The 264,432-nt window shown below is 43.2% G+C and overlaps 1 protein-coding gene across 6 annotated transcripts; it reads right to left on the bottom strand.

Annotated features, from left to right (window-relative positions):
• Nucleotides 1-62,765: 62,765 nt before the first annotated feature.
• On the bottom strand, nucleotides 62,766-203,163 carry ARHGEF28 (Rho guanine nucleotide exchange factor 28). 6 transcript variants are annotated; one of them, XM_072138585.1, is made up of 35 exons: nucleotides 202,945-203,163; nucleotides 169,000-169,040; nucleotides 162,934-163,081; nucleotides 161,931-162,224; nucleotides 152,854-153,037; nucleotides 150,092-150,272; nucleotides 143,467-143,533; nucleotides 109,984-110,117; nucleotides 107,520-107,776; nucleotides 103,525-103,723; nucleotides 103,274-103,385; nucleotides 100,973-101,053; nucleotides 99,971-100,010; nucleotides 96,979-97,102; nucleotides 94,140-94,266; nucleotides 93,862-93,917; nucleotides 91,944-91,992; nucleotides 91,726-91,861; nucleotides 91,509-91,630; nucleotides 90,686-90,826; nucleotides 86,369-86,616; nucleotides 86,159-86,281; nucleotides 85,265-85,382; nucleotides 84,291-84,545; nucleotides 82,537-82,613; nucleotides 81,279-81,457; nucleotides 81,069-81,160; nucleotides 79,400-79,582; nucleotides 78,186-78,323; nucleotides 77,582-77,679; nucleotides 76,613-76,651; nucleotides 75,563-75,610; nucleotides 74,412-74,897; nucleotides 72,508-72,766; nucleotides 62,766-64,116 (listed from the first exon to the last, which is right to left on the bottom strand). In XM_072138585.1, exons 2-35 carry the CDS (start codon nucleotides 169,030-169,032, stop codon nucleotides 63,938-63,940), a joined length of 5,007 nt encoding a protein of 1,668 aa, XP_071994686.1. In that variant the 5' UTR covers nucleotides 169,033-169,040; nucleotides 202,945-203,163; the 3' UTR covers nucleotides 62,766-63,937. The 6 variants fall into 6 exon arrangements, with proteins under 6 accessions (XP_071994686.1, XP_071994693.1, XP_071994677.1 ...); XM_072138592.1 differs by having other exon boundaries at nucleotides 74,427-74,897; nucleotides 91,944-91,995; nucleotides 202,945-203,162; XM_072138576.1 differs by having other exon boundaries at nucleotides 91,944-91,995; nucleotides 202,945-203,162.
• Between the last annotated feature and the right edge of the window lie 61,269 nt (nucleotides 203,164-264,432).

Here is a 264,432-nt window from a genome sequence, read left to right on the forward strand (position 1 = left end):
TGTACCCATCTTAACCAGTTTCTCTGTTTCCCTGACCCACATGCCACTTTGGGCGTGTTAAGGGGCAGAGAGTGGACAACCCAGTGCATTAACTATATTCCCCACCGGAAAAGCAGAGGAGACTAGAGCAGAAATCTCCAACAGTTCAGACCTGGTCTTAAATCTGGAGTAGACCGCACCCAATCTACTAAGAGGCTGGAGCCTTTTAGTAGAACCGGTTGCCTGAGCACCAGTGGAGGGAATTAAAACCCTAGTCTTAAGATATTTTACCCCACTGTACATCTATAAACCATGAGATGAACCGAGCCGATAATGATAAGGATTGCTCAAAAAAATGGTTGGATGGTGCAGACAATCCCAAACTTACAGACGACTCCTAATCACAGGCAGACCACTCTGCCCCATGACCTCTGGTGAAGCTTTCTAGATGCGGGTAATCTAATGAACTTTAGCCCCAGGCTGCAACGATCAGCTGTAAGGTGTCTGCAATGAAGATGTAACTCTTGTTCCAATGACAACTCAATTTTTTGTAAATATATTTACAAAATATATGTTGTACTGTCTTACATTAATATTCAACTTAGGAACTCGAGAAACTACAGAACCTATGGGGACTGGGGTAAGACTGTACTATCATTTTTAGAAGACATTACTGACTATTTTACCTGATAGGCCACATAAGCCAATAGTGTCCTTATGGGACAGGACCTTTTTCCGATATTTATAATTATTAATGGTTACATTAGACAGGACTACCATACATAACCATCAATACAAGGTACAAATAGTTATTAATAGCAAATGTTCCTAAGTAGATAATCTTTACCCTTTGATTTGATAGCATGAAGTGTTGTGAGCTCATTTCACAATACCGTGTTCCTTCTATTGATGGGATATTGTCAAAGTTTCTCGGTGATAAATTTCCTGTTGTGCTGCTCTAGAATATATTATATTTTATGTAATGATTTGCCCTTTAGCACAGCGCTCTCCAGAGAGGCCCGTTTCACTGGATATATATCTTTTTTACTACTCTGCTGCTTTCCCCCTTTTTATTTCCTGCTTGGGATATAACAGATCTTGTAAATTGTGTAAGGGCTGACATTAAAATGGAAAAATAAAAGCTATAAAAACGGCGGTAACAATAGTGTTTGTAATGGTTTAAAGAAAAAGGAACGGGGTCAGTTTACCCTTATCTGAAGGTTAACAAAACCATCTTTAACAAAGAACTTTCTACTATTTCAATGAATGTTTCAAGTTCCTGCCAGGATTAATACTTTATTAATATGGGTATTATTGGTAATTTTTTTCTTTTATTTATTATATTCTATAACTTGGCCATTGTTGCCAAATTAAGTTATCGCTTTAAAAAGTTTTTCTTTGTGTTTGATGGGGTCAACATCTTAGGGCCAAGCTTCCTCTATGGTAAAACGGCCTGGACTGGACTTTCCACGTGGCAGATAAAAACTCTCATCACTCTTAGCTGAGGTTGTCAGTGAAGAAAAAAAGTATTTTGGGCTGATGGTTTCTTTACTGTTTACCTCAGGGTTCTTTTATACAATTTTTTTACCAAATTGCTATATCTGATTACCCCAGAATGATGCACAGAATACCATTATTTCAGTTCTGAAGCTACTTGTCGAAAATCTTCCTCAGCTGCAGAGAGGTGTAACATCTTCCTATCTTTATCCGAGAATGGAATCTCTTACACCCTTCCACACTTCCCATAATGCTGTGTATTCTCTTATAAAGGAAATGATCACCAAATCCAATTATATTTTGACAATAAAGCCACTGAACTCTGTATAGTCTGTATATACAGGATCTATATAATGACTAGCCTGGCAGATTTAATAACATTGAGGATAATAGATTAAGAAATAAGTAGCAGTAGTAAAACAGCAGTAAAATAGTTATAGGAAGTGTAGTCTTAACACCAAGGGTTAACAGCTTCCCTGCTGTGTAGAAATAGTAGAAAGTGTTCAGAGATTAGGGCTTGTAGGAAAAGGGGGCTGCAAGGTAGTGAAGCGTCTATGATAGACTTTGAGCTGAATAGAGAAGCACACAGATTTGTGAAGGGATACAGACTGAGATGCAGGGACTAATAGATAACATGGGATACCCTTTTCCAACCCTGTTTTTGTCAGGAGACGTGTGAATCCACAGAGCTTCCCCTTCCCTCCAGAGATCAGGGAGCAGCAGCCCCTCCAAACTGTTGTACCAACCCTGCATCTTTTGTATGAATGTAATGGACTCACAAAGATAATGAGCACCACTTGTGGAGATAAGACCTCATAGTAATGTGCTGTGATATGGCAGAAATAAGGAGGATAACAAAAACTGCTGGACATAAGTAATGGCAAGAACTTTTTAGAGAATATTGCACCGATAGTACAATATTTATGCAATTATACTCAAACCGAGTAAAAGCCGAGGGTCCTCATTTTACCATAAATAACTGGAAAAATGTATTGATTTGAGTATAAAACGAGGGTGGGAAATGCATTGGTCACAACCTCCATGAGTAATATAAGACACAGCAGCCTCCCCCAGTAATGCAATGCCCAGCAGCCTCCCCAGTAATGTAAAGCCCAGCAGCCTCCCCCAGTAATGTAATGCCCAGCAGCCTCCCCCAGTAATTAAATGACCAGCAACCTTCGCTCACTAACAAACCTCCACCAGTAATCAACTACCCCATGCAGCCTCCCCCGGTAATGAGATGCCCCATGCAGCCTCCTCCAGTAATGAAATTCCCAATGCAGCCTCCCCCAGTAATGAAATGCCCCATTCAGGCTCCCCCAGTAATGAAATACCCCATGCAGCCTCCGCCAGTAATGAAATACCCCATGCAACCTCCCCCAGTAATGAAATGCCCGATGCAGCCTCCCCCAGTAATGAAATGCCTGATACAGCCCCCTAATAATGAAATGCCCAATGCAGCAGCACTCCCCCCTAATAAATAAACCTATAACCCCCCAGTGTTTAAAAAAATTTACTTACATACTCACTTTCCGATGCTCCGCGTGGCTCCTCTTCCTTCTCCTCTTCACTCATAACAGAACGGGTAGAAATGCTTCATGCACTCTGCCTGCTCTGTTACAAATAAAGAAGAGAAGGAAGAGGAGCCACGCGGAGCATTGGAAAGTGAGTATGTACGTTTTTTTTCTACTTTACACTCATGTATAAGCTGAGTTGGGTTTTTTCAACATATTTTTTGCTGAAAATCTTGCCTTATACCCAAGTATATAAGGTATATATATATATCTTCTGAGTTTAGGTCAGTAAAGCACACTTCGCATGGGTACTTCGCATATATTGGGGCACATTTGCTTACCTGTTCCGTCGCAATCCCCGCTGTGCATTGTCCGACGAGGATTCGGATCTGCTGCGATTCACGAAGGCCGTGCGTCCAATTTCCTGCATGTGTTGCTTCGCCGCTGAGGTCCGCAGGAGTTCACCTTCTTCTTCCTGGTGCATGTAAGTGTATGATCTTGCAACACAATTTCGTTTTTAAATTCTGCGGTTTGTCTTAATCAGTCAGGTTGTCTGACGGCAGGCCCCCCAATTTGTGTCCAATCTGATTGCGTGCGCCAAAAACTTGGGGCAATTCGGCGCAAAAAGGAAATACTCGGGAAACCCGACAGAATCGTGGTCCGCGGACCCCCTAATTGTGCCCCATTGTTTCTACTTACTCTTACTGCAGTCAACACTAATTGTTAACCATGAAAGTTGAAGAAGAAAACATTTTATTTTGCTATTTTGACTTTTTTATGGGATGTTGGGAGCCAGTCGCCATATTTGGTTTTATGCAGCAGAAAGTCATTGAAATGTGTAACGCTGACTGATTGAGACCATTTCAGCAGGAAGACCAAGGGAAGAACTGTGGTTACCTGACAAGAGAGAGGTGGGAAGAAACACGACAGTGGCAGGTTTGGGGTCTGTAATAGTATAATATCTGCCGTATTTCAGTGTACTATGGAAAAATTAGTAAAACATCTATTCTTTATGATTTATAACAATAGTGTAGAACAAACATGTGTGTTCCAGGCTGCATTCATTTAACTCTGCAGGGGATCATCATCTTTAAGACCAAAGCAAACAAATCCAAATTTACAATGCAGTGTGTTATCTTATTGGCAGAGTTCTCAGTCCATCAGGACCAACATGATTTGTTTTCTACACTTGGCTGATCATAAACTTCAGAAAATTGTCTCCTCTCATTGAAGTTCACAGCCATGGCTGACACAGCTCAGAGATGTTTCAAGAAATAAGACAAGGTCACCAGGGGGTTTGAATGAAAAATCGCTTCTTCTGTTAATAATTTAACCCGAATGAGTTTTTCTCCATTGAAGTTCATACTGTCGCTGGTAAGTTCTATACTAAATCTATCAAAATTATTAGTTTGAGTTTACAGTGCAAATATTTAGATTTAAAAACCATAAAGAGAATTTCTGTACGTACAATGGGCATAGAAAGTTTTCTGACTCCTTTACACTTTTCACCATTTGTTTCATTACTGCCAATTGGTAAGATCAAGAAAGTTCCTTTTTGTGCTCATTAATGTACACTCTGCCCCCATCTTGACAGAAAAAAAACTGAAATGTAGATATTTTTGCTGATTAATTAAACAAGAAAAACTGAAGTCTCAAAGGTTATAAGTATTCAGACCCTTTGCTGTGACACTCATATAAAACTCACATGCTGTCCATTTCCTTCTGATCCTCCATGAAATGGTTCTGCTCCTTCATTGGAGTCCAGCTGTGTTTAATTAAACTTGATTAGGAAAGGCACACACTTGTCTATATAAGACCTTACAGCTCACAGTGAGTCTCAGATCACACGAGAATCATGAGGTCTAAGGAACTGCCAGGGAGCTCAGAGACAGAATTGGGTCAAGGTACAGATCTAGCCAATGTTACAAAAGAATTTCTGCAGCACTCAAGGTTCCTAAGAGCACAAAGGCCTCCATAATCCTTAAAGGAAAACAACCACTAAAATGAATAATACATAAAAACAACAAAAAATAAGCTAAAATTGCTCACCTGTGCTTCTCTTCATCTAGATCCCAGTGCTGGTCTTCTTTAATTATTGACAAGCTGAGATCACCTAGAAAACAGACTTATAATTAGGAGGCGGGACCTCGGGGGCAAGATGTCTGGCCTGCTAATTATAAGTCTCTTCTGTAGTAGATACCATTGGGATCTGAATGAAGAGGAGTGGAGGAGAGTATTTTTAGTTTGATTTTTGTTTAACAAAGTGGTTGTTTCCTTTAAATGGAAGAAGTTGGAAGAATCCCAACAGTGACACATGTTGATGGTAGCATCATAATATGGGGTAGGGATTGGACCACTGGTTGTAATTGAAGGAAAGATGACTGCGGCCAAGTACAAAGATATCCTGGATGAAAACCACTTCCAGAGGGCTTTGGACCTCAGACTGGGCCAAAGATCTGCCTTCCAACAAGACAATGACCCTAAGCACACAGCTAAAATAACAAAGCAGAGACTTCAGAACATCTCTGTGACCATTCTTGAGCATCTCTGGAGAGACTTGAAAATGGTTTCCACCAACATTCACCATCCAACCTGAGGGAACTGGAGAGGATACTAAGCAAAGGGTCTGAATTTTTATGACCATGAAATATTTCAGTTTTCCTTGTTTAATTAATTAGCAAAAATATCTACATTTCTGCTTTTTTGTGTCAAGATGGGGTTGCAGAATGTACAAAAACTTTTTGGATCTTACCAATTGGCTGCAATGAAACAAAGAGTGAAAAATTTTAAGGAGTCTGCATACTTTCCATACCCACTGTAAATATAAAAGCCTCACAACAAATTAAGATCTGTAGTGCAAACAGAGGGAAGACTTTGACCCTAAGTGGGCAATGACAGAATATATTGCTGTGTGTAAATGTGGACTTGTCTGTTAAGATGAAAGGAAGTAAAATGGGCTATATCAATAGAGTTTGCCATACGTACAATACATGTATGGCCAATCCAATTGCTACAGCTCACTAACTTTGATGATACTACAGTTGTTAATTTTGAGTTGATGACATCATATTGAGCATTGTCACACTGTTTGGTCTCTTTTAAGACACTGGAATATGTGGTGATGTCACAGTTGATGACTTCACAGATGGGGTAGTGGTGATATAACAAGGTGTGCTAGCATGAATTGCCCAGTTGTAAATGATCCCCAGTTGTAAAATGTAGTGACAGCCCCCTTCCAGATCTTGGTGGAACATGGTGCATCTCAGGAGACGTCCTGGAGACAAAAGTGGGAGGTGCGAATTAAAGAAAATAATCTTCGATCATTGGAAGATCGAACAGCAAGGGTTGGATGATAGAGTTAGAGGAGGGGAGAATGTTGAATGAATTGCAACATTAATATTATGGACTCAAAACAATAATGGGGCAGATTTACTTGCCCGGTCCTGTCGCGATCCAGTGACGCGTTCTCCGACCTGATTCAGGTTCTGCCGGGATTCACTAAGGGTGTGCGCCCGATTTCCACTAGGTGGCGCTGCTGCGCTGAAGTCCGCCATAATTCACCTCCTCTGTCTCGGTGTATGTGAGTGCTCTTTTTGCAACACAATTTTTTTTTTTAATTCCGCGGCCTTTCTGGATCCGTCAGGTTCCACGCCACGCCACCCGATTTCTGTCGTGTGAAAGCCGGTGCCGATGCGCCACAATCCGATTGCGTGCACCAAAATCCCGGGGGAATTCAGCGCAAATCTGAAAAATTCGGGAAACACGGCGGAAAAACGTGGTTCGGACCCTTAGTAAATGAGCCCCAAAGAGTACAAAGAGTAGCAATAGTGTTGTTTATATGAATGCTTCCCAGATGTCTCAAATTTAGCAGAGCAGTCCTGCTGAATGTAGACTTGTTCTTGTCCGAAAGATAATGGGGCTAACAAATCCCCTCCCAATGTAGGAAGTCCAACACATGGTCTAGATTTCATGGTCAGCTTGGGTGCAGGACTGTGTATAGTTGGTTTATAAAACAAGACATATCCATGACCAGAATGGGGTGGGCACTAGGGCATATGCTGAGTTCCAGATTCTGCTGTGGCCAGTATATTGAGATACAGGATTAGGGTCGCAAACAGAAATTTTGCCCCAGGGAAAGAAAAACCAAGCAACACCTTTGCCTTTTGTTCCATGGAGCACCATTAACCCATACTGTTACTTTGTCACTGAACATTCAATGTACCTTTCAGAGATCAGTAACGTCCTATTTGGAAACAAATCTAAGACTATAATATTATATTACTCCAAGGGTCCAGGTTTTATAGAATTCTGTACTTTATATATCCCATGAGGAGGCGCACAGTACATCTGCACTTTACAAATGATCTAAAAAAATGAACAATACAGGATTAAACATTGCCCCAAAAAGCCATCGTGACTACGTCAATGGTGAAACAGAAAAGGAAGCAGGAGCTTTACTGGGAGATCCTTTTCCACTTTAATGATGTCTCAGGTCTCATATTAGAGAGTGGAAGAATCATCTTGTGTTACAAATTAAAATAATCTATCACCAGACTCTCTACGCATGCACCCTGGCATTCAGTAGGGATTAAGAGATGAGAATCCAACTTCACTGGTCTGTAGAAAAGCAAAATCTTCTGTACTTGTGGATATATCTTTACTAGTCCGCATGACTAATACAGGCGGTCCTCTACTTAAGAACACTCGACTTACAAACGGACCTCTGAATATTGGTAATTTATTGTACTTTAGTCCTAGGCTACAATAAACAGCTGTAACAGTTATCAATGGTGTCTGTAATGAAGCTTTAGTGTTAATATTGATTCTTATGACAACCCAACATTTTTTAAATCCAATTGTCACAGAGACCAAAAAAGTTCTGGCTGGGATTACAATGATAAAATAAACAGTTCCGACTTACATACAAACTCAACTTAAGAACAAACCTACAGACCCTATCTTGTATGTAACCTGCGGACTGCCTGTATTTATTTAGTTTTGCAATTGTACATGTATAAAAAGTTGAACTGAATTTAAAGAATAACTTTCTTTGCCCATTGCATACATTTAATGGATACAAAAGCCATCGACAATCTTATCCGGAGGACATTGCACATCATATGGATAGATAGAGCCTTAGGGGGATTTATCATACATACAGTCACCATTGTATGATGCAATCTCCACCCCCCCCCCACCCCGGCTCCAACCGTGGGACGTTCTATGCCATTTCTATGCCATAGGTTATTGCTAGTGTGCAGGCTTGGGACAGAAATGCCCCCCACCGGCAGCACCTACATCACACATCTCCATGCACACTTGGCCTGGAGGTGGTGTAAGGGGGGAAATATTTTGTAACAATGGGGTAAATTTATCAAAAATTATACAACGCACAATTAGACTGAACACTCTATATCGAAGATGATAAAACTGCCATATTATAGAACCGTCTAGTCTAATGTTGTACCTCCTATAAGTTGACCTAGTTTTTTCCAGAAAAATGTGGCAAAATTGTGGTGTATCAGGATTCCTTTGTTCTGAAAAACTACACCACCTTTCTCGTCCTAAACATAAAAGTTTCCAAAAACTGTTTAGAACTCTTAATAAATATGATAAGGCATCTTACATAGTTTTGATGCACATTATAATAGAACCTGCTCTATCTTTCTAATCTTCTCGTATAACCATATACGGATGCAGACAATGAACATGGTGCAGGATGCATTATATTCAGTGACCACATACATCCTTGGGGTAACAGCACAGTAGAAAGATGGGAACATTGGCCTCGCTTACTCAACACATGGTTAAGAAAGAATGCTATGTTAATTGCATAAAGTTCCTTAAAAAGTAATAGGCGGTTTAGGTGGCCTCTCAACCCCATACCGACTATCAAGAATGTACTCTGTGGCTTTCAACATCTGCTGAAAATACCAAAATGATACTGGTATACTTTTGCATGTATGGTAGAAATTCAGAGCTGTCGCAAAATTTTGGTACCTGCCTCTTTCAAATTTTTTAAATGAACATGCCATAGACTAGTTGTACCTGCCTACAGCTAAAAATGACCTCCCTGATGACAGGTTCCCTTTAAGTTCAAATGGAGGATGAAATTACACAAATCAGTAGTTAAAAATTGCAAGTACCCCAGGATTATCCAGTTTTGTATTGCAGGATTCCTGGGCAGTTAAACTGGATGGAAAATGTACAATGTTTTTAACGGTCTGGCCCTTTTTAATTTTTTGTGTTTTTATTTTTCTCTCCCCACCTTTAAAAATCCCTAACTTATTAAAATGTTTCCATGTAAAGAGCTGTATGAGAGCTTGATTTCTGCATAACAAAGTGTCGGTATTTAATATTCCAATCGTGTACTGGGTAGCAAAAAAAAAATTTAAAGTGCAGAGAAATTGGTGAAAAAAATGCATTTGCGCCATTATCTTGTGGGCTTGGATTTTACAGCTTTCACTGGACACCCAAAATGACATGTCTACTTTACTTTTTGAGTCTGTACGATCACAGGGATACCAAATTTATAAAGGTTTTTTAATGTTTTCATACATTTGCAAAAATTAAAACTTCCTGTACAAAATAATTTTGCCGTATTCTGGCGCTAATAACTTTTTCATACGCTAGTGTGTTCAGCTGTGGGTTGCATAATTTTTTGCAACTTTTGATGATGTTTTCAATGTTACTATTTTGAGGACTGCACATTCTTTTGATAATTTTTTATTGAAGGTTTTATATTTTGCAAAAAAGTGTTATTTGACTATTTGGATGCTCTCCAGACCGTCCTTAGACTTTGTTATGTTTGTCACATGTGCTCAGTGTGAACTTACGCTCATCCGTGAAGAGCAGAGGGCGCCAGTGGCAAATCTGCTAATTTTGGTGTTCTGTGGCAAATGCCAATCACCCTGCATGGTGACGCTGTAAGCACATCACTGACTTGTGGACATCGGGCCTTTATACCACCCTCGTGGAGTCTGTTTCTAACAGTTGGATGGATATTAGTGGCTGCTGGAGGCCATTTTGCAGGGCTCGGGCAGTGCTCCTTCTGGTCCTCCTCACACAAAGGAGGGGGTAGCGATCCTGCTACTGGGTTGTTGCCCTCCTACAGCTCCTCCATGTCTGCTGGTGTAAAGACCTTCCTCCCGGTATCTGCTCAATGTTCTGAACACTGTGTTGACAGTCACACCTAACTTTCTTGCCAAAGTTTGATGTTGTATCCTGGATAAGCACGAAATTCAAAAAATTGACCGTGCACAACCACCAGTTACATATAAATTCTGTCACAAGCGGTGTCTGTCAACACATCAAAACTAGAATCAATATATACAAAAAGAGCAAGAGATGTGTCATCTGACAATATACAAAATCACTTTATTGGAGTAACAAAAAAGGCAAACATGAAATTTATTTGTATCCCGAGACAGACAAGAAAGACAGATTAAAAACAATTAAAATTGTACCAAGTACATTAATAAATTCATTGGCCAGAATTCCCTGTGAGGATAACTGGCAAAACACCTCCTGCACTATAACAGTACTCCAAAGGCACCCATAATCCCTAGTAATCAGAGTCAGTGCTGAGTAGCAACCAGAACAATACACAGAACCTGATGTAGAGAAAATAAAAGGTCAACAAAGGTAAATCCTAAGTGGGGACTGGTCTCAATACTTTACATGTCCAAGTGTACGTCAGGGAAGTCTCAGTCGGCATCCCATGTCAGATAGCCTTAGGGTGCTATGATTGGTGTGAAGGAGGTGGAGGGCTACCCACGCGTTCCGTCCCCTAAATGGGGGACTTCCTCTACCCCTGTAAAGTATTGAGACCAGTCCCCACTTAGGATTTACCTTTGTTGACCTTTTATTTTCTCTACATCAGGTTCTGTGTATTGTTCTAGTTGCTACTCAGCACTGACTCTGGTTACTAGGGATTATGGGTGCCTTTGAAGTACTGTTATAGTGCAGGAGGTGTTTTGCCAGTTATCCTCACAGGGAATTCTGGCCAATGAATTTACTAATGTACTTGGTACAAATTTAATTGTTTTTAATCTGTCTTTCTTGTCTGTCTCGGGATACAAATAAATTTGCCGCGCCTAATGATATTCATCACTTGCAACGTTTTCATTTAGGTGCAAAAACGGGCGCAAGAACACTCCAGCCCGAAGGTGGCGTTATCTGAGAAGAAAGCACTGATCCCCTTTGCAGAACAGCTCATTTCTAGCAGCAAAGCTCAGCCACACACTAGAACAGATAATAGATACATTAGATACACTGCAGACAGGAGCTGCAGACTCTATTTACAGTTGATCACCTTCTATTTACAAAACATTCTGCAAACTCCTGAGCTTAGAGCAAGAGAGAAGAGAACTTTGCAGAAGTTTGCAGAATGTTGCAGATTCTACAAACAAGTGTCCCCCATGTAATTCTGCACAGAACCCCCTCAGACACCAGTGTTTCTGAGGGGGATACTGTGCAGAATTACAGGGACGCAGCAGGAGACCAGCACTGGGGGATCCCCTCCAGGAGAAGCCCCTGCTGAGGAGGTCACTGGGTGCAGGGTGTCACACACCTGGCTGCTGCTGTGAGTGTTATCTTCATTCTGGGCTGTGGGAGAAGCAGAGAGGAGCTTGTAGCAGGATGACATGTAAGTGCCTGAATCTAACATTGCGCCGAAAATGCGTCAAAATTGCGCCTAAACTGTGTTAAAGTAAAGTGATTAATAAGAGGCAGAAAATATACTTATCACAGATGGTTGTAGCTTGTGATAATTCTGGCAAAACAGTGCACCAGAATTTAGGTGCAACTACTACTACACTTAGGCGCACAAAAGTGATAAATGTGGCCCATTGTATCCTGGATAAGCTGCACCATCTGAGCAACTTCCATGGGTTCCAGACCCTGCCTTATGCTACCTCTAGGGGTGAGAGCAATGAAAAACTGTAAAAGTAACCAAAACAACGGCCAAATAGGATGAGAACAGAGAAATGGGCTCTAGTCACCACCTACATGTCTACCTGTTATCTGTTGCATTTGTGAAACAGCAGGAGAAATTGATTCACAACTGGCCAGAATGATTTCATAGATGTGCCATTGACTTGGAGTTGCTTTGTTTGTGTAAATGTTCCCTTTATTTTTTGAGCAGTGTATGATATTATACCATTGGACTTTTATTATAATATAGGGGACCATACGGTTCTTCCCTGTACATCATCATCTGTACCTGCCCCTGATATTACTTTATGGCTCAGGCAGATCCTATAGACACTTAGACATTACAGACAACATATAGGGTCAGTAATATATCACACAGAGATTGGCTTTGAAGTAATGTTTTCGACATTTCATTGGGTTATGGATGTTTGTGTTATTAAGTCCTCGTTCTCGATGCAAGAAAGCAATTTATCCAGCAATAAAAACAAATTCAATTCACAGATAATGGAAAAAAAAGAGAAGAAAATGAAAAAGGAAGCATAAACTATCTAATCTGATTATGAGTTTATAGAGAGATGTGAAATAGGAAAATAACTTCATTACCTATGAAAAACAAACAAGCCATAAAGAGGAGAAGAAAGCGGATATTTCATAGGATATACTGTAATTAAACTACCAAATATTTTGAGAAAAAACTTTGTGCCCCAATATCAGGTGGTCCTTGGGGCCACCAGATGCAATAAGTCGAGGGTTCAATCGCCATCAATCTCTAGAAGAAAAATTCCTAGTAACACTATATTGGGACCTTTTGAGTCACTATCATCTTAAGCACTGAGCCTACTGGAGGACGTATGGGCAATCTGGTGGCCAGTCTGATACTATTGTGGTGCAATTTGTGCACCAGAATTAGACATTTGCCCACATTTATTAATGCCCCTTCTCAGGTTTTTTGTCTGACTTTGCATATTCTTTTCAGTGCAATCTATTATATTTTATATAATACATTTATATGTATTTATATAGCACTACACCCGACGCAACGCAAAGTCCAGCTCTGAAATGGCCATTCCGGTGCACAGTCGGACCCCGCACCAAATTTATCGATTATGCATGCTCAATGTAAAAGTGCATGAAAAAACAGTCGGTGCACTCTGTCGGGGCAGTGCAGGGGGTGACAGATTCATGAAGAACGGGCACAACAAATCCTGAATCTGGCACCCCCTGCACACTTCACAGGCAAACTGCACCTAGTACAGACTGCACTGTTTTTGATAAATGTGGGCCAATGGGGTTTTCCTACAAAAGAAAATTCTTAAATTTCAATCCCCTAGTGATGTTAACACAATAAAGATCATGTTAACCCCTTTTTACTCAGTTATATTGCTGTTTATTTCTCCTATCACTCTCTAGGCTGCGCATTGTAAGATTCCAGGGTGTGGGCCGGGCCTTGCTATGACCCATCTAGTTCTGTGGGTGACAATGTGGTTACATTATCAGGATACAGGTGTATATACACTTTCATCTGGCTTCTGTACTAACACACTGACACATAGAAAGTTAGATGAGACAGATCAGAGATACATGAGATGCATGCTGCCTTTTACACAGAGGCTGACAGACTGTTTTACTGTGAGCTTTGCTACATCTCACAAACATGTGCCTGCCTCCTCCTTCCCCTGAATCACTTATCTCCTTGTAGTTCGCAGTTTCTCTCTCTGCTTATAATCTTCTGGCAGGAAGAGATAAGTGTCTCTGTGCTCCGTGCAGGGGGCGTGGCGACAGACATATAGCAGAGACAGACAACAATCTCATCTGCACGTTGTCACATACAAATCCAAGATGGCCGCCACTTGACCCTAAGTCAGAAGTTACGACTCGTAACTGAAATTGTGCACAGCCGGACTGATAAAGACAAGTTGGACTTATACAGTATCTGTGAAATGCTGTATGCAGGACCTGATAAAAGCCCCCCTCCCCCAACTGTATGTACGTTATACACTATAGAAAAAACTTCCCGTGTGGCCAGTATAAATCTGCCTTGACTTAGAGGGGTCCTTCATCTGTGAGGGCTAGAAATTGGGGAATAATTCCATGTTCTAGAAAGTAATTAGCCGTTAATATCTGATTTACATTCCCATCTGCATTAAAAAATAACTCATATTGCCAATTAAAAGATAATGATTTCAGCTTTATTGTTTTCTTCCTTGTGACTTTAGTTAATTGGTAGATAAATAAGTGCTCTTAATATCCGTACTGTCAGAGTTTCATTTGTTGCCCCTTAGGGAGCTGGAAGTAATATATTTAATGTGGAGACTAATAAGGAGAGAAGCTGTGAGCTGCAATGTGAGACTGTTCTTTAACATTGAAGCTATTCTGTTATTGAAGACCTTAAAGGAACCCATCCCTCCTTCCTCTTTCAGCTCATCAACGTATGACCATTAGAGATGAGCGAACATACTCGTCCGAGCTTGATGCTCGTTCGAGCATTAGCGTACTCGAAACTGCTCGATGCTCGGACGAATACTTCGCCCGCTCGAGAAAATGGCAGCTCCCGCCGTTTTGCTTTTTGGCGGCCAGAAACAGAGCCAATCACAAGCCAGGAGACTCTGCACTCCACCCAGCATGACGTGGTACCCTTACACGTCGATAGCAGTGGTTGGCTGGCCAGATCAGGTGACCCTGGGATAGACTAGCCGCTGCCCGCGCTGCTCGGATCATTCTGTGTCTGGATGCCGCTAGGGAGAGAGCTGCTGCTGGTCAGGGAAAGCGTTAGGGTGTTCTATTAGAATAGTGTTAGGCAGGAGTGATTCAACAAGAACCCAACAGCCCTTCTTAGGGCTACAATAACGTTATACTTTTTTTGTTTTGTTTGCTTGTGGCTGGGCTTGCTGGCACTAGTAGTGCAGCTAGTACCATATTGTGAGGAATTTGCAGGGGGACTTGCTACCGTTGTGTTTAGCTCTTAGTGACATACATATCCACCTCAAACACCAAAGTGGGAAAATTTATTAGGGGTTTGATTTCAATTAGGCACAGTCTGCCATTTACTTTTTATTTTACGTTTATTTTTTCATAACTCAGCGTCATCTCATCTGGCATAGCAGTGTGCTTTCATACTTGGCTAGAAAATAGCCAAAGGAGAATCCAAACGGCTTACTTACGCCTACAATAGCGTGATATATATTTTATTTCTGGTTGATCTGCTGGTGGCTGTCCTTGCTGCAGTGCATCTACTAGCCAATTGTGAGGAATTTGGAGTGAGACTTGCGACCGCTGTGTTTAGCGCTTAGTGACGCACATATCCATCGCAAAGACCGAAGTGGGAAAATTTATTAGGGGTTGGATTTCAATTAGGCACAGTCTGCCAGTTTCTTTTTATTTTACGTTTATTTTTTCATAACTCAGCGTCATCTCATCTGGCATAGCAGTGTGCTTTCATACTTGGCTAGAAAATAGCCAAAGGAGAATCCAAACGGCTTACTTACGCCTACAATAGCGTTATATATATTTTATTTCTGGTTGATCTGCTGGTGGCTGTCCTTGCTGCAGTGCATCTACTAGCCAATTTTGAGGAATTTGGAGTGAGACTTGCGACCGCTGTGTTTAGCGCTTAGTGACGCACATATCCATCGCAAAGACCGAAGTGGGAAAATTTATTAGGGGTTGGATTTCAATTAGGCACAGTCTGCCATTTCCTTTTTATTTTACGTTTATTTTTTCATAACTCAGCGTCATCTCATCAGTGTGCTTTCATACTTGGCTAGAAAATAGCCAAAGGAGAATCCAAACGGCTTACTTACGCCTACAATAGCGTGATATATATTTTATTTCTGGTTGATCTGCTGGTGGCTGTCCTTGCTGCAGTGCATCTACTAGCCAATTGTGAGGAATTTGGAGTGAGACTTGCGACCGCTGTGTTTAGCGCTTAGTGACGCACATATCCATCGCAAAGACCGAAGTGGGAAAATTTATTAGGGGTTGGATTTCAATTAGGCACAGTCTGCCAGTTTCTTTTTATTTTACGTTTATTTTTTCATAACTCAGCGTCATCTCATCTGGCATAGCAGTGTGCTTTCATACTTGGCTAGAAAATAGCCAAAGGAGAATCCAAACGGCTTACTTACGCCTACAATAGCGTTATATATATTTTATTTCTGGTTGATCTGCTGGTGGCTGTCCTTGCTGCAGTGCATCTACTAGCCAATTTTGAGGAATTTGGAGTGAGACTTGCGACCGCTGTGTTTAGCACTTAGTGACGCACATATCCATCGCAAAGACCGAAGTGGGAAAATTTATTAGGGGTTGGATTTCAATTAGGCACAGTCTGCCATTTCCTTTTTATTTTACGTTTATTTTTTCATAACTCAGCGTCATCTCATCTGGCATAGTAGTGTGCTTTCATACTTGGCTAGAAAATAGCCAAAGGAGAATCCAAACGGCTTACTTACGCCTACAATAGCGTGATATATATTTTATTTCTGGTTGATCTGCTGGTGGCTGTCCTTGCTGCAGTGCATCTACTAGCCAATTGTGAGGAATTTGGAGTGAGACTTGCGACCGCTGTGTTTAGCGCTTAGTGACGCACATATCCATCGCAAAGACCGAAGTGGGAAAATTTATTAGGGGTTTGATTTCAATTAGGCACAGTCTGGCAGTTTCTTTTTATTTTACGTTTATTTTTTCATAACTCAGCGTCATCTCATCAGTGTGCTTTCATACTTGGCTAGAAAATAGCCAAAGGAGAATCCAAACGGCTTACTTACGCCTACAATAGCGTTATATATATTTTATTTCTGGTTGATCTGCTGGTGGCTGTCCTTGCTGCAGTGCATCTACTAGCCAATTGTGAGGAATTTGGAGTGAGACTTGCGACCGCTGTGTTTAGCGCTTAGTGACGCATATATCCATCGCAAAGACCGAAGTGGGAAAATTTATTAGGGGTTGGATTTCAATTAGGCACAGTCTGCCATTTCCTTTTTATTTTACGTTTATTTTTTCATAACTCAGCGTCATCTCATCTGGCATAGCAGTGTGCTTTCATACTTGGCTAGAAAATAGCCATAGCAATAGGATAGCATCGTTTGGTTTTAAAAACTAAACAACACAAAAAAAAACTAAAAAACACAAAAAAACACAAAAAAAAGTAAAAAAAAAAAATTAAAGTTATAACTTTCATTTTCAAAATGTTTAACCCGAGAGCTAGGGGTAGAGGACGAGGGCGGGGACGTGGGCGTCCAACTACTGCAGGGGTCAGAGGCCGTGATCCTGGGCGGGGTGAGACACCACCTGCTTATGAGGGAGCAGGGGAACGCCGCAGAGCTACACTCCCTAGGTTCATGTCTGAAGTTACTGGGACTCGTGGTAGAGCACTGTTGAGGCCAGAACAGTGCGAACAGGTGATGTCGTGGATTGCCGACAATGCTTCGAGCAATTTGTCCACCAGTCAGTCTTCCACGCAGTCCACCCATGTCACCGAAATCGGCACTCCTCCAGCTCCTGCACCTCAGCCTCCTCCCCCCCAGTCTGCCCCCTCCCATGAAAATTTGGCATTTGAACCGGCATACTCTGAGGAACTTTTTTCTGGACCCTTCCCACAGTCACAAACCACTTGTCCGGTTGCTGCTGAGCAATTTTCCGATGCCCAGGTTTTCCACCAGTCGCAGTCTGTGGGTGATGATGACCTTCTTGACGTAGTGGAAGAAGTGTGTAAAGAGGTGTCCGACGATGAGGAGACACGGTTGTCAGACAGTGGTGAAGTTGTTGTAAGGGCAGGAAGTCCGAGGGGGGAGCAGACTGAGGGATCGGAGGATGATGAGGTGACAGACCCAAGCTGGGTTGAGAGGCCGGGTGAACACAGTGCTTCTGAGACGGAGGAGAGTCCTCGACCAGAACAGGTTGGAAGAGGCAGTGGTGGGGCCAGATGGAGAGGCAGGGCCAGAGCAGGTGCATCAGCGCCAAATGTGTCACGTAGTGAAGCTCCCGTGGCGAGGGCTCCTGCGGCGAGGGCTAGATTTTCAGAAGTCTGGAGGTTCTTTAAGGAAACACCGGATGACCGACGGACTGTGGTGTGCAACCTTTGCCAAACCAGGATCAGCAGGGGTTCCACCACTACTAGCTTAACTACCACCAGTATGCACAGGCATATGAATGCTAAACACCCCACTCAGTGGCACCAAGCCCGTTCACCTCCGGCCGTGCACACCACTGCTCCTTCCCCTGTGTCAGCTGATAGTCAGCCCCCTGCCCAGGACCCTGGCACAAAAACCCCATCGTCGCCTCCACGATCCTCCACAGCATCCACCAGCGTTCAGCTCTCCATACCCCAGACGCTGGAGCGGAAACGGAAATATAGTGCAACCCACCCGCACGCCCAAGCCCTTAATGTCCACATCTCCAGATTGCTTAGCCTGGAGATGCTGCCCTATAGTTTAGTAGAGACCGAGGCCTTTCGCAACCTCATGGCGGCGGCCGCCCCTCGGTATTCGGTCCCCAGCCGCCACTACTTTTCCCGATGTGCCGTCCCAGCCCTGCACCAGCACATGTCACACAACATCATCCGTGCCCTGACCAACGCCGTTTCTGACAAGGTCCACCTGACCACGGACACGTGGACGAGTGCTGCCGGGCAGGGCCACTATATATCGCTAACGGCACATTGGGTTAACTTGGTGGAGGCTGGGACCGAGTCTGACCCTGCGGCTGGTCATATACTGCCGACGCCGAGGATTGCGGGGCCTACCTCGGTCCAGGTCTTTCAGGCCTACTATGCCTCCTCCTCCTCCCACCCCTCCTCCACCTCCTCCTCCGAACTACCATCCGTGGGCATGGCGTCATCAGTCGCTAGCTCTAGGCACAGCAGCAGTGCCGTCGCTAAGCAAGAGCAGGCGGTGCTCAAACTGCTGAGCCTAGGCGATAAAAGGCACACCGCCCAAGAGCTATTACAGGGCATCACGGCGCAGACTGATCTGTGGCTGGCACCGCTGAACCTGAAGCCAGGCATGGTTGTGTGTGACAACGGCCGTAACCTGGTGGCGGCTCTGCAACTCGGCAGACTGACACATGTGCCATGCCTGGCCCATGTGTTAAATCTGATAGTTCAGCGTTTCCTCAAGACATACCCCAATCTGTTTGATTTGCTCACGAAGGTGCGCCGCATCTGTGCGCATTTCAGGAAGTCCAGCACAGATGCTGCCACTCTCAGGGCAGCGCAGCGCCGCCTCCAACTGCCCGCTCACCGACTGTTGTGCGACGTGCCCAGGAGGTGGAATTCAACATTAACCATGTTATCCAGAGTTTACCAGCAGCGCAGAGCGATTGTAGACTGCCAGATGTCAACTTCCACCAGAACTGGTAGTCAGGTCAGTCAGCTTCCTCAAGTCTACAATGAGGAGTGGACGTGGATGTCTGATATCTGTCAGGTGCTGAGTAACTTCGAGGAGTCAACACAGATGGTCAGTGGCGATGCCGCCATCATCAGCCTCACCATCCCGCTGCTTGGCCTGTTGAAAAACTCTCTGATCAGCATGAAGTCGGAAGCTTTGCGCTCGTCACAAGAGACGGGGGAAGAAGATTCCCTTGTTGATAGCCAAAGCACCCTTAGGTCTGTTTCTCAGCGCATATCGGAGGAGGTGGAGGAGGATGAGGAGGAAGAGGAGGAGAATGTTGGCGAGACACAAGAGGGGACCATTGTTGAGTCCTTCACTGTTCAGCGTGTATGGGCAGAAGAAGAGGAGTTGGAGGAGTTGGAGGAGGAGGAAATGGACAGTCAGGCCAGTGAGGGGAGTGAATTCTTACGCGTTGGTACTCTGGCGCATATGGCAGATTTCATGCTAGGCTGCCTATCCCGTGACCCTCGCGTTCAAAGAATTTATTCCAGCACCGATTACTGGGTATTCACTCTCCTGGACCCACGGTACAAGCAAAATCTTTCCACTCTCATCCCTGGAGAGGAAAGGAGTGTGAGAATGCATGAATACCAGCAGGCCCTGGTGCACAAGCTGAAACACTATTTCCCTTCTGACAGCGCTAGCGGCAGAGTGCGTAGTTCTGCGGGACAAGTAGCGAGGGAGAGTAGGCGAGCAGGCAGCTTGTCCAGCACTGGCAAGGGTACGCTTTACAAGGCTTTTGCCAGCTTTATGTCACCCCAGCAAGACACTGTCACCTGTCCCCAGTCTCGGCAGAGTAGGGCTGATCTTTACAGAAAGATGGTGAGGGAGTATGTAGCTGACCATACCATCGTCCTAAATGATCACACAGCTCCCTACAACTACTGGGTTTCAAAGCTGGACATGTGGCACGAACTGGCGCTGTACGCCTTGGAGGTTCTTGCCTGCCCTGCCGCTAGCGTCTTGTCCGAGCGGGTTTTCAGTGCAGCTGGTGGCATCATCACCGATAAGCGTACACGCCTGTCGACTGACAGCGCTGACAGGCTGACGCTTATTAAGATGAATAAAGCCTGGATTTCTCATAATTTCCAATCTCCACCAGGTGAAGGAAGCTCAACCTGAATAATTTATCCACTCCTCCTCCTCCTCATTTTCCTCCTTCTCCTCCTCTTTGTACACTAAAGCAGAGGAAACTGGCTATTTTTTTACAGGGCCCACTGGCTCTAGCTATAGTACTTTATGCATTTAATTTTTCTGGAGGGCCACCGACCCGGTCCTCTGTTTTAAACAATTTTTGGGAGTGCCACATACAGGCACTCAATCTATTCAATTTTTCTGGAGGGCCACCTACCTGCTCCTCTGGTTTGAAAACTTTTTTGGACTGCCACATACAGGCACTCAATCTATTTCATTTTTCTGGAGGGCCACCTACCTGCTCCTCTGGTTTGAAAACTTTTTTGGACTGCCACATACAGGCACTCAATCTATTTCATTTTTCTGGAGGGCCACCTACCTGCTCCTCTGGTTTGAAAGCTTTTTTGGACTGCCACATACAGGCACTATCCAAATTAAATTGTCTCCATAGCAGCCTCCACACGTTGTCTCCATTGCTACCTCCAAAAGTCGTCCATATAGCTGCCTCCATACATCGTCCCCTTATCAAACGAGGTGTGTCAGGCAGAAATTTGGGTTGTTTTCATGGATTCCACATCAAAGTTGTTAACTTTGTCGCCACCCTGCTGTGTTATCCACAAAATATACTGGCAAACTTTTACCATTTAGGGATATTATTTCAGCGCTTCTTGCGCATCTGTTTACATTCCCCTCACCCGCCATATCCCAAACTTACAAGAACGCTACTACACTTAACTTGGTGCATGCTGGGACCGAGTCTGACCCTGGGGCTGGTCATATACTGCCGACGCAGAGGATTGCTGGGCCTACCTCGGTCCAGGTCTCAAAGGCCTACTATACCTCCTCCTCCTCCCACCCCTCCTCCACCTCCTCCTCCTCCGAATTAACATCCGTGGCCATGGCGCCATCAGTCGGTAGCTCTAGGCACAGCAGCAGTGCCGTCGCTAAGCGACAGCACGCGGTGCTCAAACTGCTGAGCCTAGGCGATAAAAGGCACACCGCCCGAGAGCTTTTACAGGGCATTCCACATCAAACTTGTTAACTTTGTCGCCACCCTGCTGTGTAATCCACAAAATATACTGGCAAACTTTTATCATTTACCGATATTATTTCAGCGCTTCTTGCGCATCTGTTTACATTCCCCTCACCCGCCATATCCCAAACTTATAAGAACGCTACTACACTTGATCTTATACAAAAGGTTCTTAGAAGTGCTGTTTGGGGAGTAGCCTAGAGACAGGGGCTTGGATTGGCGAAAGCTCGCCTGGCAGCGGAGCGCCAGCTCCATGCCAAGATCCAACTAACATAGTTTTAACTGCAGCACCTTTAATCTACTACTAGTTCACTGCCTCCATACATGGTCCCCTTATCAAACGAGCTGTGTCAGGCAGAATTTTGGGTTGTTTTCATGGCTTCCATGTTAACTTTGTCGCCACCCTGCTGTGTAATCCACAAAATATACTGGCAAACTGTTATCATGTACCGATATTATTTGAGCGCTTCTTGCTCACCTCCTTTGGTTCCTCTCTGCCACCCATTGGTTTGAAGCCTGAGTCCATTTAGGGTATGTCGCCATGCCACTCTCTAGCCTGCCGCTGCTGCCGCTGCCTCTGCATGCCGTCCCCTATAGTGTCAGGGTCAATTATTGGATGTTTTAGATGCTATCTAGCTTCATTCTGTCACTCTGTCATGGCCATGCTGTTGCCCATAATTTTGGCATAATGGTGCGATTAAGCAGCCTCAGAGGCATCCATGCATGCTGCCCCTGCTGTTTTCTGTCCATTTCCGTGGTGTTTCCATCCTTTTCTGAGGTTCCCAGGTGTTTGGCCAAGCTTCCCTGTGCAGAGCCTTGGTCCCCTTGAAAAATGCTCGAGTCTCCCATTGACTTCAATGGGGCTCGTTATTCGAGACGAGCACTCGAGCATCGGGAAAAGTTCGTCTCGAATAACGAGTACCCGAGCATTTTAGTGCTCGCTCATCTCTAATGACCATCATCATGAGCTTCCAGGAGCTGGACCTGATGCTTATCATCTGATCACTGGGGCAAATATTTTTAGAGGTGGAGTCAGTATTAAGCAGGACATTTCCCAGTGCACCACACTGGTTACTCAGGAAAGTTTTCTTCCTATAGGGCAGCACAGTGACTCAGTGGCTAGCACTACAGACTTGCAGCGCTGGGTCCTGGGTTCATGTCCCAGCCACATCTGCAAAGAGTATGTATGTTCTCTCTGTGTTGGGTGGGTTTCCTCCCAAAACATACTAGTAGGTTGTTTAAATTGTGAGCCCCATGGGGACAGGGACTGGTTTGGCAAACTCTGGGGCGGATTTACTTACCCGGTCCTGTCGTGATCCCAAGGTGCGTTGTCCGACGAGGATTCGGATCTGCCACGATTCACTAAGCTTGTGCGCCCAAGTTCCTGCAGGTGTCACTGCTGCGCTGAGGTCCGCCGGAGTTCACCTTCTTCCCGGTGCATGTGAGTGCTTGATATTGCGACACAATCCGTTTTTTAAATTCTGCGGTTTTCCCAAATCCATCGGGTTGTCCGATGGCCACGCCCCACGATTTCTGTCGCGTGCATGCTGACGCTGATGCGCCACAATCCAATCGCATGCACCAAAACCCCAGGGCAATTCAGGGCAAAACGGAAATATTCGGGAAACCCGACAAAAGTGCGGCGTCCGGACCCTAAGTAAATGAGACCCCAATGTGTGCGCTACGTAAATAAAGGAATAATTATTATAGTCCATCCTTGTGCTGAATACTCTACATCTGTCTTTCCCAAGGTGCTATTTTAGGTGTCCTCTATCAGTAATTAATTTTCTTGATGATGTGGCTGGCAGTAAGAAGTAGATTTGTAGAAAATGAATGGTGATATCTGGTTACATGATTTAGGAAGGTTCTTTGAGGTATGCAGAAGACACTGCTCCTTCATAAGGACACGAGGAGATGTAATATACAGAATATTCCCACCAGCCTCCAGGCAGCAGATGGAGAAACCTCCAATCATTCCCTGAAGTACAACAAATGTAACATTGAGAGGAAGAAAATTAACAGCTCTTATATATATCAATTAACTAATTCCCAATTCATCCAAAATGTAAAGCTAAAATAATTGTCTATTTAATAGTCAGGAAGAGATTTCCTAATGAAGTTTGTCCATAGTAATCTGCAGCGCTCCGTAAATGTTAAACGTCCACAAATTTCATGTTTTCTCTTTATGTTTGCTCTTTATATTAGGGACCTTATAGGCTAAGAGTTTAGGAAGTTACGTTTATTCTATATTTATTGTAATAATTTATGAGCAAGCTGAGAACATATCTCCAATATATAAAAGGAAGCAGCTCCTGCTGATGTAAGAGGGCACACCCCCACTGATCTGAGAGGGTTCACCCCCACTGATGTAATAGGGCACATCCCCACTGATGTAATAGGGCACATCCCCACTGATGTAATAGGGCACATCCCCACTGATGTAATAGGGCACATCCCCACTGATGTAAGAGGGCACACCCCCACTGATGTAAGAGGGCACACCCCCACTGATGTAATAGGGCACATCCCCACTGATGTAAGAGGGCACACCCCCACTGATGTAAGAGGGCCCACCCCCACTGATGTAAGAGGGCACATCCCCACTGATGTAAGAGGGCACATCCCCACTGATGTAAGAGGGCACATCCCCACTGATGTAAGAGGGCACACCCCCACTGATGTAAGAGGGCACACCCCCACTGATGTAATAGGGCACATCCCCACTGATGTAAGAGGGCACACCCCCACTGATGTAAGAGGGCCCACCCCCACTGATGTAAGAGGGCACATCCCCACTGATGTAAGAGGGCACATCCCCACTGATGTAAGAGGGCACATCCCCACTGATGTAAGAGGGCACACCCCCACTGATGTAAGAGGGCACATCCCCACTGATGTAATAGTGCACATCCCCACTGATGTAAGAGGGCACACCCCCACTGATGTAAGAGGGGCCACCCCCACTGATGTAAGAGGGCACATCCCCACTGATGTAAGAGGGCACATCCCCACTGATGTAAGAGGGCACACACACCCACTGATATAAGAGGGCACGCCTCCATTGAATGTAAGAGGGCACACCCCCACTGATATAAGAGGGTACACCCCCAACGATGTGATAGGGCACACTCCCACTGATGTAAGAGGGCACACACCCCCACTGATGTAAGAGGGTACACCCCCACTGATGTGAGGGCACACCCAAACTTTAGTAAGAGGGCACACCACCGCTGATATAAGAGGGTACACCTCTGCTGATGTAAGTGGGCACACCCCCACAGATATAAGAGGGCACATCCCCCTGAAGTAAGAGGGCACACCGCTGCAAATGTAAGAGGGAAACCCCTCACTAATGTAATATGGCACACCCCCATTTACCAGGTTGCATTCAGTACTTCACAAATGGACCACAGCACTGAGGAAAGGGGGCCCAGCACCAGTACGGCAAGGACTGCCTTTATGGCAGCTTTGGTGTGACTTCTTGAAATAATAGCTGCGTTGCAGTTACTGGTACTGGCCACTGCACAGGGAATGGAGTTGTCTTTCTGTCTTTATTCTTTGCCAAAGGCTGAAGGAATCATCTGATGAGTTAGACTACTGAGTGTCATACCTCCACCAATCTGGTAATAATTGGCTTATCCTATGGAAAAAGGTCATTAATATAACAATACTGCAAAATATCTTTAATCTTTCACTGTTGCCTTATTTAGATCTTGTTTAAAAGTCCTACTTCTTATTTAATAGAGTATTCCATTCTTAACTATTTATAACACATCCACAGCATATATCATAAATAGATGATAGGTGCCACTCCCACTTCTTGGACCTGCACCTATGTCAGGAACAGGGGTCCACTGTCCTACTTTTTAGAGAAGTGAATAAATCAGCTGATACCATTCTGAGGATAACTGAGGATAATTGATGGTGAGCTTTCGAGAATATTAGTTCTCTTCGTCAGATATGGTGTTATGCATGAAGAAGAAAATTCACAGCATTAATATCCTTTGACAAGGATACACACAATGGTGTGTATAAAATCAAGCTGATGAGGAGAGCTAGTATTCTCAAAAGCTGACCATTAGGCCCCTTCTACACTGGCGTTTTTCACGCGCGAGTTCTGCGCGTGCATTTGACGCGCAGAACTTGCATTGCACTCTGTCCCATTGTATTCAATGGGTCTTTCTTCATTTGCGTTGTTTTGCACACGCGTGCTTGAGTTCGTTTGCACGCGCGTCAAAATCGCAGCATGCTCTATTTTTGCGATTCACGCGCATTTTTCACGCCCCATTCAAGTCTATGGGGACGTATCAAAAACGCATTGCACTCGCAAACATTGCAAGTGCAATGCGAGTGCAATGCGTTTTAAACGTAAGGGTTGCTAGGTGACCAGTATAACAGTATTTCCCCTGCTCGCGAACGATCATTTAATTAAAAAAACACAATGAAGAACAGTGAAGAATAGAATAAAAACAGTGAACACAGTGAACACAGGATCATTTAAGTGAAAAACACAGTGCAGAACACAGTGCAGAATAGATTACAGATGTTCGGCACATCTGCTTACTTGTCGGGAGATACGCGCGGAACGGTGCGAACAAAATAGCATGTGAAGAACAATATATATGTGTGTAAAGAACACATTGCAGATGTTTCCATACATCTGCAATGTCTTCTTCACACATATATATTGTTCTTCACATGCTATTTTGTTCGCACCGCTCCGCGCGTATCTCCCGACAAGTAAGCAGATGTGCCGAACATCTGTAATCTATTCTGCACTGTGTTCTGCACTGTGTTTTTCACTTAAATGATCCTGTGTTCACTGTGTTCACTGTGTTCACTGTTTTTATTCTATTCTTCAATGTTCCTCACATCTGCTAACTTGTCGGGAGATAATATACGCGCGGAACAGTGAAGAAAAGATTGTAGATGTTTGCATACATCTGCTATCTTATCAGAAGACATTCTTTTTCAATTAAATAAAACATTTTATTCCCGAACCTTGGTCCCTTTGAAAAAGTCCCATTGACTTAAAAAAACGCGCGTGAAAAACGCACCGAAAACGCAAAAAAACGCGAACAAAAATGAAACAAAAACGCAGCAAAAACGTCAGTTTTTCACGCATTGCACCCTGACGTGAAACGCAACGCTAGTGTGGAAGAGGCCTTAGTGTTCAAGCGAACCCCTTGACCTGACCACAAACTTCAACAACCCCAGTCCCCCCACTACCCTGTTAATGCCCGGGATTGGTCCTGAACACTGTTCCTGGGCATTAACTCACCAGCGGCTTATACATTTCTAGTTGCGGCACATGTCGTCCCAGGGCACCACCATTTTGGAGAGAATCGTTGCATTGGTTGGAAACAACCCATCCCAAAATGTTAGTGCCAGTGCACGCGGCGGTCACCGGCGACATTGCCAGTGAATTGAATCATTAAACACCCACAATCGGTGCCAGCTTTTTAAATTCGGGTTTGTCCAAGTTCAACGGGTGTCTCCTCACTACTCTCCATCAAATATACTCGCCTCAAGAAAGTATCGCCTGATTTCCTCACTCTTCTAATGTTGTTTTCTGCTGATTTATCCTCCTTTCACACAAGATTTGACCTCCATTCGGGAAACCAATCCATGGAAGTGGTGGGTGATGTTTCTCCCCACCATAATCTGTTCTTTGCATGTTTCTTCAGTTATTGGTGTTTTCAGCATTATGGAGATTTATGTTGTGGATAATACATTGCTCTAAGCTGCGGCCCTCATTATATTTCACCTATTCTTTTCTATCAGTGACCTAAGCAATTAGATTTCCCCCACAAGTCCCAGTTGACAGCGCAGTTGTATGAAAGTAGTAAATTAGCAGCTTATGTGATACAAATAAGATCAATTCAGCATGTTGGAGGTGTGAAATGTGGGCTCACGCGTCCACTGACAGGGCGAGTATGAAGTGTGGCCGGGCAGAATTCATTATTTACCAATATAACTTCTCCATAAATATTTGGAAGGATTCCGATGTCTGCCTCCTGCTTCAGCACTTTGGGAATGTTCTTTCAATTAGCCAGTGTAACTGTTTTAACACCTTCCTCCATGGAAACCTCAAACACTTCCAACACTTGAGCTGAGATCTGGTCTGTGGTCAATTTTCTCGCTCGAGCCAAATGAGGTGGAAATCAATTATATGTTAAATGTAATAACAAGACATTAATGTTTGTAATAGTAAAATGGAATATACATCCAATACACACTAATAAGAATGCAAATGATGCAGCTTTAAAGGAAATTTACCATAAAACTCTGTCATGATAAACCAAGGGGAATTACTCATGGATCCAGGCAGCGTGACTGGGGTAATTTAAAAAGGGCTGGTCCAATATACCTCTTGTGTCACCCTCTTCATCCTCATAGATTGTAAGCTCTTGTGAGCAGGATATACATGCTATAACACTGTGCAGGAGCACTCCCCCCCCTTCCCCACTTAGTGAGGCTGGAACAGTGTAACAGCCTTTGAAGCTGCATTACAGAGGTCCTCTGGTAACACCCTTAAGGCTCATTAGCATAATTTGATTACCAAAGTCACGATGCCTGGATCTATGAGTAAGTGTCACTAATTTATCCATGCTTAATTTTGATGGTAGATTTCCTTTTAAGTATTGTTTCATAAATATTGAAACATATTATGTATCCTATAAAAAAGACAAATGTGTGCTATGTCTCTTCTATACTTCTATGTGGAAGGCAGAGGATCTCCATTTACAAAACAAGTTCTGGGATATTTTCATTGTAAATAGTTTGCTATTCAATTTCCTAATATATATATATACACACAAACACATTATAATATCATATTAAAAATATATATCAGACGCAACACTGAAAACTTCTTGCGATTGGATGCAGCATTCCCTGTAAAATCATAGTTTCCTCTTTTCACCCATGTTATAAAAACACAACATTTCAGCCCCTACATGGAGCCATTATCACGGGTGTAGAAAGGAAGCTATGAGGATATAACGGGGAATGCTGCTTCCATCGAATTTGTTGTATCCCCCTCTAAGATAAATAAAGCAAGTCTAAAACTCTGAAAAACCAAAACAGGACACACACAGATGTCATGACTAAAGGTAAGTGACGCCTCTGTACTCCCCCCAGTAAAGGTGGAGTGGGTCATGTAACCCGCCAGCGGCAGGACCTTCTGTGACCAGGGGTGAACCTAGACTTTCTGCTGCCTGAGGCGAGCTATAGAATGACGCCCCCCCCCCCACTCCATATATGTAATATATCAAGGAGCATCAGGACCCAACCCGATCATATTGGTTTAATTCGAAAATTAAGCAATGCAAAATACATAGAGATTCCCACGTACTATATAATAATAAATAAATAATAAATACGGTAATAGTAAACAAAGCGAGCTACCACAAAGAACAAAATACACACAACAATCCGCCATATAATATAAAATCAATTCATCATGCCACCATATATTATAAAATACATCCAGCGTCCTCCATGTAATATATAATAGATCCAGTGTGCCGCCATATAGCATATAATACATACAGTGTGCCGCTATATACCATATAATACATACAGCGTGCCGCCATATACCATATAATACATACAGCGTGCCCCCATATACCATATAATACATACAGCGTGCTGCCATATACAAAATAATACATACAGTGTGCTGCCACATACCATATAATACATACAGCGTGCCGCCATATACCATATAATACATACAGCGTGCCCCCATATACCATATAATACATACAGCGTGCCACCATATACCATATAATACATACAGTGTGCTGCCACATACCATATAATACATACAGCGTGCCGCCATATACCATATAATACATACAGCGTGCCGCCATATACCATATAATACATACAGTGTGCCGCCATATACCATATAATACATACAGCGTGCCGCCACATACCATATAATACATACAGCGTGCCGCCATATACAGTATAATACATACAGCGTGCCACCATATACCATATAATACATACAGCGTGCCCCCATATACCATATAATACATACAGCGTGCCCCCATATACCATATAATACATACAGCGTGCCGCCATATATATGTATATATACATACACAGTATACACACACTCATACAGCATGTACACATATATACAGCATATATACTCATATAGCATTCATATACACACACTCATCACACACATACAGTATACACACACTTATATACAGTCATACAGTATACACACAAACACACACACAGTATATACATGTATACAGAGATGCATATAAATACACGTGTGTATATATATATATATATATATGTATACATATAGATACACACAAATGTATATTTATATGCATCTTAGATATAATAGGTACATACTTACCATGACGGGTGAGGCGGGCCGCGGACAGATGAGACGGGCGTGCCGTGGACAGATGAGACGGGCGTGCCACGGACGGGAGAGGCTGGCGGGCCGCGGACAGATGAGACGGCCGTGCCGCGTGCGGGAGAGTCGGGCGGGCCGCGGACAGATGAGACGGGCGGGCCGCGGACGGGAGAGGCGGGCGGGCCGCGGATGGGAGAGGTAGGATGGGCCGCGGACGGGAGAGGTAGGGGGGCGCGGACGGGGGAGGCGGGCCGCGGATTGAAGACGTGGACCGCGAACTGGAGAGGCGGGCCGGGTCAGGGAGAGGCTTGTCGGGAGGCGGCCGCTGACAGAAGGGGCGTCCCAGGTGGCCGGGGACGGAGCCATCTTGGCGGTCACAGTAGTGAGTGACTGGTGAGTGACCTGCCTGATGCCGCCCCACCGTCCACCAGGAGGCGCTGCCGCCTGAGGCGAGTTTCTCAACTCGCCTCATGGTAGGTGCGCCCCTGCCTGTGACATCTTTCCTGGGACAAAAACTCTTGTGTACATGAGGGCTAACACTGTGACTGATATTATGTTCTTAGCTCAGTAGGGGGCGCTACAGGAATGGGGGGTTTACCTTGTGGTCATAATTTAATTGAAATTGTAGATATAAGAAATTAAAACTACAATTGAATGGAGACAATGGGGACATTTCAGTCGTTGCTCGCTCTGTAGTCCTGATTCTTCATGGAAGAGCTTTTTCAGCTGTGGAGTTTTTCTCCGTTGCCTCCCCTCTTCCCTATACAGCTCTCATTAGGAGCAACAAGTGGAAAAGTTCAGATGTGGAAAGTTTTAATGTGGACACCTGTTATTTATCATCAAAGTCGTAACAAGCTGATGATGGAAAATTTGGGAATACTCGACTCCCTGGAGGAAAAGCAGGACAGTTATATATAGTAACTCTGAGTCTGTAATGTGTGATAAAATAATCGGACTTCTTTTTCCAGAAGAGACTGGACTTCTGTATTTTCATTCTATGTGATATTCCTTACACTGCTCAGACAATCCCATGTCTGCAGATGCTCAGCTCACCCTGCTCTATAACAAACCTCACAGTCCTGATGTTTTCATGTAAACATGTGCACTTAAACTTTTTATATACATTTTCTAAATCTTTTGAATGATTATTTTTAGCACAAGTATTCAAAACATTACATTTGGCACCTCTAGCACACAAATGGGTCCCAACTAAACCAAAACATCTCAATAAATTAGAATATCAGTGAAAAGTCATTTTTTTTCTGTAATTCAATTCGAAAAATATATATAGTCATTGCAAACTGTTTTTTTTTCCGGTTAATGCTGATGATCCCAAAAATGATGAGGAATCCCAAAAGTTATCTTAAGAACACTCGACTTACATACGACCCCCTAGTTACAAACGGACCTCTGGATATTGGTAATTTATTGTACTTTAGTCCTAGGCTACAATGATCAGCTGTAACAGTTATCACAGGTGTCTGTAATGAAGCTTTAGTGTTAATCCTGGTTTTGAAGACAACCCAACATTTTTAAAATGCAATTGTCACAGAGACCTGGCTGGGATTACAATGATAAAATATACAGTTCTAACTTACATACAAACTCAACTTAAGAACAAACCTACAGACCCTATCTTGTATGTAACCTGGGGACTGCCTGTATTACACCAACCATTTAAAAATAAATTAGAAAAATTAGAAAAACATAGAAATATTGGCCATATGAAAAGTCTTTACAGTAAATTCCCTTAATACTTGGCCAGGGCTCCTTTTGCATGAGTGACGACATTAATGCGGTGGGGTATGGAGGGATCAGCTGATGGCGCTGCTCGGGTGTTATGGAAGCCCAGGTTGTGTGATAGCAGCTCGTCTGCATTGTTGGGTCTGGTGTCTCTCTTCTTCCTCTTGACAATATCCCATAGGTTCTCTATGGGGTTAAGGTCAGGCGAGTTTGCTGGCCAATCAAGTGCAGTGGCCGACATTTATCAATAGTAGCACAGCGGACACAGTGCAGACACTTTATAAATACATGTACAAGCAGTTTGCATGTTATTTTCCGTGCAAAGTCAGACATAAAACTGACACAAACACTTTGATAAATGGGTTCCAGTAAGTCAAAAATGGTGGAGTGCAGGAGTCGGTGCTTAAAGAGCCACCACACACAGATGTATCCAGGACATGGGCTGCAAGGGTCACCTTCCATGTGTCACTGCTGACCAATAGACAATGCAAGAAGCGTCTAACTGGGGCCACGGAGAAAAAGAACTGGACTGTTCTCAGTGGTTCAAGGTGTTGTTTTCAGATGAAAGTAAACTTTGATTTTTCATTTGGAAATCAAGGCCCCAGTGACTGGAGGAAGAGCGGAGAGACACAGTCCAAGCTGCTTTAGTCCTAGTGTGAAGTTTCCACAATCAGTAATGGATTGGGGAAACATGCAGAAGGATTATAATATATGCAGTTTGGGCAGTAGACCGGGGCCCAAGCCTTTCAGAGGGTCCAAAACCATCACCAACTGTTTACTCAGAAGGACCTTTGTACATCTGTTCCTGCTCTCAATACACAATAGCTCAATGTACACAAGAGCCATTTCAGGAACTTTGAAGGTCCTCCCAAGGTCCTGAAAATGTAGATTTAAAGCAGGCAGGAGGGACGCATCCTCCAATCTTCAAGAAACTTGATTCTAGTATTATATGTAGGTAGTGAATTCTGGACTTCTAGGGGCTATAATATGCATACAGCCCAGGACCCATGAATGTCTTCATCCGCCCCTGGAGCCATGACTTCTGCGGGTGTAGGTCAATTGTGTTTTATCAAGAACAAAGCCATCTACCAAGAAAGTGTAGAGCACTTTTCCAGCAGGACATGGCATCGGTCCACATTGCCACACAAGTACCAATACCTGGTTTATTAACCATAGTATCACTGTGCTAGCAAAATTGCCTGACCATAGGAAGATGAGAGGCACAAGGCCCAACGAGCTGAAGGCTACTATCACACAACATGGGCTTCCATAACACCCCTGCAGCGCCATCAGCTGATCCCTCCATACCTCGCCGCATTAATGTTGTCATTCATGCAAAAAAGAGCCCCAACCACGTAATGATGGGCATTTACTGTACAGACTTTGTCAACGTTTGGTCAACGTTTCTGTGTTAAAAACATTTTTTTACAGTTGATCTTATTTATTATTCTAATTTTCGGAGTTAATGGGACACATTTACTAAGTGTGTGTGCCAGCTTTCTGTCGGACTTTGCACATTCCTTTAGGTGCAAACTGCTTGCACAGGTATTTAGGAAGTGTCTGCGCCACAATTGTGTCACACGTGACCCTTTTGAGGTGCGGCTATTCTCCGCAAATTCTACACAAATTTCTGCACTGAAATTGGCGTTCCGGTGTACAGTTGGACCGTGCGCCAGATTTATCATGCAATGTCTGACCTAAGTGGGTCACACGTCCCAATGTTAAAGGTGAACCAAAAAAAGTGGTGCACTTTGTCGCAGGAAGCGCCAGATTCATGAATAACGTGCGCCAGAAATCCTGAATCTGTCGCCCCCTGCACACTACACAGGCAAACTGCACATAGTATAAACTGCACTGTTCTTAGTAAATGTGCCCCAATAAGTTTTGGGTTTTCCTTGGCTGTAAGCAATAATCATCAACATTGACAGAAATAAACACTTGAAAAAGTTCCCTCTGTTTGTAATGACCCTATATAATATATGAGTTTTACTTTTTGAAATGAATAACTGAAAAAAAATACTTTTTGCTGATATTCTAATTTATTGAGATGCACCTGTATATAACATAACGTGAACTATTAAAAAATGTTTGGAATTTAAATAACATGATTTTTCATTGAAATATTTTTGTATGTTTGGGAGTCTTTGGCTGTTTTCATCCTCTACCCCATCACAGCTAATGACCACAAGAGAAAAATGATGGGAGATTTATCAAGGCTTGTACTTGCGTCTGTCCTCTCCATGTTTGTATGAGCTAACTCTGGATTTCTCTGGCCCTCCATAGACACACAGATAGGAAGACTGCAAGCTCTGCTGCATGCAATGAGTGATAACAATGGGGTAGAACTAGACAGTTTTCTGCTGTGCCAGATTTATCACTGTAGTTGAACAAGTCCCGAGGAGTGGAAGAAAGCTTGGACTGGCGCTACACTTGTGACATTAAACCCGACTCGATATGTTGTTTAAAAGGATAAACAGATAACAGTCCAGAGCAGAAACGCGTTGCGTAGTTTTAGGAATAAAAGTTATCTGTTTATCCTTTTAAACAACATATCGAGTCGGGTTTAATGTCACAAGTGTAGCGCCGGTCCAAGCTTTCTTCCACTCCTCGGGACTCGTTCAACTATCTTATCCACACGCCCCCGGGATCCTGGTCCTGTGTTTCGGAGCGTGGCTTACTGCGACCGGCTGCTCGGATCTGCCCCTTTGAACCATCTATCGGGTGAGAGTCCACTATTTTACTAGTGCACACCTTCCACTGTATTTACAGTATTACACGAGGTTGCGCTCCTCCGTTTCTTCCTTCATATCTCCTTCCAACGGGGTGACTCTTTAATAATTAATTTCCATTTTCCATGGTCAAACCCTTTTAATCACCATATAGTAGGCAATAAACAATAAGCGACCCCAAGACATCAAGTAAACACAAAATTTCAGGTCGCCAATGACGAGGATATAAATTGGTTGGACACCAGTTATTGAAAAAAGTAAATCACCAGGACACTAGACCAATTGATTGACACTAGCCACTAGCCACTAGCCTGGAGTCCCGTTATAATTATTAATCCACCTGAGCAAAGGAAAACAAGTCCAATATTTTTCATTTCATTATCCTAACCTAAATCATTATTGTTTGTATTCATCCTATCACCCTTAATAAAAACTAAATATAAAAATACTACCTAGTCCTTCTAAACAATGATGTCAGCCTCTCCCCAGGGGACGGTTACACATGGCCGCTAGTGCCGAGGTAAAAAAACAAAGCTAATCCCTCAACTTGAAATCTGAAGAAGAGCATGGAGCCGAGCCTTGTAATTGCCTATTTGCTGGATTTCAGGATTAGGGGGAATTTATTCTCTCATTTCAAAGTAGCCACACGTCTGAGAACGTGCTTACAAATCCAGCCCAGTGATCCATGCTTCTCCAGCCCCAGTAATAAGGACGGGCTTTGCTCAGCCATTCTCCTTGTGCCAATTAATCATGTTCCTTAAACAATGTTGACAGAAGCTTGTTTCTCATTAAGCCGTCTGAAAGCGGATCTAGAGATCTCTCCCATGGGAGACATAGGATGGAAAACCTTCCAGTCTTCACAAACAGTTCAAAGCCATCATACCGAGGAGTCACCACGACTGAAACAAATAATACAATCATTTCTCCCATGGGTGCTATCCATACGTCCACATGGGAAATATTAAAGTAACATAAAACACATTGGATATTTGTCTACTCACCAGTAGAGCATTTATCAGTATTCGGGTGCGGCAGGGGACATGTCTACCCTAGGAAGGTCTGTAATATCTACAGCAACATAACAAAACCATAAATACAGGCAGTACCCAGTCCAGACCAAATTTTTTTTTATTCCCAGTGACAATTGGATTTTCAAAATTTTGTACTTTCCAGGGTACAAGGATTATCAATAAATCTTCATTACAGACACCTTACAGCTGATCATTGCAGTCTGGGACTATAGTAACATCCAAAGAGCTTCACCAGAGGTGACAGGGGGCACAGGGGTCTGTCTGTAAGTCGTGGACCATTTGTATATTATACTGTAAAATAATTAACCATTTTCAATGTAAAAACTGGGCATCATAGTGGAAAGGCCATTATAATCTTTATGAATTCTGCAAGAAACGAACTACAGGCGGTCCCCTACTTAAGAACACTCGACTTACATACGACCCATAGTTACAAACGGACCTCTGGATATTGGTAATTTATTGTACTTTAGTCCTAGGCTACAATAATCAGCTGTAACAGTTATCACAGGCGTCTGTAATGAAGCTTTAGTGTTAATATTGATTCTTATGACAACCCAACATTTTTAAAATCCAATTGTCACAGAGACCAAAAAAGTTCTGACTGGGATTACAATGATAAAGTATACAGTTCCGACTTACATACAAACTCAACTTAAGAACAAACCTACAGACCCTATCTTGTATGTAACCCGGGGACTGCCTGTACATCTGTGTGACTTCTGGAAACAGACAAATGAATAAATGATGTCCACGACGGCTACTGGACTAGTCATCAACAAAGTCAGATCTTAGCTATACAACCCTCATGTGTTCATATGGAGGTAACATACGTATGTAAGATTAATTCAGAGGGGCCGTATATATTAATATTTATCATGGGTGCAGTGTATCTTATTATAATAGTATATTTTATTATGTAATTAAGGGTCACTGTGTCTTTAAAAAAAAAAAACATGGGAAACTGGGGGGCACAGATTGGCCAATAATGTGGGGTATATACATTATTTAGGAGCACAGTGTGGGGCATAATTGTTATTCTAGGGACACATAACTATAATAAGAGTCTGTGATATTTCAGTTACATGGTTTGGAGATGTGCTGAAAAAGCTGAACATATCCGGGTGGTAGAAGGCATCCAGCTGAGGTTTTAGATGCCACTTCAGCCTGTTTCATCTGTACTGGAGTCACTGACCTACTTTATAGTGACCTACCTTATATCAGTGTATTGCAGGATCATTCACTGAGGGGCTTTTTAAAGCAGGGTGGTAATATCAGGCTAGGGGGCAGTGCCGCCATATTCCATATCATGCATACAGCGTGCCGCCACATACCATGTAATACATACAGTGTGCGCCATATAGTATATTTTACATGGTGGCATGCTGAATGTACACACATACATACTGACTATACATACAGCAAATACACATATTTAAACAGTATATACAGAAAATATACACACACATACATTTACCATATACAGAATATACATATATATACAAACACACATCTTTACATACATTCATACAGACATATATATATATATATATATATATATATATATATAAATACTTACATATACAAACATACATAGAAGTTATCTTACCTTTTTCCTTCTTTCATCATCGGCCATGTCCTCCAGGGGGTAGGGGTGAATCGGAGCCTGGGGGGAACCAGCATGGACTTTGTGCTGGAGCAGGTACCTGTGCCGGCAGGTGGATGTGCGTGCGTTTGGAGGGCGGGGGACTTTGGGCTGGGGCAGGTACCTGTGCTGGCGGGCGGAGGAAAGTGCCGGCAGGCAGGTGTTTGTGATGGGCAGGCCGCGGGTTGAAGTGCGCGCGGGTGGATGTGTTGGGGGCGGGCCGCGGGGGGAAATGCCGGCATGCTGGTGGATGTGATGGGCGGGCCGCGGGGGGAAGTGCCGGCATGCTGATGGATGTGATGGGCGGGGCGATGTGCGGGCGAGTGTGCCGGGCAGCGGACGGGTTGATGCGACCGGAGGACATGCCGGCAGGCGGGAGCCCAACGCCGCCCCCTCATCTAGCAGGAGGCGGGCCGCGGGGGGAAGTGCCGGCATGCTGGTGGATGTGATGGGCGGGCCGCGGGGGGAAGTGCCGGCATGCTGATGGATGTGATGGGCGGGCCGCGGGGAGAAGTGCCAGCATGCTGGTGGATGTGATGGGCGGGGCGATGTGTGGGCGAGTGTGCCGGGCAGCGGACGGGTTGATGCGACCGGAGGACATGCCGGCAGGCGGGAGGACAAGCCGGCAGGCGGGAGCCCAACGCCGCCCCCTCATCCAGCAGGAGGTGTGCCGCCTGAGGCGAGAATCTCAACTCGCCTCATGGCAGGTGCGCCCCTGCTTATGGGGCCAATCATTTGTCACTATAAGAGAAGACTAGCACTTTAAACCATACATTGTGGTTAGGGACCTGCCACAGACTTTGCTCTGAGGCCCATCAGCTTCAAGTTACGCCACTGGTGTTAGCTATTATAAACTCATGAATTTTTGATTGGATTGTGGGGTTTTTTTGCAACCAGAGGATTTTTATTCTTATGCCATAATAGTCTTGACAAGGTTTTTCCTTTAACCTCTACGTTCTGGACCAGGTTGGTGGCAGCTACTGCTTTTATGTGTTAATACTGGGTTTGATTGTCCACATATCCCCCCATGCACCTTGGCCTATACAACAACAGGGAGGGGGGGCTATAGTTGTCGCTGGAACGCGGCCAGTTCAGATTCTAATACAGTGATGCTTTTTTGGATTAAAATGTGTTCCATTTCTTTTTCTAATGAATATCCCATTGTAAATGTATTTTTCAACTGTGGTTATTACTGTGGCTGCTATTACACAGTATAAGTGTAGTGTTTCATATAGATTTACTCATTATGGAGAAAATAACATGAACAGGAAATATAAGAATGTGACCAACCATATGAAGTGAAGCGACCATACTCTACCGATCTACCAGGAAACACTTTACATACAATACGTCCCTGCAACTGCTGCAATCCAAATCTTATTACATGTCAGCTGAGGGATACATGGGGTAAAGCCACAAATAACAGCGGATCGGCATAAAACTGCATGACACCATGTAAAGGTATCCTCAGGTTTCACCTCTAGCACCGAGTCCTCATTCATTCTGATATTACAGCTCTGGGTATCAGTCGGCAGCTTTATTGTGCCAAATGTACTGAAATGAATTATTCTAAGTATTCTATTACATTACAGCATGACACATTTTCTGCTCAATAGAGGTCCCACTAAAGTATTCATCTAAATTTTATAACTCAGGGGATTTGGGTTTGGTTCTGATCCCATCAATGTTTGGGATTTTGGTCTGAGGTTTTGGTTTTGGGTTCGGGATTTAGCCACACTGTTGTATTAATAGGAAAACATGTATAACATTTATAATTTAACTCTTGCACAATAAAAACAATCCCATTTTAGAGGGTTCTGTTCCTGTTTATAAAGAATTGTATATTTCTTTGTTACAGGATATTAGAGTAAGTAAAATATGTTTCTTGTAATGTAATTTGTACTATTAGATGGTGAAAGGCAGGATCTTACTGTATAGCAGTGATGGCGAACCTTTTGAAGAAAGAGTGCCCAAGCTACAATATAAATCCACTTCTATGTCGGAAAATGCCAACATGACAATTTAAGTAGTAACTTATTGATCCCTGCTTTATCACAGGTTTTAATCGTAATAGTGTCCTGAGTTCACCAATACAATAGAATAGAATACAAACATGTGGAGTATATTTATTGCTACTAAATATATATGTATTTATGTATGTGGTATACTTTTATGGGTAAGGTAAATTAATTACTGATATATTTGTAGGTGCAGTATTACATTGTATGTATTTTTTACATATGGCTTATGTGTGAATGATCCAAACCAAACCAAACTGACCCAAAGAATAAAGAGGATGTGTCATTTGAAGCACAGAATGAAAGCCATAAAAACAGAGCCCCCTGCAGGGTCAAAGTCTGGGTCTGCAGGGTCTGATATAATAGTAACAAAAATTAAAAAAAGGAAAGTTAAATCACCCCCTTTCCCTACAACAAAAAAATAAACCATAAAAATGCCCATTCTATCAAAACTTAAAAAGAATTATTCCCGGATGTGGGAGGGAGTTGGTGGATATGATAGCACACAGTAGGCGTGCATAATTAGGAGAAGAAGGAGCGCCGGGCAGCCTTTGTGACAACAAAACACGTGTACCTGGTGGTAATTAGCATATCTTTGAAAGTCATTTTTTTCCTCGATACAGACATTTAAAGCTTAATGAAGAAATGTTCTGTTATCAAGAAGAAAAGCCCGAGCTATAAGTATATTTAGTTAATAGGGAGCCTGTCACCAGCAATTGCCCTAATAAACCACTACCAGTATATTGTCAAGCTGCATAACACCTTCTAGTTTTTGTTCTCATGGTCCAGTGTGGTGGCATCATACAGAAAATCGACTTTGAAGTGAGATATATATTGGTTGTATAAAGTCATGGAGGCGGAGAGTTGCACACTGAAGTCAAGGTGGGGAGCTCTGAACACCAACTCCTCTGTGATTGACATCATGCAACAGACTTCAAGAGATCTTGTTAGTGATGTCTACGGATGCAGAAGCATCAATTACAGTGACTTTCTGAAGAAGAGCAAACTTGGCTTCAGTTTTGCACTCTCCGCCTCCTTGACTTTATCTAATTTACATCACACTTTAAAGTAGATTTTCTGGACGATGCCTCCACAATGGACCATGAAAGAAACATTATCTGGAAGTTGTTCAGCTGCTTGACTACATACTGCTAGTGGTTAATTAGGCCAATTTCTGATGACAGGTTACCTTTAAATCGTGGCTACCTGAGTGGTAGATTTCCTTTAAGTGGTTGTCTACTTAGCAGCACGATACAAAATTATCAAGGGTATATTTCATTTTTAGCCTCAGGTAGCAAAAAGGCATAACATATCTGGTGGCTTCAGGAAGTATGTAAGTATGAATAAGGACTACAATGTTTATTCTTTCTATAAATGTAATTCCGTCAACTTTAATATTTTTTCAAGAAGTTGTAATTTTGAATCACTTTTTTCACTCTTTGGAGTGCCTTATTTTTTTATAAAAATTATTTTTATTATTTTTTTAACATGCGGGAATACAAGGCATACAAACAGAGTAGCTTTATAAGTTGTCTTACAATAATTACATTTTCAAATGTGATAATACAAATTCCATAGCATTCCATGTGAATTGCCTTGGGGACAAGAGTGGGACTTTTCTCTGGGAGGGAAGTTAGGGATGGGGTTAGAGGAAGGAAGGGTATGAGGAAAGGTTAGGGAGCGGGGTAAAACCTAAAAACAAGGGAAAATACCAAAAGCATCTGAAACTAGAGATGGGCGAATCCATTCTAATGATTCTAACTTCGGTTAGAATTTCAGGAAAAATTCAATTAGTCACGAAGCTGAAGTTTATGCTGATTCGCGGGAACGAAGTTGGTTTTTTTCCCCACATTGTTCCACTCTCCGCTCCCTGGTCTCCGCTCCCTGGTCTCTACTCTCCGCTCCCATAACCACGCTCTCCGCTCCACGGTCTCCACTTTCCGGTCTCGACTACCCGTTCCTCTGTCTTTGCTCCCAGCTCCTCAGTCTCGGCTCCCAGCTCCCCGGTCTCCGCTCCTGGTCTCCGCTCCCCGCTCTCCGCTCCCAGCACTCCGGTCCCCGGTCTCCACTCCCAGCTCCCTGGTCTCCGATCCCCGATCTCCGCTCCCAGCTCCCAGGTCTCCGCTCCCAGCTACCTGGTCTCTGCTCCCAGCTCCCAGCATGTAGTATTGGGGATATTTATTAGAGCTTCTGCGCCATGTCAATTTTAGTTTTACACTACATGGCGGCACGCTGTATGCATTTTATACTACATGGCGGCACGCTGTATGCATTTTACACTACACGGCGGCACGCTGTATGCATTTTACATTACATGGCGGCACTCTGTATGCATTTTATACTACACGACGACACGCTGTAAGCATTTCAAGAATCAGAGAAAAAAGTAGTGTGTCACTGACATGATTTGATTAAAAAAACATAACAAATTTTATTAATATTCAACACTGAACACAAACATGCATATAAAGTCAATTAAAACTGTACCAAAGTACATACATTTGTCTACCATGTTATGAACTATGGTCGGTGCAAAAACAAGACACCTCCTGAATGGGTGGTGGAATGATCAGGAGGGGAGCCCTCCACCTCCTGATCATTCCACCACCCCGCCTGCATGCTGCTATTTCTCTGGTTTGTTTGCCAGGTCACTTGTTATATGTACTAGGGTTTGCCTCCATTACCTTTATCAACTTTTTACCATGTTTACATTGTAGGCATTAATTGACTTAACCCTTACTTCCATGGCAGCTTGATAGATGCACTTGCACTTTATATGTGTCTTTTCATTGTTTAGGGGTGGTTTTGGGTGGATACCACCCATTCAGGAGGTGTCTTGTTTTTGCACCGACCATAGTGCATAACATGGTAGACAATTGTATGTACTTTGGTACAGTTTTAATTGATTTTATATGCATGTTTGTGTTCAGTGTTGAATATTAATAAAATTTGTTATGTTTTTTGAATCAAATCATGTCAGTGACACACTACTTTTTTCTCTAATTCTTGATTTGCTCGTTTTGAGTGTGTCGACTATTACCTCTACTTGGTGCAGTATTCTGCTGTGCAAGGTTCCATTTTCTATTGACTACACTGTAAGCATTTAATACTACTTGGTGGCACGCTGTATGTATTTTACCCTACATGGCGGTACACTGTATGCATTTTTTACTACATGGCGGTACGCTGTATGCATTTTATACTACATGGCGGAACGCTGTATGCATTTAATACTACTTGGTGGCACGCTGTATGTATTTTACCCTACATGGCGATACACTGTATGCATTTTTTACTACATGGCGGTACGCTTTATGCATTTTATACTACATGGCGGAAAGCTGTATGCATTTTATACTACATGGTGGCACGCTGTATACATTTAACACTACATGGCAGCACATTGTATCTATTTTATATTACATGTCAGCATTCTGTATGCATTTTACACTACATGGTGGCACGCTGTATCTGATTTTTACGCTGTATCGGATATATTACATATATGGCGGGGGGCGTCGGTCTATGGCTCGCCTCAGGCAGCAGAAAGGCTTAGTTCACCCCTGCACACAGCCCTATAAAACCCAGCCATTTTCTATCTCAGCACTTAACACTTCATGTTGTAGCGTCCAGCTGCTGCTATTGTGCTGTGCGATTCTTGCTGCAATCCCTCGCTGTTCTCTAAGGGGGATCTGTATACCCCAAATAGCAGTTCTATTTAGTGACAAAATCGAATAGGAAGAAATCTGTTTGACATTCATGCATCTGCAGTAGTGAGCTGTCAGTTGTGGGGTATCTGTATAACGCACATTGCAATACCTTTTGGGGGCTCTAGTTTACAGCCAGAATCACGTGTCAAATCCACGCAGTTTATACAGTCGTTTATACAGTGAAAAGAAGGGCAAAATGATCAGTGACGTCAATGCAAAATTACTGCCGACATCCTCTGCACTCTTTTGGGGGGCTTTCCACATGTATCCGTGTTTAACAGAACAGGTTCTGTCGTAATCTATGGAATCTATGGATTCTAAGAGCCGCGGCTGTCATGTGCGTGTCATACTAAAACACAGCATTGTTTGAAGACCAAACCACGCTCCCTATGCATATTTAAGCATGGCACAATGTTCCACAACACCCTACAGGCTCTCTGCAGCCAGGAAATGCCTGTTTTTTATCGTGATTCATTTTGATATGATTCGTTCGAATCAAATTTTTTCGAAAAATTTGGTGAATCGGGACGAAACGAATTTTAACAAATTCTCCCATCTCTATCTGAAACCTTAGGGTCCAAGTTGGGGATAACTGGGTCCCATAATAAAGTTGTGAGAGTTATAGCTCACATGTGCAGATAAACTCTCACAGGTCAAATGTCCGTATTGACAAAATGATGTTAGAAGGTCGGCAAAGGTCTACCCGTGGTCATATTAGTACTGTACAAGGTGTTATAAGATCCTCCAAGGAAGTCACCGTGAAAAATAGGAAGAGAGTGTGCAAATCGGGGGAGGGGGAGCTTATAACTCCAAATGTGTATTGAGGCTAATGAAACCTTCCTTCCTTTTTATTTCAGCAAGTAAGTATGGACATGATGTACCTTAGTTAAAACTTGAAATTCTTCAAGAAGAGAACAGAAATTCAGATGCCAAGGGAGGACAGCAGAGAAGGCCGGGGAATGATAATGACCGTAATATGGTGGACACAGACAACTGATGCTACTTCTCAGTGGCATAAATTGAAGCTGATGGATCCCAGTGCAATGTCTGTGCCAGGCCCCTGGCTATAATGTATGGTATATAGTACTAGTCTTCTCTTATGGGAAATTGACTCCTTATGGACCCCCCTAAACCTCTTGGACCCGGTTGCGACCGCACCCTCTGCACCCCATCAAGTTACGCCCTTGCTACTTCTAGTAACAGCAAGTGAATGCAGCTTCAAACTGTAATTGAGGTAAATCAGGACCAGAATAAGATGAGTTACACAATGTAATAAGAAGGATATACAACCTTTTACGTACTTTTTATGTACATTGTGCAAGTCCTTCAAGTGAGTGCTCCACGCTTGGTTATATCATGTAACACTTGCCATGGGAGCCAGAACTCACAGGCACAGTAAATCTGACAGTGGCCTTTACAATGGAGACCCTCTAAGAGTCCCTGGTAGATTTCAAGCTACTCACGTATTTCAGCACTTTTTATATCATTTTGCAGACACGTTAGCATTGCATTAGTTTCTAGTGTACTTACTACTTCTATCCTTGTCACTGAGGTATCATGGCTGAATGCACGGCTTAGGAAATTGTGTTATTACAGCAGAAACGTGTGCATATGGGACGGATCATTAACTCGCTTGTCTCTACAAACATCCCCCAGAACACCCTTAAATATCAGGAGTCTTGGCAAACTCACAGAGTATCAGGCAACAAACAGTCCATAGACTAAACAGCCGCGGATTAGTCATGTACTGTCTGCATAATGATTGGATCTGCTCTTCTTCCATCTGATTTTTTTCTTTTCTTTCGCACATAATAGGGATTTTTGTCAGGCTTGTTAGCTTAGCAAAATTCAGGAGAAAAATATAGATTTTTGGCAAAAGGGGGATTGTGTCCAAGGTGGCTCAAAAAGACCAGTTTAGGAGATTAGTAGTAAACGTTACACATGGTGGTGTGGAAAGTTATATATTTGTCATGGGACTCAGAGCTTTGGTTATGTCACTGATGAACATCTTTTTCAAAAATATATCATGTTAAAAATGTGTCGGAAATATTTTGGAGACATCCTGGAGAGACTCCTGTATCTGTATTGTTTAAAGTCTTAATGAGGTTTCCCACATATGAGAATGTTTACCAGGGTAAGTACAATACATTCATGGGGTCACTTACCATCAGGGACGTAACCAGAGGTTGCGGTCGCACCCGGGCCCAAGAGGTTTAGGGGGCCCTTATGGTGTCACTTTCCCATATGAGAAGACTATTACTATAAACCATATATTATAGTCGGGGGCCTGGCACAGACTTTGCACTGGGGCCCATCAGCTTCTAGTTACGTCACTGCTCACCATGGTAAGCTTTCCCTTTCTGTCTGAAGTTGCCACAGGTATCATGACCCCGCGGCAACAGTTTTTGGGACCTCCTGTGTCCTGTGGAAGTGCGGCTGTTCAGGGGGGCATGTGCTCAATACTGAATGCACCCACCTCTGAGAACACCACCGTCACTGGTTGCCAAATACATCTGCACACACCCCTCCAATCAGTGACATGGGATAAAAATGTTGGGTTGTTATAAGAACCAGGATTATCAATGAAGCTTAATTACAGAGTCCTTCATTAACTGTTATAGCTGTTTAGCCTGGGGCTAAAGTACAGTAAATTACCAACATCCAGAGAGCAGTTTGAAACTAGGGGTCGTCTATAAGTCACGTGTTCTTAAGTAGGCGTACTTATTTTAATAGTATAATGAGAACATGCTGGGAGGAGCTCGGTTCATGGGGACAAATGATCTAAAATGTTAAAACCCAGTGAGGAGATGTGTCAATCTGTCTATACCAGAAAACTGGAACAATTTGATCCTGGAATGCTTGTGCACCACATTTTCTGAAGGTTTCAGGCCATTTTTAGGCTTTTTTCCAACTCCTCCGACTCTCCGAATCCCCCCACAAAACATTTGACACAGCAGCATGTCCTAGCAGTCACACCTGTCAATCAGGAAGAAGGAGGCGGGACAATGCAATTAAACTGTTATATGCAGGACTCCATTAATATTATTGGACTCACATCAGGTGAGTTACATATTAGTTTACAAACTGATCTTTTAACATTTTTTCCACAGAAAGGAACCATTTAGGGATAAGGGACATGCTTTTTAATCGTAGTTTTTAATGAAATATTTATTTTGGGTTGGTTAATTTAAATGGCAGGTTCCCTTTAATGCCCTTTAAGTGTATGGGGAAGAATGATTGATAATTTGTTCATAGTTTGAAACAGTTTTACACATGGATATTCATGCTATTTGTTATCCATTTAATCCCAACACGGCAAAAATACCAACAAACCAGAAACTAGAAAAAATGATGCGGCGAGGGATACACTATTTGATTTGCAAGTTAGTAATAAAACTTTCTGATCTAATTGAATGATATGAATAAATGAATTATGAGTTTCATCTGGATATTTGATTATATGATTCCAATTATACTTTAATTAAATGACTCATTAAATTGGGTTTTCAGAGCGAAGATTTACAAAGTTATTAAAAATGCACGGCGAAGGCTGTAATTACCCGAGCTGTGAGGACGGAGCTATACGCAGTATTTATTTCCCTGCACTCAATATTACACTCATCTTTCTGTCACTGATACATAAATTGAATAAGAACAGTGCCCCACAATTTATGGAGACGGTTTTCAAAAGTTAACTTAATTTTTTTAGAAAAGTCTGGCGCTAGACTCTATCCAACAAGTCATCCATATTCAAGGCTAGCAGCACATGTCTGTGGTTCATGAACCATGCCCTGGCAGGATTTTGTGGACCAACTATAGTGCTGATCCAACTTCAAGGATCACAGTGATGATAAGAAAGGTTCTGCAGGGAAGCAGGGACTCCTTGCATCATATATAACAGTGAGACATGGAGTCCCGTCCTCCGCATGGTGGTCACTCTGTGAAATCTGACAATGGCCCGGAGACTCACTGTTGGAGCACATGAATCACAGACCATTGTGTGCTTTTAGATTTATTTGGAGCTTGGGACCAAAAAATATTCCTTTATGTACTGAATATCTAACCTACGGTAAGAAACCAACTTACTCACATTCTACTCCTGCTTCATATGGTGGAAGAGGGACCAGTTAGGACCATGGGGGACTTCTGTGTAATGATGGAGCAGAATGGTGAGGTGGCTGTACATACATAATGCTCTCCATTCAAGTCTATGGGGAGCATCTAAAATAGATAAAGCTGATTGCTTGGCTACTTTTGGGGCTCCCAGATACTATGAACAGATATGTACAGCCATCTCTCCAATCTACTGCAATCCATAATTGTGAGGGAACCCCCATTCCAGTGTTTGATGTAGGTCCCTGGAATCAGCACCGAACAAGTATTTATGGGATATATGCCGATGGTAATAGGCCTTGAACATCTAAAACATTAAGGGATAATTCTTATGTTTTTGCACACAACACCATCCAACCAGGTGCTGTCACTGGTCACTTGGACAGTGCAACCAGGGGTGGGTTAAGGGTACCATGGGCTCTCACCTATACATAAAGATTTGGTGGCCACTTGGACAGATTTCACATGCGGTGCTTGAATTACATTTTGAAATGTAATTCAAAGGAAGAGGAGGAGCTTTGCTTGGTCACATATTCATTTACACTGAAACCCTTGTGATAGAGAACATGCACCAAGTGTTGTAAAAAATGCAAAACCTGTGGTGTTTGTTTCCGAACACAAGAGTTTTGGTGTAAACATACAGTACAGACCAAAAGTTTGGACGCACCTTTTTATTCAAAGTTTTCAGCGTTTTCTGTATTTCCATGGCTATAAAAAATTGTAGAAGGGATCAAAACTATGAATTAGCACATGTGGAATTATATACCTAACAAAAAAGTGTGAAACAACTGAAAATATGTCTTATATTCTTGGTTCCTTTTGCTTTGATAACTGCTTTGCACACTCATGGCTTCTCTTGATGAGCTTCAAGAGGTAGTCACCTGAAAAGGTTCTCAAATCACAGGCGCCCTCTCAGGTTTATGAAGTGGGATTTTTTGGCTTATAAATGGGGTTGGGACCATCAGTTGTGTTGTGTAGAAGTCAGGCTGGTACACAGCTGATAGTCCTACTGAATAGACTTATAATGTGTATTACAACTAGAAAAAAGCAGCTAAGTAAAACGGTTGCCCATCATGACTTTAAGAAATGAAGGTCAGTCAGTCTGAAAAATTGGGAAAGTGTCCCCAAGTGCAGTTGCAAAAACCATCAAGCGCTACAAAGAAACTGGCTGACATGAGGACCGCCCCAGGAAAGGAAGACCAAGTGACACCTCTGCTGCGGAGGATGAGTTCATCCGAGTCACCAGCCTCAGAAATCGCAGGTTAACAGCAGCTCAGATTAGAGACCAGGTCACTGCCGCACAGAGGTCTAGCAGCAGACACATCTCTACAACAACTGGTAAGAGGAGACTGTGTGCAGCAGCATTCATGGTAACACAGCTGCTCGGCTTCGGTCTGAGATCAAATTTGAGATCTTTGGTTCCAACCACCTTGTCTTCGTGTGATGCAGAAAAGGAGAACGAATGGACTCTACATGCCTGGTTCCCACTGTGAAGCATGGAGGAGGAGACGGCGTGGGGGGCTTTGCTGGTGACACTGTTGGGGATTTATACTGAACCTGCATGGTTACCACAGCATCTAGCAGAGGCATGCTATTCCATCCGGTTTGCGTTTATTCATCATTCATTTTTCTACAGGACAGTGACCTCAAATACACCTCCAGGCTGTGTAAGGGCTATTTGACCAAGAAGGAGAGTGATGGGGTGCTATGCCAGATGACCTGGCCACAGTCACCAGACCTGAACCCAATCAAGATGGTTTGGGGTGAGCTGGACCGCAGAGTGAAGGCAAAAGGGCCAACAAGTGCTAAGCATCGCTGGGAACTCCTTCAAGGCTTTCGGAAGACCATTTCAGGTGACTACCTCTTGAAGCTCATCAAGAGAAGCCGAGAGTGTGAAAAGCAGTAATCAAAGCAAAAGGTGGCTACTTTGAAGAATCTAGAATATAAGAAATATTTTCAGTTGTTTTACACTTTTTTGTAATTACAAAATGAATCTACAATTTTTATAGTCATAAAAATATAGAAAACACTTTGAATGAGAAGGTTTGTGCAATCCTTTGGTCTGTACTGTATATGTTTTCAGGAAGGAGTTATTCAGGATGTAATGGATGATACACCACCAAAAATACATCTGTGTCCATGTAGCCTTAGGCGGGAACTGGACTATGAGCATAATAGTGATGCAAGGAATCCCATCTTCCCCACAAAATAGCAGCACTAAACTGTTATCATGATTATACCCCACCTGTTGTTCTGTGGGGTAGCAGGGGCTCCTTGCATCATATATCCCTATGATTCTCTGAGTCCCATCGTCTGAGTTGTGGTTGATCCGTGAAATTTGTCCAGAGCACAGATTCATTCACAACCCGACCATAGTAATGGCTCTAGCCTCTAGCCTCAGAGGTAGACCTAACAGAATATTTAACCTCTTAAATATTTCCCAACTTCAAAAATCTCTTTTTTTAAATCTACAGAGCTGTAGGAGGACTTAATTTCTGCATAACAAATTGTACTTCATAGCGATGGTATTTATTATTCTATGCAATTTACTGAGAAGCTGGAAAAAATTCCACATGCGGTGAAATTGGTGAAAAAACACTTTGGCACCATTTTCATAAGAAGCTAATAGAAATGCAGATCTTGCCAGAGGGGGTGCACACCAGTATGTCAGTGTGCTTGGTTTACATTCCTTCATCCTGGTGGTAGACGTCCTTTAAGTACATAAAAACACTACCGAAAACCCAGCTAAGTACATAAAAATAGAACCAAGCTCAGTATAAAAAATATTGAGTGCAGAATTGTGATGTCAGAACTTACTGTAAATCAGATGACATCTGATCATAGGAGTCTTTTTTATCATCTTTTTCTTCTACCTGGTTGCCATTTCCGCTTCTTCAAGCCATGACTCCTCTCTGCTGATTTAGCAACACATAAATCTTAGGTTGCTCATCCATCGTCATCTTCTCTATCTTCATATCACAAATGTATTAATGTTATATTGTTGCCTTAGAGATCACTATTATGTCCCAACAGCAACCACTATAGTAACATTTCCATCACAATAGCCAATTTAGTTATGGTGCCCCCACACAGTAGCCTTTATAGTAAATGTGCCCGCCCCCCCCCCCCCACACACACACACACACACATTTTGCCAAAATAGTAATCGTTCCCCCACCACACAGTATCCAATAGTCAAAATAACCACACACAGTAGCTTATCTATTCACAGTACCTGCAAATGGTTCACAGTGCCCCCACACAGAAGCCAATAGTCACAGTGCCCCCACACAGAAGCCAATAGTCACATTGCCCACACACATTAGCCAATAGTCACAGCAGCCAGTAGTCACAGCACCAGCCCTACAGTAGACAATCTCTAGACTTCTGTTGAGCCTCTCTAGAGCTGTTACTGCAGTATTGTGCTTTGTGGAGTGCTATAAAGGTAAAAGGTGCTACATATACAGTATAATAATCATCATTTATATCAGCAATATAGGATATAATGCCTCATGGAATTTGCTTGGAAGGAAGAACAGTGCAAAAGAAAGTTACATTTATGTCAAGGGATAATTTTATATTCTTTTATTCGTTCTTTCATTCCCACAGTAGAAAGTCTATGACTCATTCTCCTAACAAGGCAAGAAATACAATGTGCACTGATGAAGCGGCTGAGCACCTGAAAGAACAGGGAACAATCATCATTCCTTTTCCTGCAGAATATTTTGTCACCATTCTCCATTATGCAATAAATCCATATAATATGTGTATGCGGAATAAATCCCTTTATCATAGAATTACTAATACTAAGTACCCCCTGGAGACATCTGATTACAAGACTCTTACATCCTATAATGACCAAGTAGTAGGATCACCCGCGGAGGGAGAACGGAGTCTTACTAAAGACCAGTCTAAGGAATCATGAACTTATGTTGAAATAAAGGGACGTGGACCACGTGTGAGCCTAGTGTTGGACTGGGATACCTTGCACCACCAGTATAATTTTATCTTGGGGCCCACCATAGCTATCATCTCTATTGATATAATAATATAAATACATAGAATAGTTGAGATGCTCTAAGCTAAATATATGTATAAATTACAGAGAGGGTACCTTGTCCAGCACTATTTATGCTGGGCCTGGGGGCCCACCGGTGGATCCACCTGTTCACCTGTGGGACAGTCCGAGCCTGTGTGAGCAACTGCCTGGGCCGCATATTATCCTAAAGGAGTGGGCACATACTCAGGGCTATAGAAACTAGGGCCATGTCTGTGTGAGCCCATAAAAATAATATGGGGATAGTTGTTCCTTGGCTCTGTGACCCCTATTCTCCTCATATGGGGAGGGTCCCAAATTGGATTTAACTCTTTATGATATTTATACATGAATTGAGAGAAATACACCTTTAAAGGAAAAGGCTTTTGATGACTTGATGAGCCAATAACTAAATTTAGGCAAGGTCTGAGTAGGATAAATATGAGCCATAATGCTGTAAGCTCTGCAATAAGACTTATCAGCTGTCATACAGCGCCATCTAGAGGAAAATGCTAGTCCTACCATTCTTACAGGCTTAGGAGAGTCCATCTCAAAAACCACATTACATTACACATAGATAAGGTGATCGGGGGTAGGAGGACGTGACATGAAGACGTGAAGATGTTCTTGTGTTGTCCCTCTCATCCGCTATAATCCTGGGAATATATGAACTAAGAACCGGCTGTTACTACACATTAACATCAACTTAACTTCTGGTGGAAAAAGGCGTTCCAGGATTGTGGGACATGCAATCTCTATATATAAAAGTCATATTAAAGAGGTTTCAGGTTAATTTCTGAAGAGGTTTACAGGAAAAAGTGGTGATGGGCGACAGCAAAAAATGGGTAATGACTGATTTCATTAAACTGCTTGAACAGAGTTTAAAAAACAGACTACTTTCTTACAAAAAACATTGCCACACGTGACCATAGTTGGTGCCAGTATTGCAGATGGAGCTTAGTTGTTATACAGTATTACAGTATGTACTAACATGGCTACTTTTTTCTGAAGAAAACCTCTTTAAACCTCATCTACCACCAGGATGAAAGATTGTAGACCAAGCACACTGACATACTGTTGTGCCCCCCTTCACCGACAGGATCTGCTCTCTTTTAGCTACTTATGCCCTGGTATTTCCAAAAAAAAAAAAAAAGCTTTTAAAATTATGCAATTGAGCCTGAGGGGCTCTGGTCTCCATAGGTGTGGATAATGGAGCCTTGAGTCCCTCAGGCTTATTTGCATGATTTTTATAGCCTTTTTTTTCTTAAAAACCAGGGCATAGGAATCCTTCATCCTGGTGGTAGATGTCTTTTAAATCTGGAGCAAAGACCAGAAGTTTACAGTTTGTTAATTTTGTGGAATTTTAGGTTCTTTTTTCAGGAAATGTTAAAATAATTTTAAGGTTTACGGTAAAATGAAAATATAAGAGGACCTGTCAGGGTATTTGGGACACCTATGGTTCTTATGGTCCCTTTGTGTCCGCTCGTAAAATAAAAAATCCTTTATACTTTCCGATGCTCCCGGCGTCTGCGCAGTCACACAGTGAAGCTGGCATACTACACTGTGCACACTGTTCCACTACGCTTGTGCAATGAGGCCACAGTGTACCGCTCCAGTTTCATTAAAGTACTGCACAGCTGTGGGTAGAACCACAGAGGGGTCCGATGCGCCACATCAAGTGGCCATTCAGGTAACATCAAGAAAGAAACATCATCATAAAAATGTATTATGCGTCATTGCATTGTGCGCTGGCGTACACATGCACTTATTGTGGAGGCAGTGTAAAGGGGAAAATTATCACAATTCCTGACAAGGATAGGAAAGGAGCTTCTAGCCCCACAGTAGCCACAGCATAAAAGCCATAGTCGTGTGACTGTAGCTTTACACTGTAAAATCTTACCGAGTACAAAATCCCCCTCCCCCTTATTGTGGTCCTATTCTCTGCTCCCTCTCTCCTTTCCTTGCACCCCCGTCATTGCGCCCCTTCCTTATTGTGCCCATTATCTGCTCCCCCTCTTAGTGTGCCCCCCTCATTGTTCCACTTCTTGTTATGGTCCCCACTTCTTCTCCCCCCTTTAATTGTGCCCCCTTCTCTGCTCCCCCTCTCACTATGGACCCTCTTTTGTTTCATTAAAGAGGACCTGTCACCTCGGAAAACCCACAGAGCTAATGTGCCCCCCATAATCCTCCCCCCAGCCCCTTTCTCCCTAGCCTTTTTTTTAAATATATGTGCAGTAAATGGATTTTAAACGATCCGACCTCTTACTAAGTAAGAGGTCGGATTGTGTATCCGGCGTGCTGGCAGTCCCCGCCAGCGGACACATTGTAGAAGAAGCTGACAGTGCGGCGCGGCCGGCCGGCAATGAGAATAAGCAATGTTGCGCGCTGATTGTCGGCGTTATTCATTAGGGGGTCACATTGTAGAAGAATGTCGACTGCCAGCGCGCCGGATACACGATCCGACCTCTTACTTGATAAGAGGTCGGATCATTTTAAATCCATTTACTGCACATATATTTTTAAAAAAAATGGCTAGTGAGGAAGGGGCTGGGGGGAGGATTATGGGGGGCACATTAGCTCTGTGGGTTTTTTCTGCGGTGACAGGTCCTCTTTAAGATAAATAATGTGTACTCCCCTTTCTTCCTTCCCCCGCTGCTGTCCTGCCTCCTCCTCCACCAGGTCTGTACTGCAGCAGTGCCCCGCAGGCGCTTTGTGATGACATCACTGCACCCGTAAGGCTCTGCTGACAGCTCTCTGTATCATTACAGGAATCCATTCAACTCTATCTGCGTCCTCCTTATTGTAGATACTTTTTTTTTTAATGTAGGGTGGACAAACATCCATGCAGATTTTTCTTTAACATGTAGATGTAGAATAAAATAGAATGATGTCTGCCGCCAGCTCCTCCAAGATATACAGTAAATCTGCAGCCTGTGAATTCACATACAGTACAATACAGATGAGAGATATGTACAGTATATAACAGATACTTTCCATTCTATGACAGGAAGCAGAGAATGTAGAAAAGGGTGAACAACCAATACAGTGAGAATATTACAAAATCACAGAATTCTTCGCTCTACTTCGCAAAACTAGGGTTTATTTATCGATGCCAGATTGCATCTGTATTATTGCCATGTTATATTTAGTGTCTACTCTAACTTTTACCATATACTTAAAGCCAAGCAGTTTGAATGGGAACGGTCAATGTGGAGCTTAATGTAAGTGACTAAGAGCTACACCATGGGATCCGCTGCAACCCACTAATTTAATTGTCCCCTGCACCCCATTATTATGCCCCATTCTGAGGTGGTAGCAGTCAGCAGAGTAGTTATTAGCAGGAGCGCGGAGATATAATCAGTCTCTGAGACTGTGAGTCACATGCACTGGAAATCACAATACATTTCCCCTAAAAACAATGAGGAAGGAGGAAAGGCAGTTCTTCTGTGTAATTGCATTTTTTCGACTCATGTGTCTAAAAGGTGTAATTTTTATCCCACCAGACGAACTACGTGATGGAACAATGTATGAGACAAGCACCGGAGGCAGTGGGGGTCATTTACTAAGGACCCGATTCGCGTTTTCCCGACGTGTTCCCCGAATATTTCCGATTTGCGCCGATTGTACCTGAATTGCCCCGGGGGGGGGGTGGCGTGGCCGAACGAAAACCCGACGGATTCGGAAAAACCGCCACATTAAAAAAAAAAATTGTGTCGCAAAAATTTCACTCACTTTCATCCAGGATAGGCCGGTGTATTTCGAAGCATTCCAGCGGACTTCAGCGCAGCAGCGCCACCTGGTGGACGGCGGAGGAACTACCTTAATAAATCCCGGCCGGACCCGAATCCAGCGCAGAGAACGCGCCGCTGGATCGCGAATGGACCGGGTAAGTAAATCTGCCCCAGTGTCTTACACACCACCCGCTTCAAGATCAATCAAGATTAATATGGATGGCAAAAAACTAGAATCAGTAAGTCTGAGCAATGTGATCCAGTTATTTTATCCCATGGAGGGTCTCCATGACAGTCTTTAAAGGAAATCTACCATTTGCTTTTATGCATTATGAAGCAAGCATACCTTGAGAATGCTGTAGCTACACTGGTGCAGAAACATATCCTGTTTAATCCCTGAACCAAGTGGTTTTGCTCAAAAACAATTACAAAATTCAGCACCTTGGGAAAGCTGGGTGCAGGCTGGTTGCCTTACGTAAACACATTACAATGAGCTTCCTGAACTGTCCAGACAGGACTCATGAACGTGAGCTGGATGACTCATACACAGCAGCTGGGGGATGGTGCAGCAATTGATTACTTCTGCCTGTCAGGGACAACACAGTGATGACATATTCTCAGCTTATGCTGAGCATGACAAGGTTGGAGCAGTGCATAATTACGGTCAGAGGAGAAGTGCAGAGGCAGCTGCTGGAGCGACACAGCCTCATTATCATAATTTTATAATTGTTTTTTCCGCAAAACCACTCAGTTCAGGGATTAAACAAGTTATATTTCTGCATCAGTGTAGCTACAGCATTATAAAAGCATGTTTGGTTCATAATGCATTAAATCAAATGGTAGGTTTCCTTTAATAAGGTGTAAAAGGTGGGGATTGGTATAAGTAATGTAAGGAATAGAGATGAAGGGGGATTTATCAGAAGTGTGTAAAAGCAACCAAATAGAGCAACCTCAACCTCAGCTTTGAGGCAAGGAGACAGGACCACCATGGCTCATGACACAAAAACCACACGGACACCATTTAGATATAAATACAATTGTACATTTACCAAAACACTACAAGGAACATATATTCGGCACATGGTTTATCTATACAAAGGAGGAGAAATCAGAATGTGATATTAGGCTGTAGTGCAATTCTTTATCTCCATCACAGACATTGGAATAATGTAGTGGAAATTCAGCATGATCCGGCACGTCATGGATACATTGTTCACCTACAGATTTTTAAAACATTAGATTTGGTCGACTATAGAAGATAATGTACAGGCAGTGATATCTGGGCGAGCTGCTGGGACAAGCCCGGCTACCCACAAGAACTATTATGAGTCAGAACATAACAACAACAGAACCAGTACTTTGCATCAGATCTACCATTGTTCAGGTGGACATCATGTAGCATCTGTGCCAGGGAGTAATGTGATAATGGAGAGCTCAGTCATGTGTCGAGGTTTTCACACTCATCAGCATATGAGCGGTCTTCACCACGGTGTTGGCACATTAGTAATAGTGTTATACAGGCAGGAGCCAATCCTGTCTGGTTTATCATATGCCAAGACCTACTTAGTGTGCAGGACACTTTATCACTTATAGGCCAAGTTCACATCATGCTTTTGGATATGCACAGCGTATCCACCAGGTAAGCTCCTGACATGTACACTATGTATGCATAGATATATACTGGCGTTTGTTTAGCCTCTATCTGTACAGCACATGTTATATACTCTTTTCAACCTGCCGAGAAATAAATTTGCTCAGCGGAGGCCAATAAAGCCAATGGGGGACGGATGCAATGTAGGGCATCCAACCACGGCCTCTGCCAAGCATATATGTCAATCCGCAGGATGAATGTCCCCAGTGATATCACTGGGATAAAAGAAAGTGTCCCATATCCCCTCAACTGGGGAATCGCCCACTGCGGGGAGGTGCAGGAAGACATATAGAATTATATGTTTTCACTCAAGATTGTAAGAAACATTGGGAATCCCCTTAACGTATACTTAAGACAAACAGAAAATACGAGATGTGAATGAAGACATAAAGCGGCAATTCACCTTTGAAAAATGAACTCAAATTTTTACTAAACTCTTTAGCAGACCCTTAAGTCTCCATGGTGACAGACTACAAACAAACCCGATGTAGTCTGGTCTTAAAGTTACATTATCTTTTGTCTATCGTGAACTTTATTTAGTAACATAAACTGATTCTATTGAATGCCTTTTCATGGAAACAGGTTACAAACTACAAGGATTTGACTGCAGAGGTGTTACTAAAGCAGATGTTGGAATTCGGTGGATTGCAGTGTGATACTTAATAAAGAAAATTCTACAAGTATTTAAAGAGCGTCGGTGGATATCAACTCACCATCTGCTTGGGTGACCGTCCTGGATCTTCATGATACTGTGGAGGTTACTAGTCCCTTCATATATTACACCTTCATATTTGCAGTAATATTGCTACCTGTAGCATCCTGTTTTTAATGTAGTTGCAAGATTTAGATACCAAAATTTTTAGAAAAATATTTGGAAAAAAAATGTAGGCAATAATGGATATTTTGAAGACTTTCAAAGTAACATTCCCTGACTCGTTCAATATTAAATAACGGAATCCATATTTGGGAAGTATATAAGGAACATTTTCTGTACATAGAGTTGTAGTCATTAGTGTTACTACCACATTTGATGTAGTTAGATTTTAATCTGTACATTATCTGATGATAACGGCCTTGTGCATTGTCCCAGACAGAAGTAAATAAGACTTTCCAAACCAATTTCACTGTTGGGAAACGGGAATTCTGCATAAAAGACTCCTGTACTAAGAGCTGACAAGTGATCACTGGACAGTGTTAGCCGAGCCTTCAATACACAGAATAACTGGAGAGAATCGCTTGTTGTAGAGCCAGGTGTTCACTGACATCTAATCTCCATCATGACATAGAACATATGTGCTCCCTCCATCCTTACACTACTCATGTGTGCACAGAGAGTACTGGAGTACTATGCTCTCCCTCCATCCTTACACTACTCATGTCTGCATGGAGAGTACTGGAGTACTATGCTCTCCCTCCATCCTTACACTACTCATGTCTACACAGAGAGTACTGGAGTACTATGCTCTCCCTCCATCCTTACACTACTCATGTCTGCACAGAGAGTACTGGAGTACTATGCTCTCCCTCCATCCTTACACTACTCATGTCTGCACAGAGAGTACTGGAGTACTATGCCCTCCCTCCATCCTTACACTACTCATGTCTACACAGAGAGTACTGGAGTACTATGTGCTCCCTCTATCCTTACACTACTCATGTCTACACAGAGAGTACTGGAGTACTATGCTCTCCCTCCATCCTTACACTACTCATGTCTGCACAGAGAGTACTATGCGCTCCCTCCATCCTTACACTACTCATGTCTGCACAGAGAGTACTGGAGTACTATGCTCTCCCTGCATCCTTACACTACTCATGTCTGCACAGAGAGTACTGGAGTACTATGCTCTCCCTGCATCCTTACACTACTCATGTCTGCACAGAGAGTACTGGAGTACTATGTCCTCCCTCCATTCTTACACTACTCATGTCTACACAGAGAGTACTGTAGTACTATGTCCTCCCTCCATCCTTACATTACTCATGTCTGCACAGAGAGTACTGGAGTACTATGCTCTCCCTCCATCCTTACACTACTCATGTCTGCACAGAGAGTACTGGAGTACTATGCGCTACCTCCATCCTTACATTACTCATGTCTGCACAGAGAGTACTGGAGTACTATGCTCTCCCTCCATCCTTACACTACTCATGTCTGCACAGAGAGTACTGGAGTACTATGCTCTCCCACCATCCTTACACTACTCATGTCTGCACAGAGAGTACTGGAGTACTATGCCCTCCCTCCATCCTTAAATTACTCATGTCTGCACAGAGAGTACTGGAATACTATGTCCTCCGTCCATCCTTACACTACTCATGTCTGCACAGAGAGTACTATGCTCTCCCTCCATCCTTACACTACTCATGTCTGCACAGAGAGTACTTGAGTACTATGTGCTCCCTCCATCCTTACACTACTCATGTCTGCACAGAGAGTACTGGAGTACTATGCCCTCCCTCCATCCTTACACTACTCATGTCTGCACAGAGAGTACTATGCGCTCCCTCCATCCTTACACTACTCATGTCTACACAGAGAGTACTGGAGTACTATGCTCTCCCTCCATCCTTACACTACTCATGTCTACACAGAGAGTACTGGAGTACTATGTCCTCCCTCCGTTCTTACACTACTCATGTCTGCACAGAGAGTACTGGAGTACTATGTCCTCCCTCCATCCTTACACTACTCATGTCTGCACAGAGAGTAATGGAGTACTATGCCCTCCCTCCATCCTTACATTACTCATGTCTACACAGAGAGTACTGGAGTACTATGCTCTCCCTCCATCCTTACACTACTCATGTCTGCACAGAGAGTACTGGAGTACTATGCGCTCCCTCCATCCTTACATTACTCATGTCTGCACAGAGAGTACTGGAGTACTATGCTCTCCCTCCATCCTTACACTACTCATGTCTGCACAGAGAGTACAGGAGTACTATGCTCTCCCACCATCCTTACACTACTCATGTCTGCACAGAGAGTACTGGAGTACTATGTCCTCCCTCCATCCTTACACTACTCATGTCTGCACAGAGAGTACTGGAGTACTATGTCCTCCCTCCATTCTTACACTACTCATGTCTGCACAGATAGTACTGGAGTACTATGCTCTCCCTCCATCCTTACACTACTCATGTCTGCACAGAGAGTACTGGAGTACTATGTCCTCCCTCCATCCTTACACTACTCATGTCTGCACAGATAGTACTGGAGTACTATGCTCTCCCTCCATCCTTACACTACTCATGTCTGCACAGAGAGTACTGGAGTACTATGTCCTCCCTCCATCCTTACACTACTCATGTCTGCACAGAGAGTACTGGAGTACTATGCTCTCCCACCATCCTTACACTACTCATGTCTGCACAGAGAGTACTGGAGTACTATGTGCTCCCTCCATCCTTACACTACTCATGTCTACACAGAGAGTACTGGAGTACTATGTGCTCCCTCCATCCTTACACTACTCATGTCTACACAGAGAGTACTGGAGTACTATGCCCTCCCTCCATCCTTACACTACTCATGTCTACACAGAGAGTACTATGCGCTCCCTCCATCCTTACACTACTCATGTCTACACAGAGAGTACTGGAGTACTATGCTCTCCCTCCATCCTTACACTACTCATGTCTACACAGAGAGTACTGGAGTACTATGTCCTCCCTCCATCCTTACACTACTCATGTCTGCACAGAGAGTACTGGAGTACTATGCTCTCCCTCCATCCTTACACTACTCATGTCTGCACAGAGAGTACTGGAATACTATGTCCTCCCTCCATCCTTACACTACTCATGTCTGCACAGAGAGTACTGGAGTACTATGTCCTCCCTCCATCCTTACACTACTCATGTCTGCACAAAGAGTACTGGAGTACTATGTCCTCCCTCCATCCTTATACTACTCATGTCTGCACAGAGAGTACTGGAGTACTATGCGCTCCCTCCATCCTTACACTACTCATGTCTGCACAGAGAGTACTGGAGTACTATGCGCTCCCTCCATCCTTACATTACTCATGTCTGCACAGAGAGTACTGGAGTACTATGCTCTCCCTCCATCCTTACACTACTCATGTCTGCACAGAGAGTACAGGAGTACTATGCTCTCCCACCATCCTTACACTACTCATGTCTGCACAGAGAGTACTGGAGTACTATGCTCTCCCACCATCCTTACACTACTCATGTCTGCACAAAGAGTACTGGAGTATTATGTCCTCCCTCCATCCTTACACTACTCATGTCTGCACAGAGAGTACTGGAATACTATGCTCTCCCCCCATCCTTACACTACTCATGTCTACACAGAGAGTACTGGAGTACTATGCCCTCCCTCCATCCTTACACTACTCATGTCTGCACAGAGAGTACTGGAGTACTATGTCCTCCCTCCATCCTTACACTACTCATGTCTGCACAGAGAGTACTGGAGTACTATGTCCTCCCTCCATCCTTACACTACTCATGTCTGCACAGAGAGTACTGGAGTACTATGTCCTCCCTCCATGCTTACACTACTCATGTCTGCACAGAGAGTACTGGAGTAATATGTCCTCCCTCCATCCTTACACTACTCATGTTTACACAGAGAGTACTGGAGTACTATGTCCTCCCTCCATCCTTACACTACTCATGTCTGCACAGAGAGTACTGGAGTACTATGTCCTCCCTCCATCCTTACACTACTCATGTCTACACAGAGAGTACTGGAGTACTATGTCCTCCCTCCATCCTTACACTACTCATGTCTGCACAGAGAGTACTGGAATACTATGTCCTCCCTCCATCCTTACACTACTCATGTCTGCACAGAGAGTACTGGAGTACTATGTCCTCCCTCCATCCTTACACTACTCATGTCTGCACAGAGAGTACTGGAGTACTATGTCCTCCCTCCATCCTTACACTACTCATGTCTGCACAGAGAGTACTGGAGTAATATGTCCTCCCTCCATCCTTACACTACTCATGTCTGCACAGAGAGTACTGGAATACTATGTCCTCCCTCCATCCTTACACTACTCGTGTCTGCACAGAGAGTACTGAAGTACTATGCCCTCCCTCCATCCTTACACTACTCATGTCTGCACAGAGAGTACTGGAGTACTATGCTCTCCCTCCATCCTTACACTACTCATGTCTACACAGAGAGTACTGGAGTACTATGCGCTCCCTCCATCCTTACACTACTCATGTCTGCACACAGAGTACTGGAGTACTATGTCCTCCCTCCATTCTTACACTACTCATGTTTACACAGAGAGTACTGGAGTACTATGTCCTCCCTCCATCCTTACACTACTCATGTCTGCACAGAGAGTACTGGAGTACTATGTCCTCCCTCCATCCTTACACTACTCATGTCTACACAGAGAGTACTGGAGTACTATGTCCTCCCTCCATTCTTACACTACTCATGTTTACACAGAGAGTACTGCAGTACTATGCTCTCCCTCCATCCTTACACTACTCATGTCTGCACAGAGAGTACTGGAGTACTATGTCCTCCCTCCATTCTTACACTACTCATGTTTACACAGAGAGTACTGTAGTACTATGTGCTCCCTCTATCCTTACACTTCTCATGTCTGCACAGAGAGTACCTGAGTATTGATAAAGGGGCTTTTGGCTGGATTTAAAAGGGATTTCCAAATGGCCTAAAAATGCAAAAATAATACATTTTGTGATGCAGCGATTCTGTTGGAATTGATCCTTGGGGTGAATGTTACAAGGCTAGTATTTGTACATGATAGGTCATTAGAAAATGACTTTAGTAATGGGGTACATAACAGATTCAAATCAGTAATTGGTAGAATACAATGCTGGATTGCTTAAAAAATAAGTAGAATATCCAACATTTCCCAAGATGCAGCCATGTCCAGCAATTATATATTAAACCAACAGACCTGGAGGAAGGATCACTCTCAGGAGGTAACAACCATTGTGCCTGTATGTGACCTATGCTGTGGATAAAAGTGGAGTGTGTTTTTACCTATTTTCTTGCCTATGGAAATCTGATTGTGCAGTATAGACACTGCCTTAATGCCTGTACTAGGTGATCCATGAGGTCCATCTGCATTGTGACATTTGACAGACTAAGGGAGACAGCTACTAGCCTTACACGGGCTGGCCACCTTGCCTCATGTATTCTGTAATGTGTGTGGGGCAGGATATTAGGTAATTTACCAACACACATCTATTGTTAGTTCTGCACCACTTTCTTGATATGTAAAGTAAAGCCTCCTGTCTTTTACCTCATCAGCCATAGAATGGCCGCAGATGTAGGGTCATGTGATCTCCCTGCCAGGACCTTAATCTTATATTCATGAATACTATCATAAGGTCCGGGCAGGGCAATTGCTCATGGACAGTTAAGAGATCACATGACCCTCCATCAGCAGCCATTTTATGGTCAGGAATCTCTGACTGATGAGGAAAAAAGACAGGAGGCTTCACTTTACATATCTAGGAAGCGAAACAGAACTATTACTAGATGTATATTGGTAAATTACCAAATATCCTGCCCTCATACTTACACACACATTACAAAACACATGAGGTAAAGTGGACAACCCCTTCAATGTAGCTGTCATAATTGACAGTAAGGCCAGACATGCATGTTGTTTCTGAGGAGCAGGGGTACGGAGATTCCTGACAGCTCTATTCATGTCTTAAGGGGGAGATAATAAGGACAGACATTAGACTTTCAACAGATAACAATGTAAAAGATTCTGGCTTTATGATGGACTGGCAGAATAATGTATAAGGGGCCGATCGTCAGAGATATACATCGGGGGAGAGTTCCTGCCATATCGGTGTGATGTAAGGCAAGGATATAAGACACTGTGCAGACATGCAGTGATATACACTGCCCATAGACTAACATGGGACAGCTTTTTCCTTTACAGCATCTCTCTGTATAGAATACCATACTCTAGGTCAGGATATGCAAAAATAGGGACACCGAGAGGTGGCCTATGGATATGTCTGGAGTAGGCAGCAGAAGCTTTACCTCTGCATATACCATAGTTCACTAAAGCGATGTGAACACAGCCTTACAGCAAGATCACAAAGTCTTATCCACTGACGTGATGCCGCGTTTACCAGCTTGTATATTTCGTGTGGTTTGGAAAGGTGCCATAAACAGGTAATTTTCTACATATATAGAATACAAAAAAAAACTATTTACAATAACTTAGCGGTTTTCCACAAGAAAAAAAAACAAGCTGACCCCTTAATGATTAAAGGGTCCTTCTACGTGAGACCTGACGTTAGAGGTTGTATTTGTTACACTATCTGGAAGCGATGAGTACTAGAAGGTAATTTGTATGCGAGTCCAAGAGTTTTCTAGAAATACTATATTCTGGATATACTCTAGTATCAAGCAGACCCGTGATATGAGAACATAAGCAATAGATCGGCCAGACATTAGTAGTAGACCACGGAGAGTTCATTGCACTGATCAACCATACTGACAGCAGATATCCCAAAAATGGATATTTGCCCCCTGTGCGCAATGCTCTATGCGATTGCCAATCAATGGCAAATGTTATACTTAAAGGGATTTACATTTACAAGGTTTGCAGTCTCGTTTTAGAGACAATGGATTGCCGGTTCTACCAGCAAATGGCATTGTGACCCGCTCCACAGTCAGAGGTAAACTATAGTTTCTTCCACCAGTCCATTTTCTACACAAGGTGGGGAGTCATCGTGGAGTGTTTTCGTGCTTTCTGAGATCTGTGAGGTTTGATGGGGGGTCCCAGTGTTAATATTATGTCCTGAGGAGGCCAGCAGTGTTCCACAGAAAATGACGTGCGCTGCGTTGATATCTGAAAAATACAGATAATATTATTAGAAAATAAGATCTTATGCCAAGTAAAACAAATAACTTCAAGAAATTATCCAAGATTTTAAAAAACGAATGTGTTTTTTGTTCAAAAACTGAGCCACCTATGTTGCAGGTTGTATCTGGACACAAACCTTAAAATGGCTCCAGTCACTTTGTAATATAGTGCTAATCATTCCTCCTTAACATCTCAACTCTACCTCATTTTATTACAGCAACTATGGAAAGTATTTCGACCCCTCCAAATTTTTCACTCTGTTTCATTGCAGTCAATTGGTCAGAAAAAAACACAGAAATGTAGATATTTTTGCTGATTTATTAAACAAGAAAAACTGAAATAACACATGGTCATAAGTATTCAAAACATTTGACGTGACACTCAAAATGAACTCCCATTTCCTTCTGATCCTCCTCAAGATGGTTCTACTCCTTCATTGGAGTCCAGCTGTGTTTAATTAAACATAATGTACTTGATTAGGAAAGGAAGAAACCTGTCTATATAAGACCTCACAGCTAACAGTGCATGTCAGAGAACATGAGATTCATGAGGTCTAAGGAACTGCCCAAGGAGCACAGAGACAGAATTGTGGCAAGGCACAGATCTGGCCAAGGTTACAAAAGAATTTCTGCAGCACTCAAGGATCTTAAGAGCACAGTGGCCTCCATAATCCTTAAATGGAAGAAATTTGGGCTGACCATAACTCTTACTCGACCTTGTCGTCCAGCCAAACCAAGCAATCTTGGGAGAAGAGCCTTGGTGAGAAAGGTAAAGAAGAACCCCAAGAATAATGTGGCTGAGCTCCAGAGATGAAGTAGTGAGATGGGAGAAAGTTCCACTTAGTCATCTATCACTGCAGACTCCACCAGTCAGGGCTTTCTGCAGACAGAAGCCTCTCATCAGTGCAAGACATATTAAAGCTGCTAAAAAATACTTGAAGGACACCCAGACTATATCACCTGCCAAATACAATCCCAGCAGTGACACTTGGTGGGGGCAGCATCATGCTATGGGGGCAGGGACAGGACCACTGGTTGCAACCGAAGGAAAGATGAATGTGGTCAAGATCCTGGATGAAAACATCTTCCAGAGGTCCTCAGACTGGGCCGAAGGTTCAGCTTCCAACAAGACAATGACCCTAAGCTCACAGCTAAAATAACAGAGCAGAGGCTTCAGGACATCTCTGTGACCATTCCTGACTGGCCCAGCCAGAGCCCGGACCTAAACCCAATTGAGCATCTCTGGAGAGACATGAAATGTCCTCCACCAACGTTTACCATCCAACCTGGTGGAACAGGAGAGGATCTGCAAGGAAGAGGCAGAGGATTCCCAAATTCAGGTGTGAGAAACTTGTAGCATCTTCCAAAGAAGACTCCTGTCTGCACCAGCTCCAAAGCTTCTACTCAATACTGATCAAAGGGGCTGAATAATTATCACCATGTGATATCTCAGTTTTTCTTGTTTAATAAAGAAGCAAAATATCGACAAATTTGTTTTCATTCTGTCATGATGGGGAGTAGAGTGTACATTACTGAGCGAAAAAAGAACTTTAGATCTTACCAATTGGCTTCACCGTGTGGGTGTTGGAAATAGCAAAGCACTCTGTTATTTCTGGTGCTTTTATAGACAGTAAAATGGAATGGCACAGATAGCCAAGCGCTGTGCTCTGCTATTTCCAATGCTCCCATAGTATTGAATTGATGGTCAGGACACATGCGTGACCTACCGATCAATCAATTACTGAAGTCCCAGCAGTCAGACCCCAACAATCAGATTGTTATCCCCCATCTTGTGGTAAAAGAGGAACAATCAACCTTGGTACAATCCCTTTAAATAGGGATGAAATGCAGAAAATTGGGGTTATTATAATTATTAATTATCCATGCACAATATTGTCATGAGAACTTGGACAAAAAAGCACAATAAATTAGTTATGTAGTGTAATCTTATACAGGAACGCATGAACTACTAAGACTTCTCCTTTTCATCTTAGTAAAACATTATACTAAGGCTATATAGTCACATATTGTGGCTGGGCCCGTTAGGATCAGATCCAGGCACACAGCGTGCTTATGTTTCATCACGGGCAGGATAACATTTGGCGCCATGTGTGGATGTGACACAGTACAGCTGTGCTCTGCAATGTAAACATAGTCACACAGGGAGGATATTCAGTCACTACATAAAGACAAGTCAGGGATGGAGATCGCAACAAGAGATTTCAACTGTACAGTAAAGCCGGTCACTGCACTTCCTGTGCTACGGACGGGTCACTATGCTATACAGGGTTCACATTTTATATTGGTATTTGGGTATATCGGATACAAACCAGTAACTACAATTCACACCATATCACTGTCTTCGAAGTAACATCTTATCATAATAGAGAGGGAAGGCTGCCCTGTCTATTAGGATAATAATTGATTACTACTGAACTGTAATATTGTCCAATTCTCCATTCTAAGTACAGCAGAATTTTTTTTTTACTTTCCGGATGGATGTAGTCACCAATCAGAGTTCTCCTGCTGTTGTGTCATCTCATACGTGGAGTTGGACCATCTGACATATTTGGCTGTGACTCGGTCCCCTGCAGTTTGTTGCTGGTGACGCTATAGGTGGTTACTCCAGTACTTCCCCTTATACTTCAGTCAGTTTTGTATACCTCCACATCTCTATGACTGTATTCCAGGTCTGTTCGTTTGGTTTTGTTGGTACATTTTTATGAAGTTGTAATATACAAAGAGTTATAATTGAAACAACTTCCCGTTATATACATATGTGTTGGGAAGGATTGGAGTTGATGTACACAATGTACTGCTGGGATATTCACAAGGCATTCTCTTAAAGGGTTTATCCCAACTTATGACGTTATCTCCTATGCTAGCAGATCGGCAAGGCTCTGTTTGGTGGGACCCCTACCCAACTCAAGAGCGGGACCCTCGACATTCCAAAGAAAGGGAGTCCCCTTTTCAACGGAGCAGCAGGACACATGCTGAGACCCAGCAGTCAGACCCTCGCTAATCAGTTTTTTCTGATCCAACAGTATAGGGCAGTGGTGGCTAACCTATGGCACTGGTGTCAGAAGTGGCACTCAGAGCCCTTTCTGTTGGCACCCGGGCAGTCACCAGAGATGACTCCGGGTATCTTCCTGCAGTCCCAGACAGCCCAGGACTTGCTGCGCACAGAGCTATTTTAAAATGACAGGGCTACCTGGGACTATTGGAGGAGAGGGAAGGTGTGGCCAGATCTGGATTATCATTGTAGCTCCTGCTCCGGCCCTGACAATTCTTCCTGTTTATGGGACCCTGGAGAGAAGCTACAATGATCGTCCAAATTTCTTCTATTTTCTGCTTTATTGGTGTCCTCAGGTGCTGGTATCAATGAAAGCTGTGACAGAGAAGGGAGTATGAATCTCAACTTAAACTTCTGTGTTGGCACTTTGTGATAAATAAGCGGATCTTGGTTGTAGTTTGGGCACTCGGTCACTAAAAGGTTTGCCATCACTGGTATAGGGGGATAACCCCTTTAAATGCCCATTCAAACATTCCCTGATCAAGTTTAACTAAGGAAACCCATCAGGCCACCATAGAGACAGGGGTCAGAATTTGTTGTGCTTCCCAGGATGCTAATAAGATTTTTAGGGTCTAATGTGTGTGTTGAAACACAAGTGGAACAGAATTATCACACTTAAAGGGAACTTCACCTAATAAACCACTCCTAGTATGTTGTCAATCAGTGGAACAACTTCTAGATCATGTTTCTTTCATGGCCCAGCATGGTGACATCTCACTTCAAAATCAACTTTGAATTGAGATGTATAAAGTCAGGGAGGCGGAGAGATAAACACAGAAGTCAAGCTCTCCCTGCCTCTGAACACCTCTTCCCATGTAATTGACATCATTGACGAGACTTAATTTTATCAATGATGTCCCTGGACACAGGACCATCAATTACAGTAAAGGGGACACTCTAAGTCAGGTAAATCTTGACTTCAGTGTTAAACTCTCCGCCTCCTTGACTTCATAAAACCAATTTACATCTCACTTCAAAGTTGATTTTCTGGTTCATGCCACCACCAGGCCATGAAAGAAACATCATCTAGAAGCTGCTCAGCTGCTTGACAACAGACTGCTAGTGGTTTATTAGGCCAATTTCTGATGACAGGTTCCCTTTAAAGGGCATCTACCATGAGATATACTCTTATAACTTACCTGTTTGTCTTTTTCTCTTGCACATTAAACAGTTTTTATTACATCCAAGAACAGCTACATTTTAAAAAAATTCGAGACCCGAAGAGAATGGCGCCGTCCTGAGATATAATAAGGAAAAAACGGTACATTGCACAATAGAAGAAGATTGATATTAAAGGGTATACTGATGGTAGACTCCTATAACTTACCTAAGCACCATATGACATGGGTAGTATGTAAATATCTATGATGACAGAGGAGATTTCTTTGTACGTGTAATTTTTACATACCCTTTATATTGTTACTATTCACAACACGCAGCTAGACGGGGAATAAAACACAACCGAGCGCTGAAACGACACATATGACTGACAAGTCCAGGAAACAGAACCATTTGAAGATGCACTGGGGACAGAGAGAGGATCCGGCTGCCTTGGAAGTGATCCATGTGCACAGGTCCTCCAAAGCTAATGCCGGTATCCACTGAGGATTCGGAGATGTTTCCGTGCATTAATTACAATAGCAGCAGCTGGAAAGAGACAATACTACATCCCGACTGACTGCATCAGCAAATGGAGAGCTGATGGAAAAGTCTGTTCATGTTTTTAATTTGGCTGTTTCTGTAAATCCAATGAATCTCAATGGTGAGTGCCGTACTTGTATATGCAGACACACATTTATGTGTAATATATATATATATATATATATATATATATATGAGATTTTTTTTCTTTTTAACTCTGGACCATAAGGCTGGGGCTATATGACATAAACTAAGAAAAATTCTGATGCATTGCACTTGCAACCAATAATCCAGCAGGACTGCATTGCCATGGCTGCTATAAGTTGCATTAATGCTACATTCACAATCGTGACTTGCAGTGACACCGTGTCACATGGCCATCTTCATATTGTGCAGCCAAAGTCACTATCCAAGTAAATGCCTTACCCGGCAATACAACTAAAAGTAAACATTTCACACTGCAGGTTTTTCAATGTAAGGAATGAATGGAGAATGGGGTGTACAACAAACACATGCAACTGTAATTTAAAGGGAACCTGTCACCACATTTTTCACAGATACAGCTAGTGGCAGGTTCCCATAGAGCCCTAGTAACTAGCTGACACCCTTCTTTTAGCTAAAAATTGTTCCTCTCAGATTCCCATATAATCAATAATTTTACCTGGTATCCAAGGATGTCTATAGCGAGTCAAGTTGGGCATGGCCTTCTCAGAATCCAACAGCTCCTCCCCATGCTTTCTCTGTATGCAGCAGTAACGTAATGTGACAAGGGTGACATCATTGAAGGTCCTTTAGCCTTCTAACAAACTGTACACCATGCATATAGCACATGAAATCACAGCATATCACATCCCACGAAATCACAGCAGACTGCATGGAGAGGCGTAGCAGTTCATGCGGGCTGCTGTGATTTTTTTATGTGGTCAGATATGTGCTTGGGGTACAGTTTGCTAATGTCAAGAGGCTAAAGGACCTGTCACCCTGGTCAAATGACATTAGGCCATGCCCCTCGACTCCCTTTATAGATCCCTAGATACCAAGCAAGTTTATAACTCTGATTTTATGGGGATGTGAGGGAAACTATTTATAGCTAAAAGAAGGAGGTCAGATAGTTACTAGGGCTCTATGGCAACCTGCCACTAGCTGCATTTGTAAAAAATGTGGCAACAGGTTCTCTTTAAGGAAGCTCCCTTTACATCAAGTATTACTTTGTCATATAGACTCACAACATAATGAGGGATAAAAGCCAAACCAGCATATCTATTCCATAAGGAACAGATTCTCATCTGGCACAATTTAAATGTTTTTGCATCTCATCAGCAAAGTGCAGGTCTAACTTGGTGTGAGGTAAGCGGAGAATCGCTTTGAACATTGTCATAAGGTTTAAAGAGAACCCGTCATGCAAAATAACCCCCTAAACTAAATATATTTTCATAAACTGCCATTACAAAGCATTGCCTCAATCCCTTCATTGTCCCTCTACATGCCTGTAAACCCAAGCAATGAGGTCCTAAAGCTGTATGCAAATGACCTGTGAAATGTCCAATGAGTCATTAGCATATTCAAGCTGTCCAGCTTATTCATGAGTGGGAGGCACAGCCACACCCCCAGTGCATGACTGACAGCCTGCATAATGATGTGAGGCTGTATAATGATGTGCTTCCTGGTGCTGGCGCCCCCTGCAGCCTGTGTGCGCATGTGTGTGTTTAGGAGAGATACAACTGCTCCAGGCTGCAGCCATGTTATAGCAGAACATGACAGGTACATGTGTAGCTGATGTCTGTGCCTCTGTGTATTAGGAGGATGCAGCATGTCAGCAGATACACTAACAATGCTTTACTATACATTACACACAGACATGAGCAGGGGGAGGAGAGGGGAGGGGTAACAGGGGTGACATCACTGCCTCTGACCATGTGACCAGCCTCATTTACATTATAAAGAAAAGATGATTTTACAATGAATAATGTATGAAATAACTAGATAAAGGCTGGGATGGGATCCTTGTGAGCTGCTCCAACAGGTAGAGGTGACAGGACTAGTGACACAGACCTGATGACAGGTGTCCTTTAAAATGGCTTGTCTTTCCGTTATACTATCTGTTTAAGGAGTGTGTGACAGACCCTGGGAACAGAAGGGGAATGGAAGTGTCTTACTTAGGCCCCTTCCACACTAGCGTTGCATCTCACGTCAGGGTGCAATGCGTGAAAAACTGACGTTTTTGTTCCATTTTTCCTTGGCGTCATTAGTGTTTTTGCGTTTTTCACGCGCGTGTTGTTTGCGTTTTTTGCGTTTTCGGTGCGTTTTTCACGCGCGTTTTTTAAGTCAATGGGACTTTTTCAAAGGGACCATGGTTCGGGAATAAAATGTTTTATTTAATTGAAAAATAATGTCTTCTGATAAGTTGCAAACATCTGCGATCTATTCTTCACTGTTCCGCGCGTATATTATCTCCCGACAAGTTAGCAGATGTGAAGAACAGTGAAGAATAGAATAAAAACAGTGAACACAGGATCATTTAAGTGAAAAACACAGTGCAGAACACAGTGAAGAATAGATTACAGATGTTCGGCACATCTGCTTACTTGTCGGGAGATACACGCGGAACGGTGCGAACAAAATAGTATGTGAAGAACAATATATATGTGTGAAGAAGACATTGCAGATGGTAATCTTCTTAAATATATTTGCTATCCATGGCCTCCAAACTTCTAAAATCAACTTTTATAACTATGCTAATGAGCTTGAAGGAGTCAGTGCTGCAGATTCACAGGTTTTTACAATGAACAGAACATGTCTCACCCAACCACCTTCTCCCTAACTTCAACCTCGGTCTGTGAGATTTAGCCGCAGCTGGAAGATCAGGGGGAGGGGAAACCTGCTCTGCTCATTGCAACAGCCTGTAAAGTTACAGCAAGGAGGGGCTCTGGAAATCGACCATCAAAACTGAGGTAATCTTCTTATATTTGTTATCCACGGCCTCCTTTCTTCTAAAGTCAACTGCTTTTTGTAATAGCCTGTAAACCTGCAACACTGAGGGGGTCTGGCAATGCTACCAGAGTCCTTCAGACTCATTAGCATAATTTTAAAAGTTGATTTTAGAAGGAAGGAGGCCATAGATAACAAATATAAGATTACCACAATCACGATGCCTGGATCTATGAGTAAGAGTCCCTAGTCAATTACGCTGGATTTTGATAGTAGATTTGCATTAAGCAAACATCCGCAACCCTCTATAGCATATGCTATTTTTTCTGCTATTAAAAACAGAACGTGTAAGTACCATCTCCATTAGGGTCTCAGTTATTTCCTTCAGTATTTTGGAGCCAAAACCAGTAGTCTTTGGTTGAACATGCGGAACAGGTGTGAATTTTTCCAGCACCTTATACAGATGTACGGTACATGGTCTGTGTGTTTAGCCTTGCCTGGTTTTGGCTCAGAATATTTAAGGTAAATAACTGAATAAATAACTGAGATGTGAACTTGGTCTTATGGAACCTGCCGAATACAGGTTTGAACTTATGTTACCTTCATTGACTCCGTGCTGCTTCATACAAGAAGGCAGCAGAAAATATACCATGTACATGAGGGTTATGGAAAGAAATAATAAGCAGGTTGACTATAGAAGCAGCACATTTGTGGAGTGATTGTGTTCTCCATTACCATTATTACAGGCGTCTTTATTGCTGTGTCGGGAGGAATTCTCAAGTCTCTGCTGTCGGGAAATTAAGGAGCTCCAAGGTTCACTAGAGATGTCCACAGGGCTGTTGTCAGAAGTCTCTGCTAAGTCCGTGGTATTATCCACATGTGGGTGTGAGTCTGGGAGTGCGGTAATGCTGCTGAGCGACATCTGAGCCAGAGCGTTGCTAATATAGATGGAGTCTTCGTTCTGTAGACTGTCATGCTGGGAGTTTCTTACACCCTGTAATATGAAGGAAAACACCAGAGTGAGTCCAGCCGTGTTGTGTACAGGAACCAGCGAGGACTTAGCGCGTCCAGTCATTTTTCCTAACACGTTTTCTTATAACCTCTGTCCTTACTTTATTAAACTTGTAATTTTGGCTTTGCCCGAGACGTGTTAATGTAAAGAAGTGGCTTTTCATTCGCTTCGGCGAAAAAACGCTTCACATCCCCTTTACTATTCTCGCTCTGCGCACCATAAAATTAAATAATGACACATAACCACGCTGGCCTTCTCAAGTCCGGGGGCATTTGTACTGTCAGACGTCTCACAAGACACCTCACAACAAATGTGTAGATGAGATTTTTAGTTTTAAAGAGAAAAAAAAAAGTACTGAAACACTTGAGTGCATTGAATGGACGTCGGGTTCACTATACGCAACCTTGTTCTCATCTGCAGCGGAGGAATTGCGCTATTACAGCATATTGTATAGTTTTGTCCCATAAAGTCTTACTTTTTAGTGTGAAATGGATCCATTGGTTTGTTTTACTCTTATAATGGACCACAATCTTCAGATATGTGGTAAGAGAAAAATCTTACCGGTACTCACCATCTAACTAAACTACCAGTCCCCTAAGGTATTAAATGTCAGCTATTAAATTTCAAAAATTTCCTCTTTCATGTGAAATAACACCTGTAAAAATTCACCTCAAAAATGATTCGCAAATTAGGTGAGTGGTTCTATAGCACCTAGAAACCTGCTTTTAATGTTATATTATAGATAAGAATCTCATCTTTTAGATCACATCTTTTGTGGTTCTGTGATTTACGGAACCAGAGATGCAGGGAGTTATAGACATAGTTGGAAACACGAGCAGAAGATAAAAATCTGTGCCTATTTATAAAACTCCAAACATCTCCTGCTCTGTAGCTCACAGAAACACATGCCTGATGCAATCTAAAAGACAAGATTCTTATCTTTACTATGACACCACTAAACAAGTTTTAGGTACTGTATAAAAGAAGATAGAGGCATCTGAATTAATGATCCCCCTCCAGTTTCTAAAAGTGACTCATCTCAGGAAATAAATGACTTTCCTCGGCTCATTTGCATTTGACTTTAGAGGAAATTTCTTTTATAGGTAAACAGGCAAGATTTTATAAGAAAGAGGGAATTCTAGAAAGGACATTTCACACTCTACCCGAGTAGTTTAATAGGGTAAAGTATAGTGTCCCTTTAAAGGACAACCATAGTTGTTGTTGTGCATGTTCATCACATACACCAGGAAAGCTCTAGGTATGCAACACAAACAGACCCATAGAATTAAAAGAATATACATTTACCAAAAGAGCGCACTAGTGGTACATTCCCTCCTGGAGGGACTTTCTGTTGACAGGTCAATATGACTTTTGGGTTATTCAGCAACATTCTCTATATAGATCTGGGAACAGTATGGAATCTGAGCTCTCATTGAAGTGAATACGAACACCGGCCACTATATAGAGAATGGAGCTAAACTTATAGCTCTGTGCTCAGTTTTTATTTTGCTTGTTAGGGTCCCAGGTGTCAAACCCTTACTGATCTGATACTCATGACTTGGTCTAAGCTTAGGGTCTCAATATTATACAAAATAAAAATACAAAATCATTTGCCCCATGGTGTCACCGTAAATGTAGCCACCTCAGTCTTGGCGTGTGGGATCAGTACTGGCATGCTGTTCTGCCGCGTGTGACTGAGGAGTCTGTGCTTCAGACAGAGCTGCTGTCTCTTTGTCTCCACGATCCTCTGGCCTTCGCTCAGCCTCTCCACATTGTGCCGATACTCCTGGAGCTTCTGCCGGAGCGTCTCCCTCTCCTCCTCCAGCACATGCTCCTGATTCTGGCACGCTCTCTGCCTCTCCTGGAGCAGGCGCTCTATCTCCTCGTACTCCCGATCCTTCTGGATGCACTCGCCCTCCCAGCGCTGCTTTTCATGCTGAAGCTGTTGCTGAAGTTTCTCCAGATTCACCAGCTCTCCGCGTTGTTTCTCTAGGCTCCGGTTATTTTCCTGCATGAGGGACCCCCGGAGAGGTAAACTCCTGCTCCCTGCATCATGGTCCTGGAGTAAGGCCTTATTGAGCTCTATTTGGGTATCCTGCAGCGTTACAACAGCCTGATAGGGATATAAAATATGCGCTTACAATGATTGAAATATCCTGAAGTACATCTCTTCAGAAACTAGAGAAGTGTCGTACAATAAGGATTGAACAGCTTTTAGTGCACATAACCACAATCTGGTCTAGAAACTGACCTTAGCCTAATGTACACCTGGCCTAATGTACACCTGGTGTCCTATCTTTTCCCGGGCTACGGAGCAGTACGGTGCTGCACCATACCGCTCCCGTACGGTGCCGTGAGCCCATAGAAGTATATGGGGGACGTATATCGGCCATATATACGTCGGCCGTATATATGTGTCCCTCGTACATGTGTGTGAATGTAGCCTAAGTATAACTGGCCAAGGCCATAAAATAAGACCTGACCCCCCTCTTCCTGTAATTCGTCTACTAGGGCTGGATGTCTATTGCTCGAGACTTTGTAACAATTGTTTGAGTAGAACACATCAGTTTATGGTTACTCCGATCTACAAGGCAGATACCCAACACTGTCTGCAACTTTATATGGTCAAAACCCCTATTAGACTCCCTTTAGGTAAGAGTCATCTTGTCCGTTTTCTACTAACTTAATTTTCTATAAAATACAAATGTGTAAGTTTTCACTCTGTTGCTACAATATATTTATTTCAATTCCAGAGTCATCACTATATAAAGTACAAACCTGTATACTGTACAAGAGCCGTGTCAGGTTCTGCACCGTCTGTAAGACCTAGGGGAGGGAAGATAAAAGAATTATTTTGGAGCACTTCTCTATAGATGTATGGAACATGGATCACCCCACTAGGCCTTCTTAGAAGCAGTACCTGTGATATCTCACACAAACCACCCACTAGTCATGTTTGTTTTGGCCTGTGACCTATAGGGGGCACTAGGGAGACCCTAGATTCCCTATGAAAGTGAGCCGTGTTGTCTGCTCAAGATAAAACGTTGTCCCTCTGGCGCAACCAATAGGTGGCAACTTAGGGAACCTTTCACCACATTTTCACAAATACAGCTAGTGACAGGATCCCATAGAGCCCTATCAACTAACACCCTTCTTTTAGCTAAAAATTAACTTTATCTTATATTACCTGGCATCAGAGGAGGCCTGCTCGGCCAGCACCTCCCATCTACTCTTCCCCATGTCATGTGACCAAGGTGATGTCATCTAAGGTCCTCTCCCACATGTATGTGTCTGATCACATGAAATCACAGAATGGAGACCAGTGCTAGGAAAGCCCTTGGACCAGAAGCCGAACTGAAAAAATGGTTGTAAACCAGCTATCATCGCATAAGAAGAAAAGCTCAGGCGCTAAACCATGGGTTTTGCCCAACTGCAGGAGGCAGTGTTTGACCAACTGCAGGAGGCACTGGCTTTCCCAACTGCAGGAGGCAGTGTTTGACCAACTGTAGGAGGCGGGGGTTTGCCCAACTGTAGGAGGCGGGGGTTTGCCCAACTGTTGGAGGCGGGGGTTTGCCCAACTGTTGGAGGCGGGGGTTTGCCCAACTGTTGGAGGCGGGGGTTTGCCCAACTGTATCCCACAAAAGAATAAAAGATGATTTTTCATCCATACTGCAACCTAGAAATATGCTAAAAACACCTCCAGGGGAAGTACAGATTACAGAAGGAGTTAATGTTAGTAGGTTTGGGGGGGTTAATGGGGTGACAGGTTCGCTTTAAATTTGTCATGAAACTATATACAAAGATCCTATTAAACTGATTATCTATTACCTCTGTCTGCTTGTATCCAGCCGAATTCTCTAATTCAACCTGAAACAAAGAAACATAGAATATTTAATAATTATGAATATGTATTCCTAACCGCTGCAGAGGAGGAGCGAAGTAGCTCTGGAGGACTAGGATTATGTATTAGGAGGTCGCTCATTAACTAGCAATGTATTATCACATTACTCCTGGAGGAAGAGGCTTGGACGCTTGACAACATTTCTGGCCATTACTTCTAAGGTGTAAGTTGCTCAGGTAATGGAACAGCCACTTTAACATTCAGAAACTTGTAACTTCACACAAATAATAAATAATAATAATAACAATAATTCTTTATTTATATAGCACCTACAGATTACGCAGCGCTGCACAGAGCTTTGCCAAATTGGTCCCTGTCCCCAATGGGGCTCACAATCTGAACAACCTACCAGTACGTTTTGGAGTGTGGGAGGAAACCCATGCAAACACGGAGAGAACATACAAACTCTATGCAGATGCTCACCTGTGTGGGAATTGAACTACCGTATTTTTTCGGACTATAAGGCGCACAAAAAATCCTTTGATTATCTCAGAAATCAAAGGTGTGCCTTATAGTCCCGTGCGCCTTATATATGAACCTAGATCTTTTAGCAGGCATTTATTGAGGGGGGGATTATAATCTGGTGCACCTTATAGTCCGAAAAATATGGTAGTTAGATTTTGAAAAGATGGTTAAAAGTTAGTAATAAATATCTGGAAACCTCTGGATCTTTCCCTATAAGCTACAACAATGGTGTTTGGTATATAAGTAATCAATACTTGTACTCCAGCCCCATCTTGTGGCTACATCTGGTAGCACAACAACTCCAGATTTTGACATCCTACGGCCTTTAGTTTTTTTCTAGTTTGAACTTTGTGCTGATTATGTTATTTTGCTTACTGTAAAAATGCTGTTGCACACATATAAACTTTAGAGGACAAGAATAATTCAATTACCTTCTCATTATTAAAAGCCATGTCTATATCACTTGTTCCTGGAGTAGAGCCAAGTTCTGTATTAAATGGATCCTCCTCTTTTACTTCAGGAGATAGAGCTGTAAAAATAATTGAAAAAAAAAATAAGACGTCAAAGAAAAACTAAATTTTTTTCCTTCCTCAGGAACAACACTGTATGAGTATAGGGTGGACTTTATTTAAAGGACATCTTCCCCAGGATGAAGGACTGTATGCAAATTAGCCTGTGGGGCTCCTGACTCCATAGGTGTTAATGGAGACTGGAGCCCCTCAGGCTCATTTGCCTACAGTACTTCATCCTGGTGGTAGATGCTCTTTCAGCTAATCTACTATGATACTGTAAATTTCATGTATATATGTGCCATTATATACACAGGAGAATGACGTTTTGTCAGTCTATATCAGCACGTGTATAATTCTACATTACTATTTCTATGTATGCCTATATGACTGTATATATATATATATATATATATACAGGTAAGTAGATGAGATAAATGAGTAGACATTTTAATCTATTCATCTCAGTGCTCAATGACAGCCGTCCCAGCTGTTTCATATAGGATTTCTTGGCCCATCCACTTACATGGATACTGAAACTCATGACCTTCCTCCAGTGGCTCACTACTGGACCAGTCCGTGTGCCGGCCCGATGTGTCGCCATCTTCTGGTGACCATGCTGAATTCTCCATTTCTGTTGTTAATGTAGTGTAGAGGTTTTCAGCTTAAAAAAAAATATTAGTTGGTAAATGATTCATGTTTTCCCTTTGGTTCATAGTGTAGGGTTTTCTAGCTTAGTGATACTGATGACCATGGCGTGATGATACGCATGGGGTCTGCGTCTCTCCCTCTGGTAAAATTACCATGTGTACCTATTCATATACACTGTTTATTGATCTGGATTGAGGTATTGTATGGCATTATGTATTGGGGCTGTATTATTCATGTATTTCATAGCGGTTTCTACTAATGTATTTCTGTTAGGTATTTATACTTATGATCGCCACTTGGCTCTGTTTATTGGCAGTTCATGTAAGCGGGATTTGAGGCATGTAATCTGTTTGCCCTGAAACAGTACACACAGCGTGTACGTGTGCGTTTTTAAGTGTTTTATATTTTATTGTTAATAAATTTTGTATGATGATTTGGTCTGCTATACACATCCACTGTGTGTTTTGCATTAAATTTGTTTAAGGGTGCATGGACCTTTTGGTACTCAGTAGTGCCCTTCTCTTCCTCTCTTTTGTGCACTATAGGATATAGGATAGTTCATCAATATCATATTGTGGAGCTCTGACACTTGGGACCCCACAGAGCAGCTGATTTTTGGCTACTTTCTGCACCAGAATCAACACAGAGAAAATAATCTACTGTGTTGGAAAAAGATCATCATTATCAATAAGCTAAAAAAAAAAACCCCTTTAAAGGACATGTAGTATCAGAATTTCTAATGGTAGATTCTTAAACGTACTTGGCCGATACGTTTTCTAGTATCAGAAACAGATTTTCTAATCTGCATATACAAATATGCTAAGGAGCATTTTGAGCATTTTCAGAGTGGGTTGGTGCATTTAATAAGTCTTCAGAGCCAGAAGGGGAACCAGTGACATAGGCCCGAGTGCCTCCGGCTCATCAGCATAATTTTATATGTTCTTTTTCACCCGCATTCTGCAGTTCCTGAAGACTAGAAAAGTCGGCAAAGTCAGTTTGGGCCTCTCCCATCAGAAATTCTGATGATAGACGTCCTCTAATAACAATGACAATATAAAATCTTGCTAGGGAATCTTCCTAGCGCAATACCTTCTTTCAGTGCAGCCGCCAACAACGATGCAGCCTGCGGGACTTCTCCAGAATCTGCCTTAACCAAAAGATGAGGCTCTAGGTGCAAATTGCTCTCCCCGCACATTGACGCCAGCTCTGCAAATATCTGAAGTTTATCCTCCAAACAACTGAATATCTGCTGGTCGTGGCAACCAAGAATTTCTACAAGACATCAGAAAAAATAAGCAATTTTTTTCAGATAGAGACATGTGAGGATAGCGCCACCTTCTGGTTTGACATTAGAAAATATAGACAGAGTGACTCCACATACAACATTCGTTTAAAGGGAAAATGCACCAGGAATATGATGTCCAATCTAAGATCTGTATAATGTAGGGCATGGTATATCAATTTATTTTCTGCAGTAGTTTTCTTATAATTACAGGCACCTAGACTCCTCTCAATGATCTGACAGTCCTGCTGCTACTAAATAGGCTTCTCCCCAAGTACTGTTTCGGGAGCAGACTGTCAGTCAGTGGTGAGAGAGCACGGAAGCATAGGCTTTCAGTAAGGCCTAGATCACATCTTTGTTAGGTCTTCAGTTATTTCCTTCAATTATTTTGAGCCAAAACCAGCAGTGGTGGGACATACAGAGCAGGTGAAAGTCCTTGCATTATACCAGTGATGGGGAACTTTTTAGAGACAGGGTGCCAAAACTACATCCAACACCCACATATTTTTCACAAAGTGCCAAAAAGGTAAAATAAACAGAAACTTATTGTACGCTGCTCTGTAACAGGTTTCAGTCGTATCAGCGTCCTGAGGACACCAATACAGTAAAAGAAGGAGGAGAAATTTGGATTATCATTGTAGCTTCCATATGGAGTCCCCTGAACAGCTACCCGGTGCAGAAGCTACAATAGTAATACAGCTCTGTGCACACCTCCTTGCTACTCCTGCAGTTCCAGTCACTTTAAAATATAGTGTGGAAAGACCTGGGCTGCCTGGATCTGCAGGAGAAGGCCTTGAGTCCTCTATGGCAAACTCTGTCCTGGGGTGGTGGCCTGGGTGTTTATAGAGAGGGCTCTAAGTACCACCTCTAGCACCTTTACCATAGGTTCACCACCCACTGTATTATACCATACCGCTGTATAATCGGTGGAAAGACTTCTACCTGTTCTGTGTTCAACTGATCCAGTTTTTGGCTCAAAATAACTATAGGAAATAACTGAAGATGTGAACTGGCCCCAAAAGATACAGCACTGGATTTAGAATTGTTGTTATGTAGGGCACAAAATTAGAATACAAAATCAGCCTGTAGTCCAATGTAAACATGAGGAGTTAAACTGTTTCTTTACATTAAGTGTATAGTTGTATTTATTGTTTTATGGTTCTGTCTGTAATTTGAGGTTCTCTCTGTGCTGGTAGCTGGAGACCTACCTTTTGTGACTCACTACTCCCCCTCCCCTCTGCATAGAAGCTCCTGACACCTCAGTGAGCCTCTTTCTGTCTTGTTAGCATAACAGAATTAAGCAAAGTTTTTTTTGTTATTGATGATAAAACTTACATGACATATGAGGAGCAGTTATACTTTTCTAACCCCTACACACTCTGACAATATTACATACACCTATGTAGGAGTGATCAGCACCCACTTGATAACACACAGTGTACTTGAAGTGTCAGGTTCACTGTAGTATTTACACACCTTGATATTTTTTGGCTTTTGCTGCTCGTGCCTCCGCAGCTCGCTTATCTTCGTCAGACTCACAGGGCTTTCCTTCCTCTTCTTCAGGACATCTAAAGAATAAGTAAAGAGTAAATGTTAAGCTTTTATAGTATCATTGCATTAATGCGCATAAAACACTACAATAGATACACAAGAAAACAGTAAAACTGTATTGACTGCCGCTGTTACCTCTGCACAGCGTCCTGTATCTGCCTCATCCAGGCGTTGCGCTCGTCTTTGGAGCTTGTATGAATTTCATACATCTCTGGCCCGGCAGAGGAGGCACTTATTAAGAACATTCCTCTCTCCTCATTAGCTACTTCTCTTACAATCAGCTTCTGGAGAGAGATAATGGGAGGCTTCTGATCCTGCAGATTAGAAAAAAGAAAGTCATTTAGCAAACAATGCCATAAATGCATATACAAACTCCAGCTGATCCCCCCAGCCTAGAGCAGGAAGAGGTTAGTACATACATGGGTCTACAGCAGAGGAACCCATTGTTTCTCCTACTTTACTGTCAACCACCCTTCTGGTCACAGAACACAGATGTCCCCATGTACCATGGTCATGGACAAGTTGTCTGGTGCACCCCTTTTTGCCCCATATTCCCAGCCAGTGGCTCACACTTAGTCTTCATTGAAACTGGGCACGAGAGGGTGCACTGGACCTGGTAGCCATGACTATGGTGCACTGGACCTGGTAGCCATGACTATGGTGCACTGGACCTGGTAGCCATGACTATGGTGCACTGGACCTGGTAGCCACGACTATGGTGCACTGGACCTGGTAGCCACGACTATGGTGCACTGGACCTGGCAGCCTCGCCTATGGTGCACTGGACCTGGTAGCCACGCCTATGGTGCACTGGACCTGGTAGCCACGCCTATGGTGCACTGGGCCTGGCAGCCACGCCTATAGTGCACTGGGCCTGGCAGCCACGCCTATGGTGCACTGGATCTGGCAGCCACGCCTATGGTGCACTGGACCTGCTTGCCATGCCTATAGTGCACTGGACCTGGTAGCCACACCTATGGTGCACTGGACCTGGCAGCCACGCCTATGGTGCACTGGACCTGCTTGCCATGCCTATAGTGCACCGGACCTGGTAGCCCCGCCTATGGTGCACTGAAATGTGCATCTGGATATTAATACAAATACAAATACAACCCACCTACAAGGCCTGATGTTTAGTTTATGTGTGACAGGTGAGTTGACACTCAGTTGCTCAGAGGACACAGGTGAATGGATGATACATAATAAAATCTCATCTATTCATCTGAACGCAGGGAGAATGCACACAATATCCTTTTGTAGTGCTGTAAGCTTCAACAAGTCCAGGGCTGATACAGTATTTCCAGCTGGCAGTACATTCTCTTTCCACTCATCGCTTCATTGCTTTACTTTATTACAAACCCAATAATGAAAAACACATTGGATACAAACTCACCACGGCAGCAAATACATATTTTTGATCCTTTTCTTGTAGAAATAGTAACACGTCGGATAAAAGCAAAGCTTGAATATCTGCAAAGAGAAAAACAAGTTAAATAAACCATAGCAGCCATTTCTAATCTGATCTAGAGGAGAAGTCACCACCTATATAAACAGTCCAGACATAGATCCTGCATGTATACAGCCCCAGGGCAATGTGGCCACTGTATCCCTGGCACAAGCTGCTCCATGTTCATTACATTCCTGTGCTGTCCGGGATGAGGATTTCAGCTCCAGTGCACACATGGAATAAAGCCCCTGTACATCCTGCAATGAGAGGGTCTCTCTGGATGTTTAGTATATAAGATTCTCCCTCCTGCCATGGACATCTTTCTTATTACAAATCAGATCTCCATAAACCTGGGTTCCTGTTATTGTAGTGTTACTGATAATGAAAAGCTATTTAGTACAATAGTCGCTCTATAGGCTGCTATGATATTTAGGGTTAAAACAGACAACAAAGGTCAGGCCTGTTCCACGCACCACATTACAGGATTCTGTGACTCATAGTGATATATGATGCAAGGAGTCCCTGCTGTTGGCCAAAGTTTCATGTACTTAGAAACACATTATGGCACGCATCGGGAATGGGTGTATGGAGAGGGCTCACGGGCTCAGCCTTCTCCATATAGGGTGTTTGCTGTATATTGCAGCAAACAACCACCACTGAATCCCGAGGCGGGTGCTGGCACTGCAAAGCTGCTGGAGACAATTAAAATACCGTGTTGCATTTGTGCCGCCATCTTGGTTTTCACCCCTGTCCATCTGACATCATTGGTGGGTGGGGATAATCTGTAAGCGGATGCCCGTGGCAGATCAGATCAGTGGCAAAACTGTCATATGCTGCAATACAGTAGTATTGCATTATACGGTAGGAGCAATCAGCCCCCCTATGTTTAAAATAACCTAGAGGGCCTGAAAAAATGGGAAAAAAAACCATACAAAAAACTAAAAGTTCAAAATCCCCTGCTTTTCCCTACAACCAATATAAAAATAAATAAAATCATAAACATGTATCTGCGTCCCAAAATGCACCATCAATCAAAATATTAAAAAATGGTCATTACCGGAGGTGAACCCCATAAAGAAAAATAGCACTTATTTTTTGCCATTTTGCAACACAAAAATTTTTATAAAAAGTGATAAAAAGGTTGCACAGTCTCCAAAACGATAGCAATGAAAACTCCATCCAGCAAAAAATGCCCCCTCACAGAGCACTGTACACCAAAGTATGGGAAAGTTAGTGGCCTTAGAATATGGCACAATGAAGAAAAAATACCTGTGTAGAATTTTAATCTATCAACACACAATAAAACCTATAAAAATTTGGTTTCCCTGTGATTGAAACCGACAGAACAAAGGGGAGATGTCGTTTGGAGTGCACAGTGAAAGCCGTAAAAAGAAACCCCAAAAGAAAATGGTGAAAATGGGCTTTTTCGTCAGTTTCATCACATTCTGTATTTTTTCCTCGCTTCCCAGTACATGCCATGCAATATTAAAAACAAGAGGTACAATTTCTTACGCTGAAAACAAGTCCTCATTCTGTTCCGTAAATGGAAAAATAAAAAAAAGTCAGATTTTTGAAGGTGTAGAGCAAAAAACAGACACACACAAAAAACAAAAAAGGCTCTGGTCGTTAAGTGGTTAAGTCAAAAATTGTTTTAAATTTAGCTCTCCAGAGTACAGTGACAAGCCTGGGCAGGACAGTACCTTTAAATCTCCCGGTGGCCGTCTTCCATAGGAGAACACCATCATGCAGCAGGACCCTCTCCTTGAGCCTTAGGTCCTGCTTTGTGAAGACGTGGCCATTCTTCATTTTGGTGAAGGTCTTATTTTCCATCTTATTAAGAAAATCTTCCAGCTTTTGTTTCCGTTCAAACTCGCTGACCCTTAAATCCACCGCCGCCAGCATGTCCTTAATGAGGCCGAGAGCTCGGCACAGGTCCTTGTGTTCCTCGGTGCCCTCTGGAGAAAACACAAGAGCGGCGCTGAGCGCGGAGGCACACTAGTAACACATGGAAATAGGTGTAATGGGATAACAAGATGTAAGGCATAACAATGCTATGGATATAGCGCCACCTACAGCATGACCAATGGTGAAAAAAGTATAAAAGGGGTTTTACAGAATTACATTAAAAAATTGCTGACAATCCATGACTGACAATGGATTACAGCTGGTCCTGCAGCTCAGTTCCACTTAAAGGGGTCTTACTTGAATTAAGGAAGTTCAGGGGGAGAGGTGCCTTTGCCCGGCTATTTCAATCACTCCCATAGAATTGAATGGAGCAGCCATACAAAAGCTCTACCTGCTACTTAACCCATTAGTAACAACTGGACCCTTATTCTCCGGATCATGGGGATTCTTTCTCATAACCTATTGGGTTCTCAGCAGTTGGACCCTCATTAATCCTGTGAATGTGAATAGGGGTTAAAATAAAAATCTGTGATTAAACCCTTTAAGAAAACCCTGGCTTGAATGGGTTTTCTATAAATCCTGGAAAGCCCCTTTTGGTGAATAAGGCTGAAGTGTAATGTAACATTTAACTAGTGAAATTTATGGTGCTAGCTATAGAATGAAGCAGCCATGTTTTTCCTATCTGGTTTGGTCCGAAAATTCTTTAACAGAACCTGTTGCATGTGAATGCCTCCTAAGGCCTGCCAGCTATAGCGCCCATGTTACTGACCAGGTGTATAGCGCAGTATTCTCTCCACCAGCACTGGATACTTGGTGATGCGCTGGGTTACGAGCAGGATGCACTCAGGGATCCCCCGCCGACGGGCCTGCAGATTGCTGTTTGTCACCTATAAACACATGAACATATTTTACAGTTTATTATCCGTAATCTGAGTTTTCTACTACATAAAAGGGACATGAGCAAAAGTGATTGGTGATATAAATGGCACAGCTTATCATGATCCAACTCTTTATACTTTGAAAAAAAAAAAATGATTGTGTCCACTGTGAGGCGCTGCAGCGCAGGAGATGATGAGCCGTAATCACATATTATATATATCTATACATCCCAGAAGAGAAACTCCTGGTGGCATTAAACCTGCATTATTGCACAGAAACTGCATAGCTAACTAATGGTTTTACTACTGAAAAAGAAACTTAGGCCTGTGGAAACAGACCCATATGCTGGCCCAATCCCACAAACAGTACTAGATGGTAATCCTTGCTACATTCACACGATGTATGTTCGGCAGGTATACATTCGTAATGTATGGCCACCGCGCTGTATTACAGGGAAAGATAGGACACATCCTATCTTTCTTCCGGCTACGGAACGGTGCGGTGCCGACGTAGAGCGTGTGTACCCATTGCCATGTATGGGGGACATATATATGCCGTATATATGTCGGCTGTATATACGAGTCCCATACGTTTGTGTGAATGCAGCCTAAGGCTATGTTTACACCTGCATTTGTCAGGTCATGGTCCATTTCTGTTATTAATTACACAATGCGTCCCCCTAATTATGTTCTTTCATGAGTCAATCCATAATGGTTAGATCGCAGAAGTGCCATGTAGCACCTGAATACTTGAGCTTTAGACATGAAAACACTTAATTACTTACTTTTAAGAAATTCTGAAACTTTTTGTTTTGCTGAAGTTCTTTGAATAAGTTCACAGCTTTAATGTGATGACTACAGAATTCTCCATAAATACTCTTCATTTTCTCCGCATTCTCTGCAGAAAACTGTAAGAAGAGACATATAAGCAGCAGGTGAGAGGCGCAACCCCTGTTACTACACCACAGACAAATCACAGAGTTCATGTTCTGTACCTGCTGTACCAGGATATCTCCAATTCTGTGGATTACAAAGTTCTGGTCGTTCCCCTCCCTGGACTCCTGTTTCCTCTCTCGCATGTTATAAAAAAAGGACTTATGGCTTTCCAGGAGCTCATCAAGGCAAGGGAAGATTTTATCCACAGTGCTGTGGTCCAGCTGCAGCTCCTCCTTCATCCCTTTCCTGAAGATTTCAGACATAATGAAAAGGGTCTGGATATGATGCAGTTCCGTCTGCATGAGTTCTGAAAGGTGTATAAAAAATAGGATAGTATGAGACCCCAAAAATAATCTGTTACTCCTAGGACAGAGGCTGAAAAGCTCCAAGTACTGTAGTTCTATAAGGGGTATAGAAATATAGCTAAAGCAACTCTCCACTGAGTTGCATTAGACATGATTGTCACTGCACCTGAAGCTCCTAGACTGTCCACTGACTTCTTCAGGAAAGTTGTCTTTAGTCACGACTAGTCCCCTTCGACTACTTTGGCTTGAGAAGGGTAGAGGGCATGCCAGTAGCCAATCAAAAGGAATCCGTCACCACGATTTACCTACCTTGAACTAACTATTTTTATTTTCCAGTTGCTCCTTATGTACCAAAAGTTAACTTTAGAAATTAGCAAATGAGGTTGAAGTGCTTTGGGGGTATTAGCAGAGCACCTCATGGCAATAACAACGCCCCCACTACACTTTCACAGCCCTGCACCTACTTTCATCCTTCCCCTTCTGGTATGTCACTCCTGGGTCCAGCGAGATGTGGAGCTGAAGTCTGAGGTTCTCTGCCAAAGCATATTTCTAAAGGTTTTGGTAAGGGGGGAGCAACTGGACAATAAAAACAAAGATTTGGGTGACGTGCGGACAAAATCCATATGTAAGAAAGCAGTCATTCCATGTAGGTAAATGGTGGCGATGGATTCCCTTTAAAGGGAACCTGTCACCAGGAGACCCATTTTTAGCACTCCCCCAGTCCCCACAGAGCATTGTACATACACTGCCAAAGTTTTACAGAAAAAAACATATGTTATATTGTACCTTTCATTAGCATCTGCTGTGTGACTAGGCAGTTACCCAATAGGAGGGGCTGGAAAGGAGCAGTTTCCCCAAATATATGAATAACTCCCCTCACTCGGGATTGGCTGTAGAGGAGCAGGGGGCGTCGCTAAGCCAAGTGATGGGTGTTTTCATATATTTGAAAAGGTCACATGGAGGAGCTGTTTCCCAAGGGTTGGGGGGGAACTGCTCCTTTCCAGCTCCTCCCATTTGGCAACTGCCTAGTCACAGCAGATGCTAATGAAAGGTACAATATAACATATTTTCTTTTCTGTAAAACCAATTTTTTTTATACAAAAACACTTTGGCAGTGTATGTACTATGCTCTGTGGGGACTGGGGGAGTGCTAAAAATGGGTCTCCTGGTGACAGGTTCCCTTTAAGGACAGACCTGATAGGAAGAAAAAAAAAGAGCAACTGCGGGCACCATGTATATTCCTCACATAGAGTCAAATTTTAATCTCTGGGATTCGGGTGACTTTTATCCAATATTACAGGTGGATAAGTATTTAATGATTCTGTGAATTAGGTTCCTTCCTTTCGATCCCTCACACAGTTATAATTATATTACCATTGGAATAGTAAGAAACAGGAAACATGAGTTAATTATAGGATTCAATTAAGGCTAATTTGTTTACACTAACATCTCATAATTTACTCTATTTTTATCCCCCTTTCCAATACACAAAATAATATCATGTCTTCCTAGTACATTTACTGATATAGTTATGTTTTCTAATAGACTTTGTTCTACTGTGTATGTGACAGGGATACTCAGGATAACAAAATAACACATTGGGGCACATTTACCCGTTCACATAGCTCGTGCGCCCGATTTCCTGCATCTGTCGCTTCCCCGCTGAGGTCCGCCGGAGTTCACCTTCTTCTTCCGGGTGCATGCGAGTGCTGATTTTGCGACACAATTTTGTTTTTAAATTCCGCTGGTTTGTCCGGATCAGTCGGGTTGTCTGACGTCCACACCCCCCCCCCGATTTGTGTGCGTCAAAAACCCGTGGCAATTCAGGGTAACCAGTAAAAAGAAGGGAAACCCGATGAAAATGTGCTGTTCGGACCCTTAGTAAATGTGCCCCATTCTCTAATTCGGATTTTTTCTCATGAATAGCTTCTCCTTTCTGCACACTGTAGTGCTCTCTGCCTCCTGTCCCTCCCCCTGCATTACGAGCCCAGCTCAGACACCAGCAAGCAGCAGCGTGCAGAGACTTACTCTACAAGCTACAGGCTAGGGAGGGAGGCATATAGCAGGCTGACTCTGTGGGGCACATTTACTTACCCGTCCATGTCGCGATCCCCGATCCGGAATGTCCGACGATCATGCACTGTGCTGCGATTCACTTAGATCTTGCGCACGATATCCTGCATGTGTCCTGCAGGTCTGCCAGAGTTCACCTTCTTCTTCCCGATGTATCTAATTGCATTGTCTTGCGACATGATTTAAAAGTTAAATCCCGTGCTTAGTCCGAATCTGTTGGATCGTCCGACGACCCATCCCCCGATTTGTGTCGCATGGAAGATGGTCGGCACAAGCTTTCATCTCTCTGGTAGATTTCTGTGTGTCAAATATACTGGGGCACATTTACTAAGGGTCAGTCGGATGCATTTCCGGCGGGTTTCGCAGCGTCGGACAACCCGACAGATTCGGACAAACCGCGGAATTCCGGATCGGCGGCGTCAACGGGACAGGTAAGTAAATGTGCCCCACTGTATGACTTTATGTCGGTCGTATTTCCCAGGCTGAACACTTTATGGGGACCAGGACTCCCGGCATCATGGCCACCTATTGTGCTATAGGTCTCCGTCTACCCATTGGACTACTGTCCTTTTCTGTATTCATTATAGTACAGTCCTCCAGCTATATAGATGACTATGATGCTGATAGTTTGGGACCCGACGCCAAGAAAACTGGTCAAGAAAACACAGGCAGTATACAATTCTGCTAAACTGGTCTTAATATGTATCTACAGCTTATTGGCAAAAGCCTAAAATCAGCAGCAGGGGAATATGTCCAGAGACCCCACCAGGTACTACCCTGACAATTAATGCATTAGTAACCAACATTGTCTACAGTATTTCGACAAGTCATAGATATAATCTAGCCACATAAATATCAGTGTGCTGTGCTCCCTCCATTGAGCTCCCTGGAGCGCAGCTTAAATTGTAATTCAGGATTCCTATATACATTAACACCCTGCAGTAAGACTGGTATTTAAGCCACCCAACAACTATAACACGGCCTCTAGATCTGCCAGGGACATAGCAGACATGCCGGGACATGGAACCGTGCCTGACCTGCTTAAAACCTCTTCTATCAGGACACAGGATTTCCCGTTTTGGTCTCCAGACGATTATTCAAAGGTAAAGCGCAGAAACTCGGTAATCCTCTGTTTATATCCAGCCAATGGAAAGAAACCATTTGACAAAGAACTATAAACATCTCTGTATGGAGTCTGAAAATGACTCTTTGAAGAACATAAACAGGAACAGACCCTAGACAGTGTGGAAAAATGGATTTCCTCAGCCGTTCTAGCGCTAGAACAGCTCAGAAGGGTCAAACACATAACAAAATGAAATTATTTTTTTAACATTTGCAGCTTGAGCCGCAGATATTGTTCTTCTTAGTTCTGTGTAGACAAGTTGGCTGAAGAAGTGAATAAAGTGAAGGTAAACCAAGAAGGAAAACTACTGAGATTTTATCTGTACAGATCTGTAAAATGACGGAGGAGGGCAGCAAGAGATGGGGAGAAATCCGTCCACTAATCTGTATATAAATATTACACAAAATAACTTTAGTATAGAAAAAAAAAAAGGTCAACATAAAGTAAAGGGACACTTAAAGGACATCTACCACCAGGATCAAAGATTATAAACCAAGCACACTGACATACTGGTGTGTGCCCCCTCTAGCAGATCTGCTAGATCTGCTCTTCTTTAAGCTTCCTGTGCCCTTTTTTTTTTAAAGAAAAAAAGGCTTTTATGCAAATATGCAAATAGTCCTCAGGGGCTCAGACCCCATTAACACCTATGGAGCCTAATTTGCATAATTTTAAAAGCCCTTTTATTGTTAAAAAAAAAAAAAAAACAGGGCACAAAAAGCTAAAAGAAGAGCGGATCCTGCCAGAGGGGGCACACACCAGTATGTCAGTTTACAATCCATCATCCTGGTGGTAGATGTCCTTTAATCTATTTATACACTATAGTTTTTTGCATATTCCAACTTACTTCTTTCTTGCAATATTGAACACTGACTCACCAAATATTACGTCTTGTCGTTTGATGACGTTTTTTTCTTGCCTATGACAGAAAGACGATTCCACGACGCAGCTCCAAGACTCGGCTTCAAATTCCAGAGCATCGCTACTGAAATCGCTCCACAGGGCCGAGTCCACCACATCTAGGCACAACAAGAAAGAAGAGTTATAAGGTCTTTGTATCAGAAATAACAAATTGTTATGTCAATGTGTGGCACACTTGCTCTAAAGGCACACCATAGTAGTTGCTATGATTCTCTTATACTACACTGTGGTTTAATGTGGTTTTCCATATATTCAACTTTAGAACTTGAAACGAAATCTAACTTACAAGGCTTAAAGGGACACCAACTCTTGCCCAATTAAATACTATCCGTCTCAGGTTGAGTATGAAATAAAATTTCTAGAATTCCCTTTTAAATGTGAATTCTAAGATGTTTACCTATAGAAATGTCCTCCCAAGACATGTGGAAAGTAGCAGGTTAGTAGGAGTCATATTTTCCTGAGATGAGTCAAGTTTAGAGACTTCTAGTTATCTCTGAGTTTATAACATGCTTTTGGTGTCATATAAAGACAAGAATCTCATCTTTCAGATAGCATCAGGACTGTGGTACGCATGGTCTCCGCTTATGGAATCTACATTCATTTTTACATGCCTTTCCAGATTTCTTATTGGTAAACAGGAGATATTTTACTTAAAAGGGAATTCTAGAAAGGGCACTTCATACCCTACCTGAGGAGGTAGTAGTATAAAGTGCCTAAAGTTTTAACAGGCAAGAATAAGACTATTATCATTATTGTCCCATAGAAAATGTATAAATTAACCTTCAATTGGGAAAGTATCCATAGATGGAGGTGTTCCCATTGACTGCAGCAGCTCTTCAGACTGTGACCTGGATCGGGAGCCACTTGTGTCCCCATCAGATTCCAATGACTGGTCTGATCTCCTACATGGTAAAAAAAATTAATTCTTTAATAAAAAAAAAAATAAGCTAGAAACAGACTATTCAATTTAGAACGTCCTTAAATTTTGCTCTCATACCTGTCTATTCCGGATACAGACATGGCTCGGCAGGGGACACTGGACGCTAGGCCCGAGTCTCTCTTCCCTAAATGCACTGATGTTGATGGAGGTGATGTGGAGAGAACAGGCTGAGGGATGTCCTTGAACGATGAATCTGTAATGAGAATATTTCATTAATAATTACCGTTTACACCCTAAGAATCTTACGTAGATGTAGATTGTAGATTCCCACTTACTTGAAATGACGGCCGTCTGTTTATACTTGGGATTATATCTGTCCTGGAACTTCTAAGAAAAACGAAACAGATGCAATTTACTTATTATATAGGAATAATGAAAAGTAATTGTCGGACACGGGTAGACAAGATTCCCCCCAACCTCCACAATGAGGAGCGTGTGCAGGAAAGAACATGATAGAGCACATCCATCTTCTGGTCAGTAACACGAAAGGGTCCAGCGACGAAAAGCCATTTGTCGTTCAGTTCTCTCTTGCCAGAACCCCTTGACCCAAGACAAATCTATAGATCATGTGCTCAAGATAAAAAAGTGCTCCAGACCAGAACCACATTATTCAACCAACCAGGTTCATTAAAGGTCTTAGACCTGTATCCGGCGTATAATATTAACCTGTAATTCCTGCCAGGACTATGAGGGACACGACATTAAGCTTCACCAGTCTACTGCACACAATAGAAGCAGACAGCAGCTAAACTGGGATGTTACATATCATTGTGGTACGAAACAATCCCGGCTGGTTCCGACAGTGATGTCATGGGTTCATGGTAAATACACAGACCACATTCCCATGGCTATTTCCTTGGCTAACACAATAACTCCATTCACAGTGTACAGGTGACACACCGCACAGGAATGACACTATTTCAAGGATGAGGTTTCACTTTCACAGATAAGCAATGCAAGGAAAAGTTGGAATTGTACAAATGCTTTCACCTATATTATTTTGCCACTTTTGGCCTAGATGTTTGTAGGGTTATAACCTTCTTTATGTACGATATTTAAAATCTGTCAGGCCCATGTACAAATACACTGATCTAGACTCTAATCAGACAGCCTTGTATACACCGCAGGCCAAAGCACAGCTAACGACCCAGACATATTACCGGATTGGCGGTCAACCTGTCCTGGGGTCCCTGGCAAATCACAGCCATGGCTTGTAGCTAGCGGCATTAATTTTCCAGATAGGCTGTTATTCCACCAATCCAGCAATATGCCTGGGTCACAAAGGATGCAGCTAAACCCGGAGAAAACTTGGAGTCTGATCTCTACTAACAATTCTAACTCAATTACATATACGCCTAGACTTGACCTCCTTAAGGTGCAGGACGAGTTGGCTTCTGTTATGCCCTGTCACTGTTTAGGTGCTGCAAGTGCATAGTACAACAGATACCTGCCCTGTATTTTGAGAGCCCTCAATACAACCTTAATGGCACCATGACATACTCTTACATCATGATAAAGGGTTAAAGTGCACATATAATTAATAGAGGCACATCTGGTCCTGGAATAAAAAGATTGGGAAATCCTGATCCAGGGAGTTATTCTGACTCCCATATTGAGGTTGTTAAGGAATTTTCCCTTACATTGGGCCAGTTGGCATCAACCGACCATCAAAATCCAGTATGATAAACCCGGGACACTTACTCACAGATCCAGGCACCGTGACTGTTGTTATCTGTTTGTTATCCATGGCCTCCTTCCTTATACAATGTACTTTTAAAATTATGGTAATAAGCCTGAGGAGCTACTTTAACCTTTTGTTGTTCAGGTTTTACAGACTTTTACACTGTCTCACTCTCCCTCCGAGGGTGGAGGATGAGACAATGTTACAGCCCGTAAAGCCAGATCACAGAGGGGCAAGGGTAGCCCCTCAGGCTCATTAGCATCATTGTAAAAGTTGATTTTTGAAGGAAGGAGGCCACTGATAACAAATATAAGAAGATTACTACAGTCACGGTGCCTGGATCTATGAGTAAGTGTCCCTGGTTTATCAGGATGGATTTTCAAGGTAGATTTCCTTTAAAGTTCCTTTTTCCTTCCTTTGGATCAACACGCTATAGGTTGGACTTGATGGACTGACATCTTGTTCCCTGCTTATCTACTATGACTCTATAGTATATGAATTAATGCATTCACCTTTGAACACGCAGGAGCAGCATCTTTGCAGGCTTTATGTACATTCACATTACAATCTGAAAAACAGCAAAATTGCATTAAATCATATAGTATCCACTGAATGAATACCACCATAGACTCCAGGGAGGGTACAGGAGGATCAGCACTGGATGCAGGCAGCAGAATATCGGTTTTATAAATAAGCTATGAGTAATGCAGAAAAATCTATGCCAACCTTAAAGAATGGTGTGTAATATTTTACAAAGAGGCTGAGGACAAGCACATTCACGTGTACTTACTGGAACACTGGAACGACTCTTTTCCCAGGAGAGCCTTCTCACACACCAAACATGGGACCACACCAGAGAAAGTGCCTGGGACAAACTGGTGTCTGTTCACCTTCTCTTTTGTCTCCTTGTTTTTGGTCTTTACCAGGGAAAGAAATTAAACATGAAAAAGAAATGTCAAAAATCTTAAGGCATTGAAGGCTAACAATACAACATATTATATATATATATATATATATATATATATATATATATATATATATATATATATATATATATATATATCACACACACACGCTGTATATTGGGACTGCAAGATATAGGTAGCATGGATAGCTATTCACATATCACATACTGTATGCACTCCTGGTCTCATGATTTCTGGATAAGCGGAAAACCTTCTTTAGTTCCCAGAGCCAAGATTTTGGATTTAAAGAGGCACTATCACTCGCTTTTGCGAGGGTATAAAATCTCCGTTGTTGCATTACCTCTTTTGTCACATGTCACAGATTTACTCCTCTAGAGATAAGTGGATTTAATGTCCACTTCCGGGTTAGGCCGTCCGACCGACCAGGACGTATTTCTTTTGAACTCAAATATCAAGTCCGCTCATCTCTTATCTTCTCCAAAGTCATACACAACTGTGCTAAGAGTCACTTTTAAAAGCTGGAGGGGAGGGTCCCTTTAGATGCCTAAAACCTCATCTAGCATCACATCAGGATTGTGGTTGTTTGCGCTGCACAACTGGAGATGCAGGCAGTAAACTGAAGATAAACATCCAAATCCAGTCTATAGGGCAGATTTACTTACCCGGTCCATTCGCAATCCAGCGGCGTGTTCTCTGCGGTGGATTCGGTTCCGGATTCATTAAGGCAGTTCCTCCGACGTCCACCAGGTGGCGCTGCTGCGCTGAAGAGCATCGGAACGCACTCAAGTTCACCGGCCTATTCCTAGTGAAGGTAAGTGCAAGCTCCGCAACACTTTTCTTTTTTTAAATGCTGCGGTTTTTCCGAATCCGTCAGGTTTTCGTTCGGCCTCGCCAAAATCCCGGGGCAATTCAGGGGAAATCGGCGCAAATCAGAAATATTCCGGTAACAAGTCGGGAAACCGCGAATCGGGCCCTTAGTAAATGACCCCCTATATCTCTACCTGCCTGTAACTTTACACTGAAATCAGAACCATGATCCTAGATTCTATAGAAACCAAGATTGGGGTGTATAAAGAGAGAGACTCCTCTTTCAGCCACTAAAAGTGACTCTTCTCAGGTCATTTGGCAACAATTTCTTTTTATGTAAACATTTGCTAGCCGAGGGGGCTGTTAGTTGAGTGGGGTAAAAACTGGTGACAGGTTCTCTTTAAACTTCTACCCTATGATAAATCTATTGGCTAAGGTTCATACATATGAAATAATAGTTACATTTTATCCATCAAGCTAAATCAAACAAATAAGCTTAGGCTTTAACAAACCAGTCGCGGAGGACAGAAGAGTCATATCATGTAATAGACATAATGGAGAAAGCGAGTTCATTTTTAAAGGAACAAACGGTAATTAAATTTAGTCTTCGTTAGAATAGAAATGTTGTTACATTCACGGTAATTATATTTCCCTGGAATCATAAATGATCCAGTGTGAGGATTTATCATTTAATACCTGGCAAATAAAGATGTGGAAGACTAATAGGATAAAAGATTGTAAAATGTAATGGGGTGATGGCAAAATACGTAAAAGTCAAAAACATGTTTTTAAAGGGAACCTGTAAAGTGTTAGACTCACAAGCCATCAGCTACCTGTTATCCAGGATGGAGACTGGTTCAGGTCACAATTATGTCCTTCTTCTGATAGATTTCATATTACAGAAAAGAACTTTGAATATTGTATTTAAATGACCTGTAAAGAGTAACAGGGGCGGAGAATAGAGTCCTGACAGATTCTGGCTTTAATAATGTCCGACAAGACAAGTATACCATTAGCTACACCATACATCAGCCAGCTTCAGCAGCTGCCACTCAGACTTGTGATGATATAGCTGGACTATGAGACATTGGCCAAGAGAACATCCTAGTGCAGCTCTTCTTCACCTCCTTAACTCCTTAGATAATTTTGAATACAGTATTCTGAGATGTATTTCTGCATGATGCCAAATCTCCATGGATGGAGTACATTCAGACTGTGGTGGTTTGTGGGTCTAAAACCTCATGACTGGTTCCCTTGCAGAAATAAGTCATTAAAAGCAACTTGGAAAGCTGGATATTTCCCCTCTACCCTTGATTATTTTTTAAACCCGCTTAAAAGGGGTTGTCCACTTTAAGCACATTACAGAAATTAACATTGTTTGTGTAATGAAAAGTTATACAATTTTCCAATAAACTTTCTGCATCAATTCTTCACAGTTTTGTAGATCTCCATTTGCTGTCATGCAACAGGAAGTTTCATTGTTTACTTCCTGTAGGTAAACACCGGTCCACAGTCATGTGATGTCACACAGGTGCACATCTCTCTAGTATCATATAGCTTTGATTACACTGTGTGATATAACGAGCCGTACACTTGTGTGAGATCACATGACTATGCACCGATGTTTATCTACAGGAAGTTAACAATGAAGCTTCCTGACAACAGGAAGAGATCTTGGAAACTTTAAAGAATTTATACAGAAAGTATATTATATATATATTGTATATTATAAATTTTCATTGCACAAACAATATCAATTATTAGCTGGAATGTGCTTATAATGGACAACTCCTTTAAGAGATTTCTGCTTCCGGATATGATGGGGGAACAATTATGATGTATTGAGTACAGATCAGTCGAGCTGCTCCGAGTCCGAGTGAACAAATGAGGTTATACCTTGTTTTTGTTGCGGGTACTAGACATCCGGCTCCTCAAGAAGCTAAAAGTGCGGCTCACTTTATTCTTCTCAGACTCTGGCTTTGCAGGGGTCATATACCGATCCCATTCTTCCTCTTCAATTCTGAAAAAAATCAGAGAAATCATTGCCAAAATGATACAGAAATAAAATCTCTAAAACGTGAAGTCGACAGCTTGAGGATCTGTTACTATGGAATCTTTTCCATCTCAAGTGTTATTGAAGAATATCTACACATACACCATAGGATTAGATTACTCAGATTTCTACAACAGTCTCAGTTTCTTCCAGGCTCCAGACACTGCAGCAGCAGGGGATGTTTTCTTACTGTAGAGGGATACATAAACAGATCCAGCATGGCACAATGCCACATGCATGGATGAAATGTGTGTAAGCCGATGTTACCTAGGTCTGGTTCATGTCACTTACACGTATGTGCTCACAGACAACCCATTTAATAAAATGGAGACATAACAATCATAAGAGTGACACGAAGCAGAGGTAGGTATTGGTAGAGGTGTAAACGCTCTGTATTTGAGTAATGTGTATGGCAGGACTATTAACAAGCTGATGCTAAACATGTGTCTATAAGGCTCCTACACTTATAATATATGTGGGTTCATATGACTTAAGAGCTTAGGGGGTCTCTATCCTGCCTGATGAGACACTCAAGTTCCTGATCGGTCGGCAGCCTCCTAAAGCCCACACCGTGTGTGTATGTACATGCATATACACACATATCTACATACATACATACATATATACCCATCTACATTCATTCAAATATACATTACATACATACATATATACACATCTACATAAATACATAGACTACATTTACACAGAGGTGTGCCCGCTGTGCCGTACCGTAGCACAGTGGGCACACGTCGGCGCTGGGGAGAGGAGGAGGGGGTGAGCAATGCTCATCCCTACCCCTCTCCATTGTAATATATGTTGCACAGCGCCATATTCCGGTGAAAGATAGGACCTGTCCCATCTTTCTCCCAGCTACGGGGCGGTACGGTGCCGCACGTGCGCAGCTCCGTACCACTCCCGTATGGCACCACGCACCCATTGCCGGCTATGGGGGACGTATATACGCCGTATATATATGTCCCCTATACGTGTGTGTGAATATAGCCATACACATATACACATATTTCCTAATGAAGAAGGTTAGGAATCTGCAGAACGTCTGACTGCGATGACTACAAGATATCTGCCTACTACGACAAATGACAGCTAAGCGCGTTCCTCACATTCAGCTGGAGCGGACTTTAGCGATGCTGTGTGGGGCAGACATAGATATGAAGGTAACATGTACTGTACATGACATATTATATCATTAGGCTTCTATAATAATCATCTGTATTGTTATCTAGCACGACTGCTATTTCTGGAATTTCCATTATGTAACAAATACCTTCTTATTGCAGTCACTGCTATTCATGGATAACACAATGGAAAATACCAAGTAAGATTTGTGGTCAGTCGGATTTTTTGGTATGTTATTCCTTTTCTCATTACTTTATTTCTCCCGGTCTATCAGACATTTATCCGCTCCCTCAGTAGATGGAAGAGATGCATTTGTCATGGTGAGAAGTCTAATGATTAGATGCCACACTTCATGCCAAAAATATTGCATCTAGACGGACATCATCTGAGCACAAGGAACAGAGGTGCTGTCAAGTAACAAAATTCCTTTCCAGTCTGTCATGGATTTGGTATTAATGGAAAATTTTCCTTTGTATGCAAATGAGAAAATGTGCACTGGAGGCGGAGCTGTGCTCATATTGCCCATTTACACAATGATTGACCTCACCATAAGAAATAAGGTGTAGATAGAATGGATGCACCAGCAGGCACAGCCCCGCCCCCAGTGCACAGAGACATTTATTTGCTTAAAGGGGCTGGTCACTCTACCTCATGTTTTTTTTCGTGCTGTGTATATGTGTGGAAGGGCTAGGTTAGGTAATTTAACAATATACATCTATTAATAGTTCTGCTCCGCTTTCTTGATATGTAAAGTGACATCTCCTGTCTTTTACCTCATCAGCCAGAGATTCCTGACCATAAAATGGCCCCAGATGGAGGGTTATGTGAGCAATCGCCCTGCTACAACATTATGACAGTATTCATGAATATGAGATCAAGGTTCTGGCAGGGCAATTGTTCAGGGACAGATAAGATCACATGACCCTCCATCTGCAGCCATTTTATGGTCAGGGATATCTGGTTGATGAGGTAAATGACCGAAGGCTTCACTTTACATATCAAGAAAGCAGCAGAACTATTAATAGATGTATTGTGATAAATTACCTATCATCCTGCCCCCCCCCCCCACACACACACACACACACACACACATTACGAGGTAAAGGGAAGAGCTCTTTAAAGATAAACAGGTATTTGTCAAAAAATGGTAGAACACTAGGAAACAGGGAAGTTACATCTGTAACGCTTATAATGTGCACTACACAGAGCCAATTTTAGGGTGATTTGAGAGACGTTAGACTCCTTTTCAAGGGTTTGGGCACGAATAAGAGTGCCCTTAATAATGAATGTACGCCCCTCCATAAAAACCACTTCCGTACCACTTCTTGGACATATGCACGCCCCTCTGTGCAGTGACATAGGAGCGGTGTACATTTATTAATGAATGCACTGACTGGTCAGAAGTCTACAAGACACAGGAGACACGAGACTCCTACAGACAGGAGGGGAAAGTTTACCTAAGGAAGTAGAATATGGGTGACCCTATTGTGATATTGTACTTAATGTTCCTATAATGTGAATAAAGTTTCTAAAACTCCAAAAAGAACCATATGAAAGACCCCATGAACATAGTAGGTCTGGATGCAGATATTCCAGAATTAGCAGATATTTTTGAAAAGGAGTTTGACATGTAAACCTCAGAACCCTTTATAGCATTTCCCACCATTTCTACGGTCTATGGCCAGTAATGTAGCATACCTTTTTTCTCTGGATTGGTCAGGAAGGCTGTATGCCCGTTCTAATAAGATAAAAAAGGAAGCACAATTAGGCATTTGTCTCTTGTGAGATAAGTCATCCTCCACCAGGAGATCTCCACCAGCCATCAAACCCATCACAATAGATTTAGACAAACTGATAAATATTAATTTACAATCAGGAGAAGAAGAATACGGTAAATAAGTGGACACATGACAAAGCACCAAAGAGATCAGAGATGATGTCAAAGTAACAGGATCCCATGATGCAGAGCGCTGGCATAACACTGGGATATGCTTTAGGAATGTTAGGAAGAAACCGCAGCAATCCCTACTGATCCCACCGATGAACATTTTTAGTTTTTCCTGCAAAGCTGTATTTGTGCAAGGAATTGGCAGCATCTCCATTCAGGTAATTGGGCCTTGTAATGGATCCATAATGGGTGCCCGGAAATCCGAAGTGCAGGGAAAACTAAGAAGGGATTGGTGGCCTACAACAGCGCTGTGACTACTTTATCCTAAGGAATGACCCTCGGGGGTCACACTCCTATCAGTCATAAAGTAATGACACCAAGATGGGAATAAACCTTGGTTACCCATGTCCTCCAGCTAAGATTTTAAGAACATTAGGGGTAAGATATGTAGGCACCATGTAACTGCAAATGCTGATCACATATCATTTTATCCCAGACACCTAAAATATTGTTGTTGCACATTTAGATTATAGTCCTAAAACAACTAAGGGGAGAAGACCACCACCAGTTAGTGAAACAGATCCTACGAGCAGGGGCTACACATCTACTAATGCTACACATCTTGGCTCTGGTTTCATGTGCCCATGGTGGTAATGTACAATACTTGGCCAGCTATACACGGCCAACATGGGCGTAATAAATTATGATTGTGTAGCCCCCCCCCCCCCCCAAAGAGCACACGAAAGCTACGACCACCACCGGTTAGACCACCACTGATAAAGCTGGCACCGTCACACCACTGCAGTACTTACTACCCGGGTGAAGAAGTGAGACTGATTTAGACAATGAAAGTGACTGAAGAAGTGAACGACCACTGCCGCTGAACACAGCATCTACACGCAGGGATAGAGTGAAAGCAGACATATTTGCTTCTTAGTACCCAATTACTATAAGCGTCCACAGCAAGTTGTACTCTCAGCAAGAGGAGTAGTAGCTACTACTAGGTTAGAGAAACTAAATTACTCTACATAGGAAAGACCGTAGACTGTGAGTAACAAGGAGAAGGGTTACTGAAATATTCAGCTAGTTGTAGTCAGGGATGCAGAGTCGGAGTCATAGACCATTCTGTTGGAGAATAAAATGAACCAATGGACTCCAAAAATATATAATAAATTGTTACAATTAGTTCTCTGCAGTATGTGCTGAATATTTTAATAAGAATTTGGGGAAATTATGGTCTTATAAATGTCTGTTCTATTCCTAATCGAAGGATGTAGGCTTTTGGTTTGGATAAATGTGTAGGCACTCCATGCTCATGCTCAGTAGTGAAACTTCTCCCCTGCAGATCACAGTAAACAGGGACTGGGATTAAGGTTAATACTTAGTATATCAAAAGGTTCAAAAAGCTGTGCATGCATCAATTGTCCAGTGTATATACTCTCTGTATGCTACTTTTTTACTACATTTTAGTTTGCTTATTTTCTCTCAGCTCAAGTTTTTAGGCTTTTGGTTGAGATGAATGTGACTGCACATTATGTACATGCTCAGTAGTGAAGCTCTTCCCCCATAGATCAGAGGCAAAGTACTATAGTGATCAGGATAACTGGATTAAGGCTGAAATAAGGAATGTCCTGTGTATGTGTCTATGTATACAGTTATATGTTTTAGTTGGCTTTTCGGGTCAGCTGCTCTTATGGATTCTATACACTATACATAGAATACGAGGGGAAAACTGTTTTCTATTATAATGCTAAGACTACATTCACACGACCGTAATAGACGGCTATAGGCGCACAGAGCGATATGGTGTCCCACACACATGTGGCATTGTACCGCTCAGTACACAAGGAAAAGATAAAACATATCCTATCTTTCCCAGAGTGCGTGGCCATGCAGTGTACATCCCCATGGAGAGGGAAGGGGTCACCCCTCCTCCTCTCCAGCGCGTAAGACATATGCCCGTCCAGCAAATGTCCATGTGAATGTAGCCTAAGGTTGTATTCCAAAAAATATATTTTGTATTTATGTTCTAAATAACTTAACCTTAATATTACTGTAAAATTATCACTTTAACATGCCCCTTGTATATGAGAGTCTGAGTCTGAGTTAGGGAAATTGACTCCAATTACAGACCCCACCGAACTGGTTGTAGTAATGTAGACACAGAATAAATCTGCTTATATTTTATGTGTGCATTTTACATTATTATTAGTTGTGAGGAGCAAATCAATAAATAAATATACACGCACATATAAAGCTGCTATTATTTTGCCACTCAAAATAAGTGTATGAGACTTCTCAGATGATATATTTACCTGCCAAAGCTTGGAGTCCAAGGCAGCACAAAGGGCAATAAAAACATTGCTTTTACGGATTACTTATTAAAATATTTCTGATACAACAATGTGTTCTTGTACCTTACATGATTGGAGTCCTGTGGGTTGTCTCTGTATACAGTTCTATAGGGGCTGTCTTCCAATTCCCGGACAGAACTGCGACTACTTCATGGCTTGTACACCGGAGACTAGTGTACAAGCCCTGATAAAACTGCGCCTATGAACAATCTGTTCAGATCTTCCTGCTCTATAACATGCTGCCTGCAGATAGGACACCATGTAAAATCTGCTCAGTTCATCCTGCTCTACAACATGCTGTCTGCAGATAGGACACCACATACAATCTGCTTAACTCCTCCAGCTCTAAAACATTACCCTGGTTGATAAAGTTCTGCAAATGGCCACAAAATCCAATATTTTTGCACCAGCACCTCTAAAGAACAGAGGCCCCTGACCCCAATCTCGCTGCCTGACAGAAAGTAGAGGTGGTCAACACAAACAGAGTGTACATGGAGTTCCTTATTCAAATTAAATGGAAAAAAAAAAGCAAAGACTTCTTTCTGGGCTTTGTGTTCTGCTATCTGACTTGCAAACACCTTCAGTCCCAACTACTTCTATATTCCATTGAAAGCATGAAAGGGGTAGAGTCCTCCATACTTCCTTACTCCTTTGGCACAAGTATTTAGGACAAATCCTGTGGAAATGTCATAAAAACCTAAGATGAATATACCCCTTACAGATTCTCCAAATGCCCTAATTGACAAAACCAACACTCACCATCCCCAGATTCCCCGATGGAGAGGTCACGTGTCAATCGTGGCTTTCCAAGAAAATTTTTCGGAGAGGAATAAGAGTAAGACCGGAATCTAAGACCAGAGGACAAAGGATCCTGGAAAATAAATATTTACATGTAAATATTATACTCAATGTTATGGTTCAGTGTTTTAATGTTGCGGATGCCATAAAAATACAATAAAATGTGTGTAATTTTTTTTCTGATAGATGTCATAAATTGTGAACAGATTTACCTTACTTTGTAGAAGGGGTAAAGTCCCTGCTTGTCTGTTCTGAAAATCACGTTCAGCGCTTGTCTCTGATGAGTCCAGCTCATCCGCACTGTTCCCAAGAAATCCAGAGGAATCCTCTAGCGCTGGAGAATCAGGACTTTGATATCTGCTGTAGGTCCCCTCACCTTCACTGTCAGCATCGAGGCCATCTAAGCTGGAACTAAAAGAGGAAGCTTTGTGTCAATAGAACAGAGCAAACAAAAACAATTAAAGGGGGCCTTAACATTTTTTTTGGAACGCCCTGCATATAGTCCAAAAAAATAAGAAAAAAAAATTACCGTATATAAGCCGACCCGAGTATAAGCCGAGACCCCTCATTTTACCACCAAAAACTGGGAAAACCTATTGACTCGAGTATAAGCCAAGGGTGTAGTATACAGCCAGTCTCCGTGTAGTATACAGCCAGTCCCAATGTAGTATACAGCCAGTCCCAATGTAGTATACAGCCTGCCCCCTTAGAGTATACAGCCTGCCCCCTTAGAGTATACAGCCTGCCCCCATAGAGTATACAGCCTGCCCCCATAGAGTATACAGCCTGCCCCCATAGAGTATACAGCCTGCCCCCATAGAGTATACAGCCTGCCCCCATAGAGTATACAGCCTGCCCCCATAGAGTATACAGCCTGCCCCCATAGAGTATACAGCCTGCCCCCATAGAGTATACAGCCTGCCCCCATAGAGTATACAGCCTGCCCCCTGCCAAGCGAATAAAAAAATAAAAAACGTAATACTCACCCTCCGGTGTCCCGATCTTCAGCGGGAGGCTCCCGATCCTCGGCGCGGTACCAGGCGGCAGCGGGTCCTCTTCTCTCTTCTGTTGCCGGCAGATCACGTCCATGTGATCTCCCGGCGGGCGCGCACTAGGATTCCGCAGTGTCGCGGCTGATGACGTCATCAGCCGCGACACCGCTGCATCTTATTGTGCGCCCGCCGGCAGATCACATGGACGCGATCTGCCGGCTACAGAAGAGAGAAGAGGACCCGCTGCCGCCTGGTACCGCGCCGAGGATCGGGAGCCTCGCGCTGAAGATCGGGACACCGGAGGGTGAGTATTACGGTTTTTATTTTTTTCTTGACTCGTGTATAAGCCGAAGTGATGTTTTTCAGCACATTTTTTTGTGCTGAAAAACTCGGCTTATACACGAGTATATACGGACGCATATAGTCTAAAATAAATAAGAAAATATTTACGGACCCACATGCTAGTTAGATCCAATGGACCGAACACAGAAGCATGGATGGGAGTCCTTGCATCATACAGAAATATGATGCAAGGACTCCTTGTCTGCCGGCAAACTGCAGCACCTGCACTATAACATCATTACGGTTATGGCACTGCAGTCTTGCAAGAAGACAGGAAATCATATTTCTGTATGAAGCAAGAACTTCTGTCCCATACAATTTGGGTCCATTTCCATGTGCTGTACACATTTGTGTGCATCTGGTGAGGCGCCATTACCCCCCAAAATAATTGCCATGCGTAAAGATACGCTTGGCAATTATTCTGTGTAGCGCGCAGGCTGAGCGGCCCAGCGCACGCTGCAAAGGAGGGGAATGTCAGTAGCGCGATCGCAGCTGGGCCGTTCAGCAGGATACGGAGATGTGTGGGATTTGTTAGCGCCGACCCGGGGGAGACGGGAGACATGTGGGCCGCGATGCTGCTGCTCCAGCTCTCAATGCCCGCAGCAGCGGCCAGCAGTAATGTGATCGCGGCGGGATCTGAGAGAAGTGCCGGGTGAGTGTGAGCCGCGGCCGGGGGGCACTCTGTGTATGCGCTGGGTGAGTGTGTGCTGCGTGTGTGTGTGCTGTGTGCTGTGCACTGTGAGTGTGTGCTGTGCACTGTGAGTGTGTGCTGTGCACTGTGTGTGCTGTGCGAGGGAGTGCCATACGCTGTGTGAGTGTGTGTGGTGAGTGTGTGCTGTGCACTGTGAGTGTGTGCTGTGTGAGCGAGTGAGTGTGTGCTGTGCGAGTGTGTGCCGTGCACTCTGTGAGTGTGTACCATGCGCTGTGTGAGTGTGTGCTGTGTGTGCTGTGTGTGTGCTATGCACTGTGTGTGAGGCTGTGTGTGTGCGCTGTGCGAGGGAGGGAGTGAGTGTGCGCTGTGCGAGGGAGGGAGTGAGTGAGTGTGCGCTGTGCGAGGGAGGGAGTGAGTGAGTGTGCGCTGTGCGAGGGAGGGAGTGAGTGTGCGCTGTGCGAGGGACGGAGTGATTGCGAGTGTGTGAGTGCTGTGCGCGGTGAGCAGACAGATGATTTTTTTTATAAATAGCGTCTATTAACATTATATATGGCTATTATATATTAGTTATATGTATTACCGAAATTTTCACACTCCTCCTCGACTAAAAATACTCCTCAAAAATAGTAAGAGGAGTATTTTTACCCTTTGGGAAAAATGTTAGTGCGACCTCTGCATATCGCGGTGGTGGCAATCTGACAGCTAGTAAACCCCTTTAATTAGTGCCACAGCCTCGTGAAAGTAGGACATTGAGTAGAAGAATTGATTTGTAAAGCACCATGGAATATGGTGGCGCTATATAAAGACAATTAATATTGTTGTTATTATTATTATAATAACATAATGAGAGTCACTTCCATATCGTAAAGTGATGACACAACACCAGGATCCGTTCGGCAGAGATGACCGCCCCCCACTGTTTCTGATTTGGCACTTTACCCACATCACCACTTTTACCTGTACGGCAGTACCCCCAATAAGCTGTGCCTGGTGGTAGCCCCAGAGGTTGGACCCCTACCCAGATAAAACATGATAAGTCCCCACTTTAAACGTTTGTAATTACATTTTACTGTGAAGGTAGTTTACACTAACGAAGAAGAGAAGCAATTCCCATTGTCATACTCCGATGTCATTGCCGTCACCACGGTTCTTGACCTGTCTGTGTCACGTGAATGAATAACAAGCTACTAATAACCCACACCCTTTCCTAATGTGTGTAGTCAAAACCACAAGTGACAGGAGCAGGTAAATCCAGCTCCATGGTCCCTCCTGCACCTGCAGGGAGGATTCTCCGCACATAAAGGTAACGCTGAGCAGCCGCCTCGCAAGGAACAGTCTACAATACTTTAACCAGTACAACCAGAATTTCCTTGCTCAGACACCAAAAGATCACTTCTATTGTAAAGAGGCATTAAGTTAAACACAAAACTTATAACAAATAGAGACATTTAAAAAAACCCATTAGATACTGCAACAAAACCACAGCACAGCTTTATGTCACCAACGCAGCCCCTATGGAAGGTAAAGCAACTCCATAATAAGTATATATAATATATATCATAAATTAACTCTACAGTATTGTGCAAAAGATTTAGGCAGGTGTGGGGTAAAATATACCCTGTAAAGTTTGAATGCAATCAGAAACAAGAATGAAAATAGTGTTACAATGTATTCTGCAGTAGGGGCAACAACCTTGAACATACAGCCAAGACAGTGACTATCTTCAAGAAAAAGGAATCCTAAGATTTATGATATGGCCTCCGCAGAGACCCGATCTAAACATCTTCCAGCCTGTCTGGGGTGACATGAGGATTAATGAAAAAAAGACACGAACATTGCTGCTTATTTCACCAAGATGTTTGGAACAACCTCCATGCTGAGTTCCTTCAAGTGTATCCAATACTAGAATTGTAACAACTTAGCGCAGGGGCATGTGAACATGTACAGCCAGTGGATATGGACCATATATTGGTCCGATCCCACGGAGGGCTCTGCAGTTTTTCCAGCAGACAGGGACTTCTTGCATTATATTTCTGTATGATACAGGCACTCCTGTCCAGTGCAATGTGTTCAGTCGTGAGATCGGACCAACATACAGCTTTGTGTATAGCCAGCCTTTAAGCTAAAGGTTATAGTTTTAGACTTGATTAATAAAAAATAATCATAAACCCTGGGAGATTATAATCTGTAATTCAGGATGAATGAGATTCAGGATTCTTACCTTCTTTTCTTGACATTTGCATAAGCCGCATCCCTGTCAGTGCTGTAGCCCAGTGTCCTGCATAGCCGATTTGGTTCTCCAGGTAGAAAGTGTCTGTAGGCAGGTGAGTCTCCGCTCACCATCTCAGGGGAGGCACATGCTGAGAGACTGCCTTCTCTTAGGGAGCTCTCCGATGTTGGGGTAGAGTCAGACTGGTCATTGTATGGAAGATCCGTGCCGGAGTGTAAGTGAATGAAACTGGCATCTGAATCATTAACCTGAAGAACCAGAAAATATTGTATTAAACAAAGATATAACATAAACAGAGGTGGATTATGATAACTATAGGCCAGGGGTTGTAGAAAGGCTTTGGCCCCAACCAGTGTAAACCGTTGTTAAACACAAGTCAACCAAACATGTGAAGGCAGCCTTAAAATAAAATAGGTACAGCACCAGAACCAAGCTCTGAACCAAAGTTATTACATAAATACTGTACTATAACAAAGTTTACTAGACAGATAAAGTACCAGAAACAAGACAACTACATATACATAGTAACAGCACCAAGAATTCTACATAGATATGGTGCCAGAATCAAGAATAATACATAGATATAGTACCAAACCCACTCTGGCCAATTTAAAATATATGCTACTCACCGATCACAAGCATTTTAATAAAAAATCATATGCATTCGGGGAGGAAGTTTCAATTGATGAGTTTGCAATGCATTTAGAAATGTAATCTAAAGTGAATCGTGTGACATATACAACATCCCCCACCGGGGCCTAGCCTTTTCTTGGGGCTTGGAGGCAGTCGGGGCCCAGAATACCGGTGCGGCTGGTGGTTGTGGCCTAGGCACGCTGATGTCATGGTGCTTGGTATGGAGACTGGAGCGCTGTCCTACAGCCTGGCAGGTCTCCAGCAGGTGGTGTGTGCAAGAAATATGGAGGGAGAGGCGGATGCAATGGTTACTCCCTGGGGCAACCCCTTAGTGTCTGTAGGTTGAGTCCCTGGGTAATGGATGGGGAAGCCCCTGGTGGTAACAGCCATATCCAGGGATCAGACGGAGGTAACGTTGTGCAAATCAACTCACGGTTCTTTATTGAACAACAGGTAGCAGGTAACGGGCCAGAAGGGTCAAACAGCAGTTTCAGATTCTGGTACTGAAGTGATCATGGAGAGTGGTCTGCAGGAATAGTGCACCAGTCTTGTAGTAGATGCAGCTTGGAAGGATTCAGATGGATCTGGGTCCAAACTGTGGAAGCTGCAGCTCTGGGTTAGAGTCTCATGACTCAGTTCCTGGGATTGGCTTCTGTGGCAGCACTGAAGGTGTACTGAACACTGTCACTCTCTTCACTTGCTCTAGAGTCTGTCTACAGAATCCTGTCAGTCAGTCCAGACTCTGAAGGACCATGTGCTCCCTCTGCACAGGGGTTTTATACTCCGCCTGGTCATGTGGTAGCGCCTCTCCAATCATATTCCAGCTTACAATACAGCCACATAATTGGATAGTTACTTACACCCATTTAACTGTTGCCTTTCTATGCAGAATCTACAGCTGCTATTAAATAATGCCCAGATTCTAAACCTTCATAGAGGGTCTCCCCCTAACAGCTCCTGACCTGGAGAGGGCGCTATTCGCAACTAATAGCCTGCCTATGTATTGGCAGGGGTGTTGCACATAATAAGGGTATGCTCTGCATCAAGTTTAGAGGTGGCGATGCAGGCAAGTCTAGTATGGGTCTTAACCACATGTGGCCAACTGCAGCGGCTTTAGTGGTCATATAGGTCAAAAAAGCGATGTCTCGGCCTCAATAGGAGGCAGATTCTATGTGGATTTTGACAATGATTTTCCACTAGAAACACTAGAAAATCTATGTGAAAATCCTCTGTGTGATCCCCAGACACAGTAACCATGTGTATAACTACACCCCCTTACCCTGCAGGACACACCACAATTTTCACACAATAGTAACTAGCTGAGGTATATAGGGTTATGGGGTTATATTCCACCCCTGCAGCAGGAGGCTCCAGGACCCACAGGGGTGGCTCTCAGCAGCAGCTTTTTCCAGTGGGGGCAGGGAAGGATGGCTGCATGGATGGATGGCTCCGTACACTTACTCTTTTCTCTTTGACCTGAAGCCATTTCCAGACTTCGACTCCAGGACAGGACAGTAGATGGAGCACCGCAGTGCTATGCTGCCACCAACTGGCCTCTACATATAAGAGGGAGAATAATAATTAGATACTACCTGATGCCACTGGACATCCTCTCCAGGGAGCACACAGTGTGGTGGTGGGTTGGTGTTGGTGGTTTGGGTGGCCGTGGGCCCCTTGGGAGCCAGGGTCCCCGGGCGGCCACTCATTCCGCACTAATGGAGATCGCCCATTGGACATATGGGTGCCAGAACATACCCATGAGAAAATATAACGCCACACAAAATGGAAACAAATAAGAACCATACATAAAAACTGGACTTACTTCATCTACCACCATGGAGTTGACATAGACCTCATCATCATTTCCATTGAGCATGGCAGACAGTCTGGTTGCAGCAAGCATAGTGGGGGGGTATCTAATCCTCTTCAGGACATCTACTGATGAATGTCTTTTCTCTGCAAAAAAAAAGTCATAGTTATAAAATGTTACAATGAGGAGGAAATCATTGAACCAAAACTATTGAGTTTAAACGATAAAAAAAATAAGCATTGCATAGATTTATTTTTTAATTTTTCTTTTTTTTTTTACAGGGCAATAAAACTGCTCTAAGGCTGGTGAAAATGCAGTTCTGTGAGCACACAGATATCCTTTACCTTCACCTCCAGGTAAAAATTTGCAATGCTGCCCTGAGTAACTGCTGATGCAATAAGTAACTGCAATACTGTATGGGGAGCGGCCTGCTCCTCAAGTAGTCAAAAGGGTGCAAATTTATGGGGGCTAATTTATCAACGTAGATCTTTTTAAAATTACTTGTGCCGGATTTTAAGACTGTTTTAAAAAGTGTTTAAAGGGAACCTACCAGCACATATCTACCTATAAAAGTAGATTGGGTGGTAGGTACATTTATAGGATGTGAGGATTAAGGGTTAATCCTCACGTCCCCACAATCTTTTGCTAAATTTTCCAAAGCGGCTACTGGGGCTTGGAGTAGCCGGAGCTGAGGCTACACGGCACGGTGCAGTAGCCTCTTTGTTCCTCCTACCAAAAATCTTCGGCGCGCAGCTCCTCGTAGCTGCGCGTCCTCATCCGAGAATTCTGCCGGTAGCATTCTCGGACGAGGATGCGCAGCTACGAGGAGCTGCGCGCTGAAGATTTTTGGTAGGAGGAAGAGGCTACTGGGGCGTGGAGTAGCTGCGCCGTATAGCCTCAGCTCCGGCTACTCCCCGCCTCAGTAGCTGCTTTAGAAAATTTACATATTTGGCCAATAAAAGGCAGCAAAAGATTATGGGGACGTGAGGATTAGCCCTTAAAAGGGCTATCCTCACGTCCTATAGATGTACCTAGCACCCGATCTACCTTTATAGGTAGATATATGGTGGTAGGTTCCCTTTAAACTCTGGCATATATGTTAAACAGGGTGTGGCCTCTGGGTAGGCAGGGCTTTGCAGGAAAAGGTGTGCCAAAATTTAGTTGCATTTTTCTGGCATATATAATGCTGACTTTTGGGTCTTAGAGTATGTTAGATTTATCATCCTGCATCGGATATATAGGGAGGGGATGCATCATTCGCCGGTTCTGGCCTCCTGATGTATTTGGCATTCTAAGAACTGCACTATTTCCAGCGATTGTTCAGGCTTGCCACGGGTTACACAAATTGTTGCTTATTCTGATACATATGAGATTCTTACACAAAGGGTAGCGTGGTTTTAATTGCTTTTAAAGCAAACCCAATAAAAATAAGTTCTTTTTTTATATAACGCTTTAGCCTATTCTTTTTTTACACCAGCTCATGTGATTGTTATATGGCTTGGCAGTTAGCTAGTAATTACAATTATTTCATTAATTTTACACAAAAAAAATTATAAAATGTTCCCCATAGCCCAAATAAATTGGGTGCCGCACAACACTGGACAGTTAGGCTGCACTCACACGACTGTTGGGAGACGTATATACGGCCACAAGCTTGCGCACACGGAGTAGCACAAGTGCTGCACAACTTACTTCTATATATCTGAGATAGATCTGCCCCATAGCGCCTAATAAAAGCAATCAAACAATACACTAGACTTCTAGCTTATGAGTCCGGTAAATTCATAAGCAGAACGTTCAGCTTCTCACAGAAACTGAAGGGCTGCTTTTATAGGCATCTAGCCATCACCCACTACAGAGGAGCAGATCCCTTTAATAGGTGGCAGCTATACTTTAAAATCATTCTAAAAACTCACAAAAATCTCTTAAAAGACGACAACAATATACGGCCATGTTTGTACAATATAATACATCATTTTAACTCGTTCCACAATGGGGAAGCAAAGCCAATATTCATGTCTTTTATTTTCACAGGATCCATTATATGGCAATGACAAGCTGATGGAGCAGATAAGACCATTGGCAGAGATTTATCAGAAGTGTCTGAGAGCAGCACTTGGCAACCAATCACAAATCGGCATTCATTCTCCCACAAGGGTTTATAAAAATGAAAACTGAGCTCTGATTGGTTTCCATTGACAACTAGAACAGTTTTATCTCAGACACTTCTAGATAGATCTCCTTCATTGTCTTTGAATGGGGCTAATGGGGCGTTAAAATAATACAACATTTGACACAGAATCTGAACAAAAATCTCTGTCAAATCAGACCCTAAGGGAGATGCCACACATGGCGTTTTGAACCCGTTTCTGGTCCATTTTTAAGTAGTCCTTTAAAAAACGCATGCGGTTATCTTAATTAAAACTGGTCAAAAACGGATGCGTTTTTGGACAGACTGCTTAAAAACAGACCAAAAAACGGTTTCAAAACGCCATGCTCAGCTCCTAACGTCTAGTGGTGTGCGATCCCCTGGTGAAAGCAGAGCGCCCCCATGGCCACACACTGGGTAACCAGAGGCGGGTGAATTACTCAGGACTGAGAACAAAGTTCTGGCACAGGTCAGGGATGAGCGGCTCAGGAATAGAAGCATTAGACTAACTAGATATTTTCAGCCAGCAACAAGATACGACAAGCTGTGCATTTTTACAGAGATTACTGCATTTCTCCCCTGACAGGAGGCAGAGGTCCAAGCCACAATTCATCCGTAGCCATATCCCTAATCCCACACATGCACTCGCTTTGTCGTCTCCGAAGGATTGAATTTACCTCTCAAACAAAAGAATACACAGAAGAGTGGTAAATAGTGAAATGTGATAATTATATGTTACAAACTGCAAGAATTAGCTGAATCCAACCCCACAGGAGTACAGGTCATATGCTTAGTGTTACATGTTACTGCAGCGTGGCTACTTCACAGAGGATCTCTCCCCCCTCACCTCGCCTGACAGGTGCATTGTAGTATGTGCTTCAAATTATTCTGGAGTTTCTTTTTAGGGATTGTCAACTTTTAGCAAATAATTGATATTGTTTGTGTAATGAAAAGTTATACAATTGTCCAATATACTTCCTGTATGAAATCCTCTGGGTGCAGTCACACGTGGGATCTGCAATGTGTCTTTACGTATTAGCATACCACGGCAGCCGTGTTCACAGTTTCTTACACTTCTAGCAATGAAGAAAATGATTCCAAAGCAGCCAAACACATGGTAACATGTAAAACACATGCGTTAGTGCAGTGCGTTAAAACCTGCATCACAAATGCCATGTGTGCCCGCACCCGAATGGTTTTCCAGGTCTCTGCTTGCTGTCATGGTGTAGAAACCTTTAGGCTGTGTTCACACAAGAGGGGACATTTACTTAAAGTGTCGGTGTCTGCATTGGCTTTGTTACCGACCTGCTCTCGGAAAGAAGACACACATTTAATATTGTGTAGCTGTGCAGAGACATTTCTGGCGCCGAGACCATTTTCTGTCCCTGGGACCAAAATCTGTCCCGAGCACCAGAAATGTGTCCAACAGTCCCTGCTAGAGCAGTTTTCTTTTGGTCTACTTTCCGCCAGTTTACAGGGCCCAAAAAGGGCTGCAACACATATTAATTGTGTCTGAGTTTCCATTCCGCCAAAGCCACGCCCCTTTTCGGAGAAGAGTCGGAGCAGGCGGAAAAAGTCATTTTTTCTGGCGCCGCCAGCTAACAAATAGGTCTGAGAGCAGAACATGTGGTGAGAGCGCCACAAAACTGGCGGAAACACCATAGTTAATGTCCCCCAAGGTGATTACATTGCAGAGAAGAGGAGATTTGCCTAATTACATTGCTGTCTTTTGTAATGAGAACACTACACCGACATTAAAGTAATGTAAACACAATGTTAACATCTCATTATGGGCGCATTTACACAAACGTACACTCACCAGCCACTTTATTAGGTACACCTGTCCAACTGCTCGTTAACACTTAATTTCTAATCAGCAACTCAGTGCATTTAGGCATGTAGACATGGTCAAGACAATCTCCTGCAGTTCAAACCGAGCATCAGTATGGGGAAGAAAGGTGATTTGAGTGCCTTTGAACGTGGCATGGTTGTTGGTGCCAGAAGGGCTGGTCTGAGTATTTCAGAAACTGCTGATCTACTGGGATTTTCACGCACAACCATCTCTAGGGTTTACAGAGAATGGTCCGAAAAAGAAAAAACATCCAGTGAGCGGCAGTTCTGTGGGCGGAAATGCCTTGTTGATGCCAGAGGAGAATGGGCAGACTGGTTTGAGCTGATAGAAAGGCAACAGTGACTCAAATCGCCACCCGTTACAACCAAGGTAGACAGAAGAGCATCTCTGAACGCACAGTACGTCGAACTTTGAGGCAGATGGGCTACAGCAGCAGAAGACCACACCGGGTGCCACTCCTTTCAGCTAAGAACAGGAAACTGAGGCTACAATTTGCACAAGCTCATCGAAATTGGACAGTAGAAGATTGGAAAAACGTTGCCTGGTCTGATGAGTCTCGATTTCTGCTGCGACATTCGGATGGTAGGGTCAGAATTTGGCGTCAACAACATGAAAGCATGGATCCATCCTGCCTTGTATCAACGGTTCAGGCTGGTGGTGTCATGGTGTGGGGAATATTTTCTTGGCACTCTTTGGGCCCCTTGGTACAACGCCACAGCCTACCTGAGTATTGTTGCTGACCATGTCCATCCCTTTATGACCACAATGTACCCAACATCTGATGGCTACTTTCAGCAGGATAATGCGCCATGTCATAAAGCTGGAATCATCTCAGACTGGTTTCTTGAACATGACAATGAGTTCACTGGACTCAAATGGCCTCCACAGTCACCAGATCTCAATCCAATAGAGCATCTTTGGGATGTGGTGGAACGGGAGATTCGCATCATGGATGTGCAGCCGACAAATCTGCGGCAACTGTGTGATGCCATCATGTCAATATGGACCAAAATCTCTGAGGAATGCTTCCAGCACCTTGTTGAATTTATGCCATGAAGAATTGAGGCAGTTCTGAAGGCAAAAGGGGGTCCAACCCGTTACAAGCATGGTGTACCTAATAAAGTGGCCAGTGAGTGTATGTCCTCTGGGCCGTAGCCAGGCGGACATACGTCCAGAGCCATACCAATCCACGGCGCACAGCACCGGAACACGGGAAAGATAGGAGCCACACGTCCGGAGCCATGGAGAAGAGAAGGATGGACATGTCTTGTCTTTTCCCTGTGTACGGAGCGGCATCACTCTGTGCGGCTATTGCCGTCAATGGGGGCGTATATATCGCCACAAGCATACGGTCATGTGAATGAAGCCTAAGGCTGGTGCCACACGTAGTGCTTTGTCTGCGCTTGCAAATGCCGACAAAGTCGCGCCCACCGGGGTGGGCCTCGGCCCGATCGCATCGCCGTTTCTATGGAAACGCTTGCGAGCGGGAACGAGCCGCCGGTGTTTTGAATTTTCAGTCCTGAAAAACCGCATGCTTTTTGAACACGCAACCCTTTTTAATAAAGATAATTGGGAAAACCGGTCAAAACAAGACAAAAACGCATATGTTTTTTTAATGGACTGAAAACGCATTACTAAAAACGGGCTAGAAACGGGTTCAAAACGCCACATGTGACACTTCCCTAAGGGTGATGCCACACATCAGTCCGTTTAAAAAGGAATGCATTTTTGATAGTTTTTGTCAGTTTTTCCCAATTATCTTAATAGATAAACAGGTTGTAAGCAGCCAAACGCATAGTAAATGGTCAAAAACGGTAAAAAAAAAGGTCAAAAATTTGTTTTTAAGACTGCTTAAAAACAGACCAAAAACCCCATGTGTGGCATCACCTTCAGGCCCTTTGCACACGAACATGTGGGGGACCAATATCTGGCAGCACAAGTTTGTGGCCCGTTATTAGTCCCCATAGACGTCTATGGCCGGCGGCACACGTGGCATTTTTAAACCTGTTTATGGGCCATTTTTAAGCAGTTCATTAAAAACGGCATGCGTTAAAAAAGCGTGCGTTTTTGACCTGTTTAATTTAAGATAATTGGTAAAAACCGGTCAAAAACGCATGTGTTTAACAGACTGCTTAAAAACGGCCCAAAAACGGGTTCAAAACGCCACGTGTGCCATTGACCATTGTCGCCTGGTTATGGTTCAGTAAGCACAAGTTGTCTCTGCACTGTGACTGGGCACGGAAAAATATCGGACATGTCCTATGTTTTCCCATATTGCGGCGCTAACCACTCACTTCTCTATGCAAAGGGGAGGGGTTAGCAGTGCTTCTTCCATTTAATGTTATAAAAGAGGTTCTGAAGCAGTTGAATTGTACATTATGTAAAATCACAGGAACTTTTTTTTACATTGAGCACATGAGAAGTACCGTATATTATATCACACACATTTGTTTATTCCCACGGCACAATATTAGGAAACCACAGCCCCCAATCAATCTCTCCCTAGTTTTCTACAACAAGGAGGAACAGATCTGTATGGAATAACATGTCACATTGCTGAGGAACCTCCACAATAATTATTAACTTCTAACCAGCACTAACCCATGTAAACATAGCAACGGCAGAGAAAGAAATAAAAGGCAATCAAGTCTCTATCAGCGGAGAATGCAGCTCATATAGAAAATCTGCTGCATATAGACCGGAGTTTTAGGAAAGAATCTGCATTTTTATAGTTTAGATTTTTCTTGTTTTTGCATCAATAAAAACAACAAAACTACAGGTGTGCTTCTGGGAAGGGCCAGGCCTACATCGGCATCGTCACAGCGGCTGAGCTACAATGGCGCACCAGGGCATCTTTCTGGCAGTAGTAATCTGGAAAGAAAAAGCAGCAGTGGCGCGGCCTACAAAGTGAGAGACAAATTATACGTTTCTAACCAGATGGTACAGAGTTCACGTGCTCCATAAAATGAAACTCACGCGATTGTACATAATCGGGCAAAGCCGCTCCGCGTTCCATCTGGATTGCGTTTTCATGGAGCCTTAGGGCGCGTTCACATGTTGAGTTTTGGTTGCGTTATCATTGCGTTTGAAACGCATTACAACAGCTGATGAGAGGTAATTTGCCTAATTACATTACCGTTTACATTTGTTAACGCAATGTTACTCCATGTGTTAACAAAATGTGTGTGTTAATGCATGAACAAATGTGTTAACACTGCGTTTACGATTCGTTTTGTAAACGGAAGTGTTAACAGTGATGTAAATAGGCAAATCACCTCTCCAGTGTTGTAATGCATTTCAAATGCAATGAAAACGCAGGTCAAAACGCAACGTGTGAACGCGCCCTTAGGCTTGTAGCCCACGTAGCGCTTTGTGGGCGCGGCTTTGTCTGCGTTTGCAAGTGCAGACAAAGCGCTACGTGTGTCATCACCCTTAGGCTGGCGCCACACGTAGCGCTTTGTCTGCGCTTGAAACGTGATCGGGTAAATAGTGCAACGTATTTACAAAGTTACTAAATCGTCTCAGTAGATACAAACTATAAGGTGAGGTGACAAAACACAAGTATAACAGGCGGGAGGCTCGTCTTTGTGGGAAGCCATGGCCGCCTCTCAGATTTATCCAATGCCTCGGGAATAGTCCCGCACCTTTTCTGCCTGAATGAGTTACTAGGAGACCAGACTTGTCTCAGCCGCTGGAAATAGAATATCTATGGGGGATTAGCTGTTCCATTTAGGTGCTGCAGCCTGTGACAGGGGACATGATAGGGGCACATGGAGATAACATATGTAAATGAAGACGCTCAGCTTACAAGAAGAAATCTCCCTGTAGTCCCAGGGCCTGAATACAGCACTGCAGGATCCTCACAGACACAAACTACACCATGCTGGACATAATAGGGGTTTTATAGGGTGAATGGTGTGATGACTAGAAGATATTACTGGCTGGACCCCACACCGGTCACCACAGCAGAAGGGAAGACCCTCTGCAACACGTACATTATACACAGGCAGCTCATAACACATAGGATCGCTAAGCATTATACTCCATAGTAAAACTATAAAAAGAAAGAAACCCGGATGGAACCAATATACGTCAATAGGATCTGTCATGGGGTCATAAGTGTTTAAGCCTTTTTGGATCCTGCAGAGGTCACATATAACCTAAACACAAACCCATGTGGATGACGTGTCCTGCACAATAAGTATGAGAAATCCATGGTCCAAATGCAGAGAAATCTTCATTTTAACTTATAATCAAAGTGGCAATCTGGTGCACTGTGGGTGTGGCCCTGAGGTCCTGTGCACTGTGGGTGTGGCCCTGAGGTCCTGTGCACTGTGGGTGTGGCCCTGAGGTCCTGTGCACTGTGGGTGTGGCCCTGAAGTCCTGTGCACTGTGGGTGTGGCCCTGAGGTCCTGTGCACTGTGGGTGTGGCCCTGAGGTCCTGTGCACTGTGGGTGTGGCCCTGAGGTCCTGTGCACTGTGGGTGTGGCCCTGAGGTCCTGTGCACTGTGGGTGTGGCCCTGAGGTCCTGTGCACTGTGGGTGTGGCCCTGAGGTCCTGTGCACTGTGGGTGTGGCCCTGAGGTCTTGTCCACTGTGGGTGTGGCTCTGAGGTCCTGTGCACTGTGGGTGTGGCCCTGAGGTCCTGTACACTGTGGGTGTGGCCCTGAGGTCCTGTGCACTGTGGGTGTGGCCCTGAGGTCCTGTGCACTGTGGGTGTGGCCCTGAGGTCCTGTGCACTGTGGGTGTGGCCCTGAGGTCCTGTGCCCAGGAAGAGCAGTAGACTTTCAATAAAATTGGAAGTGCTGGACACTAAAATCGGACAAGAGAGGGTGGACCAGACCTTCTTAAGGGTGCATTCACAAGTGGTTTTTTATGTATGTGTTTCAAAACACAATGCATCAGCTGAAAGATTTGTCTAATTAATTTGATGTTAACATTTGTGTTTGCAAAATGCAACAGTTAACACGTGTATGTTAGCAAATACACCTGTTAACACAATGTTGACATCAGCAAATCTCTCTCCAGATGTAGAAACGCATGCATTAAACTCCACATGTGAACGCACCCTAAAGAGGACCTGTCAGGTTGACTAAACCAGCTACAGGTCCATATGGACATGTGGTTTAGTGTCCCAAATTGGCCTATATGACCTCTGTCTGTGAGCACACATTAACCTCAATTCTGAAAATCTCGGCGCCTCCTCTCCGATGCTCCAATGAAGCCGACATAACACCCTGGCTTTACCATGCATCTTCCACACCTGCGACACTTGCGCAGTGAAATCATGGTGTACCAAGAGTATAATTGTTTGGTTTTTTTTAATCCACAGGCAGAGCTCATAGAGCATTTTAAACACTAAAACCACCATTTCATAAGGTCCTGTGGTTGTTTTACAGTCCCAAATCGACACGAGAGGTTCTCCTTAAGTAAGACATGCTTGGGGGCGTGGCCTGATGCCGGACTGAGAAGGACGTGCGCCGCGGAGCTCCCGGGACCCGACACCCCATCTCCCTCCTAAGGCAGCCATCCCTCACTTGTGCCCGTTCCCCTCCGCCCCGGGGTGCCCCACACACCTGCCACTGTCCTCCGGTGCCGTTTTGGAGGCGGCTACGGACACCGCGCCGCTCCTCCGTGCTTCCCCGCGGCCGACCACGTGACCCGCGCGGCGGCCCGCTCCTAGCCGCCCGGTGCAGCGGTAAACCGATCGCCGGGGACATTTTCCTGCACCTTGCCGCCTGGACATCGCTCCCACCGCCGAGGGCACTGTGACAGCGCTCCAGCCAGCCCTTTATCCTGCTGGAGGCGCCATCCTGTGGACTCCCCTGCGCTGCCTGAGGCCTAGGCGCGCAGGGTTAACCCTGTCACTGCTGGACTGATCCAGGACCAGGTAGGGAAGTAATTCCCCTGCTGCTGCCCACCTCTGCCCTGGGGACCCCAAGCTATACAGCCCAGCACTGAGTCCTCCATATTCCCAGAGATCCCCTGTTCCTGGGTTCTGTTTTATATTAACCCTTGCAGTCCTGCTGCAATACTCCACGTGGGTTTGGACTGTATCTCTGCTAACTACTGGACGCTAGGCTTCCTGATTGTTTATCACTGGCCCCCCCCTGCCCAGACGCCATGGGTAATCGGAGGAAGACGGCTAAAATGCTCAAAGCAGCGTCCGGGGTGTCTGCACCTCCTTCGGATGATGAATCCGTCCATGGGGATCCTCCATTCCAGTCCCTGGAACCCCTGGATGCGCAGGAATGCTCCACATCACAAGCCGTTATGGAGCAGATACAGTCAAACGCTGCCAAAAAGTTAGGGAGATTCTCCCGCACACAGCCTTGCTCTCCTCAGGGGTCCCCAAACTCCTCTCCCTCCCTCTTTGAAGGCTCCCAGAGCCCGCCACAGCTTGTAAGCTATGAAGAGGGTGCTGATCCGTCTGACGCGGCCACGGAGTTGGATCGGAAATTTGCAGAGGTGCTGGCGGCCATTAACGGATGCCAATCCAAACTGGTCACCAAGGTGGATGAGCTGCGACAGGACTTTGTTCTATTACGACATGATGTCCACAAAGCCAAAGAGCGAATCACCGAAACTGAACGCAGAATATCTGAGGTGGAGGATGTCCAGAGGCCTATGCCGACACAGATCAGAGAGCTTCAGCGCCAAATGTCTGCATCCATCGACAGAGCTGATGACCTCGAAAACCGCCTGCGACGGAACAACGTCAGAGTGGTTGGTCTCCCCGAAAAAGTGGAAGGGTCTGACCCTGTATCCTTTTTTGAAAATTGGCTCAAAAATATGCTTCCTGCAGATACCTTCTCCCCGTTCTTCACAGTGGAAAGGGCCCATCGCGTGCCATCCCGCCCTGGCCCCCCAGGGGGCAATCCGAGACCCTTCCTGGCCCGGCTGCTGCACTTTAGGGACAGGGACTCTATCCTCAGGGCTGTCCGTACCAAGGGAGAAATTCTCTATGCCAACAGCAGAGTGTCCTTCTACCCTGATTTCTCTGCATCCGTCAGGAAACAGCGAGCACAATTCACCGAGGTCCGTGCCCGTCTCCGTGACAAGGGGTATAAATACTCCATGATGTACCCTTCCAAGCTCCGAATTGTGGACGGCCAGAAGACTCGTTTCTTCACCTGCCCAACCGAAGCACTTCACTGGGCTGACGCAGCCCCTCGGGCTCCTGCTGGAAGGCCCGCACCTCCTGAGTGACTGGACTCACATATCCTTTTATCTGATGTGCTATGACAATGCTGGACTTAGTCCTGAATAGTTATCTAGGGGTCCCAAATCACTGTTACAGTTTTCTAATATTTGTTTACACATTACGTGCCTCACAAATGTACCCTGTGATTGATTTGTGTTCTCTGTTTGGTCATATCGACCAGTGCGCCACATATGGCACTTCATTCTTTCCCTATTCCCCCCCCTCCTCCTCTCCCCTCCCCCTTCCCCCTCCCCTCCCCCTTCCCCCATCCCCTATCTCCTCTTTGGTTTTCTCTAAATATGGCTGCCTAATAACCTCCTGATCATATATACATTAAGGGTTGAAGGTCCCGGGACAAATGGTGTAGGTTTGTCTTGAGTTAGGGACCACTGTTCTACTCTTTGATTGTTATTGGGTATAGGTCTACACTACTGCTGTTAGGGTGTTAGACAGGGGGTTTGTATTCTTGGGATTGTTAGTTCAGTTCTGTTATATTTGTTATGCTCACTGTTGTCTGTCTGTCTATGTCTTTGTGGTATGAAAGGATGAATGCTTGGTTGCTCACGTCTCCTTCCCCACACCCCTTTCCCTTCCGCTAAGATGTCTTCACTTAAGGTAATGAGCTGGAATGTGAGGGGACTTAATTCTAAATTCAAGAGGGCTCTGATGTTAGATGTCATTAAGCGTCAAGCCCCTCACATTGTATGTATCCAAGAGACACACCTTACGGGTCAGAAGGTCCTCTCCCTGAAGCGGGCCTGGGTGGCTAGAGGGTATCATTCCTCCTACTCTGTCTACGCTAGGGGAGTATCCATACTCATATCCAAAGCGCTTCCCATAGAGGTCATACAGGTAGCGCCGGATCACTTTGGCCGTTATGTGATCGTACATTGTGCCTTGTGGGGCTTTACCTTTACTATAGCGTCTATTTATGTCCCCCCTCCCTTTGATCCAGCTGTATTGCACCTAATATCCAGTAAGCTGGCTGCTATGCCTCCCAGTCCGATACTCTGCATTGGTGACTTCAATGCAGTCCCTAATCCCTCCTTAGATCGTACAAGTGGTCTGGACACAGGCTCGGTCCGTCTGAACGAGTGGCTCACTTCTCTAGACCTCGCCGATGTTTGGCGTAGTAAACACCCTCAAGAGAGAGAATATTCATTCTATTCCTCTGTGCACAGGAGCTTCTCTCGGATTGATCTGGCCTTTGTCTCCCCTGATATGTTGCCGCACGTTGACCAGGTATCCTATTGCCCACGCAGTGCATCAGACCACTCCGCCTTGCTCATTAGTCTCCTTATAGGCCCCCCCAGCGACTCCCGCGTATGGCGCCTGCACCCGGCCTGGCTCCAATCCCCAGCGGTCCTGAGTACTGTCAGGGCTGCGCACAGCGAGTTCTGGGATGTACACTCAACCCATCCTGATCCTCTCCTAGTCTGGGACTCGTACAAGTCCTCGGTGCGGGGAGCATTCATGTCGGGTGTAGCTGGCCATAGAAAGTCTCTAAACGCGCAGGAGGAGAGGCTGACCGCTGCACTGGTAAATGCAGAAAAGGAGTATCTAGAGAAACCTACTCCGGGGAATAAAAAGACTTGGGCTCAGGCGCAGAGGAACCATCTAGCTGTAGTGAAGGAGCGCACCAGTAAGCGCCTGCTAGCCAGGGAAGCGTCCATCTTTGAATTCGGAGATAAAAATGGGAAGCTGCTTGCGTATTTATCGCGGGCTGAACGTCCTTGTGCTTCCGTTCCCTCTATCCTTAACAGTAGTGGAACCCTGATCACAGAACCCCGGGCCATAAACATGGTATTTCATGAATTCTATTCCTCTCTTTACAGCTCCAGATTGTCCGCCTCTTCCGTCGAGATTTCCAGATTCCTTGACAGTCTTCCACTTTGGAGACTCACATCGGCACAGTCATCGGAGCTTGATGCTCCGCTCTCGGCGGAGGAGGTGGAACTGGCCATCCAATCGTTGCCCCTCGGTAAGACACCTGGACTTGATGGGCTGGGAGGTGAGTGGTATAGGGATAACTGTGAGACCCTGGTCCCTCATCTACTTAGCCTGTACTCCGATGCGCTCGACAGTGGTTCCCTCCCTGACTCCATGCGAGAGGCCCTTATTGTAGTTCTTCCTAAGCCTGGCAAGGATCCCCTGCTTCCCGACTCGTACCGCCCAATTTCCCTCCTAAACTCAGATGTTAAAATCCTAGCAAAAATTCTGGCAACAAGGCTTAATAAAGTGATATTATCCTTGGTTCACCCGGACCAGACAGGCTTTATGCCTGGGAGGGGAACTGACATAAATATACAAAGACTACACCTGAATATAGCAGAGGCAGAGCGGTCTCCAGACCCTGGGTTTATCTTATCCTTAGACAATTGTAAGGCGTTTGACTCTGTGGAATGGGCATATCTGTGGACCCTTTTGCCTAGAATGGGTCTTGGCCCTCGATTTACAGCATTAGTTAAACTACTGTATAATGATCCCAAGGCTAGGGTACGGACCAACCTTAACATCTCACCTACTCTCCCTATGGCCAGGGGCACTAGGCAGGGCTGCCCGCTATCTCCCCTCCTCTTCGCACTTGCCATTGAGCCCCTTGCTGTGGCGATCCGTCACTCTGATAGCATTAAGGGTATTACTAGAGGTCCTATCATTGAAAAGGTATCTCTCTACGCTGATGATACACTTGTATACCTTGGAGACGTGGGCCCCTCTCTGGAATCCCTTCTGTCCCTGATAGAACGCTACGGGGGGTTCTCAGGTCTCCGGGTTAACTGGGACAAATCGGTCCTTTTCCCCTTATCTGATGTAGGGGTACACTCCCTCCCCGTCCCAGTCCAGGTGGTGTCCACCTTTAAATATCTGGGAGTTCAGGTGTCACGCAGGGTCCAGGCATATACGGAGTTAAACATTACACCCTTGATAACTACAACGGAATCACGCCTAAAAGCCTGGTCCACTCTCCCCCTGTCTTTGTACGGGCGTATTAACATATTTAAAATGATTTTTCTCCCAAAATTTCTATACCTTTTCCATGCCTGTCCTATACTCCTTCCTAAGAGTTTGTTTAAACGCTTAGACGGCATTCTCAGGTCCTTTTACTGGCAGAGTAGTGCCCCGCGGTTCAGTTTAGCGCTGCTTCAGGCTCCCAAGTCTAGGGGTGGACTGGCTGCCCCGGATCTGTATCTTTATTACCTGGCTTCCCAGCTTGTATATGCCCAGTGGTGGATAGATATAGACATGGGTAATGCAGCTACTGCACTGGCTGGTGCCCTGGTAGGTTCCTACGAGGCCCTTACAAACCTGCTGTACAGGTATAAGTCCCCATCTGATACCCCACTTCCCCTACGTACGGTAGCGGTGTGCTGGCGTAGGGCACAATCCCTGGTAGAACCGAGCAGCTCTCCCCCTCTCTCGCCTAGGACTCCATTGTGGCTCAATCCATGGCTCTCTCACTTCCTCTCCCTCCCGGGCTGGACAATGTGGGGGGCAGCGGGGGTGAAATTTGTAGGCCAGCTCTTATCCCCGGTAGCAGAGTTACTCAGCTTTAACGAGATAAGGGAGAGACATACTGTACCCAATACGGCTAGCTTCCATTACACGCAACTGCGGCACGCATTCAAAGCCCAATTCGGCTCCTTCAGCCTGACAGTGAAATTCTCCAAACTAGAGACTCTGATGAGTACCCCGGACCTCCCTAAGCCACTCACTCAGTGCTATGCTCTCCTACAAGAGCAAAAGTCCAGACCGTTTGATAGAGCCTGTGAACGCTGGAGACAGGATATCCCTGACCTGTCAGATGATGACTGGAGGGAGGTCGAACTGTCCTACTTCACATTTGTAGTGAGTGCGAGGGACTTCCTGATCCAATCTAAATTCCTCCATCGAGTATACTTCACCCCTGCTAGACTATTCCGCATGGGAGCAATGCCCAATGATCTTTGCTTTCGCTGTCAGGCTGAAGTCGGATCCTTCCTGCATTGTGTCTGGTCCTGCCCTAGGGTCCATGTCTTCTGGTCCGAAGTGCTGGAATTCCTAAATATACACTTTGATTTCCCACGCTTGATGTCTCCCTCTGTGTGTCTCCTCGGCATCATAAATGAAGTTGTCAATGGCCACTATGACAAAATTTTCTTTAGGTTTGTCTTATACTACGCCCGAAAAGTGGTGGTGATGACCTGGAAGGACCAGGAGCCCCCTCCATTAAAAAGATGGATACTACTTATTAACAGCGTCATTCCCCACTACCGGTCCCTGTATACCAACAGGAAGTGTCCCCAGAAGTTTGATCGCATCTGGTCCAGATGGTGCGCGACTCCCCATACAGCCTTATAATCACATGTGACATATACTCCTCTCCATGATGAAGGAGACTGAGCGTGCTGGTGTGTGTGTGTGTGTGTGTGACTGATTGTCTATGTGTCAATAGTTGTTTGTGTTGTATCAAGATGTCTGGCTGCAGTATCCTGCTGTTATCTATTGTGTAATATCCCTCAGGTAGTTTTGTAACACAGCAAGAACCTGATTGTTACCATGGCTGTTGTATAATAATCCTGTAATGGGGGGAAGGAAATATGTGGCAGACAATCTTGTTTTCTGGTTTTGTTTATTGTAATTGTATAAAATTTCAAAAATTGCAAAAATAAATACTTTTAAAAAAAAAAAAGTAAGACATGCTTATAATGTCTAGAAGATCATATTGTTAAGTTTTCATGTTAGTTCTGAAACTAAAAATACTCCCACTGAGAAGAAAGCATTGGAGGTCATTTATTTAGGCTGGTGTTTTAAATGCCCCCCAGCATCCCGGATTTACCAAAAGGCTCTGGCCTCTTACTAGGACTTGTATAGACCAGGTCTGACCTGCTAGAGATTTTACCTGTAGTCTATGCAGTAGTTCCGACTATAGTAGAAGCAGTGGGCCGACCATTCACTCCTGATATATTTGAAGAATGCGTTTAGGCTTAAAAGGAACTGTCCAATCTGCAAGGAAGTATGTTATAGAACGAGAGGAGTTGAGCAGATTATACATAGTGTTCTGTCTGCAGGCAGTATATTATAGAGCAGGAGAAGCTGAGCAGATTGTACATAGTGTCCTATCTGCAGGCAGCATGTTATAGAGCAGAAGGAGCTAAGCAGACTGTACACAGTGTCCTATCTTCAGGAATATTGTTATAGCGCAGGAGGGGCTGAGCAGATTGTACATTGTGTCCAATCGGCAGGCAACATTTACAGAGGAAGAGGAGCTGAACGCAATACTGTATATTTTTATGAAAAAGATAAGTTGTATCAGTATAAGTTTTATTTCCTCAATGGGAAAACTGCTAAAGTAAATGCAAAAAAACACAGTTTTCTACTTGGAAATCACATTGCAGCCTATCCTGTAAAATTCTCTGAAAGTGCAACTACACTTTAAGCTGTGAACATACCCCAAGATAAATGTGACATGTCAGTCTGTATGAAGACCACATTTTTAATAATTCTCTATTGGTCTGTAATTTGCCTTTGTTTTCCTGGTATGGATGTGAAACAGAACATCCCATTACAGCAATACCCCCAGCTGTGTGGCCATGGGTTAATATTTAACCACCCCACACACTGGCACCGTACACATCCAGCGTCCCCTGGATACTCCTGTATAAACATTCCTCTTCTCTCATTGTAAATTGTAAGATCTGGACTGCATGTCATTACTTGTGAGGATGGAGCCTGCACCATGAGCATAAGAACGAGTCCATTTCATAGACGTCTGTAGAAAAGAATGGATTTTCCATAGGCAATTCCGTGCATAATGCACATGGTTTAAATGGGTTTTCCCAATACTGACTCATGCCCTATTCTAAGGGTGATGATACAGATGTCTCAAAATGGTCTGAAAAGTAAAAGTGTGAAAAGTCCCTTGTATCACATACAACCAATCAGAGCGTGGCTTTTATCCTTTAAACTGCTCTGATAAAATGACAGCTATTCCAGGATTTGATAAAGTTTTGAAGTGTTTACATCCACAGGCACTCACTGTTACAGCACCATCACCATCAAGCTATGATCTATATTACCATTATGATAAGAGTGATGAACCCTCTAACCCCCTCTGATCAAAGCCATGAACCAAGCTGTCTTTAAGCCGTCTTCAATAAAGATTTCAAAATCAAAGACGAATGATGTCAGAAGAATATTCAGCAGCGAAACCCGAGGAGCTCTCCAAAATCATCTGTTCTGCTGAACAACCTGCGCATGAAAGATACACAACTAAATAGGACGTATAACACGATAGGTTGAGTGGAACAGACATCTCACACGTTCCCATTGACCTTCTGTTTACCTTCCGTTATTTAGAGATCACAGAAAAGCAGTGGCAGCACTAATAATGGTGGTGTGAACTAAGCCTAAGAAACCGCAGGAAAATACAGCTCACCACAACCACATGCAGGGAAAACAGACCAAAACCTAAAAAGCACACAACAGTGACAACCCATGCCAATAATAATAATAATAATTCCTTTATATAGCGCACACAGATTACGCAGCGTTGCACAGAACTTGCCAAATCAGTCCCTTGTCCACAATGGGGCTCACAATCTAATCAACCTACTAGTATGTTTTGGAGTGTGGGAGGAAACTGGAGGAACCGGAGGAAACCCACACAAACATGGAAAGAACATACAAACTCTTTGCAGATGTTGACCTTGGGACTTCAACCCAGGTCCCCAGCACTGCAAGGCTGTGATGCTGACCACTAAGCCACCGTGCTGCCCTATGATACAGATTCTGCAAGTGTATATGTATTGTTGCATCGCCGGGGACTACCTGATCTATGGTTTCCTCCTCAATAGTAATTGGTCACAGGACAATTACAACCATGTAAAAAAAAATAAAAATCAAAAGCTGTCAGGATTAAAGATGATAAAATAATTTCATAAAAAGAAAATAATATAAAAGTTTTTTCAGCTTTTATCCCGTTTCCTGCGTCTCATTCTCTTCTCCTTACTGGTCCAGTTTGTTTCACATGTTCCACAGGAGCCAATCACACAAGTCAGGGGTGACCTCGGTACAAAGGTCACATCCCCATTGTCAGGTGGTCATATGTATTTTTGTACTATGGTTAGCACTAAGGCCTGTGATTGGCTGCAGTGGTCACCTGACACTAACCAGAAGCCACTGCTGGGGTCAATGACCAAGACCAGGAAGAGGCGGCTGCAGGAAACATAGGACAGGGAAAATCTAGTAAACTTAGAATATTCTGCCAAATAAACATGTACGGTTGTTTACATCATCAGTTACAAAGAGGCGAAGGTCCTGGGTCTGCAGTGACCTCTGTGTGCCGGGGCTCAGCAGTTCTAACTTCAGAGAGGTGAATATTTGGCGCTGCCTCCTGGGTCTGCTACCCGGGGAAGTCAGCGATACATCTGCCACAGGAACTGTAATCACACCAATGACGCAAACTCATAAAACGAGACAAATGTCTACAACATCTGGCAGAGTTTTAGCACAACACGACCTAATTGGTAAGAGGTGCCCCCTCCCCGCAGCGCACACCGTACCCGGACGCAGGGCGGATTACTGCTCTTGTTTCCATTACATTACACGATTAATCAGAGCGGGTCCAGTAATGAAGACAGAGTATAGATTTTATGCTTGGAAAGATTTCCTGCATACTGTTACATTGTACATGATTAGATCTGCTGCACAAAGAGGAAGTCAATCATTAACCCTTCCCTAAACCACCCGGATCAGCTGCATGCAGATAACACAGTGCGTTAATACTGAACTATCAAATCTACACGAAAAAGGAAAGGAAATGGGGGAAGTTTGTCAGTATGATCACACATGGCGGTAGCGGGTCATGCAGCAGTATGTTTACATGTATGTTAGGCCCTGTTCACACCCGCACTTTGAGCTCAGTCACTTAAACAATAACAATTATTAAATAATAAGTCAAATGGATCCGTCTATTGATTTCACTATTTAATTAATAACTTCTGATAGTTGCCCCACTTCCATTACGGTGCCGACACACGGTGCGTTCTTGGACAGTTCTTAAACGCACTGAAAACGCATACGTTTTTGTATGTTTGCTATGTGTTTGGCTGGTTTTAATCTGTTTCACGGCTGCTTTCGCTTTCAGAAATGCAGAAAAACATATTCAAACCAGCCAAACACATGGCAAACATACAAAAACGCACCGTGTGACAGTACCCTTAGTAATCCGTAATTTGAGCCAGAAAAAAATAGAGCTGCACCATCCAACCAATTTTCCACTCAAATAATGGAAGCAATAACAGAAGTGGCGCTTCCGAATTAATGGACATGTTAACGGATTCGTTAGATTTATGTTACAATTGTTTTAATGTTGAAATTTATAACAGATTCCGAACACAGGAGTGAACTGACCCTTAGGGTGCTGCCAAATGGGGCGTTCTTGGACCATTTTTGGACGGTTTTTAAACGGACCGAAAATGCATATGTTTTTGTATATTTACCAGGCGTTTGGCTGCTTTTAATCCGTTTCAAGGCTGCCTACACTTCTAGAAATGAAGATAAACAGACTCAAACCAGCCAAACACATGGTTTAAAACCGCTCCAAGAATGCACTGTGCGGCATCTCCGGAGCATGGATCCCACCTCTGCTATACAGCATAGGTAATAGCAGGTTACAGATCCAACCTAGACTTCAGAATTTCTTTATATAGTTATTCCTATATGCACAGAGCAATCCAGATTTAATGGGCCACATTTACTTCCATTGTCCTGTCGCGATCCTCGAGGTGCGTTGTCCGACGTGGATGAAGTCTGGCGCAATTCACTAAGATCATGCGCCAGATATTCTGCATGTGTCGCTTCCCCGCTGAGGTCCGCCGGAGTTCACCTTCTTCTTCCCGGTGCATGTGAATGCATGTCTTGCGACACAATGTGAATTTTAAATCCGGCGCTTAGTCCAAATCAGTCGGGTTGTCCAAGGGCCACGCCCCCGATTTGTGTCACATAAAAGTCGTCGAAAATACAATCGCGTGCACCAAAAACCCCTGTTAAATGCGGCGCAAATCGGAAATAGTCGGGAAACCTGATGGAAATACAGTGTGCGGACCCTTAGTACATGTGCCCCTGTGTGTTGCGAACACTGCAAGTCACCATCTCTCATACAGTCACGTTTTTCTGCTTGTAGGGTATTTTTACCCCTTTCCTCTCTATTAATGTTGGGAAATCCCTAGCGCTTTTCCTGATTTATAGGGATTGTCGATGATACAGACATATAACACCTGGGATAATTGTGTGGCCAGACGCCATAACAATAGGACAACCTTCCATTAAAATGCAGAATTATTAAGTAATATAATGACAGCGCCTGTTACAACTCTATGCAACGTGGCTGGAAATCCATAAACATGAGGTGAACACATGCTGGCTGACGCTTCTCTGAGCCCAAATATTCCATTTTATGGAATTTTTTTTTTTTTGTGAAGTTCACCCTCATTGCTGACAAGCAGGAGCGACGGCTGTGTACACAGGACGCGCTTGGATTGCGTTGCAAGCGCAGCGGGAGAAACTCGTCACCAAACTTATCTGCATTTTCATTGAAACACGCGTCTTGTAAGAAGCAACGTGTGCTTTGCCTTTTAAGGTTGTATTCACATGTTCCGATTGAAGGCGCCTTCAAATTCATTCGGAATGGGGAGGGCCTTGGCCTGATGACCTATGCGTTTCAATTGTAACACGTCCAAATGGGAGTGAGCTCCACATGTTCTGCATTGTTTACATGTAAACCATGTGATGCTCCGTCCTGATCACATGCGTTTTAGTTAAAACACGTATGCGATCGGGAGAAACTCCGCTCCGTTCCAGTTGGATTACCTTTCACATGAAAATCAACAGTTCCGTGTGAAAGCAGCCTTAGAAGGCAAAACACATATTGAAACTTAACAGACGCATGCATTTAATCAAAAATGCGTAAGCATTAAGTGATGTGCTTCTCCCTATAAGTAGAAATTGACCAGTGGTGTAGAATTTAATCCATTTCAATGTTTCCAATTTTGCATTTCCATTTTTTACTGCCATCACTTTAAAAGGACATCTACAACCAGGATGAAGGATAGTAAACCAAGCACACTGACATACTGGAGTGCACCTCCTCTGGAAGAATCTGCTCTTCTTTTAGCTTCGTATGGTCTGGTTCCGGTCCTGTCTTATGTTTTTCCAAACATTGGTTTTAAAATCATGCAAATAAGCCTATGGGGCTCAAAGATCCATCATGACAGAGGGGGCACACACTAGTATGTCAGCGTGCTTGGTTTACAATCTTTCATCCTGGTGGTAGATGTCCTTCAATAATTTTCCATCTTGAGAACCGTATAAGGGACGATTTTCAAAATATACGGAAATTCCAAAAAAAATGTAAAACTATCAAATCTCTGTAGCATTTTCACCCCCCTTACATTAATGTAACTGTGTAAAACATCACTTTTTTGCAGGACAGCTTGCTTTTAATCATACCCTTTTTAATTAAAAATGTTATGGGTGGCATCAAAATTATTAAAAAGCATACATTCAGAAATTTGGACCTCTTTATATAACATTATTTACTATATGAGATGATCATTTTTAAAGATTAAGAATATTAAATCCGGGACATTTTATATGATTAGGATTTTGTTTGTTTTGCTCTGTTTGTGTCCATATAAAAATACATATATTTCATTTTAGATCTTTTAGATCCCCTGGGGTGTTTGAACCCTAGGGGGTCTAATCACTAATACAAAATACTACAATACTACTTTTAATGACAGGAAGTTACAACCGGTAACCCTATGTACCACCGCTGGTGTCTCCGCAGCATTTTGGGCAAACCTCCATTCCTTGTCTCCGTTTTTAAAAAAGGAAAGAACAGAGGTTTAAAGTATCAATTAACCTGTTGCCGCATCATCACCTTCCCCAATGTCATGGTGCGGCAGCAGGTGTATGAAGAGGAGCCATCTTCATACACCCTGGGTTTTTGCTGTAAGCACCCATCGCCAACACCGATCATGGGTGTTAACCATTTAAATCATCGTCTCGGTCTGGAGCCGCTTGTATTTTCATTTATTCACTCCCCCTGTTGCGCTGGGACTATATAAATTCACTGCATATAGAGTTATAATAAAATAAGTCCTGAGGAGCATAGTTCCTCAGGAACTACTTAGTGGGACAAGTCTAACATCAGTAAACTGATGGTAATGTAGTGACGAAGTAGCACTCCAAGATGAAGAAAAAGTAGACTTTTATTCCACCATCAAACAGCAACGTTTCACCTTTTCTATAAAGGCAGTAAACTGATGGTAGGTGTCCTTCTGTTCTGAAAAGTATCAAAAACATAAAGAAACAATATAGTCATGAAAACAAAGGTTCAGACCAGCAAACTTCCACAAGTAATAAACACATTTTTTTCTATAATTGCCCCTGTAGAAGTATTCCAGTCTTAACCTATGTTTTCTGTACTATGTATACCTGTGCTGTGTACACAGCCGCCTGGATCAGGAGCTGGATAGGGAGCGACATTTTCTGTTGTGTATAAACAATATGGAAGAAAAGTTCTCACGTACTAAACAAAACTCCATCAAACTCCATTTTTCAATGACATATCTCAATTTACACACAGCGGAGGGACAGCTAGAGGTCATTTACTATGGGCTCAGAGATAATAACCTGCTCCGGGTACTAGAAGGATAAAACAGAGCTAGGAGAGAGATGATAGAGAGAGTGATAGATAATAGAGGAGATAGAAAAAAATGATAATAATAATAATAATTCTTTATTTATATAGTGCACACAGATTACGCAGCGCTGCACAGAACTTGCCCAATCGGTCCCTGTACCCATGGGGCTCACAATTTAAACAACCTAACAGTATGTTTTGGAGTATGGGAGGAAACCGGAGGACAGACGCACGCACACAAACCCACGAACACACAGAGAGAACATACAAACTCTTTGCAGTTGTTGACCTGGGTAGGACTAGAACCTAGGACTCCAGCGCTGCAAGGCAGTAGTGCTAACCACTCAGCCACCAGCCACTCACCCATAAAGAATGAGATGATAGGGTGTGTGATATAGTGGAGAGATGATAGAGTGAAAAAGATGATAGATAGATAGATAGATACTTAGAAAACAGGAAAACGCAACCTATTTAGCTGGGTGCAAGATCTGTAGACTCTGTAATATTCCAAGAAAGGCAGCAGCACTCCAGAGCAATGTGAAAAAGCAGGGTGTTCTTTATTTCAAGGATACAACGTTTCAGTGGATAATTTGGTGCTTAAAAAAGGAGGTTATCCACCAAAACGTCACATCCTTGAATAAAGAACACCCGATATGAGATAGATAGATAGATAGATAGATAGATCGCTGGCTTCTACCTTGCTTGGTTGGCCTCCTGTGTATTCTCATTTTGGGGAAAGATGGCCAGGAATAATTAAAAGGAGAGTCTGAATCCGAATCCATTTCCTAGTATGGAAGGAACGGAGCAGGTTCCGACAGGAGAGAAGCGATGCGGACCCCAGAGCGTATCCGAAACACACAAGATGATGTCAAATAGAGGAATGAAGAAAGCTGGATCAAATTGCCCTCTGTGCCCAGGGGAGGGGCAGCCTGTAAACGTTTGCTCTCTTCAGGCGCTCAGGCATGTAGACAGATCAGGCTGTAAATATTAAATCAGAAGAGGGAATGCAGGGGGAAAACATGAAGCAAACCTGGAGCTGCATCATGGTCCAGAGCTATGCCGGAGGTCAGCCGGTGCCACTGAATCATTAACTCACCTCTTCATCTCTATGCTAATAGGCGCTGCCTAAACTACAGCTCAGGTTAGTGAAGTGCACTTGTAAGTACATAAAGGGGACGCAGTGAGGACAAAGACACACAGGAGGCCAGTGTTCCCTCCTCTCTGCAGATGCCTGCCATCCGCGCTCCTGTCACACTGTCCCATTTATTACAAAACAAAGTCTAGTAGTGAAGAAAATATCGGAGTTACGGAAACATGACGGAAAGTGTCTTCAGTAAATGTAATAGTTCAGAAGATTTATGGCCTTCTGTTTCTAGTTTCCATTATGCTCTACTATAACAGAAGGGCATAACAGGCAGAAGCACTTCCCCCAGACAGTGTAACAGTCTGTGAAGCTGCAGCATGGAGCGGCTCTGGTAACACACTATTGAGCCAGTATGGCTCTGCGAGAAAGGGGGGAGTCAAGTTTAAAAGATTTTAGAAGGAAGGAGGACATGGATTACTACAGTCACGGTGCCTGGTTATATGAGTAACGTCCCTGGTTTATCATGATGGATTTCCTTTAGGCTTCGTTCACACAAGGAGTGTAAATTGTGTTTTAAATTGCAATACAACAGCTTAGGCAAGGACATTTCCCTAATTACATGCCTATTAACATTTGCATTTATACAACATGATGGTAACAAGCATGTAAACATTGTGTTTACATGACACAATGTTTACACAATGCATTAACAGCAATGTGATAAGGAACATCTCCTCCTCTTAGCTGTTGTATTGCATTTCAAAGCACAATGTAAATGTCATGTGTGAACACAGCCTTAAGGGACATCTACATCTATGGAGCCTGGAGCCCCTCAGGCTCAATTGCATACAGTCCTTCATCCTGGTGGTAGATGCCCTTTAAGCCTCTGCTGGAAGGACTTGTGAACGAAGAGGTCGTTGTATGAACCCCGTGTTCTTTTTTTGGATTTGTGCAAAATAGTATAAAAGGGCAAATAAAAAAAAAAAAGAGTCAACTCCTAGTTTTAACCTGTATAAAAAAATGTCCAAACAACTAAAATATAATCAAAATGCAAAACATAACTTTAAACATTAGATCTATACTCAGGGGGAAACATTGTCCCGGCTTTAGATGGGGATTGTCAGAGATTTAACAAGTCGCTCTGGAGTCTGGTATAATGGGGGCAGTGAGTGATTTACAGCGAGCGCCATTCTTCTGCTGTATCCCAGAACAACTCTGTGCACACAAGTCTTCCCGCAGGAGCCTTGCCCTGCACCACAGCGGCCGAGCCTCACATCTCTACAAGTGGTCTAGGAGCCCGGCAGAAGATAATAATGAATTATAATCCGAGATGCGACTAAATCTATTCTAATGATGGCTGAGGCTTCTGTATTCACACACACGAGATGTGCCTATGGAGAAACACAAATGTCACATCTGATATCCGAGCCTGTGAACATTCCTGCCTACATTTCGGATCCCCCCTGAATCTAAGCGAGGTCAGGGGGGACAGTAGCACTTCTGTCCTAGCGTCTCCGCTTCTGCACAGAGCCAGGAGGGTTTCTAGACGTGACATAATGATATGAAAATATTCTACGCATCCTACAGTCCTACAGCCCCTTTGGCAAGACTATACACTACAGCGGTCTGTGGTCGCTTGGAATAATTGCATCTTTATTTATTACTCAGGGAGCTGAAAACTAAGGTCACATTGTGCTAATCGCAAAGTGTAAAGTGCAAAAGCACAAAAAAAAAAAAAAGATTTAAAAGGAAATTTACCATCAAAATCCCTAATTATAAACCAGGGACACTTACTCATAGATCCAGGCACTGTGATTGTGGTAATCTTCTTATATTTGTTATCCATGGCCTCCTCCACCATAAAATCAACTTTTAAAATTATGCTTATGAGCCAGAAGGGCTTATGGGGTTATTACCAGAGCCCCTCCATGCTGCAGCTTTGCAGGCTGTTATACTGTGCATGAACTTCCCTCTGCCTGGTGTAATCTCACACAGTGGAAAGGGGATTGTAACTGCCTGTGAAGCAACAGCACTGAGGGGCTCTGGAAAAACCTCCAGGAGTCTTTTAGGCTTATTGGCATAATTTTAAAAGTTGATTTCAGAAGTAAGGAGGCCATGGATTTCAAATAAAAGAAGATACCACAGTCACAGTGCCTCGATTTATGAGCAAGTGCCCCTGGTTTATCAGGATGGATTTTGATGGTAGATTTCCTACAATGTCTTTATAGTCTAGTGCATATGGCCATGTACATTAGATTGCAAAAACATCATTCACGCTATATTCATGCAGAGAAAAAAATATTTTTATCTAATTTTCGTTTTGATTCGATTCGGTGGACCATGGGCCTTTGTTTGCAGGCTATAGTACCATCTGTCCCTTTGCTCCTGGTTCCCAGTGGCTTGAATTACAAATTCTGCGCATCCACAGTTTGGCCACAGCTCGGTGTATGCGCAGTGCTCTCTAGGAGAAGGAGCTGAGCAGGGATGTATTGAATAAGCTCCTGTTCATGGTCATACAACATGTTCTATATGGTCCTATGGAGGTTGTAGGTTATGGATTTCCATAAAGGCAACCTGTCACCAGGGACCTCATTTTCACTAAAGACAATGGGGGTCATTTACTAAGGCCCCAAATCACGTTTTTCCAACGGGTTATCCGAATATTTCCGCTTTGCGTCGATTTTCCCGGAATTGCCCTGGGATTTTGGCGCCGACGCGATCAGATTGTGGAGCATCGGTGCCGGTATGCAGGCGACGGAAATGGCGACACCTGGTGGACGTCGGAGGAACTACCTCAGTGAATCACCGGAAGACCCGAATCCTCCGCAGAGAACACACCGCTGGATCACGAATGGAGCAGGTAAGTAAATCTGCCCCATTGATTTGTAAAGCGTTATGGAATTTGATGGCACTACATAAATAAAGATTATTATCATAAAGACAGGTTGCAGAAGCCCATTACAGCTGCAGTGCACATCTGCCTTTCTGCCTTTTCTAAGCATGCGCATTATAATATAATTGTGTGTTATAACTAAGCTTGCATTCTGACAGAATGTTCTGTGTAGTCCCAGGGGTTGGGCTTTGGTTTGGATGCATTTCAAAAAACAACATGTGAATTGCCTGTGCTGCAGACTCCTCAGCTCTCAGCCCCCACCTTTGTGCTCCTGTACAGCTCCTCCCTTGGCTCGGTCACAGCCTGATGAGCTGACATCAGTGGGGAAGGGAACAGCTGAACAGGATAGTGATGGGAATTACGGCTCTTCTTAGCGAGTTGGCTCATTAGGCTCCGGTCAATGAGAAGAGCCAGCTTTTCTGGCTCCTGAACGGCTCCCTATTACATGTATAATTTATAAGCCGCAGTCCAGCCTGTCACCCCATCTCACTCAAATGAATCTGGTTAAAGGGGGCATGGTGAGCTGGTTAGGGGTGGGGTTAAGTGAGCCATCGCTCACTGCAGGGAGCGAACTCCCGTTGTTAACGTAAAAGCCTGTGGAGCCATGGCAGTCGCAGAACGTTTGGCATTTTGCTGGTGCCAGGCAGTATGCTAGCACCTGGCGAGGTAGGTACTTCTGTCCAGTCAGTGCCAGAGAGGCTTACAGTTCATTTTTGGCTTGTTTTGTTTATTTTTATTCCTGCTAAATAATAATAATAAATACAGATGTCAAAAATTTTGTACAGTGTAGCCAGCGTAAATTGCTTGTGTACCTAGGAAAGCGTAACTCCCTACCCCAGTAGACGACTCACAGCCCTAATCCTTTACACTGCAGATGACCATGACAGGGGAAATAGTTTGGCACACGGCTGCAATAAATGCTTTTTTTTGCTCCTACGAAAATCATCACAAAGCATCAAGAAATGATTATTTCTGTTAAAGATCCGCTTCCCCTGTACAAGTCTTCTAGTACATATTGGTCTGGTTTCCATAAGTGACAAGAATGCCTTTTATACATTACATCAGAATTTGGATAATCGTCAGTAGAATTTTAATGTTTTTCCCCAAATACTTTAAGAATGACCTCAGCAATTCTACCAGATCAACTTCAGTCGGAGAAAACATATGAGTAATGTCCTGAAGGAATGTCTCCCCCAAAGTAAAAACAGGTAAATATATAACTCCAGATTAATCAATAATCCCTCTGCGAGTATCTGAGAAGATTGGGAACGAACAGAAACCGGACACATTCTTCACGAAAATGTAGCTACGTGCTGAGTCACAAATGTGACAGCATTATAATCCACTACTGGACACAAACCGTTCCCAACGTGGGATTTCTCCCGTCTCTGGTTTCACAGAACAAATGATGTCACTACGACCATTATATTCAGAAATCCTGGGTTTTGGCTTCCTTAAAACTTTTCATTTCCTACAACCAGTGGCACAGGACTCTGTCGACAGGGAGGAGACACCTTCAGAAGGCAATCCAGCGGCTTCCTTCCAGTGTTGTAGCAGGACAATGAGCAAAAATTAGATTTGTCATCTTCTGAGAACATAGACTGACCTCAACAGTCATCAGTCTACACCGGCCAAAGAGGATAAAATACAAGACCACGGCGAAAGCAAATGCAGAGAATGGTTAGATGTCAAAATCCAACATTTGGAATTCAATTTCTCCAAGAGAGAGAGAAAATGGTGATACTCAACCCAACAAAAAAATAATAACTCGCACTGCAGTAAATGGCTATTTTGTTCTGCATTTTTATTGCAGCTTTGATCTGCATAAATGACCGGTCCTGGATTCTTACACAGGTAGTCCCCGAGTTACATACAAGGTTCTGTAGGTTTGTTCCCAACTGACATACAAAAATTGTATGTAAGTCGGAACTGTATATTTTATAATTGTCAGTAAGTCTGGTATTCTTAAGTAGGGCGCCGCCCTACTGCATACAGAAGCATTTAACAGGTTAACACCCGCAAACAGTGGCAGGTGTGTTAGGAATGAGTGTTTGCTGCAATTTGCAGCCAACCCCTGTGCTGTATGGAGAGATAATCGTATACTTTTTCTCTAATACTATGATCACATACATCATCATTACAGTCACACATGGAAAGTTTCTCCATCTTGGTGCGGTATGTTTTGGTCAATGAGTGTACAGGCTATGCTGCTTCACATGAAGAATAACAGGAAGGAGCAGGGGATTGTATAAACTGATAGACTTCCTTGCTAGACTGGATCTCCAATGATATAAAAGTATTTCTGAAGGAAGTTCGATATCAGATAAAAGAAAACGGCTATAACGTTAAGATAAGGAAATCCTGTACATGCTGGAGAAATGTAACCTTACATGGTGACGGTGGGACCAGTACACCAAGCGAGGAAGACTCCAATAAAAATTGTGCTAAGCATAAAAGTGATCGTTATGACACAGAATAGAGGATATGACCTACTGACACCAACTAAAACAACGAGTGGGGTGCAGCTCCCCTGTTTGGAGTCAGACATGTACACTGCTGTTTCATTCACTCTCTATGGAGCACAGCACTCGGTCATCTCCAACTACCACTCCCATTAATTAAAAATGTTTACACTACTGAAACCCCTTTGAACCCACTATGGGGCTCATTTACTCCCACGACTGCTGGAGTTCACCGTAAGTGCATTGTCAGTGTATAATGCACTCTGCTGCGTTTCACCAAGATCGTGCACCAGATTTCCTGCATGTGTCGCTTCCCCGCTCAGGTCCGACAGAGTTCACCTTCTTCTTCCTGGTGCATGTAAGTGCATCGTCTTGTGACACAATTTGAAACTTAAATCCCGCGCTCACTCCGAATCAGTCGGATCGTTCGACAGCTCACCCCCCCCCCCCCGATTTATGTGGCATGGAAGCCAACGCAGTTGCGACACGATCCGACCGCATGCGACACAATCCCAGCGCAGACACCTGTTAAATACCTATCCCATCTGTGCAAATCCCGAAAACGGCGAACAGTCTGACGTAAGTGTGATCCACGACCCTTATTAAATGTACCCCTATGTGTTCAATATGGTAAAGCATTCTAAAGAAGAAGTGCCCTCTGATTCTGATATCATACATTGTGATAATGGAGGAGGAAAGACACTGGAGCAGATTTACTTACCCGGTCCATTCGCGATCCAGTGGCGCGTTCTCTGCGGTGGATTCGGGTCCGGCCGGGATTCACAAAGGTAGTTCCTCCTACGTCCACCAGGTGGCGCTGCTGCGTTGAAGTTCCCCCGAGGCGCGCTGGAATGCCCTGAAATTCACCGGCCTATACCTGGTGAAGGTAAGTGTAATTTTCGCGCCCCTTTTTTTTTTCTTAAATGCGGCGGTTTTTCCGAATCCATCGGGTTTTCGTTCGGCCACGCCCCCCGATTTCCGTCGCGTGCATGCCAGCGCCGATGCGCCACAATCCGATCGCGTGCGCCAAAATCCCGGGGCAATTCAGGTACAATCGGCGCAAATCGGAAATATTCGGGTAACACGTCGGGAAAACGTGAATCGGGCCCTTAGTAAATGACCCCCATTATGTGAGTAAACAATGGCTTCTTCCCTCTGTGTTCTCCATTCCTGGTTGAGTCTCACACAATGTTATGGGTAATGCAGTCATGTTCCCTGAGAATGATGATAGTTTAGCAGGCGGCCTTTGTAATCCTGAGACTTACGTAGTGGTGCGCTGTCTTTCTCACAGAATAACTTTCTTGCAATGTTAAAACATTTCCCTGAATTTATTTGACAGAGGTCACAATGACATTCAAATAGTTCAATCTATCCGAGTAGTCAAGGCCGATTGGGAAATCCTTCCAGAACACTTTGTCCTCGCTCTGTGGTATACTTTCCTGAAGAAATTCACCGCTGTTCATGCTGCCATTCTGGGTCCTCCTCAGAGAAGGAGAGCCGGGTCCTTCTCTTTACCTGAAGCTTTCATGGACCTTAGAGTCCTTCAAGAAGCCTTTGACTCTGCCATACGACATATGTAGATGTGATCATAGCTTTACACCGCCATCCATCACAGTGGCGGACCCTCAAAGCCTTGGTATATTAAAGGAGTTTTTTATAGTTTTTAAAAGATTTGAATAGTTTTTCAAAAATGAAAACCTTTGTACAGAAATTATCTTTCTTTGTTTTGCTACATTCTGTTTTTATTCTTATCTGTGTAAGATATAATTTTTTGACGATGTTTTTCATTGCTACCATTTTGGGGACTGTACGGTTCTTTTCATTTTTTTTTATGCACTGCAAAATGGAAAAAAAATTAGCTATTCGGACATTTCAGCGCAATTTGCGCATCTGTTACAGTGTTACCTACCGGGAATAACAGTTTTTATATTTTTTTATATATATAAATCTGAAACATGCCGATACCGAACAGGTTTATTAATTTATTTTTATATTGGTTCTAGGAAAAGGTGGTGATTTGAATTTTTAGGGTTTTTTTTTTTTTTTTACTTTTTTGCTTTTTCATGTATTTTGACAAGTCATGAAGTCTCACATGGAGACTCTGGGGTGTCATGGGTGCAAACCCCCGGCCCCCAATTACTTCACAGAGGGTGGTGATGATCACAAATAGCAAGTGATAACAAGTTTGCGGGTGCCAGCACTGACTGCGCAGGGTGATTGCTGCAATATGACCGTGAGTCCTCTCTTTGCGATGTGCAATTACGCACCATGGCGTACTATTACATACGATGTATACACATACAGTGTTTCTCGAAGACAAGTCCCTACTTAAACAAACAACACATCTGGTTACAATGGAAAGCACAAACATCTTCTGCCTTCTACTACGACACATTGCTCAATCCAGAAAAGTCACCCACCCCCACACTCCCCACTATCATTAAATGATACACTATCTGGCCATGTTCACATTGTTCCCATATATCCATAACGCTCCATATGACCAATATAAGCCCAAAGGGTGTTGGTCTCCATCAACATACAAGTTAGCACCATCCATTCATCTCTATGGAGCTGACGGAGATTGCCGAGACAGTTCTATTTAAAATGTAAAAAAATTTACAAAAAGTCTTGTTGGTCTTTGGGCATTAGGAATATCACTGCAATAATGCAAATCATTGCATAAATAATCCTCTTGCTTAATGCTGAGTGAACATCAGGTTCCTGATCTACAACGTGTCTACACCCTGGAGGTTCTCCTGGAGATGTAAACATACGCGGTGCGGTAAGAAAGATGTCCGTGCAAGTCCAGGACAGAGTGTGCAGGTTGCTTCATCTCAATCTCCATTTCTTATTGCTCCCTCTCCTCTTTTGGGTACATCCCGTGCTGATATAGTGGTAGATCATTGCACTTTAGCTTCCTCAACCTCTATACAATGGGGAAGATTTATAAAGTGTCTAAACATTAGGGTCTGATGCTGCTAAAGAGTCTAAAAGGCTCTGGGGGTGTTACCAGAGTCCCTCCATAATGTAGCTTCACAGGAGCACTTCCCCCCCACATAGTGTGAAATCTCAGCAAGTAAAGTTAGGGAGAAAATCCAAGAGAGCAGAGGGAGGGGGAGACGTGCTTCTGCACACTGTAACAACCTATGAAGCTACATCATGCAGGGGCTCTGGAAATTCCACCCAGAGCCTTTCTCTCTCATTAGCATAATTTGAAAAGTTGATTTTAGAAGGAAGGAGGCCAAGGATAACAAAATATAAGAAGTCACAGTGCATGGATCTACGAGTAAGTGCCCCTGGTTTATCATGATGGATTTTGACGTTCCTTCCCCATTGCTGAGGAGGCTGGTGGGTACAATATTGTAATGAGCTCTCTCACATGAATGCCAGCGCTGGAGAGTCTATTAGCCACTATTAGTTACACTTCCCACGGCAGAATGAAACCCTCTTCAAGGACATTTACTACATTCATGGTTTTCTACACAAAACAACATAATAGCCGCATAATAAGCTCTCGTTCTGTGGCTTATCCCAAAGCTACGAGACAACCACAAGATAATTCAATCACGGCCCCTGATTATACAAAATATTACATTAACAGAGCAACACAGAGACGGGAGATAAGACGTCCATTGTAAGACAGCAACAACATACAAAGATCATTCCAGATACTCTCATAATATGTCGAGAAAATAAGACCATTCTATAGCGAGTGAGTGCTCAGCACTAGTTATAATTATAATATAGGCAGTTGGGGCGGTAGCCTGGGGCCCAAGTCTTTTCGGGGGCCCATAGGCACCGAGACCACCCACCAAATTTTAGATTAAGAAATACTTGTACATCTGTTCCTGCTCTCAATACAAAATGTACACAAGAGTCATTTCAGGACCTTTGAAGGTCCTTTAGAGGTCCTGAACCCCTAGATTAAAACCACTTATTAGAGACGCATCCTCCATTCTCCACAAAGCTTGATTCTAGTAGCATATATAGGAAGTGATTACAGATTAGTAGGGGCTATAATATTCATACAGCCCAGGGCACGTGGCAGTCTTAATCCAACTAGATTTTTCTAGAAAGATTTTGGGTGTCACGATGTAAACAAAGAAAATAAGAATTCAACAACACAATTCTGCAAGAAGGAATAGTAAGGATATGGACTGTACCTCCTGATGTGGATCCATCAAGTGATCTTTGTTTTTTGTAATTCCAGGGGTGCATGGGGCTCACAATCTAGGACATAACAAAATGTGAGGATAAATATGAAATAATCAGATAATAAGACAACAACTATTTTTGCTCCAATGAAGGTGAGATTTTTATTTTGTAAAACAGGATACATGACATGTTACAGCTCAATATTCACTTCTATGTAGCTGAATCTTATTACAGATAAAAGGTTTTTATTAGTTTAATTATGTTTACACTATTATGCTACAAGGATATGTAGTACAGGCAGTCCCCAGGTTACATACAAGATGGGGTCTGTAGGTTTGTTCTTAAGTTGAATTTGTATGTAAGTCGGAACTGTATATTTTATCATTGTAATCCCAGACAGAACTTTTTTGGTCTCTATGACAATTGGATGTTAAAAATGTTGGGTTGTCATAAGAATCAGGATTAACAATAAAACTTCATTACAGACACCTGTGATAACTGTTACAGCTGATTATTGTAGCCTAGGACTAAAGTACAAGAAATTACCAATATCCAGAGGTCCGTTTGTAACTAGGGGTCGTATGTAAGTCGAGTGTTCTTAAGTAGGGGACCGCCTGTACTTGGCTACTATACACTGGACACATAGTAAATGAGTCCATTGTATTCCTGAGGAAAGTGATCTCCAGTGAGCTCATAAATACACTGGACTCATAAATTATGTGGAAAAATGCACACTTTTTGTTGTGCCCTTTTCCTACTAGAAGTACTGAGCTGTTATACTATGATACCTTCACACAGAGCAACATATTAAAAAGAAAATGTTGATAATTTAAAGTAAAAAAAAATCAAAATCCAGTAGGATAAACTAGGGACACTTACTCATAGATGCACTGTGACAGTGGATACCTTCTTATATTTGTTATCCATGGCCTCCTTCGAGAGCTCTGGAGTCATTACCGGAGCCCCTCGGTGCTCTTCCTTCACAAACTGTTACAATGTTCAGGAGCACTTCCCCCTCCCCCTGCCAGATGAAATCTCATTGCAGCAGAGGAAGTTTCAGCACACAGTGTAAGAGGGACGTGCACCTGCACAGCCTGTGAAGCTACAGCATGGAGGGGCTCTGGTAATGCCCCCCCAGAGCCTGTCTGGCTATTTAGCATAATTTTAGAAGTTGATTTTTGAAAGGAGGAGGCCATAGGTAACAAATATAAGAATATTACCAGAGTGCCACATGATGCCTGGACCTAGTAGTCAGTGTCCCTGGTTTATCATGATGGATTGTGATGGTAGATTTCCTAGTGTTATGTCTTTTGTCATAAGAAGCTCATTGGAATATGCAGTGTGGATTGTATACCTATACCGTGCTGCTGTACAACATCATAAGACATGTATGTCAGGTGCTTTCAGAACCTCCACTCAACCCCAACTCTATACATCTTCCTATAGCTTTTCTTCTGCCAATTCTGGCATAGTTGGTATGTACTCTCTGGCCACCGGTTCTCCAGTGATTTGTTTTCTTCAGCCCAGGACCACCCACCTGGCAATAGTGAGCCAATTAACAAGCCTAATTAACTAGCCCTGCACTATGCTTATTAGGCTCTCTAATGTCAGATAGGTGGTCCTATAGACCTGCCCAATACTACAATCCAGAGCAAGATATGAGATGGAAAATGCCAGGAAAGCAGCCTGATATAGAGCAGGACATAAAGGCTCGGCAGTAACAAATAATGCAAAAAAAGAACACTGCACATCATATGGTAGATTCATCCTTCTCAAAAGTTCCCTGGTGATTTCTAATACACTAAACCATTATAACACAATTATTACATCCAAGACATAAATAAAATCAAATCCTACTGTTGACACATAACAAACTACAATATATGACCATTATTATCAGTAAATGCTATAATCACATCAATTCATCATAAAGTTTAAAACAAAACACACAGGGTTGAGGGTGGGGGGGCGGGTCAGATTAAATTTTTTTACCTATTTTTACACTATTCTGTAGTAACATAGCTTTAAGTTTGAACAAAGCAACCCATTTGAAGGTACAAATTTAGGCCCCATAGCAAAGAAAAAAAATTGCTTCATGAAGGGGTTACCCTAAGGCCAAAAAGACATTGCTTTATTTAAAAAAACAGCTCCACTCCGACCATGGTCAGTGGCGGTATTGCAGCTCAGCTCTTTAAAAATGAATATAGTTGCAAAACGACACACTACCCATGGTCAGGTATGGAACTTTTTAAAACCTCTGACAACACCCCTTAAGGACGCAGGCTTTATTCGCTCATATTGCCCATGTGCCGCCATGTTTTAAGTGCCGCTGGCGTCTTTGCTGCAATATGCAGCAAAGCCCATCTCTGTATGAAGAGGGCTAAGCCTGTGAGTCCTCTTTAAATACCCTTCATAGCTCTGCGGCGGATCGTGGAGGGGTTAAATTACGGGGAAGCAATAAAGAGATCAATCACTATTAAAAAGGGGAAAAGTTTTGAGGTCTACTAAGCAAAAGTTTGGGACAGATCCCTGGTCAAGAAAGGAAGACTAGAATAAACATAAGATGTCTCCACCTTCTCATACATAAAAACTATTAATTATTTTAGTTTACAAGCGGAAACCACTGATGAAGAAAATTCCTTGGGGAAGGAAATTATTATATTTTGGAAAACTCTATTTATAACATGAAAGAATTAAGTAAGGGTGCATGACACCCATCCAGAACTTGAATGAAATGTTCTGAACTATTGATTCCAGTCATTAATTAGCAATTGGTTCAGCAACAATAGAGCAACTAAACCTCTAAAAGAAACTAAAAGAAAATGTATTTGTACAGCAGAAATGAACAGAGTAGCTGATGATAATAAAGTATATTTCAAGGTTTACCAAGTAAAGCACCTTGCCTGTGCCTTTCTTCTGCTGTTTCTCCTGCAGTGAGCATTGTACCTGAAATCCTTCTGATACCTGCCCACTTCTGACAGATAAGGAGGCCAATGATTAAAAGGGTTGGACACGTTTCAATAAATCTCTTCCATTAGACATGCCTCTCAGTGTAAATGTACCTGTGTCTTTGCCTCCTTTGATTGCTTCAGCCTTTCCAAGTTCTCACCATGCTGCCCTATGCATATATACACAGCTTCTTCCCTCACTGCTCTAGGGGGGTGTTACCCACTGTGTCTTTGTTCTCACAGTCTGACAGACAGAAAAATGGCAAAAGGAGGGAGCAGGATGAGTATAAATCTCCTGCTGCAGTTCCACCAATTCAGCAGAGCTCAGAAATGTAAACAAAAAAGCATGGAGAGTCTGCACACAAAGTAGCAGGACTGCTGAATCACTTGATGAACATTTAGGAATCATCCACAAGGCAGTAAAGGCCAACCCCTTTAACGCTTTCCATGTCTAAAAAATATTTCTTTGGATGATTCACCTGTGTAAGATAAGACTATCCAGAGACTCAAGTCTTGCAAAGGGGAAGAAGCAGGGAAATAAGAAGATCACCTAAACATATTTCTTATTAAGTATATTACAAAGCTTCACTACTTTTTCATAAAATTGTGTAAAAAGTTTAGTTACCCAATGGGTCAAATGTTAAGCCAAAAGAATTCAGAAAAAAAGATATGAATGTCTTTGTATTGATAAAAAAAATCTAAAATATGTTGCGACAAAAAGTTTATGGAATGAAACTAACTGCTGGTCTTCATTTTCAGGAGCAATATGTGTTTATGTGACCACTAGAGCCATTCACTGGCCTCAGCGGTAATGCTACCATGCATGCCACATGACCATTATATGGGTTTTCAGGCCTAAAAACATTGAAATGTAATATTTCCTCAATATCTCAGCGTTATCCCCCCTGAAATGTGCTTAAGGTAGGTCCTCAACAGGGGCGTAACTTGAAGGGATGCAGAAGGTGCGGTCGCAACTGGGCCCAAGTGGCTTAGGGGGCCCATAAAGTGTCACTTTCCTATATGAGAAGACTATTACTATATACCATACATTATAGTCGGGGGTCTGGCACAGACTTTGCACTGGGGCCTATCAGCTTCAAGTTACGCCACTGCTGGTCCTCAACATTTTTAGTCCTCCATGGCCAGTGATTGGCTACTACCAGACATGAGTAAATGATTGTCAGGAAGCAGACAGCGCCATCCATAGGGTATCACAAGAGGAGCAGGACTGTGCCTGCAGTGAAGCCGCTCAAAAGATATTTTACAGACAAAGTCATTGGCTTCCAGTTATGATAATTAAGAGTATTGGTAATTGGAAGGTGATGTCACGAATAATACCCCAATCAATCCACTACTAATTACCTATCCTATGGCTAAGTCATTAGTAGTAAAAGTCCTGTAAACCTCATTTAAAGGAAACCTGTTTACCCCACCAAACTACTGTCCTTTCTAGAATTCCCTCTTTGACATATCACCTGTTTAACTATACAAAAACCTCCCCAAATCCAGGCAAATATGACTCTTCTCACCTCATTTTCACAAGAGAGGAGTCTAATTTAGTGGTTGCAGGGGGAGTGTCACTTCAAAAGTTCTATAGCACCTAGAAACATGCCACTCATGTCATATTAAAGATAATAATCTCACCTTTCAGATCACATCAGAGCTGGACATACAGGCAGTTAAGAAATCTGGATCTGAATCTTTATCTGTAGCTTATATTTCCTGCTATGTTTTATTCTAGCTGCCTAGATCTCCATTTTTGTAGATCAAAGCCCATAAGCCTGATGCAGTGTGAAAGAAGAGATTCTTATCTTTAATATGAAATAAAAAGCATGTTTCTAGCTACTATAAAATAGAATATAGGGGCTTCTTAAATGACACTACCCTTGTAACCTCTAGCAGTGTAAAGAAATATAAAAATGGGGTGAGAAGAGTCATATTTTCCTGACTTCGGAGAACTTTGACTTTTATATTGGTAAATGGGTAAGATTTCACAAAAGGGAATTCTAGAAAGGACATTTCATGCCCTACTCTAGAAGGTTAATGGGATGACAGGTTCTCTTTAAGCTTTGTATGAGGAGATCAGGGCAGAACAACCCCCAAGCCATAAATCATAAATTGCCGAAAGCTGCACAAGCCGTGGACTGACCTTTCCTCTAAATATCTGCCGACAGCTATGATGCCTAATATCAGTAGTTACGATAAAACACATGTGTTTCAACTATGGTAAAAGCCAAATTAATTGTGTACAGGCGGTCCCCTACTTAAGAACACCCGATTTACAGACGACCCCTACTTACAAACGGACCTCTGGATTTTTGTAATTTACTGTAATTAAGTCTTAGGCTACAATAATCAGCTGTAACAGCTTACAAATGTGTGTATAATGAAGCTGTATTGCTAATCCTGGTTCTTATGACAATCCAACATTTTTAAAATCCAATTGTTACAATTGAGACCAAAAAATATTTGGCTGGGGTTACAATGACAAAGTATACAGTTCTGACTTACACACAAATTCAACCTAAGAACAAACATATAGAACAGATCTTGTGCGTAACCCGGGGACTGCCTGTACTTTGAGGATGAAGGACCGGGACTTATATGAGAAAAATTACTTTATACAGTGAACCCTCTTTGAAATGTAAGTGAAAAAAGTTGTTGGTCTTATCAGAGACATCAATATACACATAAGATGAGAAGTCTGAGAATCCCTCCCCAAAACAATTGGCTTAGATAAATGGCGTTCTTCTTGCACCTAGTAGGGTTAAAGGTCATACATTATGTTTAATACATCCGCAACTAACTAGCATAAAAACATACATGTTTACATGCACTTTTTAATATGCAATTAAAAGGAATGTTTCATCGATGCAGAAAAGCGCCATTTATACGGCACATGCAAGTCTATGAATACTAAACCCACAAATATACAATACTATTCAGTATTAAATACAGGCGGTCCCTACTTAAGAACACCTGACTTACAGACGACCCCTAGTTACAAACGGACCTCTGGATGTTGGTCATTTACTGTACTTTAGCCTTAGGCTACAATAAACATCTATAACAGTTATTAATAGTGCCTGTAATTAAGATTTATTGTTAATCCTGGTTCCAATGATAATCCAACATTTTTAAAATCCAATTGTCACAGAGACCAAAAAAAAATTTGGCTGGGGGTTACAATGATAAAGTATACAGTTCCCACTTACATACAAATTCAACTTAAGAACAAACCTACAGACCCTATCTTGTATGTAACCCGGGGACTGCCTGTACTACAGTACAGCCATAAAATAAATTCAACACATCGAGCGACAGACGCTTTTACTCATAAGATATACAGGCGGATATTCCCAAAACAAAGCAATAAGCAGATTTCCCAGATTCCAATGCATTTATAAAGACTTGTGTTTCAATACATTTTTTTTCCCAAACTAACATTCATCCGCATGATCCGTCTGGCTTTCGCTAATGCCAAGCTTAAAATAAGACAGATGTGTTACTGCCAATGCTGGGGGAAAAAAACTAAATAAAAGGGAGCAAAATAAAATACATTAAAGTAGATCAAATAAATAACCAGAAAGTGAGTTCCTAATAAACGGCGATGATTCCACACACCGAAAAATGCAGAAATAAAGAGTTATTTTATTATGTATAAAAACATCAAATCGAGTCTCACCTTATCAAAAAAATTGATGTCGCACAAACATCTTCTGAAGAGGTCAATGTCCGAATCCAGCGAGTGTCCGGAGGTCTGACGCCGGGTCAGTGTTAATACTCCGGAGGACCAGCAGACCCGTAGATAAGAATCTGGATTGATGGCTGCGGTGCAGAAGTCAGGTGGAGGCAGCTCCTGGAAGCTGGAGGTGATGGAGGGATGTTAGTACATGTAGTAGCTACACCAGGGAATGGCATGTGTGCCCTCTCCCAGGATCTGCTATAATGAGATAAACACTGTGATGCAGTAGGGATTACACAGCACCCGCTCTCCTACTGACCGCCGGCAGCTCTGCATGACTGTGACTGGTGACAACACACACTGCCCCAAGGGAGCTCCGCATTGTTCCAGATCCTATAAACAAGCAAGACTTTCATAACAAAATGTACCCGGAGTCTCGGACACGCTCCTGTCATGCAAATAGCAGCATCCAAGACAGGAATGACACAGGAATTTGACTAAACTGGAGACTTTCTGGCCCGGATGGAACGTGAAGAGTTCGGGTGCGGAGCTGCTCTACAAACACATAATAAATACAGACATGTTTGGAGGAAAAACACGTCCCGGCAGAGGGGTCACAAACAGAAATCTGCTGAGTGTGTAAACCATCCACGACTGCTACAAGACAACCGAATACATTTTAAATATATATTATTATTACTATTATTATTATTACAGTATTTTTTGGACTATAAGGCGCACCGGAGTATAAGGCGCACCATCAATAAATGCCTGCTAAAATGTCTACATTCATATATAAGGTGCACTGGACTATAAGGTGCACCTGATTATAAGGATGAATGACCAGTGGGGGGCAGACCTGTGCACAGTTCAAGGTAGCTGTTGTCTGTAAGTATGGTTCATATATAAGGCGCACTGGACTATAAGGCGCACCTGTGATTTCTGAGAAAATCAAAGGATTTTTTGTGCGCCTTATAGTCCGAAAAATACGGTAGGTATTTTAGAAATGTATTTATTTCTAAGTTTAATAGGATCTGGAAAGGCCTGCTACCAATCATAATATCATCCATCAGCACAATCAAACATGCCAAACCAGGGGCACTTCAACTTTTAAAATTATGCTAATGAAGTGCTTATCAGAGCCCCTCTACACTAAAGCCTTATAGGCTGTACACTGTACAGGAGCACTTCCCCCTTGCTGAGGGAACATAAGGGTAGCTGAGACAGCGTATGGACATATCATGGAATAGAGCCTAATTTAGATCAGGGCAGTGTCATCACCCAGTATGCTAATTAGACTCTCTGCTGTCAGATGGGTGGTCCTGGGCTGGAGTAAACAGTCTGACTCCGCCCATCTGACAGTAGAGATTCAATAATAACAATATAAGCAGGTCTGGTGGATAGCACTGATAAACAGAAGGGCACTGCTACGTGTTTACATTTAATAGTAATATCTGGTAGAATAAAACAAGACTCTCCATACAACACAACCTGTTTCTGAGCCTCATTATGTGTAATAAAGAACAGCGCCGGTCCCTATTATTCAGCCTGTCCATAATGCAGGAGACATGATGTCATTTACTGTAAATGGAGATAAATGACATAATTATGGCGGCTTAGGGAGGTTTGCAGGACACAGAGAGCAAATGAAGGCGAGTACATCCTACACACATGGCCAATAGACCTTACTACACTGAGCCGACAATTGTGGATGGGGCCCCACAACCAGTAGTAAATTTGTGACATTTCTTGTGTTCAATGTTTTTGTGTATAAAGTGTGCAAGGCGGCTAACTACTTTCTGTGCTATGGGGGATAGTAGTTTTTGAAATAATTCCTGCATCTCATCATAAATTAGGCACATGGCACCAGAGGATCCTCCAGGAGGTGATCGAGAGTGTGGAAGATGTTGCACCCCACCTGTCTGATACTGATCCCAGTAAATGCTGCATCCATGAGATGCAACTATAGGAGGTTAAAACATTGAACTACGAATATTTTGTGGACTTGCACCCAAATCCATAATACACAGTGACACATGGATTGTCGCAGTGAATCAGGATCGAAATCCACCAATATTGTGGTCACTGCAGGCAGGGACGGCCCCAGCACTGGGCATACCCAGGCACGTGCCGAGGCCAAGAGCAGCACATAAGGCTGTACATAAGGATTTCAGGGGGGTGAAGGGGCTGAATCTAATTAATCCATAGCGTGTGAGGTGGGCTTATATAAAATAACCTTGAGGGGGTTCTTTGGTATGATAACCTAGGGAAAAGGAGACTGCATTACTTTCTAAATTTTTAATGCCGCCACATTAGTTCACAGCAAAGGGGCCCACTGAGGCTCTGTCGCCCAGGGGGCTACTGAAACCTGGAGCTGACCCTGACTGCAGGCTACATGTGGTACTACATGGTATCCATCCAAATGAAAATGTGACCCAGGAAATATCTGCCAGGCAGGGCTAAAGCTGCATGATGGGGCATCGCTCTTTACAATCAGCTTTCTGATATGATCTGAATATAAATGAGATTCTATAATATCTATATGTACCATGGGTATATGATCTATTAATATCATTGGGAAGTAAGAGTCTGCCAATTACTACGGAATTCTGGGAAAATATGCAAATAAGTTTTACAGTATGGGATATGGTAAAAAGCACGCCTCTCTTAGCTACCTTGTAAGGCGGCTCCCCGGACATCAAGCACGACACCAATCTCTAGATTAAAAACGTTAGAACAGCAGACTTTGCCGATTTACTCACTTCTTTAAAAGTTGGACCATTTTCGTGTGACCTTGACGTATAGCGACCTCTACAGGGGTCTCGCCTTCTTTGTTGACTCTACACAATGCGGACGTTCCACCGGGAAGATGCATGAGGTAACGTGACAGATCGGTTAATCCCCATCTCATTGTTAGATGCAGCAGAGTTTCATGGCAAAGGTTTTCTGTAAAACAAATACACAGGTTACTGTATTGTTCCTTATTATTACATGCATTAAACAGGGGGAGTTACTATACATCTCTAGACACATTAGTGGAAATGCCCTGGGAGTATATGTGACCGTGGCCTCTAAGGGGTTCCAGTTTTTATTGCCAACAGTGTAACATATATGCACTGAGCAAGAACAGGAAGACTTTAAGGGTGGGGTCACACGCATTTACAAGTGCAGCGCCAGCGCAATGGGGGCGTGCCAGGGGCCGAACGCATTCGCCGTTGCATTGAGACGCATGCGATCGCTAAACAATCGCAGGTGTTTCACTGGAACTGCTAACGGATCGGGCAGAGGCACGGCCCCCTGCGCTTGGAAAAGCAGCACAACATGTAACGTTACCCTAAAGGACATCTACCACCAAGATGAAGGACTAAAAATGCTAGTATGTGTTGTCTCTGGCAGGATCCACTCTTCTTTTAGCTTCTTAAGCCCTTGTTTTTACAAAAGAAAAGGGCTATAAAAATATGCAAATGAACCTGAGGGGCTCCGTGCTCAATAGCGGTTCATTGACATGGAACCCCTGAGGCTCACTTGCAGAATTTTCAAGCCTGGTCCATCTAGTCTAGGACTATACACCCTATAGATAGAACACAATTTTGAGTCAACAATTTTGGTCCATATCATCACATGTAACAATTGGTCATTCTTGATTCCTTGTGTCCTAGACAAATAAAAATAATTCGGAAATTAAGACTGATATCTGTTGCACTTTGTGAATATGCCCCAATGTTCACATGTTTCTTACTTTGCGGCAAACTTTTTATAGCTCCCATATGGAAAATCTGGATAATTCCACTTAATTAATCGGCTGTTTACCCCTCCGAACAAAACAAACAAATCCACAAGGATGTTTATCCAGAATCTGAGAATTGTTTGAGGGCTCATCCTCAATCCCAGGAGGAAATGCAAGGAGCAAGAAGCAGCTGGTCCAATGTATTTTAGGAATCATTTCTTGAGAACAGTTCCTGTCCTGCAGTGTGACAGAGCCTGACCTCGGCTCGCTTCATTAGCCTGAGATTACATATTACATGGCTGCATATGACGAGCAATTACTGTGGAAAATTCTGTTTTATGAGATGTTCACTGTAATCACACATCTCATTTTCACACTACAGGTCCGGGAAAGGGAACTATGAGTAAGACCAGAAAGTAAAATCCAACAGAATTGCAAATATTTTACAAAAATTTGCTACAAACTCGCATGCCCTCTTTAAAGGGAACCTGTCACTAGGGACCTCATTTTCACTAAAGACAGCTTGTAGAAGCCCAGTACAGCTGCATTGCACATACCATATGTCTTCTCTAAGCATTTGCATTACAGGATTATTGTGTTATAATTTACCTTACACCCTGACAGAATCCTTTGTGTAGTCACAGGGGTTGGGCTTTGGTTAGGATGCATTTCAAAAAACAACATATGACTTGTCTGTGCTGCAGACTGCTCAGCTCTGCAGCACATGTGGTTTTTTGAAATGCATCCAAACCCCTAGGACTACACAGAGGATTCTGTCAGGGTGCAAGGCAAGTTATAACACACAATTATATTGTAATGCAAATGCTTAGAAAAAGCATAAAGGCAGATTTGCAATGCTGGTGTGATGGGCTTCTGTAACCCGTCTTTAGTGAAAATTAGGTCCCTGGTGACAGGTTCCCTTTAAAAAGAGCCTCACACCTGAATATTGGAAACTTGTGTCCTAAATGGGTACATACACCCAACAGGCACTGCATGTAGCTATACAGTAGTCTACACCTACAGAGAAACAATCCTTGTGAGATAACACCTGTGTAACATGGCAGGTAAGGATAATGTATGCCAACACTCCTGTTGCACAATTCCAGAATTGTTTCAGAATAAAAAAAATATTATGATATTAGCGGTGACCACAGAGACCCAATTGGACATGTCCAGAAAGCATAACGCAAGGGCTGGATTTGGAGCTGTGCGAGATTTAGCTATTATAGAGATTGTGTCAAAATGTTATCCCAGTGATGAGTGGACTGGGCAGTGCCACCACATATGTGTAGATCCGTGACTTTCATTCCACAGTTCCTCCAACAAGTGTCTGGGTACGTATCAATGTTTGGTACCATCGCAAGTCATTTTTGTGAACTTTTCCAGTGTTTGATGCCATTTGAAACATTCATTGTTCACCCCAGGACCCCGAACCCACTCTATGTTAGTCACTGGGAAGAATTTATTAACAGTTGGCACAACCACCACCGACTCTGTAGATCCAATGCAGTTTTACCTAATCGGAGAAAACGTAGCAGCATTTAGATAGATGATGGTTGTGATAACATCATCAGATATCCACACCATAACCCCACACAACAACATATGGAAATTTCGGCAAATCCACATCCATCGTTATCGTTCACATGATAATGAAAAGAAGGGAGTGAGAACCTTGAAGTCCTCCGGCTGCTCGGCTGTGCTGTGAGGTCTCTCTCCTTCCATGCACATAAAGCTGAATCTGGTGTCAGCAGCCTGAGTATGAGGAGCGGCTGTGTACATAATGTCAAGTGCTGTTTATCCTGCAGTAAAAACCACGCTCATTAATCTGTCCCTTCCCATCTCTAACGATCGGGATACAAACAAAAACGTGCAGTGAACGGAGCTCCCCCTATTGGTTAGTAACATTATTTACACACTTGGGACTAAAAACCCACAAAAAATTAGTTACAATTTAATATCTGTTATACAGATGGTCCCCGGCCTAAGGACACCTGATTTACAGACGACCCCTAGTTACAAACAGATCTCTCAGCCCCCATGATCGCTGGTTATGCTCTCTGGATGCTGATGATTTACTGATCTTTAGTCCCTGGCTGCAATGAAGCTTTATTGTAAATCCTCGCTATCTTTTCAAGCCCAAAATTTTTAAATCCAATTGTCACAAGGAAAAAAAAATATTATGCCTGTAGTTACAATTACTAAATATTACTAAATATACACCAGTTCTGACTTACATACAAATTCATTTTAAGAACAAACCTAAAGAGCCGATCTTGTAGTAACCTGGGAAATGTCTGTAAATAGTTTTTCTCCATAAATGAGGACGATTCAGATGGTAAAAGCCATAAAGTAGTTACAGGTGCAATGAGCATCTGCTGTCCGGCCGAGCTGCGTCTGGAGATATGGTGTAGCAGGCGAGTCACATCATCCTTATCTAATGTACAACGACCACACACACCTGTTACTACAACATCTGCCCCGGCTACAAGAACACTACAGTACAATATAAACCACAGCCCGACAGAGCAAATAGCTGGAAGACAGGGCAGCACTTCCTATAGTCATGTCATTTATAGAGGCTGAACGCATGTCGCCAAACTGATCTTCATTAGGGGCTCATTATAATAATTACCTCAGATGGGGATCACTATACATAGTCATACTACAGACATCCATAGTCCTACTAAAGACACCTATATATATATATAATCCTACTACAGACATCCATATACATAGTCATACTACAGACATCTATATTAATAGTCATACTACAGCCATATCCATAGTCATACTACAGACATATCCATAGTCATACTACAGACATATAATTAGTCACACTACATCCATATCCATAGTCATACTACAGACATATCCATAGTCATACTACAGACATATAATTAGTCATACTACAGACTACAGACATATCCATAGTCATACTACATCCATATACATAGTCATACTACATCCATATACATAGTCATACTACAGACAGATACATACATAGTCATACTACAGACAAACATATATATATATATATATATATATATATATATATATATATACAGGCAGTCCCCGGGTTACATACAAGATAGGGTCTGTAGGTTTGTTCTTAAGTTGAATTTGTATGTAAGTCGGAACTGTATATTTTATCATTGTAATCCCAGACAGAACTTTTTTGGTCTCTGTGACAATTGGATTTAAAAAATGTTGGGTTGTCATAAGAATCAATATTAACACTAAAGCTTCATTACAGACACCGGTGATAACTATTACAGCTGATCATTGTAGACTAGGACTAAAGTACAATAAATTACCAATATCCAGAGGTCCGTTAGTAACTAGGGGTCGTATGTAAGTCGAGTGTTCTTAAGTAGGGGACCGCCTGTATATATATATATATATCTATCGTCATACTACAGACATACATATACAATCATACTACATAGATTCATATACATAGTCATGGAACAGACATATATATATACATATATACTCATAAAACAGACATACATATACAATCATACTACATAGATTCATATACATAGTCATACAACAGACAGATATATACATATACCGCCATACAACACAGATGGTGCTGGACACATTTTCTGTAGCGCGTCATTTAGATGAATTACTATTTGCCTTGTTTACCCATGTAGGGAAAAATATAAAAAGTAGTAGAAAAAACTACAATAGAAAAAGTTCTGCTGGGCCAGTGAATCCTACAAATTGCTATTCCCATGGCCTTTCCGGCCACCCACCTTTCCTGTGGGATCGTACCCTGCAGTGGTACAGCTGGAGAAGTTGGAGACGCTCTATGACCAGGAAGAGGCATGAAGTGGGAAGCCTATACTACGCGGACCCCCACACAACAGGCCCTCTACACATCCAGCCGAGCCGGGGTCAGAGGCCAGCACCACCACAAAGCAAAAACTACAGAAGAGGAGGAAATCACTGTATAAGGAGGCACGAGAGGCATGTGAAACACCGACCTGTACAAAGAATTTCCTTACTTCTCGCTCATGACAAAAGATAAATGTGTCTGCAAATAGTCGTAATGACCATGGGAAATGGAGAGAACGATCTACACAGCGGAGAACAAATGGACACATGACAACTACAACCGAGCCGTGATAAATGTCTACAATACTGGAAATATGGCTAACAATTCACACATGAACGGGAACATTTTACAATTTATATTCAGAGGCCAAAAACTGCCACAGATCCAACAATTACCAGGTAATGCCCCCCCCCCCCAGAGACATTCTGGCTTATTAACAATTTGAAAAGTTGATTTTAGAACGAAGGAGGAGACGGACAACAAATATAAGAAGAGAGAGAGATTCACAGTGTAACAGCCTGTGAACCTACAGCATGGAGTGGCTTTGGTAATGCCACCAAGAGCCCTTCTGGCTCATAAGGCTCAATTTAAAAGTAGATTTTAGAAGGAAGGAGGCCATGAATAACAAATATAAGAAAATTACCACAGTCACAGTGCCTGGATCTATGAATAAGTGCCCCGGGTTTTGATTTTGGATTTCCTTTAAAATTTACAACTAATGTATTCAGTGTATACAATCTTCTGAAAGAGATGGATAAACATGGAATAATCAGGGGCACTTACTCATAGATCCAGGCACAGTGACTGTGGTAATTATAATTTGTTATCCATGTCCTCCTTCCTTCTAAAATCAACTTTTAAAAGTGATGCCTGTGAAGCTACAGCAAGGAGGTGCTCTGGTAACATCCCCCAGGAGCCCTTCAGTCTGATAAGCATAATTTTAAAAGTTGATATTAGAAGAAGGAGGCCATGGATAACAAATATACGCAGATTACCACAGTCAGGTGCCTGGATCTATGAGTAAGTGCCCCTGGTTTATTATGCTTGGTTTTGATAGTAGATTTCTTTAATGACGCACGCTCTTCAGCGTTTACAACGTGCTTTACTGCTCTGTGCATTTACGATGCCATCCGCTGTAACATGACAGCAGAGCACAGGTTATAATACACATCATTGTTCTGTATAGGTTTTACCTGCTGTGTTTCATGTGATTATGATGATTAGTAGGATTGACATCACAGTAAAGTGTGTCCTATAAATACACAGAATGGTTTTATGCATTCATGATGACGCCTCATGACATCACAGCAGAGCGCAGCCCATATGACTCCCATAAAGCGCCCCCAGCAGGCGTCTGGTAGGAGCACATGGACACAGTCCTGGGTATTTCAGCTTGTCATAAAAAAACTGTGCAGAACAAAATTTCTACATTCAGAGACATTGTTGAGCTTTCAAATGTATCCAAATCCATTAAAATAAATTGCGCTCACCTTGCACAATACGGAGGTGCAGTTCTAGCCTGGGCTGTACTTTTTTATACACTGCATGGCCGCTATAGTCCGTCTGAGGCTGCACAGTGATGTTCTGTACTAATGTGCTAATAACTCAGCAATAGGAACCATTATGGCCGCCAGTATGACCACTCACTGTCACATCCAGTGCATAGCAGAGATAGCAGCCACGGGATCATAAGGTAAGTACTGTGTATTTTGTTATTGTAATTCCTTGGGGGACATTAAATAGAAAAGTATAACCTGGGTAACCCTTTAATGACTAACCTTATGTTGCAAATACAACCTACATCATTCTGGTGAAAACCGAAAAATGGTCTCCCTCTAAATGAAGATAAAAAAGAACCTGCTAAAGGCTGTGTGTGTCATCACAAAGTGGCTGCAGCAAACACCGGTAAGGTTGTTACTGTAGGCAGTGATTGGCTGCAGCAGACTCCACTGGGGTCATTACTATAAGCAGTGATTGGCTGCAGCAGACTCCGCTGGGGTCATTACTATAAGCAGTGATTGGCTGCAGCAGACTCCACTGGGGTCATTACTATAAGCAGTGATTGGCTGCAGCAGACACCGCTGAGGTCATTACTATAAGCAGTGATTGGCTGCAGCAGACTCCACTGGGGTCATTACTATAAGCAGTGATTGGCTGCAGCAGACTCCACTGGGGTCATTACTATAAGCAGTGATTGGCTGCAGCAGACACCGCTGGGGTCATTACTATAAGCAGTGATTGGCTGCAGCAGACTCCACTGGGGTCATTACTATAAGCAGTGATTGGCTGCAGCAGACACTGCTGAGGTCAATACTGTAGGCAGTGATTGGCTGCAGCAGACTCCGATGGGGTCATTACTGTAGGCAGTGATTGGCTGCAGCAGACATCACCGATATCATTACTGTAGGCAGTGATTGGCTGCAGCAGACATCACCAAGATCATAACTGCAGGCAGCGATTGGCTGCAACCGATATCAATAAGGTCAATACTATAAGTAGTGACTGGCAGAAGTAGTAATGTTACAACACCATCACTGTAGCACAAAAGATACTGGTGGGATGCTAGACACAACTTTAAAAAAACTTGGCAAATTATTCACAAATTTTTCACCAAAAAGTACAATATTTGTGCAATCCTCAGAAGCCAATGACATGTTGAGAATCAAAAGGTTTTGTTTGACCATTAAAGGTTTGGAAGAGCCCCCGCACAATGTTATGTCGCTACAGGCTGTAAAGGAAGTATGACAGAACATGGAACAATGGGCACCATTAGCAAAGCAGGAAGCTGGAGGGGACAGGAAAGCACAAGGTGAAGGGTTAAGTCACTGCTGCCCCATTATGCTTTCATCTTGCTGGGCGACTATCGCCGTTTTATTATTGGAGCATTCGGCAGAGAACAATAAAATGGATGGTTACTATTAGCGTATGCGCTGTCCATGTATCATATACTGCGGGCGTCCTACAGGCCATTAGCAGAGTTACTATGCGCTGGTTGCTAGCAGGTAGACATAGGGTATGGCTATGTACCATATGTATGTACCATATAATCCACTAGCCATCGTGCACTAGAAATCCCTATTGTACACCTATCAGTGGAGGAATGATCTACTAGGCTGGAATGTAAGGCATGTTATGTGATGGGATATTGCAGCAGGCATATTACAAGGTTAAAGCAACATCAAATTGCAATCTGTCTAATGGAATAAGATATGTCTGACACAGTAGTAAAGCCGCACTACAAGTGGTCAATAAAGTATCTGCACGTGTTATAATAGCCAATATTCCTTCACTGTATACTACATCCTATATCCAAAGGTACAGCTTCCTCACCATCTATACCAATCTCTGAATGTAAGCAAAATCTTAGAGAAATATCACCCTTAAGTAAAATTATACTCTGCAAATAAGTTTCCATCAATTAAAGGAAATCTACTATCAAAATCCAACGTGGTTTATCTACTTACTCATAGATCCAGACACTGTGGCTGTGGTATTCTTTTTGTATTTGGTATCCATGGCCTTCTTCCTTCTAAAATCAACTTTTACAATTATGCTAATGAGCCCATAAGGCTAGTGAGAATATCCCCCCCTCCCACTGTGTGCTGAAACTTCATGTGCTGCAGTCATATTACATCAGGCAGAGGGAGGGGAAAGTGCTGAGGGAGCACTACCGTGTGAAAACGGCCATATTCAACCAGCATACCGTACCATTGCGATACAGGTGGCATACATTTCCATATGTCCATCCATTTTGATACCATACCAGGATGGGAGAGATGCAGCAGGCTCCATCTTCCCTCTGTAAGTTCGTGCGTGCCGCACTTCTTCCTATGGAGAGGGGAGGGGTGAGCCGCGCTCACTCCAGAGTGCAGTCATTTCCTCGGCCAGGCGAGGATACTGCTCTAGCTATGATAGAACAGGGAGCTCTGGGTTAAGTAGGTATTTTATTTTGTTCTTCCAGTCTACTAGGGGTTTTCCGTATTAATTGTAAAACCCTTAATATCCAATAGCTTCCAGCAGGATGTCAATCAAACCAGGAGGTATTTTGGCCAGATGTCCCATAAAGAGTGAGCCCAAAGCCGCCTCTAAGCATGTGGTCATATTTACACGTGGATATTTAGCCCATCAGGCCATAAATGTGAGAAAGCGGAATTGTTCTTGCACTGGCAATGCCACAGACACTTGGCTTCAAAGACCATGCCAAAAAGAATGAATATGCTCAAAAACATGGGCGCACAAACAGAAGTATCTCTACACAACCTTACCAGATTGAGAGTGCGCTCCCAAAATATTCCAAGAAGGGGTTAAGTCTTCATGAGCTAAACACAGCATCATATTCCGGTCTAGTAGTCTGAGGTTAGGGACAGTCACATCAAACTGGTCCAGTATGGTCTGGTGGCTGGAGGAAGATAGACCATCACAATGGCTCTTGAGAAAGTGCGATATGCTGCAGGCTTTATCCCTCACATAAGAGATAGATGTGCAGGCCACAACCACCGGAGAGTAGCCATGAGTGTGCATACAGACCGTGAGGCTTAGGGGCTCTGGGCAATTGTGACCTGCAAAACAAATGAAAGACGGAAAACTTACTATGACAATCTTAGTACTTATTCGGGTATCCTAAGGTGAAATGTTACTTAAGAAGAGCTATAGACAACAATAGGCAGTGTTATTTTTTATTAAATACATAACATTTGGCACAAAAGTAAATTTTGGAAGAGGATATTTGAAACAAAGCCTGTAACTTGTGTGTATTCTAATAAATAGAAAGCGGCAGAATGCCCTATTTTCAGATGACAAACACACTCAGCTAACATAACATGGACACAGGCCAGGGGGGTAACTACAGGGGTAGCAGTCATAGTAGTCGCTATGGGGCCCACAATGTCAGGGGGCCCCGGTATCTGGGGTATATGCTGTATATGTATGTATATGTGCTGTATGTCTGTATATGGTATTGTATGTATGTGTGTGTTTTCTATATGTGTGTGTATATGCTGCATGGGTGTATATGGTACTGTGTGTATGTGTGTATATGATATATGTAGGCATATGTGGTGTTTGTATATTGTATGCATGTTTAAGTGTGTATATGGTGTGTAAATGCCATATGTATATAAATGTGTGTATAAATGTGTGTGACTATAACGCAAATGGGTGGTACAGGGGCCCCATTTAGAAGTCTGCTATGGGGCCCAGCCTTTCCTCGTTACATCCATGACACAGAAATACAATCTGTTCTTTTCATCCAGAAAAAAATCTTCTGACCTGGGAAAATGGATTGCAGAGAGTTAGCACTGAGGCGTTCAGCAAACGAAATGTGTCTGTGACTGGACCCACTGTAAACAAAGTAAAACTCTGCATCTTCCGGGAGATGGAAATCTTCACCAAACTGTGCAAATACGGTCATCTGACCCTGGAAGATAAAAAGACCAATCAACAACCACAGATTTTCTACCCAAAACAATTATACTAGGGGAAACAAACAGATTTTATACATCAGCAATGTTATTTTTGGGCCAAAGTGGTTGCTGAAAAGTGTCCTTCTAAAACAGGAACTGGAGTTATATCTTAAGTTGCATTTAAGTTACATGTCTAACTGTGATTCAAATATGAGATTCTTATCTTTATACCAAAGTGTGGGGCCAAGTACTATAGAACCAAAGATAGGGGTGTCTGAAATGATGCTCACTTCTGCTTCTAAAAGTGACTCATTTCTGGGGGAAAAGGAAACTTTGGAGGAGATTTTGTATATGGAAATGGCTGAGAAAAAAGGTGAATTCTGGAACTATTTAATATAATTCTACATGTCATGTATACATTGATGCTTTTTCAGACTTGCTAACCATGTAAATTTGAATAAAAAGTCATCTAACGATCCTACAGTTGTCAAAATGGTAGCATTGAAAAAGTCATCTTATCCCAGCTCCATACAGCAAAGTAAGAAAAGAGAATATTTTCAACTACCATATATACCCGAGTATAAGTAGAGTTTTGTGCCGAAAAGGGCCAGCCAGCTTATACTCGAGTATAGTAAAAGAAACAAAACTTAGTACTTACCTTTGACACTCCCCACAGCTCCTCTCCCCTCCAGGCTTCCTGTATAACAGCACAGGTAGAGATGGGTGCAAATACTCATCCTACACACACACTATGGCGCGGCGTTGATGACATCATGGCGTGTGTACAAAGCACGTGTCCATCTATATCCGCGTGGTTATACAGAATGCCAGGAGGTAACAGAATCCTTTGTAGTAAAATGAGATGCCTCGGCTTATATTCGGGTCGGTCTATACCAGTGGTTCTCAACCTGTGGGTCGGGAACCCAGCGGGGGTCGAACGACCAAAACCGGGGGTCGCCTAAAGCCATCAGAGCCGCAATTTTACTGTGTTTTTACTGCGAGTTGCATCGTTTGGGGTCACCACAGCATGAGGAACTGTATTGCGGGGTCACAGCATTAGAAAGGTTGAGAACCACTGGTCTATACTGTATATAAATTTGATATCTCTGATTGTACCACCCAAAGAGTAAAGGAGATGTGTCATCTGAAAATTGTTCAACTGTGTTTTAATTTTGCCAATTCCAATTCTTATTCAGAATATTTTTTCCAGCTTCCCAGTACATTGCAATGAATATCAAATGGTGACACCAGGAAGAACAAGTTTCCCAGCAGATAATTAAATATAACACATCATTAAAGATAACACTTTTATCCAAAAATGTTACTCTCTATGACCCTGACAGGCCATGTGTACACATGTGCAATAGGCCAATGACCCCGCCCATATCTCCTCCTACTGTGTAAGTTGAAGTCTATTCTGGAGAATAGCTCCCATCCCTTGCATGACACTGTGGTGGCATCGGGGAGCACCTTCAGTGACCGACTGCTTCACCCCAAGTGTGAGAGGGAGCGTTATTGTAAGTCCTTCCTCCCCGCTGCCATCAGGCTGTTCAACAAACAAGGCCCAAACAGAAGTAACCTGCGCCCCCCCCCCTCCCCCACCTAACCAGTCCCTGCAGGTCCCATCCACAGACTAAACATCAAACTGCCGATCATTGCTTGTCTCTTTTTTGTCTTTTTATCCCCCTTTTCTTTTTGTTCATTTATCCCTAATATTATTGTTGTCATAGTTTGTACTTCACTCTCTGTACCCTCTCTGCTGCTGTAACGCTGTGAATTTCCCCACTGTGGGACTAATAAAGGATTATCTTATCTTATCTTATCTTATCTTACTTTCCTGGGTAAAACATTTTTAAAAAATGGAATGTGGTAAAATAAAAAATGTTTGTGCAAATAAAAACAAAAACGTTTTTGAACCTAAACTACTGACTATTTACTCCACTTTGAAGTGCAGAACTGAAGAAGTCCTCATCTATTGGAACCAAGCAGAGCTAATACAATGGGAGAAGGAATCACGACTCTAAGGGAGAGATTGATCATGCTTCTGAGATAGAAGCTCAGGCCTTCTGATGTATCCGGCCGGTGGCTGCGCTGGTAGCCAAAACTAGTGAATGTTCACATGGTCTCGGTAGCATGTGTAGGGCAGGAAGACCCGGCCCCACCCCACTCCACTGCTGGAAATGCCCCCCACTCCATGCCCCCCTAGTTTTCTGGTGTAAAAGCCTTTATTAAATGTCCCCCTATTCAAGAAATATCTTCTATTAGACATGTCCTGCATGTGTGTGTAACCGTGTCTTTGGCTCCTTTGACATTTGCAGTGTTTCCTTTTCGTCAGCATGCTGCCCTCTGTTCCAGGTCATCCATGTGACGTCCCTCTCTGGAGGGAGTAGGAATTGTTACAACTGTGCTGCTACAGCTTCCCCTATTCAGCAGGGCTCAGAGATGTAAAGAAATAAGTATAGGGGGTCTGCACACAGTAGAAAAATAAGCAGGGCTGCTGAATCACTTGATGAGCATTCAAGGCAGTAAAGGCATATGGGAAACTTCTGTAAAAGAGTGGCCAAACCCTTTAACCTGATGGTTGACCTGAGGAATGTTCTTTTGCATAACATGGGCAGTTCTGAATGGCGGATGCCTCTGAATACATCAAACGTTCCTTTTAATTTGTTTTCTATGAGAAGCCATTTAGTGGCCGTCACTGCCATCACTCCTCCAACCAATTACATGAAACGATAGAAACCCAGGAACCTGAAGGATGTTTGATTCTGGCGTAAAAACAATAATGACAGCAACATTTCCTGGCAGCGCTGTGCGATTTCATGTCGTCTCAGGTTTCTCCTGAACTTTCTATTCTTTCTTCTTTATAACACTATGGGGCTTTGTCAAGTTGATCTAAGAAGGTTTATCATTTTATAAAGGAATTTCAGTGCAAAAGACCAACCCTTAACCCCTCAATTACAAAGCCAGGTGTGACCTAAAAGGGGTTATCAGAGAGTTATCATGGGTTATCCTTAGCGCAGATCATTAACTGAAGATCAGGCATTAAAGGGGTATTCCAGGAATCAGCATAATTCATACACAAGTGGGCACTCAAAATATAAGCTAATGTGTAATTAGTTGTTATTTAAAATTTTGCTCCCCTTAGCAAAAAATGCTCATGACATAGACTGTAATGAAGAATTAAAATGTTACTGGCCCTTTAATCAGTCCATTAATTTCCTCCGCGCGGTCCGTTGCAGAGCATACACAGGACAGAAGATGGCTGCTGGTCACATGTCCACATCACATGTCCTTTACCTGTCTGGGCAGGTCATGTGATCACCACTACGTTAGGCTGTAGTCGGTTGGTTGCAGTGCATCCAGTATGGCCAGTGTTTTGGTGATGGCAGTTACACATCATTACTATGGTAACAGAGCAGCACAGTCTGTTACATCATCACTGGGAGCAGAGCATAAGAGGTAGGAGGAGTTACTGAGAACTAAAGGATCATGGAACTTGTAGTTTATAGTGGCGGCCATCTTAGTGATAACTCCACCTACTTTAGAGAGGCCATAAATTTTGTAAATCATAAAACCAAACTATTTAAGCTCCGTTTTGTGACTAATGACATTGAGTATTGTTGTATTCATTTAGTTATATCATCACAGGTTTTTGTGTCAGGCGTTCATATTCCAGAAATACCCCTTTAAGGGCACATCCACACACCCGTTTTTTTCTCACTAGTTATCCATGATTTTCAGCATTATTTTCAATGTGTTTTTTCACTCTTCCATTTTCTTTTCAACCCTTGAAAATATTTTAGGGCCCGTCATAGTTTCTTCTTTCATTTGTTCATTTGCCAAAAATAGTCTCCTTTCAGATTTCTCCATTGTCTGTTTTCTGCAGTTTTCTCTGAATCCAGATGTAAAACATGTTTTTTTTTAAAAATTCGCTAAAAAGTTGCAAATTTTGGCACAAATCTAAGACTGTCCGTGACCAGACATAGAAATTAGCTTAGAACTAATTGCAACTTTTGAAGACTTTTTTGCTACTTTTGTTTTAAAAATATTGCAAATTCACAAAAGACCAGACACCACATGTATCAATAATGAAAAGACGCTAAGATACATCTTTACTGATGATACTAGAATGATGGATATCATACAGACATAAAAAATCTGCATGCAATTACAAGCAGAATTAGCCCTAACTGCAATTCTCCTTAAACCCCTTTAACGATAAAGAATTACAACTGTCAATTTAGATTTTGCAGTCAATGTAGATGTTTAAGGGCTTTTTTTTGCGAAACAAGGAGTAATTTTGGGTCGGCTTTAATGGCATCATTGTGGCTCAGTGGTTAGCACTACAGCCTTGCAGCACTGGGGTCCAGGGTTCAAATCCCATCCAGGTCAACATCTGCAAAGAGTTTCTACGTTCTCTTCATGTTTGCGTGCCTTTCCTCCGGGTCCTCCGGTTTCCTCCCAAACATACTGGTAGGTTGATTAGATTGTGAGCCCCATTGGGGACGGGGAGTGATTTGGCAAGCTCTGTGCAGCGCTGCGTAATCTGTGTGCGCTATATAACGAATTATTATTATTATAAGAGCTTAACCACTGCACAGTAATGAATCGTTTAGAGTTGGTTCTTAATGATTTAGTTGCTTTCAAACTACAAAAAGTAACAGAAAGTACTTGGTCATGGGTATGTTTTTTACTACTTACTCTGAGGTGGTAACAAGTACTCTGAGGCAGGATTATTGTGTAACATGCCCAAACTGCTCTTCTCTAAATGGTCAACACTGGTCAGAGGCAGAACCGATTTCAACTGTTCAAAAGCAAACCAAGCTACCCCAGTACAAGTGGGGATAGAGGCATTATTACGACATTTTACCAAAACATTTTCAGCAGTTTTTTAAGGGTCAGTATTAATATGAGGATGATAAACTTGCATAGCTTTGTGTCATCACGTTATCCGACCCATAACTTATTTAGGGTTTCTGTGATGGAGTTTTGCAGGATGAGCTGTAGTTTGTATCGATTTGGTGGACGGATCTGCGGTTTCTATGCATGAACTAGCTCAGTCCCATTAAAGGATTTTGCAACAAAACAAAAATCAAGTCATTCGTGTGATAGATTCTCCATTAACCGGGTGCCATATTATTCTTATTTGTGGAATAAGAAATGAATTTATAGTGTTTACTGATATGGTTTTGAAAAGCACTCTCCACCCTCTTCTTCTACCTGACCTCTAGGAAGGGTTTCCATACAAGGTGAAAGGGCTTACAGACTGCAATTATGACCAATATACAAGTCAATATTGTAGCTGTATCTGGTGATGCAGGGATTGATGGTGATACAGGGCGTCTAACCAAAATGTTTCCCTGCCACTGGTGCCACATCCTACAATGCCCATGAGTAGTGTTCCAGGTTCTTGGCACCAAACACTCTAGACAACCTCCCCTTTGCTTTAAGTGATATTTCTAGGGGTCTCCTGAACGGGAAGGGAGCTTTGTTCTAAAAGGGGATGTGTAAGTATTTTTACCCCTTCAGAACTGCCACCGGGGCTACATAGGTGAGGAGTAGCGCAGCTTAAATACACCATGGTTGTAGGTCCACATGTATGCTACTCCAGCACATATTGCAAGGGGAGGTCAGAATAGTCTACAACCCCCTCCTCCTATTTGAGTGACCGTTCAGCAGTTTTTATTTTATTATTCTATTTTTAGGGAAGAGGGCATAAAATTGCTGAAATACACTCCTACAAAGGAGGAAACTTTAACTTTCAACACGTGGTAAAAATTTTATGAAAGTTTTTTTTTACATCGCTAAAACCTTAGTCCACATATTTTATTATCCTCCTCTCTCATCCCTGCAGTCAGCTGTCCCCAAAAAAAAAAAACATTCATTGCTACAGATAAGTATTTGCCAGAAGTGAACACTTGGGTCTACTCACATAGAGAGGCACTTCTGTTTGGCTCAGCTCCATCTCTGCAACTGTAAAGATAAAAAAAAAATGGGAAGAGTCATAAACTATTATCTTACTATAAAAAAAGACTGAATTGACATGTTCAAATAAACGTGCGCTATGAAAACAATAGTCAGGCAGATCGGTTACTATTTTCTTCTTCCTCAAACACTGCACCTAGACAAGCCTATTCAACTGTAAGGCGTGTATCTCTCCAGGCCACTGCTAATCTCATCTGCGCCTCGGTGTCACGCATGTAGCTACTACACAGATACACGCCAACGGGCAACAGTATAACCACAGCTCCATCCATGCATGATAAAAAAAATCAGGACTGTGCCCTTTAATGTTCCTAATGATGAGGAGGAATGGTGATTTCTAGTGGAAATGCAATAACATTTTGACATCTTGGGCTTTATAGCAGCTAGAACAGTGGTGGCGAACCTATGGCACGGGTGCCAGAGGCGGCACTCAGAGCTCTTTCTGTGGGCACCCGGGCCATCGCCCAGCACACCAGATAAGACTCTGAGAATCTTCCTGCAGTTCCAAGCAACTTAAAAGATGCTGCTTTCGGTCATATTTTCATACTTACTTCGCTACTTGGGACTGTAGAAAGAGGGAGAATGAATAGACAGGGCTAAATTATCTTTGCAGGACCTCCTGCTGGCCCCACAATTCTCTGTGTACAGAGGGAAACTGGAAAGCAGCTAAAATGATGCAAATTTTCCATCTTTCTACTGTGCTGGTGTCCTCAGGAGGCCAATATGATTGAAAGTTGTTGAAGAACAGGGAGCAATAAGTTACTGATTTAATTTTTGGTTGGTCGCGATAAATAAGGGGGGTTTTGGGTTGCTTTTTGGGCACTCGGCTGCAAAAAGGTTCGCATCACTGAGCTAGAACCATCATTTTGCAGATGAAAATTTTAAAAAGGGATCCAAATTTTTGTTCTGTGTATGATTGAACAGGCAGCCAGTGTCAGGAATCGGGTCTTTTTATGTGGCTTACATTCCCAACTAGGTAACTGCCCAAAACTCTAATACAGGCGGTCGCCTACTTAAAAACACCCAATTTATAGATGACCCCTAGTTACAAACGGATCTCTGGTAATTGGTAATTTAATGTACTTTAGCTTTAGGCTACAATAAACAGCTATAACAGTTATACAAGTTTTATTGTTATTCCTGGTTCTTATAACAATCCAACATTTTTAAAATCCAGTTGTCACAGAGACCAAAAAAAATGGAGTCAAAATGATAAAATATACAGTTCCGATAAATTCAACTTAAGAACAAACCTACAGAACCCATCTTGTACATAACACGGGGACTGCCTGTAAATATCTTTTAAATAACACCAGAAACAAAATTCTAGGTGTTATCTGGCCCAGGATAGTAGAGTCTATAGTGATGGTTGCTCTCTGCCCTAAAAGTGACTCATCTCAGGCAAAACTTGACTCTCTTTCGGATACGTCTTAACCTACACGAGGGTGCCTTTGGTTTAGCGGTCAAAACACTGGTGACGGGCTCCAGCTAAAACATTAGATAAACCCAGTAAAGTAGCAGTTTACATTGGACAGAAAAACATAACAATCTCCCCGCAAAGTTCACTTTAATGTATGACCTTGTGGGAATGCCCGGCCGTGGAAGCGGCGCTACACTTGTTTTTGCATGTACTTTTATTTTTCTATAAACAAAGCAGAATGAGAGGAGCCAAGTCACGATAATGCTTCCTGGAACACAAGGTGCACTTTATTTCATCCCCTTTCTTTCAGCTCACAACCTGCTAAGCTTAGAACTAATAACTGAATGTGAGGTCCTAGGTTACAGGTAACACATAGAGCATGACACAAACACAAGCAATGGACGTGTGTAAAGGTACAATCCCCAGGGCAAGGAATGAACAGCCTAAAATATAAGGTGAACCCCATCTTCTAGTGTTATTATGGAAGACCACATCCATTTAGGAAAGGCCTACAAGGTTGTAAAGAAAAAATATCAATATGAGGGTCCAAATGTATAGGATAATGGTGCCCGGAAGGGATCCCAATAACATTGTTATATAATATAGATGATAACCTAATGAAATGTAATAACTGCCATGGATTATATCAGAAATATGTTCTACAATGACTCTTCTGTGGGATAGCCTCGACTTCCTTCATCGATGACCTGTCCACCACCAATTGCCCTTCCTAAGATCACATTTGGAAGCTTTTAACACTGCAAACTGTGTAGGGAATGGTTTCACCCAGTTGTCTAGCCATTACTCCTGGGCAAAGTTCCTCATGTTTGCCCCTTTGTCTTGTTTCCAACACTTACTCCTCCACCTCGAGTTGTCCTCCCCTGCTGGTTATAGAAGGCACCTTCCCCGCTGGAAAGGTCCCTGAGCGACTCTTCAATTCTGGATGCGACATCAGCCACACCAGAGCATTTGAGGAGTAAATGGCCGGATGACCTTCCTGTGGTATAGACTAGATTCCTGTATAAAGGCTAAACCCAGGGAGGTTACCAACATAACACACATAGGAGTAGCCCAAAAGTAAAATGAGTTGGGTAACTACAGTGGACCCACAACCCACTGCGTGTTACAGCATTACCCTAAAGATAAGACTGGTCACTTGCTGCCTGATATTTCCGACCTCCTGTCAGTGGTTGCAGTGCAATAAAACTCAAAAAAATGACTATAAAAATGCAGCACCTTATCTGTAAAATAGAGCTACATCAACGGTCCCGGATGGATCCAAGTATCACCCGAAGGGTTAAAAGTATACTGTATTGTGTGACCGGAGCTCTATAACTTCTTAGCCTTTCATCCTTATTTCAGATTCATGTGAGTTTCTTATTCCTATACACATAGGATTCCTTGATATATTTACAGACCAATCCGACCAGATGAAAATAAGGCAACATTCAGACACGGAACTGCTCTAGTATTCTGCTAGTCCTTAAAATTTCTCCTGGTAGTAAATTCCGCTATGCAGAGAAAATACACAAGGACATAGTGTAGACAGCTCCAAAAGGTCAAGTATTTTAATATCAGTTCTACTCACATAAAAACAAGTTAAAATGTGCATATAATTTCCACGAGAGCGCCAAGTCACTGCCCGACCCTGGGCTTCACCTTGCAGCTTCTTCCGGGGCATCAATGCAATGCAATGGCTGATCGGTGTGTATACAGCAGTAACGTGTTATTACATACATCTATAAGAGCACTTGGTGACACATGGATGATACATCAGGCATTCCCTATCAATGACACACTGAGGCGGAGTAACACTTGCTTTGGTTTACTCAAGTTGTCCTTGGGTTCATGGACTTGTATACATGTAAATGGCTCCTGTTGTAGTATTAGCATTGTCTTAGGAAAACCATAGGGAAAGGTCGTCTGGCCGGGGCCTCTGTTATGTCGGGGGGGAAGGGGGAGGGTGGTTGTCGTCTCCCAAATAAAAGAGTTTGCGGAGAGAATGTGAATCACATCCAGCAAGAAATTACCAATATATCACATTATAGTACAAAATTATTGTACCGCAACAGGCGGACGGGCCATCATGAAAAAGTCATCAACAAGCAAATACAAAAATGGAAACATTGGCCGTAAAAAGTCTTCTGTCTATTCAATATCCACTGTTATAGTCCTCCGATAGATCAGTACAGACTTTACAACTACTTCAGTGGTCTACACAGCAAACAAAAGAGCGGATCATAACTAAAACAACCCCTTTACATGGTTTTCCCATTACTAGAAGTCTAAAGGATTGTTCCCATTTATCATTAGTGGGATTAACCTGCATCCCTTTAACTGGGCAATAATCTGTGGCACTAGTGGAACAAAGACAGGACACGTATGTTATGTACAACCTATCAATTGTGTAGTGATACTTGGCAGTAATGGTCACATGTAATACACCGTCAGCTGTTCATGTATGTAGCCCTGGGGGTAATGGCTTCACATTTCTCTGACTAGGGCGTACCTGCCTCCGAAATGCTAAACCTTACTTTTCATTAGTCCCAAAGTTAAAACTCTGCATCTATTATTACAATACATGACAGAAGTCTGACACCTGCTCCATACATTAACACATAAGTGACAGACTCCTCTAATCGGTCTGAGGAGGACATAAAGGGCGTCTTAGGTTTCCTAGAAGGGAGTTTTCCTGCATATTATAAATAGATAAAAAAGGTTACTACTCGCCCCTCCCTTAACCCTGACCGCTGTAGTCTGACACAGAGGTTGTAACAACACCTATACAAGCGGCATAGACGCCTGCCCAGGCAATTTCACTCTTTAACAAAAAAAAAGTTTTAACATGCCCCAGAGTTGAGGAATTCTGCTGACTCGGAGTCAAAGATAGGTGACAAGTAAGGAGCTTTGTTAATAGTAAGGAGGCTGAAGTGGGCAACCCGGGCTTTCTCGTTTCACCCTCTGTTTCTGCGGCCACCTCTGCACCCCTATCCTTGAATCTCCACCCTGTAGAAGTATGGCACCAAAAGTGAAGAAGTAGTGAGGTTTGCATGTGACGATAAAAGAAGTTATCGGGGATGCGGTGCTTGATGGTTGAATTAAGAGCGCCCCTCCATACTGTAACTTCACAGGCTGTTACACTGTGCAGAATTGCCTGGATCCTTGAGTATTTGCCCTTTGATTTGATCCTTGATTTTGATGGTAAAATTCATTTAAAAGTAATCAATGAAACCTTTTATGCTGCCCTTGGGGCGCGTTCAAACTATGCGTTTTGATTGCATTTTGAACCGCATTAGAACAGCGGAGGAGAGGTGATTTGTCTAATTACATTATTGTTAACACTTGCGTTTGCAAAATGCATTGTAAACATGACGTTAACTATCAGCTAACAATGTGTTAACACCTGCATTTTGTCATCATAAAGTTAACAAATGAGTTAACGCATTGTTACGCATACGTGTTAAAAGTAGTGTAATTAGGCAAATCACCTCGCCTCAGCTGTTTTAATGTGTTTCAAAGAGCAATGAAAATGCAACCAAAAAGCACCGTGTGAACGCGCCCTTAGACTTACACGCAAATCTCAGCGTTTATGTGTGGGACAAGGTAAAAATTGTTTGGAAGAACTTACATCACTGCCGCTATGGAGTCTGGTGGCTGTTTGACAATTTATTGTGTGTAGGGAGAAATCTGTCAATTAGCAGCTAAACGGTAAAAGAAGCCTATATATCATGCCAGTATATCATGCCAGTATATCATGCCAGTATATCATGCCTACATATCATGCCTACATATCATGCCTACATATCATGCCTACATATCATGCCTACATATCATGCCTATATATCATGCCTATATATCATGCCTATATATCATGCCTATATATCATGCCTATATATCATGCCTATATATCATGCCTGTATATCATGCCAGTATATCATGCCAGTATATCATGCCAGTATATCATGCCAGTATATCATGCCTACGTATCATGCCTACGTATCATGCCTACGTATCATGCCTATATATCATGCCTATATATCATGCCAGTATATCATGCCAGTATATCATGCCAGTATATCATGCCAGTATATCATGCCAGTATATCATGCCTATATATCATGCCAGTATATCATGCCTGTATATCATGCCTGTATATCATGCCTGTATATCATGCCTATATATCATGCCAGTATATCATGCCAGTATATCATGCCAGTATATCATGCCAGTATATCATGCCAGTATATCATGCCTACATATCATGCCTATATATCATGCCAGTATATCATGCCTGTATATCATGCCAGTATATCATGCCTATATATCATGCCAGTATATCATGCCTACATATCATGCCTATATATCATGCCTATATATCATGCCTATATATCATGCCTATATATCATGCCTATATATCATGCCAGTATATCATGCCAGTATATCATGCCTACATATCATGCCTATATATCATGCCTATATATCATGCCTATATATCATGCCAGTATATCATGCCTACATCGTCATCCCTGCTCGGGGAGGTACAGTCCCCTTATAAAATACTAGTACATAGTAATCTTACAGCAGGGTTACTGAACAATAGCTTCCAGTGGGTCTGCCAGCAATTTACAAGGATAACAAGAGTTAGTGGAGCTACAAATGACTTGGCTTCAGATCATACGTAACATCATTCATTAAGTGTGAGTGCGGAGCTGGGGTTTTATCCACTCGAGTGCCTTTATTTACCCATAACATCCATTATATCTGTAATAATAACAAACGATAGCTGAAAAACAGTCCTGCAGAAACACCCAGATCCATCTACAACCAGTTCTGGCTTATATGAGGCTTATCTATAACACTTCAATCACTGGACTGGAGCAGGTAGGAGAGAAGAGAGTTACCAGTTTATCTAGGACCCGCCATATTGAGGTCACACACTTTCTACTAGTAATGTCTGTATCCACAACGCAGCAGGGTGTGCGCTTTATGGCAGCTGCAATGAATCAAAGATAAAGTGTGAGTTGCAGGTGACTGCCATCTGTTTATGTACATAAGGATTAACCCTATGGGTGAAGCCACCCATGGCGTTTTCAGTCCGATTAAAAACGCATCCATTTTTGATCGTTTAGCATGCGTTCTGCTGCTTACAACCAGTTTATCTATTAAGATAAATGGGAAAAAAACGGACAAAAACTCTTTTTTTTTTTCGTTTTTGAACAGACTGGTGTGGCATCACCCTATGTCACCTCTAAGTCTATTATATAATTGTCCCCTCTTATCGACCACTTTTTAGGACTCATTTTTAGGCCATGATGTCTCCCATTCACAAAGAAGAGATTGTTTGCTCCAACAGCAGCATGAAGGACATTACACAGCAGTACTGAGCAGTGTTGCTGTGAATATAGCATTAGGGTAAGACAGGTATAAGAGTCTTCCTCCTCCCCTTTCCATAGACTTCAGTACCTTCACTGGTACTACTGCTTTAGCTTTGTTTTAATAAGTTTGTTGTAAAAGATAAATCTCAAACGGTTAGGGTGCTGTCACACGTGGCGTTGAACGCGTGCATTTCAAACCGCAATGGATGAGCTGAAGAGAGAATTTCCTAAATAAATGGCTGTTAAAAGAAATCAGCTGTTTGGGGGGGGGGACCCTAGAAATACTCTCCTCTGCTCCTCTTGATGTTGATCCTGACGCTGTCCCATGCTAGCCTTGACATGCCAGGATCACCTAGAAATACTCACTTCCACTCCTTTTCATCCCGGCGCTAGTCTTGACATGCCAGGATTACCTAAAAAAGAAAAGTTATAATTAGCAGCATAGAGTGCGGGGACAAGATGTCCGGTGCTCCGGACTGCTAATTATGCACACCCCTGCACCTACGCAAGATTCGTGAATTCATTTCCGTCGCCTGACATCACCTGCCTCTTGCAGCTTGGGAAAGGGATGTGCAGGGGGCCGCATAATTATCAGCCTGGACTGCTGGACATCTTGTCCCCGCGCTCCGTGCTCCCAATTATACGTTTCTTTTCTAGGTGATCCTGGTGTGTCAAGACTAGCAAAGGATTGTAGTGGAGTATTTCTATTTTTTTTTATTTTTCAAATGGTTTATTTACTTTAACAAATGCATGCGTTCAACGCCAAGTGTGAATGCACCCAAGTCTCCAGGAGGTAATGGTGTAGAGAGGCCAGGGAGTGCTATACCTCATGTACCCTCCAGTAGTACAGCTACCATCTACTGTTCAGTTCCCTTTCCTATGATGGCTCTGTTGACTCGGGAGCAGGGCATATAGCAAAGGGTTGTCATTGGGAAAGAGTAGAAAAATTGTCCATTTTAGCAGACATTAAATATAACATTTATGGCCAGCATCAATCCTGTAGTGACAATATTCCTCAGATTATAACAGAACCCTTATATATATATATATATAATTTTGAGCCCATTTTCATTTCCCCCAATTAAATACGACATACAAGACTTCAATATCAATTCAGAATTTTCTTTTTTTCGCTAAAAATCATCATAAAACCATCTCTGTAAAGCTTGCAGGGCTCAATTCTACCATTAGCAGCGGCGTAATCCCACATTAATACGGATTACGTGATATTCGATAATTTATGTGATTTTCAGGAGAATTCTAGTACAAAGTGTAACAGCCAGGAGCGCCCCGGAGACAGGCTTCAGGAGTGTGACGCACAAGTGACAAACGCCAAAAGGAACTTTGCTCACAACAGACTCAGATAAAGCAGACGCGCGGGGTTAATCCTGAGAGGCAGCGACAGATTGTCAAGGGCATGTCGCCTTAAGTAAACTTGTCGAACAACAAATCGGAGCAGCCACGTTCTGAGACAACTAATTATCTATACTGTTCAGGAGATCTTTCCATGTATAGTGGTGGGCTGCACACCTCAGTCTGGGAGTAACCCAAAGCAGTAGTGATATACAATAACCACCAATAACAGCTGCGTACTCCCTAGCACCTTCTCTACATTGAATATTTTGCCAAATCTCACCCTACAAATCTGCAGCACAATTCAATATGCGGTGCTATATGTGGTGGCAGTGGCTGCAGTGGTGTATTCCTATGTAAACGTACAACCTAAACATCCTCCAAGAAATGCATATAAGCAATGACGTGGTAACAACACCTCCAAGAACAGAACATAAAACACAAGAGCTTATTTTATTTACGATCCTTTATTTTACTTTCCGATCAATGTAGTTTGCTTTTTTTCTGTTAAGTAAACTTCCATTTCCTATTTAATCGCAAGGTCAGTAGAAGCGCCGGGAGATAAGGATTACATTACATGTAGATGTTAGGACTGAGATCCTTCACTGCTGCAGCACAAAGTCACAAGTCCCCTCTTACATAATCTATGTGACGGGTAGAGATCTGCACACCTGCTTCTCCGAGACCACATACTAAGAAGTGTCACTGCTGCCAGACACCTAATAAAGGGGACTGTACTGCCCAGGATCAGGGGTAACCAATGGGACAGGACCAGGGGGAGCCACTCATATCTAGAGTTACAGGGATCCTGTCATGTCCTTTATTAGTGTTTAAAGGGAACGTGTCAGGGTGATTTGGAACATGAACCACCCACATGTCCCCACCCGTCCCTTATCCCCAGTATCACCTCTAACTGTAAAAAACAAAAAAAATCAAAACAAAGTCACACATGGCGTTTTTAGGCCGTTTTTGGTTAGTGCGTTTTCAGATCGTAAAAAATGCATGCGTTCTTTAGCCCAAAGCTGCAATCATCAACTGTAAGAAATATCAGATGTCTGCAATGGAGCTTTATTGTCAATCCTCCTTCCCAACCTGAAATTATGAAAAATCCAATTGTCATGGATAAAAAAAAAATTGTCTGGAGTTACACTTAGAAAACATAACTGTTCCAAATTCCAAACAAATTTGAACCTGACACAAGCAATGCAATTTCCTTGCTTTATAAAAATTTATTTCTCATTACCTTGCTCCCTGCCAGTAGCGTGTGGTGAGTCCCGGGGTAGCAGCTGCAGCCTATGTGTGCCTGTGTCTCAGCTTCCTGCCCTACAAAATCATCCTGCTCTCTCCCCACTTTCTGTCATGTGTGCAGATAGAGGAGGGAGGGGGATGGTGTGGATTAGAGGAAGAATACATAAGGAGACCTGCGGGTAATGTGCCTGCACTGCAGCATAGTAAACGCCATAAGGTAACGTATGTTTCAACTTGTGTTTAAAAGAAACCTACCATCAGGAATTCACTAACTGATACCCATTTACCAAGTCCTAAACTTTTAACCATAATTAACAAAAAACTTTGATTATGCTAATGAATTTCAGAGGCTACTTGGGTGTGAAGTAACCTGGCCGAGCGTTGGGGGCAAAAGCTACACAACGCCCCTGCAGCCTCCGAAGCGCACGGAGGTGAGACTTCAAAGGCTACAGAGGCTCGGTGTAGTCTTTGTTTGACCTGGCTACTCCACACTCCAGTAACCTCTAAACTTCATTATCATAAACAAAGTATTTAGTTAGCTATGGTTACAAGTTTAGGTAAAGGCATTCTAGGGCTAAGTAGGTTGAAAGGAGTACACTAACTGGGGTATTCCTGATGATAGGTTTCCTTTAAGTCCAGGACCTGCCCTGCAGCTAAAGCTATGAAAGAAAGGACAGAAAAAAAGGCACGTAGGGGACGGCGCCTCGGGTGATAACGTATGGACCAGTCGGGAGAAGTATTTAACAGTTGATGTGCTCACCTTATTGCCACTTGGTTATGATGCATAAAAGAACCCAAATAGGGGTCCAATATAGATACAGCAGACGGTATAGATCCAAGGTTCAGGAGTTGGTTCTGCGATGGTGGTCCAATGCAGAGAAGCAACAAGACACTAGTCTCTCGGGTGTTTGTTTATGCAGCTCCCAAAGCTCGAGATAACCGGTCACCGTGGTGATGCCGGTAAAGTAAAATGCAGATACAGGAAAAAAATGAGCTTGAATCGGGGCGCTCAGGTAACAACCCGGAGAGGCAGATAAATGTGTCAAAATACAGCGATTTTATTGATAAAAATCAAATGATACTAAAATCAATAAATATATAAATACATAGATAAAAGGTCCTATTAACGCGTTTCGGGTTATACAAAACCCTTTTTCAAAATCAGGACAAAGCATACAGATAGCTGAAAACAAAGTGCTTTAAATGCATTTCCTAAAGTGACATACCTGGATGACCATGAGATGATACCGGAAGTGTCAATTGGCGCGGCTGGAAGTGTCAGTGCCGGTATTTCCGGTGTGCGCATGCGCACTTGGTATCAACCAAGTGTGCGCGGGCGCATTAGGTCTCGGCCCACACAATGTGAACGGCGCATGCGCCAATTAGGTGAGTAGTGTGGGTATTCGTATTGCCTGATGCACGATCGCGCGCGTGAAGAAAAACATGCCGTGCGACCGCGCGTGCGCAATGAAAGTACAGAGTGTACCTGTTGCTATGGTGATCGCAACGGGAGAAGAAACAGATATATGTATTCGGGGACCTATATTGCGATATATATCAATAAAATAAAACATGTGTTTGACAAACATAATCAAATGGATTAAATCATTATTCGATAAAAGGAAGGAAACACTGGAAGATAAAATGGGCATACAATACTATAAGTCAAATATAGAGTAGGATGCTATACACTCATAATAATAAATAAAAACAGTAAAAATGGGATGATAAAAATAGAATAAATACTGCACACAGGATATGGTGTAAAAGACATCTGTAGAGTGGGATATTACACTAGTGGAAGAGCAATTAGTAAACATTCTCTAAACTCTCGTTGAGACCTGTAGGGTTGAGGCTATGTAATTTGTAAATCCAGAACATTTCTTTGCGCTTGAGATAATTGAATCTCTGGGGAACGGATGGTTCTATAAATTCTATTGGTATAATGTTAAAATCTCTGTAATTATTATTGTGGTGTGTGGCTGCATGACGAGACACACTATGTAACACATATCCGTTCTCAATGTTGGATCTATGCTTATTTAAACGTTCCCTTAGGGGCTGTATTGTACGCCCCACATATTGTAATTTGCACGTGCACTCTATAAGGTATACAACATATTTTGAGCTGCAATTCATAAAGTTTTTTATCTGGAATGTCTCCCCCGTAATATTGGACATGAATGTAGATTGTCTGTGTAGAATCGTTTCGCAACACTTGCAGCGATTATGTCCGCAACGGAAACTACCTATCACTTTTGGAAAGAAAGTCGGCATTGCGCTCGTCTTAGATATTGGGCGAAGGCGGCTGGGAGCCAAAATATTTTTAAGTGAACGCGACCTGCGGAAGGTTAGTTGTGGTTTGGAAGGGAGGGTCTCTCTTAAAAAGGGATCAAGTAAAAGAATATTCCAATGTTTATTCATAATACCTCGTATTACGGAACTATCAGTCGAGTAGGTGGTAATAAAGTTAACCATATTGCTGTTCGATTTAGTTTTATCTTTTTTGTTTGTGGGTATCAAACAGGTTTCCTGGCTCAAGGCACCCGCTCTCCCCTTTGCTGTTGAAATGAGAGTAGGGGGGTACCCTTTAGCCCTGAAACGATTGGTGAGGATGTCACTTTGACTATTATAATCCGAGTCTTCCGTGCAGTTTCGCCTGATCCTTTTAAATTGTCCATAAGGGATATTCGTGAGCCATTTTTTGAAATGGCTGCTAGAAAACTCTAAATAGCTGTTACTGTCCACCTTTTTGAAGAATGTTTTTGTCTTAATGAGACCCTCAGGTGTATGGGATACTACTATATCTAGAAATTCAGCATTGTTGGGTGTAATCTCACTTGTAAATTCGAGTCCCCAACTGTTCTCATTTATGTCTTTGACGAAGTTCAATGCTTCCTCTTTACTTCCATTCCAGATAATAAAAATATCATCTATAAATCTTTTATAGAGTACACATTTTCCATACGCACTATGTTGGTAGATGATCTGTTCCTCAAACAGGCCAACATAGAGGTTCGCAAAACTGGGAGCAAATTTGCTCCCCATTGCTGTTCCTCTCTTCTGGAGATATGTTTTATTCAGGAACGTAAAGAAATTATGTTTTAAGATAAAAGCAATGGACCTTAATAGGAAATTGGTCTGTTCTATAGATATAGCTGAATCATTATGTAGAAAATGGGAGACAGCATGTATTCCCAAATCATGAGGGATTCTGGTGTAAAGTGATGTTATGTCCATAGTGATAAAGACATAGGAGTCATTCCAAGGTTCTTTAATTACATGTCGGATAAGGTCAGATGTGTCAAGTAGAAAGGATTTGAGTTGTTTGACATACTTTTGTAAAAAGATGTCAGTATAGTGTGACAGATTTGATGTTAATGAGTTTATACCCGATATGATGGGTCTGCCTGGAGGGTTGGAGGTGTTCTTATGCACTTTAGGTAGATAATAAAATAATGCAACTGCTGGTTCTTCTATCTTTAGGTATTGATGCTCCTTCTTATTCAAAATCCCATTTTGGAGTCCTTCGTCTAACAGTGTATATAATGCTTTGGTGTAACTGGCAGTGGGATTATGGTCCAACTTACAATAGAATTCGGAGTCTGATAATAATCTCAGGGCTTCCGTAATATAGTCAATTCTGTTTAGGATAACTATACCCCCGCCTTTGTCGGCTGATTTTATGACTAAATCTTCCCTAGCCGCTAGGTTTTTTAGGCTCAGTCTTTCTTTATAGGTTAGATTGTTAGGTTTACCTTTTTCCTTATCCCTGCTGGACTGGTCATGGAGTTTTTGGAGGTCAGTGGATACTAGTGTGTAGAACGTGTCCACGAAATTGCCTCTATGATGTGTGGGGTAGAAGAGGGATTTGGGTTTCAGATCGGTGTGAACGGATGGTATGTAGATCGGAGTATTTGGTGTTTCGTTATTGACTTCAGGTGTTTTTATGGGTTTACCTGTATCTAGTATATTAAAATGTCTTTTAAGTGTTAGCTTACGAATGAATCTGTTTAAGTCCAAAAATAGTTCAAATTCATTTGCTCGTGAAGATGGACAGTAGGATAATCCTTTTTCCAATAGTTTAGTCTCCATTTCTGACAGTTTATAGGTGGACAAATTGAAAATCTTAACGAGATTAGCATTATTTATTCCTGTCTCAGTGTTATTATTCTCCCTCCCCATAGATCCTTCGAGGGGTGGTGTTACTATCTGGTTTTCTTGTGTTTGGGGGTTTCCACTAGTGAGTCTTCTTCCGTATGGGAAGAGTCTATGTCTATTCCTCCTTCCGCCCCTCTTACCTCTCTTATGGGATTTTTCCTTTTTATTCCGAGTGGTTGGGCTGGGAGACTTATTTCTTTTACAAAAGGGTCTAATACATACTGTTGGACTGCCCTCTTTGCTAGTAGTTTCCCCGGTAAGCCTAAAAAAGACATTGATTCCTCAGGTGAGAGAAGATCATGGGCTAACTCCAATGGGGTAGTTTTATTTTGCGCGTTGGCTAGAGGGGTAAAGAACTGTTGTTGTGTAACTTCGTAAATGCTTTCTTCTAGGTCAGTTGTATTATGGGTGGTGAGTAGAGACTCATTGAGGGCGGGGAGACTGGGTGTATATTTACCTGACGGCAGATTAGGTTTAGTCAAACTATTAGGATCTATTAGACTGAATTCTTGTATTGATTCATGTCCGGTTAGTACTTGAGTGTGTATTGTATTAGAGATAGTTGTAATTGGTTTAGCAATGTATTGATTCATGGGGTCCTTAGGCTGTAGTTGGTGTCTACACGGGTTCAAATCTACAGTATCGGATGTTGGTTTGTCTTGTGTACTCTTCTTATATCTAGTGGTGTTCCTCCAGGACTTCGAATTAGTCACTTCGTTCAGCCTATTACTGTTAGCAGTATTCTTATTTCGTCTATTGTTGTTTTTATTAGTACTGGTATAGTTATTATAGGGTATCTTAGGCTTCACTACATTTAAAGGTCCATTCGTTAAGGTTTCAGTTGTACTCCTATCAGTGTTTAGAGTGTTGTTAGTCTTTTTCTTTAGCCAGTACTTGATGTTCCCTAGTCTATAATCGGTGCGATCTCTTTCTAATTTCTTAAGTTTCTTCTCTAGAATATCTTTCTCAAATGAATCTATTGTTGTAGTCAATCTATTGTTCATTCTACCATAACTTGTATGTTGTTCAAAAGGAGTTAATCTACATATTAGATCGTCTATTCTATCGGTACAATTTCTAGATAGAGAGAGTCTTTTTACACATAAACACTGTAGTAATGATATAGAACAATTATGCAACAAAGAATCCCAGTTTTCAACAAATGTAGGATCATTTTTAAAAGCCGGTTCTGGGTGCAAACGTAACCCTCTCGGGATAATATTTTCTTTTACGTAAATATCTAAAAAAAGTTTGTCGAGATGGTGTTGTGACTCCACTTTCAAAGTCTTTTCCAAATCGAAAAATAAATCAGACATCACCTTTTCGTCGGTCTGACAATTGTGCCTGTCCACGGGTACATCGTGGGGAATCTCATCTTGCAGAGTTCTAGTATAGATGGCAAATACCTGTTCTCTGGTACGAAATCTTTTCTCGCCGTTCAGCATTCTGGTGCCAAAGTTGTTAGGAGTTATCACGCACCAAGTCGACCCAAGAAATGGTCCCTCTGCGAGCCAAAAACCGGTATTCTTAGAAAACCGGTAATGCTATGAAATACTGTGTGCAGTATTTATTCTATTTTTATCATCCCATTTTTACTGTTTTTATTTATTATTATGAGTGTATAGCATCCTACTCTATATTTGACTTATAGTATTGTATGCCCATTTTATCTTCCAGTGTTTCCTTCCTTTTATCGAATAATGATTTAATCCATTTGATTATGTTTGTCAAACACATGTTTTATTTTATTGATATATATCGCAATATAGGTCCCCGAATACATATATCTGTTTCTTCTCCCGTTGCGATCACCATAGCAACAGGTACACTCTGTACTTTCATTGCGCACGCGCGGTCGCACGGCATGTTTTTCTTCACGCGCGCGATCGTGCATCAGGCGTGCATCAGGCGTTCACATTGTGTGGGCCGAGACCTAATGCGCCCGCGCACACTTGGTTGATACCAAGTGCGCATGCGCACACCGGAAATACCGGCACTGACACTTCCAGCCGCGCCAATTGACACTTCCGGTATCATCTCATGGTCATCCAGGTATGTCACTTTAGGAAATGCATTTAAAGCACTTTGTTTTCAGCTATCTGTATGCTTTGTCCTGATTTTGAAAAAGGGTTTTGTATAACCCGAAACGCGTTAATAGGACCTTTTATCTATGTATTTATATATTTATTGATTTTAGTATCATTTGATTTTTATCAATAAAATCGCTGTATTTTGACACATTTATCTGCCTCTCCGGGTTGTTACCTGAGCGCCCCGATTCAAGCTCATTTTTTTCCTGTATCTGCATTTTACTTTACCGGCATCACCACGGTGACCGGTTATCTCGAGCTTTGGGAGCTGCATAAACAAACACCCGAGAGACTAGTGTCTTGTTGCTTCTCTGCATTGGACCACCATCGCAGAACCAACTCCTGAACCTTGGATCTATACCGTCTGCTGTATCTATATTGGACCCCTATTTGGGTTCTTTTATGCATCATAACCAAGTGGCAATAAGGTGAGCACATCAACTGTTAAATACTTCTCCCGACTGGTCCATACGTTATCACCCGAGGCGCCGTCCCCTACGTGCCTTTTTTTCTGTCCTTTCTTTCATAGCATTACCGGTTTTCTAAGAATACCGGTTTTTGGCTCGCAGAGGGACCATTTCTTGGGTCGACTTGGTGCGTGATAACTCCTAAAAACTTTGGCACCAGAATGCTGAACGGCGAGAAAAGATTTCGTACCAGAGAACAGGTATTTGCCATCTATACTAGAACTCTGCAAGATGAGATTCCCCACGATGTACCCGTGGACAGGCACAATTGTCAGACCGACGAAAAGGTGATGTCTGATTTATTTTTCGATTTGGAAAAGACTTTGAAAGTGGAGTCACAACACCATCTCGACAAACTTTTTTTAGATATTTACGTAAAAGAAAATATTATCCCGAGAGGGTTACGTTTGCACCCAGAACCGGCTTTTAAAAATGATCCTACATTTGTTGAAAACTGGGATTCTTTGTTGCATAATTGTTCTATATCATTACTACAGTGTTTATGTGTAAAAAGACTCTCTCTATCTAGAAATTGTACCGATAGAATAGACGATCTAATATGTAGATTAACTCCTTTTGAACAACATACAAGTTATGGTAGAATGAACAATAGATTGACTACAACAATAGATTCATTTGAGAAAGATATTCTAGAGAAGAAACTTAAGAAATTAGAAAGAGATCGCACCGATTATAGACTAGGGAACATCAAGTACTGGCTAAAGAAAAAGACTAACAACACTCTAAACACTGATAGGAGTACAACTGAAACCTTAACGAATGGACCTTTAAATGTAGTGAAGCCTAAGATACCCTATAATAACTATACCAGTACTAATAAAAACAACAATAGACGAAATAAGAATACTGCTAACAGTAATAGGCTGAACGAAGTGACTAATTCGAAGTCCTGGAGGAACACCACTAGATATAAGAAGAGTACACAAGACAAACCAACATCCGATACTGTAGATTTGAACCCGTGTAGACACCAACTACAGCCTAAGGACCCCATGAATCAATACATTGCTAAACCAATTACAACTATCTCTAATACAATACACACTCAAGTACTAACCGGACATGAATCAATACAAGAATTCAGTCTAATAGATCCTAATAGTTTGACTAAACCTAATCTGCCGTCAGGTAAATATACACCCAGTCTCCCCGCCCTCAATGAGTCTCTACTCACCACCCATAATACAACTGACCTAGAAGAAAGCATTTACGAAGTTACACAACAACAGTTCTTTACCCCTCTAGCCAACGCGCAAAATAAAACTACCCCATTGGAGTTAGCCCATGATCTTCTCTCACCTGAGGAATCAATGTCTTTTTTAGGCTTACCGGGGAAACTACTAGCAAAGAGGGCAGTCCAACAGTATGTATTAGACCCTTTTGTAAAAGAAATAAGTCTCCCAGCCCAACCACTCGGAATAAAAAGGAAAAATCCCATAAGAGAGGTAAGAGGGGCGGAAGGAGGAATAGACATAGACTCTTCCCATACGGAAGAAGACTCACTAGTGGAAACCCCCAAACACAAGAAAACCAGATAGTAACACCACCCCTCGAAGGATCTATGGGGAGGGAGAATAATAACACTGAGACAGGAATAAATAATGCTAATCTCGTTAAGATTTTCAATTTGTCCACCTATAAACTGTCAGAAATGGAGACTAAACTATTGGAAAAAGGATTATCCTACTGTCCATCTTCACGAGCAAATGAATTTGAACTATTTTTGGACTTAAACAGATTCATTCGTAAGCTAACACTTAAAAGACATTTTAATATACTAGATACAGGTAAACCCATAAAAACACCTGAAGTCAATAACGAAACACCAAATACTCCGATCTACATACCATCCGTTCACACCGATCTGAAACCCAAATCCCTCTTCTACCCCACACATCATAGAGGCAATTTCGTGGACACGTTCTACACACTAGTATCCACTGACCTCCAAAAACTCCATGACCAGTCCAGCAGGGATAAGGAAAAAGGTAAACCTAACAATCTAACCTATAAAGAAAGACTGAGCCTAAAAAACCTAGCGGCTAGGGAAGATTTAGTCATAAAATCAGCCGACAAAGGCGGGGGTATAGTTATCCTAAACAGAATTGACTATATTACGGAAGCCCTGAGATTATTATCAGACTCCGAATTCTATTGTAAGTTGGACCATAATCCCACTGCCAGTTACACCAAAGCATTATATACACTGTTAGACGAAGGACTCCAAAATGGGATTTTGAATAAGAAGGAGCATCAATACCTAAAGATAGAAGAACCAGCAGTTGCATTATTTTATTATCTACCTAAAGTGCATAAGAACACCTCCAACCCTCCAGGCAGACCCATCATATCGGGTATAAACTCATTAACATCAAATCTGTCACACTATACTGACATCTTTTTACAAAAGTATGTCAAACAACTCAAATCCTTTCTACTTGACACATCTGACCTTATCCGACATGTAATTAAAGAACCTTGGAATGACTCCTATGTCTTTATCACTATGGACATAACATCACTTTACACCAGAATCCCTCATGATTTGGGAATACATGCTGTCTCCCATTTTCTACATAATGATTCAGCTATATCTATAGAACAGACCAATTTCCTATTAAGGTCCATTGCTTTTATCTTAAAACATAATTTCTTTACGTTCCTGAATAAAACATATCTCCAGAAGAGAGGAACAGCAATGGGGAGCAAATTTGCTCCCAGTTTTGCGAACCTCTATGTTGGCCTGTTTGAGGAACAGATCATCTACCAACATAGTGCGTATGGAAAATGTGTACTCTATAAAAGATTTATAGATGATATTTTTATTATCTGGAATGGAAGTAAAGAGGAAGCATTGAACTTCGTCAAAGACATAAATGAGAACAGTTGGGGACTCGAATTTACAAGTGAGATTACACCCAACAATGCTGAATTTCTAGATATAGTAGTATCCCATACACCTGAGGGTCTCATTAAGACAAAAACATTCTTCAAAAAGGTGGACAGTAACAGCTATTTAGAGTTTTCTAGCAGCCATTTCAAAAAATGGCTCACGAATATCCCTTATGGACAATTTAAAAGGATCAGGCGAAACTGCACGGAAGACTCGGATTATAATAGTCAAAGTGACATCCTCACCAATCGTTTCAGGGCTAAAGGGTACCCCCCTACTCTCATTTCAACAGCAAAGGGGAGAGCGGGTGCCTTGAGCCAGGAAACCTGTTTGATACCCACAAACAAAAAAGATAAAACTAAATCGAACAGCAATATGGTTAACTTTATTACCACCTACTCGACTGATAGTTCCGTAATACGAGGTATTATGAATAAACATTGGAATATTATTTTACTTGATCCCTTTTTAAGAGAGACCCTCCCTTCCAAACCACAACTAACCTTCCGCAGGTCGCGTTCACTTAAAAATATTTTGGCTCCCAGCCGCCTTCGCCCAATATCTAAGACGAGCGCAATGCCGACTTTCTTTCCAAAAGTGATAGGTAGTTTCCGTTGCGGACATAATCGCTGCAAGTGTTGCGAAACGATTCTACACAGACAATCTACATTCATGTCCAATATTACGGGGGAGACATTCCAGATAAAAAACTTTATGAATTGCAGCTCAAAATATGTTGTATACCTTATAGAGTGCACGTGCAAATTACAATATGTGGGGCGTACAATACAGCCCCTAAGGGAACGTTTAAATAAGCATAGATCCAACATTGAGAACGGATATGTGTTACATAGTGTGTCTCGTCATGCAGCCACACACCACAATAATAATTACAGAGATTTTAACATTATACCAATAGAATTTATAGAACCATCCGTTCCCCAGAGATTCAATTATCTCAAGCGCAAAGAAATGTTCTGGATTTACAAATTACATAGCCTCAACCCTACAGGTCTCAACGAGAGTTTAGAGAATGTTTACTAATTGCTCTTCCACTAGTGTAATATCCCACTCTACAGATGTCTTTTACACCATATCCTGTGTGCAGTATTTATTCTATTTTTATCATCCCATTTTTACTGTTTTTATTTATTATTATGAGTGTATAGCATCCTACTCTATATTTGACTTATAGTATTGTATGCCCATTTTATCTTCCAGTGTTTCCTTCCTTTTATCGAATAATGATTTAATCCATTTGATTATGTTTGTCAAACACATGTTTTATTTTATTGATATATATCGCAATATAGGTCCCCGAATACATATATCTGTTTCTTCTCCCGTTGCGATCACCATAGCAACAGGTACACTCTGTACTTTCATTGCGCACGCGCGGTCGCACGGCATGTTTTTCTTCACGCGCGCGATCGTGCATCAGGCAATACGAATACCCACACTACTCACCTAATTGGCGCATGCGCCGTTCACATTGTGTGGGCCGAGACCTAATGCGCCCGCGCACACTTGGTTGATACCAAGTGCGCATGCGCACACCGGAAATACCGGCACTGACACTTCCAGCCGCGCCAATTGACACTTCCGGTATCATCTCATGGTCATCCAGGTATGTCACTTTAGGAAATGCATTTAAAGCACTTTGTTTTCAGCTATCTGTATGCTTTGTCCTGATTTTGAAAAAGGGTTTTGTATAACCCGAAACGCGTTAATAGGACCTTTTATCTATGTATTTATATATTTATTGATTTTAGTATCATTTGATTTTTATCAATAAAATCGCTGTATTTTGACACATTTATCTGCCTCTCCGGGTTGTTACCTGAGCGCCCCGATTCAAGCTCATTTTTTTCCTGTATCTGCATTCTGCAGCTAAAGCTGACGCTGCACATTAGTTCATGGTCACTGGGTTGAGAGGAATCAGGGGAAATAGTTGTTGGGCGGCTTTGTGTATAAGCCTGGTTATACATCTCCCCAGTCACCTAATAGCACCCGTGGTCCTGCGCAGCTGCTATGCACTGATAATGTATGGTCTCCAGACTCCACAAGAATACATGCATTGTTCCCCAGTTCCTTTTGATGCTATCAGTAAGAGGACATTTAAAAAGGTCACTGAGAATTGTTAAGCAAACGAAAAAGCCTTTGTCGTAACGCCAGCGTAAACTTCACTGTCACCGCGGTTTACTGCAGTATTAACAAGACCTAATCCTCCGCAGCCGCCACAAGCCCCTGGACTCAAATAATCGCATACTCCAAGAAACTGTGGCGAAAAGTTATGAGAATTAGGATGTGTGCACATCCAAAATCTCTGCAGGACTGAGCAGTCACGAGCCATATGCTGTTAGGACCGACCCCTACAGTTCGATAGGTTTTCTGGCAGACCTTAGACTGGCAGTGACGTCAGCCGCCAGTCCGCAAATCTCGCAGAGACTTTCCTTGTTTGCAGATGGCTCTATAGGACTGCGACTGCGCAAGAAAAGTCTCAGCGACTGTCTGAGCAATACTTGGGAACTTGGTTAAAATTAAAATACAAAGGAGGCGCTCACTATTTGCACATTTTATCAGTTTATTTTTCCACAATCCAGCTGTTCTAGAGTGTAATAAAAACAGTTCTGGAAGCACGAGAACAGAACAAATAGGTAAGGTATAGGAGCCATCAGTATATCTTTAAAGAAAAAAGCAGGAACTGGAACTTTATCATCAGCTCATATTTCCAGATATATCTATAACAGTCAGTACCTAAGAACATCACATGACCAGGGATATAACGAGCCGTGCACCTGTGTGACATCACATGACCAGGGATATAACGAGCCGTGCACCTGTGTGACATCACATGACCAGGGATATAACGAGCCGTGCACCTGTGTGACATCACATGACCGGGGATATAACGAGCCGTGCACCTGTGTGACATCACATGGACAGATATATAACGAGCCGTGCACCTGTGTGACATCACATGACCAGGGATATAACGAGCCATGCACCTGTGTGACATCACATGACCAGGGATATAACGAGCCGTGCACCTGTGTGACATCACATGGACAGATATATAACGAGCCGTGCACCTGTGTGATATCACATGACCAGGGATATAACGAGCCGTGCACCTGTGTGACATCACATGACCAGGGATATAACTAGCCGTGCTCCTATGTGACATCACATGACCGGGGATATATAACGAGTCGTGCACCTGTGTGACATCACATGACCAGGGATATAATGAGCTCAGCACCTGTGTGACATCACATGACCAGGGATATAACGAGCCGTGCACCCGTGTGACATCACATGACCGGGGATATAACGAGCCGTGCACCTGTGTGACATCACATAACCCGGGATATAACGAGTCGTGCACCTGTGTGACATCACATGACCAGGGATATAACGAGCCGTGCACCTGTGTGACATCACATGACCAGGGATATAACTAGCCGTGCTCCTATGTGACATCACATGACCGGGGATATAACGAGTCGTGCACCTGTGTGATATCACATGACCAGGGATATAACGAGCCGTGCACCTGTGTGACATCACATGACCAGGGATATAACTAGCCGTGCTCCTATGTGACATCACATGACCGGGGATATAACGAGCCGTGCACCTGTGTGACATCACATAACCCGGGATATAACGAGTTGTGCGCCTGTGTGACATCACATGATCAGGGATATAACGAGCCGTGCACCTGTGTGACATCACATGACCATAGACAGATTTCTATCCACTGGAAAAAAACATACACATATATTTCCCTATAGAATGACAGCAAGCAGAGATCTAGAACCTACAGAAAGTATATTGGAAAACTGAATAACTTTTCTTACACAGACCATATCAATTATTCCCTGAAAATAGCAAATCCCTTTAAACGTGGCCTGAAAATGGGAAAGTCACTAAATTCTGCAAACATTAGCCCAAAGGTCACAAAAACCTGCCAATACCCACATTAGACTACTTGTCCCTCACAGATCAGAACAATCTGTGACAGAAGAGGGTGCCCCCTGCCAACCAGGCCCCGTCACGTCCGGCATTTTAAACATCCATTGCTTTCATTATTGTCATTGCTCTGATTACGCAGCAGAACCACAGAAGCTGCAAATATGAACAACACCCAAAATTCAACAGCTGTTCCCGAAACAAATGGCAGCCCCTGCTAATGCTCTCGGCACAGCCCACACTAATGTATTGGTAGGTGCAGCACATTACGCAGCTCCTCTTACAGACAGTCTTGTTTAACATCTTATATAGCACTTTTGTATATAGAATCACATTCCAGATTTCGCCTTTGTTTGGAATATATACATGAAGTAACATGAAAACATTACACTGAGAAAGTACAGCACCGCTCCGGGCTAAGCAGCTGGAGGCCATGGCTGGACTGCACTGACACTCTCCTCAATTTAGGATAAAATTCGGCCAAATTTATCTTGCTTAAAGGGCATCTACCACCAGGATGTAGGATTGTAAACCAAGCACACTGACATACTGGTGTGCGCCCCATCTAGCAGGATCTGCTCTTCTTTTCGCTTCTCATACCCTCTTTTTTAAGTTAAAAAAAGGCTTTTAAAATTATGCAAATGAGCCTGAGGGGCTCCAGGCTCCATACGAGTTAATGGAGACCCTCAGGCTCATTTGCATAATGTTTAAAGCCCATTTCTCTTAAAAACCAGAGCATATGAAGCTAAAAGAAGAGCAGATCCTGCCAGAGGGGGTGCACACCAGTATGTCAGTGTGCTTGGTTTACAGCCTCCATCTCACCAGGAGCACCTGAAATTCTATTTTACACTTCAATTTTGAGACATCAATGAGAAATTCATTTAGATTTTCATTGATTATTTTTATGTTTTATTGTTCGCAGTGCATTCCATTATGTAATAAATCAAGAATTGCAAATGGAATATTCCATTCATTCATTAAGATATAGGATGTGGTATTTTAGTGTACTTTTGTGGGTACATTTATTTATTGTACATTTTTTAAGCAGTAGCATGCCAGTAACTAAGATGCATCGATATATTTATTGGGAAGTGCAAATTTCCAGGGAGATCTCTTTGGAAAACCCATTTAAAGGGTGTCAATAGTTTTGATTATATAAAACTGTAGACAGCGTTAGGTATTGTCCCTGAAGAGCTATGTAACCACACCTTTATGTATAAGTTGTTAGTAGCAGCAGATCTGTGAAAAATACACTTATACTCCAGGATTGTTGCTGGACAAAGTGCACATCCGCTGCACTCTTCTAAGAATCACTGCAGTGGAAAGATTCTGGATACTACAACAGTTACTCGGGGGATGGGCAGTGCAGTTTTTAGTGAAGAGATCTCATACACTAGTGAATCCAGGGTTCCCAGTCCAGCTACAATTCTGGAATATAACTTTTTCATATACGCTGGATTTGTCATGTGCAACTTGTTTCCACTAATCTATTTTCACACACACTGGGTCACACAGGATATGCCCCTCATTCCGTGAATGATTGCGGCAGGTAGTGGAGTAACTTGAAGCTGGTGTACCCCAATGCAAAGTCTTTGTAAAGCCCCCCAACTATAATGTGTGATTTATAGTCCTAGTCTACTCATATGGGAAAGTGACACCTTATTGGCTCCCTAAGCATCTTACAAGTTACGCCCCCTGGAGGCAGGGTCACTTCTACATCCAGGAATTAGCTAAGCGGCAGGGATCAGGGCACAGCCATGAGTGAGGTGGTGATAACTTTATGTTGTCTATAGCCGCCCTCATACACATAGTAAATTTAGCACATCTAGTGGTATATGATACGTGACATGACTGATCCCCACCTCTGCATTCAGCTGCAACATATTCTAAATGTTAAAAATAGCCAAACTCCCATTCACTCATTTCATGTATTAACACTGCCCCGGGTGCACTGGGTGTTCACCTCCCAATTGTTAAAGTAAACCAGTTCAGCCACTGAGCAGCAGCAAAGGCATTTTAGTTCTTATTGCACATTTTACTGGCTTTGTATCCGAAGTTGTAAGACATTTGCGCGGTGTAAGGTTCGCTATGAGTCTGGACGCCATGCGGAGAACAGGCCAGGAGCCAGGGAAGCCGCCCCTCCCGTCCACACCCTGATCCTCTGCTCATAGCACCCAGGGATGTGCCCCAGCCACGCCAACAGCCACAATGCTAGACTGCTGGTCCCTGCATAGGAAAACATGGCTGCCCTTACCAAACCTGGATACCAGCGAATATGCAAAGGCGCAATACCAGGCAATACCAGCGCACAGCCGCGTCGCTGCCATGTAATTGTTATCCTGGGACAACCCCTGTATAAAGAAATAAGATTCCCAACTCCTGCCCACAAGTACAACCCTGAGGGCGCGTTCACACGTTCCGCTAGCGTCGCGTTATGAACGTACAGGGGGCGGAGTTTGGGGCGATCGCATATGCGTTTCCAGAGAAACGCATGCGATCGGCCCGAGTCCCTCCCACTGTGCGCTAGCGTCGCGTTATGAACGCGACGATAGCGGAACGTGTGAACGCGCCCTGAGGGCATGTTCACACGTTACGTCTGGTTTGCGTTTACATTGCATTTTGAAACACATTACAAGACATGAGGAGGTGTGATTTGCCCAATTACACTACTTTGTAGACGCAATGTTGATGGCAATGTTATTAGGTAAATCTCCTTTTCTCAGCTGCTGTGATGCACAAGAGTAAGGCTGGATTCACACGACCGGTGCCCGCCGTACCGTAGCACGGCGGGCACACGGCAGCGCGCGGGGAGAGGAGGAGGGGGAGAGCGCTGCTCACCCCCGCCCCTCTCCATAGGGATATATGGCGCACGGCGCCGTATGCCCTGAAAAAATAGGACATGTCGGCCGTATATACGTCCCCCTTGCGGTAGTGTGAATGCAGCCTGTGAATACCACACATGGCATTTTGGGTGAAGACACACATGGCGTTTTTGGGCCGTTTTTACTAAGTGCGTTTTCAGATCGTTAAAAACGCATGCGTTAAAAAACGCATCCATTTTTTGAAAACGCATGCGTTTTTGTCCGTTTTTCATTGCGCAATTTCGGAAAAACTGACAAAAACGGATGCGTTTTTTAACGCATGCGTTTTTAACGATCTGAAAACGCACTTAGTAAAAACGGCCCAAAAACGCCATGTGTGTCTTCACCCTTTGAGTCTGTTTTTGAAAATGTGTTTTCAGTCTGTTTAAAAACGCATGTGTTTTGACAGTTTTTGTCCATTTTTCCCAATTATCTTGATAGATAAACAGGTTGTAAGCAGCCAAACACATGGTAAACGGTCAAAAACGGATGTGTTTTTAAACAGACTGAAAACGTGTGCGTTAAAGCGGACTTAAAACGGGACGTGTGGCATCACCCCTAGAAAATGTAACATGGCTGGATGGCTAGACATGTCATTGTGCACCCATAGGGAGTTTTGAACCCGTTTTGAATCTGTTTTGAAATTGTTTTGAATCCGTTTTTTGGCCGTTTTTAAGCAAAAAGCATGCATTTTGCTTAAAAACGGGCCAAAAACGGATTCAAAACGCCATGTGTGGCATCACCCATAGGCTGATGGTCTCTATTACTGTGTGGCAGCAAATTAATTAATACATCAGGAACACTCCAGCCAGAACACACACCATAAATACAAAAATTCTATATATATATATATGTCTGTGTAGCTTCCTATTATACAAATAGCACAAAAATAGAGAGAACTCAGGAACCAAAAGCAGTAATCAGAAAGATGTCTGGTAATGCCTCTATATGAATGGCATTATTTGGGTATACCCTGCCAGTGTGTAATGATATCATCTATAGACAGCCGCTCATCCCCAGCGCTCTTTATACTTACCTGCATGACACACCCCATATACTATGTAATCATTAACATCTCCGGGATCAGGGTAATCCGAGCCATTTCACAGGAATGTGATCTTTACAGAGCAGCAAATTTCCCCAGAACCAGAATGACATCATAAACTACAGCAAATGTAATAACATGATGAAGAACTATATATAATAATGATAAAGAAATACAACGTACAAATCTACACAGACTACAACTGCAAAGGCACCAAAAACACTTTTACAAAGTCGCAACAATTGTTTCGGTGATACAATTGTTATTATATATGTTCAGCAATGGATTGCTCCGAATGTGTTACAAAACGCAATGCAAACTTGTTATGTTAACACAGGCTTAGGGTGATGCCAGATGTGGCGTTTTTGGTCCGTTTTTAAGCATGCGTTTTTAATGCGTTTGGCTACTTTGAACCCGTTTATCTTAATAGATAGACAGGTTCAAAGCAGCCAAACGCATGGTGAATGGTAAAAAAGGATGCCTTTTAAAAACGCATGCATGTTAAAACCATGTGTTTTTTAACGAATGGAAACATGCACCTGTGTGACATCACACGACCAGGGACATAACAAGCCATGCACCTGTGTGACATCACATGACCAGGGATATAACAAGCCATGCACCTGTGTGACATCACATGACCAGGGATTTAATGAGCCGTGCACCAGTGTGACATCATATGACCAGGGATATAACGAGCCATGCACCTGTGTGACATCACATGACCAGGGATTTAATGAGCCGTGCACCAGTGTGACATCATATGACCAGGGATATAACGAGCCATGCACCTGCGTGACATCAAAACATACAAAGAAATAGATTTATTATGCAAAAAATGTTAGGTTTTATTTATTACAAATGATTATTTAAAATAGATAGGGACAAGGCTTATATGGGAATGTCAGCCATGCTGGAAAAAACAACATAAAACTTCTGGGGGATGTGTCATAGAAAGTAGTGACAATGGAAACACCAATAATATGTACAGTTATCCTGCCAGATATGAATCATTAATAAAAAACTGATTGCACAGGATGGTAAACATGATGGTACAAAGTAGCCTCTGATATAATAAGTACCTGGCACAGAGTTCACACGTCCCTCCATTAGACTGACACCTGTGTGACATCTCATGACCAGGGATATAACGAGCCGTGCACCTGTGTAGCATCACATGACCAGGGATATAACGAGCCGTGCACCTGTGTGACATCACATGACCAGGGACTGGCTTACATCCAACGGTTTCTGATCCCACGAGTGTCCATAAAAACACATGGGCAATGGGCCCGTGGCACAAGCCTGTGCGCTTTCATTCCGTTTCTGAAAAGAGCTACATCTGACAGCACCCTGAGCGTGCGTTCACACGTTGCATTTTTCAGATGCAGTTTTTGGAGTCAAAAGCAGATGTGGATGATAATAGGTTAAGACAACTAATTGAAAGGCACTGCTCCCCCACCTACTTTTACTCCATTCCTGGTTTGGGCATCAAAAACTGCATCTAAAAAACTGAACGCGTGGTCGCACCCTCAGGACGCGTTCACATGCTTTGGTTGCTTTTTCATCGCATTTTAAAACACATTACAACAGCTGAGGAGAGGTGATTTGCGTAATTACATTACTGTTAACATTTGCGTTTACAAAATGCATTGAAAATGTGATGTTAACGCATGTGTTAACAATTCGTTAATGTATTTGCTTTGTTAACACATGCATTAACATTGTGTTAACAAATGTAAATAGTAAGTAATTAGGCAAATCACCTCTCTTCAGCTGTTATAATGCATTTTAAAAGCAATAAAAACCTGATTGCATGCGTTTCTATGGAAACGCGTATGCGGTCGGCCGAGGCCCACCCCCTGTGCGCTAACGTCGCGTTATGAATGCAACACTAGCGGAATGTGTGACTGCGCCCTCAGGCTGTGTTCACACATTGCGTTTACATATCAATTTTAAACTCAACGTTACGCCTATGGGTGATGTCACACGTTCAGTTTTTCAGATGCAGTTTTTGATGCCCAAACCTGGAATGGAGTAAAAGTAGGAGGAGGAGGGGCACCTTCCAATTATTTGTCTCACCCATTATGATCCACACCTGCTTTTGGCTTCAAAAACTGCATCTGAAAAACTGACCGTGTGACTGCACCCTATGTGTTTCCTACTGAAGCGCATGTGATTGGTAACAAGCACAAGGTGTTTTGCATTGTTTCCGCATTTCAAAGAAAATTCCATATGGGAACGGACCAAGCCCCTCTCCGTTGTCTGAAATGCAACTGAAACGCAGTACGAGAAAAAAAAAAACTTAATGCATTTTTTTTTACAATGCCTGACAAATCTAGTTGGCCCTCATTCATAAGAACGCATGGGGGGCGCATATCTGGCTGTAAATTTGCAGCCATATTTACGTGACCCCTAGTCATCTCCGGCGCCCGGCTCGGTACGGTGAGCACAAAATGTGCTGAATGTACTGTGCCGCGGCCCAAAAATAAGATAGGACATGTTCTATCTTTGGCTGGAAGATTGACCGTGCGGCTCTATTTCCTATGGAGAGGGGAGGGGTGAACAGTGCTCATCCCCCCTCCTCTCCAGCGCACCCGACGTGAGCTCATCCGGCCATAGCCATGTGGGCACACGTTCCTGTGAATGGGGCCATACACTGAGACATTCTCTGGGCCCAAAATGTGCAGTTACAAAAGATTATTTGCTGTAGCACGTTCTACATCACAGTGACCCGAAACAAAAAGGTTCTTGACCTTGTCGGACAATCAAATATCACTAGTTCCCTTCGAAACTAACACAAGGTAAATCACACATGGCACAGAGCGTGTGCCGCCTCCCTGGCACACACATGCCAGCAAACACAGATAAAGAGGTCAAATAAGATAGAAATCTAACAGAAGTAACATGGACTGTGACTGACATAACCTTATCCAGCAGGAAAATATAACATACACTGATACTTGTGGAATACAGTCCTAGAGGAACAGTCCTGAGGCACCGGTCACAATTTCCGCTAGCGTTGCATTCAAAACGCGATGCCAGCGTACAGGGGGCGGCCCTCGGCCCGATCGCATATGCGTTTCCAGAGACAAAATTTTTTTTTGATTATTCTTCACTTCCGATCCCCCTTTGTTAGGCTCAGATTTCCATTTACCCCATATGCGTTCCCATTTTTCCTTGCCTTGCCTTTGGATTAGGCAGCGGTCACGCGCACATGCATCATATGTCACACGCACAGGGGGCGGGCTTCGGCCCAATCGCATATGCGTTTCTGGGGAAACAATATTGCATTTAAACAATACAAGACACCGGGGTCTGGTTACCATGTGACCTCGGCCTTACATCTCAAAATGCAATGTGTGAACACGACCTTACGGTGCATTCACAAGTAGCGTTAACGCGTGTGTTTTGTAAACACAAATGTTAACAGCTTTTCAATAAGGCAAAACTCCCTCTAGCTGGTGGAATGTGTTTTGAAACACATGCATTAGATAGTTATAAAGTGTGACTCTTCAAAACGTCGCAAGTTTAGGCATAAATACTCATAAATTGGTACAAAAATATCCTGCTTTACAGCAAAAAAAACTCAGATCCATTGCACACTCCAACATCTCACATGCACATGTATCAAGCAGTTTGAGGCCGGCGGCACACGTGGTGTTTTCAACCTGTTTTTGGGCCGTTTTTAATCAGTCCGTAAAAAAACGCACGCAAGAAAAGAAACGCATACGCACCCCCTGTACCCTAGCACTGCGTTTGTAAAGAGGTGCTAGAGGACCGCCTAGTAAAACATCCCCTATTCTGTTACAACAGATCAGCACCTCATTGAAAATTATTTGGAGTATGTCCTATTTTTTTTTTTTTTTTTTTAAGGTTTGGCGACTTCCATAAAATAAATGATTCTTCAAAAAAAGGAAGGGAATTTCTGCACAGTCTATTTTTCTCTCAAATGTTGTTGGAGGAAAAGTCAATTTTACCATCTCATTTTTGCAAACCATCAGTTTTTTATGCGGAGGTGAAATAAAACTGAGGCCACGTGGACACGAAAAAAAAAACAGATGCGGATACAACACTGACACGAATCATAATAAAAAATTGTGTTTTTGATGGACGTGGAAAGCTCTTAGCCAGGATATTCAGCTGATGGATGTGTTAGTTCATGTAGATGATAAAGTCATCCACGTAAAAGACACGTGGGGCAATGTAAGACTCTGTTCACACCTTGCATGAAGTATTTGTAGGCAGAATACCACTTTATAGCCCTTACAAGAAATACCCCGACCTATGACTCTGTGGAAGAATCCTATAAGACAATTGGAATGCTTCTATAGTATATACCATAGGACAGTGATGGCGAACCTTTTGGAGACAGAGTGCCCATACTACAACCAAAACCCACTTATATGTCGCAAAGTGCCATCATGACAATTTAAGCAGTAACTTATTGATCCCAGCTGTATTACAGGTCCCGAGTTCACCAATACAATAGAAAAATGATGGAGAAATTTGGATTGTAACTTCCCTCCAGGGTCCCCTGAAAAGGAAGAATCTGGGGACCCAGAGCAGAAGCTCAAATGACAATCCATCTCTATCCACACCTTCTCGCTCCTCCTGTAGTCCTGGCAGCCAAGGATGTTGCTTTAAAATAGCGCTTAGCATGGCACGGTCTGGGCTATATTGGACCACAGGAAAAATCCTTGAGTCCTATCTGGCAAACTATGTGTTGGTGTGAAGTCCTGGGTGCCCACAGAAAGGGCTCTGAGTGCAACCTCTGGCACCCGTGCCATAGGTTCGCCACCACTGCCATAGGATAACATATACCAGTGATGGCGAACCTTTTAGATAAAGAGTTCCCAAACTACAACCAAAATCCACTTTTATGTCGCAAAGTGCCAATATGACAATTTAAGCAGTAACCTATTGATCTCTGCAGTATCACAAGTTTCAATCATATTGGCGTCCTGAGGACAACAATACAATAGAAAGCCTCCCTGAAGAGGAAGAAACAGGGGACCCAAAGCAGGAGCTCCAATGACAATCCATCTCTGTCCACATATTCTCGCTCCTCCTGTAGTCCTGGCAGCCACTTTAAAATAGCACTGAGCGTGGCGCGCCATGGGCTGTCTTGGACTGCAGGAGTAAGCCTTGAGTCCTATCTGGTAAATTCTGTGCTGGGTGCCCACAGAAAGGGCTCCGAGTGCCACCTCTGGCACCCGTGCCATGGGTTCGCCATCACTGACATATACCATAGGACCAGAAGTAATAAGACTGCAGTATTCTGCACAGTGTGACCAAGGCCGAGACAAGCAGCGATCATAGTGCACAATGCCAGGTGTCTGCTGCTGCCGAGTAAAGCACATGGTTAGGTGACACCTGTCTGGAGTAATAAATGACACTTCACCATTTGCCAGATGAACAGAAGGGGAAAAAAACAGGAATTTACTAAATTTGGTAGAGAACGTTATCCTCATGGAATGGGTCCATTAGAGGGATACAATGGCATTCCGGGGAATTCTGCGCTTCCAGACTTATGATAAAGGAAGTTCCATTTTTGTTTCTGCAGGACAATGGCCACAGCGGGACCACAAACTGATGTCCACATTTACTAAGTTTTTGCAGTCTCGCAATTAATACCCAGCAGATCAGTTATTCCAGGGGAAAATGAAGCTGGCTGTATACTGCCATACTATTTACAGTGGTGGTTGCAGGTACTACAGCTCGAATGGAGATAACTATCTAAAACCACTTAGTACACACTTTACACATAGTAAAATGAGGGAACCACAGGACTCCCAACAGATAGACAATGATGAGAGTTTGCTCTCCAGCTGATCTGGTAAACCTCTAACCCTTCACCACCACACCAGACATTTTGCAGTGGCAGTGTGGGGTACTGCAGCTATGTCCTATTGTGTTCCTCTGTGTAGTTATATAAAAAGCATTTGAGAAAAAGAATAAGCAAAAAACATTAACACTAGACATGCTGTGCCCTCCAATCCCTGGCTCCGCTGCAGAGCACCCATCAGGAGGGCTCACCCAAACCTATAGGCTGACAGGTACTCATGCCAGGACTACACACTCCTACTTCAGGGCGCAGTATGAACCCCTAACTTAGAGGGGGCTTCCACAGCCTCATGGGTAACATCTGCAAGTCTATAGCATTTAACCCTTACATTTCATTAGAGACATCAGACATACACTGGCCCCTCCAGCAACAACAGGGCTAACAACAAATCCGCAAGACCACCATTATCCACAATCTTATATTACACTGCCCAGTCATCCCGGACCCCCCCTCACTTACAGCTATACCCATCCCGGACCCTTACTGCCCCCTGTGGAGATACTTACAGCTATACCCTTACTGCCCCCTGAGGAGGTACTTACAGCTATACCCTAACTGCCCCCTGTGGAGGTACTTACAGCTATACCCTTACTGCCCCCTGTGGAGGTACTTACAGCTATACCCTTACTGCCCCCTGTGAAGGTACTTACAGATATACCCTTACTGCCCCCTGTGGAGGTACTTACAGATATACCCTTACTGCCCATTGTGAAGGTACTTACAGCTATACCCTTACTGCCCCCTGTGGAGGTACTTACAGCTATACCCTTACTGCCCCCTGTGAAGGTACTTACAGATATACCCTTACTGCCCCCTGTGGAGGTAATTACTGCTATACCCTTACTGCCCCCTGTGGAGGTAATTACTGCTATACCCTTACTTTCCCCTTAAATCAATACACTTAGGGTCCCCTATGGATGAAGCAAGTTTTTGAGTAACTTTGTAACTTTATAGACAGCTCCTAGTATACACCATAGGGAGACATGAACTGTCACCTCAACTCCAGCTGTTATCAGTGGAGTTCCCCTTTAAGCCGTGGGGTGCAGGCTGCTCCTCACTTCCAGCACATGACACAACAGATAGTTACACTGTATCCCTGTGGTAGCAGCTGTGTGCACCCTGCAGCACAACCTACCTGGGCAGCTCCAGGGTCCACGTAGTAATAATCCCGGGCACAGTTCAGACCTGTAGCAGGTGCCGCGCTCCCGTACACAAGCCGCAGCATCCAGCCCCTGTCCTCAGCTCCGCTCCACAGCCCGGCTCCTGCTGTGACTGAGGATCCGGGGGAGGCGGAGGACAGGCGGCCGCTCCATGTCCCGTCCCCTCCCAGTCTGACCGCCTGTCCCTCCCCGGCTGTCTGGCCTCATAGTGCCCCACCTAGAGGGCAGGGAGGGGGCAGCAGCCCCGGTACGTGGACTGTACACAGGGGGAAAGCGGGGCACAGCACATACAGGGGGAAGGGGGCACATACAGGGGGGGGAGGGGGCACATACAGGGGGGGGGGGGGCGCAGGGGCCACATACAGGGGTGACACAATACACTGATGGGACATGACATCTCTGAAGGGGCACATACAGGGGTGACACAATACACAGATGGGACATGACATCTATGAGGGGGCACATACAGGGGTGACACAATACATAGGGGGACATGACATCTCTGAGGGGGCACATACAGGGGGGACACAATACATAGGGGGACATGACATCTCTGAGGGGGCACATACAGGGGTGACACAATACACAGAGGGGACATGATGACATCTCTGATGCAGCACATACAGGGGGGACACAATACACAGAGAGGACATGATAACATCTCTGAGGGGGCACATACAGGGGTGACACAATACACAGAGGGGACATAACATCTCTGATGCGGCACATACAGGGGGACACAATACATAGGGGGACATGACATCTCTGAGTGGGCACATACAGGGGTGACACTATACACAGAGAGGACATGATGGCATCTCTGAGGGGGCACATACAGGGGTGACACAATACACAGAGGGGACATGATGACATCTCTGAGGAGGCACATACAGGGGTGACACAATACACAGAGGGGACATGATGACATCTCTGAGGGGGCACATACAGGGGTGACACTATACACAGAGAGGACATGATGACATCTCTGAGGGGGCACATACAGGGGTGACACAATACATAGGGGGACATGACATCTCTGAGGGGGCACATACAGGGGGGACACAATACATAGGGGGACATGACATCTCTGAGGGGGCACATACAGGGGTGACACAATACACAGAGGGGACATGACATCTCTGAGGGGGCACATACAGGGGTGACACAATACACAGAGGGGACATGATGACATCTCTGAGGGGGCACATACAGGGGGGGGACAATACACAGAGGGGACATGATAACATCTCTGAAGGGGCACATACAGGGGTGACACAATACACAGAGGGGACATAACATCTCTGATGCGGCACATACAGGGGTGACACAATACACAGAGGGGACATGATAACATCTCTGATGCGGCACATACAGGGGTGACACAATACACAAAGGGGACATAACATCTCTGATGCGGCACATACAGGGGGGACACAATACATAGGGGGACATGACATCTCTGAGGGGGCACATACAGGGGTGACACTATACACAGAGAGGACATGATGGCATCTCTGAGGAGGCACATACAGGGGGGACACAATACATAGGGGGACATGACATCTCTGAGTGGGCACATACAGGGGTGACACTATACACAGTGAGGACATGATGGCATCTCTGAGGAGGCACATACAGGGGTGACACAATACACAGAGAGGACATGATGACATCTCTGAGGAGGCACATACAGGGGTGACACAATACACAGAGGGGACATGATGACATCTCTGAGGGGGCACATACAGGGGTGACACAATACACAGAGAGGACATGATGACATCTCTGAGGGGGCACATACAGGGGTGACACTATACACAGAGGGGACATGACATCTCTGATGCGGCACATACAGGGGGGACACAATACACAGAGAGGACATGATGACATCTCTGATGCGGCACATACAGGGGTGACACAATACACAGAGAGGACATGATGACATCTCTGAGGAGGCACATACAGGGGTGACACAATACACAGAGAGGACATGATGACATCTCTGATGCGGCACATACAGGGGTGACACAATACACAGAGAGGACATGTTGACATCTCTGAGGGGGCACATACAGGGGTGACACAATACACAGAGAGGACATGTTGACATCTCTGATGCGGCACATACAGGGGTGACACAATACACAGAGAGGACATGATGACATCTCTGATGCGGCACATACAGGGGTGACACAATACACAGAGAGGACATGTTGACATCTCTGATGCGGCACATACAGGGGTGACACAATACACAGAGAGGACATGATGACATCTCTGATGCGGCACATACAGGGGTGACACAATACACAGAGAGGACATGGCATCTCTGAGGGGGCACATACAGGGGTGACACAATACACAGAGGGGACATGATGACATCTCTGATGCGGCACATACAGGGGTGACACAATACACAGAGGGGACATGATGACATCTCTGAGGGGGCACATACAGGGGGGACACAATACACAGAGGGGACATGATGACATCTCTGATGCGGCACATACAGGGGGGACACAATACACAGAGAGGACATGATGACATCTCTGAGGAGGCACATACAGGGGGGACACAATACACAGAGAGGACATGTTGACATCTCTGAGGGGGCACATACAGGGGTGACACAATACACAGAGAGGACATGTTGACATCTCTGATGCGGCACATACAGGGGTGACACAATACACAGAGAGGACATGATGACATCTCTGATGCGGCACATACAGGGGTGACACAATACACAGAGAGGACATGTTGACATCTCTGAGGGGGCACATACAGGGGGGACACAATACACAGAGGGGACATGATGACATCTCTGATGCGGCACATACAGGGGTGACACAATACACAGAGGGGACATGATGACATCTCTGAGGGGGCACATACAGGGGGGACACAATACACAGAGGGGACATGATGACATCTCTGAGGGGGCACATACAGGGGTGACACAATACACAGAGGGGACATGATGACATCTCTGAGGGGGCACATACAGGGGTGACACAATACACAGAGGGGACATGATGACATCTCTGAGGGGGCACATACAGGGGTGACTACAGAGACAAGAGATGCCACAATACAACAATAATTTGGTACAGTAATAATACCACCAATGCCCACTGACAGTGATAATGGTCCTCTAGTGCCTCTCAAAGTAGGATTTCTAGGGCCCCTTGCTGTAATAATGTTCCCAAGTACTCCCTCACAGTAATAATGATACTTTGTGCACTTCACATTAATAATACCCCTCTAGTGCCCCCTTAAAGTAATAATGCTACCCCTCGCATTTATGACCCTCAGAGTAATAATGCCACCCAGAGTACCACAAAGTAATAATAATACCAACATGTGCCCATTTACAGTAATAATGGTCCTCTAGTACTTTAGCCTCCCTGGTACCCTTCTCAGTAATAATGGTCCTCTAGATACCCCCTTAATATTGTATTGGCCCCTTCCCCCTTTTGTTTCCACACTTTGTTTCCACAAATCTGCCTTAAATTTTTAATAGTATTCAGTAACTTAATGTTTTTATTTGTGCTTGAAAAAAACTGAAAAAGCAGTGTATTCTCTTGACAATCTGGTATCACTGCTTACATTACTCCCTATAAAGATAAGCCATTATTTACCCCGCTCAGTGAGTGCCATAAAGTATTGAATGGAGGAGGGTGGCCTATGCTCCGCCTGACACTCCACCCATTATCCCTCTTCTAATTGCTGGAGGTCCCATTTTTATGATTGGAAAGGTCCCAGCTATCGAATCCTCATCAATTAGAAACTTATCCCCTAACCTGTGGTTTGCAGATAACTTCTAAAGGTGGGACAGTCACTTTAATAAAATTCCGTCAATAAATAATATGCACCCCAAAAGGATGTAACTAAAAAGTACAACTCGTTTTGCCAAAAAACTAGCTGTCAACTAGGGACATACATGTAAAATTAAAAAAGTTATGACTTTTAGGACTGGACGGGTTGATACTGTAATGGGTTAATACACATTGATATTTTGTTTTTTCTGAACTCAGATGGGTACAGACCTAAATGTTTCTATTCGGTAAGTGGCAAGTGTTTTAAAAAAGCCCACTTCTTGCTACTTATGTGATGCAAGTGCAACATCCCCCACCGGGGCCTAGCCTTTTCTTGGTGGCCTGGAGGCAGCCGGGGCCCAGAATACCGGAGTGGCTAGTGATTGCGGCATAGGGCACGCTGTGATCACGGTGCTTAGTATGGGGACCAGAGGGCTGACCTGTAGCCTGACAGGTCTCCAGCAGGTGGTGTGTGCAAGAAATATGGAGGGAGAAGCTGATGCAATGGTTTCTCTCTGGGGCAACCCCTAAGTGTCTGTAGGATGAGTCCCTGGGTGATGGATGGGGAAGCCCATGGTAGTAAGCAGCCGTATGCAGGGATCAGACGGAGGCAACATTGTGCAAATCAACTTACAGTTCTTTATTCAAAAGCAGGCAACGGCCAAACGATTAACTGCAGGTTTCAGCAGCAAATTTGGCAAGCAGGAGGAGTCATGGAGAGCTGGTCCACAGGAAGGTTACACACAGCCTGGTAGTAGTTTCAGGCTGTCAGGCTGGCTGATAGAAATTCAGCTGAATCCTGGCGGTGGATCTCGACTCAGGGCTAAAGTCTCCTGACTTGCCCTGGGTGCCAGGCAATGGTCTGAGGCATCTGTGGCTCCTGGTATTAGGACATTAGCTGTGGTACCACTGTCCGGTGCTGCTCACTCCAACTAGACTCTGCAGACTAAGACAGACTGGCTGACCAAGGACCTAAGACCATGTGCTCCCGCCCACCAGGGTTTTATATATCCCCTGGGTCAGGTGGTATCACTCCTCCATTCGGCTTCCAGTTTGCTTTCCAAGAACATCATTGGACAATAGCATCAGATATTGTTAACTCTTGCCTTACCATTTAGTGGCTACAGCTGCAATCAGCAAGTTCTCCTAGCAGTATCTTCTGAATGACTTGCGCAGGCTCACCAGCTAGAACCTGACAAGGAGGGGGCGCTATGTGCAACAACCACCTTGCCTATGCATTGTCAGGGGTGTTGCATAAGCATTTACAGTGGATACTGAAAGTATTCAGACCCTTTGAATTTTTCACTCTTTGTTTCATTGCAGCCAATTGGTAAGATCAAAAAAGTTCTTTTTTATTATTACTGTCCACTCAAATGTACACAGAAAATATGTTCGCTAATTTAATAAATAAGAAAAACTGAAATAACACAGTATCACGCTATGGGGGTGTTTTTCAGCTGCAGGGACAGGAGACCTGTTGCAATTGAAGGAAATATAAATGACCCTAAGCACACAACAAAAATAAAATAACAGAGCAGAGGCTTCAGAACATCTACATTTCTGTGAAGATGGGGGCAGAGTGCACATTACTGAGCAGAAAAGAAACTTTTTAGAGCTTACCAATTGGTTGAAAAAAAGAGTGAAAAATGTAAAGTGGTCTGAATACTTTCTGTACTACTGTAGGTCTAAACATGTCTGTATTCAGACATCAGGGAGGAGTTTGCATTCAAGGAAAAGATTCTCCAGATGCCGCTAAAATGTATTTCAAAATGTAATTTAATCTTGTTAACATGGGTGCAAGGTCCAGCAGTAGGTAGGACCTATTAGTAAAAGCCATCAGTGTCTCTGCCAGCTCCTATTGTGACCCCTCTCATTTTCTCATAATGTAGCCTCTTTTATCTCCCCCTCATGTTGTGACTCCTTTCATTTCCTCATATTGTGGCCTCTCTAATCTTCCCCTTATATTGTGGCCACTCACCTCCCCCTCATATTGTGGCCCCTCACCTCCCCCTCATATTGTGGCCCTTCATCTCCTCCTCATATTGTGGCATCTCATACCCTCCTTATAATTGTGGATCCATTCACCTTTACCTCATATTGTGACCCCTCTAATTTCCTCATATCGTGACCCCTCTAATTTCCTCATATCTCTAAACTTCTCTTTACATTGTCGCCCCTCAACCCCCTCTCATATTGTGTCCCCTTATCTCCCCCTCATATTGTATACTCTCCTCATAATTGTGGACCCTCCCATAATATAGCACCCTCTCATAAATCCCATTTTGTGGGTCCCCTCTCATACACCCCATATTGTGGCCCCCTCTCATACACACCCATACTCACCTGTCCACATTCCCCAGCAGCTCTCCTCTTCTCATCTTCCTCTCCTGCTGCTATGTGCTGTGATGCCGGCAGAAGTGATGATACCATCATATGGCGCTTGCCGGAGCAGGGGAGCAGTGATGATGCAGAGCGCTAATAGCTCTCTGCACCATGTGTCCTCTCTGGATACAGATAGAATTGAAATCTCAACGCAGACATCAGGGGGCGGTGTCAGCGCACTGCAGTGGGCAGGGCTAAAAGGCGCCGCGGCCCTCCAGTGCTTTCAGTGGCATATCAGTGGGCAAGTACGACCCTGCCCAGATACCTGGGGCGTTTCCACCAGTTTGCCTTCTACCATATTCAGTAAGACAAGGGAGTTCCTGGTGGTAAACTGACAACTGTCAAGTTGCAAGGAACTAGAAAGTTGCTTGTGCCCAGAGAAATAGTTGCTTGGTGATAGAGGAGAGAGGGGCCATAGAGAGAGACAGATTCTGGACTTGCCAGTAACACTGTCCTGCCATTGAGTCTGTCCGAGAGTTTGAAAAAATTAGGAGCCGGTCTAGGGGGTGCTTTTTTATAAAAATAAAGGTAAGTACACAGTTTTTTTTTTTAAAGCATGCCCCAGCCCGGCTCTTTATTTTTCTGAACTCTCAGACAACCCCTTTAAGTATAACATTTTTCCTCCAAGAGCTTTTGGCTCTGATTCTGCACCATCCATGGTCAACCACCTTACATGGTGACAAGTTCACTTTAAAGGTGCTGAATAGTGAAGCTGTCACATTACCGCAGTATATATACAGTGTCCTCCGCTGTTGCAGAAGTCACCGAGCAGATGGATCCAAACATTTACACATTCCTGTTTAGCATCTTTATAAAGAGAGAAAGAAAAATGAAGCTTTACTTCTTTACCCTGAACCCTATGCGCCACATGTGCTGTGTACAGAGCAGAGTCTTATGTCAACATTTCACTTTGATGAGTTTTTAAATCATTTTCAAAAATTAAAAGTAGGCACCGTGCCACGTTGCATTAAGATCATGCGCCTGATTTCCTGCATGTGTCACTTCCACTCTCATGTCCGCCGGAGTTCACCATCTTTTTAGTGGTGCATCTAAGCGCATGGGCTTGTGGCACAATTTTAAAGTTAAATCCTGCGCTCAGTCCGAATCAGTCGGATTGTCTGATGGCACGCCCTACAATCTATGTCACATGAAAGCCAGCGCAGCTGCACCACAAAAGGATCGCGTGCGCCAAAATCCCAGCGCACACACTTCCTACATACCTGTGCAAGCGAAGCAATGCCAGAAAAAGGTGAACAGTCTGACAAAAGTGAGCAGTGCAACCCTTGGTAAATGAGCCCCAATGGATCATAATTTGGGCTCAAAAAAACTAGTGTTAACTACATTTATTGGTTGTTTTACCAAAATACAAAGTAAACCAGTTAATGAAAAGAATTAAGGACAGCCTAAGATGTCTATAATAAAGTTGGTTCAATTCACTTTGGTTTGAGGCTGGTATACAATAAACCAATCCTGACAATCCCCTTCTCAGATTTTGTTAGTAATATGGTGTAACAGTACAAACAATACCAGGCCCCCAACTATCAATCCAAAAAGAGTGTGTAGAGCAGCACAGTGTATAGAAAAAACCTTGGGTGCAGGTCTTCTCAGGGATCCAACATTGACCCCACAATCCAGTAGTCTATAATGATGAAGCAGCACTCCGAAAATTCAAATACAGGCAGTCCCCTACTTAAGGACACCCGACTTACAGACAACCCATAGTTACAGACGGACCCCTCTGCCCACTGTGACCTCTGGTGAAGCTCTCTGGATGCTTTACTATAGTCCCAGACTGCAATGATCAGCTGTAAGATGTCTGTAATGAAGCTTTATTGATAATTCTTGGTCCAATTACACCAAAAATTTTGAAACTCCAATTGTCACTGGGGCAAAAGAAAAAAAATTGTCTAGAACTTCCATTATAAAATATACAGTTTCGACTTACATACAAATTCAACTTAAGAACAAACCTCCAGACCCTATCTTGTATGTAACCCGGGGACTGCCTGTAAAGAGAATTTTATTCCACCATAGTAGTGCAACGTTTTGCCAATTCAATCAAGGCATTATCAAGCATATGATGTCTTCCTTATAGTACTAGTCTTCTCATATGCGAAAGAGACTCCTTATGAGCCCCCTAAAACTTCTAGGCCTGAATGGAACCGCACCCTCTGAACCCCGTCAAGTTACACCCCTGCTTTTAACCTGTGTATACATTAGCAGTAACAATATTTTTGGCTGTTAAATGACTTTTTATTTGCAATTTTACACCCTTTGGACCTTTGTAGGCTATACATCTAGACTAGCTATTATGATATTTTCCATGGACAAAACAGAGATTTTACCCTATTCCTGTCTATAAATCTCTTAGAAGCAGCATGGAGAACATTATAGAGAAGTACTGAACAGTATTGCATAAAATCAATGTCTGGGAGTAGATGGACAATCAGCTGCGGCCATGTCTTTGTGTATCTGCTTCTCTCTTACTCCTTCTCTCCTACCTCCAATCTTACACTTCTATAGTCACCTGTAATCTGATTTCTCTTTGAGCTGACAGTCCATTTTGCGATACTGAGACAGATTTGGTAAACATTTTAAAGCATGTGAAATTGTAGAAGGGAGAGGAAGAAGTCTCTTACATTTTCAATTTAGGCAACATTTACTGAGCAGTCACTTGAAGCAATACTGTTTTGGGTAAAATGACACACCCTTTACCACCAAAAATCCTTCAAAGTATAAAATAGACTCAAACTGAGATTCTCTCTGTGAGATCGAGCACAAAAGTATTATAATACAGTATTTATAAGAACAGAGCCGACACATCCGTCATTCCATGAATACCTGGATTATACCGGATTCAAATCTAAATGCTCAAAAAATGACCAAGAAACTGAAGATACATTTTTTCCCCCCAAGGAATGTGCGACCTGCGTCATTTTTCGCTTCAGTTTCCTGCCCCAACACAGCAAAGTTATCAATTATTTCCGCCTTTCAAAACTCCTATAAAACTTTTCTTTGTAGACCTCGGGGCCAACAATGAAATGTATAAATGTTTCTATTGTTTTTAGAATCATAAATGTTTTTTGTTGATATTTATTGCAGGGTTCAACTCACATTTTTTGCATGTGTGACGTGTGTTATGGGAAAGCTCCTTACATGAATAGTAACACACTGACAAAATGTTTTATACTGTATAGAAAGTCTATTAAACGTCTATTAAACCTATGAATAGAGATGAAGATGTTACCATCAACATCAAGTATGATAAACCCGGGACACTTACACATAGATCCAGGCACCATGACTGTTGTAATCTTCTTATATTTGTTATCCATGGCCTCCATCCTTCTAAAATCAATGTATAACAATGGGTCTCATTTACTAATGGTCGTGCACGCACTTTTGTCGGATGACACAATTTAGGGGGCGAGCCGTTGGACGGTCTGACTGATTCGGACTGAGCGCGGGATTTAACTTTCAAATTGTGTCGCTAGCCCTAGCACTTACATGCACCAGGAAGAAGATGGTGAACTTCATCGGACCTGAGCGGGGAAGCGACACATGCAGGATATCGGGCGCATGATCTTAGTGAATTGCGGCACAGTGCAATATCGTTGGACAATGCACTTTCAGTGAACTCCAGCGGCCGGGTCAGTAAATGTGCCCCAATGTATAAAGATGCAGCACGAAGGCGCTCTTGAAAAAAACCCCAGAGTCCTACTGACTCATTAGCATAATTTAAAAAGTAGATTTTAGAAGGAAGGAGGCCATGGATAACAAATATAAGCAGATTACCACAGTCACAGTGCCTGGTCCTGGTGCACTGCTTTATCATTCTTGTTTTTGATGGTAGTTTTCCTTTAAAACTTTGAAATTGAGTTTGGAATCATGCAAAGTAATTCAAGGATATGTAACCTTTTTTCATGTACTTTAATGGTAATTAAAAGGTCACATTTGTACAAAACTACCAAGTTGAACAGGAAGTAGCACATCATTCCATGCTGATGAGTCAAACAACATAAACCTACAATATCGAGTATTGACATGAAAACAATGTACATAACTAAAATGCACCTGCAAACTAACAAGGAGCAAACACCCAGAAACATATTTCCTTACCAGTAGAATTAGATATATATTTTGTCACTTACCCGCAAACTGACCACAGAAACAACATGGAGAACAGTGGCGTAACTAGGAGAGGCAGGGCCCCATAGCAGGTTTCTGAGTAGGGCCCCCCTCCCCACTCTAAAAATATACATATTTGTAAACTTTGTAAAAAAAATAATTTTATATATATATATATATATATATATATATATATATATATATATATACACATACACATTTATATACTTATATAAATACACATACAGTTCTTCATTCATAAGTACACATTTATACATTTATACACTCATGTGTCACCATACACCATATACCTTATATACTCGAGTATAAGCCTAGTTTTTCAGCACAAAAAATGTGCTGAAAAACCCAAACTCGGCTTATACTCGAGTCAATAAAATAAATATATCTAAACTCACCTTTCCGGCGACCCCTGTATATCTTCTGTGCGATCTGTCCGGCAGTGGCGGCAGGCTATATACACTGGGGTAGGGTCTGGCAGGCTATATACACTGGGGTAGGGTCTGGCAGGCTATATACACTGGGGTAGGGTCTGGCAGGCTATATACACTGGGGTAGGGTCTGGCAGGCTATATACACTGGGGCAGGGTCTGGCAGGCTATATACACTGGGGCAGGGTCTGGCAGGCTATATACACTGGGGCAGGGGCTGGCAGGCTATATACACTGGGGCAGGGTCTGGCAGGCTATATACACTGGGGCAGGGGCTGGCAGGCTATATACACTGGGGCAGGGGCTGGCAGGCTATATACACTGGGGCAGGGGCTGGCTGGCTATATACACCGGGGCAGGGGCTGGCCGGCTATATACTGGGGAGGCTGTGACCAATGCATTTCCCACCCTCGGCTTATACATCATAGATACACACACATACATGATTTATACACATTATGATGTACAATGTGCAGCATAATAGAGCTCATTTACTAAGGGTCTGCGGCCGCCTTTTCGTCGGATTTTCCGAAATTTCCGGGGATTGCGTGGCTGTGACAGGTATTTAGCGGGGGATTATGTCGCACACGATCTTTTTTGGCGCAGTGGTGCCGGCTTTCATGCTACAGAAATCAGGGGGCGAACCGTCGGACGCTTCAACTGATTCGGACTGAGCGCGGGATTTAACTTTCAAATTGTGTCGCAACACATGCACTTACATAGACCAGGAAGAAGAAGGAAGTGACACATGCAGGATATCGGGCGCACGATCTTAGTGAATCGTGGAACAGTGCATGATCGTCGGAACATGCACTTTCTGTAAACATCCGAGGACCGGGTAAGTAAATGTGCCCCAATATGTATACGAGGGCGGTTCAATAAATACCCGTGTTTGACGACAGAGGGCGTTCCTGAGGGAAGTTGGTGTTATCATCTTGTGCTGCCATGTATCAAACGACGGCAAAACAAATTGCAGACTGATTTATTGGTTAGTTTGGATTTGGCAGCCATTTGAGTAAGACGTGTTTCGATGGAAGATGGAAGATGGAAAAAGAGCAGTATCGTTCTGTAATTCGCTTTTTGTTTTTGGATGGGAAAAAATGCAAGGAGATAAAAGCAAAGTTGGATGCTGTTTATGTGGACACTTCGCTATCTACGACCACAGATATTGGTTCAACGAATTTAAACGTGGGGGAACATCCATTTTTGATGAGGAGCGACCAGGACGTCCGGCAGACGTGGTTACTGAGGAAATTATTCAAAAAGTCTTCGACATGATACTAGCTGATCAACGGACGAAAATGCGCAAAGTAGCAGAGGCCGTAGGTGTGTCGACCAGAACGGAAATTAATTTTTTACCTGATGGTGATGAAAGAATTGTCGGCCCGATGGGTGCCGCAATTGCTCACGGTGGACAACAAGCTGATGCGGCTGTTAACTTTAAAGCAGTGTTTGGAGCAATTTAAGCGAAATCCGAAGGAGTTTTTGCGTCGAGTTGTCACCGTTGATGAAACCTGGTTTCATCATCACACACCAGAAACTAAGCAAAAATTTAAAGCAATGGGTTTCTCCCAGTGAATCTGCTCCAAAGAAGGCGAAGACGGTCCCATCGGCCGGAAAGGTCATGGCGACGATATTTTGGGATGCGAACGGCGTCATCCTCTTGGATTTTTTAGAAAAAGGAAGAACAATCACTGGACTATACTACAGTGAGGTTTTGGACCGCTTCGCCAAAAAATTGAAGGAGACACGGCGAAAAAGAGAGTTCAACAAATCCTATTTTTGGAGGGGTTAAAAAATGTCAGGAACGTTGGGAAAAGTGTATCTTTCTAAAAGGGGACTATGTTAAAAAATTTTAAAAACGCCCCCGTAGGTACTCCATTCTTTAGTGTGTCAGGTCAGATGACGGGGCCCCCTGACACTATTGGCCCCATAGCATCTGCTTTTGCTGCTACCCCTGTAGTTATGCCCCTGATGGAGAAACAACATCACTCAGCCCAATCATTATGTTTTAGGCTACATTCACACTAACGTATGGGGGACGTATATACGGCCGACGTATATACGGCCGATATACGTCCCCCATACACTTCTATGGGCGCACGGCACCCTACGGGAGCGGTACGGTGCCGCACACGTTAGGACCTGTCCTATCTTTTCCCGTAATACGGCGCCGTGCGCTATAGGTTGCTATGGAGAGGGGCGGGGGTGAGCTGCGCTCACCTCCTCCTCCTCTCCCCGTACACTGCCGTTGCCCGCTACGGTACGGTACGGGCGGGCAACGGCAGTGTGAATATAGCCTTACAATAAGTTTTACATGTACATAATTAAGAGGACGCTTCACAACTTCCACCAAGTGCAACATTACATCCGGTAATGGTTTTGCTCTTCTGATTCTGGTACGATTGGATTTTTCTCTCTAACCCCCATGGTTCCAGAGCAATGTCCTTAGTTTCAGCATCTAAAATGCTAATTCAGCACCATATAAACCAAATGCAAATCAACTGTTCCCACCAAAATGGTGAAGCTCAGAGGACACAAACATTGAAGGGAACCTGTCACCACCCTTTGCAGAAATTTTGTCTTTGACAGGTTCCTATAGAGCCCTTATCCCAAATGGATAAAATGTACTTTGATTCCCTACCTAGAATCCAAGAAGAGAAGCTAGTAAGTCAAAATGGTCATGGCCTGTATGGGGGCGTTTCACACGGCTCGTGCACACCTCCCCTTCTACGTTATCCAGCCAGCCGAATTATCATGCCTACGCATTAGCCTCTATCTCCGGAGCACGATGCGCATAACAGCCGGCAAAGCCTAATGTGCTGATGCTAGAATTCAGCTGGCTGGATGACATAGGATGGGAGGTGTGGGTTTCATGCGGAAGTGAGCAGAATCCGCACGACTCGCCTGTGCAGGCCACGCCCAGTTCTAGATTCTTTGCCTGAATACCGGGTAGGTAATCAAAGTACATTTGGGAATCAGATTCATATGAAAGAAGGGATTCTCCTCCTTCGGATTAAAAAATAAGTGAGATTCTAGGTGCCACAGATCCGAAGTTACAGCCAACTGAAGTGGGCCCTTCCCCTTCAAATTATTAGCCATCAGGCTGCAGGGAGAATTTGGACAATGCTGCACACAGGAGCTGCTAACACCTCACAGATAATGTAAATATTGACTTTATATGTTGCAAAATTTTGATAAGGGATAATGTTAACTAATGTTCATGTTATTAACCCTTTCCTACCCAGAACAATTAGGAACACACTTTTTCTCTGATTCTCATATATTGAGCAGAGTTTTTTTTTTTACTTACCGTAAATTTAATGAAATGATGAACATTAGATCCTCGCCTAATGTGGCTACATATTAACACCAGAAAGTTAAATGTTAGAAAAAGTTATATGTAACATGAAAAACACACACATTCCTGAATAAAGTTTTTATTTCATAGGATTCTCCATTATTTACACCTATGTTATGGTGTTGTTACTCAAATTCTTATGAACTGCGGGGGGTTCTGTTATTCCACGGCTAGTACAATGGCGCACATCTAAAAGTGACTTTTGTTTTCTTATTAGCTTGGTTTATGGATATTTAGGTTATTATTTTTGTACAGTTGTGTAAGGGAACATACAATAATATATCTGATATCTGTATCTGTGTGAAGCTCAGTGCAATTTTCTGCAAAAATTGTGTGGTGTCCCCTGTGGAGTTAATGTTCCTTTTGCTGCAGATTTTGGAGAAAATACACACGTGGGGTCTGTATAATCTCCTCACATCTTACTGTTTTAAGGGAAAAAAAAATTTCTTTATATGAGTAGTCTGGGTTTTTACATAGTTTAGTGGAAATGTTTAATTTTCATGTAATTTTTGCATTTTATCACTGTTTGCTGCAAAGCTGCATGAAGGTGGGAGTGTGTGTATGAATGCAAAAATTATTTTTGTATACATGGTGGGCAGTGATTTCTGTAAAAAAATATGATTTTGACAAAATGAGAGCTTTTTACTCTGTGCATTATATATTTTAAACACATTTGTGGATTGCAACCAAATATTGCTGGGTCTATATGTTAGCATTCTTAGTAATGTAAATTTTTGCTGCTGTTGTGTATTGTGGTATATAGAAATCTGCATACTTATTTTTAAATCCCTTATTGTGTGTAAGCCTTAGCTTTGATGTGAGTTTTATGTAAAAATATATGTTTTCATTGCATTTTCAATGCATTTTCTTTTTAATAATTTGTGTATGGGACAAAGTTGCATGATGGTGGTATGGGCTGTCAACTGTGTATGAAAACAAATGTAATCAGACAGGTTGTCTGGTTTTAAAAAATATGCGGGTTTTAGGGGTTCCTTCACTTTTTAATCTGTTTTGTTTCTCTATTTTGCAGGTTGTGACCGTCTTAAAATTTCTAGCTCAAAAGCAGATTTCTGGTTATTTTAGTTTCAGTGATATTGGTGATATATAGTGATATATGAGACATCTGTAAGATCTACACATGTTTATCTATTACATTTAGAAGATGTGAAGCCAAATATTCTCTATTTGGGACCCATTTTTTTTCTATCCAAGTCCATTTTTATGCATTTTATATAACATTTTACACATAATACACTTTGAATTAAAATTGCATGAAGGCGCCTATGTCTACAAACTCTTTTAATGCAATTTTGAAAATGGGGCAAGTGTCTGCTTTCAGAAAATATTTGGTTTGGTTTAAGTATAATTCTTTATGCTGTAATTTTGGGTTTTTTTTGTACTCGTCAAAACAGTCAAAATTGCTCTGGCCAATAACGCGACAGTGGCAGTGAAAGGGTTAATGAGACTCTCTGCTGTCTGGTGGGAAGTCCTGGGCTATAACTCTCAGCTTGGCATTGTCCCCCTAATTTGTCAATGATTTTTCAGGAACATTGAGGGTCAGATCGTAAATTACAATTGCCTCGGAAACAGTGGAGAGAAACCACATGATCGGTAACCAGCACCCAGGGTCATTTAAACAATACAGGACTCCGGGTGCTGTTACCGATCAAATGGGTGTCCATAGAAACACATATATGATCGGGCCGGGGCACAACCAGTGCGATTTGATTCTCTTCTAAACAGAGTCAAAGTGGTAGGTGTGACCGCACCCTTATTGTAGCCACCATGAGTTATGATCCCAGCAGCACCCCATCTATAGGTCCTGCACCCTGGGGACCGGTGCTCCAATAGATATACAACAAATGATATACACGGAACATGTTAAAATATAAGTGTTACTGGAATGGAACTTCTTAGAGTGGTGATGATTATTATTAGTATACATATATTGTTTACTTCCACATCCTCGGCATATGTGCATGTAAGATCCCCAGGATCATGATATCACGACTGCACTTGCCTTTTGGCCTCTTGCTTTGTTAACATGAAAAAGGCCAAGGTGCAGCCATGATATCACATATACTGCAGGTAGGTGTGGAAGTAACGTATTAGACAAGTTACATAAGAAATTCACCGGGGTAATGTAAATATATCCTGCATATACTATACATTTGTATAAATCCTCCAAGAAACCCCGTAATGTGCTATTGCAGGGGTTCATTACCTGTATTGGTCCGAATGCCGCATTGTTATGCCGCTCAACTTCAAGGGGCTGCACTAGTAACCAAATCCCTAGATGTGCCGAAATCCACTGTACAGCACAAATGACATCCCAGAAACCAAATACTACATTTGTACAATTACTAATCCAGAGCAGACAACACATACAGTGAAACCAGATGATAATTCCAGAGGCATCCCCCAAGAGCAGGTGAATAATATTCATATAGCCTCATCCAGGGGCGGACTGGGAATTTAAAATGGCCCTGGAAAAAACTGTAAAAGTGGCCCCATTTTATGGGCGGAGTCAAAACAAGTGGGTGTGGTCAGATAATGTGGGTGGGGTTATAACAGACAAATTGTTGGTAGATGGCCTTAACGCAAAACAAGAACATCTTTTACTAGTAAGTGAATCTGATGTGCAAAGAATGTGACCTGTCGATCAGTAAATGATGCAAACACACGACCCGGTAAGCCTTAAATACCTTTCCCCTATGTACAGGAATATAACTACTATAATACTGCCCCCTATGTACAGGAATATAACTACTATAATACTGCCCCTATGTACAAGAATATAACTACTAAACTACTGCCCCCTATGTACATGAATATAACTACTATAATACTGCCCCCTATGTACAGGAATATAACTACTAAACTACTGCCCCCTATGTACATGAATATAACTACTATAATACTGCCCCCTATGTACAAGAATATAACTACTATAATACTGCCCCTATGTACAAGAATATAACTACTATAATACTGCCCCCTATGTACAGGAATATAACTACTATAATACTGCCCCCTATGTACAAGAATATAACTACTATAATACTGCCCCCTATGTACAAGAATATAACTACTATAATACTGCCCCCTATGTACAAGAATATAACTACTATAATACTGCCCCCTATGTACAAGAATATAACTACTATAATACTGCCCCCTATGTACAAGAATATAACTACTATAATACTGCCCCCTATGTACAAGAATATAACTACTATAATACTACATATATACACAGAAGCGAACATGCAAAAAATCAGTATTTATCATATACAGCTACAGAAAACACATGAGATCCTCACCTATTGCATCCAGTGACATCAGGTGACGTCTCCCCGGATTGTGCTCGTTCCTCTTCTCCATTAGTTCCACCATCTCCTTTTCTCTTCCTCCAGGTACACAGCTTTCCTGCAGAGTTTACCACACAGACGTCTTATGTTCTGCACTTTCCCATTGTCCCTTCTTCTGCTACCACCAATACTGTGCCCCAAATACTGTAATAGAGCCCCCTACAATATTAGTACCACACAAATAGTGCCCCATAATGTAAGGATAATGTATTTCTTCTTTCTCACCTTTAACCTCCTTAACCCCCCACTTCCACCCCAGTATTGATAGAGCTCCGACTATGACCCAGGTGTAATAATAATGGCCCAGGCCTACCCCAGTCATAAAATTAATGCCCCCAGCCTGCCCCAGACACAGAATCAATGCCACAGACTGCCCCAGACATAAAATGAATGGCCCCAGCCTTCCCCAGTCATAAAATTAATGCCCCCAGCCTACCCCAGACATAGAATTTATGCCCCCAGCCTGCCCCAGACATATAATTAATGGCCCAAGCCTACCCCAGACATAAAATTAATGGCCCCAGCCTGCCCCAGACATAAAATTAATGGCCCCAGCCTACCCCAGACATAGAATTAATGGCCCCAGCCTACCCCAGACATAGAATTAATGGCCCCAGCCTACCCCAGACATAGAATTAATGGCCCAAGCCTACCCCATGTCAGGTTCGCTAGGGAGATTGCTGGGACTTCTGGTTCTTCTGGTGGTGCCAGCAGCGTTCTCCGTACCCCGGCGCGTATCCGCGCAAACTCCACCTCTCGTCCTGGGCAGCGGCTGCTAAGATCTCGCGCTGTCTAGGAGGGGCTGGGACTTTGAACCTCTGCTTGGTGCCTGGTTATTCTGCACCGTGAGGGGTTAATTCCCAGGAACTGTCCAGCTCCTATCAGATTCTGGAGGTGGAGTTCTGGCTGCATAAATTGCAGCTTCACAAGTCTCCAGTGCCAGTGTTTGAAAATCCCTTTCTCCACCTGGTTGCTGCTCGTTTGTATTGCTCAGTATCTGTATCTATATTGTTGTTAACTCGGCTAGTTTTGGACTTTGACTCTTGCTTACTGATTCTGCTTTTGACGTTCCCTCTAGTTGTGACTCCGGCTTGTTTACGATTCTTTTATGTTCTATGTTTGTCAGTCTGTTTGTATTTTCCCTTATCCACACTTACTCAGTATATTCCGAGTCTTCAAGTAGTCGCCCCACGGTTTAGCGTGGGGGGGCTATAGGAAGGGACAGAGGTTGGGGTAAGCTCAGGGCACACTATCCCCTGTCTTTTGTGTACCCTATCCTAACAGAAACACTGGCCACACATAGGTCTGCATCCTGTATCCGACCTGCTACATTCTCTCCTTCCATGGAGCCTTTGTCAGCTGTGGTCGCTCAGGTCCAGACCCTAACTCAGCTTGTTCAGGATCTAGCTTCCCTTCTCCAAATTCAGGAATCTATGCAGGTTCCATGGCAGACATCACCGCAGGATCCACTGCCACCCACGCCTGAACCTAAGGTTCCTCTCCCTGACGTGTTTTTTGGTGACCGTAAGAAATTTTTTTCATTTCGGGAGGGCTGTAAACTTTACTTTTCTTTACGCCCTCGTTCATCGGGCACAGAGATTCAAAGGGTGGGCGTGGTAATTTCCCTGTTGCGTGGGGATCCGCAAAATTGGGCTTTTTCTCTCCCACCTGACTCTCCATCCCGTTCTTCTCTTGACGCTTTTTTTTCTGCTTTAGGCCAGATTTATGACGAACCTGACCGTCGAGCACTTGCAGTTTCCCACCTTAGATCTCTGTGTCAGGGAAAACGGACAGCAGAAGATTATTGTGCCCAGTTCAGACAGTATGTGACTGACTCGCAATGGAATGACTGCGCCCTAAAAGACCAATTTATGTCCGGACTGTCAGACCGAGTACAGGACTTAGTCTTAGCTTATGCCGAGCCTCAGACATTAGATGATGCTATGACTCTGGTCATCCGAGTTGATCGTCGCCTAAGATCCAGGCGATCACCTCGGGTGTCCTCGGACTGTCAGCCAGCGGCCAGTCCGTCTCCAGGTAGTCCAGAATTGGAATCCATGGAGCTGGATAGCATCTCTCCTGCACAGCGGAAGCAACATCGAATAAAACGCCATCTTTGTTTCTACTGTGGAAGTCCTGATCATCTGGTCAACACCTGTTCCAAGAGGCAGCAGCAGGAAAACTTCCGCTCCTAAGCAGTAGTCGGGGGGACTGCTTAGGAGCTCAGGTACTCCCTATTGTGTCTAGAATGTATTTACCTTGTACGGTTAAGTTTCAGTCTGTTTCCTGCACTGGTCGCGCCTTTTTGGATTCGGGTGCTGCGACTAATTTAATCGATTATAATTTTGTCTCTCAGTTTTGCATGTCATTGATTCCATTGTCCACTCCTATCCAGATGTCGGGTGCGGATTTGACCCCTCTACAGGCAGGGTTGATCAAATTCCGAACCCCGCAGATAAAGCTTATGGTAGGAGCTATGCATGAAGAATGGTGTTCTTTTCTAGTTATGGAAAACCTGTCTGAAAATGTCATTCTTGGTCTACCCTGGCTCCGGATCCATAATCCGGTAATTAATTGGGAAACTCTGGAGCTGGTTCATTGGGGTCCTCTCTGTAAGGAACACCTGACCAGAGTTTCACTATGTACAGTAGTGACGGAAGATCAAAGTCTTCCAGGTTTTCTCTCTGACTACTCAGATGTGTTTTCAAAACCCTTGTCCCAAGTCCTTCCTCCTCACAGGGAGTTTGATTGTAAAATTGACCTTCTTCCTGATGCTAGATTGCCAAAGGGTCGTATATATAACTTGTCGGTGCCAGAACGGGAGGCACTGAAGAGTTATATTGAGGAGAGTTTGGCAATCGGACATATTCGTCCCTCTGAGTCGCCCACTGGGGCCGGGTTCTTTTTTGTTGAGAAAAAAGATGGTGGTTTACGGCCGTGTATTGATTATCGAGAATTAAATAAGATAACGGTAAAAAACTCAGGTCCCCTCCCCTTGATCCCGGATCTCTTAAATCAGGTTTCTGGGGCCCAAGTTTTCTCTAAATTAGATCTCAGAGGGGCTTATAACCTGATTCGGGTCCGAGAAGGGGATGAGTGGAAAACCGCATTTAATACACCTTTGGGGCACTTTGAATACCTGGTTATGCCCTTTGGTTTGAGTAATGCCCCAGCGGTTTTTCAAGGCTTTATGAACTCCATTTTTCATGATTACATCGGTGTGTTTATGGTGGTGTATCTAGACGATATTTTGATTTTTTCTCCTGATATGGTTTCTCACCAGCAACATCTCCGCCAAGTACTTACCAGGTTGCGCAAAAACCACCTCTTCGCTAAGCTGGAAAAGTGTGTTTTTTGCGTCCAGAAGGTTTCCTTCTTAGGTTATGTTGTGACTCCCTCTGATGTACAGATGGATCCGAGTAAGGTTCAGGCGCTCACGGACTGGGTTCGGCCTACCAATCTTAAGGCCCTACAACGATTTTTAGGTTTCGCTAACTATTATCGGAACTTTATAAAGAACTTTTCTGTGATCGCCAAACCCCTCACGGATCTAACCCGTAAGGGTGCTGATCCAAACAACTGGTCCCCTGCCGCTTGCTCAGCGTTTGAAACTTTAAAAGCGGCATTCTCGTCAGTCCCAGTTTTGGTTCAACCTGACCTCTCTCTACCGTTTGTTGTGGAGGTTGATGCCTCCGAGGTAGGAGTAGGTGCAGTGTTGTCTCAGGGGTCCTCCACTCTCACCAGACTGAGGCCCTGTGCATATTTCTCTAGAAAGTTTTCCTCTTGTGAGAGGAATTATGATATTGGTAATCGAGAGCTCCTTGCCATTAAGTGGGCATTTGAAGTCTGGCGACACTTTTTGGAAGGAGCTCTTCATCCGATAACTGTGCTCACAGATCATAAGAACTTAGTATATTTGGATACTGCTAAGCGTTTGAACTCACGTCAGGCTAGGTGGGCCTTGTTTTTCTCTCGCTTTAATTTTGTGGTCACCTACCGACCTGGGTCAAAAAATGTGAAGGCTGATGCCTTGTCCCGTAGCTTCGGGACTCCTGAGCTTCCAGCGACTACGGACAGTAATATTTTGTCTCCAGGTGTTGTGTTGGCAGCTGTCTCCTCCCACCTCTCCTCTCAAATTTTAGCAGGACAAAAATCTGCACCCAAAGACCTTCCGGAAGGCAAATTATTTGTTCCTCTTTCTTGTCGTTTGAGAGTGTTGGAGGAGACGCATTGCTCGGTATTGGCAGGTCATCCGGGAATGCGGAGTACCTTGGATCTCTTAAAGAGAAGTTACTGGTGGCCTCACATGACTAATGATGTGCACGCATTTGTCCAAGCCTGTCAGGTCTGTGCGCGAGGAAAGACTCCCAGGAGACGTCCTGAGGGGCCTCTTCTTCCGCTTCCAGTTCCCACCAGGCCATGGTCTAAAGTGTCAATGGATTTTGTCACTGATCTGCCAGCATCTCAAGGCTATACAGTGATTTGGGTGGTAGTGGACCGTTTCTCCAAGATGGGACACTTTGTTCCGTTAAAAAAGTTACCTTCAGCTGAAGAATTGGCTGATTTGTTTATACAGAATATTGTACGCCTCCATGGTATACCAGATGATATTGTGTCTGATAGGGGCGTACAATTTGTTTCCAAATTTTGGCGAGCATTTTGTTCTAGACTGGAAGTTAATCTGTCGTTCTCCTCAGCGTTTCATCCTGAGTCTAATGGTCAGTCCGAGAGAATGAATCAGGAAATGATTCAATATCTGCGACTCTTTGTCTCGGACAGTCAGGACCAGTGGGTGAAATTCCTTCCGTTGGCAGAATTTGCTATTAATAACCACTGTAGTTCGTCCACACAGGTATCTCCGTTTTTCTGCAATTATGGTTTTCATCCTCGTTTCTCTTTTTCATCTGTGCCTGTCTCTAATATTCCTCGAGCGGAAGCTATTGCATCCAAGTTGCGCTCGCTCTGGTCACAAGTTCGGGAGAATATTCGGAGGGCACAAAATTCTATGGTCCAACAGACTAAAAGAAGGCGCACTAACTCTGATTCGTTTGTGGTGGGGGATAAAGTGTGGTTATCCACGAAAAACCTTAAATTGAAGGTCCCCTCTTTGAAGTTTGCGCCCAGGTTTGTGGGTCCGTTTGTTGTTACTCATATGGTTAACCCGGTTTCCTTTAAGATTACACTTCCAGCAGGGTGGCGGGTCCATAACACCTTCCATAAGAGTCTTTTGAAGCGGTATGTTGAGCCTGTTTTGCCTCTTCCTGACCCTCCTTCTCCATCTTTTGTGGAGGGGAATCTGGAATTTGAAGTGGAAAAAGTGGTGAATTCCAGATGGGTAGGTAACTCCCTGCAGTACCTGGTCCATTGGAAGGGTTTTGGTCCTGAGGATAGGTCTTGGGTTCCGGCTAGAGATGTTCATGCTCCACGGTTGCTCAGGTTGTTTCATCAGGCCAACCCTCAGAAGCCATCTTTAAGATCTAGGGGTCCGAAGGCCCCCCGTCAGGGGGGGGGTACTGTCAGGTTCGCTAGGGAGATTGCTGGGACTTCTGGTTCTTCTGGTGGTGCCAGCAGCGTTCTCCGTACCCCGGCGCGTATCCGCGCAAACTCCACCTCTCGTCCTGGGCAGCGGCTGCTAAGATCTCGCGCTGTCTAGGAGGGGCTGGGACTTTGAACCTCTGCTTGGTGCCTGGTTATTCTGCACCGTGAGGGGTTAATTCCCAGGAACTGTCCAGCTCCTATCAGATTCTGGAGGTGGAGTTCTGGCTGCATAAATTGCAGCTTCACAAGTCTCCAGTGCCAGTGTTTGAAAATCCCTTTCTCCACCTGGTTGCTGCTCGTTTGTATTGCTCAGTATCTGTATCTATATTGTTGTTAACTCGGCTAGTTTTGGACTTTGACTCTTGCTTACTGATTCTGCTTTTGACGTTCCCTCTAGTTGTGACTCCGGCTTGTTTACGATTCTTTTATGTTCTATGTTTGTCAGTCTGTTTGTATTTTCCCTTATCCACACTTACTCAGTATATTCCGAGTCTTCAAGTAGTCGCCCCACGGTTTAGCGTGGGGGGGCTATAGGAAGGGACAGAGGTTGGGGTAAGCTCAGGGCACACTATCCCCTGTCTTTTGTGTACCCTATCCTAACACCCCAGACATAGAATTAATGGCCCAAGCCTACCCCAGACATAGAATTAATGGCCCAAGCCTACCCCAGACATAGAATTAATGGCCCAAGCCTACCCCAGACATAGAATTAATGGCCCAAGCCTGCCCCAGACATAGAATTAATGGCACCCGCCTGCCCCAGACATAGAATTAATACCCCCAGCCTGCCCCAGACATAGAATTAATGGCCCCAGCCTACCCCAGACATAGAATTAATGGCCCCAGCCTACCCCAGACATAGAATTAATGGCCCAAGCCTGCCCCAGACATAGAATTAATGGCCCAAGCCTGCCCCAGACATAGAATTAATGGCCCCAGCCTGCCCCAGACATAGAATTAATGGCCCCAGCCTGCCCCAGACATAGAATTAATGGCCCCAGCCTGCCCCAGACATAGAATTAATGGCCCCAGCCTACCCCAGACATAGAATTAATGGCCCCAGCCTACCCCAGACATAGAATTAATGGCCCCAGCCTACCCCAGACATAGAATTAATGGCCCAAGCCTACCCCAGACATAGAATTAATGGCCCCAGCCTACCCCAGACATAGAATTAATGGCCCAAGCCTACCCCAGACATAGAATTAATGGCCCAAGCCTACCCCAGACATAGAATTAATGGCCCCAGCCTGCCCCAGAAATAGAATTAATGGCCCCAGCCTACCCCAGAAATAGAACTAATGGCCCCAGCCTACCCCAGACATAGAATTAATGGCCCCAGCCTGCCCCAGACATAGAATTAATGGCCCCAGCCTGCCCCAGACATAGAATTAATGGCCCCAGCCTGCCCCAGACATAGAATTAATGGCCCCAGCCTACCCCAGACATAGAATTAATGGCCCCAGCCTACCCCAGACATAGAATTAATGGCCCCAGCCTACCCCAGACATAGAATTAATGGCCCAAGCCTACCCCAGACATAGAATTAATGGCCCCAGCCTACCCCAGACATAGAATTAATGGCTTAAGCCTACCCCAGACATAGAATTAATGGCCCCAGCCTGCCCCAGAAATAGAACTAATGGCCCCAGCCTACCCCAGACATAGAATTAATGGCCCCAGCCTACCCCAGACATAGAATTAATGGCCCAAGCCTACCCCAGACATAGAATTAATGGCCCAAGCCTACCCCAGACATAGAATTAATGGCCCAAGCCTACCCCAGACATAGAATTAATGGCCCCAGCCTACCCCAGACATAGAATTAATGGCCCAAGCCTACCCCAGACATAGAATTAATGGCCCAAGCCTACCCCAGACATAGAATTAATGGCCCCAGCCTGCCCCAGAAATAGAATTAATGGCCCCAGCCTACCCCAGAAATAGAACTAATGGCCCCAGCCTACCCCAGACATAAAATTAATGGCCCCAGCCTGCCCCAGACATAAAATTAATGGCCCCAGCCTACCCCAGACATAGAATTAATGGCCCAAGCCTACCCCAGACATAGAATTAATGGCACCCGCCTGCCCCAGACATAGAATTAATACCCCCAGCCTACCCCAGACATAGAATAATGGCCCCAACCTGCCCCAGACATAGAATAATGCCCCCCCGCCCCAGACATATAATTAATGCCCCCGCCAGCCCAAGATATAGAATAATGACCCCGACATATAATTAATGCCCCCTGCCAGCTCCAGATATACAATAATGCCCCCACCATATAATTGATGCCCCTTGCCAGCCCCAGATGTAGAATTAATGCCCCCTGCTAGTCCTAGATTTACAATAATGCCGCCCCCCGCCCCAGACATATAATTTATGCCCCTGCCCCAGACATATAATTTATGCCCCCTGCCAGCCCTAGATATACAATAATGCCCCCTGCCCCAGACATATAATTAATGCCCCCCCCGCCCCAGACATATAGTTTATGCCCCCTACCAGCCCCAGATATAGAATAATGCCCTCCCCCCGCCCCAGACATATAATGTATGTTCCCTGCCAGCCCTAGATATACAATAATGCCCCCATGCCCCAGACATATAATTAATGCCCCCCCCCCCCCGCCCCAGACATATAATTTATGCCCCCTACCAGCCCCAGATATAGAATAATGCCCTCTTCCCCGCCCCAGACATATAATTAATGCCCCCCCCCTGCCCCAGACCTATAATTTATGCCCCCTGCCAGCCTTAATGCACCCCCCCCCACCCCAGACATACAATTAATGCCCCCCCTGCCCCAGACATATAATTTATGAACCCTGCCAGCCCTAATGCCCCCCCCCCGCCCCAGACATATAATTAATGCCCCCCCCTGCCCCAGACCTATAATTTATGCCCCCTGCCAGCCTTAATGCACCCCCCTCCCGCCCCAGAAATAATTATTGTCCCCATTCTATCATTAAAAACAAAACATCATACTCACCCTTTTAAGCACAGGTTTCTTCCCTCGGTCTTCTGTGGCTTGGTGTAGAGGCGCGGGATAGTGACGTCACTGCTCCGCGCCTCAACACCAAGCCGCGGAGCTGCAGGGAGGGCCGGACAGCTGACATGGTAAGTGCCAGCCTCCTCCACGCTACACAGGTCGCGCAATGACGTCAATTGCGCGACCTGTGTAGCTGCCCTTTATACACAGACGCAGAAGCAGCGGTGCTGCGCTGCGTCTGTGTACTAATCAATAGTACCTGCATCGAACGATCGTACGATGCAGGTACTATAGATTAGATGAAAAGTTGTAGGGAGTGCGGACCGGCCCCGCACCAGCTCCGGACCGGCCCCACACCGGCCCAGGACCGACCGGCCCACCGGGAAAATTCCCGGTGGGTACAATGGCCAGTCCGCCCCTGGCCTCATCATAATCTGTAGTGCTTTACAAATAATACAGGAGACCCCTAGAGATGACCTATAATAAATGAGGCCCCCAGAGCAGACTATAATACTCGAGACCCCCAGGGCAGACCTATAAAACTGGAGACACCCACAAGAGACCTATAAATCACGAGACCCCTAGAGCAGACTGATAATACTGGAGACCCCTAAAGCAGACCTATAATACTGGGGATCCCCAGAGCAGTCCTATAATACTGGAGACTCCTGAAGCAGTCCTATAATACTGGAGACTCCTGAAGCAGACCAATAATACCAGAGATCCCCACAGCAGACATATAATACTGGAGACCTCTGGCCCAGACCTATAATATTGTAGACCCACCAGAGAAGTCCTATAATACTGGAGACCCCCAGAGCAGTCCTATAATACTGGAGACCCCCAGAGCAGTCCTATAATACTGGAGACCCCTGAAGCAGACCTATAATACTGAAGACCCATGAAGCTGTATTATACTGGGGACCCTCGGTGAAGATGTATAATAGTGGAAACCCCCCCCTCCCCCAAGCAACCCTGTGCTATTGTGATATAGGACATCAGTAACGCCCTATGTCACAATATGATTTGTGTGTTTGAACTCTTCATTCATAAATTCTCTTACAGCAGAAATGTTGCATTCATGTCACATAAATGACATTTTTAGCCTTCGGAAAAAACAGTGTTAGGCTCTTCTTATCTTCCATCAACTGGGTTGGAGAAGATGTTGTGGCACATGGTTTATAAAAGTGCTGAACGCTTCTTCTAAAGGAACGATCAGAAAGCCACAAAAGTGTGGTGTGCACTAACCAGGGTTCTAAATACTGTCCATCAGCAAAACTGTCACCAGGAATGTAACTTTTAGCTGGTGACAGGTTCTAATAGCCTACACTATGCTGATTTTATAAATGCCTTTGTCAGCATTTTTAATCATTTCAGTACTTTATAAAACTTTATTTCAAATTACCAGCTGCATCCCTCCCCTGGGACTCACCACACACTGCTGGCAGGGAGCCAGGTAATGTGAATTATAGAAAATATACCACTTCTAAAAAGTAAAAAAACACCTACAAATTCTCAACGACTCTTCTCTTGATCTTGATCCCAGTAATGGTCTCCGCTAAGCTTGACATGTTGAATTCACCTAAAAAAAAAAAGACTTATAATAAGCAGCACGGAGCGTGTTGTCCAGCAGAATGTGAGCACTTATTCAAACCATTATTGAAATGTATCTTTTTATGGAAATAGATATGTATTTAATTATGTACCTATTTATTGTAATTTGTATGTATGTCTTTTCACGTCTCTTTTAATACTATATAGGTTGTTACTGCAAACGATTATAACTAACACTTGGATATTTGATATTTGATATCTTAATTTTTACAACCACTAAAGTACCGCTAATTTTTATGGATGAATTTTACTCTACTATATGTTTTTATTTACATTCTGACGTCACATTGACGTAGTACGGATCTCCTTTTCGGGCCAAAAAACGGCATTTAAAAACCGCATGGTTTATTATAGATTATGCTTATCTATAACTGAAGAAGAGCCCGGTTCTGGCTCAAAACGCATCTTACATAATTGCACAATAAAAATACTTTACTTAAGAACAAGCTCTTCACGTCCGAGCATTGGCGCTAATATCATCCTGGAACCTTATATTTTGGACATTGCATCTTCTTCATGAACAATCCCGTTGACATGAAGTCCAGGAAAGCCGCCTAATACCGCTTAAAGCCTTCTCCTCGTGTTGTACCGGTAGTACAACCAAAATAGGTGAGCAATATTTCATTTAAAGCAAAGAGAATATATTGTCTTGCCTATTCGGATTCACACATGTGGCGCCCGTATCGCGCTTCTGCTTTTTCTCCCCTTCTCTGAAGGTCACATGAAAATGAGCAGAAAATTATCATCTTTTGCCAGAGACGAGTCAAGCTCAGAAGCTGGACGGGGAGTTTCACTTTAGACGACTATATCTTGGATTTTATAGCAGCTAGAACCATTGTTCTGGTATCAGAATTTTGGGGCTCATTTACTTACCCCTCCGCTGGAGTTCACCAAAAGTGCATTGTCCGACGATAATGCACTATGCCGCGATTCACTAAGATTGTGCGCCCGGTAACCTGAATGTGTTGCTTCCACACTCAGGTCCAACAGAGTTCACCTTCTTCTTCCCGGTGTATGTAAGTGCTTGGGTTTGCGGCACAATTTGAATGTTAAATCCTGCGCTCAGTCCGAATCTGCCGAATTGTCTGACAGCCACTCCGCCCAATTTGTGGTGCAAGGAAGCCAGCGCAGTGCGCCTAAAAACGATCATGTGCACCAAAAACCTCAGCACAGAGACTTGTTAAATGCCTGTCCCAACCATGTAATCCCTGAAAAAAGGCGCACAGTCCGTCGAAAGTGCGATCCGCAACCTTTAGTAAAGGAGCCCCTTTGTCTTTTACACTTCTGGATCATCATTATCTGCAGCTTGAATTCCCAACTATAAATTTACCTGCCCATATCTCTGGTTTTCACAGAACCACATGCCTATTGTGGCTTGAAAGATAAAATTCTCTCCTTTAATCTGGAACTAGTATGTAAGTGTTGCTTCTAAGTAGTAGAATTTGTTCAGCCGGTAATAATCCCTCATACGCCTCTGTAAACATAGAAAAAAAGGTTGCAGCTTTTGGAGCGTAGTCAGTAAAAATATGCAAAAAAAAGGAAAGGATATGATCAAAATAAAACCTGTGTGTCACAGAAAACAGTGAAAATGAGCCTAAAAATGAAAATAGCAAAAAGTTTAGTGGCCATAGGATTGTCTGGAAGGAGCTGACCTGCTTCCATATATTATCTACAGGAGCAGCCGAGGATGAAGACGGCGTGGGGCTCAGCACAGACGTCAGTAACAGGGTAAACAGTATTAGAGTTTGCTTTCCAGTTACTGCCAAATATTTTCTCGGTGGATTTTTGTAATTTGCATATATTGAAGGTTGTGGAATCTGTTATTACAAGGTTACTACTTTATACATCTTCATGTGGCTGATGTCACTTATGTAGATTTTTTGTTTTATTAGGCGAAGATGTCTTATGTTCCTTGGCAAGCGCTTGGAAAGTCAGAATAGGAAATCACTGGTGACAGCAAGGGAGCAGGGGATGTGGAGACAGCTCGGCCTCTCCATATTTCCTTCACAATATTATAACGTACATGTAAGTCATGTTGCAAGAAGGGGTTAAGAGTTGTAATATGATAATATAATACTTGCCATTACTGTTAGCTCCTTGATGCTAAATTATTTAATATTAATTATTTCGTTATTGAATGATTCATCTTGAATTTGTATTTCAAAATGGATCGAAAAAAAAAACTATATTTGTGAATGTGGCCTCATCTTAAGCAATGGGGTCATTTACTAAGGGCCCAAATCGCTCTTTTTCATCGGGTTTCCCGAAAATTACCGGTTTGCGCCGACTTGCCCCGGGTTTTGGGTGCACGCGATTGAATTGTATGCAACGGAAATCGGGTTGCGTGGCCGTCAGAAAACGACAGATTCGGAAAAACCGTGGTATTTTAAAAAAAGGGCCGATTGACACGCGCTTACCTGCACCCAGGATAGGATGGTGAACTCTGGCAAACTCTGGACTTCAGCGCAGCAGTGACACCTGGTGGACATCGGGGGCAATACCTTAGTGAATCCTCAATGGAGAACGCGCCGCTGGATCGCAACAGGACCGGGTAAGTAAATGTGCCCCAATGAGTCCACTAACTGAGTTTTATAGTATAGGTACATCTCCTGTGTCGTTGTTCTGTGTTTTAGAAGCAGAATAATGCTGATATGTGAAGTGACAGGGACCAATGCAGTTTTAAAGATTATATTCATTATCATCAGGGGTCATTTACGTTACACCACAGCTCTGTGCGCCATTGTATGATGAAAGCCCCGCCCCTTCTCACAGGTTATATCAGGTCCAATTCTACGCTAGTGCCTGTGCTGGCCCAGTCCACCAACAGCCGTGCCCCTTCACACTCCTCCACACCCACTTGGCATAGAGGTAGCATAAGGGGGCAAATAATCTGGAGTTTTGCTAGGCATTGCGATTATTTTAGGACTTGTGCACCCCTGATAAATCTCCCCCATGATGTCTGTACTTCTATTCCGATGTTAGACATTTTCCTGGATAAAAAGTAATGTAATTTGTGCCAGAATCTGCTATGAAGCTCCGGGCATCACACAAGCCTTATGAGATCTGAAAGATGAGACTCTTATCTTTAAAATGACACAACAAGCATGTTTCTAGGTACTATAGGACCAACGATAAGGAGATCTGAAGTGACACTCCCCTCTAGCCTCTATACTTGACTCATCTCAGGAAAATATGACAGTTCTCTGCTCATTTTAAGTAACTTTGAAGGTGATTTATTTCATAAGTAAACTAGAGAAATTTCATGGAAAAAAAGATCATTATAGAAAGCATATATCATATCCTACATGAGGATCAGTGGCGTAACTAGGAGAGGCAGAGCCCCATAGCAGACTTCTGAAGGGGACCCCTTGCCGGCTTAAAAACATACATATATTACATTCCTATATACATAAACATACAGTTCATCACTCATACATACACATTTATACACTGTTACATACATATAGGGCCATACAGTGCCATATACAGACATACAGCTTACATATATACACACCATATACACATACAGCATATACACATCACAGATACATACACATAAACAATATATATACCACAATATGCAGCATAATATGTATATAATGGTGCACATTCTTCATTCTTTAGTGTTAGGTCGGATAACGGGGCCCCCTGACACTGTGGGCCCCGTAGCAGCTGGTATGGCTGCTACCACTGTAGTTACGCCCCTGATGAGGATGCTAGCAAATTATGGTGAAGGAATCCCTTTAAGTCCTCGGATGTCTCCAGCAGCACTGCCCTGGTGGTCCCCAAAGGTCCTGCACCCTGCTGACAAGTATGGCACAGAAAAGTGATTCAACTGTATAGTGTATAGCTACATAATGATGATAAATGGGCTTTGTGATTTTCCATGTTTTTGTGACATGTATCACAGCTGTGTGAGCATAACCTTATATGACACAGAAGAAGAGGATTCCTAATGGCAGATTATATATAATGTCATTAATCCTGTAATGTTATTGTGTCTGTTCTGTATGCAGGAGACAGTCGGGGGATACATTGTTACCGCTCTAATTACATTGTGTAGGAAAATCTTGCTCAAAAACTGTACAAATCATTCATCTGTGCAAGTAGTAATTGTGTCCTACGTAACAGGATTACACAGAGTTACAGCCGGTGTAGAAGACGATCATTCAGCTTTATTGGGATCTTTCCAGACAATCAAGTATGGACACACAATCCTCAGTAAGCGATGCTGACGAATGTTCAGCGATTTGGAAGACTGGTTTGGCGAGTTTTATCATTGGGAGCATCACAGCAACTGGGAAAACTAAAATGAGAAAATCATCAGCTTTCACTTATGTCAATCCCCCCTCCCGAAGAGACTAGGTACACCGGAGCGGCCTAACACAGGAGCACAGTCACCCGGCCAGTCCTCGCACAGAGCCCTGTTATCCGCAGCTCGAGAAGCACTCTTTCGATAATTTGTGGTGTATTTTCCTATTTGCATATTTTTACTTTAACGTAAGAGGTCTAGTCAGTGCGAACATCAAATCAGTACCTGTTTATATGGGTCTCATGGGTTCATTTTAGAAATGTGTACTTGGAAAATGTTCTGTACACTCAGAACACTGGTTGTTTGGAATAAACATGTTACGGGACAATATTTTTTTTAAAAAAAAGCCTTAAGAATGTTTTAAAATGTATGAAAAAAATCTTAGTCACCTATCCCCTGCTGCTTTAAATCCTTGGTCCCCTGATAGTCCCTGATTTTTGCTGGTGGCTCGGTCAATCAGCGGCAAAGACCTGCCACTGCTGAGGCCAGTGATTGAAGTGGTCATTTTCTGGCACAAACAAATGGGGGGTGGGGGGCTTGACATTTTCAGAATGAGAGTGACAATACATGAGTGAGGTACAGTTTTTAAACAGGGGTTCATCTGTAACTTTGTGATCCCTAGGTTATAGAAAGCACAACTAAGTCCTCTAAGATGATCTGGGTGGAGGAGCCAGGGGCGCATTAATACTGCCACAGGCCCTGGGCTGTATGAATATTATAACCCCTACAAGTCTGGAATCACTTCCTACATCTGGTACTAGAATCGGCTTCTTGGGGAATGGAGGATGTGTCCCTTCTGCTGCTTTCAATCTGCAGTTTCGGGACCCTTGGAGGACCTTCCTGAAATGGCTCTTGCGTACATGTTTTTAGTGAGCTGGAACAAATTTTTGAGGATTTATGGGTGAAGGCCATTCTTAGTAAAATATTTGGTGGATGGTTTGGGTGGCCATGGGCCCTCTAGAAGGCTTGGGCCCTGGGCTACCTTTCAAACCACCTATATTATAATCCACTACTGAGAGGAGCTCACAATCATCATAATAAAAGAGTAGTTGGTTGCATTGGATAGACCACAGGCTGACATAGATTATTCATTCCATACTCGATGGCTTCTGTGGATCATGTTTCGGGATGCCGCAGACTTTGGGATTTGGGTTTCTGGTTCTTTGATAGTGTTTGAGTTGGAATACTTACCCCCTTCCTATCCTTTTGTCTCTTTGTTGTTTCCAATTGTCTCTTCAATTTTTTCATGCCTACTATCTTTTTGTCTATGCTGCGCTTTTATGTGTGAGGATATGTTGGAGTTACCTTTAAGTGCTTTGTATTACGAACCGAAGTTGAAGTTTTCCATGCATCTTGTGAAGCTGCGTGCAATATCGTTTTCGAATGAATTCTTTCCAACACATACCCCTTTTCTTACTTCTGTTCCCCTATACATATTTTTCAATAAACCCCTAAAATGATTCGAGCCTTTATAAAAATCTCCAACAATCCGGCATCTGTTCTGAGATCGTTTTGGCCCGTTGCCTGCAGTTGTTCCAATAAAGAACCTTTAATTATTTTGCATAACGTTGCCTCCGCCTGATTCCTGGATACGGCTGTATCACCACCAAGGGCTCCCCATCCATTACCAGGGACTCATACTACAGACACTCAGGGAGAACCAGTACATCAGTCTCTCCCTCCATATTTCTTGCACACACCACCTGCTGAAGACTTGCCAGGCTGTAGGACAGCCCTCCAGCCCCCATACCAAGCACCGTGACACCAGCGCGCCTAGGCCGCAACCGCCAGCCATTCCGGTATTCTGGGCCCCGGCTGCTTCCAGGCCCCAAGAAAAGGCTAGGCCCCGGTGGGGGATGCTCCATAGCCCTTTCTTAAGAGTGGGTCGCCAAAATTACAAAGAAAAAGCCTACTTACCCAACTCCTCCTACTACTGGCATCTGTCCAGTTGTACACTTGAAAGTCGATATCATAAAGTTTTATTCAACTTTTTATTCACGTTTCAATGGATCAGTTCACATATTTGCTGCATGGACATGAAAAACGGATGGCAATGTCTGACAATAGCTGTTTCTTTTTAATGGTCATGTGAATGCAGCCGGTCTGTGACAATTGAATTTTCAAAATTTTTTGCTATAATAAGACCATGGATTATCTATAAAGCTTCATTACAGACTCCTTACAGCTGATCATTGCAGCCTGGGACTAAGGTAACGTATAAAGTGATCAGACGACCCAAAGAATAAAATAGACATGTCATTTGGGGGCGCACAGTGAAAGCCGTAAGATCCAAGCCCACAAGAAAAAGGGGCCAATGTGTTTTTTCACCAATTTCACTACATTTGGGATTTTTTCCTGATTGCCAGTACACGGCATGGAATATTAAATACCGTCAATATGAAGTGCAATTTGTTACGCAAAATACAAGCCCTCATACAGTTCCTTACATAGAAAAATAAAAAAAATATGGATTTTTGAAGGTGTGGAGTAGAAAATGCAAAAACCATAAAGGGCCTGGTCGTTGAGGGGTTAAATCCTCAGATGGCTTGATTTTGATGGTAGATTTCCTACTTCTCCTTAATCTACTTCTCTTCTCAGAAACGATTGTCTATCACCTTCTAGTAAATGCATTTTAGCTCCCATATAAGATGCATCCAATGGTCACCATTGGTGCAGTTCTGTGGGGAAGCGTCCTCTTATGTTTTATTGGAGGCTCTTCTAATGGGAGTCTGTCAGCTTCCAAATCACCCCACAAGTAAAAGCTGTAGCGTGTAGAGCACTTTGTGAACTTTTCTGTCCTACCTTTCTTGTTTCCATCCATCTATATGCAAATAAGCTCCTTGGAGCATCAGGGTGCAGCCATTCTCTTCTTCCTTGAGCTCCTTTCTAGAAGGGTTCGGCAGACATTGTGCACTGGTGGACCAGCACATGCAACCCCACCACTGGTGTGCCAACAAGCTCAATTACATAATCAGAAATATTACATTTTCTCTTAAATGATGGATAACAGAGAAACGTGAAAGTTATGACTGGGGAGCTCATGAAGAGTCCTACACCATGCTGGTTTACTTGTGGGTGAGTTGGGATATGGTAGACTCAATTTAACTGCAGAAGTTAACAGAAATTGGGGCACATTTACTAAGGGTCCGCACACCGCATTTCCGTCGGGTTTCCCTACCATTTCCGATTTGCCCCGCATTTAACAGGGGTTTTTGGCGCACACGATCGAATTTCATGGCCGCCGGACAACCCGACTGATTCGGACTAAGCGCAGGATTTAAAATTCAAATTGTGTCGCAAGACATGCACTCACATACACTGGAAAGAAGAAGGTGAACTCCGGCGGACCTCAGCGGTCTCAGTGAATCGCGCCTGACTTCATCCTCGTCGGACATCTCGGGGATCACGACAGGAGCGGGTGAGTAAATGTGCCCCATTGTCTTCCATGTGTGGGACGCTCTCCTCGGGGACAAGCTTTTAATGTGCAATTAGCAGAAGACTGTTTATGTATAACGAGCAATGATGTGATGAGTGAGGGGCTTTTGTGCCACCAAATATAATAACAGCAAACAATGCATGGACTCGGCTTCCATACTCCTCTATTTACACAGCTTGGATGTTTCCTGGAGCTTCTCGCAATTTACGACTTTGTTTTATTTTAAGTATCTTGAGCATTGAGTGCAGAGAATGTTCTCCGCTTCCTTCGCCACGTGTCCTCCAATAGTCCTGCTATTTTGTACATACAGATAGAAGACACAATAACAGGTTCCATTTCTATATTTTCTATTTAGAGGCTGTATGTGTAGGACCTGGAAAACTTTGGAAAATACATATGACCACCGACTTTGGCCTATGTCCATGTTTATATTTATAGTGATTTTATTTTTAAATCAAATCTTTTTTTATTGACTTTTCAACATTTTTTACAGAACCCCAAATCCCGACCTCCCCCTCCCGCCCTCAAACAGAAACACCCACCCCCCTTACCCATAATATTCCGGACCAGATGCATAGTAAAGGTAGCATTACAGGTTTTCCATGTGACACATATACATAGCTAGAACATATGGCATAGATGACGGCAGAGAGTACAGTTGCACAATATCAATCAATATCCTGTTGACATTGCCGTAAATACGCACATGGTATTTGGCCATTAAATACCCGAATTTGGATGTGAGTAGATGGTATGGCCTAGACTTGCCCATAACGCAGCTGTAATGGGGCCGGCTGCATCAATTAAGGAATTGTGATGATAGTTCATAACAAAATTATTATTCAGTGACAATTTCATGTACTTTTAACATGAAACTTTTACTAAATAATAATTTTGTTATGAATTATTGTCACAGTCTCATGGCCTTTTCACACCCTTATAACTTTCTAATGAACTTAATTTTATCAATGAGTCCCTCCAATATTAGCATTTACATATATACACCTGTAGATGACCAGGGCCTAGTAAACTTTTGCCAAAATTGATATTATAAGACAATAAGGTCAATTATTCTTGTACGCACTTGGGGCAGATAGTAAATGAATGAATTATTTTAAATACAGACTAAGACGGCCAACCAGTGCAGTGACTGGCACAAATTGGAGGCATACATGTAGCGTTTGATCTGAAAGACGAGCCCGGCTGCTGCATTAAGAATAGATTGTAGAAGAGAGAGTTAGTACCAGATTGAATATGTGGTGCAAAAGAGACATCGAAATCCTGCACAAACCCAAGACAGCAAGCCTGCTGCCTTAAAGAGGACCTGTCACCCTCCAAAACGGCACTAGGAGCTGCTTACTATAGTAAGCAGCTCCTAGTGCTAAAACAGACGCAGCAGTGTTACACTGCTAGCGTTATTGGAAACCTGCGAGAACGCTTACAAACACTGCAGCGCTGTACAATAGAAATGCCGGAACGCTCTCAAATCGGTCCGGCGTATTCATGAGGGGGCGGGATTAGGGGCAACTTTAGTAAGCAGCTCCTAGTGCCGTTTTTAAGGGTTATAGAGATCCCACAGACCGAGATGAAGAAGTCAGGATAGACTCGGTTAGTAGATGGTGGGCAGACTAGAAGTTCAGAGAAAAGAGAGGACATGATGTTAGAAAGCAGCAGAGACAATGGCCCACATGTACTATATGCAGTTTAGGTACTGTAAAGGAGAACATAGGGGGGCACTGCACTTAGACGGACATTTGCAGGTTTCTGGCAAAAGACTGCGCTTTGCACAAAGGGAAAAGAGTGTGTTGCAGGGGTCTCTGTCCATATGAATGCTGGGGTGGTGCTCTAGCTTGGGTAAAGCAATAGTGGCGTCGAAACAAGTGTTCGTAAGATGCTGGGGCAGGATTAAGCGCTGTTACAGCGCGAAACGGACCGTCGCCTTTTTTGTGGGCTCCTGCTGTACATACTTCTTCCCTCCCGCAACGATGTCTCTTTTATCTTGAAGAAATAAAGCCTTGAAGTTTTAACTGGGTGAGTCCCAGCTTCTTTTTCTCTTCTTACGAACACTATATGCAGTTTGCCTGTGTAGTGTGCAGAGGGCCCCACATTCATCATTTGTGATGCACGTTTTTAATTAATCTGGTGCTTCTTGCACTGCCCCGACAGAGTGCACCCACTTTTTTTTGGTGCACTTTTAACATAGGGTGTGCGACACATTTCCGTCGGACATAATATTGTTTTGGTAGGTTTATCATGGGGACATGCTGTTAGTTTCCAAAATCCACAATCTAAGTGTACAGATTGAGCTTAAATGTCCTATTACTCTTGGTTGAACAGACACACATGTATATGTATTCAACATTTGTACCCATAGAAATACCCATTGAAAACAGTAAATTAGTGATCCTCATATGTTCTTCATAAAAACTCTTAGTGTGCAACATGTTATTAAATCTCTAAAAAGCAATCATGAAAGGAATGTGTTTATGAGCTGTACTCTCAATGGGGCACTTTTGTACAGTAAATAGGCTTTTTATTGCTTTTCTTATGCTTGCATGTATTTTAATATTTCATGCTAATTAAAGGGGTTTTCTAAGGAGATAAGTTCTTCTTTTGAAAATTGTCCAGTTATGCGTTAAAAATGGCTGGTAATGCCCACTATTTTAGGGAATGGCTGATGCAGGTTTCATTGGATAAATGCTCATTCCCAGATGGGGGTAAGCAGTAATTGGTGGGGGATTTATGAGATTAGACGTAAAACTTAGTTTTATTTTCAAGTCTGTTTAAAAGAAATTCATTTGATTCATTCTCTCTTTAGCGTCCTCTTCAGTGATTGACAATTTTTCATGTATGAGCCTGTAGACAGAGCAGGACCACCCTCTGAACTCGTAAATCCAAAATCAGCAGGGATTTAGATGAAGCCAAAAAATAAATTCACTGGGAAATACCCTATTACACACAATTGAGTAAAAATTCTGAAACTTTATTATTTCATGTTACAAGATAAAAAAAAGTACAATAATTCATGAATATTTACATCTGTGATGGACCAACACCTGTTTGCAAGTTCATTGATTTTCAAGAGATGGTTCTTTAAGGAAAATAGTTCCAGTTTTTAGTCTAGCCAAGATCAGAGGGTTCTTCAAATACTGACGGGATTATTGTCTATGATCTGATTGGTCTTTCTGATACTAAGTACATCATTAACAATAAGTCCCTCTAGTTGTAACCAGGCTTCTGAATTAGATCCATGGCCTCAGGAGGTATTGGGGCACATTTACTTACCCGTCCGTCCCGATCCCCGAGGTGCGTTGTCCGGCGAGGATTGATCCTAGTGATGCAATTTTTTTCCATCTTTGTTTTTAATCTTCACTTGTATTGTCATTTTGTTTTGATTCTAACATGTATTTGTTTTTTCTTTCTATAGATCTTATGGAAGGCATATGATATATTCTTCTCCATGTGTTCATTCAATACTTTCAACAAAATAATGGGAGTCTGATCAATGTTCATCAGATGCTGTGACTATATGCAGTATAATATGTGATTATATGCAGTATATGGGTGTAGATGTACACATGTCACTCAAGCTGCATATTATTTATTATGTGAAACATGAGATATCACGGATTGCTAGATGTCATCAGTTAATAGTATTTTTTCAACACAGTTTACATTTCGGTCAGTTGTAACTTTTATGGTACATTTGCATCTTCATGTTCAATCTTACTCCTTACGGGTGCTTACACACGCGGTATGCTCGCCGTGTTCTGGAGAGGAGGAGGAGGTGACCCCTCCTCCCTCCATAGAAAACAGTGGCGCGCGACCGCACACTCGCCGAAAGATAGAGCATGCTCTATCTTTTTGCGGTGTGTGGCCCAGTGTGGCACCGTCTCCCCACCGTGACGCTATTGCCGTCTATGGGGCCGTACATGCAGCCGCAAATTTGCCATGTGAATGAACCCTAAAGGGGTTTTCCCACGAACACAAGTTAGGCCCTATCCAAGGGGACCGACAAAGAAACGAGGGACCCCATCGGACCCCTCGTTTTCGTGATCTGTGGGTGTCTCATCACAGAGACCCCCAATTTAGATCAACTAATTAAAATGTTTAGTCCATCCCCACTATACACTCACCAGCCACTTTATTAGGTACACCATGCTAGTAACGGGTTGGGCCCCCTTTTGCCTTCAGAACTGCCTCAATTCTTCGTGGCATAGATTCAACAAGGTGCTGGAAGCATTCCTCAGAGATTTTGGTCCATATTGACATGATGGCATCACACAGTTGTCGCAGATTTGTCGGCTGCACATCCATGATGCGAATCTCCCGTTCCACCACATCCCAAAGATGCTCTATTGGATTGAGATCTGGTGACTGTGGAGGCCATTTGAGTACAGTGACCTCATTGTCATGTTCAAGAAACCAGTCTGAGATGATTCCAGCTTTATGACATGGCGCATTATCCTGCTGAAAGTAGCCATCAGATGTTGGGTACATTGTGGTCATAAAGGGATGGACATGGTCAGCAACAATACTCAGGTAGGCTGTGGCGTTGCAACGATGCTCAATTGGTACCAAGGGGCCCAAAGAGTGCCAAGAAAATATTCCCCACACCATGACACCACCACCATCAGCCTGAACCATTGATACAAGGCAGGATGGATCCATGCTCTCATGTTGTTGACGCCAAATTCTGACCCTACCATCCGAATGTCGCAGCAGAAATCGAGACTCATCAGACCAGGCAACGTTTTTCCAATCTTCTACTGTCCAATTTCGATGAGCTTGTGCAAATTGTAGCCTCAGTTTCCTGTTCTTAGCTGAAAGGAGTGGCACCCGGTGTGGTCTTCTGCTGCTGTAGCCCATCTGCCTCAAAGTTCGACGTACTGTGCGTTCAGAGATGCTCTTCTGCCTACCTTGATTGTAACGGGTGGCGATTTGAGTCACTGTTGCCTTTCTGTCAGCTCAAACCATTCTGCCCATTCTCCTCTGACCTCTGGCATCAACAAGGCATTTCTGCCCACAGAACTGCCGCTCGCTGGATGTGTTTTCTTTTTCGGACCATTCTCTGTAAACCCTAGAGATGGTTGTGCGTGAAAATCCCAGTAGATCAGCAGTTTCTGAAATACTCAGACCAGCCCTTCTGGCACCAACAACCATGCCGCGTTCAAAGGCATCAAATCACCTTTCTTCCCCATACTGATGCTCGGTTTGAACTGCAGGAGATTGTCTTGACCATGTCTACATGCCTAAATGCACTGAGTTGCCGCCATGTGATTGGCTGATTAGAAATTAAGTGTTAACGAGCAGTTGGACAGGTGTACCTAATAAAGTGGCCGGTGAGTGTATATCCCCAAACTGTAAATAAATAAATCAGACACTAACTGCATATAGGACACGGTGTACAATCTGCCCTGCTCCTCCTGCTCTATAACATGCTGCCTGCAGATAGGATACTATGTACAATCTTCTCAGCTCCTCCTGCTGTATAACATGCTACCTGCAGATAGGACACTATGTACAATCTGCTCAGCTCCTCCTGCTCTATAACATGCTGCCTGCAGATAGGACACTATGTACAATCTGCTCAGCTCCTCCTGCTCTATAACATGCTGTCTGCAGATAGGACACTACAGTATGTACAATCAGCTCAGCTCCTCCTGCTCTATAACATGCTGTCTGCAGATAGGAAACTATGTACAATCTGCTCAGCTCCTCCTGCTCTATAACATGCTGTCTGCAGATAGGACACTACAGTATGTACAATCTGCTCAGCTCCTCCTGCTCTGTAACATGGTTCCTGCAGATAGGACACAATGTACAAACTGCTCTGTTCCTCCTGGTCGATTAACATACCTAGAGATTGAATTACATTTGTAGTTCAAAGGATTTGCTTTTACTGTTCATACTACATATGGATTTGTACCTTTTATTGACTGCATAGAAAACCATATAGAAAGTAGTGCCAGCCCTAGCATGTCATAGGAGGTGGTGAAGAACGCTGCTCGAAATACAATGGCAGGATGAGATTTCCTTTGGTTATATCCTCCCATGGTTTCAAAATATCACAGAACAACAATTGTTCTTTGAAAAGAAAACAAGTTTGTAAAGACACACGTTATAGGGCCATCTGGACGAGTAAACACAAAGCCGCACTAAAGCGCTGACATACCAAGCACTACTTATACCACCAGTAACAAAAGTGACGCGCCCCGTAAATAGGCAGACCTTTGTCACCATAGTAAAAATAATTCTTTTGTTTTAAATTGCAGTAGTAGCCCCTTACTATGACACCAAAGATAGCGGCGCTTTATATCATGCAGAGAAAATTTACATATTTACCTTACGTGTCAGATATAATTACTCCTAAACAGACACAACAAAAATCCTTATATTATGGGAAATACACATGTAACAGGGACTTTCCATGAAATGACCCCCACCATGATAAAAGATGTGCCCGCTCATGGATATGGGATATGTCATGCCAAGCTCACTAGCCAGGAAAGGGTGCCCGGCCATACGCCGCATTGATCAAGGTTATGATTAAGATTAGGACTGCTGCTACACCAATGAGATCAGCAGGGGAGGAACTTTTCCCAATAGCAGATCTGCTTAGGCTTAACCCTCTCATGACCTAGTTCTTTTGCTTTTTCCTTCAACAAGTTGTCACTTAAAGATTTTTTTATTTACAAAGTTATATGAGGGCTTGTTATATGCCATACTAATTTTAAGTACATTTATTATTCTGTCCAATGTACTGAGGAGCTACAAAAAAGGTTGTGGAATTGGCAAAAAAACACAGTCGAGCCATATCCTGATGGGCTTTATTTTTAAGGTCATGTGATCTCTTATTGTCCATGAGCAATCTACCTTAAAGGGGTATTCCCATTTCAGCAAATTAATGTTATTGTTTGTATTATGTAAAATGATACAGTTTTCCAATATACTTTCTTTATCAATTCCGCACGGTTTTCCAGATCTCTGCTTGCTGTCATTCTATGGAAAGCTTCTATATTTACTTCCAGTGGATAGAAATCTGTCCATGATCACACAGGTAGGTGCACAGGTTGTTATGTAATAGAGAGTAATCAGAGCTGTGTGATATAATGAGCCGTGCACCTGTGTGACCATGGTCAGATTTCTGTCCACTGGAAGTAAACATAGAAGCTTTCTATAGAATGACAGCAAGCAGAGATCTGGAAAACCATGAGGAATTGATACAGAAATTATATTGGAAAATTGTATAACTTTTCATTACTAAAACAATAAAATTTATATGCTGAAATGGGATTACACCTTTAAGCCTGTGTCCATGAATACTATCATAAGGTCCTGGAAGGTAGATTGGTGATGGAGAGTTAGGGATCACATGACCCTCCATCTGCGGCCATTTTATTTAAGGGAAAATACCTTTCTAAACCAGGGAGCTTGGTTTTACATATCAAGAAAGCAATGCAGAACTTTTAATAGACTTACAGTATATTGGTACATTACCTAATATCATGCCACACATTATACTGAAAAAAATATTAACTGCTCGTGATGTGAACCGAGCGGTGCATGTTTCGCATTGTTTGCTGTTGCTCATATCACAAGTGTTTAGGCCCAAGTGCATCTCCACATCATTGCACTGTTGCAAACACAAGCGCATGCACCTTGTTAGTAAATGTGGCGCATACTGTACTAAAACAACATAGCGGTGTACTGGTCATCTATATGACAATATTTATAAATAGGCTTCGGTTATTTATTAAATTTGACAGCAATTAAAATATCAGTTTCTGGCTGCAATCTTCAACTGTGCAAAAAACGAGAATTGTCATCCTATGTTATGTTATTCCGAAGGCTTTGGCACTTATCCGGTTGCACCGGCCTGGGGGTAAATGTTCAGTTTCACTTACAATCCAGACTTTAGTTTGCATCTAGTTATATTGTCACCGAGGAATAAGAAAACATTGACAAACTCCACTTCACAGACATCCGGCTTCCTTGTACCACGGCGCTATTCAAAGATTCTTTGTCCTGTCATTTCTATAGGATGATTGATGGGAGCGATGACTTCCCTCCTTAATATAACTGCGATTATTATCAAGGCCTGTAGTTACATCTTATGCATCGTGTGCCTATGCAATGTGCTTCTTTTTAGTAGAAAGTTTACTCAATTGGGTTGATATGTGTTATTGTAACAACCAAACTTTGGTCACTTCTACCGCTCGCTTCACTTCCCTCTCTTTGTTCCTGTTTTGGAATCCAGCATTAGGATTGGACTCCTAATACCTAATGCAGAATCAGATTAAGGGTGGTGGAGGCCCCTGGGCACAAATTGGTAATACATAGATACATCTCCCAGTAATACATATATATGGCCACCCTCAGTAATACATGTATACATCCCCCCCCCCAATAATACATATATACATCTCCCACTAATACATATATATGCCTCCCCTCAGTGATACATATATACATCTCCCAGTAATACATATTTATGGCCCCCTTAGTAATACATATACAGGCAGTCCCCGGGTTACGTACAAGATAGGGTCTGGAGGTTTGTTCTTAAGTTGAATTTGCATGTAAGTTGAAACTGTATATTTTATAATTGTAGATCCATACAAAAAAAAAATTTTCCCCAGTGACAATTGGAGTTTAAACATTTTTTGCTGTAATGGGACCAAGGATTATCCATGAAGCTTCATTACAGACACCTTACAGCTGATCATTGCAGTTTGGGACTAAAGTAAAGCATTCAGAAAGCTTCACCAGAGGTCAGAGGGGTCTGTCTGTAACTATGGCTTGTCTGTAAGTCGAGTGTCCTTAAGTAGGGGACCGCCTGTACACATCTCCCAGTAATACATATATATGGTCCCCCTCAGTAATACATATATACCCCCCCCCCCCCAATAATACATATATACATCTCCCAGTAATACATATACAGTATACATCTCCCAGTGATACATATATACATCCCCCAGTAATACATGTATACAGTGCCCTGCAGTAATAAATATACACATCCCCCAATAATACATATATACATCCCCCAGTAATACATATATACATCCCCCAGTAATACTTATATATGTCCCCCAGTAATAAATATATACATCCCCCAGTAATACACATATATATATATATATATATATATATATCCCCCCGTAATAAATATATATATATATATACACATCCCCCAGTAATACATATATACATCCCCCAGTAATACATATATATGTCCCCCAGTAATACATATATATATATATATATATTGTGGGGATTTGGCCCAGTAGAGACCGTGGTAGCGGGGTGCTGGGATGCAGTTCAAGACAGGGACACCAGGGTACAGTCCAAACAGGTCTCGCCTGCGTTTATTGCAGCAAAATTAAACCAGCCTTTACATTCAGGTATTTGAATAAACAAAAGAAAACCTACCCGTCAGGGTGCTAACTATACAAATAGTCCACTAGCTCACACTAAACAAAGATCACGTGGCTGCTCCAGACACACAGGTCAGAGCTGTGTCCTCTCAGCCTCCTTCCACAGAGAGACAACCCACTCAACTCTGCTGAGTCATTTTATCCAGGCTAATTAGGCTGTTCCCATCACCTGTGTCCAAGGTGCTGGACAAACCCACCTCAGCACTAAGGCCTTGCATAGAAGCAAAACCTAGGGGAAACATACCGCCCATCCACAGTTAACCCCTTCAGTGTCTCACATACCCTCCCCCTCTGTTTGACCCTGTGGGGACGAACACTTTTGGCCATCAGACAGTGGGTACGGGATAGGGCATCGGCATTCCCATGCAATTTTCCTGCTCGATGTTCCACCGTGAATTTAAAATTCTGGAGCATTAGGAACCACCTTGTGACCCTGGCGTTCCTCTCCTTGGCCTGACTCATTCAGGTGAGGGGAGAGTGATCGGTCACCAGTGTAAACTGCCGCCCTACCAAATAATACCTCAGGGATTCCAGAGCCCATTTGATCGCCAAGCACTCCCTCTCAACTATACTATAGTTCTTTTCAGGAGGTGTGAGCTTGCGGCTCAGGAATGTTACAGGATGTTCCTCACCCTCCACTACTTGGGACAGGACAGCCCCCAAGCCCACGTCAGAAGCGTCAGTCTGCACAATAAAGGTCTTGGTGAAGTTAGGGGTGATCAGTATCGGTCCCTCACACAAAACCGTCTTAAGTCGTTGAAACGCCCCCTCAGCCTCTTCACTCCACTTTACCATCACCGCCCTGCTACCCTTAGTCAGGTCAGTCAGAGGTGCCGCTATTGTCGCAAAATCGGGGATAAATCGGCGATAATAGCCCACTATGCCCAGAAAAGCCCTCACGACCTCTCGACCAGGCCATCTGTCTGAGGATGATACACAGAGGTGCGGAGCTGTTTTACCTGTAGTAACTTGCACATCTCCTTCATTACCCTAGACATGAATGGGGTACCCTGGTCAGTCAAGATTTCCTTGGGGAGGCCTGTGCGTGAGAACACCTGGAACAGCTCCCTAGCAATATTTTTGGAGGAGGTGTTCCTTAATGGAATCGCCTCGGGATACCGCGTAGCGTAGTCCAGGATAACTAGGATGTATTGGTGCCCCCTGGAGGATTTGACTATGGGGCCAACCAGATCCATTGCAATCCGTTCAAAGGGCACTTCTATGATCGGTAGCGGGACCAAAGGACTCCTGAAGTGGGAGACCGGGGCAGTAAGTTGACACTCAGGGCAGGAGCTACAATACCGGTTTACCTCCTCCCATACCCCGGGCCAGAAAAATCGCTGCAGGATCCTCTCTCGGGTCTTCTCAGCACCTAAGTGCCCTCCCAGCACATGTTTGTGTGCCAACTCTAGCACCAGCCTACGGTGAGATTGGGGTACTACAAGTTGCTCAACCTCCTCACCCCGTATCTGGTCTACCCTGTACAACAGTTCCCCAATAATCACCATTCGGGGGTATATTTTATCAGCCCCTGGTATTTGGAGCACCCCATTTATCACCTTGACATTCTCCCGTGCTTTAACCAAGGTAGGGTCCTGTAGCTGTGCAGCCCCAAAATTGTCACTGGAAATCTCAAGGTCCAGCATGTCGGCCACCTCCTCGTGGCCCTCGACCTCACCAGCTAGGACCTCTAGGGGAGAGAATTCATCACATGGGGTCACCCCTACTGCTGGTGTGTGTACATCGGCCTCAAAGGGTTCAGGGGCCAAGGCCGGACATACCTGATGTCCATTATCTGCAACAGCACCTGAGGTGGGTCTTCGTCTCCAGAGGTCCCAAAACACCGGTAAGTCTCTGCCGATAATAGCCTCATGAAAAAGGGTCCCCACCACCCCCACTTCATGGGTAACAGTACCACAAGGGGTATGTAGGTTGATGACAGCAGTGGGATATTCGCGAGTGTCCCCATGTATACACAACACTCCCACTCTCCGCCCACTGTATAGTCCAGGATCAACCAAAGTTCCCCGCACCAGGGTGACCAGACTCCCTGAGTCTAGCAAGGCTTCCACTGTGTGACCACCGATTGTGACCATGCATACTTGGGGTTCTGCATCCGTGACTGACTCAGCCGCCAGAACTGGCCGGGCAAACAGTGACACTCGCCGGGTCTGGTTGCAGTCCATTGGCTCCACTGACAGTGGACAGTTGGCAGCAATATGGCCCATTTCATGGCACCGCCAGCACTGGATACGGCCATGACCTCTGTCACGAGCCTCACTGGGTTTCTGGGTATCCACGCCCCCCAATGAACCCCCTCCCAACCTGACAAGTCTCCCCTTTTCCGAAGTAGCGGTCTTACCAGCTGGTTTGGTGACCCTGTCACTGGCACTGCTTCGTGTCGGAGAGGTAAGTAGAAGGTCCTCCGTAGCCCGATACCTCTCTACTAGGGACACAAGCTCCTCAGCTTTTGTGGGACCGGCCTGTCCAACCCACCGCTGGAGCCGAGAGGGGAGAGAACGGGTGAATTTGTCGAGGACCACTCTCTCTACCATCTGTGCAGGGGTGCAGTCCTCTGGTTGTAGCCACTTCCGGACAAGATGGATCAGGTCATGCATTTGGGAGCGTGGGGGTAATTTTTCTGAGTAAGCCCACTGGTGGACCCGGCTGGAGCGAACTTGAACGGTGACCCCAAGCCGAGCAAGAATCTCCGCCTTTAGCTGGGGGTACTTACGGGCCTCCGTTTCACTCAGGTCGTAGTAAGCCTTCTGCGACTTGCCGGTCAGGAACGGTGCCAGGACATCTGCCCACTGCTCAGCCGGTAACTCCTCTCGCTCAGCTACTCGCTCGAACACTGTGAGATACGCCTCCACGTCGTCGGTCGTCGCCATTTTTTGTAAAGCCTTTTGTACTGCAGCCCGTGCGGAACGCTGGACAACCGGGTACCCTTGTAGACCAGTATGGAACCCCTCAGTAGTCGTCGCTTGCGGTGCTGCCATAATGCCAGAAAACTTCTCCATCATCAGCTGGAACATGGCTCGGGACTCCTCCTGCTGTTGCTGGAGCATGGCTTGCTGCTGTCGGGACCTCTCCTCCTGCTGCTGGAGCATGGCTTGCTGCAGCTGCCGATTAGCCAGGGACTCTTCCTGCTGCTGCTGCCGATTAGCTCTGGCCTCCTCTTGCAGGTATTTAATAAAGTCCTCCATGTTGGCTTTATCCTGCACTTTGCCTGCTGCTTTCACCCAGGCCATGCAATGTTGCAGGATGTAGCAAGCCTTTCAGGTGTGTGTCTTTTTGAACTGCCCGCAATCCGAAGCACCATATGTGGGGATTTGGCCCAGTAGAGACCGTGGTAGCGGGGTGCTGGGATGCAGTTCAAGACAGGGACACCAGGGTACAGTCCAAACAGGTCTCGCCTGCGTTTATTGCAGCAAAATTAAACCAGCCTTTACATTCAGGTATTTGAATAAACAAAAGAAAACCTACCCGTCAGGGTGCTAACTATACAAATAGTCCACTAGCTCACACTAAACAAAGATCACGTGGCTGCTCCAGACACACAGGTCAGAGCTGTGTCCTCTCAGCCTCCTTCCACAGAGAGACAACCCACTCAACTCTGCTGAGTCATTTTATCCAGGCTAATTAGGCTGTTCCCATCACCTGTGTCCAAGGTGCTGGACAAACCCACCTCAGCACTAAGGCCTTGCATAGAAGCAAAACCTAGGGGAAACATACCGCCCATCCACAGTTAACCCCTTCAGTGTCTCACAATATATATATATATATATACATCCCCCAGTAATACATATATACAGTGCCCTGCAGTAATACATATATATATCCCCTAGTAATAGATATATACATCCCCCAGTAATACATATATACAGTACCCAGTAAAATAACAAAATAATAAAACCATACTTACCTTCTCCGATTCCCCTGGTGAGCAGTGCAACCTCCTCCTCCTTCCAGCAGTCAGACGTTTGTCGCAGGTATCCTGAGCATATTGTTCCCTTGCTCTGCCATAGAGACTAGTATGCAGGGGGAATCTGGGTCAGCCTCTAGCTTTCATCCAGATTTGTTCCCCACACATATTGTGGGCCCATCCTACAATCCACCATTGATTGGTGGGGATCCTTTGTAAGGAAAGTGGTGGTGCACTCCAGGAGCCCTCCCCATAATCTAACTCTGACCTAATATATGTCACGATTGCCCCTGTGTCCCATGTCTTGGGTTGCAGGTGCACCGGTGTGCCTCCATGTGCACACCGCTAAGTGGTGCTGTCCACCTGGAACTTAATAAATAGCCAGCCTCTTCCCTTATGCTCTGCTGGATCTTAGTGCCTCATAGCCTCAAAGCTTTGTTCCTGATGCCCTTCGCCTTGGCCGCCACCACTGACAAAGTCGTGCCTGTGGAGCGACCTGGTGGCACCACTCCGCAACAAGTCCAACCAACTTTGAGGTGGGCTCTGGTGAAAGGAACCACTTTAACTCCGCTCCCAGGTATTGGCTTACGTCATTGTCCGTGGTGGTCCAGAGGGTCCACTACCCCGAGCCTGACAATGTAGAGTATGGTTTTGTGTTACTGAGCAACCAAAATATCTATTAACTATTTGAGCAGTCAAAAAGTATCTCTAAAGATCCTAATAAACAACCCAAAACACATTTGCTGATTGGTCAGTTGTCCATAATTACATGGGGAGATCGGCTGTACTGTAAAGTAGTCCTGAATGTTCTAAAGAAATATATGGAACCCCTTTAACTGGGAGTAGAAACACGACACAAGTTGGATTGTTAATTCCTTGCATAATACCTGATGCAGGGGATGAAGGAACGAGCATCACACATTTTCATTGCATTTCTAGAACCTGCACATGGTATAATTCAATTAATTAGCTGTGAGAGGAGCGTTACTTTAAGGATAGTGGAAGGCCCATCCGCAGACATTGTATGGATGGTTGTAGCCACTATGGCACTAGGTTCAGCAATTAGTACACTACTTGGAATGTGGACAGCGTTGGAGGTTACTGCATCAATATCTAGGGCAACAGCTGACAGTGTTGGTGGTAAAAGCTGTATTGGGGTAGCAGGTGGCACTGTATAGGGGAAAGAAAAATAAAGACAGTGATGGAATGGGATTATAGTAAAGAGCCAAAACTGTTTGTACATAAAGCTCTATAGAGGCGAAATGTAGCTAAACCCCCAGGGCTGGTGCCAGCACTGGGCATCCCTGGGGAAGTGCTGGGGGTCAGGGCTGCTGGAGGGGGCCCACACAAAGCTGTACATAAGGAATCCATAGAGTGGAGAGTGGAGAGGGGGGCTTATATAAAATAACCATGAGGGAGCTGTTTGTGATGATAAATTAGGGAATATTTTAGGGAACAGGAGACTGTTTTAGTTTCTACATTTTTAATGCCGCCACGTGAGTTAACTGCAAGGGGCCTACTGAGGCTCTTTCACCCAGGGGCCTACTGAAACCTGGAGCAAACCCTGCCCCTCCTCTCCCGCCAATAGCATCAGATTGAATAGAAAGGAAAAGCAAACAATTATAATAAGATTTTGTGATTGTGATTCACTGGATGTAATTGTCTGCTCTGTATTCTAGTGATGATGCCCTGCAGAATGCCCATGGAACTGGTATAGGGTTTTTTATATAGTTACAATATGATGGTATTACTACATTATATGCCTGTATTTACAGGGACAATACTATATATTATACTATAAGATGTAACAGCGTTGGGTAACCTTAGGAGCTGCTAATGGAGTCCCCATGTCTGTCTCCCGTCAGGCCAGCATGATGGCATGTGGACGTGACACGGAGCCTCGGTGACAAATTGACACTTCAGTCAGTGATTGACTTCAGAGGACACATGTCTCCACGCCATTTAATTGCTGGAGCACATTAACTGATTATGACAAAAGATCAGGGAAGCTACCGGGGATTGATAATGTAATAAAATGTGTAGGGCTGACAATCCCTTGAAACCTACCTAGAGGTAAGTATACAGTATGTGAATATAAGTCACCATATCTATTCTTGCAGATGCAGAAGTGATGTCATTTACTTACTCTACAGGGCAAAGCCAGGAAATTCCAAGGAGTTGTAGAGTTCTTGTTTTTGTGGTTGAGTCTTCCAGTGATGTGACTCTGGGGTATAGCTAATGGGGAGTGCCCTAAGGGGGTCCTTTCCTCTGTAGATAAAAACATTTCCAATAACCTTTTTAAAGGTGAATTTGCCAAAAGTATTAGAGACAATTATGCTAGACTAGATCTGAAAGTGTAGATCAAGGTTAAAATTAAGTCAGAATTTCTTACACAGGACTTAGGAGTGTATATATCTTGGTATTATTGGTAATAATGGGTGGTATAGCGTCGCGAGGCAAGTGCTTTGTATACAAACATCCAATGCTGGTGCTCATGTAAAGGGATAACCATACTTGCAAAAATAAGTATGTACAAACACGTGGTAAGACACTCCTGTATGGAGCCATAGCTCCAGAGGAAGGTAATGGTGGATGCCAGTCTTACATATTTTACCATTCCACACTACCATTCCTTCCCTCCATTCCTTCCTTCCGTTAAAAAAGTAAAGAATTTATGTTTAACAGAGGTTTAACGTATCACTTAAAAATCCCATTAACGTAAATTTTATGTCATCTGTTATGTTCTGTTTTGACCGGTATCTGTTATTTATATGTTTTTTGGATGGAAAAAATTATGGAGGCGGCAGGACTTTTCCTCCATATGAAAAAAACACATGGATAATGGATACCTGCCAAACTGACAATAACGGATGACATAAAACATCGCGTTGTCATCTTTAACATCGCGTTGGGCGCCGCAACTGTTCTCTCCCGTGCGGCGCCTAGTCGCCGCATGGGAAAAGAACAATGGCGGCGCCCAGCAAGATGTTAAAGAAGAAAGAAGACGGCGCAGAAGCAAGAAGAGGAGCCGAGAAGCCAGAAGAGGAGCTGCGATGACATCGGGGGAGCAGCGCTGCGCATCGGGGCCACCGGGGGGTGAGTAAATAAGTTTTTTTTTTTTTTAGTTCATTTTTAATTATTTTTTTAAGTATTGACTCGTGTATAAGCCGAGGGGACGTTTTTCAGCACATTTTTTGTGCTGAAAAACTCGGCTTATACACGAGTATATACATCACTAAAGACAGGTTGCAGAAGCCCATTACACATGCAGTGCAAATCTGCCTTTCTGCTTTCTTTAAGCATTTGCATTTTATAATATATGGAATTTAATTGTGCAATATATAATATATTATATAATGCAATTCTATTATTTGGTTTAGATGCATTTAAAAAACCAACATGTGACTTGTCTGTCTGTGCTCCACAGCTCTTAGCCCCCACCTTTGTGCTCCTGTAAAGCTCCTCCCTCCTGCTGCTTCACAGAGCTCACAGCCTGGTGAGCTGACATCAGTGGGAGAGGGAGGAGCTGTACAGGAGCACAAAGGTGGGAGCTGAGAGCTGAGCAACACAACACAGACAAGTCACATGTTGTTTTTTTGAAATGCATCCAAACCAAAGCCCAACCGTTGGGACTACACAGAGGATTCTGTCATGGTGCAAGGTAAGTTATAACACACAATTATATTGTAATGTAAATGCTTAGAGAAAGCAGAGAGGCAGATTTGCACTGCAGCTGTAATGGGTTCTGTAACCTGTCTTTAGTGAAAATGAGGTCCCTGGTGACAGGTTCCCTTTCTCTGATGCATTAAACCTGTTAAACCTCCATTCTTCACTTTTTTAACAGAGGGAAGGAACCATAGTGTTAATTTAGCCATACTTTATTTTACTTTTTGTTTACATCTTAGGGTAAGGATTGTCCTTGACTTGTATTTGGGGAAAGAATGTTTGCTTATTGACCTTTAAACTCTCAAGACAACTTTGGTGGTTTAGAGCAGGTGATATTAATACAGTGTCCCCATCACTTTCTAGAAACCTACCTATAACAAAACCAATAAACTGCACAGCAGCTCTATAAGTGCACCAGGTGTTCCTTCTGACAGAATTGCTATTTGAAGAAAATTACTAAATATCAATCATGTCCTTGTTACAGATCAGTGTCTGACTTCTAGGACCCCGTCAGAAAAAAAGGGGTCTCTGTCTTACTAATTGTTGTAGACAATTGTAGAACGTCGCTTCATTCAATCCTATGGTGGATATCGGAAATTGCTGACATTTTTCATTCACTGTGATCGTGGGGGTCCGTACTCACAGTGGTTGGACTCCCACCAATCAGATTCTTATCCCCTATCCAAACAAATTTGGCACAACTCCTTAAGAGGTTCTTGATATCAGATCAGTGGGGGGTTGACATTAAACACCCTACATACCATTTTGTCAGACTATGGTACCGCCAGTGGCTTAACTAGGAGAGACAGGGTCCCATAGCAAACTTCTGAATGGGGCCCCCATACTCTCTTAAAAAATACACATATTTGTACATTCACAAAATGCAAGTTATAATGACACACATTAATATACTTATTTAAACACATTTATATACTTATACACATATAGTATATACACATACCATATGCACAGCATAAACATACATATAATATATACAGAGCACATACATACAGCATATATACAATACACATACTACCTTATACACCCATGCAGCATATACACACACATACAGTATAAACACACCACACAAACACACCTATATTATATACACATCAGCATATACAAACATACAGCATACACACTCCTAATGCACACCCAATACCCCAGATGCCAGGGCCCCTGACACTGTGGGCCCCATGGCTGCTACCCCTGTAGTTACGCCCCTGGGTAACGCAATACAGAGTTGACAGAACAGCTCCAATCTCTGTGTTTTAGCCAACCCTCGGAACTTCAGCTAACTACGATCCAAGATTATACAATTCTACTGTAATTCCTGGGGCCAGCCACTACACATAATACACAGCTGATATACTTCTTCTGGTGGCTACCAGAATTAGTAAGTCTGTGGGAATAGGAATCTGCACCACTACTGGGACCCCCCACCAATCACATAATGATGACAAAATCAATTTTGTCAACCTAATTGAATCCAATGTTTTTCCCATCCATAGAGCTTTCTGTTACTATCCGTCTGTGTAATGTGTATACATGTGATGTATGTGTCACTTATAGCATCCGTGCGGTTAAGATGAGTAAGAGCCTTGTTCTGCAGTCTTATAACCAGAGAGGATGTAGCGGAGCCCATGAGCCGTGCGGCAGCTATTAGCCGGGGCTCACATCTTATCTCCAGATTCCACTAGTGTTTGCCAAATGATGACAGCAACATTGTCTAAGGTATCTGCACTTGTGTCATTATTTTCAGTGAAAACAGTCTGTGTGTACTCAAAAGGCAATATTTAACTTCAGGCAACATCACAAGGATCACGTGCTCATTTTATATAGTGCCGTAAATATAAGGCTCCCACCAAGTCCATAAACTGAGCAGTCCCCAGCAATCCTTGCTCTCAATGCCCAAAAGTGCAACCAAAACGAAAAGAGAAAGAATGCATTCAAAAGGGCTCATAAGGTAGTGCAAAAACAATCATCAAATTTTATTAATACACAACAGACAATGACCAGTGCTCTAAAAACATTTAAAATACAAAAATGTACATATCAAAAGCAATGTACAGTGGCCTGGTATAGGTACACCGTAACTGCCCACTGTCAATCACTAAGTTAGTGATGAAGTACCTCCCCAAAGTTCTCAGCCTGGAAATGTCACAGAAACACCCCTACAAACAAGTCACACAAAAGAAGGGGAAAAAAACGGAAGGGAAAAAAACAACGACAAGGAAGTATATGGACTGATACTTGGATCCTCTAATAGCCGTCTATACCATCATTTGTTGAATAGTGCCTACTGACCTTCCCAGACTGACTTTCCTTGGGATTGCAATCCCCTTAATGTATATTGATTTTAACCTGTTCACCTCTTCATCCACACCCTTTGGACTTCTTGTTATCGGAGTTCCCAGGCAATGTGATCCTCTTTGTCGACCCCAAGAAACCTGTCCTTTACTGTTTAAGCCTGTGGGCATATTGAAACCTACGTACCTCTTTTTCATCCGAACTCAACTAGAAAGTATGAGATCTCTAATTTGGGCAACCGCTATGGGACCCACAGTGCCAGGGGGCCCCAGCATTCGACCTGACACACTAAAGAGTGGAGGATGTGCATCATTATACCCATATTATGCTGCACTTTGTACATATAACATATATGTGATGTATATATGCTGCATCTGTGATATGTATATGTTGTATGTGTATATGGTGTATGGCGTCTGCAAATACTGTATGTGTGTACTGTATATATGCTGTGTGTTTGTAAATGTCACTGTATGTGTGTGTGTATATGCTCCATATGAGCATATATGCCCATAAGTGTATAAATGTGTGATTGTAACTTGAGTGTGAGTATACAAATATGTATAATTTTAAGTGGGAAGGGGGCCCCATGCCAAAGCCTGCTATGGGGCCCTGCCACTTTTGTGGTTCCATTGGTTACCCGCAGACATAGAGCTGTAAATGTGACAAGGCTGAGCCAAGGAGTCCAAGGGATACTGTGCTTGTGATGAAAGGAAGGGCGTTTGGAAAATAAAGATTTAATGGGGGCTCAGGAGCATAAAAATTAGTAAAGGCCCAAGTGCAGAAGTGACATAAACTACATGACTTCTTTATATCACTGTACTGGGATACTGGTGAGATCTGAGCAGCTACATGTAATCAACTTAGGCAATACAGTATATATTAAGTATTTACCTAGTTTTGTTATATTCGGAGACCATTGCAGAGGAATATGGATATTTTTGTACACATTTTTTTATGGATTCGTGGTTATGGTCATTGAGCTGATGTCCCTTCTGTATTTTCTTTAACATATCTTGTTGCCATTTTTTCCATAAAATAATTGTTGTCATATTAAAGGGAACCTGTCACCACATTTGCACATATACAGCCAATGACAGTTTTCTATAGAACTCTATTAACTGACTGACAGCCTTCTTTTACCCAAAAATTGTTTCACTTACATCTACAGAAATCACCTTTTTTATCTTATATTACCTGGTATCAGAGGGGGCGTGTCCTGCTTGGCCGGCCCGCCCCTCTAATCCTCCCAATGCCTTATGCCTCCTTACTGGTCACAGTTCATGTCATGTGACCAGAGTGACATCATCACAGGTCCTTTAGCCTCTTAATAATAGCAAACTGTACCCCATGCATGTATCTGACCACATGAAGTCACAGCTGCCTCCATGAACTTCTACTCCTCTCCATCGTCCATGGAGGTTTCTGTGATTTCATGTAATCACATACTTGGTGTAAAGTCTGCTATTCTTAGAAGGCTGAGAGACCTGCGATGATGTCACTGGTCACATCATGAATGTAACACAAGGCACACAGTATTTTCCATCTGTACATAGAGCTTTATATGCCTATAGTTGAATATTAGTAGACAGTCCCTTAGTGCAAGGAGGCAGAGCAGGGATTTGACAGTGAGACACAGAGCTGTCAGTCGCAATAATGGGGCGTGGTTCACTACCAGCCAGAGAAGAGTCACAAAGACCAGACATGAGTCAGAAAGGCTAATTTGCATATCAGGAAAATGTCTGTAATTAAGGTACAGGTCCCCACTGGCAGCTAATTTAAGGAGATATTGGGAGGACTTGTAACCCTACAGTATATCAGCAGGTATTGTTAGGCAGGGTGGTCAAAATCTGGTGACAGGTCCGCTTTAAATACATTTTATATAACTAGATAACACAGATTTACAGTTAACACTCAAGAAATATATACAAATGTAGTTTGTAGCAAACCAGATATAGAGTACGCTTAGGTTGGTAGTAGGTGCAGCACAATCCACCTGTCCAGTACATAACTCCGCAGTCCGGGCGGTTCTGTCGCACAATTACCTGTGTCCTCCATTAGTTCTCACGTTACAAAGAAGTGTGAGACTTTTCCAAAAACACAATACATGAGGTCTAAATAACTGCTCCATATAGGATTACACATTCATGCAAATCTATTGTCATGTACAATTAGTGCCGCTAGCAGGGGGTGTAGGAATCGGCTCTTAAAGTAACAGGATTCTCAGATTTCCATGAAAGTAGAGCTTTATCGCTGCCTTTATCAGCTCGGGCTCTACGACCTACCTGTTTTCTTGGAAGTCTCTTATCTGAGTCACTTAGCGATAGTCGTGGACCGGGGCCAAGACCTCAGGTCTAAACCAGCCATGTATCAAGCGTTCAGTGACAGAACTTGGGCACAGATAGATGGCTGCTCTGTGTTTTACATATTCAGGTACAAGCCGGGATTTATCGCCACTAATTTCATGTTTGTTATCTACACGTCTCTTTCACAAGTGTCTTTTTGCAGGTTACGTAAATTCTTTAAGCAGTGTAAGCAGATTATGTGAAGAGCGTGGAGAGCTCTAAAGTGTAGCTCCGATTATAGAGAGGAATAATTATAGAGAGGAGTGTGGGAAATTATCTAAATGGCTGCAGATCTATGCACTAGCACCGTTTCACCCAAATGTCAAGAAATTAATAAAAAATGCTTTCAAAGCAGCCAAAGGCAAGATAACGTGTTTAAAAGTGCATCCCCTAAATGGCACATCTGACTTAAGTTGGAAAAACATGGCTACTTTCTTCCTAAAACAGCACCTCATCTAACCCTGTTTTGTGCCAGTATTAAGCTGTGTACTGGTCGATGAAGCTTAGTTGTAATGCCACACGCTCAGGAAGTTCGGGGCCCCTGACTGGCAAACAGAATGATCATCCACCCCTGTGTACAAAGTGAGCTCCCTGCACCTGGAAAGGGAGGAGGGACATAGGGCCCCTCATCCTCTTGGGGGCCCCTGAACACAGTCACACTAAACCCCCCTATTGGCGGCCCTGCACGCGCTACCCATGGTCAAGCATGTATCAGTTTGTGTAAGAAGGCAGTCACGCTTTCCAACCTCTGGACAACCCCTTTAAACAAGGATAAAAACCTGCAGTATAAAGCCGTCTGCGCACAAATGTGTTTGCTACGTGGAATCGGACCCATGTTCTGGTCGATTCCCATAGACAGAGCCTAATGCAGTGTATGGGAGTCCTCGAATCATAAGGAAATATGGTGCAAGGACTCCTTGTCTGCCGAAGTCTACAGCAATGTTTTCACCTATTCTTTTGTTTGGTGTGCTGCTTATTTTACTACAGCATATAATTAGATAGATGATGGAACCAAGTGTAGATGCAGATGTATATAATGGTGGGATCGAGACATCCAAGTCTAACACTGTTATTTTCAGAGGAGTGCAGTATTATTTTGTTACTCTGATAACATTAAAGGAATTCTACCATTTGATTTGATGCATTATGAAGCAAACATAAATTGATAATGCTGTAGCTACACTGATGCAGAAACATATCTTATTTTAATCTCTGAGTGGTTTTGCTGAAAAAACAATTGTAAAATTATGATAATGAGGCTCTGTCCCTCCTGTGGGTGGCCTGGTGCTTCTCCTCTTACCCTAGTTATGCACTGCTCCAGCCTTGTCCTGCCAAGCATAAGCCGAGAATACATCATCACTGCTTTGTCTCTCACAGGCAGAAGTAATCAATCACTGCACCATCCCCCAGCTGCTGTGTACAAGTCATCCAGCTGAGGTTGATTAGTCCTATCTGGACAGTTCAGGAAGCTCCATGTAATGTGTTTATGTACAGTAGCCAGGCTGCACCCAGCTTTCCCAAGGTCCTGAATTTTATAATTGTTTTTTTGAGCAAAATCGCTCAGTTCAGGGATTAAACAAGATATGTTTCTGGATCAGTGTAGCTACAGCATTCTCAATGTATGTTTGCTTCATAATGCAAAAAAAAGACAAATAGTAGATTTCCTTTAAAGTTGAAAAAAGACCAATAAAAATGTACATCCAAAGTTCTGGTGACATTGATAAGAGGCCCAATCTAGTGTGCAAATTCTAATTGTCTAGTCTGCAGAAGAGCAAGAATGACTCTGCACCACTCTGGACATATAAAAAATCAGATACATTATCCTGTGCCCCCTTTGCAGTTCTAAGTGTCTAAAACTGTTAAAACTTGATAAATGTAGCGGAATACATACAGAATTCTGATAAATCTGGTTATCAGGACTGTAAGGGATTACAGAAAGCAAGCAGAGAGGCTACACCATGTATGTTACAACTGTCTAAGTAGTAGGTTTTACATTCTTTTGAAAATTATTCCACATAAAAAGTTGTGGTCTGTGCACATGCACCCTCAGCTCTGCTCTGTCAAGAGGAGAGGAGAAAACTGCTGCCAGACACCTGGGAGAACAAAGGGACGGAATTCTTCCCGACTCTTCAGTTGCCTGACCCAGGGGCGGATTAAGACTGCCATGAGCCCTGGATGCCAAGTTCAGAATTCATTTCATACATATGGTACTGGAATCGGCTTCTCAGGGAATAGAGGATGCACCTTTTTTACCTGCTTTCAACCTGTGGTTTCAGGACCCTTGGACCTTCAAAGGTCCTGAAATGGCTCTGTATACACATGTATTAAGAGAAGGAACACATTGACAAGGTTTTCAAGGGTGAATGTCCTTCAGAGTATAAAATTTGGTGGGTGGTTTTACGACCCAAACCACCAATATAATAATCCACTACTGGCCTGGCCTACCAAAATTGGCGCGATCGTTAGCTGACAGTCTAATGTATACGAGGACCTTTAGAGCAGAACTGGCTCTCTAAATCGTTGTCTAATGCCGTACAGTAAATCTGTGTTTTGTGGTTTTGTATATATGAGCCCTTATTACGACTATTATTTATGGGACTTGCGTCTTACGAGACAGGGATGTGCTCGGTGCTCCTCTGTGATACAGTAATACAGTATGTCTGGAATGTAACAACACTCTACCAGACATGACTCACGGCTCTGATGGATCTCACAAGGAATTCTTGTTTCCTTGGTGTGAGAAAGGTTCTGCATTTATCTAAGGATGTACAGCAGCAGCGTCCAAAATCTGATAATCGTCCCAGCACACGATATTCGTGCCAACCTGTTCCTCAGTTACCTGCACATGGTGGTCGGAAAAGTGGAAGGTCAGAATCTTTTTGTTTATACTACTTATACGCACAATTTCTGTGGCCTGAGACATCCATGAATAACACATGCAATCACACAACACACGGATTGCAGGAGACAAAACACGCCGCGCTTTTCTACATGTCAGCGACGTTCATCTTCCGCTTATTTTCACTAAGGGCTGAGGAAATGGCCGTGCAGCCAGGAATGTTACTGAAAATTGTGCGCAGCATTTCCTTGCTTTTTTACTTAACGTCTGTCCACGATGTTGTCAGCTTCTGCTGAATTTCCTCCGATTGTTTAAGGCTAAGTGGAAGAATGCAGATGGGCAATCTCATGATACTTGTGTGGAAGTGACGAGAACTGGCGATTCCCCCTCCAACAATGAACTTCTCTGGGCTCACTTATGGTAAATCAGCGTGTGTCACCTTGTCTTGTTGTGGTCATCCCTGGTTGAGGAAGGATCAGACTAGAAGAACACGGTGCTGCGGAAGACGGCACTCCTGATATGAGGTCATATGATTATGGGAAAAACAACCCAGCAGGGAATGTGTCCTTAGTCTGGACTATAGTCAATCACCTTTATCCAAGGTCAGATTAGACATCAATCCGAACGATTAACCATCCTGTCTACAGTTCAGAAAATAGACCCCCACATGGTGTCATCTTCATTTTCATCACTAATGAAAGATGATCCCAATGCAGATCGAAATATATGTTCAGTGGAGGCTGGGAGGGGGTGCAGTACTGCTGCATCCGCTCCACATGAAGTTCAACGTCCTATGAGGAGCATATGAATGGCTCAGCCGGAGGCAGCTGAATCGGAAGACGTCACTTTTCTTTTCTTCAAGCTTTATACACGATATACAACGTATACTGGTCACACAGAGGCAAAAACTTGGCCTCTATCTGTCAATATATGTCATTGTGTACGCTGACTGCAGACAAAAAAAGGGAGATGTGCTGCTAGTTTTACCTTGCATCCTGTAGTTTTACAGTGCAGCAGTTTTGTTCCACTTGGTCCACATGATCCAACCTATGATGCTCAATACAGAATATATATAAATGACATGGGTCCCCATCACAATGCTACAGAAGTGATGGAAGACTAATAAACTTGGCATAAAGAGGATTAAATGGATGTGAGGTTTGACATTGGGGGTAACATAGATGTTGAAGCCAAGGTAAATAGTTGTGTCACCCGTAGGACAGATTCTCTGATAAGTAGAGAGGTTGCAGACTGCGGACAATACGCTCTAATATAAAAGAAAAACCGCACATAACGGTGCAAATGTTGAGAGTAAGGAGCATTATGGGGGCCCTTGAGCTTGTTGAATAGTAAAAAAATAAATAAATAGTAGAATTGTTAAATTTTTAGGGGAATGCATGGTTTGAGACTTTATAAATTAGTGGCAAAGCCTATATCCATTTACAGTATATGTATATAGACTTGTCACATAAGTGCATCCTCTTACTGGGCTGTAGCACAGCACAAGCTATAAACCATATAACAAGTCATTC

Source organism: Engystomops pustulosus, chromosome 1 (assembly GCF_040894005.1).
Source record: "Engystomops pustulosus chromosome 1, aEngPut4.maternal, whole genome shotgun sequence".
In the NCBI taxonomy this organism is placed as follows: domain Eukaryota; kingdom Metazoa; phylum Chordata; class Amphibia; order Anura; family Leptodactylidae; genus Engystomops; species Engystomops pustulosus.

What these genes read in the sequence shown, in the direction of transcription:
- ARHGEF28 (XM_072138576.1), bottom strand. Translation starts at nt 169,032, where the DNA reads ATGGAGCTGAGCCAAACAGAAGTGCCTCTCTAT. An exon ending in TGATGGATCCACATCAGGAG is followed by an intron (nt 110,118 to 143,466) that starts GTACAGTCCATA and finishes TTTTTTTTGCAG; the next exon opens with AGAAAAGACATTCATCAGTA. An exon ending in GACCAATCCAGAGAAAAAAG is followed by an intron (nt 97,103 to 99,970) that starts GTATGCTACATT and finishes GATTTTTTTCAG; the next exon opens with AATTGAAGAGGAAGAATGGG.